Raw genomic sequence first — 260,832 nt, 5'->3', positions numbered from 1 at the left:
ACTGGCGGAGTAGGGTTGATGGGCCCAATAGCCTAATTCTGCTCCTATCACTTGTGACCTTTTGAACCAAAACTTTTGATAGTGGGGAGGGCTTTTCCCAAGATACGTCAGGCTGAGTACACCACTCTTTGCAGCCTCTTGCGTTGCTGTGTGCTGGAATTGCCATAACAGGCCATGACACAACTAGTCAGGATACTTTCTAAACTGTAGAAGCAAGGAACTGCGGATGCTGCTCGACTCAATGGTTATGTTCCTCCCTTTATATCTGGCCTCCTTCCTTAACCTGCCACCACAAACCTATCTTCCAATGTCTAAAAATGTTCTACTCACTCTACAAAACCTCACCACTTCATCGCCAACAGCAAGACTTCCAGGCACCTCATCTGTACACTCTGGAATGCTGTGCTGTAATGCTCTTTTTGTTTTATTTAAACCACAAGATGTGACAGCTACCCAAAAATTGCATTAGCAGCAGAAGTTTGTTTTCTTTTTCCTTATATGAGGGCACATTCACGTCAGAGTTTGATTTCTTTAACAGGTTTTCTGTTGGTGCATCTCACCTCAAACCTGGGCCTAGGACTTGGTCGCGCAGTTGAAAATGTTTCACATCCATTAAGTAGATTAATGTTCAAAGCAATGAAGGAGCAAAAGTAAATCCGGCCTCCAAGAGGAATCAATGGCCCTTAGATTTTAACAGATGTGAAGGTATCCTGCCTAAAAAGAAATGGACATAAACTAATAGCCAGCACAAAGCTTTCTGCACAGTTAAAACAGTGCAGGTTTTTGAATCATTTACATCGTCTTTCTCGCTACTTTCAAATTGTTTCACTGTCACCTATTTATATGATTGCGCCTTTGGCTTTTGCATCCTAATTCTCTTTATTTTCCGCATTAGGTCCACTTTCTTCCCTGAAGTTTATCTGGGAGTTTTTACCATGTATAAATGATAGTATAAATGTTCAAGTCATCGCCGTTCAGTGTTCAGTGCAGGTCAAACTAGTGTGCCTCTCATGAAGGAATGTGACACTCAAATCAAAAAGAAAGTGGGTGGCACAGTGGCGTAGCTGGTGGAGCTGCCTCACAGCGCCAGAGACCCACGCGGTCTCCGGGAGAACATACAAACTCTGTGCAGACGGGCGCTGTCTGTATGGCGCTGTCTGTATAGAGTTTCAAGTACGTTCTCCCCGTGACCGCGTAGGTTTTCTCCGGGTACTCCGGTTTCCTCCCACACTTGTTTCCTCCCACACTATCCAATGACGTGCAAGGTTTGTTGGGTAGTTGATTCCTGCATATTGTCCCTAGTGTATAGGATAGAACTAGTGTACGAGTGATCGCTGGTCAGCATAGACTCAGTGGGCCGAAGGGCTAGTGTACACGCCCTATCTCTAAACTAAACTAAACGAAACCTGGGTTCGATCCTGACCTCTGATGCTGTCTTGTGTGGAGTTTGCATGCTCCCCTTGTGACCTTGTGGGTTTCCTCCGGGTGCTCCGGTTTCTCCCTACATCCCAAAGTCGGCGGGTTTGTCACTGAATTGGCCTCATGTAAATTGCCCCTAATGTTGGGGTGGATTGGAAAGTGAAATAATGTGGAATTAGTGTGAACGGGAGGTCGATGGTCGCCGTGGACTCATTGGGCCAAAGAGTCCGTTTCCATAGAAACATAGAAAATAGGTGCAGGAGTAGGCCATTCGGCCCTTCGAGCCTGCACCGCCATTCGATATGATCATGGCTGATCATCCAACTCAGTATCCCATCCCTGCCTTCTCTCCATACCCCCTGATCCCTTTAGCCACAAGGGCCACATCGAACTCCCTTTTAAATATAGCCAATGAACTGGCCTCAACTACCTTCTGTGGCAGAGAGTTCCACAGATTCACCACTCTCTGTGTAAAATATGATTTTCTCATCTCGGTCCTAAAAGACTTCCCTCTTATCCTTAAACTGTGACCACTAGTTCTGGACTTCCCCAACATCGGGAATAATCTTCCTGCATCTAGCCTGTCCAACCCCTTAAGAACTTTCCATGTCCCATCTATCTCTAAACTAAACTAAATTAATGATTGGAGTCATCCATAGAAGAGCAAGCCCAGCTTTCCTGCAGTGTTCCATAAGTGATCATGCATTCTAGAGTTTCAAGTCAGAAAGAGATGCAATGTAAAACAGCACGTTATCCCATTCTCAATATGTGCATTCCTTTCACTGACGGCAGGTTCCAAGGAACAAGAAATAAACATTTCTGAAAGAACCATTACTTTTGTTGCTCAAGAATGTAAAACTCAGCAGAAATATCTCATTAAATAGAAAAGCCAACTGTCAGCAGGATGAGCTTTAAAGATTTTCCTTGGCAAACACCATCTTATGATTCTTCTGTCTTCTTTGGCATTCATTTTACTTCCTGCATTGAATATGCCTTTAATAAATATGATGCAGACTATGCTGGATTTCTGCAAAAAAACTGAGAGGTTGGAGGGACTCAGTGGGTCTGGCAGCATCTGCGGGGAGAATGGTCAGACCACGCCTTGGGTCGGGCCCCTTCTTTGACTGATTAGGGGGAGAAAGTGTCTGCAGAAGGGGAATACTGGTCCGCACATACACATACACCCTTCATCCCAAACCTCCATGCCTCCATCAACCAGCTACCTTCCCCTTCCCCACCCATCTGCACATCACCCACTCAATCCTCTCAATAGGTTTTCTACCCTCTACCCCCACTGTTCCCAGATGCCCAACAAGCCCACTCCATTTGGTTCCACTCTTCCATTCTTGTCCAATTCTATAATGTGCAGCCACTTATCACCTCTGTAGCTGTCTCCACCCTCCCTCCTCTCCCCCGCCTAACTCCGTCAGCCCTTCCTCACCTGCATGCTCCTATCGCTAAAGCACACCAATGCCTCTACTTCTTTAGAAGGCTTGGGCAAATCAGCATGTCTCCAACAACCCTCACCGTCTTCTACAGATGTGTCGAAGAAAACATCTTATCGGATGCATCACAGCCTGGTATGGCAACAGCTCCATCTGAGACCACAAGAAATTGCAGAAGATTGTGGACATAGCCCAGACCATCACACAAACCAACCTCCCTTCCATTGACTCCATCTTCCCTTCACGCTGCCTCATCAAGGCCACCAACATATTCATGGCCCATCCCACCCTGGTCACTCTGTCTTCACCCCTCTCACATCAGGCAGGCGACACAGAAGCTTGAAAACACATACCCATCCCCCTCCCGTCTTTATACTGGCAGTATCTTCCAAGCAAAGAGTCTGGACCTGAAACCTTGAATGTCCATTCCCTCCATGGATGCTGCTTGAGTTTCTCCAAACTTTTGCTTTTGGCTCAAGATTCCAGCATCTGCAGTTTCCTGTGCGCACATATTCTGGCTTTCTTTTGTTTCCCTTCCAATTGGTTTCATCATCCATCACAATCAAGTTTTAAACTTCCCATCCCTGACATTCTACCAGATCCTGTACTTCTAATAATCCAAGGTGACCTCTATTCCAATATGGTGGCTTTTGAATGGTATCTTTGCACTTTGACCTTTCCCACACAACTTCTCCATTTTCTCTTTGTCTGCTTTTCCCAGCCAACATCATACTCCCACCACTATTCATCTTAATGCTGCCTGGGCCTCCCACTGTATGAAGATCTCTGATGCATTTATAATATCCATGCATCCTGAACTCAAACTAAGAGCTTCTCCAGACCGAAGTGCACTTACATTAAAATGATTGATTCCCCTCTGCTGGATAAAGTTTAGTTTTACTTCAGCTTCCAAAAGAATAATCGTACTTTGTGAGTGTTTATGATATTAGTATATAGTTTTGTTCAGTTTTGTTTAGAGATACAGCGCGGACACATGGCATTCGGCCCACCGCGTCCGTGACGACCAGCGATCCCCATACACTGCCACCGTCTTACACACTAGGGACAATTTACAATATTCACCAAAGCCAAATTAACCTAAAAACCTGTACGTCTTTAGAGCGTGGGAGGAAACTGGAGATCCTGGGGAAAACCCACACGGTCACGGGGAGAAAGTACGAACTCCGTACAGACAGCACCCATAGTCAGGATCGGACTGGGGTCTCTGGTGCTGTAAGGTGGTAACTCTACAGCTGTGCCAGCGTGCCACCACATATAGTTGAATGTTATAGAAGAAATGTATCCACTTATATTGATAATAGTTAATACCACTTCTGCTGAAGTTGTATGCAGTTGGAAAGGGAGCTTCAGGTAAATTATTCATCCATCTGTTCTTAGCTGATACTGGAATGACACTGAAATAGGCTTTGTCAGAAGGAAAATGATGCTCTGATTTACATGACCTTTGTTACAGATGTTCAACCTTAAAGATTTCCATGTGCGAAGCAGGGATTTCGACAAAAGGTGCCTGAAAGATGAAGTGTTTTCTCACAAAGAATGATTATTGTATGGTTAAACTCACATACACATTGTATTAAAGAAATCCCAAGGAAGGGCTCGATGCCAAATGCATAAAAATTACACATATGAATCACTGGGAAAAAAGATAGTCTGAAAACACATTTCATCGAGTGTTGGGCTCTTTACGTAAATGTCCCGTGGCAATTCAGAGTAAATGACGCAAGAAATGGCAGCAGAATTTAGAAAATTAACCCAATGTACAATCAGGAAGAGGTCAGAGGTTTTTAAGATGGAGTGCAAAGTAATTCAATTTGTTTGGATGGAGTTATGCACAGAATACTCCACATGTGGCCTAACCAAAGTCCTCTGGAGCTGCATCATGGCTTCCTGACTCAAATTCTCAATGCTCCAATCAATGAAGGCAAGCATACCATACACCTTCTTTACCACTGGTTATTGATTCTCCAACTATGGGTTAAAAAAAAAAAAACACTGAGCATTTACTCTATTTATTCCTCTCATGAGTTTAGGCCACCTGTTCTGTACCACAGGTACACCTTCTTTACCACTCTGTCTCCCAGCAAAACCCATCGGCAAACTGGATGTGGAGAGGAATTTTCCATTAGTGGGAAAGGCTATAACTAGAAGTCGTAGTCTCAGAATGAATGGACGTTCTTTTAGGAAGAAGATGAGGAGACATTTCTTTAGTCAGAGGGTCGTAAATCTGCGGAATTCTTTGCCACAGAAGGCAGTAGAGGCCAAGTCAGTGGATATTTTTCAGGCAGAATTAGATAGATTTTTGATTAGTGCAGGTGTCAGAGGTACGTAATGGGGCGAAGGCAGGAGAATGGGGTTAGGAGTGAGAGATAGAACATCCATGATTGAATGGCGGAGTAGACCTTATAACCCTTGGCAGCATTGATGTTCATGGGAATCTTGGAGCCCAGCTTCATGGCTCCCTGAAAGTGGCAACACAAGTGAAGATTTACAGGGATGTTGCCAGGACTTGAGGACAGGCATAGGGAGACATGAATGAAAAATATGTCCCGGGTTCCTATTAAATGGCAGGCTAGGATCATTGCTTGGAGCGCAGGTGGGTGATCTTATAAAGATAATGAGAGGAAGATAATGAGAGGAATATACATGGTACATGGATAGGATAGATTTAGACAGGTACATGGATAGGATAGGTTTAGAGGGATATGGGCCAACCACAGGCAGATGGGACTAATGTCGATGGGACATGATGGTTGGTGTAGGCAAGTTGGGCTGATGGACCTGTTTCCATATTGTATCACTCTGTGACTATTTCTAGTGTAATCAAAATACTCGATAGAATATAAAACAGCACAGCACAGGAACAGGCTCTTCAACGGTCCTTGCCTAACATGATGCTAAAATAAAGGGTGGTGGGTGTATGGAACAAGCTGCCAGAGGAAGTCATTGAGACAGGTACTATCACAAACAATAAAAGACGTTTGGGTAGGTACCTGGATAGGAAAGGTTTAGAAGGAAAGGTTTATATGGGCCAAGCTCAGGCAGGTGGGACTAGTGTAGATGGAGCATGTTGATCGGCGTGGGCTAGTTGGGCTGAAGTGCCTGTTTTCATACTGTATGACTCTAAGTGTCCAATTTTAAAACAATGATACCAATTTTAACTAAGGAGATGGAATTTGCATGGTATCCCTAACAACAGAAACATGACATCCTACCCTTTCCTACCTGCAATTTTCATGCATATCAAATTCCAATGTTTAGCTGGTTTCCAACAAGAATCACTCATGCGCCCAGTTCCTGATGGAGAAAGTGCGACGGAAATAATCATAACTGCCCCAGTTGCTTTGCTCCATAAACTCACATTGGCACCTTAACCTGACTAACACGCCTTCTCGTTTTCACTTCCATCAAATCCATGATTACCGCTGCCTTCTACAAAGTTAAGGAACTTAAGCCTGTGTTGTTTCTTAACGCACGCACTAACTGGTTCCTCAACGCTCTCTCTTAAAACCCGCCGCAATTATACCTGCTACGTCTGACAATATAATTCCCATTTGCCTCCTCCAGCATCTGGTTACAAGAACCAAACTTGTAACTGTGAAATGTTTCGGGCGTTGCTGGGGTGAACAGCACCTTCAGTTTCTCAGCAATCTCACCAAATGGAATGTTTATTGCCCTCTGCAGTGCCACAAATTTGCCAGTGTCCTGTGTCAGATCTCACCTCTACTAATAACATGTTTCACACCCCCCCCCCCCTATCCCACCACCCTTTGCTCTTATCACCCATGGCCACGACCATTATCAATAATTATCAATATTATCAATAATTCATTATCAGTCTGAAGAAGAGCCCCCTGACTAGAGCCCCTGGTGGGGAGGAAAAGGGTGACTGGGCCTGTACTAAACTAAACTAAACTAAATCCTCATGATTTTATGGGTCTCTATTACAATATAGAAGGGGGGGGGGGGGGGGGGGGGGGGGGGGGGGGGGGGGGGGGGGGGGGGGGGGGGGGGGGGGGGGGGGGGGGGAGGAGGGGGGAGGGGGGGGTGAGCTTGGGGAGGAGAAAAAAGTGACTTGGAAAAAAGACGGGGGAAGAGCCATGGGCGAAAGGGGGGTATCACAGGGGCGGGGGGAGGAGCCAGCAAGGGGGACCAGAGGGGCTGGAATTGGCGGTGCGATGGGGACTCACAGCTGGCGCTGGCCGTTCTCCTCTGCCGGGATCAGAGTCTCCGCTTTCCGTTTGCCGACATCGGCGACATCCCCAACTGGGCTGGGCTGGGTCTCCGACTCTGGGCTGGGCTGGGTCTCCCACGCTGGGTTTCCAATGCTGGGCTGCTTGGGGTTGGGCTGCTTGGGGTCCCTCCAAAAATTGTGTCCGGTTGGAAACCTCCGCCGGCCGTTCTCAGCTTCTGTAAAGACGCGATGGCGCAGGAAGGGGTGAACCATCCCGGTGAGTGACAGGGGAAGAGACTAATCCGCGCGGCGCTGAACGGCATGAGAAGAGATCGATCTGCGCACGTGCGGTTTTTAAGATTTTTTTTAAACCTCGCTAACTTTTACGACATTCAACCGATCGGAACGAAACTTGATGCAATCGCAGCATAGGAGAACGGTGAGTGAACTGGCGAAAAATCGTAGCGCTATCACAAACTGGTTTTGCGCAAATAGAAAGACCGCACAAAACCGGAAGATAACAAGATCAGAGTTTCAGTTATGTATAGACAGATTATAAATAGTACTGAAATGTTCTCTCCTTCATCCTTCAGGATAGTCAGAAGTTTACTTTTGGTTAAATATCATTTACATTAACAAATGGGTTATAATAACAGGCTTCAATTTTCCATAGTTTATAGTAAAATTCAATCCTGGAGTCAGACATTCACTGCTTGCAAAGCCCAATTTGCCGGATTCAGGTCAATTTAAGATCAGCTTCTCTGAGTACAGAATGATCAAGTTCCAAATAACTGCACAATTCTCAAAAAACAATAGAAATTTGACAAAGGCCTGTCAAATTCTCTTCTTTACAATGGATTTCGATTTCAGAAAAGAAAAGCATTTACAGAAGTATCACGTGCTGTGACCTTTCAGTATGCCTTATCTTAAAGGAGGTCATGCAGACATCTTGCTGTAAGCACTGACCTCTCATCACAGGACTGCATTCATCAGCCGTGCACTTCCAACATCTTGCTTACATTTGTCACCAACAAATGAAACAGGGTGGATAGACACTAAATGCTGGGGTAACTGAGCGGGACAAGCAGGAAGAGAAGGAATGGGTGACGTTTCAGCTCGAGACCCTTTTTCAACTGGATGCTTAGTTAGAACAAAGACTTTCTATAACAATGCTTAAAATCGACGGGACTAAAATCATACTGGCTGTACTACAAGCAACAGATTCAAAAAGCATGTAACGTAAGCATTAGACTTGCAATTAACACAGAGAGAAACACAGAGTCTCTTGCCCAGAGTAGGGGAATCGCGACCCAGTGGACATAGCTTTAAGGTGAGGGGGGGGAAAAAGATTTAATAGGAATCTGAGAGGTAACTTGTTCACACAAAGGGTGGTGTGTGTATGGAACATGCAGCCAGAGGAGGTAGTTGATGCAGCTAATATCACAACATTTAAGAAACATTTAGACAGGTACATGGATAGGGCAGGTTTAGAGGGATATGGGCCAAACGCAGGCAGGTGGCACAAGTGTTGATGGGACATGTTTGTCGATGTGGGCAAGTTGGGCCTGTTTCCATGCTGTGAAACTCTATGAGTCTATCCCTGGTGTAAAGCAGACACACTACACACCAGTTTTGCAGGTGGATATCAGGTACCTGCTATGTGTCAGTACTGCCCCTACTTTGTCACCGAGGCCGTCCAGGTGGAGTGTACCACGTTAGGAGTTACCCAGCTCAATGTTGTACAGGACTTCCAAACAAAGGTTTGGTGCTTTTTCTGCCATGTCTGTACCAGCACACAGCAGGTATTTGATGTCCACCTGCAAGACTGGTCTGCATGGTGCCTGCTTTACACCTGATCTCCTGGGGCAAAATATTCTAATCTCCACTCACTCATCCAGGACCCACAACATAGTCATTGCCAATTTGAAGCTTACGTTACATGCTTTTTGGACCTGTTGCTTGAAGTACAGCTGCTACGTTTTTACACCTTTCCAATTTAAGCATTGGCATTAAAAAGTCTTTATTCTGACTAAGCACCCTGTTTCATTTGTTGGAGTATGTGAGGGCAACTTGGTGGTGCCACAGTAGATTTGCTGCTTTATGGCGACAGAGACTCCGGGTGCTTGTCCGAATGGAATTTGTACGTTCTCCCCGTGACCTACATGGGTTTTCTCCGGGATCTCTGGTTTCCTCCCACACTCCAAAGACGTATAGGTTTGTGGGTTAATTGGCTCGGTATAAATGTAAGTTGTTCTTAGTGTGTGCAGGATAGCGTCAGTGTGCGGGGATCGCTGGTCGGCGCGGACTCGGTGGGTCGAAAAGGGCCGGTTTCTGCGCTATATCTCTGAATTAAACATAGGCAAGATGTTGGAAGCATCCTGTGCCATTAATTCCACAAATTATGCAACCACACACCTACTTCCCAATCTGCTTGTGTTTCAACAGGAGTGTTCCTCTCATCGATCCGTAGAAATGCAATACCTGTTCCCCCAACCCGGAGACCTCAGGCAGGTGGGAATAGCGCTGAGGCATGTTGGTCAGTATGGGCAAGTTGAGCCGAAGGGGCTGTTTCCACACTGTATGACTCCATGACTCTAATTGAGGACACTTTTTCCCCAGACTACCCTTCCAATAAATCTATCATTTCTCTTTTATCTTAATTAAGCATGTCTTTAATTACTCTTACCAATTTCTACAGATTCACTATAGAAAGATTCCTATCAGGATGCAACAGAACTTGGTTTTGGCAACAGCCCAAGACCACAAGAAATCACAAAGAACATAGCAGTTACAACAGTACACCACAGGAACAGGCCCTTTGGCTCGCAAAGTCCAGACTGAACACGATGCCAAGTTAAACTAATCTTCACTGCCTGCCTGTGATCCATATCGTTCCATACCCAGCATATCCACGTGCCTATCCAAAAGAATCTTCAATGCCACTATTGTATCTGCCTCCACCATCTTCCCTGGAACAAAAATCGTGGATGCAGCCCAGTCCATCACACGTGCCAGCCTCCTCGACCAGCTAATCCATCCACACTTTATGCTGCCTCAGGAAAGCAGGCAACATAATCATGGACTTTTGTTCTCTTTCCTCCCTTCTCTCATCGAGCAGGAGATACAAAGGTTTGGAAGCAGGTACCACAGATTTGGGAACAGTTTCTTCCCCGCTGTATCAGACTATTGAATGGCCTCTCATAGGCTAAGGGTGTATACCTAATGTCCCAACCTACCTCGATGCTGCCCTTACAATTTTTTTAATCTGCACTTTCTCTGTGGCTGTAACACTATATTCACAAGGTAGACACAAAATGCTGGAGTAACTCAGCGGGTGAGGCAGCATCTCTAGAGAGAAGGAATGGGCGATGTTTCGGGTCGAGACCCTTCTTCAGACTCCTGGTTCAGAAGCCTGGTTATTTTCCTCATTGCACTACTGTTTTACATGTGTGTGACTCATGTATGTTACAACATGATTGAATAGCATGCAAACAAAGTTTTTCCGCTGCAGCTTAATGTACATGATAACATTAACGAATAACAATTGGGAACAATGAGGAAGAGACAGAGAAAGTCAGTGAAACCAGTGTCATTCAGATGCAGGAAAACACTAGAGATTGCTTTGAGCAAATTCAGGAGGAGAAAAGAAGAGGCAATCACAGGGGGAAGAAAAAGAGCGAGATCTAGTTTTTGCAAGAAAATTAGAAACTTCTTAGGGTGAAGGTGAAGAGGCCTATTGAGAGAGCTAAACAAAGAATGAAGAAAGAGAGATGACTGAGCAGGGTACTTAGAAGAGAAAGAGGTGCCTTGTTGAAAAGGTGAACAAAGGGAACCTGTTGAGAATTAGAAGAAAGAGAAGCACATCATGACCCATTGATCGTGAAGCAAAATGGTGCTGTTGTGGGGGGTAGGCTTTCTGTCTCTACAGGGAGTGGACAAGATGATTGTTCTCTGGGCTTATTGGGCCTGTGTTATAAATTGGTGCATCGCCTGACCTCACATTAGTAATGGGTAATATATTAGTGAGAATGTCATTAGTCATATTAAATGTTCGGACAGTATTGTTTAGTTTAGCTTAGAGATGCAGCGCAGAAACTGGCCCCTTGGCCCACTGAGTGCCAACCTGTCATCCCCGCACACTAACACTATCCTACACACCAGGGACAATTTACAATTTTTTACCAAAGTAAATTGACGTACAAGCCTGTATGTCTTTGGAGTGTGGGAGGAAACCGGAGCACACGGAGAAACCACGCGTGATCATGGGGAGAACGTACAAACTCCGTACAGACAGCTCCCACAGTCGAGATCGAACCCAGGTCTCTGGCGTTGTAAGGCAGCAACTCTACCGCTGCGCCACTGTGAATATTGTGGTGTCATTTCCGAAGTTAGCCACAGTTTGGAAATCCCTCTGCTTTGCAATGCCAAGCATGCCATGAAAAACATTTCCCTCATTATCTAAGATTTGGGATTGAACAGGACCTGGGACGAGTATTTCCTTATTCTGCCAACTGCAAGGGCTGGAAGGTAAATGAGTTGAGGCAGACCCACGCATGCTTCTAGTAGGTATGGACTCATAGGAAAACAATTGTATAGAATTTATTTTCAAATTGGCAACTCTGATAAGAATGGAAAATGGAAATGTATTCTAGTTGGGGAATCAATGACAAGAAATAAGCCATGAAATATGCAACACAAGAATGGCAAGAGAGCTTGGAAATTTATACACAGAGGTACAGAATGTATTTCCACCGGGAGTGATTGAGGCAGAGGGATATTTAATATAAAAACAGGTGGCAGCAAGTGAATTGGAAGCATTACATGGACATCGGTATTTTAAGTTGTGCAGCCAGTTGACTATCAGTTGGATACTTTCAACAAACCCATCAGAATATAATTTGTTCCAGGCATACACTGGCCCTATCCCCCAACTCCTTCTTCGCTAAATCGACGAATACCTAAATCGGGGCTACCACCTGCACCTGTGCAGAACTCATGGACTGTATTAACTTCACAACACTGGGTGGCAAGTTAGCGTAGCGGTAGAATTGCTGCCTTACAGCACCAGAGACCCGGGTTCGACATTGACTATGGGCGTTGTCTGTATAGAGTTTGGATATTCTCCCCGTAACCTGCATGGGTTTTTTCTGCGTGCTCCGGATCCCGCCCATACTCCAAAGACATACAAGTTTGTAGGCTACTTTGCTTGATAAAATTGTAAATATATAAAATAATATGGTCAGGACCAGCATCAGTCTGTGTTAGTTAAAATGAGTAGCTAACAAAGCCCTAAATTAGATTAGAGCTGCAAATTTTGCAAAGGGTTTTCATTTCCCCTAAATAGTTTATTAAGTAGCAATAAATATAAAAATCCTGTCTGTATCCTCCTGAAACAATGGCGCCCACAATGCAAGGTGCAGAGACACGAGAAGATTTCTTGGGGCACATCCTGGGAGCAGTCAAAGCGGGTTATCATGATTAATCTTATAATTAATCTTATATTTGCGTTTAAAATAAATGCATCCAAGATTATATCTGTGCTTCTGAATGAAATAGGATACAATGTTTATTTTGGATGAAGCCCACAGAACTATCACTGGAATTTCAGGAGTCTGCGAACTGTAATCAAAGTTCAATGTGTATAGATTTTTTCATTGCAAAAGCATGTGCGGCTCCCTTAGACTGGAAGGGTTCTAAAGTCATTCTCAACAGCAGTAAAACGTTATTCAGCTACTTGTCTTAAAAGGAATCCATTCAAAGGGCTGCCACCAGTTTGAAGGTCTGGATAAAAAGTGTTTTGTCCTTTAATTTGTTGTAAGGTCAATGACCTCAACGCCAGCTCAGTAGGGACCCAGGAGACAAGATGCTGTCCTGGTGATCAAGCCTAGTGGTTTGCACAATCAGTAACACAGTTTGAAGCTAATCCTTTCACCATGATGTGGCAAACGGCAGCAAATCTGCATCCTTAACAGTCCTATTGACATCGGCACTTGTTACAAACACTGAGGAATGGACAACAAAACATTTGTCCCCAAAGAAGGACACTGTAATCATTTCCCCCCCAAAATAATGCCTACTTCATCTAAAACAATAGCTGCTTTGGTGGTGCTGATATCCACCTTTGCAGATAACTGGTGCATTTTAGACTAAGGTTGCAATATAAGAACCACACTGAACAAAGGTGTATGAGAATGAGGAATAAGATCTAACGGGTCTTTTTAAAAGCATTTAGTTCAGGGTGAAAATAAAATCAGGATGATTAACTCAAGTATAATGCTTACTAGCTTCGGACGTTACTAACCAAGTGTAATCAAATTAATAATTTTCAATTGCAAAACTATTCATCAAAATTATTAATTATAAACACCAAAAGGATTTTATGGGACCTGAGGAGTAACCTTTTCATTCAGAGGGTGGTGGGTATATGGAACGAGCTGCCACAGGAGGTAATTGAGGCAGGTACTATCACAACGTTTTAGATAGTACCTGCTTATCGGCACTATCGGCAGGTACATGGATCAGACAGGTTTCGAGGGCCACACGCAGGCAGGTGGGACGAGTGTAGGTGGGACATGTTGGTCGGTGTGAGCAAGTTGGGCTGAAGGGCTTGTTTCCACACGGTATGATCCCATCACTCAATGACTCTATGACACAAACAAATAATGAATTCAATTACTTAGCATAAAGCCTGTGTGCAATATCTACATTCAGATCATACATTCAACATTTGATACCATCTAAAAACACGTATTAGTTCTTTCTTTTTCCTACTGAAGCATAACATAACTAATTTTACATTATCATCTTCCATCAAACACTAAATGTAAAGCATGTCACTATATTATTTCCCTTTAATATTTTTTTGTTTTATTCAATTTCTTTGTCATCCACCATATTTGTTTCTTATCATTTTACTTTCCATTCTCTCTGATTAACTGACACACATTTTTTTATACTGTGCATTGACTTTGTTCAGTAATTTGCCTCATTGACTGTTTCCCTCTTCAATCCTTCTCCCCCTGTATTGTTCTCATACAGGTTCTTTACTTCATATCGCAATGAGTCTGGGGCGGCACGATACAGTTGCTGCGTGACAGTGCCAGACACCCGGGTTCGATCCCGACTACGGGCGCTGTCTGTACATTCTCCCCGTGACTCAGCGTGGGTCTTCTCAGAGATCTTCGGTTTCCCCCCACACTCCAAAGACGTACAGGTTTGTAGGTTAATTGGCTTGGTAAATGTACAAAATTGTCCCTAGTGGGTGTAGGATAGTGTTAATGTGAAGGGATTGCTGGTCGGTGCAGACCCGGTGGGCAAAAGGGCCTACATCCGTGCTGTATCTCTAAACTGAACGAAACTAAACTAAACCGACAAACCCACACATCTTTGGGACATGGGAGAAAACTAGAGCATCCGGAGAAAGCCCAAGCGATCACAGAGAGATCAAGCAAACTCCACACAGACAGCACCCAAGGTTAGGATCGCACCTAGATCCCTGGCGCTGTGAGGCAGCAGCTCTACTAGCTGCACCGCTATGCCACCCTAAATACAATATTGGGCCACACTAACTCCATTATGCAGAAAGAGTTCTTATCACTCCGTGCAAATAAAAAAAATTATGATATTTTCACAGTTACAATGATCAATGTACTCATGTAATCGTGTATTGTCATGGTAACTGAAGGTTTTGCAAAGAAGAGTTCATTCCCTGTGTTAATTTCTTCATTATGTGCTGTGAAGACATGTCGCACAGTGTAAAAGCACAATTTAAAGGGTTAAAAACTGAGTATCTTAACAAGTCATATGACAATCAACTGGATTAACAAATTCCACAGCATCAAGGGGTCAGGTCCTGGTCCCTTTATTCCACACCGCAGGCAGTATCTTAGGGCAGAGCAGAGGCTAATCAGCTCAGCAGGATGGAAGCCAGTGCTGTGACAAGATTCAGGCTGGAAGAATTCCTCCACCGTGATGCATCCATTAGCACTGCCGCTTGGCACACAAATAAAAATTGAATGCTCAGTGTTTAAGAAGAAGAATATTTCAATGAATTTCTCACCTCATGCACCAGACTCCTGTCCATTCAATTTGGGCCGCAAATCATTTTGTTTGCTCGGTTAATCATAAAGCTACCATGTTTCAGAAACTTCTACCAGAAGGCTGCCTGGATTAGGGGCATTAGCTACAAGGCCAAACTTGAGTTATTTTCATGAGAACAGCAGAGTTAGAGTGGAGACCCGATAGAAGTGTACAGAATTATGAGAGGCTTAGGTTGAGGTAGGGAGTTTTCCCAGGGTGGAAATGTCACAGACGAGGCTTTACTATGAGAGAGGTATAGTTTAAAGTAGATATGCGGGGCAAGTTATTACACAGGTGGGTCCAGTGGATGCCTGGATCACACTAGCCAGGGGTGGTGGTTGAGGCAGATACAATAGTGGCATTTAAGAGGCCTTTAGGTAAGCACATGGATATGCAGTGAATTTAGCAATATGGATCATATGCAGACAGTTGAGATTAGATTATTTTAGCATCATGTTTGGCACAGACATTGTGAGTTGAAGAGCCTGTCCCTGTGCTGTGCTACATTCTATCTAGTATTTTGATTACACTAGAAATAGAGTCATAGATCATGGAAACAGGTCCATCAGCCCAACTTGGCCACACCGAACAAGATGTCACATCTACACTAGTCCCACCTCCCTGCATTTGGCCCATATCCCTCTAAACCTCTCCTGTCCATGTACCTTTATAAATGTTTCTGAACATTATGATCGTACCTGCCTCAACATCCTCCTCCGGTAGCGAGTTCCATACATCCATCACTCTTTGTGTAAATAAGTTATCCTTCAGGTTCCTATTAAATCTTCCCCCCCTCCCCCTTCACTTTAAACCTATGTATTCTGGTTTTTGTTTCCCCTACTCAGATTATGTGCGTTCACCTGATCTATTCCTCTCATGATTTTGAACACTTCGATAATTCTCTTATATCCTTTGATTAAAACATTGTAAATTGTTCCTAGTGTGTAGGATATTGCTAGTGTACAGGGTGATCACTAGTCAGGGCAGACTCAGTGGGTCAAAGGACCTGTTTCCGTACTGTATCCCTAAAGTATAGGAATTTTGAGACAAAACCAACTGCTCGTCAAACTCAATATGTGGCACTTCAACCAAAACAGGCAGATCAGTAAGTTTATACATTCACTTTTAGGATTTGGGCTTAGGTAGCAAGGTCAGCATTTATTATAGCGTACTGGTTTGCCTTGAAAAGGAGGGGTTAATTATCTTCTTGAACCAATGTAGTCCTTCTGGTGAGGTACACCCACAATATTTTTGGATAGGGAAGGGAGTTCCAAGACATAGACCTAGAAATGGCTTCCTTTGTCCAATTTGGGATGATGTGCCACATGGATGGGATCCTCTACATTCTTTATGCTGACCGCTCCTCACTGCTTCATGATGGTGGAGTTGGCAGGATTGGTCACTACTGCTGAAGTAGCCAAGCCAAATAGTTGCGGAGCATTTTGTCCATGGCACACACTGCAGCCACAGTGTGGCAGTGGTGGGGGAACAAAGAATGTTTGGTGTGGATGAAGTTCCAATTCAGTGCTTTATTTTGACCTCAATGGCGTTAGGCTTCTCCAGTGTTTGAGTTGAACAAAATATTCCATCACACTTCTGACTTGAGCATTGTGGAGGTGAGTCTTCTGCCACAGGATATCCAGCCTCGGAGCTGCTCGTATAGCCACAGCATTTAGGTGGCTGGTCTGGTTATTTTTATGCTGGGCTCCTAAGCAATGATAATGCCATTGAATGTCCAAGGTGAGCGATTCAACTCTTGTTTGGAGATGGCCTGGCAATTGTTTGGAGGGAATTGATACTTGCCATTTGTCAGCAAATGCCTTAAAGATGTGAAGCTATATTCTACACTCTGGTATTTTTCTCTTCACTGTCTATTGCACTTATGTTTGGCTCAATTGTATTCATGTTTAGTATTATCTGATTCGATTGATTAGCAAGCAGACAAAAGCTTTTACCTGTACCTTGGTACATGTGACAATAATAAACCATACCATACCAATGTTATTTAGTCTAGCTGCATACAGGCATGGACTCTTTCAGGGGAACAGTGAACCAAACATTGTGCTATCTACCTTCTGACCGAACGATGGAAGTGAGATTATTGATGAGGCATCTTATCATGGTCAGTCTGAGGACACACTTTGAGAAAGTCCTTCGGAACCTCGATCACAAAAGGCAAGTCTAATTTCGTAGAGCTGAACAACCACCCAATTAGTCCATCTGACAGAAGGTACAGAAGCTTGAAACTGCACACTACCAGACTCTGGAATAGCTTATTTCCCTGTTATCTGCGTCCTTCCACAAGCTAGATTATTGTCCGATTCACCTCCTCATTGCAGACATTGGACCTAGTCTATGGAACTGTTATGCTGCATTGCTGTGAAACATATTAGAAACACAGAAAATAGGTGCAAGAGTAGGCCATTTGGCCCTTCGAGCCAGCACCGCCATTCAATGTGATCATGGCTGATATATTCCTAGTGTGTAGACTTGACCATCAGGTCTTCTCTGCCGTTCAATCATGGCTGATATATTTTGTACTTTTCTGTATCTTCCCTTTTCCTCTACCTATTGTACTTGAGTTTGATGATTATATTTATGTATAGTATTATCTAATCTGAATGGATAGCATGCTAAACAAAGCTTTTCACTGTACCTCAGTACACACGGCAATAAAAAACCCAAACCTAAAAGTACTCTACACTCAATCATCAGCAAAGTGGTAGAAGATGTCATCGGCCCTACTATCAAATAATAATTCCTCACAAACAAGTTCCTGCCAAAGCCCCGACTGGGTCAGACCACAGAACTAATTAAGCCTTAGCCCAAACAGAGCTAAATCCCTGGGAATGGAATGACTGACCTCCAAAACCACAACAGTCATCTTGTGTGGAAGGCTCCACTCCAACCACTGGAATGTTACCCTTGATGTTCAACTTTGCATGGGCAGTCTATCTCCGAACTTAGTTCTAAAATTTAGCTCTGTTTGATCTAAGGCTGTGGTTAGCTCCAGAGTCTGACCAAGTCCGGACACTGCTGGACAGCTTATTTGTGAGGAGCTATTATCTGATAGTAGGCTCAATGACACATTCTATCACTTTGATGATTGAGTGTAGACTGAAAGGGTGTTTTCTTAGCTCGATTAAATTTGACCTGCCATTTGCAATTACGATACACTTGGCCAACCTTTCACATTGAGGCCATGCATCTGACCTGCGAATATACAGTGAGGCCTGGGGAAGCGCGATGGCTTCCAATGCACGCCTAATGCTGTGCTGGTGATTCACACAGGAACACATGCATGACTTACATTGTCCACAGGACACTCTTACAGAAGCGACCTCGACAGAATTTGTAAGTCCTGTTTTAGCTTTACTTACAGAAAACCTGTCCTTTTAGTTTAGTTTAGAGATACAGCGTGGAAACAGACCCTTCGGCCCATTGAGTCCACACCGATCAGCGCTCCTCGTACACCGGCACGATCCAACACACTAGGGATAATTTCCAGTCTTTACCGGAGTCAATTAACCTACAAACCTGCATGTCTTTGGAGTGAGGGAGGAAACTGGAACATGCGGGGAAAACCCACACGGTCACAAGGAGAACGTACAAACTTTATACAGACACCATCTGAAGTCAGGATCGAACCCAGGTCTCTGGCGCTGTAAGGCAACAGCTTTACCGCTATGCCACCAAGTTATCCTGTGTAGATACCATTCTGCTGCAGGGCACCTGACTCAGGTAACATTCCTTTGAGTGATGTACTTATCAATTCCCAAACATCGACCCCACCACCCTTACCACCCTTGGTAGCAGTTCCCATCACACCCAAAGCCTCCCAGAATGACCACTCATTTACTGACTCAACCTAACCCCACCCATCAATCTCCCCCTACAATCTGCTGACCCCAATCCCTGTGCCCCCTTCTCACTATGAATCCCTTTACCCATTGTCCACTCCAACCATGAAGGTCCCTAATCTTGGAGATACTGATTGCCAGTGGATGACAACAACACTGATCACCTAACCAATCATTCAGCCAACGTCATCACAGATACCAACTCTTTGACTTCTACTCACTGTTTAGCCCCAACCTTTCCTTGTCATACCCGACACTCTCTCTCTCTCTCTCTCTTGAATCTCTCTCCCATGGTGACCTTCTGGGCCCTGGCTCAGCCCAGCACTGATTTCACTTGACTTTCTTTGCATACTCCACACAATCCACATCAAGGAAGGTTCCCGAATTGCGCAAAGCCTCTTCTGTAATGAACAGCACCTCGGGTCTTATCTCCTGCCGAATTTCTCACCAGCAGGCCTGCAACCAAATGGTTTATCATCTTGTTGCAAACTTCCTGTTTTACGCGGCCGAAACAAGATGCCTTTCAAATGCTAGGCAAATGTCAGAAGAAAATTGGCAAGAGGGAAGAAAACGAATTTGCTGGTAAATGGAAAATAATATGAAAAATTGTCAATATCTAAGGAATAGAGCTTTGGAATATTTCTGAATACCAATCAATTAAGGCTTGGAACTACAACAATAAATACAGTTGAGTGAGCCCCTGTTGATCTCACAACTTATTTTCTTTCCATTCTAAATGTTTTTCCAACTTAACTTTTCACAATGAACTCGTAATGGTTTTAAATGCAGGCTTTTCGTATAAAGTTACTGAACTAATATTAAGTGAAAGCTGTAATTTTTTCCCCCTTAGAGTTATGTATATTGGCTCCTATTACAAAATACTCCCCAGGTCTCTACCTGGTAATATATCTTCCTAAGAAGCAAAGCAGTAGAATCAACATCAACTTATTTTCCACCTAATTGTAACTAAACAGGAAGTGTAATCTCTATGCAAAAGAATGTGAGAAGTCTATTGAAATGATTGAATCAACCTGGTATCCCCTTAAAGACAACATAAACATTACAGTCTCTCATAGCAACAGACAAAAATAATCTCCTCGTACAAAATCTGAGCGCAATTTGGAAAGAAATAGAGAGAAGGGAGCCATAAAAGTAGCTTTTGTTGAAGACTATTACAAGGTACAGGCAGCTTTGGCACATGTGTCTGCTGGGCTAAATTATCTGCTAACACAAATAATCACATTGCAGGGACCACACTGCCCTGGCGCCAGAGAAATGAGGGGGAGGACACTGCAATAGCAGGTGGCAATCCAACACTGGCCCACGCAGGATATGGAAATATTCTACAGAAAACATCAATGATCCCCTCTTTTTAAAAAGAAAAATAACATAGCTGCCAGTGACTGCGTTACATTTCAAGGGGCTGCTGCTGAATGTTAGAATTGAATGTTTAATGCTGACAATGCCCGTTTAAATTTTTTTTTTTTTTTTTAAATCTTCGAATAGACCTTGCTCGCTGTTGATCAAACAACCTGAAAAGCATCTAAGAAACATCTGGCAAACAACCTGAAACAACATAATAAATTTCACTTAATCTGGAGCCCAGAACTTTTTTTTTCGCTTCTCCTCTCAAACAGCCATCATTGTTAGTTAAGGTCTTCATTAAGCCTTTTTAAGGGCCGTAAAACATAAAGAGGATTACATGGATTACTGTGCCTTTCTATCTGTCAAAGCTTTAGTTTAGCGATGATCTGTACCTGTTGCCATAAAACTATCATTATTGGATAAAGTAGTTCAGTAATGGAGAATGCGTTATTGCAGCAACTTGCTCATCAGCATACACCAATTTATAATTATAATAGACTTTAATATTTTATACCAAACCTAATGAAGTTAAAATAAAAAATTAAATAGCAAACCTTGAGTCATCAAGGAAAAGACTGACCTACTAGTATGCTGGTTGCAAGGTTTCAGTTTTACAAGGTTAGAGTGGTAATACATTTCAGCCAGAATTACTCAGGAGAGAACATTCATTTTATTTTAGAGTATACTGGATTGTAAAAAAAATGTCTAATCACGCATTAGGCATCTGCCCGAGAGAAAACAAGCTGAGGATATACGTACCAAGCTTGTATAAGTTTATGATGAAATGTGCTTTATTCTTTTTTTTTTAAGTGCCAATCTATACATAGGAATTGCAGACTTGTGTAATATTTACTTGTCAACATCTAAAGAAGGAACATACTTATCCATAACACAGCACCCAGTGATGAGACAGAACGAACCTTGTTCAGAGGGATTATGGAGTGTACATGCTGCACTAATTCACAATGCAAATAAGGTTAACTTGGGCGGCACAGTGGTGCAGCTGGTAGAACTGCTGCCTCACAGTGGCTGAGTCCCAGATTTAATCCTGACTTCAGGTGCTGTCAGTGTGGGCTTTGCACATTCTCCCTGGGACCGCGTCAGTTTCCTCCGGGTGCTCCAGTTTCCTCCTACATTGCAAAGAATGTGGGTTTGAAGGTTAATCGGCCTCAGTGCCCATCGTGTGGAGGGATTGGTTGTGAAAGTAGAGTAACATAGAACTAGCTTGAAAAGGTAGAGCTGCTGCCTAACAGCACCGGAGATCCGGGTTCGATCCTGACTAGGGGTGCCGTCTGCGTCGAGTTTGTACATTCTCCTTGTGGGTTTTCTCCCCGTGCTCCAGTTTCAGCCCACATTCCTAACACGTGCAGGTATGGAGGTTAATTGTCTTCTGTAAATTGCCCTTAGATGGTAGGATGTGGGATAACATAGAACTAGTGATCGATGGTTGGCATGGACTAGGTGGGCCGAAGGGTCTGTTTCCATGCTGTATCTCTAAACTCATGATAAATTCTGTCCTTGCCGGTCACACACCCTCCACAGCTCAAAAAATGAATTAAGAGCAAAATATACTAGTAGATTGTTACAAAAGTGAATGGGACAGGAAGTACACTCAAACACATTGTTTTAACAATATGTCAAAGCAACTCAGTTGGTGGATGGAAGCAGAGAATTAAGAATCAGAAGAAATACTTGCGTTCAAATTTTACGCTTCTGATTAGTCACAAATTCTGCTAGTTGAAATGTAATTTTAAACATCAGCACTCCGTTGTATTTTCCTAGTGCTGTAGAACGCCAAATAATTTGTCTACTTACAGCAGAGGAGGGCGGCATTTGGCCCATTGAGTCTATGTTGTCACCCAGGTGAACAATCAGCATTTGTCCATTTTTTCATGTACCTCCTATGTGGGTACATTCATGTTGAGGAGAAGTGAGTCTTTTGTTTAATGAATGAGTGATTGATACTTCATTATCACATGTGACAAGTCAAAGCAAAATTCTTTGTTTTGCATACTATACACAAAGTATGCAAAGAGTTGCCACGTATCGGTGCCGACAAATTTACAAAGTGTTCAATGTAGTCCCAATGGTCCCTCTTTGTTCTGGGTGCCCCCACCCCCACCCCCGCGCCCCCCGTGCCATTATAACATCCACTTTTCCATTAAAAAGCAGAGTACCATACGCTGAAGTTTTCTTTCCACATATAACATGCAAATCTAGACAAAATTAATTACCAATTATAATTCTAGTACAAAATTGTTTTAAAGACAAAATCATCACAGCGGCATTGATATCAACTCATAAATCATATGCATAACTTTGTTCCTCTAGATGTTACGAGACATGCATTGTTTTGCTAGTGACCCTGAGTAAACTTCCAATGCAGTTCATCTCTTAGCAATTCCGTTCTTGTAAATGGATAATCCCATTATGTTGCAAAAGTGCCCAAAATTCAATTTCTAAAAGTGGTGTTAATAGTGGTCTATATTACAACATTGCAGTAAATTGATCATTATTGCAGCCTTCTTTTATTCTTATCATCTGTAATGTGGGGCTTGGCCCATGAGCAACACAAATTATAACAGAAACTAAGGGAATGTTTCTGAAATATAAAGCAATTTGTGTTCAGATATCACTGTGAAGGCAGCAGCTCCCTCTGCTGTCTGCAACCAACATTACCTAAAAGAACACAAATTGCTGGCAATGAACTCAGTATGTCAGGCAGCATCTCCTGATAACATGGATAGGTGACATTTTGGGTCGAGATCCTTCTGAAGGGTCCTGACCCGAAACATCACCTACCAATGCTCTGCAGGAATGCTGACTGATCTGCTGAGTTACTCCAGCACTTTGTCTTTTTGTGTATTAACCAACATCTGCAGTTAGAATAGAATAGAATAGTTTCTTTATTGTCATTGTAACATGAACCATGTACAACAAAATTTAAAAATGTCAGCCAGTCAGTGCACCATTCAAACATTTCTAAAAGCTAACGATACATACAAGGTAAAATATTAAAAAAGATAAACAACTTAAATATGAAAATAGCACGCGTAAACACCCAACCCTACATCCTTTTGTCGATTTCACAGTGTACCACAGTCTTTTAGTATGTATCGCCCCTGCGTTCCTTGGCGGCTACATTTAGTGCCTTTATAGCAGTGGGGTAAAAACTGTTTTTAAGTCTGTTTGTCCTTGTCCTTGTAGATCTGTACCGTCTGCCTGACGGCAACAGTTCAAACAGGGAGTGCCCGGGGTGGGAAATGTCCTTTATAATACTCTTGGATTTTTTGATGCAGCGGGAACTGTGTAAGTCCTCCAAGGTAAGGCGAGGGCAGCCGACAATCCTCTGGGCGTTGTCAATGGCCCTCTGGAGCGCTTTCCTCTGAGCCGCTGTGCAGCTGGTGTACCATACGCATACACAGTATGTTAGGATCCTCTCAATGGAGCACCGATAAAAGGACAGCAGCAGTCTCTGATTGATGTTATTCTTCCTGAGCACCCTCAGGAAGTGCAGTCTCTGCTGGACCTTTTTCAGCAGCGCAGTGGTGTTCACGCTCCACGTCAGGTCCTCCTCAATATGGGTTCCCAGGAAGCGGAAATCCGCCACCCTCTCAACACAGTCCCCTCTGATAATTAATGGTACCATGTCCGTTTTATTCTTCCTGAAGTCTATTATTATTTCCTTTGTCTTTAAGTTGTTGAGGAACTTTATTCAAAGTCAAAGTCAAATTTATTCGTCACATGCACAAACTAAGGTCCAGTGAAATGAATTTGCCAGCAGTGATACAGTTGAAAAAAAGAACACACAATACACAATAGAATTTAACATACACATCCACCAAGCATTCTTCACTGTGGTGGAAGGCAACAAAGTTCAGTCAGTCCTCCTCCTTTGTTCATCCGTGGGCGGGGCCATAAACCCGCCGTAGACGCCGCTACGAACGGCCGGATGTACAGGCCCTCTTGTCGGGATGATCGAAACTCCGACTTCGGGACGATCGAACACACTCCGTGGCTTGGAGTGCCCGAATCGGCCACTTTCTTACCGGAGACACTTTAGGATGTTATAGGCCGCAGTCCGGCGGTCGGAGCTCTTCTCCGGCGATCCCCAGCAAGGGATCCCAGACTCCGGATGGCAAGTCCACGCCACGCCCACGGCTAGAAGCTCCGCAGACCACAGCCCCATGATGCCAAAGTCACCAGGCCAGCGATTGGAGCACTCCCTTCTGACGACCCCCGGCAAGGGTTCGCTCCCACTCCGCGATGGAAAAGTCCACGCTGCGCCCGCTGCTGAAGCTCTGGGCTTGACTCCAGGAAAGGCCGCTCCAATTCAAGCTGTTAGGCTGCAAGAGGGGAGGCGGAGAGGCGACATGGAAAAAGTCGCCTCTCCATTGAGGAATTGACTGAAAGTCCCACTTTTCTCCCCCACCGCATGTTTTAGGTAATATTTCAACATTACCTGAAACGTGTTAGCGTCCACACATGAAACATCACTGCCACATGTCTTGGCATAATTGAATAACATTTTTCAATGTTAAAAACTCATTTTTGCCTATTTGCTTCATTGTGGCTAATAAGAATTTCTATGAGTGAGTGTTCAAGATTCAAAAGAGAGCTAAACTATAAAACACTTTTGTGTTTTACTAAACTATTAGTTGTAGTTCATCTATAAACATATGAATTATTTGGACTCTGGTGTTACTTTATGGACACTTTTGAAAAAAAGTAATATCTACTCAGAATTTATTGAATCATAGCTATCAAGTCTAAACAGAACCATGAATCAGACTTAATTAAAATGCTCAATACAGAAGCTATGGTTACAGTATAAACATATTTATCTTTAACAGTAACAACCTTTTGAGTTGATGTGCTTCCTACTTTTAGTACACAGTAAATTTTACATTGTGACATACTGTTTAATTTATATCTTATTCTGTTAAAGAGAAGGCAATGGCAAGACTAAGAGCAACTTTCATTTAACAATAGGAAATTAAAATGAAGCATTATATTGAATTAGCCTCAGATGGTCGCTGAATCCTACAAAGCAAAAATGGATGAGGACTCACTGTGTTAAGTGTAACTTTACCCAATTTCAATCCAGATAGCAGTATTGATACTACAATTGGCTACATGTCAGTGTGCTCTTTAAAAATAACTAATGACTTTATGCTAGAATAATAATTGGTAATTAATTTTTGGCTATGACCTATGTTTTTGGCTCTGACCTATGTTTTTCATGTCTTGGGTCAGGTCTTCTTGTATATCAGAGCTACATGTGGTAAGATTATATATATAAATGTCCGCAAAAGCTTAAGTGTTAAGATATATTTGTTACATTAACTTTTCATTTCTTAGTTACAGTACATTCACAGAAAGTATTCAGACCCCTTCACTTTTTCCACATTTTGTTACGTTACAACCTTATTCTAAAATGGATTAAATTAATTTATTTATATCATCAATCTGCACACAGTAATAAAAAAGTGAAACAGGTGTTTAAATTTTTTTGCAAAGTAATTAAAAAGAAATAACTGAAATATCACATTTACATAAGTATTCAGACCCTTTGCTGTGACACTCAAAGTTGAGCTAAGGTTCATCCTATTTCCATTGATTATCCTTGAAATGTTTCTACAACTTGATTGGAGTCCACCAGTGGTAAATTAAATTGATTGGGCATGATTTGGAAAGCATGAAGTTGGTAAGGTCCCACAGTTGACAGTGCATATAGAGCAAAACCCAAGCCATGAAGACGAAGGAATTGTCCGTAGACCTCCGAGGCAGGATTGTGTCGGGACACAGATCTGGGGAAGGGTATTAAACAATTTCTGCAACACCTGTTTTCAGTTCTTCATTCTGGGGTATTGTGTGCAGATTGATGATTTAAAAAAATGAATTTAATCCATTTTAAAATAAGGCTGTAACGTAACAAAATGTGGGAAAAGTGGTCTGAATACTTTCTGAATGCACTGTATCTATATATATGAGGCTTATTGCAAGGAATTTAGTTGATATTTGATTGTTAAAACACAATTAATTCTGAAAAATACCTTAAATAATTTCATGCCAGCTGAATCCATATCATCAATATTGCAGTTATTTATGTCAATTGGATTCAAGTTATTGACCTACTTTGGATTTGTTACTATTGTGATCTGAAAGCCTAATGGGCGAGTGAATAGTTATTTTGTAATAAACAGTGTGTTCAGTTTTCCTATCTTAACAGGTCTTTTGTGTTCTATCTTTGTGTTTATAACATAATTATATGATAGGTCAAAATGGTGAAATATGCCTTGTATATTTAATTACAATTTACTATATTATCACAACATTGTACCGTTTTAAAACTTGATAACAAGTGCCTATTCAAGGATCAGCATTTGCATCTTGTTAAAAGATCCACAGTATATTGCTTATTTGCATCCCCATTTTCAATGTATAAAGCTTTTCCTTCCCAAATTAACTGCAACTTTGTACTTTGGCAAATACTTTAAAAAAAATTATCAACCACTATTTAAAATTCTATTTTTGGTTATTGTTGAAAATAACAAGATACACTTTTGCATAATCTAAAGGCAGAAGTATCCCAGTTTTTGGACCCACGATTCATTTCCAGACACCAAACCATTTCAATTGCATCATAATAAACATAATTCTCCTTGCAGCTTTTGTCGTCAAATCGATTTTTGGATTGTTTGTTTCTGGCTTTGAAGAAAATTATGTTATTTTGTCCTACTTGCTTATATTTAGCATTCAATAATTTGATGTTGCCATCATAAAATCTGTGAGGTTCTGCCAAATTCCTCCACTGATATTCCTAAAAATATGATTGCCACCTGATTGTTAAATTTGTGTAGCTTAACCTGGGTATTAGAGCCACTGGTGTTTCAGACAAATAATTATTCAATTTAGCCATTGGTTTATGCTATAAACTATAGTGCAGCTGAAGGCACTAGAATAATTAAGTAGCTTCCCAAATACTTATGAAGATCATTGTTAGTGGATCCACGTTCCATCTCTGGCCTCAACTCCAATACCCTTGTACTCCAATAATCCATCAAACTCAGAACTGGTGCTTTGAAGATCAATCATTCTGTCTTTCAATCATGCAGCTTTCAACCCCAATCTCCACGTCTTGTAATGAAGCAGCTGCTAACCCTTCTCGTACTTTTAATCTAATTCCAGCGTTCATTAATGTATAATACAGCGTTACAAAGTTCTGCTTTGACTGCATTACCCTGTCAAATAAAACTGTAATTTTGAAAATCCATGTTGACTATTCTCTGTATCTTTGTTTTCCAGACAATTCTGAGCTCCCATTCTCCCAAACCTCAATGCACTCAAACCTCCAATCTACTTGATGCTGTTAATCCCCACAGCTCGCAATCATTGATGTTCCTGATACACCTCATTACCAATCTCTGATGGCACCAACAAAGATGTTCTTGATTACTGGATTCTCCTAATCAATAGTGTTAATTCATCAACTTTTAGTCCTGGCCTCGAGACCCCTTCTCTTTTCTATTCCTAATCTGTTATTATGACTTTTTCTATTCACATTCCTAGATGCAGATGTTGCTGACATTTATTGCCCTTAAGAATATGGTGGTGTGTCAACTCCTTAAACCCCCGCCACACTTCTAGTGATAGCACTCTCTACATGGTAAGCGGAAAACAGGCTATCCTGACTTCAATATGGAACCAATGGAGGACAGTTCTTTGCTACACAGGGTGTTCAACAACCATTCTGTTTTGTGATATCACCCAAGCTTTTCATGTGATAAAAGTGGTACATGATCACAGCCCAGCGCTTTAGCTTGTGTTTGGGCCACTAGAAAGGTTTGAACCTTATAACGTTTGTAAAAGTTTGGACAAGTACTATTGTGAGGCACAATTTCACTTCTTGTTAAACACATATAGTGTCTCAACTACCTCTTCCAATCTTCTTTCAAAATGCATGGATTTTTAAAATTTATTTTAAATGTGCTAATGTTGTTTCTAATCTTCACTTCTGATGTCTGCTCACTTGTTCCATCGTCCTTGCAACTATCAAAACAACATTTTAAGTAATTTTATACTTTGGTGCCACTGACTGTAACTCCATTCCATCTCGAGCCTTCTTGGACTCATAGATTTTATTTGCTTTCGCAACTGGAGAACGTTACCATTTTGTTTTCTTTACCTTCATAGTATAGTTTTAGAATTCTGCTTCTTCTACCTACTTGTTTTCTTGGCACATTCAGGTTCTTGAATTAACCTGAACAACCCTGAATCCTACCTCAGCAACAGAACACAATAAACCACTTCTTGCATCATCTAATTGTTGTCTGGGACTAGTGTCTTACTATGCAGAATATTTTTCCTTTCACGGTCTTTTATAATCTTTGTACAATTTAAGTATAGCACATACATTGCGTGTTGTCTGAGTCTATGCATGTGATCCTGCTACAAGGAATATTTTCCTCACTTCACGGTACTTGTGCACATGACAATAAACTCAAATTGATTTGACATTCTATTCTCTTTATCCTTTGCACTGCCACGCTTTTTGCTCTTGCCCGTATACTTATGCCCTCAATGTTTTCCTTAAGTTTATTTTTTCATCCACGATGTCTCGTTAATATTTAGAGTTATTGTATTTTAAATTGAAAATATTTCTCCCAGATTCTGTTGAATACTGCTTCAAATCTGCATCATGATATTTTACTGAGGAAGCTTGCCACTATGGTTTATATTATTTACCCAAGTTTTATTTTCGGCTGCTTAAACTCTACGCTCTGCATATTACTACTCTGATCTTTATTGTTTTTTCCACAATGATTATCTATCATTGTCACTTTTACCTGAATATCCTTCTTTTCACCTAATCCATTCTCCAATCGAGTAGCAAATTGTCCCTTGATGACCTGTGGGAGAGAAAAACTGTACACTGTAGAAATGTCATTTAATTGAACTGCGTTTACAATCTTTTGCCAATTAATTTGGGGTTATTTTAAATTGCTAACATCTGTTTTACAAATTTTCCTAATATGTCTGCATTTCCCAACCCCCATCACTAGAGGAACTATGGATTGCTACTGTTTTAATTCATTATTTATGTTTTTGCCTTTCCTCAGATTCTCCTGCTATTGTTCCTAGAGTTGTGCACTGCCACAACATTATACTTAATTAGTAGAACTATTCCACTTTGCCTTCCCCTGTATGTTTTCTAAATATTTTATGAAGTGCAATTGGATTGCATTATTCTTTGAGATTCTATGCGGCCCAATTTAAATGTTACATTGGGTTGACTGTGTTGGAGATCATTTCCAGACCTGCACTGTTCTCTCCATGAAGATAGAGGTCACATTGACATTCACTTTCCTCACCATCGGGTCGTTTTTATGATCACTTTGACTTAAAAATATTCTGCACTGCTTTGTCAAAAATTACCAGGTCACTGTAGACACAGAAGGGGTTAAAATCTATCATGGGTAGATGGGACTGCACAGTTGAGGTTACAATGAGATTATCAGTGATCTTATTGAACGGTGGAATTGAATCATGGAAACATGGTCTACTCCTGCTCCTAATTATTTTTTAATGTTGGATGTTTGTGAAGAGTTTTATTTACTTTAATTTCAGGCACTCTGATTTGCCTGCATTACTGGTTTCACAAGGGGTCTGCATAATAACAAATAACTTTTTATGAATTGAACAGGTTTCCATCCCTCAAACTGCAAGTTGTTATGGAGCATGGGGAATTCTCATGCTCCATGAGAGTAAACAACACATAGTTGCTCATACATATCAGGGGATTCTCCAATACAAAGGAAAGCAGCATAGGTCCTAGGATCACAGTGGAAAATGTCAGACCTCCTGAAAATGGGAGATTATTGTCTGCATCAGTTCGGATTATTGTCGGCATTTCACAGTACATCCCAGGCAGATATGGAGACTTCATCACCATCGACTGCCTGCTGAATGATTTCCCAATTGAAGACGGCAGCTGTTGCTGGTGATAGCAATGCAAGGAAACGCAGAGCCAGAGCTTCCACACTCTGCCTCGGAGTGTGGCGGGCAGCAGGGGGAAGAGGAAGACCAGCAGGGTATGTTGGTGCACTGCATTCAGCATCATCTGTCAGCTAAGTAGTGGAGTCAAGCAATTGGGCAGATGGGATGAAAATACTTCATATTCAGACAACTTTCATAAGCAGCCTGGAAAATTATGCAAACTAACTGAATCTCCCACCACAATCCTTAATATCAACTGCTTATACTAATAATCAGCCCATGCAATGTTCCCAGCTTTCCTGCTCAGCTGTTTCAACCCCATCTTTCATATGCCTTGGCAATAGCCCAAAGATTATTCTGCTAGGTTTATTCTGACATGAATCACTGGTCCAAGCTTTCCCTTCTGAGGCTACACCTTTGAATTTACCCACCAGCCTAGTCCAGTAATGTGTAGGCAGCATATTCTTCCTGATTGCCATTCATGACCACATTGGACCATCAATGACCATTATAATAGAACCACCCATTACAATTTGATTTTTCCTCCTGTTCATTTTCTGTGTCATAGTCCCTTGATCCATTGCTGTTGTCATGCTCAAGTTTCCCACCTTGTTCACTCCAGGTGCATATAGCTTGGATTAGGCAAAACAAAATGCTAAGTGGGAAGGGGAAAACAAATATCAATATCTAAATCAAACTTCAAAATAAATATTCTGCTAAAGATAATGCTTTATTTAACCCTATCCCACCATCTCAATCTTTGGTATTTCTTAAGTTTATTCTGTAATGAATCACTGTAACTGGACATCCCTTCTTTTATGCTGGCTGGTAAAGTCGTTTGTCCAATAATAAATTGATTGATTTACATTTTCAAATTTTGAAAAGATGCCAATTCAAATAAGAGTTAGTACTTCATATTCTTATTATTAACGTATTAACTTTTCCACCCAGGATTTTTAAGTTTGGAGAAAGCAAAAATAGCAATGTTGTTATTTTTGGGAGGCAATAGATATCTTTAGTAAGTAGCCAGTTAATAATCATGCAACGGTGTTTACAAACTAATGCTTTCTTTTTTCCTCGTGAGACATCCAACTCAGCATAATTCAAGGGGGATAAAATGTATTAATTCTGCCTGGGGCAATAATTCTTTTAACGTGATATCTTATTATCAATAATGTTTCTTTATTGTTTACCACAGCAGACATCCTTAAGATTTGCAATTTGTTGTGGTGAGCTCAAAGCCAATATGAACTCAGTTCAAAATAACCACATATATTTTACATAAAGTACAGAATGAGCAATCACATCAGAATGATGCCAGAAGTACCGAGTTTTCAACATTCATTGCGTTACATTTGTAGACGTATTTTGATTGCATTCAGGAGTAATATGAAAGATTATCAAAGACACAAGTAGCATCTGAAAGGACCAAAAATATGGTTATAAATCAGTCCTACAACAAATGTGTTGTCATAGACAAGCACCTGGAAAACAAATCAGTGAGATGATTTAGTTGTGTAGCAGTATGAAAATAAATGCACATCTTTGGAAGACCAAGTCACTCTGACACTTTGTACGGGGGAGTCTCTGAAGAGAAACAATATTTCTTTCAGAATCATAAAAAGATTTGTATTATGTAGTTCTTTTCACATTCCATTCAAACTATCTCAAAACTGCCTCCAACGAGGTATTTTTCGAAGCTGTCAATTTGTAAGTTGAGAAATGCACAACTGATATCTGCGCAATGACATGACAATAGCTATATGATTTAGAAAGATCGTTTAAGAGATACATTTTAGCCAATTCACTGGGGATAACAACCCCATGCCACAATTCCTTTACATCCAAAGATGTCTTGGATTGAGGTCTCATGTGAAAGCCAGCAAATGTATTCATGCAACATTCTCCTGGGACTGCAGCAAATACCTAGATTTTTATCCTAGAAGTATCAAGGCTGCAACTTGAACCTAGAATATTCCAATTCAGAATCAGAGCAGCATCATGCAAAATGAGACTACGATTCTAAAACTATTCATCACATTTACAGACTTTAACAAAAACCTATTAATCAATATTTAATGTTCCCATCTCTGGTTAAATTTTACCATCAACATTTTCTTTCGCCTTCCATCTTCCCTGTGTATTCCCCCATCATGTTTTGCTCTCTCCCTTAAGACATTGAAGGCTCAATGAGTCTGCTGGCTCAAACAAAACTATTCCCCAACTATATTTTCCCTGAGTACTTGGCAAATACAAAAACAAATGGCATTTTAAGGGCAACAGCCCAATATTCTCCTCAATTTTTCTCTGCATCAAAATATTTCAGCACAGCAATTATCTACGCTCCGTGATTTGGTTGGGGATCGAGCTTCATTTCAATAAATGTTTCATTGTATATGTGATCCTTCAAATAATGTTGTTGCTGGAATATTTCATGCAAAGTATAATATTTTTGACTCCTGCATTCTAACATCACTTTCCTTGAATTCCAATCTTTCTTACTTTTATGACCCATGAGTTGGAATTATGCCAATGGCAACATGCATTAAAATCGACCCATTTCTTGTATTGTTTCCTCTTCCCCTTTGGGAAACTGAAGTTTATGCTTCCAAACAAGCTTTCCAGTATTTATATTATATCATAGTGGGCTAAAATTAAGCAGCGCTACCTAATCTTTTGCTCGAATGAGTGTAAAAAATGCCACCATCTTTTCCTAGTTTAGGTAGAATGAAGGCATAGAACTCGCCTGGATATTAGCGAGGGGAATTTTAATTCATCTTGTACTCAAACAGAGTCATTAAAGAACAATGAAGAGCCTGGCGTAGAGGGATCACCATGAGGGAGGAGGAAGAACAATGTGGACCAAGCGTGGGCGTACCGCCGTGAGGGCGGGAAAACAAAGGGGGACCTGGCGCGGATACATGTAACTTTTTCAGCATAACTTGGGTATGCAAGCAAAGAATTCCACTGTGACTTATCACATGTGACAAAGTACTCATTCACTCAGCCAATCTTCCTAAACGCACTCACTTTGGAATACCCAGGTTTACACAAAACACAATGATTAAAACCCTCTCCCTGTCAATTATTCTGAAGACCAATCAAGACTGCTCAGCAACTAGAAAGCTGGCCTATTATTTATGAGAAGGGAGATTCTTATAAACATGCAACAAGCAATTAAATTGTATAATTTTAGTACTCGTGCTGAATTGGGGCCTGACTAGAACTATTCATCTCAAGTATTCAAACCAACTGGACAGAAAATGCACAAAATGAAATAATATTGCATTAAAATTCAATGTGCAACACTAGAAGCACGCCTAGGTATCCCCAGTCATCCATAGCAGTTCCACATTGGTATTAAGAGTCAGCTTGTCCAAAGCAATCAGACCTTCAAGGTGCAATTACAATGTGGTTTAATTCTTGCCTCCACAACTACAAAACTGCTATTTGAGAGCCTTAGAAACTTCTATAATGAAAGAGTTTCAACCAAATATAAATGGAGATGGTACTGCAACACATATTGGAATGCACAAAAGACACCATAAATACTATATTATGGTGAATCATTTAAAAAATAACTAAGAACTAAACTAAAATGTCAATCATACCTTCAAATCAAATGTATTTCCGGTAATCAGTTTCATTGTTGATAGTGATATGGTGAATGCGAGTTAATCAGAGGTATCACATGCACTCAGTAGGGTTTTACAGCTTGGAGTGTGATACATTCTAAACACTGCCTGCAAGGCATTCAATTATATAGATATCAGTACACAAAGAAACAATTCCATAATGAAAATTCCAAGTTGGAATTAACTCAGCGTTCTAATGGGCACATCCCACTTCGGCGATTTTTCAGGCGAATGCCGGTGACTGTCAAGTTACTGGCAGTCACCTGAAAAACCGGCAACTGGAACGGCGACTGTCAAGAGTGGAACACACACAAACACATCGCTTCCTTCACCAGCCCGTTATGCAGGCGGGGGACAGGGCAAGCGGGGGGAGCGCTGTCTGAGTGAAATTCACACAGTGCAAAGCCAATGTGATAGACACACACCATGATGAACAGGAAGGTTGGCGCTGTAATTAAGCTAAAATGTACACTGTATGGTAAGTCCTTTAAAAGGGGAGGGGGGGGGAAGAGAGGTGGAAGGAGTGGAAACAACTTTTAAGAAGCCGGAGATACACAGGTGTGAACCGGTCGGTTCTCCTTGGTTCTGAAAACTGCTGCTTACGTTTTATTTCCCCAATGAGCCAATGAAATTCACCGGCTACAACCTACGAGAACCTAAGACCTCCTGGCAACCCACTAGGACCTCCTGACGACCCACCTACAGCATGAAAATTCTCACTACTCTCCACGGCGGCTTCATTCTAGTTGACGCTAATTTTTCAACATGTTGAAAAATTTGCGGCGACCATAATGAGGCCGCAACTATTTCCTAGAATGCGGGAACTCCTCACGACCATGAAGGCGACTCCCCGGCAACCACACGCGAACATGTGGCGACTGCATAGTCTCCTGCAGTCGCCTAAAAAGTCACCTAAGTTGGAAAGGCCCATTAGTTATCCATCACAAGTGTTCACAAAGGAAAGGGAATAACTACCATTAGCATTTCTTGTCAATGCACTCTACTTGCAATGTGCAAGACATTTGAGTTTATAGATGTTAATGTAAGCAAACGAGCATTTCAATCTTAATTACAGAAAAATTGAATCAATTTGAAAAATATTACTCAAAACCTCATGTAATAAATTTTAACTTCTGCTGCCACTATTCAACAGGTTGAATGTTGCATTGCAATTAGCGAGGTTCTTATTTCACCTTTAATGTGTCTCTATAAAACCATATGCTCTTGATTCTACTGCAAGTTGATATTTTAAACAATGCACATTGTGTCTACTGAACACATGGTTAACTGAGTTAATATTAGGCATTATGCAAATTGCTATGTTAACCTTTGGTTAAGCATATGCATTAATGAAACAAGAAATCAGATTTGTGCAAAGAAAAAAACATTAAATTATATAAAGGCTAGGGAGAGTTTAGTTTAATGCTGCCTTCGTCTAACATAAAAAATGTAATAAGAAAAAATGAAATCTTCACATCCTTGAACCTGTAGTAATCTTGATGCATTGCCACAAGAGGAATGTTTGGGTGGGTTAGCAATAAGGCCCTGGGAACCCACATTGACTTTTCAGGTCTACTCTGATTTATTTCCTGACCTTCATATGTATCATCCTATTTATGGCAAATCGTTGGGAATATTCATTTTTCTGGCTACTACTTGTTCTGTTAAGTAGTTTAAAAAAAAATCTTATCTTCAATGCATTCAAAGGTTGTTTTAATTTCCAACTCATGTATTTCATGTTTAAGTTATTAATGGGAAAGCACGAGGAAGAGATTTATTTCCTGACCTTCTTGCAAAATTCCAAATTTCCAACAAGTACATTCGAAGTAATAATACGCCAGTGTGATTGCATGCAAACAGCGTAGGAAGGCGGTGGTGAAGGGAATCATAGATCAGGGCAGATTGTTAAAATGGAACATGGGTGTGGGAAACAAAGTCAATCTAGGAACTAATTACTGTGTGTAGTTTCAAGGGGAATAAAATATTAATTTATTAAAAATATTAATTTAGTGAACTAACAAACAGAATGACCCTACTGTGGTCATGGGTTTGGTCCTGCACCCCAATAATATTTTTTGTTTGGGTAGTCAATGGAAAAGCGCAAAACAATTTTTCTTCCATGCTGATGAGGTTTGAGACACAAATCAGCCAAAAACTAATTGCTTGGCAAAATATACACAAAGGAACAAATTGTCCAAGATCAAAACCAGTCTTATATATTTCAAAAGAGGAATAGGTTTTCACAAAGCAAGAATGAAGTTTATGCTGAACATTGTATACTCTGTGCTATATAATAGAACATCTCGTTTACCAGTCCTGGCATAAAATACACCTAGGCACATCAGATAACAATTAAAAAAAAAAACCACCCACTGAAATTTAATCTGCATTTTGCATTACTAGGTATGTTTCTTGGAAAGGACTCCAAAAAGATGCTAGTCGCCGTAGCCCACACAGTGGTACAAAACATTTAATTGGTTAATCAGCCCAGGGACAATATATGCAAACATCATTTGCCATTTTTAACACAACCAATATTCTGTGATGTAGTATAAGAACAAATGTAATAATGAAAATTGCAGCTCCATTTTTCATTTACATATACTTCACAGATCAGGTTTCACTTTGAGGGGAACCCTCAAAGTGAAATTAATAGTATTTCACCTGGAATTATTCAATACATTTACTTCCAATCTTATCAAAATGAACATGTTTTAAATGATCAGCTACAGCTGAGAAATACATTCCAAATTACTGGTTCACATTTTAATAATAATGTTTTGTTTGAACAAGAATTGCATTGAATATCGAGACAAGCAAGTCTGTTTTTCACCTGTCACTTTTTATTGCTCATTCTTTTGCCCTATGCAAATAAAGCACTTGCTGTTCCAAAGCTTAAGCCTGCTTTGAAGGATCACACAAAATGCTGGAATAACTCAGCGACATTGCAATTTACTTTTGCAGACTTTTGGGACAAGCTCAGTAGCTGGGTACACTTTAAAGATCCTCTTTCTCCTCCAGATTTATCTATTTACTTAGGTACTGGGCAGAAAATGTATTAACCATAGTAAATACAATGATCTTTAGGAAAACAGTTACAAAACATGCATGCTGACCTTTTCCCAACTCAATAGCAGCCAACTTCATGATTTTATAAGGCTTGACAAAGTAAATGCTGAGAAGCTGATTTACCCAATTAAAAAAAAATAAGATTGGGGATAATATTCCCAGAATAAGAGCTTGCCTAAATAATATTCAGGTGAGGATAACATATTCCTCATTCAGAGGGTTGTGTATTTTGGGGATTTTCTACCCTAAACGGTAATAGGAGTGCACACGAATGAGTTTTAATTACCAAAGGCAATTGACAAGGATAGGATGGGGCAGTAGAACAAATGCATTATTTATCAAATGATAAAGCAATGTCAATGGGTTTCATAGTCAACACCAGCTCCCCAATTTTTATCTCTGAATTAAAAGGAGGAAGGTGTTATCAACATCATTGCCTTGTTTTCCCCTGAAGAAATATCATTCTAGGTGGAGTGCTGAAAGCCTTAGAATCTGGGATAGTATTCCTAAATGGCAAATGTCTACAGACATTGATGACAGGTAATTTGTCAATTTTGCAGATAAAGAATGAGAATAACCTTGCAATTCAAATTTAGACGGGTGGGATTTGCACCAAGAAAAGTTGGGTTTGGAGATAGGGGTAGTAGCAGATGTGGAAATTATGATGGACCAATAATCTTTCATTCAAATATCTCGTGAATAATTGGTGGCCAATTGTAGTACACCCTTAACTGGACAACTGCAACATTTTCTATCCATACTCTTGATTATCAATTAATACATAAGCAAAGCAGTCTTGTGTGTGGATTCAAGCTCGGAGAACCAGATTGTGCTTTCATATAAACCAAGCCACATTGTGTAATGGACAGTGAGTTTCATCTTATAGTTGAAGCCCCAGATTCAAAACAATTGCTTCAACTTATTAAACTGCTTTTCGTAAGAATTACAGAAACCAATTCAAATTCTGCAACTATTGCAGACAAACTTTCAAAAGATACAAATAACCCAAACATATATTATATTTTAAATGCCTTATTTCTATTACAATAGCCTTAAGTGCAGTACATGACACTATTCAGTTCACTAAAGCATGAAAAATCTTAATGACGAACTTAAGATGTTTTTTGTCTTTCATTTTACAAGCCCATGTAAATTTGATTCAATCTAAGCTATTGCATTTACATTTAGCTTAAATATAATCCATGTATCCCTTAACGCACAATTTTAATATTTCATAATTAGGTTGACACAATAAAAGGCTATCAATAGGATACCATTAAGTTATGTTAAATTCTTTAATTTCTGAGACTGTTATATCCATACATCTAATATCTTAAACATTTTTCAACAAAATATGCCTTTAATGGAAACAATGGCTGTTTAAGAGTTGTGGTGATATTCACTGCTTTAAAATGTGGCTTTGTACAAATATGAATGTCAAAAAATTTCCGGACGCACCAAATAGTTATACACGTAGCTTGCATCCACAATACAGCAAACTAAGGTTAGTGGTCCAAAATACATCAGCCGTGTTCAGCATTTACTAGAGACAGCACAAAGGAAAAGTTGGCTCGAAAAGAAAAATAAATCCCATTGGCAGATGGAGACCAGAAAACAATACTGTACTGATCATTCCAACCTTTGTGTTTGGACTCTAATAAATAGCCCTGAGCTTTAATACTATTGCAAAGGGACAATAATTTAAAGGGCAAACCTGCAGCAAGTGTCTGTGTGATGTGCATATTCACAGCTTTAGCTAAATGTGCCACACTGGTCTCAACAGTACTAATTTCAATAGATAATTCCTGACATCAAAGATTCTACTATGTGGACAGTGGTTACGCGCAAGATTATTTGTGTTATCATACAACTTTTGTCCAAAAACAATTAGTATTGGCTTACATTTACAGTATTAAGATTAATTGCTTTTTAATGGGAATTATTCTTTTTCCAGTACTTTGAGATCTACAAGATGCGCCTAGAAAAAAAATACTACGGTACAGTGGAAATGAAGTAAGCTTCAATGAGGGAGGAATTATTCCAGATTAATTGTTGAAACTTTGTCCTTCTGGGGGCTGAGCGAGTTTCCCGTTTTCTTTACACATCATTTGACGCCGCAGCTCAGTCAGGACAGCTTTGATACTATATGAATTCTGCCATTTAGCTAGAACTGATATGCTTTTCGGATCCACCTGGAAGAGATGCAAATAAACATTACAAAACTGAAGAATATATACACTCACTCTGTAAAATTGAAGATGTCCATAGTTCCTTCCCTTAATACATAATGCAGGAGCATATTGCTACATTGAGCAGTTTCTACTTACTAAATTCATATTCTATAAATTATATCCTGCTTACATATTATCAGCATCATGCAACTTAAATTTCCAATTGTTATTCAAAATATGTTGCAAGATGTAGTAATGCCTTTAAAATATCCATAAAAATGCAAACGCATTCACTCAAGTGATTAATGATGTCACGCTGTTAGTGAATGGTCTAGTCAATGTTAGTTAATGGTCCATTAAAAACTGCCTGAAACATAACAATGACCAAACAAAGCAATTTAAGTGTAGTACAGGTTGCACACCGATTTTCCGGCAACTGATGGATCCCCCCCCACCCTATAATCCGAACAAAGTTACAAGAGCTCAGTTGAAATTCCTAGATGGCATTATAAACTGAATGTGAATGGAATGACCTGCCGAACCATCCCCAGCTCCCACCGTCTCCCCTGGCTGTTGAGAACCTTGGCTTCATAAGTGATAGGAGTGATAAGTGATTAGGCTATTCGGCCCATCAAGTTACCCCGCCATTCAATCATGGCTGATCCATCTCTCCCTCCTAATCCCATTCTCCTGCCGTCTCCCCATAACCCCTGACACCCATACTAATCATTTCTGACCTCACTCCTGAGTCACAAGGTGCACCAATGAGCCCCTCTCACCTGCTGCTGTTTTTTGCTGTCGGCGGTGGCTTTATCCGCCCCACTCGACCAACGCCGCCTACTTCTCTCGACAGGAGAGTGGGGTCGGTAGCCGGGACTCTAAACAGCTGGGGAGATGGTGGGAGCCAGGGTTGAGTTGGCAGGTCATCCCATTCATATTCAGTTTCCTTTTAATTTTTTATTTAATTTTTTTTTTTTAAGTTTCTGGTACTCCATGGTGTTTTAGAGACACTGGAGGGGTGTCATTAGTGGGTAAGGGGTGTATTATCAGTTAATTATCAAAAGCCCTATGTTGGCCCGGAAAAATGATAATCCAGAAAGACCCTGGAACAGAGGGGTTGGAAAATCAGTTTTGTCAATGTGTATAATTATATTAAAATATCCCACATGCACCCTGAAGACTGGAGCAGGGCATCTTCCTCAAAAGGCTTTTCTATAATTCAAAATAGCTCCATCTTGTGGAATAAACTAAACTAACTTGATTCATGCTTCATTAGACAAACTTCAGATATATTCAATGGTAGAAGTGGAACTCAAAATCTTTCTTATGTTACTGCAAGGCGGCTATATGTAAAACCATTTCATTCATGGGAAAGATTAAATTGGGTATGTAAATGACGGGCCATTATTAAAATGTAACCATGTGGATGATTTGTTAAATATTGTTTATTCCTTGCTTGACTCAGTTTTCCAAATCCTCGCTTTATGGCCAGATTATAATAGTGCTCAATTGTGAAATTTCAGCTATGCCATTCAAGAAAGCAACAAATCCTTTGTGGGTCAAATGTCAAAGGATACTCTTCCAAGTGGAAAAATAATTTGCCATTAATCAGAAGTAAATCAGATCTCTTGAGATGTAGGGTTCAACAATCCACTAAAGCAGAAGCAATGTATTTAAAATGGTTTCCTTTTGTTTAATACTCAAAATATTTCATGATATATCGTCAAAACTTCAAATCATTGCTGGTCGAAAAGTAACCACTATTTTTCCGCCACTAGGATATGTCATTAGTCATAAATATTCTAATTGTAAAAAGACTCACAATTCCATTGGAATTATTTACTCCATTCATATTTATTTTCGATACAAATCTAACATGTGGAGCTATCTCTGGATATCTAGGTCCACAGTCTATTTTAAGGCTGTATATTCGGTGTTCATAAATGGTCTGCAAAAAGAAAACAGGTTTATGACTTCACATAATTCTGTAATAAATCAAATAAAAATAATTGTATTGCTAACAAACAAACAAACAAACTGCTTGAGCAACTAAGTACAGCGCCCTCCATAATGTTTGGGACAAAGATCCATCATTTATTTATTTGCCTCTGTACTCCACAATTTGAGATTTTTAATTGAAAAAAAAACACATGTGGTTAAAGTGCACATTGTCAGATATTAATAAAGGCCATTTTTATACATTTTGGTTTCACCATGTAGAAATTACAGCAGTGTTATACATAGTCCCCCCATTTCAGGGCACCATAATGTCCGGGACACATCAATGTCATGTAAATGAAAGTAGTCTTGTTTAGTATTTTGTTGCATATCCTTTGCATGCAATGACTGCTTGAAGTCTGTGATTCATGGACATCACCAGTTGCTGGGTGTCTTCTATGGTGATGCTCTGCCAGGCCTGTATTGCAGCCATCTTTAGCTTATGCTTGTTTTGGGGGCTAGTCCCCTTCAGTTTTCTCTTCAGCATATATAAGGCATGCTCAATTGAGTTCACATTTTTAGCTTTGAAAAACTCCTTTGTTTCTTTAGCAGTATGTTTGGGATCATTGTCTTGCTGTAGAATGAACTGCCGGCCAATGAGTTTTGAGGCATTTGTTTGAACTTGAGCAGATAGGATGTGTCACAACACTTCAGAATTCATTATGCTTCTACCATCAGCAGTTGTATCACCAATGAAGATAAGTGAGCCAGTACCTTCAGCAGCCATACATGCCCAGGCCATAACATCCTCACCACCATGTTTCAGATGAGATGGTATGCTTTGGATCTTGGGCAGTTCTTCTCTCCTCAATACTTTGCCCTGGCCATCAATCTGATGTAAGTTCATCTTCGTCTCATCTGTCCACAAGACCTTTTTCCAGTACTCTTTTAAGAACTTCTTGGCAATCTGTAAACTGGCCATCCTATTTTTGCAGCTAACCAGTGGTTTGCATTTTGCAGTGTAGCCTCTGTATTTCTGTTCATGAGGTCTTCTGCGGACACTGGGCATAGACAAATCCACACCCGACTCCTGAAGCGTGCTTCTGATGTCGGACAGGTGTTTGGGGATTTTTCTTTATTATTGAGAGAATTCTGTCATCAGCTGTGGAAGTCTTCCTTGGCCTGCCAGTCACTTTGCGATTAGTAAGCTCACCACTGCTCTCTTTCTTCTTAATGATGTTCCAACAGTGGATTTTGGTAAGCCTAAGGTTTGGCTTACCAAAACAGTTTTATTCTCTAAGAGTTTTATTCTTGTTTCTCAGTCTCATAATGGCTTATTTGACTTTCATTGGCACAACTTTGGTCCTCATGTTGATAAACAGTGATATAAGTTTCCAAAGATGATGGAAAGACTGGAGGAAAGACTTGGTGCTGAGAGCTCTTTTATACCTGCATCAAGGAGGCATTTAAACACACCTGTGAAGTCATGTGTCCCAAACATTATGGTGCCCTGAAATGGAGGAGATTATGTGTAGGCACAGCTGTAATTTCTACATGGTGAAACCAAAATGTATAAAAATACCTTTTAATAAAATCTGACAATATGCACTTTAACCACGTGATTTTTTTCTATTACAAGTCTCAAATTGTGGAGTACTGAGGCAAATAAATAAATGATGGGTCCATGTCCCAAACATTATGGAGGGCACTGTACATCAGTCAACATCTGTAATTCGGGTCAGGTACACAGCATCAGGATCTGCAAGTTCTTATCTCTATATTAGTAGATTTCTACACGATTACTCAAAGATTTAACCATATATTTTATTGGTCAAAATGGAAGTACCCATCAAGAAGGTTGAAATAGCTGAAAAAAATTACGGATATGTAGATTCAGGAATTTATTAACTTTCCAGTGCAGCTGACTTTGGTAGTTTTCATTTAATAAATCAAAGTGTTAAGTAGCACCTACATCCCTTGAAACTTTAATGCCAGGCAATGTAACAAAGAGAAAATTAATATATGAATTTGGATTTTAATCAATCAATGGCAGATCTTAATCAATTCCAAATATAGTTTCAAATTCAGTGGAAATCATGCCTGAGCAATCAAAAAGCAAAACAAAAAGCAGAACAATTTTTTGCTACTAGCTCAGCTTCAGCCCCGACCTCTCGTGCTGTGTAGACCTGCATCAAATGGCATGCAATGTTCCATAGGTGTTTGGTTTCCTGCAATTCCCAGAGGACTTCAGGTTAGTTGTCTACCATAAATCATGATGGATTTGATGGGTGTGAAAAGATAAGATAGATTACAGGGAAATAAGTAGGTATATAACATGGCAAATATTAGTGGAAAAGCAATAAGGGGAGAAAAGATGAAATATGAAGGTTCTTGGTTTCTTGGTCCTCCAAAATATTTCAAATGGAATTTAAACTGGAGGTGGTGAAGTATTGTATTGTATTGTATTCAAATTTATTGTCATTGTCTCAATTTGAGACAACAAAATTAATTTTCCTTACAGGCAGTATCATTAAAAAAATCACAAATAAATAATAAAAATAAATAATAAATAAATAATAAAACATATTAAAAATAAAATTGAAATTGAATTAAAATTTTAAAAAAAGCAGCAAGGGAGGGTAAGCTAGCCCATAGTATAAAAGGCCTTTGATAAGGTGCCACACATGAGGCTACTAAACAAGATAGTTCAAGGCATTAGAGGCAAGATATTAGCATGGATAGAAGATTTGCTCTGACTGGCAGAAGGCAAAGAGTGGGAATAAAGGGGACTGGTGACTAACGGTGTGCCGCAGAGGTCGTTGTTGGGTCCGCTATTTTTCATGTTATATACTAATGATCTGGATAATAAAATTGATAGATTTGTGGGCACATTTGTGGATGATGCGTAGATAGTTGGAGGGGCAGGTAGTGTTGAGGAAGTAGCAAGTTTGTGTAGGAGGATGTGGACAGGTTGGGAAAGCGGGCAAATGGAATATTGTGTAGCAAAGTGTACGGTCATGCACATTGGTAGAAGGGATAAAGGCGTAGACTACTTTCTAAATGGGGAGAGGATTCAGAAATCCGAGATGCAAAGGGACTTGGGAATGGTGGTGCAGGATTGCCAATAGATTAAATTACATGTTCCACTGGGTGGCGCCACGATGGCAGCTTCGCCAACAATCTGTCTGTCTTTTCGTTTGTTATTTTTAGTGCGTTTTAAAAGTATGTGTTAATGTTCTCTGGTTTGTTTTATGTGGGGGGTGGGCGGGGTCAGTGGAAACCTATTTTCAATCTCTTATCTTGCCGGAGATGCGATTGTATTCCGTTTCGTATTTCCGGTCGCTCTGAAGCCTAACATCATGGAGCTGGCGGCCTTGCTCGGGTCTGACTTTGAGCCCCACCGCGGGGCCGTGGACTTGCCATCGGAGCCGATCCCTTGCCTGTGGTCGACGCTTGTGGATTTCACCTTCGAGGAGCTCGCAGACTCGGGTAGAGACCAATGTCGGCAGCTCCAAACGACGCAGAAGGTTTCAACCAGCCCCAAACCGGGGTCCGATCACCCGGCGCAGGGAAGGCGAGATTCGCCCCCGATAAAGGAGTTTGATCGCCCCGATGCGGAGTGCCCGACCGCCGGTTACAGGAGCCAAAATCGTCCCATCAACGGAAAGCTTGAGCCCCCCCGACCGTGTGAGAACAAAGAAGGGAAGAGATTGAACTTATTTTTCGCCTTCCATCACAGTGGAGGAGTCACTGTGGTGGATGTTTATGTTTAAAATGTATTTTGTGTGTTCTGTTGCTTTTTATTGCATGGCTGCATGGCAAATGAAATTCCTCGTATGTTGCACAACATACTTGGCTAATAAAGTATGATTATGATGTTGAATTGGCAGTGAGGAAGGCAGAATGCAATGCTAGTATTTATTTTGAGGGGACTGGAATATAAAAGCAAAGATGTAACGCTGAGGCTTTATAAGGCATTAATCAGGCCACATTTGGAATACTGCGAGCAGTTTTGGGCCCCATATCTGTGGAAGGATGTGATGGCACTGGAAAGAGTCCAGAGGTGGTTTACGAGAATGATCTCGGGGATGATTGGGTTAACCTAGGAGGAGCGTTTGATGGCTCTGGACATGTACTTGCTGAAGTTTAGATGAATGAGGGGAGAATCTCATTGAAGCCTTCCAGATCATGAAAGACCTAGATAGAGCAGATGTGGAAAGGATGTTTCTAGTATTAGGAGAGTCTAGAACCAGAGGGCACAGCCTCAGAATAAATAGAGTGTAACTTTAGAATGGATGGAGGAATTTATTTTGCCAGAGGGCGATGAATTTGTGCATTTCATTGCCACATACTGTTGTGGAGGCCAAGACATTGGGTGTTTTTTATGCGGAATTGCCAGATTCTTCATTAGAATGGATGTCAGGGGTTATAGAGAGAAGGCAGGAGAATAGGGTTGACAGGGAAAGGTAGATTGACAATGATGGAATGGCGGAATAGACTTGATAGGCTGAATGGCCTAATTCTACTCCTATGTCTTATGATATGGGATTAATTAAGTGCCAACATGGACAGGTTGAACAGCCTCCTCCTATGTTGCAAGCATAAAAATATGATGTTTTTTTAAAGCATATATTACTGAAACCCATGTCAAACCCAGATCAGTCTGAGCAAGGGTCTCGACCTGAAACATCACCCATTCCTTCTCTCTAGAGATGCTGCCTGGCCAGCTGAGTTACTCCAGCATTGTGTGTCTACCCATGACACTTAACATCACTGTTCACAAAATAATGAAATCGATTGCTTGAAGTAATTACATATAGCATGATGTTATAAAAGATGAAACATACAAAAACATAAGCAAAGAGAAGCTAAAAAATTGTTTGAATTTATCTCTGGGTATTTAGACTATAGTGAAGCTGTGTTTTCAAACTATATGTATCATTAGTCTAGTTTGTCTTTCTTTTCTTTTCATGGCTATTACTAAATGTGGAAGGAACTATAGGGACTGTGGTAACGAATCGACAGAAGGATGGAGGGTGGGTTTGCGTGCTTTGTCTGTGATTTTTATCTTTTGCTTATCTTTATTATTTTACCGTGGATGTTTCGTTAGATTTAGAAATGTTTGAATGCCTACTGGCTGACATTTTAAATTTACAGATCACAGCCAGTAGATTTATTCTATTCTATTCTACAACCGTTTACAAGAAAATTTAAGCACACCAAATTTATTAGAAAATAATTTGAACAAATGTGAATTGAACTAGTCAGTCAGTCTAAACTAATCTAGAACTGAGAGGGACTTCTACTACAATTTCCTTTACAGGACCTGGCTTAGAAATGTTTGTCTTTCCTGTTCTCAGATTCTGCATTTTCATAACATGGTGGCGCAGCAGTCGAGTTGCTGCCTTAGAGCATTAATCCAGGTTTAATCCTGACTACGGGTGCTGTCTGCACGGAGTTTGCACGTTCTCCCTGTGACCGTGCGGGTTTTCTCCAGGTGCTCCGATTTCCTCCCACATTCCAAAGACGTGTGGGTTTGTAGGTTAATTGGCTTATGTAACTTGCCCCTAATCTGTTGGATAGAACTAGTGTACAGGAATCGCTGAAGGGCCTGTATCCGCGCAGTATCTCCAAACTAAACAATACACAACAAAATATTAGATCCGAAATTATATGAATCATGGGTAACCAAAGGACATCAGATAATTATCATGCCACCAGACAAAAAATTTAAAAATCACACTTACTCTGGTAGGTCCAACGATCATCCCTGTCCACCTTGTGAGTGTCATATCTTCATCATCTTCAAGTCCCCAACTTACTGTCCCATCACTTGCTCCCTTCTGACCTTCTTCTAGTTCTTCCAAAAGGCGAAAATTACGCGGAACTGTTACAGCTGCAACAATACAATTTACAGTTACGGCTGCATACAATGCAATTTAAATCACAACAGTTTCTGTAGCCCTCGTGATTTAGCACATGAATTGTGTGAATTGCCATTATCGGTCATATTACATTATTTCAATATATAAACAGGAAGCATTTCAAGATTTTCCCAAACATCCATCCATCCAAAATGTAAAACAAGGTTTGAGTAAACCTATGAATATTGTTTTAAGTTTTAGGTTTCTTGCTGGTCTGATGCCCCCCTCATCCAACAATTTTTAAGGTGGAGAATGACATATTCTTGATTAGTAAGGATGTCAGGGGTTATGGGGAAAAGGCAGGAAAATGGGGTCGAGAGGGAAAGATAGGTCAGCCACTATTGAATGGGTCTTGACGGGCTGAATGGCCTAATTCTACCATAACTTATGAACTAGTTTTCAACATGGAAATTATTATTCTTGGCACGTGAACAAACTGAATGATCTAAAGAAAACGGTTTGTTCTGCACAGGTGCTTCCGAATTCCACTTTAAAATATTGTCATGGGATTTGCTTGCTCAGTATAACAGCAATGCAACATTCTCCAAATTATCTTGTTACAGTGAAAAGACAAACAGGTCTCACAGGATATACCAGTCAGCCTCTAATTATACATGCCATTAAAAAGACCAACAGATGAAAAAGAAAAGAAAGACATACCCATAGTACAAATACTACAATATCTATCTATGTTATTATTATTATTATTATTATTATTATTTTATTATTACTAAAACTCTCATCTTGTTTGTGATTCTGTCTGCGTGCGTGCGTGCCCATGTGCTCCCGGAACTACGCGAAAAAGGTACACGATAACGCTACAATTTTTGGACCACCTTATTCACAATTGTCCTGTGGTGTGTTTTATCAAAGTTTTGTTCAGATTGATGTTATATTTTACAAGTTATTCACATTTTAAACTTCAAAAATTAAACTTCTCACTGTTAAAAATCCAATTCCAACCTGCTGTCCCTGCCCGTTACAATGTTACAAAGACAGGACACCGAGTCCTGTCATTTGAAACATTGCTACGGACAGGGGCAGGACAAGGGAATTTTATTTTTTTAGTTGAAGAAGAGGGAGGATGAAAAGGAGGAGGAGTGTTGAGGCATGATGGGGAAATGATTCGCGCCTGCGCAGTTGGGGGCTATGGGTGAGTGGTGGAATATTGCGTTGGGGGTAAGGGTCGCATTGGGGGAACGGGTGAGTGGTGAAATATTGCGTTGGGGAATGGGTTGCGTTGGAGGACCGGGCCACCTGCGTGACAGGGACCCCCCACTTGGAAGGTAGACAAAAGTACTGGAAAAACTCAGCGGGCGAGGCAGCATCTATGGAGCAAAGGAAATAGGTAACATTTCAGGTCCCACTTAGTCTAGTTTTTACTTAAACCTTAAATTTCCACAAATCTTTCTAGCCAAAACAGGATAGTGCAAATTCACACAGATGTACTACTTAATGTACTACTGGTTTGTAAAAATACTAACATTTAGAGTTTACTTCCTGTGTTTATCTTTTTGGCCTGGACTTTCAGGAAACCTTTTGGCAAAATTATTTTTTTATCATAGCAATTCAGAGCAATAGTAATAATTCTGAATTATTAGCTACTAGTACTTCCTTCCAGATTAAAAGTGTGATTGAATCACAAAATAAAAGCCAAGTTTCTCTAAGACTGCCATCCATCTTGATGAACAAATTAATGCATTTTATTCGCTGTTAACCAGTGTTTCAGCCCCCAAAAACATAATCAAATGGGACAGGTCCTTAACGAATTGTAATTAATACTTTGGTGGTGCAAAAACTGATTAATGAAAAAAAATAGATACAATAGGTTTGGATGAGTTGGTTGACTAGCACATCAATGCAATTATACAGATATACTGTACATCTGTAATATACAGATGATATAGGAATTCGTTCCAGTGAAGATTTGAGAACCAAATGTTCAATTTGACACAAAACATATAAACGATACAACCTGACATTATTATTGTTCACACCAGATACAGAAGTCTGGCATCACAGGAGAAATTGTGGTAAGGGGATAGAAGAGATGTTGAAGCGTGATGTAGGAATGTCCCATGTGTCAACAATATATTTTTGGAAATTGTTCCTACATCATCATGTGGTAGGAAGTAAGTAATGAGAGAATCAAGATCTTTGAGAGATTCTAAAGTTAACATGCGGCTGAAGTAAGAGAACCCATTGCAAGAAACATTTTCCCCACAGGTAAACACAAAATACTGGAGTAATTCAGCAGGACAGACATCTGAAGAAGGGTCTGTACCAGAAACTTCCAAGGACTTTACTGTCCCATGAACAAGCATGGCAAAATTGGCAACCTGGTCTCTGCGTACACATCCACTTCCAGAGTCTCCCTGACATCCTTTGATAAGCAGCTCATTTCACTGTTGGAAATGTTTTGGATATTCAGGCATTCGAGACGGATGTCAATAATTAAAAAAATGTACAATGGGGGAGGGGGGAGAAAACAGATAAAACTTACCATTTTAATAAAATTTGATGACCCCATTCAATGGAAAGGGACTACACTGGAGATATTAGCCAAGCCACGGGGCCTGTAGAAAAAATGTATACTGCTCCTATAGCTTAGCAAGTTACAGAATGCTCCTGGGACCTAATGGAAAGTTGCCAGACACCTACATCTGACGTCTAGTGTGCTACATGCTTCACTCGGCATTGTCCAAATGCAAACGTCCATAATGCATCATCATGTGTTTCGCAGAGAGCAGTGTAACAAGCCTGACCAAATCACTATTCATGAAGATTTCATCTGTGATTTGGTCAGGGTTGTTACATTGCTGCTGCCAGATTTAAGAAGAGAGCTATAGACAAAGTGTTTTTAGTTATTTGAAGGAAGCCATTAAATGGAGCACCAATGTGCATGGTTCTAGGAGCTCAGCGGGTGATTGTCAATTTTAAATGTTAAGTAATGCCTGGAGAGGCATCCCCCTTTAAGGATGAGGAATAGGTTGTCATCTGCAGTGTACTAGAACTGGTCAAAGAGAAAGTCTTAAAGAAAAGGTTATTTATACATGTCTTTTATTGGTTTTCAACAATTAATATTTATTACCCTAATAAAAAAAGGTGGAAGGGAAATACTTAATTTTTTATATAAAAATATATTTAATATTGTATGAAGTAGGGTGTGGACCCGAAACATCACCTATTCCTTTTCTCCAGAGATGCTGTCTGACCCGCTGAGTTACTCCAGCTTATTTTGTGTATCTTTAGTTTAAACCAGCAGTTCCTTCCTGCACTTAAATTTTTGTAATTGCTTTCAACTTTAAAAAAATTCCCAAGCTTTGATTCTACTGGCATAAATTGTTTGCTAAATGAATTTTCTGTTCTTGCTGCAGTTAAATACAGTAGCTTTATCCATCTTCTAAAGTTCAGAACTTGCCTGCCACGAATGTTGACGAAAATTGAAGTCAGGGAGTGTCACAACGGGGACCAACGCAATGGGTTGTGAATTGCAGAAGGAAATTTATATTTAATCAATAGCAAATGTTAGCCAAGTAGTTGCGCAAATTAGAGTCAATAAAATCCATAGAGAAAGTTGGGCGTTTAAATAGACACTCATCACTGCACGCCATGTGTGGTCAACTACGTAGTTTACTTTATCAGTCACAAGCTGCCATTTAGAAAACAAATACTGAAAACGTGAAAACACCAGGTCAGGTAACACATGTGGAAAGAGAAACAGCGATTGTTTCAGGTCAAAGACCATTTGTCTGAAGTGTCCAGTTTTCCAGTATCTAATTTTACGATTGTCATTTATGATTTTAATAATAACCATTTCATTACTATCAGTGGCAGATGTCCAGTTAGAGGTATTCATCCATGAAGTTCTGGAAAAGTGCATGGATTTGGCAAGCAATAGTACATTCAAAGAGTCATTACCCATGCTTTAAACTGTATTATGTTTTCTGAATGGGTAATGGCTACCAATTTGAAGGCCAAAACACCTTATCTACGACTTTAAACTTTCATCTCCTCTACCACCAGAGAAGCATGGTGCTGTGATATTCACCACCAAAGATAAGAACAGCAGGTGCCAAGGCTTGCAGATTATGTTGCAAGTGACACACAATCCAAATACCGGACGGAACTCTGTTTCCAACAGCATTGTGGCTTTAATTGCATCCAAATGTCTGCAGTAGTTCAAGGTGGCTCACCACCACTTTTGATGGCAAACAGTGACAGACAATAAATAATGGCTTTGCCAACAATGCTCACAACACAAAACAAAATTCAAATGATTCCCATGTTTACATTTCAATAAATTCCAATTAATGGAGTTTACAGTTAACTTTCTGAATGGAGACTTCCAACCCAAATTTATAAAAGTTAATGGTGTACAAATATGTGGTTGGACTATTCTTGATATGCAACACTATTTAAAAAATGCCTTCCAAATTTAAGTGAACCAAAGAAAAACTGGATTTGCAGAACAATGTTGGTATAATTGACCAGCCCGTCAGAACCCTCATTGTCCAGCCACAAAACTGGCAACAAGAGCAAGTCACCCTACACTAAGCAACTGCCCTCTTGAAATCTAAAGCTCTTCCACTATCTTACCATCAGAAATTTGATGATACTCTCCACTTAGTTAATGAGCACGGTGCTGACAATACTAAATCAGCTTGCCACCATTCAGGCCTCAGCAGCCAGCTTGTTTAGAATCCCATGTGTTATATCAAGCATTTCCTCCCTACACCGCCAATGCTTACAGTATACAGCTTTTCTAAAATGTACTCCAGTTACCAGCCTAGATTCTTCGGACTATAACCTGGCCATCCAACCTACGTCCCAACGTGTTGAGTTTGGGGCAGATATGTAACATACGCCGTCGAATTTGGACGTCGCACTGCGTCGGGCGGTGATGTAACATCACTTACTTTCAGCGACTGCTCTATAAGGACATCCAGGTCTCATTGTATTTCCAATTTTCCTAACCCGACAACATTCAGATAATAATCTGCCTTCCCATTCTTGCCACCAAAGTGGATAATCTCGCATTTATCCACAATATACTGCGTCTGCCATGCATCCGCCCACTCACCCAACCTGTCCCAAGTCACCCTGCATCCTCATAGCATCCTCTTCACAGTTAACACTGCCACCCAGTTTTGTGTCATCTGTAAATTTGCTATTGTTACTTTTAATTACTTCATCTAAATCATTAATGTATATTGTCAATAATTGCGGTCCAAGCACCAAGCCTTGCAGTACCCCACTAGTCACTGCCTGCCATTCTGAAAGGGACCCATTAATCCCTACTCATTGTTTCCTGTCTCCAAACCAATTTTCTATCCATGTCAATACCCTACCCCCAAAACCATGTGCTCTAATTCTGCCCACTAATCTCTTGTGTGGGACCTTATCAAAGGGTTTCTGCAAGTCCAGGTACACGAATCCACTGGCTCTCCCTTGTTCATTTCACTTGTTACATCCACAAAAAATTCCATAAGATTTGTCAAGCATGATTTTCCCTTTGTGAATCCTTGCTGACCTGGACCGATCAATCCTGTTACTGCTATCCAAATGTGCCATTATTACACTAATCAATGCCAGCATCTTCCCCACCACTGTTGTCAAGCTAACTGGTCTATAATGCCCTGCTTTCTCTCTCCCTCCTTTCCTGAAAAGTGGGATAACATTAGCTACTCTCCAATCCACAGGAACTGATCTAGAATCTATAGAACATTGGACAATAATCACCAATGTGTCCACGATTTCTAGAGCCACCTCCTTTAGTACCCTGGGATGCAGACCATTAGGCCTGGGGATTTTTCAGCCTTCAGTCCAATCAGTCTACCCAACACCATTTCCTGACTAATATGATTTTCCTTCAGTTCCACCATCACCCTAGGTCTTCTATCACCACGTATATCTTTTTACTTTTCTTAGAGATCATATTAAATTTTAAATGCACCAGTTTTATCCAGACCACAACAATAAATACAGCACATAGTAATATGTACAAATATTTCTCATTAATGGTCAAGCACACTTCTCGTAGTTAAAATTGACTGAGACTGAGTACAGGTATGAGAAATGTGGCAGCAGTTGAGAAGAAACACTGCAATAACAAGGTATCAAAGAAAAATAGGGGAATTAAGAAATTACAAAGCAATTGTGATTAACCCAAGGATGCCATGGGAGTTCAAAGAAAAATATGGATAAATGTTAAAGCAATACAGGAATAGAAAAGTGAAAACTGAAAATAAAAGTATTAGGCTGAAAAGTCATTACAGTTCTGTAAAGAATTAATTGAAGTTCATAAGCGTTTACATTTCACACTAGTTCCACTAATCAAAATTGCTGGGGTACCATGACAAAAATCCAGTACGGGTAGCAGAGGGAAAAATCAATAAATAACATTTAACTGCAAGCACAGTGGATTGCAGCTAGGAGGCTTGATGGAGAGTACTGACAGTTAATCGGGGCATCTGACCAGGCCAATCAGTAAATAAAGATAATCAAGCAACCATTTAGGAAAGGCTACACTCTTAGTTGACAGATGTGCAAACTTTTTGGTTTATCACACAAGAACAGCAAACGGATTGCTGCCAACCCCCTCAAAAGCTGACTAATGGGGAAAAGTAAACATCCAATACCAGCGAGAAGAATAAGTTTACCAGTTTTATTTTTTGGCAAATCATAAATGTTGTCATATTTTTAAACAGAATATATAAAGGAATCACAAGTGTAATGGTTTTGTACAATAATTGTAATGAATGGTTAGTTTATTCTGTTCTCGTCTACTCTATTCACACTCTGAATTGTTACCAGTGTTTAAACCACATGGGAAGGAAAGTCCCTAATTAATTTAATGATTTTTTTTAAAAGTTGGGTTGTACAAATGATACACAGTGAATGAAAACTCCAAGTGTCATATCTTTTCTAAGCAGTTGCACAGATGGGAATCTCAATGGAACCAGAGTAAAGGGCGCCTGTTTTTATTCCAATATTTTTGTATTCCTCTTTGAGGATGAATTCCAAGGCCACCAAAGTAAAACTTAGATTTTCTTTGTTGCTTAATTTGGGAAACCAATTACTGGAGCAGCAAGAGGCATGTATAGAAGGAAAATATGCAACTTAGGCTTAATTTTAATTATAGTAGCCCTCGCTGTTGCTCAGCTTTGGGGTATAGGTTAACGCAAGAAACTTTCAGAAGGGACCTAGGAGTGCAGGTGCATGGTTCCTTGAAGGCAGAGCCGCAGATAGAGTGGTCAAAAAGGTTTTGCGCATTGGCCTTCATCAGTCATAGTGTTGAGTACAGAAGTTGGGAGGTCATGTTGCAGTTGTATAAGATGTTGGCGAGACCGAAATTAGAGTATTGTGCTCAGTTATGGGCACCATGTTATAGGAAAGATGTTGTCCAGCTGAAAAAAGCCAAGAGTGCCCAGCCATCATTCTTTCAGGTAAAAATTCAAACTTTGAACTGCTTTGGAGATCACAAAAGTGAATCAACCTGCAACCAACTTTGTGTGGGCAATATAACCAACCATTCCAATTCAATCCCAGACTGAATGTAGATTGTCATGATCACAGTGGGGCACTTCTTGTTCAGAGCTAAGCATGCTTCGTTGAATGAAAACAAAACACAGCCAGGACGAAATGAACAGATGTAGCGATGTTACAATACCTACCTTCAGTGGCGCTGCAGTTCTGCCACTGGCCGTGTGCACGACTTTGGCTCCTTTTGGGGGGGGGCGGGATTAAAATCCAGTTTTGTACTGCCTGTTGGAGGTGGATTTCCTTGGGCTGCGAGCTGATGAAGAAAAATCGATCGGACTTCCATTCGCGGTTTATTTTTTATAAATTCGCTGGACAATTTATTAATTGAATTAAAATAAAATGCGACTTCTAACGCCCTCAAAGCCTATAACGTGACGGATCGCAAGAACGGGACAAAGCAAATGGTAAGTCTTTTATTTTACATATAATCTTGCTTCTTGGGATGGCTTTAATGTAATTTTACGCTGCAAAAATGTTATTTGGGCTCCATACGAACCAGCAGAGTCTTTCCTGCCAATATGGGATATGATAAGAGTGATTTTAAATGGAGATTTTAACATTCATTTAAACAGCACAGACCTCAAGGTGATAAGAGTTTGAGCTTACTTGACACGCTCAACTTTACTCAACATGTAAATGAGGCAACTCACATTGAAATACACTGGATGTGGTGAATATCCCGAGGGTAAAAAATTGATAACATCCTGGTGTCTGATTTTATTATTTGCGACCATTACTGTGTGTTTTTTGATGCGTCTTTAAAGTTGTTTAGATGCCCTTTGTAGTCTACATGTAAAAGGCTCTTTTTAGATCCAGCAGCAGAACTCAAATTTTATGAGCTTGTAAAGTACATGCGCTCCTCTCACCCAGGGATATTCTGCTGAAGAAATGATAAAAGTTTTTAACAGTAACCTAGCTACGACACTTGATAAAGTTGCACCTCTCAAGATTAAAAGGAAAGTAAAGGGTTAAAACATCTCCCTGGTTAAATAACTGTTCATACGTTTAAAAAATCATGTAGAGTAGCCAAAAGAAAGTGGAAAAAAACGGGCCAATTAACCTATCAAACCGCATTTCTTTGGGATGGGGGAGGAAACTGAACACCCAGAGGAAACCCACACGGTCACAGGGAGAACATGCAAACTCCACACAGACAGCATCCAAGACGCTGAAGAAGGGTCTCGACCCGAAATGTCACCCATTCCTTTTCTCCTGAGATGCTGCCTGTCCTGCTGAGTTACTCCAGCATTTTGTGTCTATCTTCAGTGTACACATCGTACACATTTGGGCTAATCAATTCCACCAAACTCATTTAATCCCGTGCAACTAACGCAATCCTTTTATTCGATAGGTTAAGCCACCTGTCAAACAATACAAACCAAGGCAACAGTGTGACTACGAGAAGGATGATCATGTGAAGATCATATGAAATAGCGGTATACAGACAGAATACAAGATGGAACAGCGTGAGAACATCCACTTTGGTTTACAAAGGCAAAGACTGTGTTTTAAATGTTAAGAGATTGAAAGGTATTAGTGTTCAGTGGAACAACCCAGGCATCCTTATAAATGAATCACTGATGGTTAACATGCAGATACAGCAAATAGCTAGGAAGGCATGTCATATGTTGATTTTCACTGCAAGGGAATTGGAATACAAGAGATATTTTGCTCCAATTACAGTGAGTCTGCATCTGGAATACTTTGTACAGATCTGATGCGCCTTCCAAAATATTGATGCATTGCTGAAATAGTGCATCAAAAGCTCTCCATATTGATTCCACATTTGAGAGATTAAGCTGACTGGGACTGTTTTTGACCTTAGAAAGAGGGGTACTCATTGAAACATACAAATGTTAAAGGGGTTTGCAGGGTAGATGTGGAGTTAATTACCTTGACTAGCATGTGTAAAATCAAGAAACATAGTCTCATAATGAGTTGGTCCTTCAAGATGATGATGAGAAATATCTTCAGAGGGTCGTGAATATTTTGAATTCCTTACCAGAGGGTTGGAAAGGCTAATTTGCTTAACATTTTCCAGGCATAGACACTACAAGCACACGAGAGCATTGAAACCTTAAGCAAAAGATATGGTACTGACTGTTCCAATTAAGTTTGGGTTACTTTGGATTCAAAAATAGAACTCTTTTGCTCATTTTGCCAACCAACAGCAAAAACGTTAACTGGCCATTCATCCAATTTTTTTGTTGCAGGCAGTTTGGCTATTCAGCTTGTCAAATAACTTTAAAATACCTCACCATACCCAAGTTATTTCTTTCAGTCACATTAATGAGATAAACTTAATCTATAAAATTGGCATTTATGACTCTGTGTGGGACACCATGTACAGTATGTATACAGTTCCATAGTAGGCTACCCTCGGTCATGACTGACCATGGATGATGTCATATGGAGGACACGCCGTTGCCCATGCAGCACGTCCCCTCTCTCCACGTCGCTGATCGAACCAAAGGAACAGCAGGGCCATTACAGTTTGGCGCCAGTGCCGTCGCCACAACGACGAACTGCCTTAGGGGCTCCGACCGGATTTTCTTGAGGTTTATTCCTGGAGCCTTTTCCATGACTGGATATGGCCACAAGGCAGTGGAGGTTTTAAATCAGAGTTTTCCCTCTCCTGGATGGACTGCCTTTCCAGGCTGCCGAGCCCCATCTGCCCGAGACTCGTGGGGGCGGGAGCATCCACCTTCCTGTGCAGCTGCCCACTGCCCAGACACTGTCCATGGCAAATGGCTAAAACTATCTCAACTGTGCTAAATTTAAATATGCCAGATTAACTCTATTAATCTGTACTACAGTTTAGTTCAAATCCTCGACAAACTCAATATTAAAAAGGTAACAATCCCATCTTCAAAGAAACAGAGTTATGAATGCACAAGTGTAACCTTACAGTGGAAGTTTGCTTTCAATCTCTGTGCAAAATTAACAAACACAAATGATGGAAGCTTTATATAGCTGAGTTTTCTTTGATTGTGTTATAGTATCAATGTGATTGCAACTCATGTATTTCTGATTAGTGAAACCATTCAGGAATACGTACTCAGTGTGAAAGATGTATAAATTAAGATAAAACTTAAGGAGTAAATAAAAAAATTGGGTCTTTTGTTCACATGGCTAAGTTCTGAGTAATGTTGAACAAGTGGTTCAGTGTACTTAGTTAAGATATCTTTCCCAATCAAGTTGTAAAACAATTCCTCGAGTCAATTCATTAGCAAAGTGGAATTAAAGCTCAGTTTTCCTCCTACATTTGATCCTCAACATGCAGCTAGATAAGCTCATGTTACTACAACCACAGTACTATTGAGTACCGTCAAAGGTTAGCAAGTTTGGAGAGAGTAAGGCACATTCAGTAGTTCCTTACCTGGCATTCAACCATCAATCCATATTTAAGTATTCAAGTAACAAGATCGAGGTCCAGGGTGGTGCATTTACAAATGGAGCAGCAATGCTTGACAGAGTAGACAGGTGGATATTTTGGGAGGTGGATGCACTCTTCCCATTTACAACGGGGTTCTGAGGAATCTCAACACATTAATTCAGTTCTCAATTCCATTCAGAATGCTTCTAAGTTTTGAGCAGCTGTGGACCAGGGATTCTACAAGCTGGTGATATTATCAACCCTTTTCCAAGGAAGTTTGTTTTCGGGAGGACGGGAAGAATTATTTCCCGTCCTTCCTGCAATCTCCTGCCTTGGAGAAAATCGCAAATGAAATGTCTGAAGAAGGGTTTTGGCCCGAAACGTTGCCGATCTCCTTCGCTCCATAGATGCTGCTGCACCCGCTGAGTTTCTCCAGAATTTTTGTGTACCTGTCTGTTTCAGGAGTCTGGTTCTACAACAGGAAACTTTTTTTGGAGGACCAGGTGAAGCAATGCAGTAAGATTGAGAAGAGTCTGAGGGATGATACAGATTTGCGCTTCACTATTTTGACCTCAGATTGATTCTTTTATAAGTCTACTGGTCAAGATTAGGCATTGGAGTCAATAATGAAGCAGATAAGACAGAGGTGAATTTCGTTGGACACATAATCTGACCGCTGAAGCAGTCAGAAACCCTTAAGAGATTTATTTTTAAACCATGTATTATGATTAACACAGCTCTTTTCCTACTAAGATCTCATGGAGAAGATTGTGCCAATGTGCACAACAATTAATCGAATCCACATTGCAATTCAGGGAGAAGTTCCTCGTTCAGTGGGAAGTGGTGGTTTAGGTGGCCGTGAATACTTGCTGTGTGTACAAATAGGAAGATCTTTCTAAAGTTACCCCAGATGCATTTTTATTTTCTTTAAAGATGGTCATAATTCCAGCACAAGGTATTTTGGTACATTCTCATCCTCAGACATCAGAATGAAAAGGAGATTATCATTTGTAACTAAATCCCTTCCGTGGAGACAAGAGACTGAAGATATTGGAAACTTGAGGTAAATCCAATGTGTTGGAGGAACTCAGCTGTTCAGGCAGCATCTGTGGAAGGAATGGACAGATGACGTTCGGAACAGAACTCTTCTTTAGACAAGAATCGCGACGTGAAACATCATCTTCCCATTCCCTCCACAAATGCTGTCTGACCTGCTGAGTTCCTCCAGCACTTCTGATTTGCTCTATAGCCCTTCAATGCCATACTTCAGCAAAAATAATATTCTCTCCTGAAGCCTTGTCATTTACTTAACATTTCATTGTGTTAACTTATTACTCATGTGATGACAAGACCCGACGTGTTACTTTACGATGCAAAGGGCTATCATGCCAACGATTGAGTAGCAATTGAGGAAGTGTTCCTAAAAGCAAATGTTCACCTTCTATGTCTTTAAGTCTCCTGCTACCCCCATCATTTTTGGCTCAGTGGGACAGGCTTTAGGGTGCTTGGACCCTCAATGGCCTTTAACTGTGCTTAGTTATTAAATTAAATACCCTGTATGCATTGTACTCATCATCGGTTCTGCAGACCATAGATTTAATGTGGACCTCAGCCTGCAGATGCCCATTGATCCATTTTGTTTGAATTAAAGAAGCACTATGTTGTTTCACTGGATCACTTAATCGTTCCCTGATGCTTTTGAATTGTGACACCAAGCGTCTCTAGACAACTGTTACTTGAGGTGGGCTATTGTCAGCCAAGAAAACACTTTGCCGCTCCTGTTGATGAACAGCTGTCGGATTGTCCATTAGGTGTTGACCAGTCATTGAGAATACCTCCCCCCCCCCCCGGAGACGGAGACGGACCTGAGCTTCAGCAGCAGCGCAGTACTGATTTATCATCGTGGAGCGGACGATGCCTTACTCCGGAGTGTTGGGCCTGCTGCTTAAGATCGTGGAGCTGTGGTTGCGGAGCTTCTAGCCGCGGGCGGCAATGACTTCAACATCACGGAGTCCTGGGATCCCTTTGCCCAAGGCCGCCAGTGTTGAATCTCCGCCCAGCTCGGCCCGTGGACTTCGGGAGCCACGGTCTCCAGTAAGAAGTGGCTGATTCGGAACTCCAAGCCGCTGGAAATGTTCTTCCGTTCCGACGTCGGAGTTCCGATCATCCCGACGAGAGGGCCTGAAACATTGGGCCGCCGTAACGGCGACTGTGGAGGGCTCAGGAAGCCCCAACCACGGGTGAACAACAAAGAGGAGGATGACTGAACTTTGTTGCCTTCCCTCACAGTTGGAAACGTTGATTCCGTTGTGTGGGGATCTTTATGTTAAATTCTATCGTGTGATGTGTTCTTTTTTATTCGTATGGCTGTATGGTAACCAAAATTTCACTGTACCAATTGGTGCATGTGACAATAAATGTAAACTTGAAACTACAAATGGTTTACTCTGGTCAAAAAAGTTGATTATCACATTGGTTAACATTTTGGCCAGACATACTTATGCAATGGTCAGCCAGAAATGCCACAAGACATTTTAAGATTGTAACATGTGATCATCATTCATTGCTGAGAATATTCCAAAGCCTAATTCATTATGCCATCCCGCTAATTTATATTTCTTGGAGACAACAGCTTCTAGTGTAACAGCAAAATGACGACCAAAACGAGCCCGCCCCGCCCTACATGCCTCCCAGGGGACTGCGGTGAACCAGGACGGCAAGGCCCGTCTGGGCCAAAGGGAGCCTCGGCGGCAGTGGGGCTTTGCGGTCGATGAACGCGAGGGAGGGGGGGGGGGGAAGGGGAAGACAATGGGGTCCCGGCCATGAAAAGCAAGGGGTACCACCTTGAAAAGCAATGGGGACCAAGCGTGGGGGGACCACTGTGAGGGTGACCTCACTCCAGCTTATAATACCCTGCCCCGGGAATAAGTCTGCGTTTGTTTTTTTTTCATTTGTTCCAGAGCACACATTTGTGCACACAGCAGCCAGCCAACAGTCACTTGTCTTTTTCATTTTGTTTTCACTTTTAATTTCAAGTTTTTGCGTACCTTGTGCGTTGTGACTGTCGGTAGACCAATTTCCCTCTGGGGATGAATAAAGTTTATTCGTATCGTATCATAAAACACCAACTGACTCTGCAGGAAGGAAGTGCATTTATCCAGGGCCTTTTCATAGCCTCAGGTCACCTAAAGCATTTCATTCTGAATGAAGTTATGCTGCAAAATGTAACGGTCAATTTTTATTGTGTAGGAAAGAAATGCAGAAGCTGGTTTAAATCAAAACTGGACACAAAATGCTGGAGTAACTCAGCGGGACAGACAACATCTCTGAAGAGAAGGATTGGGTGACGTTTCAGGTCAAGACCCTTCGTCAGACCATGTCCCACTATTATTGCAACTTCTATTACCATGTCCCACTAAAATCAAAAAGCCAAATAACTAATGTCCCTTTGCCATGTGTTGCAGGACAAACATGTTGTTGAGAGGAGCAAGTAAGGAAGCAAGCATAAATAATGCCTCTAATAGTAAGTCCTCAATACTCCAACAAAGCATCAACCTGTATTGTGCACTCCTGTCCCCATGACCCCGTGGTCTTACTCAGCAATGGTGCACTACTACCGAGCCAAACCTGATGCTTTGAATAGCATTCATCATTTCAAATGCAAGGATTGAAACACTGCACAGCACTGGTCCACCCGAGGTAACAGCTGGTTTCGTTCCTGTGGACTGCAGGTAACCTGGATAATCCACAGAAATCAGCAAATCCAACCACTCCCAAATGCTTGCTCATACCCTCCATAATGTTTGGGACAAAGACCCATCATTTATTTATTTGCATCTGTACTACACAATTTGAGATTTGTAATAGAAAAAATAACATGTGGTTAAAGTGCACATTGTCAGATTTTATTAAAGGGTATCTTTATACATTTTGGTTTCACCATGTAGAAATTGCAGCTGTGTTTATACATAGCCTCCCCATTTCAGGGCATCATAATGTTTGGGACACATGGCTTCACAGGTGTTTGTAATTGCTCTGGTGTGTTTAAATGCCTCCTTAATGCAGATATAAGACAGCTCTCAATCTTTCCTCCAGTTTTTCCATCATCTTTGGAAAATCATATTGCTGTTTAACAACATGAGGACCAAAGTTGTGCCAATGAAAATCAAAGAAGCCATTATGAGACTGATAAACACGAACAAAACTGTTAGAGACTGTTTGGAACATCATTAAGATGGCCCTAGTGAGACCACACCTGGAGTATTGTGGGCAGTTTTGGTCCCCTAATTTGAGGAAGTACATTCTTGTTATTGAGGGAGTGCAGCGTAGGTTTACAAGGTTAATTCCCAGGATGGCGGGACTGTCATATGCTGAGAGAATGGAGCGGCTGGACTGGTACACTCTGGAGTTTAGTAGGATGAGAGGAGATCTTATTGAAACATATAAGTTAAAAGATTGGACCCGCTAAGGGTTTCCTGATGTTGAGGGAGTCCAGGACCAGGGGCTACAGTTTAAGAATAAGGGGTAAGCCATTTAGAACGGAGACGAGGAAACACTTTTTCTCACAGAGAGTTGTGAGTCTGGGGAATTCTCTGTCTCAGAGGGCCGTGGAGGCCGGTTCTCTGGATACTTTCAAGAGAGAGCTAGTTAGGGTCTTAAAGATAGCAGAGTCATGGGATATCGGGAGATGGCAGGAACGGGGTACTGATTGGGGATAATCAGCCATGATCATATTGAATGGCGGTGCTGGCTCGAAGGGCCGAATGGCCTACTCCTGCACCGATTGTCTATTGAAAGAGAGTACTGGTAAGCTTACTAAACGCAAAGGAACTGGCAGGCCAAGAAAGACGTCTCTATAATAATTTTCTCTATAATAAAGAAAAATCCTCAAACAACTGTCCGACAGATCAGAAACACTCTTCAGGTGTGGATTTGTCAATGATCACTGGCAGCAGAAGACTTCATGAACAGAAATACAGAGGCTACACAGCAAGATGCAAACCACTGGTTATGGGATGGCCAGGTTACAGTTTGCCACAAAGTACTTAGAACAATCACAGTTGTGGAAAAAGGTCTTGTGGACAGATGAAACGAACATTAACTTATATCAGAGTGATGGCAAGAGCAAAGTATGGAGGAGAGAAGGAACTGCTCAAGATCCAAAGCATTCCACCTCATCTGTGAAACACGGTGATGAGGGTGTTATGGCCTGGGCATGTATGGCTGCTGAAGGAACTGGCTCACTTATCCTCATTGATGATACTACTGCTGATGGCAGTAGCATATTGAATTCTGAAGTGTATAGACACAGCCTATCTGCTCAAACAAATGCCTCAAAACTCATTGGCTGGCAGTTCATTCTACAGCAAGGCAATGATCCCAAACATACTGCTAAAGCAACAAAGGAGTTTTTCAAAGCTAAAAAATTCTTGAGTGACCAAGTCAATCACCTGATCTGACCCCAATTGAGCATGCCTTTTATATGCCAAAGAGAAAACTGATGGGGACAAGTCCCTAAAACAATCATAAGCTAAAGATGGTTGCAATACAGGCCTGGCAGAGTATCACCACAGATGACACCCAGCAACTGGTGATGTCCATGAATTGCAGACTTCAAGCAGTCATTGCATGCAAAGGATATGCAACAAAATATTAAACATGACTACTTTAATTTACATTACATTGCTGTGTCCCAAACATTATGGAGTAAGGGGGATTATGAAATGGGAGGGACTATGTATAAACACTGCTGTAATTTCTACATGGTGAAACCAAAATGTATAAAATTGGCCTTTATTAAAATCAGACAATGTGCACTATAACCACATGTGATTTTTTTCTATTACAAATCTCAAATTGTGGAATACAACAACAAATAAATAAATGACGGGTCTTTGGCCCAAACATTATGGAGAGCATGGTATGCACAAGTTGTACACAAGTCAGGCGATCGTAACCTGGTGAGGACCTCTGCTCGAACACAATCTACCCACTTATACTGCAAACAAAGGCTGATTGAATATGGAGCATTTTATGTTGGGTTATTTAACAACTTATCAAGTTAGTCATTTTCAATTCCTAGTAATATAGGAACCAAAGACAACCAGCCTCAAAAACCTACTCTGTCAACTGTTCTGGAAGATAATTCCAATGACCCACCTTTGTTTTACAAGACAAACCCCTAACAAAAAAAATCTGAAATCTTTTGCTTTTTGGAAATCTCCCACTATTGTTTACCTCCAAATATCCCCAAGTTAGATGTACCATCACAAACAAAACAGTGAGCACATTTACAATGTTTCCATCATACCTTCTATGTAATATTGTATCTGAAATTAAAGCTAGTCTAACATTGAGACGAGGTTTATAAAAAGATAAATAATCCAGTTCTTGTTCTAGATTACTCACCATTTGCACTTCATCAGTCCTAGAATTTTATAAATAACAGTACTGACCAGCATAATTTATATTTTAAGAAATTTAAATAATTTAAAAACAAGCTAGTGAAACAAAAAATGAGGATGCTCACAAACGAATCTTTAGATAGCCAGCAAGCAGCAAAGGAAAAGTCGGTAAATTATACAAATCGATAGCATGTTAACAAAAACATATAGGTATAAAGCATTACTAATAAAATTACAAAATGTTCCACACAGAGAGCATGGGCGAGAGCAGAAATAGCTGAGGCTGAAGCCGAAAGATGGAGTTTTAACAGACTCAGCATTTATCGGCAAAACAAATACTGAATTATTTAATGAAACAGTAAAAAATAAAAATGGCACAATTTGCAAACTGGTTACCCACTTCACAACTTCAGCATGATGCAATAAAAATGTAACATGCATGAACATACAGCACCATTAACATCCCCATTAACCAAAATGGCACAATACTCCATAGTGGAAACAATCAATTTACCCTCATATTGAGCAGCAGACGTTGTTTATTTGCAGTACTTTGTTCTTACAAATTACCAGCATGCGCATAACTATTCTTTCCATCCCAGGAATACATCATTAGAGGGGAAAAAAATCAATTCCAGAAGGTGAAATAGAAAAGAGTATAAAACTAAATCTCCAGTGTGAAAAGACTAATATAAAACAAAAATTTGTTTACCTGGTTTTGAAAGGAAGCTACTGAGGGAGGAAAATGACCAAAACGCAGATGCTGTAGAATTAGAAAGCAGAAGAAATGGCCGTGGAAGCTGCATATCACGGTAATTAAGAACACCATCCTCCGTAGTTTTGCACATGTAAATTTATTAATCTTTCCTTTGACAAGGTGGGCTGGAAAGTAGGACCTGAGTCTAGTCTGGAAGGTAGGATCACATAGGATCCAGGCGTGCTTGAATTGGCTTTAAGCTAGGAAACAAAGGGTGAAGGTAGAGGATTGCTTTTCTGACAGGAGGTCTGTATTCAAGGTGTGCCACAGGGATCTATATCTGGTCTACTATTGCTCCTTTTAAAAAAAACAATTTGGATGCGAATGTAGTAAGTTTAGGGGTGATACGAAAACTGGTGGCATAGTGAACAGTGAAGGTTATCTACAGTTACAACAGGATCTTTAACCACAGGCCCAAAGGATCAAAGAATGGCAGATGGAGTTCTCAAGTAAATTATTCTAACCCTAATGCAAAGTCAATGGTAGGAAGCTATGGAGTATCAGAGATCAGAGATCCAGGGGTGCAGATACATAGTTCCATGAAAATGGCAACACACATAGACTGGGACTGGTGGCATTTGGCACGCCTTCACTGGATATGGCATCGAGTATAGGAGTTGGTCATCATACTAACAGCTGGACAACATATACGTGGATAAGGCCACATGTGGAGTACTGTTTACTGAATTTACAGTTTTTGTCATCCTGTAATAGAAAGGATGTCATGAAATTGAGAGGGTGCAAAAAAACGTTATGATGTTACTGGGTCTAGTGGTTTTGCGTTACAAGGATAAGCTGCTTGGTTGGGTCTTTTTTTTTTAAAAACCTGGATTGAAGGAGACCACGGGTGACTAGAGGCATCTAAAATCACGAGGGCAGACGAAAGGTGAATAGTCAGAATTGTTTCTCAGTTTAAGGGAGATAAAAAGTAGAGGGCACAGGTTTAAGGTATGAGGGTAAAGATTTAAGAGGGGCAACTTTTTCCAGAAGGTGTTGCTGACATGGAACGTGCTGCCAGAGGAAGTAGTAGAGGCAGGTAGAATTACAGGTATGTGGATAGGAAACGGATATGGGCCAGTCATAAGCAAGTGAGACTAGCTCGATTAGGCAATTTGATCAGCACGGAGAAGTTGGGCAGAAAATACATTTCCGTGCTGAATGACTATTATCAAATTTAAGTTGTCAACACAACCTTGAGGGCCTTTCTAAAGTATACTCTAAAACTTGAAACTTGATAAAATATTCCACTTACAACCTAAGCAATTGTTTCTACAAGTTGAGCAGTAGTTCTATTTCAGTACTCTGTCCGTCCAGTGTTTTCAGCCCTGGTTTTAGCTTCCCTGCCCATTTTATTTTGTTTCTTCCATCTTAAAATCTGTGCCTAAATCAACACTCTCACTTAATGCTCTGTTATTTCACACCCCTTTCAATTACATTCAATTTTAACTATTATTATGACGTAGTGATTTAAGAATCTTTGGAGAAACATGGAAATGCAGATGCCGGTTTACAAAAATAGACACAGTGCTGGAATAACTCACCAGATCAGGTCGCATCTCTGGAGAATACAGACATGCACTGTTTCAGGTTGGGACCTTTCTTCAGACTGAACTGGTCTGAAGAAGGGTGCTGAAATGAAAAATCATCCGTCCATGTTCTCCAGAGTTGCTGTCTGACCTGCTGAGTTACTCCAGCACTGTGTCTTAATTTAGAGTATGTGTTGGATAACACATTCTTTATGTTTATCCAATGCAAATATCTGTAGACATATCTTATGCACACTACTGACTCCAGGACAACAATATTATAGTTTTATTCATAGCCATTTTATATTCCCTAGCTAAATTATTCCTTCATTTTATTCACAAGCATCCCAAGCAATGAGCACTATTAATCAGCAGAAACAAATATTTCCACCCATATATAGTGATTAATTTTGTGTTCATAGCCCTGGAACTTTACCCTACCAATAAAAGGCAGAAAAACTGGTAATTTTTAACGGCAAGTTATTTTAACTAGCTTTCTTACAGAAATGTTAAATTGGCAACTTCATAGTCATCATGTATAAATGGCATCTCCAAATATGTTCAAAAATTGAGGGCAAAGTTTTGACTGTTTAAATTTCCTCAGTGCTCTATTCTGCTCTGTTATTAGCTCCATAACAAACTACACTGAACTGTGCTATTAATTCTGCATCTTCTTTCCCTAGTTCCAAATTAACCAAATAAATATTCTTCTTAGTCTTGAATACAACAATAGATGCATTGAAAGAGTAAGATGTAGGACCCCAAAGGCCTTAAATGTTAGAGGGAAAATTTGATTGATGCTTGAAAATCACAACTAGCAGTTAAACAACTACATTAAACATTGGCATCTATGATGTGAATGATGCAAAATTCAGACGAAATAGTGATAAAAAAAGGCTCCAACAACTATGATTAATATTGCAGAATGCGACACTGGTATCCCTAAGTGCAAGTATATATATATATTTTTTAATCGTTGCGACTAAGAGGGAAACTGCTATTGGACGTCCAAATTACATTGGAAATATTTAAGCAGATGTTTTAAACTAATAAAAGAGATCCCGGGGGGGAGGGGAGCCTAGGGCGGTGAAGGCAGCAGAGCGCTGGCCTGTGTGCGCTATGTACTTGTAGGCAAGAGCGTGAACCCAAGAAAACTGCAAAAGGAGCGCAGCCTCACCCAAAAGGAAAGTGAAGCGCAGTCGGGAGTTCGGCTCTGCGGAGATGACCTGGGCTACCGCCCGGCGGTAAATTACCCCGTGGAAGCAATTAATTGCCTCTGATTAGAGGCGCTTCCGCCCTCCACACCCCTCTACGCCGCTGATGGAGGCGGCAGGCCGCTCGGGCGGGGATGGGTTTCAACGGAAAGGAAATCCCCCTCCTCCCCCGAGCGGTGTGTTAGTGAGTGGCTGAGCTGAGGACGCGGCTCCCCGGGCCCACAGGCAGCGGTGAGAGGGGGGAGGGCGAGGGGGAGACCGCATTCCCACCATCTTCACCACCACCACCAGCAGGAGCGGAGACAGTACAACAAACAAAAACCGCGTAGAGAGGGGAGATAATCCGAGAACAAAAGCCAAAGCGCCCCGGCACAATCTATCCCCCCCATCCCAACTTCCCACTCACTCTTGCTCCCGGTGGTCGCCATCTTGTGTCGCTACCGGTCGCTGCTGAGTGACCTCCGCCGGGCGTGACGTCACTAAACGCGGGAACTGGCGGCGGGGGCGCGTGCGGGCACGAGCACGAGCGCGGACAGGGATCGGGGGCGAGAGCGGGAGCGGGAGCGCGCGCCGCCCCTGCAGCAGTGGGACAGGCGGCTGCTCCCGACTGAAGAAGGGTCTCGACCCGAAACGTCACCCATTCCAGCTCTCCACACACAGATGCTGCCCTGACCCGCTGGGTTACCGCATCCGGCATTTTTGTGTCTGTCTTCGGCATCAACCAGCATTTGCAGTTCCTTCCCACACTGCAGATGTCTCAGTTCAGTCTTGGGGGCGAGAGGAGCTCTAGTAAGTAAGTAAGTAAGTTTTATTTATATAGCACGTTTTAAGTCAACTAGCATTGACACCAAAGTGCTTTACATAAAATAGATAATGTTTCCATACAAACCATAGAAAAAGGTTAAAAAAAATAAAGAAAATGGACAAAAAACATTATAGAGTTCAACACAAACATCCCCCCCCACAGCAGAATCAAAACATTCCACAGTGGGGAAAGGCACCAGAAAGTTAAGTACTCAAGCTTCCATTGATGGTACTTCAATGTCACATGTGAGGAGGTAGAGCGAGTTTCATTTTTGCATACAATTCAGTACAGGTGCACATCTTCAGAACCAGTGGCGCAGCAGTCGAGTTGCTGCCTGAGACCCGGGTTCGATGCTGACTACGGGTGCAGTCTGCACGGAGTTTATACTTTCTCGTTGAGGAAGGAACTTCAGATGCTGGAAAATCGAAGGTAGACAAAATTGCTGGAGAAACTCAGCGGGTGAGGCAGCATCTATGGAGCAAAGTAAATAGGCAATGTTTTGGGCCGAAACCCTTCCCTGTGATTGCGCATGTTTGCTCCAGGAGCTCCAGTTTGCTGCCACATTTCAAAGACATACAGGTTTGTAGATTAATTGGATGCAGTATAATTGTCCTCAGTGTGTAGGATAGTATAAATGTGCAGGAATCGCTGGTTGGCGTTGACTCGGTGGGCCGAAGGACATGTTGCCGCATTGTTTCTATAAATTAAACTCCAAGTATTACTAACGTCTGAAAAAGGGATTCGACCTGAAATGTCACCTATCTAGTAGTGTCACCTATCCTATTGGTGTCTGCACCGAAGGCCGCAATAGGATCAACAAACTCGTCAGGAAGGTTGGCTCCGTCCTGGGGGTGGAGGCCGATTCATGGGAGGTGGTCTTTGAGGGAAGGATGCTCCTCAAACTGTGGAGCATCCTGGACAATACAGCTCACCCCATCCATGACACACTGGTCAACCTGAGGAGTACCTCTGACTCTTGACGGCACTTCTTCCCACCCTGCTTCCTGCAAAGACCATCCCATACGGCCAATTCCTCAGTCTACGCCGCAACTGCGCCCAAGATGAGGTGTTCCATACTAGAACATCCGAGATGTCCTCATTCTTTAGGGAACTGGGGTTCCCCTCTCCCATTATAAATGAGGCCCTCACTCGTGTCCCCTCAGTACCCCGCAGCTCCACCCTGGCTCCCCCTCCTCCTAGTCGTAACAGAGACCGTCTCCCTAGTCTTTACCTTCCACCCCAACAGCCGTTGCATTCAACACATAATTCTCCTAAATCTCTGCCACCTCCAATGGGACTCCACCACTAGCCACATTTTCCCATCTCCGCCTTCTGCAGAGACCGTTCCCTCTGCAACTCCCTGGTTAACTCATCCCTTCCCACCCAAACCACCCCCTCCCCGGGTACCTTCTGCTGCAAAACTATACCTACACAGACGATGCAACACTATACCTACTCCCTCGACTATCCAGGGACCCCTACAGTCATCTCATGTTGGACAGAGGTTCACTTGCACCTCCTCCAAACTCATCTACCGTATCTGTTGTTCGAGATATAGACTCTTACTCATCGGCGAGACCAAACGCAGACTGGGCGATCATTTCGCGGAACACCTTCGCTCAGCCCGAGTGAACCAATCTGATCTCCCAGTTCCTGGACACTTTAATTCTCCTTCTCAATCCTACACAGACCTTTCTGTCCTCTGTCTCCTCCATTGTCAGATTGAGGCTAAATGTAAATTGGAGGAACAGCATCTCATATTTCACTTGGGCAGCTTACAGCCCAGTGGTATAAATATTGATTTCTCTCACTTCAGTTAGCCCCAGCATTCCCTCTCGATCCCTCCCCCACCCGAGTCGCACTAACTTCTCATTTTCACCCTACAAACAGCTTACAATGGTCTGTTCCCTTTATCATCATTACTTTTTTGCAAATATTTCATTCATTGTTCTTTATCTCTCCATATCACTGCCCATATCTTTCATTTCCCTTATCCCTAACCAGTCTGAAGAAGGGTCTCAAACAAGAGAAGGGATATCACCCCAGAAGACCACATGAGTTGCAAAGGAGTTTTACTTCAGACAGCATGGTAACCGGCCCTTTGGCACACCAAGTCCATGCCAACCATCGATCATATTAGTTCATTGTTATCCCAGTTTCTCATCCACTCTCTACACACGGGGAACAATTTACAGAAATCTGCACACTTTTGGTGTGTGGGGAAAACTGGAGCACCCAGAGAAAACTCATGCAGTTACAGGAAGAACATGCAAACTCCACATCAACCTTAATCGAGTTAACAATCTTTTTCGCAATGTCAGCAAGACAATCGAGATAGTGATCGACTTCAGGCAGCGAAGTAGTACACATAGCCCAGTTTGCATTGACAGCACTGAAGTAGAGATGGTTGAAAACGTCAAATTCCTAGGAGTCAATATCACCAACATCTCTTGGACCACCCATATTGAAGCAGCGACCAAGAAAGCACATCATGCCTCTACTTCCTTGGAAGCCTTAGGAAGTTCAGCATGTTCCCCACAACTCTCACCAATTTCTATAGATGCAACATAGAAAGCATTTAATCAGGATGCATCACAGCTTGGTTGGGGGAACAGCTCCATCCAAGGCCGCAAGAATTTGCAGCGAATTGTGGACGCCGCCCAGACCATCGCACAAACTAACCTCCCTTCCATTGACTCAATTTATACCGCATGCTGCCTCGGCAAGGCCAGCAGCATAATCAAGGATGAGTCGCACCCTGGCCACTCCCACTTCTTCATTCACCCATCAGACAAAAGGTATGTGTGAATCATCCTACCACAACCAGAGTGCAGTGCTTTCTACATCATTGGTGACCTTCGGCCTATCCTTGATCGGACTTTGCTGGCTTTGCCTTGCACTAAACGTTATCATGTATCTGTATATTGTAAATGCCTCGATTGTAATCACGTATTGTCTTTCTGCTGACTGAATAGCACGCAACCATATTTTTTCACTGTACCTCAGTACACGTGACAATAAACTGAACTCGAACACCACCCGAGCTCAGGATCAAACCATAGTCTCTAGCGCTGTGAACATGGTTTCCAGAGGGCTAGTATGGACATTGTGGGCCAAATGGATTCTTGGGGTGGCAGCTCAGTCACTCAAGCCTGATGTGCTGGCAGCTCACTCACGGCTGGTGAGCTGGCAGTTGACACACGGTTATTCCTTGAAATTCCATTTCAAGCAGGGTGCAAGGCCACCAAATTCAAATGCAGTTTCCTACCACTTCAAGCAGGGTGCAAGGCCACCAAATTCAGGTGCAGTTTCCTACCACTTCAAGCAGGGTGCAAGGCCACCAAATTCAAATGTAGTTTCATACCATTTCATGCAGGGTGCAAGGCCAACACATTCAATTGCAGTTTCATACCATTTCAAGCAGGGTGAAACCACCATAAACCCACACAAAACACCACACTCACAGTTCAGTAGACATTCAGTGTGTTCAATTGATTCACAGTTCAAACCAACCACATTTTCATTTTCAAACCACATTAAGGGCATTCAAGGTCAGTAAAACCACACTCAGTTTAGTAGACACGTGTTCAGTGTTATTCACAGCTCAGACTGAGAGACGTGACCTTCTCGCTTCCCCATCTTGCAGAGACTGACTGAGGCACTCAAAACTTCCGGGTTTTATAGTCCCTCCAGAAGGGGAGTGGCTTTCTGGAGAGAGAATCTCAACACATTTTAAACACTAATAACTCTTTTATTTTTCATCGACGGAAAAATATCCTCATCCTGCACAGCCGAGGGGGGCTCCGAGTAAGATGGCCAAAAATCACAGCCGTAAGTGGCAGTGTTTATAAAAAAAAATCAAAATACAGAACAGGAAGTGGTCAAGATCAGACTTTTAGTAACATAAGATTGACATTTGCAGTTGTCCCTTTGTGAAGTTTCAAATTTCATTCACATTTTCCATACAACTTCCAAGCACTGGTTTTGCTACTCAATTAACTTCATGGCCACTCAGCAGGCAGCTCCAGCACTCGAGTCATCACCTTCGCACATAGTCACTTTTACTTGCACCACCCTTTCTCCTTTCTACTCACTTGCTTTGCAACTTTTCCCAGATATGATTAAGTAATTTCTCTGTCAAGTTGATTTTTTTTCCCCCTCCACAAATTCTACCTATCCTTTGTAGTACCGGCACTTGCTTTTGTTTCAGATTTCCAGCATATGCAGTATTTTGCTTTTGTTGAACTAAAAATATTTATGATGTTCTTACGAGAATGCATATTAACAATTTTACACACGAGGATAAACTCATCCCATAACCAAAAATTACTGGACACATTGCCATTTGATTTCAGGATTTATTTTTTCATTTAAAGTGTAGGCAAATTATAAAATTACAATACTTGTTTTCTGTAACTTAGTTCAAATGCTCATGACATTTAGGATATATAGGATACATTTGAAGTTAATAACAAACAAAATGCATTGAGGATTAGATTTACACCGCACTATATGGTTTGAACAATAGCTTTTTTTGAGGGGTGTCTTGGTGGAATACAAAAATATGAGAAAGACCCAGTCCTTCAGTCTGCTCTGCCCTTCTGTCATTTTCCTGCACCCAAACCCACAATCATTTGCTCCAACATGCAGCAATTTGTCAGTGTCAGTTTCCAATGCAAGCAATGACCGAGTCTCATCAGACTACCAACCTTTTAGTGAAGAACTTTCTGATTTTCATCCCAACGGCTGCTTCTTTAATGACTATTACATCTAACTCCATAGCTCTGCACAGTCTGCTGGGAATATTTTCAGTTTTGACAGTCACTTCTCAATCAACTCAAACCTCCCATTACATTGAGATAATGGGAGGTTACATTAACGGGACATAATTACATTACGTCCCATGAAATAAATAAAGGTTTGGGACAGGTCCAGTGAAGTATTCGAACTTCACCATTTGTTCAAAGTTAAATTAAACATGATCAGGAAAATAGAAGTCTGTGATGAAGCTCAAAACCAGACAAGAAAAAGGCTTTTTCCTTCCATTGACCACAGCTTTCACAAATCATAGCTTATAGTTCTATTCTTGCAATAATAAGTTTTCTTTGGAATAACTATTCATCTGTAGGAAGATTATTAAACTGTTTTTGAAAAAAAGTCAGACATCCAATTGTACCGATTTGTATAAGAGCACGTCACTTCCCTTCGCTCCAAATTAGAAATAATTGATAACATGGAAAAATAATAATTCAGGCAAATTGTTAAACACATTTAGCGAGTCACTTTCAATTTCATGCTTTGTAATAAGTGTAAATAAGAAATCCAAGCATTACACAAATTTTATGTTAATTTATACACTGATCTTACAAATCATACAGGAGTTACATGTACATAGTTTTGTTGTATAAATGCACTACTGGTAGCGAATGAGCACCCCAGGGAAGTAGATTAAAAGACAAAAGCATGATTATTAACCAGATTTAGAATGGGTTAGGAATTATTTGAATAATGATGCAATATAAATTTAGTTTAGAACATTTTGCTCAAGCTGAGAGATTGACGAGTTGGCAAAAACTCTTTTGACGTCATCAAATACTGATCCTGAATACATAAAAATAAAATTGCTTTGCAAAAATGAAAGCAGTTATATTTAATCTTACAAAAGTAGAGATAAACCAGTGCACAATGGAGCTGGCCCTGATCTATTTTATATCTAAGCAAAGACAATGCAAAAAAAAAAAAGGTACATGCGAGAAAACGGGCCATGGCAAGAAAAAAAAAGAATAGAAAATGGGTGTAATTCAGAGTGGCAGCCGAAATTGTGACTCCGCCACCTCCAAAAAAAGTCTGGAAATACTTTTGGAGGGCTCTTCAGGATGGAGTGGGAAAGAAGGCTCAGTTTGTTGCTAAAACAAGTAAATATAATTGGACTGCACATAATTACTAAACCTAGGAGTAGAGATTCTTTAATCCATATAATGGCAACATTTTAATGATGCAGACTCCAGGTTACTAGAGTGTCGAGCTTCTGACTTTATTTAAATTGGCTGTACTCGTATTAAGAATATCCAACTAAAGAAACAACTTGAACTGCTTGCCCAGTAAAATTTAAATAATATTTAATACAAGATGTTAGATTCACAAAAATGAGGTATTATGAATCATTAGATTTGTTATTTGGCAAGTACTTCAAGTCATTCCAACAACTGGTCCTTGAAAATAAAACTTAAATTCAAATCCGTGATATCGCAACTATAGTGCATTTCCAGGTACATTAGGGGTCTGGGAAACTATGTGTGGAATCTTCTGATTTACATTTTTGTGCCAAGAATAGAGTACTCTAAGAAAATACCAATTTGGAGACACAAGAAACATTAATATTACGCCATTTTTCAAAGGGTTAAAATTCTTGCATTTGAAACAACCATAATTATTATAGTTCTGTTCAATTGTTCATTACTACACCCAAACACTTGCGAGTACAACTTTATTTTTATAATATGCAGTTCTGAACTTTATTTAAACATACATTCAAAATAGTTAAATATCTCTGGCAAACAAAATGTAAGGCTTTGTCAGTATTATAGTATACAAAACAAGCAAGCACCAAATGGACACTGCAGATTTGAGCATTTCCATCCTTAATATTTACCCCTTAAGGTTCCTTTCTTCACACAACCTTATGATTATACCACAGAACATTTCTAATGACTTCATTACTTTTAAATTAAGGTGTACCGCACAGTCTGTATTCATTTGAATGTTAATTTGACCCACAGAATGTTCACTATTCAAATACATTAAAGTTCCTTCAAATTTCTTGTTTCACAAGAGTCCGTTTTGAGTGCTGGGTGTTTCCAGAGTGCAACATTAGAGCGCAGATATGGATTTGGCTGGTGCAATTAGTTGGCAAAAAGGTTAAGAGAGTTAAAATATTGGCGCAAGTTACTTTGTTTTTTGAGTCCACTTCAAATCATCCGTTCTCGGTTTATTCCCAGTTAATCGCTGGATAATGTCCTCTAGAGTTTTCCAGAATCCTATTTTCTCCAGGGGGTTGTTCAGCCAACCTTGAAAAGATACAAAACATTAGGTTTCCAAAAGTTTAAAAATGCCAGTCAGGGGGTCGCAGAGCGTTTTTGAAAGTGATGGGGCCGAGCGATCACTCATCACCAGGTACCCAGTGAGGGAGCGGAGCGACCGAGACGATGGCACAATTATTATTTTTTGTTGTTGCTCGACCTCCAAAAACTGGGGGATAATACAGGCCATCCCTCAACTAAAAAAGTAGGGGGATATATCCCCTATTTCTCCCCCCTTCCTCTCTCTCTAGGGACCAACTCTCTCGGGTCAGACTCTCCCTCCCTTCCTTCCACTCGACGGCTAATCACAGCACTTTGTTCGCTGCCCCATATGTCGACTGAACAGCGCTGTGATTGGCCATTGAGCCGGAGGGGCAGTCTGTTTCCGCCACGGTTGGTCATGGTTTTGCCGCGCTCACTGTGCGCTTGTTCTGAGATTCTGGACGTTGGAAGTCCTCAGAAGAAGAGAAAAATATGCATGCGGGCTGGATAATTTTGGGTTATGAAGCATGTCTTGCCAAAAAGAAGTGATGGGGATGCAGCCCCCCCCCCCCCCCAGTTCTGCAGCCCATGATTTAATGAAGTTAGAAATGCAATTAGAATAAAATTTCAAATTACATTTTGCACTACAGCAACCTGGATATATACAAATACATCTCACCACTTGCTTCTCCCAAGAACCCAACCATCACAGAAGCCATCTTCAGCCTCTTTGTACAAAACCATAAACTTACTGAAAACACTACTTTGCAAAGACAAAGGAATCACACTGCTGGAAACGCTCGACAACAAGGGAGCATTAGATTCAGTATTAAGGTGCCGTGAAAAAACTGCTTTTGATGGGTAACAAGGATGATGCTTATTAAACCCTGCAACAATTCAAGATGGTTGTTTAGCTATTTTCTCAAAAGGCCAGCAGCGTCTGCAAATGAAAACGCTGTCATATTGAGGACCAATACCAAAGAACTACACAAGTGCGCGTTTCACAATAACCCACATTTTTCTTGGCAGGCTTAAAGATTAGTCAAGGTCCTTGTCCCCACATTTCAACACCATACCAGGCATTTTGTTGAGAATGGAATTACTGCAGTATAAATCAATTTGACCACATTTCTTCTATGGCAGTGAATTGCTGGTGATAGGAGAGCACCAAGCTACGGGTTTTCCTACTTATTTAAAACACTAACATACAGCTGGAAGGCGTGGTTGAGCCAGTTGTCCTTGTATTTCTGTGGGCAGAGATTTAACATTTACAACTGATAGACCCGTCACTTCTACTGTATATTAGATGGGAGCCGATGATCGCGTCCTCTCCAATTTCTTCCTTTTCCCCCAATTCCAAGTCAGATTGTAAGACTACAGTACTAATAGAAATGTGACCACAAATACATTGTTCTAAATATATTAGCAATAACATTTAAACAACTCTCCAATTCCAGGTGCTCACCTGTGGTAATACAGAAGTATGTTTCATGTGGAGATACATGATGAATACGATGATGTTTTCGTGGTAGAATGATGTGCCAGTCCTGCAAAAGGCAGACCCACAAAGGAAGTCCATAATACGTATGAGACCACTTGTGAATTTGGTTCGTCAGTGTCACAAACAATCCAAGAGAAAATATGTAGCACTGCCAAGAATAAATACCATAGATGGCCTCTGTAAAAAATATAAATATAGTTCAATTAAAATCTCAGCAAAAAAACAATGGTGAAAGTCAAAGTATTTTGCATGCACCACCCACACTCCATATCACAACACTAATATTCTTCCTTCCCCTTTAAACAGGCTTATTATACCTTTCACCTATATTATGCCTTGCACAACTGGTTTGTAGTTAACTACAAATCCTATTAGATGGACAATCAATCAGCTCATTTTTGACATTTGTAACCACTTTCAAAACTTCGGCCTGAGTTATGTGCTCAAGGAGTGGATATTTTTTTTCAGATTTATTTGTTCAGAAATAAAAGTACAAACTTTGGTTCAAAAAATAGATACAAAGGATTGGAGTAACTCAGTGGGTCAGGCAGCATCCCTGGAGAAAATTGATAGGTGACATTTTCGGTCGGGACCTCTCCTCCCCCACCCCCCCCCCCCCCTCCCTTCTAGGATCAAAAGATATGCATCTTGATTTAAAAATTCAGCTTTACAATTGAAAAAAACCCAAAAAACATGCCAGGTAAAATTCAGTTTGCATTTGGGATAGCTGAAATGTAGTAGAACTGCAAGCCACACCACCAGCTGAATTCAACTTTGGGAGTATTTATTAGGGTAGTTATTCTTCACCAGCTAGACATCCAGTTAATATTTATCCATGGCACCGTTAAACACTGTAGCAAATAAGAAAGAAGTGTTTTTCCAACTCAATGCAGTGTTTTTCCAGTTCCACTACTGCTACTACTACTAGCACCACTGTATTCACAATGTACAGTGCCCTCCATAATGTTTGGGACAAATACCCATCATTTATTTATTTGCCTCTGTACTCCACAATTTTAGATTTGTAATAGGGAAAAAAAAAAATCACATGTGGTTAAAGTGCACATTTGTCAGATTTTAATAAAGGTTATTTTAATGCATTTTGGTTTCACCATGTAGAAATTATAGCCGTGTTTATACATATTCCCCTCATTTCAGGGCTGGCTTCACGGGTGTTTGTAATTGCTCGGGTGTGTTTAATTGCCTCATTAATGCAGGTATAAGAGAGCTCACAGCTCAGTCTTTCCATCGCCTTTGGAAACATTTATTGCTGTTTATCAACACGAGGACCAAAGCCAAACCTTAGGCTTACCAAAATCAACTGTTTGGAACATCATTAAGAAAAAAGAGCACAGGTGAGCTTACTAAACATAAAGGGACTGGCAAGCCAAGGAAGACCTCCACAGCTGATGACAGAATAATCCCCAAACACCTGTCTGACAGATTAGAAAGACTCTTCAGGAGTCAGATGTGGATTTGTCAATGACATCTGTCTGCAGATGACTTCATGAACAGAAATACACTGCTACACTGCAAGATGCAAACCACTGGTTAGCCGCACAAATAGCATGGCCAGGTTACAGTTTGTCAAGAAGTACTTAAAAGAGCAACCAGTTCTGGAGAAAGGTCTTGTGGACAGATGAAACTAAGATTAACTTATATCAGAGTGATGGCAAGAGCAAAGTATGGAGGAGAAAAGGAACTGCCCAAGATCCAAAGCATTCCACCTCATCTGTGAAACACGGTGATGAGGGTGTTATGGCCTAGGCATGTATGGCTGCTGAAGGAACTGGCTCACTTATCCTCATTGATGATACTACTGCTGATGGCAGTAGCATATTGAATTCTGAAGTGTATAGACACAGCCTATCTGCTCAAACAAATGCCTCAAAACTCATTGGCTGGCAGTTCATTCTACAGCAAGACAATGATCCCAAACATACTGCCAAGGCAACAAAGATGTTTTTCCAAAGCTAAATCATGGTAAATTCTTCAGTGGTCAAGTCAATCACCTGATATGAACCCAATTGAGCATGCCTCTGTTTAAGAGGGAACTGCAGATGCTGGAGAATCGAAGGTTACACAAAAAAGCTGGAGAAACTCAGCGGGTGCAGCAGCATCTATGGAGCGAAGGAAATAGGCAACGTTTCGGGCCAAAACCCTTCTTCAGACTGATCGGGGGCGGGGGTGGGTGGGGACAAGAAAGGGAAAAGGAGGAGTAGCCAGAAGGCTGGGGGATGGGAGGAGACAGCAGGGGGGCTGAGGAAGGGGAGGAGACAGCAAGGACTAACAAAATTGGGAGAATTCGATGTTCATGCCCCCGGGGTGCAGACTACCCAAACGGAATATGAGGTGCTGTTCCTCCAATTTCCGGTGCTGCTCGCTGTGGCCATGGAGGAGACCCAGGACAGAGAGGTCGGAGGCGGAGTGGGAGGGGGAGTTGAAGTGCTGAGCCACCGGGAGGTCAGCTTGGTTATTGCGGACCGAGCGGAGGTGTTCGGCGAAACGATCGCCCAACCTCCGCTTGGTCTCACCGATATAGATCTGCTGACATCTAGAGCAGCGGACGCAATAGATGAGGTTGGAAGAGATGCAGGTAAACCTCTGTCGCACCTGGAACGATTGCTTGGGTCCTTGAACGGAGTCGAGGGGGGAGGTAAAGGGACAAGTGTTGCATCTCTTGCGGTTGCAAGGGAAAGTGCCCGGGGAGGGGGTGGACCGAGAGGGAAGGGAAGAATTGACAAGGGAGTTATGGAGGGAGCGGTCTTTGCGGAAGGCAGATATGGGGGGAGATGGGAAGATGTGGCGAGTAGTGGGGTCACGTTGGAGGTGGCGAAACTGACGGAGGATTACTTTTTGTATGTGACGGCTGGTGGGGTGAAAGGTTAGGACTAGGGGGACTCGGCCCTTGTTGCGAGTGCGGGGATGGGGAGAGAGAGCAGTGTTGCGGGGTATGGAAGAGACCTCATTTATGGTGGAGGAGGGGAACCCCCGTTCCCTGAATAGCGAGGACATTTCAGATGTCCTGGTGTGGAACGCCTCATCCGTGGAGCAGATGCGGCGTAGACGGAGGAATTGGGAGTAGGGGATGGAGTCCTTACAGGAAGCAGGGTGGGAAGAAGTGTAGTCCAGATAGCCATGGGAGTCAGTGGGTTTATAGTGTATGTCGGTTAGAAGTCTATCACCTGCAATGGAGATAGTGAGGTCAAGGAATGGTAGGGAAGTGTCGGAAATCGTCCAGGTGTATTTGAGTGCCGGATGGAAGTTAGTGGTGAAGTGGATGAAGTCAGTCAGTTGTGTGCGGGTGCAGGAGGTGGCACCAAAGCAGTCGTCGATGTAGCGGAGGTAGAGGTCGGGGATGGGGCCCTGGTATGTATTGAACAAGGATTGCTCGACGTAACCTACAAATAGGCAGGCATAGCTGGGGTCCATGCGTGTGCCCATAGCTACGCCTTGTATTTGGAGGAAGTGGGAGGAGTCGAACGTGAAGTTATTGAGGGTAAGGACCAGCTCCGCTAGGCGGAGGAGAGTGTCAGTGGCTGGGTATGGGTTGCTTCTCTGGTCGAGGAAGAACCGGAGGGCTGTGAGACCATCGTGGTGGGGGATGGAGGTGTATAGTGATTGGACGTCCATGGTGAAGATGAGGGGGCGAGGGCCTAGAGGATTGAATGCGCGGAGACGACGGAGAGTGTCTGAGGTGTCTTGGACATAGGTAGGGAGGGATTTAACCAAGGGTGATAGGATGGAGTCAAGGTATTTGGAAATGAGTTCGGTGGGGCACGAACAGGCGGAGACAATGGGTCTTCCGGGACAATCAGGTTTGTGGATTTTAGGGAGAAGGTAAAATCGGGCTGTGCGGGGCTGGGGAACGATGAGGTTGGAGGCTCGGTCGGGTAGGGCATTGGAGTGGATGAAGTTGGTGATGGTGCTGGAGATGGTGGCCTGGTGCTCGTCAGTGGGGTCATGGTCCAGGGGTAAGTAGGAGGAGGTGTCCGATAGTTGGCGCGTGGCCTCAGCTTTGTAGAGATCGGCGTGCCAGACTACCACGGCACCTCCCTTGTCAGCGGGTTTGATAACCAAATCTGGGTTGTTGCGGAGTGAGTCGATGGCAGAACGTTCATGTGGTGAGAGATTGGAGTGAGACAGGGGAGTGGAGAAGTTGAGGCGGTTGATGTCGCGACGGCAGTTATTGATAAAAAGTTCTAAAGCCGGAAATTGGCCACGAGGGGGGTTCCACGAGGAGGGGGTGCGTTGGAGACGGGAAAAGGGGTCATCAGTGGGGGGCGAGGGCTCCTTCCCATGGAAGAAAGCTGTGAGGCGGAGGCGACGGTAGAAGCGCTCCAAGTCGTGGTGGGCGCGGAATTCATTGAGGTGGGGACGGAGGGGGACAAAGGTAAGACCTCTGTTGAGGACGGACTGTTCGGTGTTGGAGAGGGGGAGGTCGGGGGGGATGGTGAACACTCGACAGGGATGGGGGTTGGGGCCGGAAGAAGGCAGGTGGGGACGAGGCGATGTGTGGTGGGTGGTGGGTGGTCAGGGGGTGGGGGGGTGAGAGGGCTGTGGTGTGGGTGGGGAAGAGCAGGGGCCACACAGTTAGAGGGGGTGGGGGGAGGAGACTTACAGTTAGAGGGGGTGGGGGGAGGAGACTCAGTCGAACTGCCACTGAGGTAGACCAGGCTGGGTCGACTGGCACTAGGACCCAGTGGAGTCAAACCCAGGAGAGTGGGAGTAAGCAGCGTGAGGGCTTCAGGCCCAGTGGAGAGTCCAGGCTCCAGGTAAGGCGACGGCTGTGGGTTGTTGGAGGGAGGTGGAGTGGCGCGGGTCAGCGGACCCGATGGTAATAGTCCAGTGGCGCGGGTCAGCGGACCCGATGTTCGGCGTCGATGGGCGGTTGAGTCGGGGTCCGCGGGCGATGTGTGGGAGGTCCCGGTGGGCGGATGGTCGGCGCGGCGGCAAGGCTCGGCCAGCCCGGGAACGCGACGAGATGAGCGGGGTGCGGTGCAGCGGCCATGCTGGGAAAGCCCCGGTCCAGTCAGTGAGGCGGCGGCGTAGGGTAGGCCCGGTGCAGCGATGAGGCTAGGTTGTCCCAGAGAGCGGCGAGGGTCGGAGGAATCGGCGGGGAGAAGAAAGTCCGAGTTACCATAGTGGCGAGGCTGGGCGTCATCGGTGGGCAGGTGAGGGTCGGCGGCGGCATCAACGTGGAGGTCGGTGAAGGCGGCGTCCTGGTGAGTGTTGAAGGCGCTCCTCGTGGCCAAGATGGCGTCGCGGGACTCGGACAGGCGATGCAGGGCAGAGTCGGGGCCCGGAGTCTGCGGGTGTTGCGGGGCGTCGGGAGCGGCCTGGAGGCGGGATAATTTGAGGTCCTTGGTGGAGTTCAGATGGGCCAGGAATTGTTGATTGAAGAGGTGGATCTTCCGGCGGATAAAATATAATTGGGGTCCGTTGCAGGTCTGGGTTAGTGAGGCCTGAAGTTCAGGGAGTGTTGATGCGAGTTCCTGAGTTCCAAGAGCATGCCTCTTATATGTTGAAGAGAAAACTGAAGGGGACTAGCCCCCAAAACAAGCATAAGCTAAAGATGGCTGCAATACAGGCCTGGCAGAGCATCACCAGAGGAGACACCCAACAACTGGTGATGTCCATGAATTGCAGATTTCAAGCATTCATTGCATGTAAAGGATATGCAACAAAATACTAAACATGACTACTTTCATTTACATGACATTGTTATGTCCCAAACATTATAGTGCCCTGAAATGGGGGGACTATGTATGTATAAACACAGCTGTAATTTCTACATGATGAAACCAAAATATATAAAAATAGCCTTTATTAAAAAATCTGACAATGTGCACTTTAATCACATGCAATTTTTTCCATTACAAATCTCAAATTGTGGAGTACAGAGGCAAATAAATAAATAATGGGTCTTTGTCCCAAACATTAGGGGAGGCACTGTATTTAATACACACCGTAACTGGCATCATGCCACATATTTATTTTCAGTCTTGATCTCTATGCAGCGCACTTCCTTAATTGTTTTATTTCAAATTGTCCAGTTTAACCAGGAATTCACAACTCTGCCTTTTTTCCCCCTCAAACATGGTCCCTTAAATCAACTAAAGCTTTAACAAGACGCACTACCTCAAAATTACCCTTGGGTACAAATTTCTTCACTGCCCTGTTCCACCACCCACAACCCAGTCTCGCACAGACCCATAAACTGGTTTTGATACCCACCATTCCACTATGTGGCATTATTTCAGCCATGCCCTTTTTATATTACATTGTAATAAACATTGTACATTAACCAAAATAAATGTACATAGTCAAAGTAAAAATTATTTTCGTCTTAATGATATTAAAAGAAAAGTAACACAACAGATGCCCAAAACATTTTTTTAATTAAAACATTAATTTAAGAAAAAGTGATAAACAAATTTATGCCAAAACCATAGCATGTCCCAAAACTGGTTTAAACTATCAAAATGTTGCACTAATGACAATGCACCTAGTAAATTTTTCACCTCTTACCATGAACCTACGTCGTCTGGTGCTTGATTCCACTACTTGGAGTAAAAGACTGTGCATTTACCCTATACATCCCCCTCATGATCTTATATACACTAAAGAGGACCCCACATTTTTCTACACTCCAAGCAATTTAGGCCTAACTGAGCCCAATTCAGCACCTCAAGTTCTGGCAACATTAATGCACTCTTTCCAGCTTAACAACATCCTTCCTATACCAGGGTCACAAAACTTAAATACAATGTCAAATGCAGCCTCACCAGTGTCTAGTACAATTGTAACATAACATCTATACTCAACATCCTGACCGATGAACAGTCAATGTACCAAAAGTCTTCATCCACCCTATCTACCTTGACCTATCTACAGTCAAGGGACTATTACCTGCACTCCTGGATCTGTCTGCTCGGCAATACTCTTCAGGGCCCTGTCAGTCACAGTATAGAGTCCTGCCCTCGTTTGACTTTCCAAAATGAAACACCTTGCACCTATCTGCATTAAACTCCATTAACGATTCCTCAACCAATTGCCCAACTGATCAAGTTCCTGCTCTAATGATGGATAACCATCTTTACTATCTATGATACTGCCACCTTAATGTCACCTGCAAACTTACTAATAATGTCTTCCTCATTCTCATCCAAATCATTGATTAAAAACCACAAAACAATAGACAGCATCGATCCCTGAACCACATCATTTGTTACAAATCTCAAGTCAGTAAAACAACTTTCCTTTCATGAAGCTAATTCTCGACCCAGCTAGCTCTCCCTGGATCCCATGTAATCTAACCTTCCAGAGCAGCCTACCAAGCAGAACCTTATCAAAGGCTGCACCGACCATCAATCACGTTCACACTGGTTCCATCACATGTTCAAATTGGTTCCATTATCCCACTTATTAATCTACTCCCCAACTCATTAGGGGCAATTTACAAGGGCCAATGAACCTACAAAATGCACACATCTGTGAGATGAGGGAGGAAACAAGAGCATCCAGAGGATACACACGTGGTCACAGGGAGAACATGCAAACTCCACACAGACAGTCAGGATAGCACACAGATCTCTGGCACTACAGACCTAAGTGCTAAACAGATTAGATCTAGTTGATAGCCATTGAAATGTATTCTCTTAGCTGGGCATGAAACTATAAAAAAGTTGGCACTGGCTTTTGCTCTCTTACTCCCTTTCAAATTTGATGATAAAATCTGTACATTCCCCATGTCTTTCTTAAAATATCACTTCAAATGCATCACCTTCATTGGCAATTAACTACAATAGTCAATTGTTTCATTGAACACCCTGGAGACTTGCCCAAAAATGAAATTAAAAATAAAGTATTAGTGGTATGAATAAATGCTTACTTTACACGTATGGTCTTAGATCTCAAAACACTCAAAAGACAAGCACTTCCTTTTGCCTCATATAGGACAATGCGTGCAGGCCATTCTGCTCCTTGACCTTGTTTCAATATTTCATAGGATCACAACTCGTCCACAATCAAACGCCATTGATCCAACTTTCTTACCACCCAAATCAATACCTCGGCATCAAATATTCAGTGTAAAATGAATTAGGCTCAATCACATTGCAGTTGTAGGAAAGTCAGAACATTAGATGAACATACCTGGGGAGAGAGTAAAAAACCTGTATGCCATGTAAGCCAGGGGAACCACAGTCAGCATGCAGTTATCGCCATTTGTTTCTACAAAATCATGTCTTGTTATAGCAGTGGGGTCAATGTGATGTTCTCTGAAAGGTCTAATGAAAGCCTAGAACAGAGAAACATCGTTACACACAAAGCAACAATTAGATTTGTTTAAAAAAAAAGAAAATAAAATTAAAATGCGTGCAATACAGGTAGCTCTATATTTTAAACGGGAATAATACTATGGTTATCAAAATTTGCATTTACTGGAGTAAGCAATGCAGCAATTTCAGAGACAATAGATGCACAATACTTCTGGAAACCGCTCTACAAGAAACACTGCATTGCCACAAATTGTTCCCTGCAGAGATCCAGCATTAGAAAGCAATATTACAGTGCAGCACAGTGACACAGTGGTAGAGTTGCTGCATAGCAGCACCAAAAACCCAGATTTGATCCTGACTCCGAGTGCTGTCTGTACAAAGTTTGTACGTTCTCCCCGTGACCTGTATGAGTTTTCTTTGGGATCTCCAAAGATGTACAGGTTTGTAGGTTAATTGGCTTGGTATAATCGTAAATTGGCCCTTGTGTGTGTGTGTGTGTGTAGGATAGTGTAAGTGTGCAGGGATCGCTGGTCGGCACGGACACGGTGGGCCGAAGGACCCATTTTCATGCTGTATCTCTAAACTAAACTACATTAAAAGTACTTACCATTAAATATCCCAGAAAATATCAGATTGCTATCTGGATGCCAGGGCGAGTCTGCAAAGACAGGATGATGGACAGATGGGACTCGATGCAGACAGCAGAGCTTGAAGGATCATATGTCCACAGAGAGTGCATTACAAAAGGTTGGTGGGAGCAAGTTGAAATAGTCTAATCTAATGCACCAAAGGCACAGAAAAATTGGTTGAAGTAAAAAATGCTAAATTCAGGAATGTTACAAAAGTGGAAGCAAATATTTATGGATATGGTATGGAAGAGGTCAAATACTCAACTCTGGGTCAAGTGTGACAGCATGGTTACTGTAGTCTGGCACATTTTCAGACAGTCCCTACAGAGAGGCATGGAGTGCAGATCAGGGCAGCCAAGTTTGTGATAGGGATTAAACCGTATAGGTTAAATCTTCCCATCAAAGACTGGGATGTTGAATAGAATCAGTATATTCGGACTGTGGAGGGTTCCAAAAAGTAGCAATGCTTGACGTCATCAATATACATGCTAAAATCGGCATTTAGATTTAGGAAAAATCACATTGGAGCAGCAAATGGATGAGAAGCATATAGAAACCTAGTAATAATTGATGGGAAATGAGATTGTAGTGTGGGGGCAGTGAAAGAACCCATGCAGGCACAAAATCCTCTGATCCTTGTCTACTGGTTTATTCTGCTCAATTGTTTTATATAGGACAACTTCCATTATCCATTTTGGCTTATTTTTTTCCCCCAATCATGAAGGAAATGAAACTTTGGTTGCAATACCTCAGGAAGTGTACTTATTGTATATCCGAGTCATCTCAAAACTGCTAGGAATGATTTTTGCCGAGCAGTCCTCAATTCTAAATCGACCGAACCAGATCTTTCATCAATTCATGGTAAAGGTTGTAGCGCTAAATATATTGTTGCTTAAAAACCATTAAACAGCATGTTTGGGTGGCTGCAAACAAGCATTTCCTTCACTGCTGATAAGAAAAAAAAAAATTGCATTTTCTATGGAAATTAAACACTAGGCCATCAGATTATACACAACAACCAAATTTATCGTCTTGTTTTCACACCTTACTCTTCCTTATCTATGTACCTCCCACACCCATGACATCAGTATGAAGAAGGGTCTCGACCCAAAACTTCACCCATTCCTTCTCTCCAGAGATGCTGCCTGTCCCACTGAGTTACTGCCGCTGTTTGTATCGATCTTCGGTTTAAGCCAGCATCTGCATTTCCTCCCTACGCTAACCAACTTTATATGATCCTTTCTGGCTTTTTCATTCAGAGAAACGCTTAGTTTAAGAAAGCAAGCTATTGTACAACTCAATATCCATACTTCTCTCACCGAATGTGAAAAAACAAACCTTTTGCGTTTAATTTTCAATATTTCTTATACCCATTGTGCTCATATGACATCATGCTCCAGATCATCTGCAGAAGGCATGTTCTGGATGTTTGAATAATTTGGCACTAATCAATTTTGCTCAAAATCAAATTGACCAGTAATGTGATTGAACAGCCAGCAGAATATGCCCTTTCAAAAGCCACCAATGTACATTAAGATTCTAGATGCCAACATAACATAAAATTATATACTGATTCTCGTTGATAAACAAGTCAGCTCGTTGTCTACTAATGAAATTGAGGACCTAGTATGATCATTTCCAGTGAATTACAAAGATGATTTGAAGAGTGAAAGCGGTGGGGCAGTCACTCAACTGGCTATTTTTTTTGCATAGGCAGAAACCAGAGCTTCACAGAATGGATCAAGTATAGACTGCAAGCTATTTCCAGCAATTACTAGAAACTGGTAGCTGTTCTTGCTGCAGACAGTAAACTGGCTCAAGTCAGTAAGCAAAAACAGCAACCAGCGAATAAGGACCACACCACTGCAGGGCAACATTTTTGATAGGGACAGTAAAGCGTGCAAACAATGTACCGACTGTCATGTTACCAAATTGTTGGAAGTTGACATTTGCACCATTACTGTTTAGATAAAGAATGTAATGTTCTTAAAATAATAAAAGATCACTATGCATTACATGTAAAGCCAAATAGCTATGAAGCTCGTAAACAGAGCGACATGGCAGACATCTTTAAGGGGAGCCCCAAAAAGCTGAACGCTTTGCTGTTAATTCACATAGATTGGTGTGTTTGAGAAAGATGCACAACAGCTCAGATTTAGAGTCAGTGTCATTAAGCCCAGTGACAAGCGAGATCAAGATGCAGACGAGACCGTTTTGAAAATATTCCGAGTGGAAAAACAACATGGATGATACCCCGTCTGGATGCAAGACAAATATTAAGGGTTTAGGTTGCAGAGGAGTTAGGAAAGAAGGATGTTCAGGAGAGAATGTTGCTCTAGCCATGAACACGGCATCTGAAACTGAGCTGACTGAGCAGGGCAAAAATAACATAGTAGAAATATTCAGGTGGTCAGGCATTATTTATGGAGGAAGTATTTCACAGAAACGCCTTTCTCATATTAAATGAATAGCTGAGTAATAAGTCAGGAATTTTTAAAATGTTGAAAAACAAATAAGATTTCAGCTACCTTGATGTTTCAGTGAGGTGATTTGAGCTTATTTATCACAATTTCTATTTGTCATTGCTTCCACAAAAAATGATTCAGCCACAAGGTGCATTTGATTTAGATCCTATTGATATCTTTAGTAATTTCTGTATGTCTATTTATCCACTCTGCCCTAGCTAGCAATAAGTTAAGTTTAGATTAGTTTAGTTTAGAGGTACAGCTCGGAAACATGCCCTTCGGCCCACCGAGACCGCACCAACCGCACACTAATACTATCCTACACACACTAGGGACAATTGTATATTTATAGCAAGTCATTTAACCTACAAACCTGTACATCCTTGGAGTGTGGGAGGAAACCGAAGCACCCGGAGAAAACCCACGCAGGTCACAGGGAGAACGTACAAACTCTGTACAGACAGCACCCGTAGTTAGGATCGAACCCGGGTCTCTGGCGCTGTAAGGCAGCAACTGTACCTCTGTGCCACCGTGCTGCCCGCGTGATGACAATGGAAAAAAATGTAATCAACCAAACTATTTTCATACATCAGTTGATGTATGCCATTATCAATAGTCGAGCAAAGGTAGCTCCTGAATGTGTATAGTCGATAGATGTACATGTGGCTCAGAGGAAAGATTACAAGTACAGCACAACATAATAAGCCATCACTCTCACTAAACTCCCCATACCAACTAAACAAAAAGATTACTTTAATATTGCGTACCTTCCACATTAAAAACATTAATATTATATTTGTTGTTGGATTGCAAATATATGCACAGATGTTACAAGTCTGGTCTATATTCCCACTCCACCCATTACATTTTGAGCAATTTGAAGCATGCAAATCCATAAGGTGCAGACAGAAAGAAACTGATGTAGATAGACACAAAATGCTAGAATAACTCAGCAGGACAGACAGCATCTCTGGATAGGAGGAATGGGTGACGTTTCAGGTAGAGACCCTTCTTCAATCTGAGATGCTGTCTGTCCCGCTGTGTTACTCCAGCATTTTGTATCTATCTTCGGTGTAAACCAGCATCTGCAATTTCCTCTTACACAAGAAACTGATGTACAAACAAATCAATCCTACAAGACGCATGTACTAGGATTTTCATGACGAAGATAAGGAAGTAAGGTGAGCAATGAAGTCCTACCACGTACCTTGCCAAGTATAGGAAGATCAACAGATCCCCAGGTGTCTGCTCCCCAGTGGACCAAACCTGAAGCAAAGTCAGCAGTAACCATCCCTGCAACTAGTTACAAAATTGCAATTAGAACAAAGCTCTCTTTAATGACCTGATTATTTAAACACACACGACACATTTACATAATTCAGAAAGTAATAAACCTTAATGCCCCTTAAGTAATATTCCCATAACCGACCATTAACTTTAAGATACTTAAAACATCTTTTATATAACACATAATATAAAAATATATCACAAAGTCCTCAACACCTTAATGTGGCAATTTTTAAGGATTATTAACGAGGTTATAGGTGAGAGATTGAGGGACAGAATCATTTCGGAATATTTCTTAACCTAATTTTCAACATGGCAGATCTCAATTGCCATCCTATTAGATTTGAAAGTACCCATGTCATTCTATTAAGAGTGAAATATGCATTTATGCGCAAAGCTCTCCCGTAGTTAATGCAGGTGTTAGATTCCTAAAGAACTTTTCATAGAATCAGTCAGTCATAGAGCGTGGGAACAGGCCCTTCGGCCCAACTTGCACACACTGACCAACATGTCCCACCTACACTAGTTCCACCTGTCTGCATTTGGCCCATACCCCTCTAAACCTGTCCTGCCTAAAATGTTTCTTAAACATTGCAATAGTACCTGCCTCAATTACCTCATCTGGCAGCTCATTCTATACACCCACCACTCTGTGTAGGAATGTTACAACATTTTGAGATTTAAAAAATCAAGCCTGTAATTTATCCCGTCAGGTAAAGCATTTAATTTGATACGTAATTCACTTTCATATCTTCAGTATTAAAGCTGTAATCGAGGACAGTCAGTTGACATAAAAGCCCATAACTTTCTTAAAAAAAAACTGATGGAAATTCAGTTATTATAGATTGAAGCAATCTGAAACAAATATGATACATCTTACTTGGATGACCTGAAATGAAAGCATATAATTAGTTAGTTACCTAATTTTAGATAATACCAAAATTGACGGTTGTGACATAAATAGTAATAAACACCTAGACTGCCTTGAAAAATCAAAAATGTGATACTCAAGATCAGAACTTTAATGTTATTGTAACGTTAAAACAAACAGTAAATGCCCAACAAAAAATTCATATTCATCAGTCATCAAATCAAATAAATTCATCTAAATTCAATTACTAGATCTAAACATCTATCCCATTCTTGAAAGGCTAAAATATTTTTTTTAAATAGCCACATTTTTTTAAATAGACAATAACACAAAATATAGATCTTAGATGTTCTTATGACATGATTGTGCAAATTTGGTTATCTTGTGAGTGGATTGTGATAGGTCGGGATGTGGTCACTGCCATAAGCCCCGCGATATTGGCAAGCAAGACACGACTGCTTTTTGCAGAAATTTTCAGATGACACAGCTGTTGTCAGGAAGACTCATCAAAGGGGTGCAATCGAGAGCAGGAGTTGCATAGAGACACAATTAGCAATTTGAGCGCCCTGGAGTGACACAAAAAGTAGTAAACTGCCATTCATCAACACCTCTAAAACTTCCTTCGAGTTGGGGATTTATCGGAGGGGTTGCCTCAAAAGGACTCAGTATCATCAAAGACCCACACATCAGGGGCACTGAGGTGGAGGCTGGTCGCCAGGTACAGGTACCTTGGTGTGCAGCTTGACAGTGAGCTGGTTCTGGAAGAGTCATATGGACAGCGGTGTACAGGAACCTGACAAAGTACAAAACTGTATTTTTTAAGGAGGCTAAAGTCATTTAATATCTGTCAACCCCTACTGTGCAGTGTCTACTATTCAGTGGTGGCCAGTGCTCTGTTTTTTGCTGTGGCCTGTTGGGGAGAAGGCGCCCGAATAGCGGACAAAAACAGACTGGATAAGCTGATCAGGAAGGCCGGCTCAGTGGTTGGGGCAGAGCAACTAACGGTCAAGCAGGTGGCAGAGGCCAGAACTCTGAAAAAACTAGGCTCAATAATGACCAACCCCACTCACCCACTCCACGCCCTGAAGGTGATCAAGTGCAGCATCTTCAGTCAGAGACTGATTGCACCAATGTGCAAAACGGAGAGACATAGGAAGTCTTGTATACCAGCTGCTATAAGGTTTTATAATGCACAAAAATTTTAACTTATTATGTATTGAAGATATCTGTTGAAATGTGTGGTGTTATGTCTGTCTTGAAGCTGTTGTGGCACTGTAATTTCCTGTAAAGGATTATTAAAGGTTATTCTATTCTATTCTATTCTATTCTAACACAAAATATAGATCTTAGATGTTCTTATGACATGATTGTGCAAATTTGGTTATCTTGTGAGTGGATTGTGATAGGTCGGGATGTGGTCACTGCCATAAGCCCCGCGATATTGGCAAGCAGGACACGACCGCTATCAGGGCCTAAATAACATTTTGAATGATTACGGAGAGTCGGATTGTCAAGGAAGACTCTCTCTAACTTCTACAGGTGCACAGTCGAGAGCATACTGACCGGTTGCATCGTGGCTTGGTTCGGCAATTTGAGCGCCCTGGAGAGGAAAAGACTACAAAAAGTAGTAAACACTGCCCAGTCCATCATCGGCTCTAACCTTCCTTCCATCGAGGGGATTTATTGCAGTCGTTGCCTCAAAAAGGCTGGCAGTATCATCAAAGACCCAAACCATCCCGGCCACACACTCATCTCCCTGCTACCTTCAGGTAGAAGGTACAGGAGCCTGAAGACTGCAACAACCAGGTTCAGGAATAGCTACTTCCCCACAACCATCAGGCTATTAAACCTGGCTCAGACAAAACTCTGATTATTAATAACCAATTTCTGTTATTTGCACTTTTACCAGTTTATTTATTCATGTGTGTATATATTTATATCATGGTATATGGACACATTTATCTGTTTTGTAGTAAATGCCTACTATTGCAAAGCAAAGCAAGAATTTCATTGTCCTATCCAGGGACACATGACAATAAACTCACTTGGACTTGGAATCATCAGATTAAAATGAAACCACACCAAAAAGCAAGGTAAGATGTTAAATAAACTATAAAACTTTTGTTTTGTCCTGATGTGAAAGTCCTTGATGTTGATTTTGATCCGAGATGTTGAATGCATTAGAAGTCGCGTTCAATCCAGCGATGCAATTGTCCAGCAACTCCCCATATACCCCCCCCCCCCCCCCCCCCTTTTTTTTCATATAAATGGGAACGGAAGCGCAGAACGAATTTTCTTTATCAAGTCCGTGCAAATACCTCTCCGACAACCAATACAAACCTGAATTTTAATCCCCCCACCGGAATCACACAGTGGCAGATCTGAAGCGCCGCTGATGGTAGGTTTTGTACCAACGCTACTCTGTGTGCAAGGCTTTATCGCAGGTTCCTATTAAATCTTCTCCCCCTCACCTTAAACCTGTCCTCTGATTATTGATTCCTGTACTCTGGGCAAAAGACTGTGCATTTTACTCTGTCTACCTGATCTATTCCCCTCATGACCTTTTTTAAACTTCTTTAAATTACACTTAACCCCCTGTGCTCCTGCTTTCATTATTTAAAAAAAAGCAAAGCAAGAGGTGGAGCCAACTAGGAGACACCAGGATGTGGATATCATGTAAAGTTAGAATAATAATAATAGTAATAACTTTATTTATAGAACACTTTAAAAACAACCACTGTTGCAACAAAGTGCTGTACATGACTAATCATGGACAAAAAATTATTACACAACAATAAAAACATTAAAAGAGAGAGTAAAAACAATAAAATTAAAAACATTAAAAGCACTAAAACAGGAGCAAAGTCTCAAGCAGGGTCAAAAGCCAAGGAATATAAATGTGTTTTAATACTGGTTTTGAGAATCTCGTCTCAGTTAAGACAAAGTATATGAAAAGCAAACCACACTGGTTTTGACAAGCTGAAGCCATGACAAGTTCAAGCTCTTCATTAAATAGCCATTGCCACCAGATGCAGGTTATATCTCCTGAAATAGGTTTGCTAATTAAATCGCACAAGGTCACTAGTGGTGGTATTCTAGCTTGTAAATCTTATTTTTCTCCAAATAGCACTCAACAGCAATGTTTTTTTTCCTGCAGGCTTGGATAAAAGAGCACCTTGGACAATAGCTGATGATATTCATAGCCGATTACATTTGCTGTCAATAGACTGCAGACACAATTAATCTAATTCCTAGCACGCCAATCGCATTTTACACAATTGCTACTTACTCAGACAGCCAATAACAGAAAGTAACTACAAGAATCATAGACAATCATGTGCAATAAAAATAATTGCAAAGAATGATTGCTTGGTCTGGAAGGAGGGCAATGTAATGGAGGCACAGTCATCTGTGTGATGGACAATAGACAATAGACAAAAGGTGCAGGAGTAAGCAATTCGGCCCTTCTAGCCAGCACCGCCATTCAATGTCATCATGGCTGATCATCCCCAATCAGTACCCCGTTCCTGCCTTCTCCCCATATACCCTGACTCCGCTATTTTTAAGAGCCCTATCTAGCTCTCTTGAAAGCATCCAGAGAACCTGCCTCCACCGCCCTCCGAGGCAGAGAATTCCACAGACATTTAACCAAAGATCTCAGAGAAAACCCACGGGGTGAACGCACAGACATCACCCATAGTTGGGATCGAACCTGCGTCTCCGACGCTTCAAGTGCTGCAAAGCAGCAACTCTACCGCTGCGCCACCATGCCGCCGTTCATGATGATGAATAATTCAGTTAAGGGTCTCATCGGGTGGATTTTTATGAATCATAATTCAATTTATAAATATTTATAAACTAAATTTATGTCTATTACTTACCAATTCCAATAAGAATCAGGTGAAGGTGATCCCAACTGAAGTTTATGAGCAGATGATACAAGTTCCAATTTATGAGACTGATGTTTAAAATAACACACAACCATTCCTGAAATCGTTTCACTGTTGGAAAGAAAAAAGTCATCAACTAAGTTTGCAAACATGTAAATATCATCTATTTACCAGAAATCCTTCTTTGCTATGACCCAACTCTTAACTCTTAATCTTAACACACTTCCAGTTTAAAATTTATATTCTACTAGAGCCTCCTCTGATCCCAGTTTGTAAACTTGAAACATACTGCCTCAGAAGGAAACTGGATTATATGGAAACATGTTTAATGTCAACAGACAGAACTTGAATACATTTTTATTAAATACAAATGTAAATTAAAACCAGTTGCCCCAGAAATAACACTTCATTTGGTCTATGCTGTACATCTTGGGGAAAGGAGGAAATGAGTGTGCATCCAGATGGGACACGGGGGGGGGGAGAGAAAGAGGGAAATAGTTTGCAACAACATTATGAGCCCGAGATGTTGACAGATCATTACATCAAGATACTGTATATTCACAGCATGAAGGCTCTCAGATAATCTGTACAAACATTGGATATTGCTAGCCACAAATGTAAATATGAAAACATTGAACATCATTGCACACATGTTCAACTCCAATTCCTGTCATATTTAATAAAAAATACTGTTACCAGACAACTCAAAAATAATTTTTAAAACTTGAAATATCAAAAAAACTACAGGCACCAAAATGGTGTTTATTAAGGCTTGACCTAGTTGAGATGCATTTATCATTAGAGATTTGTTAGTGTAAAACTTTTTTGTCTTTGTCCCAAACATTATGGAGGGCACTGTAGTATTATGTTTCCATAAACAAATGAGATTGTTCCATCTTTTGTGCACAATATGCGCAATTGGAAATATAGTTGTAACGCAAGAAATGACTGCTTGAAAACAAAAATGGTACAATTCATATCAGTGTGTTTTATTGTTACACCGAGTCATCACTGATTAAAAACAACCCAAAATCAAGCACAGGTTCCACGTCACTGACGGAGATGACCACATACAAGGAAACGCTAGGTATTTAAATAGCATCTCAATTTCAATAAATGTAAGATGATGCATTTGGATTGGGTAAAGATGCCATGATAGACAAATGTGTAATTGAAATAAAGGATCTCATTGAGATTCCCATTTTGGGAAAAAGATGTTGTACTTTTTTTATATTACTGGGGTATTCCATTTGCCTAAATACACGAGGCAAATCAACCAGCTTCAGTGATTTTGGTTGCCTTGTATCTGTCCCATTCTCCAGCATCTATATCAAAGCAAGCAACTCCATTGGATCAGACAAAGCAAAGCCAAAAGAGCTATTAGAATAGCTTTAGAAAATGTTGAAGTATTTTAACAAGATTAAAGCAGGACAAGCAGCAAGCTAGAGACGTAGAAAGAATAGATCTTCAGAGTTTATGGCTAAATGGCTGAAGTAACAATCTGACAAGTTTTTATTGTTTCTGAACATTAAAGTGTTTATAATTTACAGGAGAGCACTGTTAAGTGTTTACAGTTTAAAATAAAACTTTCAGATGGGCATAAAATGGTTTCAGATACCAATGAAATGCAGATACGATTTCAACCAGTGATCTGGCCAATAAATTCCTAAATCATTACCAAGTATTACCAAGCAGATATTCAGGTAATTTTTATTACTGTGCAAGTTGTCTTCATCATTCCTGTTTTAAATACGTTTTGAACTCAGTGTATGGAACAGGAATTCAGTTCATTTAAGAAAGGCAAATAAATTTGTCAGCAAGAATACAAGTTTGCAGATTACACAAAGATTGCTAGGGTCACGGACTGTAGGGAAGGCCAAGTAGACAGCGGGATATAGATCAGCTGCAAAAATGGTCAAAGTAATGGCAGGTGGAGTTTAACCTGAGCATGTGTTAGGTATTGCACTTTGGGAGATCAAATACAAGGAGAAAATACATAATTAATGGTAATTAACAGCATTGATGATCTTGGGGTCTAAATCCATAAGTCTCTGAAAGTAGCAACATCAGATGAGTGGTAAAGATGGCATATGACATGCTTGCTTTCATAGATTAGGGTATGGAGGACAAAGTCAGAAAGTCATGATGCAGCTTTATAAGACTTTGCTTAGGCTGCACCTGAGTGTTGCGTGCAGTTCTGGTTGCCCCATTACAGGAAGGCTTGATAAATGGTGCAAAGATTTACCAGAATGATGCCTGGATTAGGTGGTATTAGTCACAGGAAGCTGTTGGACAGACTCCGATTGTATTCTCCAGAATGCCAAAGGTTGTGTGGAGACCCAATAGAAGTATATCAAATTATGAGAGGCATAGATAGGAGAGTCAGAATCCTTTTCCTCAGGGTGGAAAAATCAGATTGTAGAGGTCATAGATTTAATGTGAGACAGGCAAAGTTTAAAAGAAATGTGCAAGGGTTTTTCTTATTAACAGGGGCTGATGATTGCATCGTTAAGGGTGGTGGCTGAGGCTGATAAGATAATAGTATTTAAGAAGCTTTTGGATAGGCATTACGGGTATGCAGGGAATGGAGGGAAATAGATTATGTGCAGGCAGAAAAGAGTTGGTCTTGGCCTAATATTCAGCACAGACATTGTGTGAAGGGCATGTTCCTATTCTGTACTGTTCTATGTAATTAGATTTGGCTGCAGTTAGATAATGCGACTGACTGTAGTATAATAGAGGGCTGACCATTGCTCATTTCCTTCCCTCCCCCACACAAGAATCAGGCAGATTAACTTAGTCATAATAGATAAAATCTTACCTCATTTTGTTACCTTTATAAATGTAATGATCAATACATCATGGTCTCCTTTATGGGAGGCCTCAATAAGTCACCCAAGTGATGTACAGGTATCTACAGAGCACTGATTATTTATAGCATTCTTCGCCCTCCAGTCAGAACACAAAAAAGTACTCCCATCTACTTAAAAAGAGACTTTAACTTGATAGTGTTGCGCTAGAAGCCTTGTATGAATCCTTGCTGGTGCTCACCAAACAATGGAAGACCCCAAAGATGTAGTGTGGAGAGACTGCCTGCGAGTGCTAGGGTGTGGCTGCAATGCACAGAGCTATGGTGCTCAGGTCTGTGCCATTGTTAGGGACTACTTGCAACATGTGTTGACAGACTGCCCCTCTGCCATGGTCTTTTTCATCCCCTGTTAAAATATGATAAATTCTGCTGTCTCACCCTTCTGCCTGCATGGCACTCACTACCCAATCCAGAGATTTCTTGACGGTGCCAACTTCAGCAATGGAGACTATCGGATTCAATCGATCCATCCACACAGTAGCTTCTGACAGCACCCCAGCAACAGCCCACACTCACCGCACCAACCAAGTGCAGCTTCAAGTCTCACATCTCAGCTCTGAGCGGCCACACCACTTGCTCAACACCAGCCCTTACAGACAGCCTCTCCACACCAAGTCTTGAGTGATTAATTACTGGGTTTATGCCAGATCCCTTGCACAGCAGTGACCGTGTTGTCCACTACTTACGCAGCAGTTGCCTCTACAACAGGAAGACTAAATTAAATAACCCTCTGCTCTATTCATAAGCAGCCCCAAACAGTCAGTCATTTGATAATCTAATCCTACAATATCTCAGCAACATTTTTGTTCCAGTGCAAACTTGAGCAAGAGATCTCCATTTTCTGGCAAGGCATTTCACAGCCTTCCAGATCAACGCTGTGTTCAATTTGTATCTTATCCAGGATCATTATTTACTTTGTTACTTCTCACGTTACTATTCCTTGGGGACTTACACCATCAACTGTTTGTTATTTAATTCCCCTGGCAATAACTAACTTTTAATCAGTTATTAAAGCCCTCTCTCTCCATTATTGCAACTTAACCTTTTCATTATGCCTAGCATAACGTTTACGTTTCCATTGGAACAGCTTCTACCACTAATATCCCCTCCCCATCACAAGACGGCCTCTCCAAACCCATCCGCAAGAGTGTTTGCTTTTCGCGTAACCACCCCATATTCCCTATTCCCCACCCATTTCCAGGAGTACTTATTCCCTATCCAGTGAGAGGAGTCCCTCAACCCCAATATCGCTTTAATCTCTTTTTGAGGGGTATTGAGCAGCACCAACTAAAATGCTGCTGAGAGATTATGGGATGAAGGATTAGATTAACAAATGACTGACAGCCTGGAACTGATTCATAAATAGGGCAGTGAGTTCCTTAATATTGTACACTTAATTTTATCTTCCTGTTGTAGAGGAAGCTGCATGACAAGCTGTGTATGTAGTGTGCAAGATAGTTATTGACATTCTGTGGTGCACAGGATCTGGCGCGAACCCAGCAATTAATCTGTTGAGGGCCGTATATGAGGAGATGCATACACACACCACCACCCAGTGTGCAATAATTCCCTTCCTTGACCAGGCTGTCTACAAGCTTGGTCCCAGGAGGTGCCCCCTATTCGTTGCTGCCCGCCATGGATGGAATCTCCTCATACTTTAAGCCCCCATTCATCTGGTCCCAGCCAATTCCTGCTCGCTGCCATCACAGGCCTGGAGGCCCGAGCCGATGCAAGGTTCTGAAGTTCTGCCATTCAATCACGGCTGATCTATCTTTTCCTCTCAACCCCATTCTTCTGCCTTCTCCCCATAACCTCTGACACCCTTAGTAATCAAGAATCTATCAACCCCTGCTTAAAAATATCAATTGACTTGATCTCCACAGCCTTCTGTAGCAATTATCATCTTCCAAAAGGAAGGTCCTTTTATTCTGAGGCAAAGGTTTCTGGTACTAGACTCTCCCACTAGTTACACCAAAGACATGTATTTCGTTTCTCAGCATTTTTGTTACACGAATCCTGCACCAATAATTCAAAATAGACACAAAAAGATGGAGTAACTCAGCGGGTCAGACAGCGTCTCTGGAGACGTTTCTTTTTTCCAGAGATGTTGTCTGACCCTCTATGTTACTCCAGCTTTTTGCGTCTATCGTCGGTTTAAACCAGCACCTCCAGTTCCTTCCTACACCAATAATTCAGCAGTGGGTAAAGTTACCAATGTAACAGATTCACCTTAAAGATTCACTGTAAAGATGGCAAGGCCGGTCACGATGTCCAAGGCCACCCTGCCCTACCCAAAGAAGGGTCTCGACCTGAAACGTCACCTATTCCTTCTCGCCAGAGATACTGTCCAATCTCTCCCGCTGAGTTACTCCAGCACTTTGTGTCCATCACCGCCCGGGGCCTGGGCTGGAATGGACTGGAATGGACTGGGCTCCCTCCCTTCACCACCTCCAGTTTAAATTCCAGTTGGAATATTTTGTAGGACCAAGTAACCAAGAACCAAGATCTTTGGACTGGACTGGACTGGAATGGGCTGGAATGGACTGGAACGGGCTGGGCTGGAATGCACTGGAACGGGCTGGGCTGGAACAGACTGGGCTGGACTGGACTGGGCTGGACTAGGCTGGAATGGACTAGGCTGGAATGGACTAGGCTGGGCTGGAATGGACTAGGCTGGGCTGGAATGGACTAGGCTGGGCTGGAATGGACTAGGCTGGGCTGGAATAGATATAGATGGATGGGCTGGGCTGGATTGGATTGGGCACTATACATGTACAGGGCTGAAACTGAAAGCTGCTCGGAATGGAATAGGCTGGGCTGGAATGGCTGGGCTGGACTGGAATGGACTGGGCTGGGCTGGAATGGACTGGGCTGGGCTGGAATGGACTGGGCTGGGCTGGAATGGACTGGGCTGGGCTGGAATGGACTGGGCTGGACTGGAATGGACTGGGCTGGACTGGACTGGGCTGGGCTGGGACTGGGCTGGGCTGGAATGGACTGGGGAATGGACTGGGCTGGAATGGGACTGGGCTGGGCTGGGCTGGAATGGGGCTGGGCTGGAATGGGCTGGGCTGGGCTGGAATGGGCTGGGCTGGAATGGGCTGGGCTTGGGCTGGACTGGGTTGGGCTGGGCTGGAATGGAATGGGCTGGAATGGGCTGGGCTGGGCTATGGAGCCGTTGTTGCCGCCGCCGCTCACTCACTCACTCACCAGGAGAGTACAGCTGCGCCAGCTCCTTGGCCCCGGGATGCTGAGGGCCCCAGCGGGCAAGGCCCGTCTCTTCCACGTCCCTCTGCTGCTGCCGGCAGTCTGGCAGGGAGAGGGAGGCGCAGGCCGGCTCCCCGGTAGCCATGGACGACCCGGCGACGCGATAGAGGTGCTGCTGGTGCTGCCGCTCCTCCTGACTCGCCATCTTGATCCTGTCCCCTCCCACCCCCCACGCGCGCGCGCAGGCACGCACGCACACACAAACCCCGTGCGCGTGCGCGGAGGCCAATCGCCGGTCCGGCCAATCAGCGTCTCTTCCTCCTCCCCCCCCCTCCCCCCCACACACATATCGGGCCGCTGTCCAATGGGAGGAGACGGGGGGGATTTCTCCACCAATCAGAACAGCCGATCTCCAGGTCTTTGTGGCCAATCAGAGGCGGCTGCGACTCGTCGTCAGGTGCAAAGAGCTGAGCTCAAAGATCTTTGGTCAGGTGAGCCACAAAAATGCTGGAGAAACTCAGCGGGTGCAGCAGCATCTATGGAGCGAAGGAGATAGGCAACGTTTCGGGCCGAAACCCTTCTTCAGACTGAAGGGGGGTGGCGAGGAGAAGAAAGGAAAAAGGAGGAGGAGGAGCCCGAGGGCTGAGGGATGGGTGGAGACCGCAAGGGCTAACAAAATTGGGAGAATTCAATGTTCATGCCCGCAGGATGCAGACTCCCCAAGCGGAATATGAGGTGCTGTTCCTCCAATACCGCTTGGGGAGTCTGCATCCTGCGGGCATGAACATTGAATTCTCCCAATTTTGTTAGCCCTTGCTGTCTCCTCTCCTTCCTCAGCCCTCGGGCTCCTCCTCCTCCTTTTTCCTTTCTTCTCCTCGCCACCCCCCCCCCCCCCCCCCCCCATCAGTCTGAAGAAGGGTTTCGGCCCGAAACATCGCCTATTTCCTTCGCTCCATAGATGCTGCTGCACCCGTTGAGTTTCTCCAGCATTTTTGTGTACCTTCGATTTTCCAGCATCCTCTCCCCTCCTCAGAGTTCCTTCTTAACACAAAAATGCTGGTGTGGCTCAGCGGGACAGGAAGTATCTCTGGAGAGAAGGAATAGGTGACGTTTCGGGTCAAGACCCTTCTTCAGACTGAAAGTCACGGGGAAGGGGAAATGAGAGATATAGACGATGATGTAGAGAGAGAGATATAGAACAATTATGTAGCTTCTTCCCTACAGCCATCAGGCTATCAAACACTACAACCTCAAATAGGCTCTGAGCTACAATAGACTTATGATTATTGTGCTACTATTTGGTTTTTGAGCATGTGTGTGTGTATATTTATATATATACGTGTGTGTGTGTGTGTGTGTGTGTAGATGTATATATATTTGTGTGTACTTGTAAGTGTGTATATGTACACACTGAACTTTTTTTCTCTTGTTTATCATATTGTTTACAGTGTACTATGTTTACATATCCTGTTGTGCTGCAACAAGTAAGAATGTCAATGTCCTATCTGAGACATATGACAATAAAACACGCTTGACTCTCTTGACTTGACGAATGAAAAATATGCAAAACAAAAAGTGACAATGATAAATGAAACAGGCCATTGGCACAGGTGTCAAGGGTTATGGGGAGAAGGCAGGAATATGGGGAGGCAGAGATCAGCCATGATTGAATGACAGAGTAGACTTGATGGGCCGAATGGCCTAATTCTACTTCTATAACTTATGAACATTGTTACCCCTCCTCCATTGTTATATGTTTGCTAGGTGAGAACAAAAAGCTGGTGTGACTAGGGTGGGTGAGAGATATAGAGGGATGGAGTGCAGGGGTTACTTGAACTTAGAGAAATCAATATTCATATTCATACTCCTAGGTTGTAAGTTGCCCAAGCGAAATATGAGATGCTGTTCCTCCATTTTGCAGTTTAGCCTCACTCTGACAATGGAGGAGGCCTCTGACAGAAAGGTCAGTGTGGGAATGGGATGGGGAATTAAAGTGTTTAGCAACCGGGAGATCAGGTAGGTCCAGGCGTACTGAGCGAAGGTGCTCAGCGAAATGATTGCCCAGTCTACGTTTGATCTCGCCGATGTATAAGAATCCACATCTTGTACAATGGATACAGTAGATGAGGTTGGAGGAGTGCAAGTGAACTGCTGCCTTACCTGAAAGGGCTGGCTGGGTCCCAGGACAAAGTCGAGGCAGGAGGTATAGAGACAGGCGTTGCATCTCCTGCGGTTGCAGGAGAAGATTCCTGGGGAGGGGGTAGTTTGGGTGGGAAGGGATGAGTTAACCAGGGAGTTGCTGAGGAAATGGTCTCTGCGGAAGGCGTAAAGGGGATTATGTTTTGCATAGGACAGCTGATGGGCTGAAAGGCAAGGTCTAGGGGGACTCTGTCCCTGTCGCGACTAAGGGGAGGGGGAACAAGGACAGAGCTGAGGGTGCCGAGGAGACATGTGTGAGGGCCTCATCTAAGGTTAGCTAGTTAGCAGGTTAGCAAGTCAGGTTACCTAGTTAGTAGGTTAACTGGTCAGGTTACCTAGTTAGTGGGTTAACTGGTCGGGTTACCTAGTTAGTATGTTAGCAGTTTATCCAGTCAGGTTACCTAGTTAGTAGGTTAGCTGGTCAGCTTACGTAGTTAGTATGTTAGCAGGTTAGCTAGTTAGGAGGTTAGCTAGTCAGGTTAGCTGTGGTGCCTTGGGCGCTTTGGCCAGAGTTTGGTACCGTCTGTTTGGATGATAAAGAAAATAAGGTAAGTGATCCAGAGTAATTCTATCTGTCTTTATGGCATTTGTCATCATCGTCTATCTTGGTGATAGATGCCACCTTTATCATCCAAAGGTGGCATCTATCATCAAGGATCCCCACCATCCGGGCCGTCTTCTCACTGCTACCACCATTGTAGGTACACAATGCCAGGTTCAGGAACAGCTACTTTCCTGCAACAAAGGTGCAGCGGTAGAGCTGCTGCCTCACAGCCGCCAGAGACCCGGGTTTGATCCTGACCATGGTTGATGCCCGTGTGGAGTTTGTACATTCTCTCTTTGACTGTGTGTGTTTTCTCCCAGTGCTCTGGTTCCCTCGCACATTCCAAAGACATGCAGGTTTATTGGTTAATTGACATCTGTAAATTATCCCTCGTGTGTTGGATGTGAATGTGGGAATGAGGTGATCAACGATGCGGATGGACTCAGTGGGCCGAAGGGTCTGTAACAATAAACCTAAATCTAAACAATGGAACTGTATTGGCTAATTCTTGCACTACCTTGGACTTGGTTTTATCCTAATTGTGTTTTGCACTAATCTCTTGATTTTATTTTTTCGCACACTTCCATTTAGAAATTTCATGTGAGGTTCATGTTAAAATTTATGGTATGGTTTAGTTTGTTTTGTTTATGTTCGTGGTACAGCGTGGTATTAGGCCCATAGTGTCATGCTGACCATCTATTGCCTGTTCACCCTGTTCTATCTTTTCCCACTTTTGCATCCAATCCCTGCACATTTGGGGCAATTTACAGAGGCCAGTTAATCTATAAACGTGCATGTCTTTGGGATGTGGGAGGAAACTGGAGCACCAGGAGGAAGCTCACCCAGGTCACAGGGAGAATGTTCAAATTCCATGCAGGCAGAACCTGAGGTCAGGATCAAACCTAGGTCTCTGGCGCTAAGAGGCAGCAGCTATACCAGCTGTACCACTTGTGTTATATTTATACGTACTGTTTGTTATTTTCCCACTCTCGAAATTGACTTGACTATGAGTCGACTGTAATTATTATAGACTTTCGGAAGAACAGTGCAGCCCTCAAACCCCTATTCATCAATGGGGACTGTGTGGAAAGGGTCTCAGATTCAGATTCCTGGGCACACAAATTACAGAGGATCTCTCCTGGACTACAAACACCACCACAGCAGTCAAGAAGGCCCAGCAGCGACTCTGCTTTCTGAGGATCCTCAGGAAAAACAACCTGGAGGAGAAGCTGCTGGTGTCCTTCTACCGCTGCTCCATCGAGAATGTGCTGGCGTACTGTATAACCACATGGTATGCCAGCTGCTCTGCAGTGGACAGGAGAGCCCTTCAAAGGGTCATCAACACCGCACAAAAAATCACTGGCTGCCCACTGCCCTCCCTGAAGGACATCTTCAGCTCTCGCTGCCTTGGCAGGACAGCCAACATCCTGAAGGACCCTTCCCACCCTGGACACAACCTGTTCCACCTGCTGCCCTCTGGCAGACGGTACAGGTCTTTCAAAACTCGCACAAACAGACTCAGAGACAGCTTCTACCCCATAGCCATACGTGAACTTAACAATGCAAAATAAGAAATAACACTCACATTCAACTGAATGGCTCTACCTCAGCTGCTATTGTTATTTATCTGTAATTTTTTAATTTTTTTATATGTATGTATTTTTACCTTTTCTTATATATTTAAAATTGCTCTTGTGAATCGCACCGTGGGATTGACTTTTAAATTTCGTTGTACCATGTGCAATGACAATAAAAAGATGCATTCATTCATTCATTCATTATAGGAACCATGTAGATTATTACAGTATTACAATATTACAGGAACCTGCTCTGCGGTGAAAATACTGGATTCATATTAAAAAAATTCCTGAGGCTAACAAAATGGTTGAGGTCAAATTGAATTCAATTACATACATCTTTTGTTATGATTAATGAAGTCTCAGCTTGTTTAAACCGGTCAGGTAACTGTGCAAATCTGAATGTGAAAACCACCACCCTTTAATTCTTTCATTGTTCTTTTGCCATACATTTTATATTATACCATCATATTTTTTGTTATTTAAATTTTTATGTGATTGCTCTCCTTACTTTCAATCTTAAAACAATCTTTGACTTTCTCATGTAATAGAAGGGTGCCAATATAAAATGTTAACTAGGAACTGCAGATGCTGGAGAATCGAAGGTTACACAAAAAAGCTGGAGAAACTCAGCGGGATGCAGCAGCATCTATGGAGCGAAGGAAATAGGCAACGTTTCGGGCCGAAACCCTTCTTCAGACTGATCGGGGGCGGGGTGGGCGGGGACAAGAAAGGGAAAAGGAGGAGGAGCCCGAAAGCTGGGGGATGGGAGGAGACAGCAGGGGGACTGAGGAAGGGGAGGAGACAGCAAGGACTAACAAAATTGGGAGAATTCGATGTTCATGCCCCCGGGATGCAGACTCCCCAAACGGAATATGAGGTGCTGTTCCTCCAATTCCGGTGCTGCTCGCTGTGGCCATGGAGGAGACCCAGGACAGAGAGGTCGGAGACGGAGTGGGAGGGGGAGTTGAAGTGCTGAGCCACCGGGAGGTCAGCTTGGTTATTGCGGACCGAGCGGAGGTGTTCGGCGAAACGATCGCCCAACCTCCGCTTGGTCTCACCGATATAGATCTGCTGACATCTAGAGCAGCGGACGCAATAGATGAGGTTGGAAGAGATGGAAGAGAAATGTTAACTGTTTGTCTTTTCATAGATGATGACTTTAGAGATTTGCTTTAGAGGTACAGGCCCATCGGCCCACCAAGTTTGCGCTGACCAACGATCACCCCACACACTAACACTACCCTAAACACTAGATATAGATATGCCATTTATTGTCACTATACATGTACAATGAAATTAAAAGCTGCTCGTACTCAGTGCATACATATAATTCAGTACAAAAAACAAGAAGCAGAAAAACAAAAACAGAAGGGAGAAGGGGGGGGGGAGATAGGTGCACAATTCTGCGGCGCTATATACATATATACAGATGGAAGTCCGGGTGTTGGGCTGTGAAGTCAGTGCATGTGTGAATTTGAATTAAGAGTAGTTATAATTTTCGGAAAGCAACTATTCCTGAGTCTATTTGTCCTGGATTTGATGCACCTATAGCGCCTTCCTAGGGACAATTTACAATTTTATCAAAGCAAATTAATCTACAAACCTGTACATCTTTCAAATATGGGAGGAAATCGGAGCAGCCTTTAATGGCCCCTTTGTTCACCTTTACCATCCATTCTGCCTTCTCTCCACAGAGGATGAAGGTCAGGAGAATGGTGAATTCTTAATGCTTTGAAGAACACTCAATATTTAATAAGGTTGCAAAGCAACTTAAAAGATTTGACGACAGCATTTCATTCTTTAATACACCTAGCTATCAACATGCAACTCTGCATTCTTTAAAACTAGGATTTCCTGAATTGCAACTAATTATGTTAATACCATGCAATTTGCATATCTATGTCCACTTCAGGTACAGATGGGAGATCAACTACACTAAAGTGCAAAACAAGACAATAGATCAGTGACCATTTGGATACTAAAATCAGGAAAAATGCTCCTACAATGGAAATTCTTTTGAGATGACCTGTAAGAGAGCCATGCAGCATGGAAACATGCCATTCAGCCCACTCCTTTCATGCCAACCTGGGTCCAGCATATATCGATGCAATCACACAGAAGACCCACCATGCCGCTACTTTCTTCGAATTTTAGAGAGATACAGCAGGTCTCTGAAAACATCAAAAAGATTTTACAGAGGTGCTGTAAGAAGTACTCTGACTGGTTGAATTGTGGTCTGATATGGCAATTCCAATGCACAGGAATGCAAGAGGCTGCAGACAGTTGGCGGCACAGTGGTACAATGGTAGAATTGGTGCCTGACAATGCCAGATACCCGGCTTCGATTCTGACTACGGGTGCTGCCTATACGGAGTTTGTAAGTTCTCCCTGTGACCATGTGGGTTTTCTACATATGCTCCGGTTTCCGCCCACACTCCAAGGACGTACAGCTTTGCAGGTTAATTGGCTCAGGTAAGTTGTAAAATTGCCCCTAGTGTGTGTTCGTTAACATACAGAGTTATTGCAGGTCGGCACGGACTCGGTGGTCTGAAGTGTCTGTTTCCGCACTGTATCTCTAAAGTTTGAAGTAAAGCAGTGAACCCAGCCCGGTACTTCACGGGCATAGCTGTCCTGTCCATTGACAGCATCTACATGAATTATGCCTCAAGAAGATGGCATCAATCATCAAGGATGCCCACCGTCCAGGCCAGGCCCTCTTCTCATTACTACCATTAGGCTGGAGGTACAGAGGCCTAACATTCCACACCACCAAGTTCAGGAACAGTTACTTCCCTAAAACTACCAGGTTCTTGAACCAAACTACACAACCCTAAACCTTCAACAACAACAGAACACTATGACCCACCTCTTGCACTGATATGCACTTGTTTTATCTATTTATATTTGTGCAGTAACTTCCTGTTTGATGGCACAGTCTTCTTTAGTAGAATGTTACGTGTAATTTACATAGAATTTGTTTTTGTGTGTTTGTCTATTTGCCAGTGATGCCGCTGCAGGCAAGATTTGTAATTATATCCGTACCTCAATGTACTCGTGCATATAGCAAAAGGCTTGAACATTAAATTTAATAGACTTTGTTTCATTGAAAAGACAACTGCTGGAGGGAGAGTCAGTGACACGTACTTTTTTAAAAATTATAATGTGAAAAGAGATTATAAGAAATGCCTCCATGTAGAGTTGTGGAAGCTGAAAATGTTGTTTCTTATCAGAGACAATTGGTAGTTTGAAAGTCAACATGGATAATCTTTTTGAAGTAGTGGATAATTTAGGACTGTAGATTGAGAGCAGGGCAATGGAATGTTTTGGATTTGTCCAAGAAAGTGTGGTTCTGTGATGCAAAAGTTTAGAATATTGTCGAGTAATGTCTCTGGTAGCAACAGAGAAAGTCATTGTGAATGTATTTATATTATAGAATTAACCATTGTACTGAGTTGGCCTTGGGCATTTTGAGCAAAGAGAGTAGTTGGTAGCATGGTGGCGCAGCAGTAGAGTTGCTGCCTTACAGTACCACTACTACTTCCTGACTGCGGGTGTTGTCTCTACGGAGTTTGTACGTTCTCCCTGTGACCACATGGGTTTTCTCCAGGTGCTCTGATTTCCTCCCACAGTCAAAGACATGCAGGATTGTAGTTAATTGGCTTCTGTAAATTGTCCCCAGGGGGTGTAGGATGGAACTGGCGTATGGCTGATCATTGGTCATCGCGGACTCAGTGGGTGGAAGAGCTTGTTTCCACGCTGTATCTTTAAACTAAACTAAAGTATACTAAGCTAAACTAAACCAAACTAAACTAGTGGCATTCTTCCGGTGCCTTGTGAAGCCTGCCATTGATGGTTCAGGTCTCAGAGCGTAAAGAAATGTAGGGACCTCTGCTGATTAGAAGTTCTCCACCTGAGGTTTTGATATTTAAATACCCTTTGCTCATTGACTAAAGGTTTTCTTGAATCTCACCATGAGTAGTAATTGTTGGAGATAGTGTGCCGCAGTGGGGCCAGGTTGGTAGAGGACCGTGGTCTTGCAAATTCTGAATGTAATGCCCATCTTCTCATTTGATTGAATGATGACACTTGGCATCCAAGCGTGCATATATTTAATTAATTAATTAATTAATTAATTATTTTGAGCAGAATAAAAGAATAAAAAGCAAGTGTGAAACAGCATACAAAAAACAAAACAAGAATATTTATAAAGTGTCATAAACAATATCTATAAATAAATGAAATCGTATGTGTCCGAAAAGGAGCAGGAAGAAGCCAAAGCTTATTAATTCCCACCCCTTATTCAACTGCTTGTAATTATCTTATACAAATTTAGCAGCTATATGTACACCATATGTACACCAGCCACTATATGTACACCAAATTATTTACATTTATACACTAATCAAATATTTACAAAGCCATACAAAAAAGAAAAAAAGAAAAAGAAAAGAAAAAACCCTCATATACTATACAGTATCTTAGTCATATATACAACCCATCACTCTATAATCACCCTTCCCAATACAATCAGTATAACAAATTGTATATGGAAATGTTGTCTGGATACTGTGGCTTGACTAATGACTTGCAGTCCAAAAAGGGTCCTGACCCGAAACGTCTTCCAGAGATACTGCTTGACCAGCTGCGTTGCTCCAGCACTTTGTAATGCTTGTTTGTAATGTAACATTGGTTCTGGAGAGAGGCACAAAAAGCTGGAGTAACTCAGTGGGTCATACAGCATCTCTGGAGAAAAGGAATAGGTGGCGTTTCAGTTCAAAACCCTTCTTCAGAGTGTAGCTTCTCATTAATTCTGAGTATTTAGCTCATGAATTGCCTGTCTCCTTTCTTTAGAATGACCATATTCATGGCATCTCAGAGGTCCCCTGATATATCTTCCTGTTCCCAGATGTGGACACTGAGATTTTAGATTTGTGACTGAAGCTCTTTAATGTCACGTTTTAGGATTTCAGTTGGGACATGGTCCAGTCTACAGAGTCTAGGAGTTGGAATGTACATTTCTGTAGAGTTCTGCTTGGCCTGCTGGAGGAAGATTAGCACTAAACTACAAAGCGTGAAAACTGATTTACAAACATGTTAGCAAGTCTGGAAGGTTTGACTTACAAGGAGAGGTTGGATAGGCTGGTGAATAGCCACAGTCATTGCCCTAGTGTAGAGGAGTCAAAAGCTGGGGGGGGGGGGGGGGGGGGTATAGGTTTAAGGTGAGTGGGGAGAAAGGGACCCGCGGGGCTAATTTTATACACTGTGGGTGGAGTGTATTTGGAATGAGCTGCTATTTCCTATCCATGTACCTGTCTAAGTGTCTTTTAATTGTTCTTATCGTGTCTGCCTCAACTACCTCAACCAATGTTCCATATTCACATCACCCTGGGTAAAATGTGCATTCACCTCTCAGTTCCCCCCAAGATTGTATACACCTCCATAAGATCACCCCTCAGCTTCCTGCTCTCCAAGAAATAATGTCCTAACCTGTCCAATCTCTCCCTATAAGTCTGGACCTTGAATTCTGGCAACATCGTAAATCTTCTTTGCATTCTAACCAACTTCATGATGTCCTGATATTCAAATATTGATATTCAGATTCCGATACTCTTTCCAACTTCATGGTATTCAGGGTGACCAAAGCTGAACACAATAATCCAAGTATACAAGAAAATTAGAGGAAGGTAAATATTTATAATTATCTTCAATTATACCCTAACTGTAAGACAACTTGATATGAGCTTATAATGGATTACATAGCACTTATTCTTTTGAGTGCTAAATGCTTGTGTTTTGACTTTAAGCTAGATGAGGTTGAGCTGGAGGTTATTTCCTGGTGAAGTTGTGCTGGGCGCTATCATCCACTATTTATATGAGCACATCTGAGCTTGCCTGGTGTCAGGTGTGCACTACAAGTAACATTATGATTTGTGTAATGCAGGTCTCCACTTGCACCACCTTAAATTGGAGCAGAAAGCTCTACATGATGATGCTCATGGAACAGTCTGTGGGCAATCGTAAGCACATTTCATTTGTTAATGACACATTACTGTTATACTCGCACAGACACCATCAGATTTGCAGCTACAAGCTTCCTTAACACCAGCAGGACTGTTTACAACAGTCTCCAGGTAACATGAGGTCTTATTGTTCCTAGAGATTCCCGCAAACGTGAATAATCCTTTCAGCTGGAGAGTGTCCAAGGGGCCATAAGAGGTAAATCACTAACTCACAGATATCTATCCAATGGGGTTATTTGTCCCAACAGGCCTATGTCAGCTAGAAGTAAATCCATTGAAATTATTCCCATTTCCCAGATCCCCATCGAAAATGTTCCATGTTACATTTCTTCTAATTCCTCATCCAGGCAATTTTTAAATGTATGGATTTCTGCCTCCACCCACCCTCCCTTTCTAGAACTCCTCCGCTCACTGTATGAAAAATATCTTCTCAACTTCCCTGTAATTCTTCTGCCACAGAACCTTAATCTCTTGCTGTAATATATTGACCTCTCCACCAAGCAAAATTGCATGCTAGTAAACAGCCTGCTGATGGCCCTCAATGACTGCTGAAGAACTTTGGACTGACCTGGGATCTGCTTCATTCTGTCATCATCACATTTCTAGATGAGGCCTAAAAAATGCCTGAGGCCTTTACTTTAGATTTGGGGAGAGCATGCCTTGATGCAGTGCTACTAAGGGACTGTGGTACACTGTGAATTCGACAGAAGGATGGAGGGTTGGGTGTTTATGCGTGCTATTTTCATGATATTTATTTTAGTTGTTTATCTTTTAATATTTTATCTTGTATGTATCGTTAGCTTTTAGAAATGTTTGAATGGTGCACTGACTGGCTGACATTTTTTAATTTCGTTGTACATGGTTCATGTTACAATGACAATAAAGAAACTATTCTATTCTACTATTCTACCATTTTTCTTTTGAATAAAGAACGTTCGCCCCCTCTAAAAATTTAGCTTTGTATGTTTGTTCCTGTGCCAGTTTTAAATGCTGCAGCATAACTCGACACCATCCCATTCCTAGGGACAGTAAATCTAGTCACAGCTTTGCTGTCACCATCCTTACCTCCTCCCTGTCCCCATCTGATATAAAATGGAACCCAAGAAAAACACAAATTGCCAGTTTAACTCAGTGGATCAGGCACCATCTCCGGAGAGCACGGATAGATGATGTTTCGGGTTGGGATCCTTCTTCAGACTTAAACGTGTGTTCTATCTGAAACATCACCTATGTTGTCCAGAGATGGTGCCTGATCTGCTGAGTTCCTCCAGCATTTTGTGTCTTTTGTTGGTATAAACCAGCATCTGCATTCCTTGTGACTTGGAACCCTTTCTGGGAAAACAGAGCATATTCACAATGTGGTCAGCTTGCCTCACTGTTAACGACATTGGGAGGAGAGTCTTAAGTTTTAAACATGAACCAGTTACGAAGTATTGATTCTTTACCTCCCCACTTTTTGATATTTCCTCCTCTGCTTTCCTGCAGTAATGATTATCAGGATGTGCATTTTGGGTGTTGGAAATTTAAGATCATTTACCCATGTACCAGGCAAGTTTCACCCAGATCTTTACCATGCTGATTGCTCTTAATCAAGTGAGTACCTATACTTTTCTGGACAAAACTACACATGAATTAGAGTCATCGAGTGATACTGTGTGGAAAAAGGCCCTTGGGCCCAAATTGCCCACACCGGCCAACATGTCACAGCTACACTAGTCCCATCTGCCTGTGCTTGGTTCATATCCCTCCAAGCCGGTCCTATGCATGTCTAACGTTGGGATAGTCGCAGCCTCAACTACCTCCTCTGGCAGCTTGTTCCATACACCCACCATCCTTTGTGTGAAAATGTTACCCTTCAGATTCCTATGAAATCTTTTCCCCTTCACCTTGAACCTATGTCCTCTGGTTCTCGATTCCCCTACTCTGGGCAAGAGACTCTGTGCATCTACCCGATCTATTCCTCTCATGATTTTATACACCTCTATAAGATCACCCCTCATCTTCCTGCGCTATAAGGTATAGAGATCCAGCCTTCTCAATCTCTCCCTATAACTCACACCCTCTAGTCCTGGCAACATCCTCGTTAATCTTTTCTGAACCCTTTCAAGCTTGACAATATATTTCCTATAACATGGTGCCCAGAACTGAACACAATATTCTAATTGCGGTCTTACGAACGTCTTATATAACTGCAACATGGCGTCCCGACTTCTATACAATGCTCTGACTGATGAAGGCCAATGTGCTAAAAGCTTTATCTGCTTGCAACTCGACCTTCAAAAAACCATGCACCTGCACTCCTAGACTCCCAGAGAAGCCTACCATACGGAAACTTGTCGAATGACTTAAGGGCCTGTCCCACTTAGGTGATTCTTTCGGTGACTGCCGGCGACAGTCAGTCGTAGCAGGTCGCTGAAAAACCAGCAACTGGACCCCCCCTCCCCCTACGACAATGTCTATGACAACAGACCACCAGGTTGACGTCAAGCTACGGCAAGCGACCGACAACCGGCGACCCATTAGGACGTCCAACCATGACCACGCCCACGACAATCTACGACCACACAGGCGACAACCTACGATAACCAAAGTCAACCTATGTTCACCCGCGACAAGCTACGACCCTGTCAGCGACAACTGAAGACAATTCAGTCGCCGGTACCTGTCGCCTGTTGACGTAGGTTAAGGTAGGTAGTCGCCAATGGAAATCACCGAAGCCATCACCCGGCGACAACCTGCGTCATCCTGGCGACAACCTACGACAGGAGAAGACAAGCTACGTCAAGCCCACAATCGCTGAAACGTTTTAAACGTTTCAAAATCCAGCGGCGCCAAGAAAAAGGTTACGACTCTTTAAGCGACTTGAGGAGACAACTCATGACCATAGAGGTGTCACCCCGCAACCATGTGGCGACAGCCTAGTTGCCTATAGTGGCCAAAAAAATCGCATAAGTGAGACATGTCCTTTACTGAAATCCATGTACACATCATCTACAGCTCTGCCCTCATCGGCCTTTTTTGCCATGTCTTCAAACAAATCAACCAGACTTGTGAGAAACGACCTCCTTTGTACAAAACCATGCAGACTATCCCTAATCAGCCCTTGCCCATCCAAATGCCTGTATATCCTATCCCTCGGAATGCTCTCTAGTAACTTTCCAACTACAGATGTTAAGCTCACCGGCCTGGATTTCCTAGCATTTTCCCTACAGTCCTTCTTAAAAGGAGGCACAACATTTGCCACCCTCCTGTCTTCCAGCACCTCTCCTGTTTTTAAGGATCTCATAAATTTCAACCAGAGCTCCTGCAATTACATGGTTCATATAAAGCTTTTGAGAAGTTTAGCAGGAACAATGAAACATCGTTTCAAACGAATCTGATAATTGGTAAATTAAGTTAACTTCAGTGTTTGTTTTCAAAATGATTGCATTTTGACATTAAATGGACACATGAAGAAAGAAAGATTGGGAAGCAGACACATGCATGTAACAACCAACACTGAATGAAAAGATGTAATTAATTGAATCTTTAAGACCTGCATATAAAGAGAACATAAGGAAGAGGAGTAGGTGATATTGGATTTCGACTGCTTGACTACTCAACAAGATCATAGGGTCTTGACCCAAAACATCACCCATTCCTTCTCTCCAGAGTTACTCCAGCCTTTTGTGTTTATCTAAGATCATAGTTAATCTGCAATCAAAGTGCTATTTTCCTGCATTATCTACATCCTGACATAACACCCTGAAATCTATTGTTTTCTGTTGAGAATGAACTTAATGACTTCCATAGCTCTCCGTGACAAACAATTTCAAAGGTTTGCCATCCTTTGAATGAACATCATTTGAATGAACGCTATCATTCCTCTCACCCCAAATCCTAAGCGCACCTATCCTTATTCTGGAATTGTGCCATCCTTCTCAGTCAGATGAAACATTTTCACTGCAATTAGCCTTTGAAATCCTTTAAGAATTTTATAAGTTTCGATGTGACCTCCTCTCATGCTTCTAAATGCTAAAAAAAATACCATTGTAAATATGTTAGAAATAATAACCAAGAGGACCAGAATAGAGGCGATGTTTACTTGCTGCCATCTGCTCCGAAGATTCCACAGTGAATTAAGATTGATCCCATGATAATTAAGACCATTAATCTCTATGTTTTTGTGATAACTCTCTGTCAGATATTCTCAGGAGAGAATGCCTCAGTGGCAGCCATAAATCCGGGTGCCTGGGTGTTGCATCAGTCTATCACTTGCTTACAGACCATGTATTTATGGGGCCACATTCATTTTGTGACAGAGATTGTTTACCAGTAACTCCTTCTGTGAGGAGATCAGATGGAGGCACAAGGAAGGGTTCAAAGAAATGACCATTGGAGGTCAGGGTTGGTTGGAAATTATTCAACAAGTTATTGGGTTGTGATTACGAAATATTTTGTGACACTAGAGAACCAAGAACACAGGTGGTAAGAGTGACGGAAATATTGGTTGGATAGTGGTGAACCAGTCCCGAAGATATCCATTTAAAAGAGAAACAACCTCTTATGAAAGCTTGCTTCAAAGTGGAAAGATCGATTATTTTGCCAAAAAACAGTGACAGTGCACATTCCAACAAAACACGTCTGTATGTACTTTTGCTGCCAAAGCACTATACAATGACATCTCACATTTGGATTTTTAATAGAAAAATGTAACATGTTGTATAAAAACATGGCCCTACACAGGAACATTTCTAGACCGTCGAACATTAAATTAAGTCTCCCACACCATTCTGTTTCATATTGAAAAAGAATTATCCTAATGGAACTCACAATACATCCTGTTTTTCATTACTTTCTCCCACATTGCTTATGATAGAGCTGTTGAGCCCTTGCTAAGTTACATTCCACTGGCAGTGTGTTTTTATAAACCAGATGTCAATGAGGTGAGGCTGGGCTAAGCTGAATTATTTGTTTATCTTGAACCAAGTCCTGATTGTATCCGAGAAAACATTAAGCAGGAAAAACAGTCTCAGAATGAAAGGATGTTCATTTACAATGGAGATGAGAAGGAATTTCTTTAGGTCAAGGGTGGTGAAGATGTGGAATTCATTGCCACAGACAGCTGTGGAGGCCAAGTCAATAGATATTTTTTTTAAGGCAGAGATTGACAGCTTTTTGATAGTAAGGGCATCAGGGGTTATGGGGCACAGGTGGGAGAACGGGGTTGAGAGGGAAAGATAGGTCAACCATGATTGAATGGCAGAGCAGACTTGATGGGCCTAATGGCCTTATTCTGGTCCAAGAAGTTAAGAACTAGGAAAACAAGGACCATTCTAGGTCTATGTGAATAAGAACAGAGTGGACAGGTAGTGGGATATGCACCTGGGAATTGGATACTTGTTCACATAGTTCTCCATTTTAACTGTATGTTTTTATCTACACAGCATTTTAAACATAATATTTGCCCCAGGCAAATATATGATGGCAATTTTCAATACGTCAAATTAAGCAGGTCGTACAAGAAGGAGGCACAAAACTGTCTAATGGAGGGAATTTAAAATATGTTCCATTGTTACATTGACTCACATTATTGGCATTTGTTAATCCAGAAATTGTTCAGAACTATATATACATATGGGAGCATTTGTTTGAGATTCTGATGGGGGTTTTTTTAAGAATACAACCCATTAAACCTTAAAATAACCATTTGAGTTCCTTATTTAATATGGGTAGATCGTAGGGAGATTTTCCAGCTAAATGCTACCATTTTACCTGGGGTCAAATTTTATGAGGTTTTTCTCACACTTTCAGCCGGCGCACAGTTCACAACTGATTGGGCCAGGCAAGTGTAGTAAAACGTCCCAAAAACATCAGTAAACTAATTTTGGCAACAAAGCAGCATGGTGGCACAGAGCCTTATAGTGCCAGAGACCAGGGTTCGATCCTGACTATGGGTGCTGTCTGTACGGGTGCTGTCTGTATGTTCCCTACATGACCTGCGAGTGTTTTCCAAGAGATCTTCGGTTTCCTCCCACACTCCAAAACCATACAGGTTTGCAGGTTAATTGGCTTGGTATGAATGTAGAAATTGTCCCTAGCGTGTATCGAGTGTGTAGGATTGCTGGTTGGTGTGGACTTGGTTGGCCGAAGGGCCTGTTTTTGCGCTGTATCTCTAAACTAAACTAAACTAAAAAAGCACAAAAAAGGGTATTAGGTTGGCTGACCAATATCTTTGACAAATTTGATTAGTAATTACGTGCAACCAGGCGACTTTGGTCATTTTTAACCATATTTTGGTGGTGGAAATACATGCCTTTTTCGTGCCTTTTTTGTAATTTTATTATGCCTTTTTGCCTGCCTATTTCAGGGTTTATCAGTGCCTAAACATCCTGGCTCTAGTCATGAGGCACCTTAAGCTCACATTGCCTGCGTGTAAGGCATCGCCCGCTGCACGATGGTGCTTCAGCGCTGCGCCACCGCCGAAGCTGAAGTTCTGGCCGGTCCCAGCAGGAAACGCCGCTCCAGTCCAGTTGGTAGAGGGCGAAGATGCGGCTCGGAGGAAAGATGCATCTCCGACCAGGTAGAGACTGAGAAATACAGTTACCCCCCCCCCACACACACATAAAAAGACTAGAAGACCTCCAAGACAAAAACTTTTAACACACTAAAAATAAAAAAAGGGTGAAAGGATGAACAGCTGTAGGCAGGGCAGCCATACTCGACAGCACCCCCACACTACCAGAAGGAACTGTAGATGCTGGTTTACACCAAAGATAGACACAAAAAGCTGGAGTAACTCAGTTGGATAGGAAGCATCTCTGGAGAGAAGGAATGGGTGACGTTTTGCGTCGAGATCCTTCTTCAGACCAAAAATGTATTGAACACTGACTGAACACCTCTTCTGGGGTCAGCATTCCAATAATACGGGACACCGCGAGAAATTTCTTCTGATGTCAGTTCTGAATGAAAAAATTCTTTAACCCAAGACTTTTGATCCTTTATTTGGTATTTCCCTTCATCTATCTTTCCGAGCCCCTTTAGAATTTTATAAGCTTCAATAAGGTTACCTCTCCTTGTTCTTTAATCCTTCTTCAACATATTTTGCATTGAGTCTTTTCAATAGCCATATTATTTTCCATATTGTATTTTGTAACCCTCTTCTTTGTCCATTCTTTTCTTTTTCGAGCTTTCAAAGTGTGTTTTATTTTTAAACTTTAATTCGCTTACTACCATTTGTATTCCTAATGATTCATTCTCTGCTTTCAAGCTGGACTCTTACTCGCAAACAGCTGCTCACTGTCTTTAAAGCAATTAACACGAGTTCCCATTTTGCTTCAGTATCTACATGCAGCAGTCTATTCCAAGGGCCTAATTTTCAATTATATCAATATACAGCATTCTCTGGTAGAATTGAAGCATCTTGTGTGAAATCAGGTGATTTGATCCATCCAGGCTGCACTGTTTCCAGTTTTAATTAATTTACGTCCCTTCCTTGTTTATTCTCAAAGACTTTAGAATTATAACTTACAAACATTTCAGAGCCACTTCACCATTCTTCATGAAGACTAGCACTGAATCCAAAATCATCTGAACCCAAACAAATTGTAATGATTTTACGATATCAGGATTCAGATAATCAAAACTGCAACATTGTAACAATTGTGCATTGTAACAATTGGTCGTGCTGTGCTCTCAAAATAATATTTCTGGTGCTCCTTGGTTACATATATTATTATTGTCACACTTAGACACACTTGACCTGTTCTGTATTCTGTACCCTTTGGTGGACTAATGATTGTGAAATTTCTACGATTGCGTCCAAAACAGCAGAAGACATATCTGAAAAGGTTGGAGTCTGATTTTGCTGTTATCATTGCTGCCCAAAACAAAAGAACATAAGATGAGTTCAGGAAATCTTAAATAAAAAGAAAAAAGAAAATGTTGAAAGTAGTCGGCAGGTTCGACATCATCTGTGCAGAGAATAGCAAGATTAACATTTTCTGTTTAACCATCTTTCATCCAAATAAACCAAGACCAGGCACAGCCTAAATGGTCTATCACTCTATCAGTCTTTGAGTTTATGCATAAAACAACATGGACTAGAAATTCTTTAGGGGATAAAATTGTGGGTGTGTAGCAGACGTTGATGTTTTCTTAAGGCGTGCTGATGCAAACTTCTATTATGTACAAGGCAAAGAGTGTTTCAGGCAATAAAACAAACACTTGCACACTTAACCTGTTTATAGGACTCTCCAATGGCAAACATTCACATTAAAGAAACTAAATGGGTCATAGACTTGGCCGGGGAGAATCGCTGGTCATGATGACAGATCTCCCAGGGCCAGACTATCCCATTGCACCAGGTGTGCTGACGTCTGCGATGTCCCCAAATGCGAGATACTGCCAAATTTGCAGTAGCGGCAGACTGCATTTGCGTAAATAAAATAAAATAAAATAATAATGTTTAAAAATCTGACAAATAAATTAAATAAATAACAAACAAACAAACAAATAAATAAATAAAAGTATTAAAAAAAAATTAATCTACTTTCTTTATCTATACCCTTCCTTAAAGCTTAAAAAATGAAGGGGTACAATAAAGGTAATAAGATATATCTGGCTTGTACTATTGTAATTTACTGTACTTCTAATAAATAAAAATATTTTTAAAAAAATATTTAAAAAAATTGGTCGGCACAGTGATGCAGCGGTAGAGTTGCTGCCTTACAGCGTCGGACACCGGGTTCGATCCCAACTATGGGTGCTGTCTGTACTGAGTTTGTACGTTCTCGCCGTGACCTGCGTGGGTTTCCTCCGAGATCTTTCTCCCACACTCCAAAGACGCACAGGTTTGTAGGTCAATAGGTTTGGTATAAGTGTAAATTCTCCCCAGTGTGTTGTGGATAGCGTTAATGTGCGTGGATCGCTGGTCGGTGCGGACTCGGTGGGCCGAAGGGCCTGTTTCCGTGCTGTATCTCTAAACTGAATTAAACTTGACTACTGGTGAAGAGAAAGGGATGACAACTGAGGAATCCGCAGTGTGCTGAGGAATAGTGTTACGTCAAAGTTGGCTAGTGGTGTTCTAATAAAAATGAAACGCTGCAGCATTGGCAAAATGACATTATTATTTTGTTCAATTTCTACATAATTAATAAAGTGACATTGTTTTATCCCTTTCTTAGGTCTGTGAAAAGGTCTGTTGTGTTTCCAGCAAACACCCTGTTTTCATTTCACAGTTGAAACATGTATATAGATGTTTAAATTTCATGCAATATAGTCATAGAGTGACACAGCATGGAAACAGGCCCTTTCGCCCAACTTGTTCATACCGGCCAACAAGAGCGGAACTCGCTATCAAAACATGGAGGGGACGGGGGACACAATGTTTTGGCGGCCCCGCACGCATGCGCACACTCACACACACGCGCGAGGCTTCGGAGGCTCAATCCAGCGCTAAAAGCGGAGATTTTAAAATAGGGATCACAAAAACTTGAAGGGGGGGGGGAATGTCCCCTCTGGCCCCCTCCCCGGGTTTTCCGCCCCTGCCGGCCAACATGTTCCAGCTACACTACCTCTCTGCCCGTGTTTGGTCCAAATCCCTCCAAACCTGTCCTATCCTTGTACCTGTCTAACTGTTTCTTAAACGTTGGGATAATCCCAGCCTTAACTGCTTCTTTGGCAGCTGGTTCCACACACCCACCACCCTTTGTGTAGAAAAAGTTACCCCTCAGATTCCTATTAAATCTTTTCCCCGTCACCTTAATATGGTTTGTCATTTCATTGCATGTTCATAAATATCCCTGGAGAATTACACGTGATTTTGTTATAGTCTACTATGTTTCTTTGGGCCTAATTGACTTAACAAACATGTACGAATTTTGAAGCCATTCCCTATAGGGCTTAGAATCAGGACATGGATAAACTGTTGGTGAAATTGTCAGTGTTCACTTGACTGGAATTTCTGGCATGTGCATATTGGTAGTTAATCACAGAAGCATAATTTGCTTGTGTGATTTGGAAGTTTTCCTACATGCAAACAACACAGAGTCATATGAAGTTCAACTATTGTCTCTACAAAAACATTAAATCTATTACATGTTTTCAAGTCAAAAGAGAGTCAAGAATGTATAATTGTCGTATGTACTGACCAAGGAACCATGAAATTCTTACTTGCAGCAGCATAACTGGCCTGTAAACATAACATGCAGTTAGCATGTAATGAACAAAAATCAATAAATTGATACTGAATCATCTTACCAACAACTAGAGAGCAATCCTGAATTACTATCTACTTCATTGGAGACCCTCGAGCTATCTTTGATCGGACTTTACTGGCTTTATCTTGCATTAAACGTTATTTCCATTTGTCCATTCATTCTGTATCTGCACACTGTGGATGGCTCATTGTAATCATGTATTGTCTTTCTGCTTGTTGGTTAGCACACTGTAAAAACTTTCCCTCTACCTCGGTGCACGTCACAATAAACTAAACTCAAATCTTTGAAGGTGATTGAGTTTTTAAACAAGTTACAATTAACGCTGATCATTTTTGAATGACCCTTAACTTAAATCTATGAACTTCAAAGTTTTTAAATGTTTTACCTTCTATTATAATTCCATAATTTTGCTGCCTGCCTTATTCTACAGCGAATGTTAATCCATTCTTTTGTCTTCCTGATTATCTGGTTGTGCAAAATTATTTACCTAATAGATGCCTTAAACTGGGTGATAAATTCACTGTTTCTGGATATCACACATCCCTTAAAGATGGCCCCAGATTGAAACGTTAACCATTTTAAAATGAGAAACTATGGATAGGACAAGTTTGGAGGGATATGGACCAAACACAAGCATGTGGGACTAACGTAGCTGGGACATGTTGGCTGGTGTGGGCAAGTTGGACCAAAGGGCTTATTTCCACGCTATATCACTCTATGACCACTAAATATTTGTGGATACGTTCTCTTCAGGCCAAAAGTATGTTAATCATAAAATATGGCCACCAACCTTAATACGACAAGTAAAACGGTCAAATTACACCTAATTTAGAAATGGCCAAATAGACACGCACCTAATAAAGAGAATAAAAATACTAATGATACTTTTATTAAAATCAGGTTAATATTTATTGAGAAATACAAATTTAAAGATCATCAGGAAGCAACTTTTTGTCTTTCTCTCTTTTCTAATCCCCTACTCTCTTTAAATGAAAGGTTGTTATCTTGGCCTAACTTTCTTGAGTAACGATATATTCATATTGCAGACTGGTACGTGATATTTATTACTGTGTGCATTTGAATTCTGATTTCTGTCTAATGAAAACTGAATAGCTGAATGAGCAGAACTGTAACATAGCACTGGGACTAGTGTTGCATGTCTGGTAAATAGACATCAATGCCAGAGAGATCATTTCCTTGTTGTAATTCAGTACAATCCGGTCCAAAATAGCATTTAGCATGGTCCTATTGATTGAACAGCCATGCCTTTGTCTTCTGCAAGCAACTATTAGATGCACAGTTGATTCTGATTTTTTTATAAAGAAGTTTATAGTCTCGAGTATTAAAATAAATAAACATGAAAGTTATGAAAGAACAAAGGGACAAATTAGATTTTTGTTTACGCAGAACATGATATACAAATAAAAACAGAATACCTTTTAAAAGGACAAGGGATCAAAGTTCTACAAGAAACCATCTGGAAGGATATGAAGAAAAGTCGGTGGAATGGGACAAAGGATTGTGTGAATAGTATCTGATAATTGTTGACCTCTAGCCATAGTATGAAAAAAAAATAGAGGCAGGGGGAGGCCACGGCCCCTCGTAATTCAACAATATCATGACTGTTCTTTTATCTCAACGTTACCTCCCTTTACAAAACCCATTCCTTCTCTTCTCTTAAGATCCAAAAAACAATTAGAGTGGAATGGAACATTTTACTTTATTGTTCCATGTGACTAGGCACAGTGAGATTCTTTGCTTCCATACCCAATGTATACAAATAGCAGTCACCTACAGCACTAACAAAGTTACAAAGTACGGCGGCTCCTCATTTCTTTCTCCCCCCACAGCGGTTCCCACACGCCGGGTCCCCATTGTCCTTTGTTCTCCCACCCTCCCCAATTGTCCATTGTTCTTCCCCTCTCCCCCTCACGGAGGTCCCCCTGTTCTGGTTCATTTTCACTAAACAGACAAAAACGCAAATATAATCAGTATACAAGCAGTAAAATCTTTATTTCACTAGGCGGGTGTGGTAAGACTCTTACAGTATGAAGATACACACTATACAGAGTTTCCCCACACAAAGGGGCATTGATTTAAGTACATATATTTATACTCCAATAATCAGCGATTCAGTAATACCTTATCTACAGGGCATAGTACAGCCTCTTGCTTCTTAAGATTGACAGCTTCTCAAGATTGACAGGTTCTTCTGAGAGAAGAAGGGTTAGCCATATATGGTTATAAGAGAAGGCTATTTTTCTGCAGAACGAGCATTTTGGCTCTTTTACTGAATAACCATATAACAATTACAGCACGGAAACAGGCCATCTCGGCCCTACAAGTCCGTGCCGAACAACTTTTTTCCCTTAGTCCCACCTGCATGCACTCATACCATAACCCTCCATTCCCTTCTCATCCATATGCCTATCCAATTTATTTTTAAATGATACCAACGAACCTGCCTCCACCACTTCCACTGGAAGCTCATTCCACACCGCCACCACTCTCTGAGTAAAGAGGTTCCCCCTCATGTTACCCCTAAACTTCTGTCCCTTAATTCTGAAGTCATGTCCTCTTGTTTGAATCTTCCCTATTCTCAAAGGGAAAAGCTGATCCACATCAACTTTGTCTATCCCTCGCATCATTTTAAAGACCTCTATCAAGTCCCCCCTTAACCTTCTGCGCTCCAGAGAATAAAGACCTAACTTATTCAACCTTTCTCTGTAACTTAGTTGCTGAAACCCAGGCAACATTCTAGTAAATCTCCTCTGTACTCTCTCTCCATTTTGTTGACATCCTTCCTATAATTGGGCGACCAAAATTGTACACCATACTCCAGATTTGGTCTCACCAATGCCTTGTACAATTTTAACATTACATCCCTGCTTCTATACTCAATGCTCTGATTTATAAAGGCTAGCATACCAAAAGCTTTCTTTACCATCCTATCTATATGAGATTCCACCTTCAAGGAACTATGCACGGTTATTCCCAGATCCCTCTGTTCTACTGTATTCTTCAATTCCCTACCATTTACCATGTACGTCCTATTTTGATTTGTCCTGCCAAGGTGTAGCACCTCACATTTATCAGCATTAAACTCCATATGCCATCTTTCAGCCCATTCTTCCATGAATGACACACATTATAATCTTACCGAGCAAGGGTAAGTGCCGAGAGTGTCTGAATATCCTTTTAATGTTTATATTATAGAGGAGACATTCATGAATCTGTGCTTGTTATCTCACTTATGTTATTGGAAAAAGGTACACCAACATCTTTCTAGCGTACTGAGAGCAAATGGTTAAAGCTTTTTGCTGGCTTTGCAATTTAATGGGATAAGGTGACAGCTTGTCTTATTTTCCATTTTTGAATGAATCCATTTTTGTAAAGTTTAAATCTTTTAAACTTCCACCCCCAGGTCAGGTTCTCCATTGTTCTTCCCTCTCCCTCACGGTGGTCCCCCTCACACCTCTATTGAATCAAAATATCCATGTCAAAACAATTTAAGTAAATGACAAAAAATAACAATGCTTGAAATTGTTGACCAAGCCCAATATATTTTTAAAATAATCTAATATCAGTACCCAGCGGAAAGGTTCACTGTGACATTTTGAAGACGTTAAATAATCCTAAAAGCTGCCGAACCCAAGTAAACAGGTCAATCAGTAATGTATACAATAGTTTTATGTCTACCTTTACACCAAGTGAATAGTAAATTCGATGAGGTTTCTGCCTTCCTCTGACTCCAATGGTATTGACCCCAAGTATTTTGTAAGCAGAAGTGTAATAAATTAATGAAGGCAAGTTTTTGTATCAATGGGGCCCTTACTGATTTTTGAACAGAGGCCTGAACTGTAAAGACTTTGTAATCCACCCACTTACAAGAAGCAGGTCAGCAGCTTGTCTGAAGCCAGTAAAAGGTTTTTTGACAAATCCCGAAGTTTCCCTCAATGGTATAAAGCGCACTATTGTTTAATAGCTGAACAAGGGAAATTGTAGACTTCAGTCATATCAGACTGCATTTGGTTCAGGCCTGAAGCCTGCCCAGAATGACAAATGGAGTAACAGCTCTGCTAGCTTCCCACATTCTTGGCTCAAATTGCCCTTCATAACTTTACGTGTGGAGTTTGTCCAATCAGAATTATTATTGTGGCTTTAACATGATCAAAATGATTAGTATGTACGATATTTACTGAAAAATTATCAAATGCTGTTCTATGTCCAAAAGAGAAAGATGAGTTTATATTGATGCTCATCTGTCAGCAAGCTATCATGAAAAGTGTGATATCGCTGAGTAATTACCATGGCTCTGGTTAATGCATAGGTTAGGTGATTAAGAGGGAATTTCTTCTTTAAGAAAAATCTAATGGGATTTGATGTGAAGTTGTGAGAAAATATTGTTGTGCTAACCTCAATGAATTTGTTTATTTCTTACATTAATATTCATTTCTCTTCATGGCAAATTGTACTCTTTGTAAAGAGGAACTGACATACAGTATGTTGGTAGTGATGGGATAGTGATTAGAAACATAGAAAACAGGTGCAGGAGCAGGCCATTTGGCCCTTCGAGCCAGCAATCCAGAATCAGTGCCCCGTACCTGCTTTCTCCCCATATCCCTTTGTTTAAGCTAGCTCACATTGTTGCAGATTCTGAGGTGGCGTGTGTTTAAACATTACTCAAAGAGTAAATCACATCAATGATTACATTGGGATGTATTCCAACAACATCCAGGAATCTTATAACTGACAAGTTATACTTCAGTGTTCGGAGCTGGACATGAAGATAAAACTATTCAGTTAGTAACATTTCATAAAGCGCTGGAGTAACTCAGCGGGTCAGGCAGCATCACCAAAGGATGCGAATAGGCACGTTTTTGGTCAGGACTCGTCTTCAGGCTGAAGATTGGTTCTGATCTGAAACATTGCCTATCCATGTCCTCCAGAGATGCTCCCTGACCCACTGAATTACTCCATTACTTTGTTCTATGCAGGATTCAGCATCTGCAGTCTCTTGTGTCTCCTAGTGATGCCTATTATATTACTAGAACTGCAAGAAATATTACCATACTGGGCTGAAGAGATATACTTGCAGATATAGTATTGTAAAACAGTCTTACGTTTGAACTACTTTACAAAATTGCAATCTTGATGGAAGTGGCAGTGCAAAATATCAAGGACATTTGTCTCTCATCAAGTGTAACAAAGTGGTAGAGGTACAAAGGTAGCAACAAAAGTTTAGTTTAGTTTTAAGTTTAGAGTTATTCAGCATGGAAACAAGCCCTTTGGCCCAGAGTCCACGCCAACCAGCTATCATCCATATCCTATACACTATCCTATACTACAGTTCTATCCTATACACTAGGGAAACTTACAGAAACCAAGTAATCTACAAACCTGCACATCTTTGGAATGTGGGAGAAAACCGGGGCACCTGGAGAAAACACACACGGTAACAGGGAGAATGTACAAACTTCATACAAACAGCACCCATAGTCAGGATCAAACCCGGATCTCTGGTGCTGTATGGTAACAACTCTACTGCTGTGTCACTGTGCCGCCCTTAAATGCTCCATTCTTTGTAAATGTATGTAAATCCAAATCAAGAATACTCCAACAAAGTCACCACACAGGAGTACTGGTGGGATAAATTCCTTCTGCAATTCGTGGCAGATCTGTTTGTTTAAGGAGGCAAAGCAATGGTGTGTAAATCCAAATCAAGAATAACTAACCAGAGTGTGTTAGCAAAGTAACTTCTTCACAGGGGAGGAAACTCTAACAGAAAACTCTAGTGATAACGGATGAAAACACTGGTCAATTCAGATGGAGTAGTACAAACAAGGAACTGTAGATGCTGGTTTAGGCAAAATTGCTGGAGTAACTCAGGGGGTCAGGCCACATCCCTGGAGAATGTGGATAGGTGGTGTTTCAGGTCAGGACCCTTCTTCTTGAATCTGAAGCAGGGTCCTGACCTGAAACGTCACCTATCCATGTTCTCCAGAAATGCTGCCTCACCAGCTGAGTTACTCCAGCACTTTGTGTCCGTTTTCCTGATTATAGTTTTAAATGCAACATATTCTGACACATCCATAGTAAAAGTTGATGTTTTGGTGTAAAGTTTCCTCCTTGTCAGACAGTGAAGTGAAAAATAAAGTCACAGAGGCACATTTCTGTAACAACTTCAGTTGTCCAAAGAGGAAATGAACATCGTGCTTGGTGATAGCATCATCACATGCAGCAACAAAGCTGGCAATCTGATTTAATCTGGCGTGACTAGCTTCCAAAGGGTGAGATTTCAATCAGAAATGCGTGCTGCTGCGTTAAAACATACATAATACACTTTTAATGCATATTGTCCACATAAAATTCGCAAACATAAACGGTTTCCCTTTATGGACATCAATGTTCTATGGTTGCTATAGTGGTTAGAATTTATTAGCATTCCCAGACTTAAGTTTAGTATACAGATACAGCACAGAAACAGGCCCTTTGGCCTTTTGAGTCTATGCTGACCAGTGATCCCCGCACCCTAACACTATTTTTTTTTGTATTCAAATTTATTGGGCGTTGGGAGCTCCGCAAACCGCAGCTCCAGGATGTCGGTGCAGCAGGTCCAGCACTCCGGGCTCCAGATGGCGACCCCCGGTAAGGCATCACCAGCCCCGCGATGTTTCAGCGCTGTCCCGCCGCTGCTGGAGCTCTGGTCGATCCCGGCAGGAAAGGCCGCGCCAATCCAGGTAGGTAGGCCGCTGTGGGGGGAGGGGGGGGGCGAGGACGCGACTCGAATAATAGTCGCGTCCTCACCAGGAAGCGGCTGAAGGACGGTATCCCCCGCACCGTGCCCTCTTCCCCCACATAAAAACACCAAAAAAACACAAAAAAACACACTTTTACATAACTAAATAAACAAAAACACAAAAAGATACCGGGCTGTAGGTGGAGGCTGCTGACACCAGCGCCACCGGAAGTACAATACAATTCTACACACACTCGGGATATTTTTTGTCCACAATTTGACCAAGCCAATTAACCTACAAACCTGTACGTCTTTGGAGTGTGGGAGGCAATCGGAGCTCTTTGAGAAAACCCAGGCGGGTTATGGGGAGAATGTACAAACTACATACAGACAGCACCTGTATATAGGTTCATACCCATATCTCTGGCACTGTCGGGCAGGTACTCTACTGCTACGCCACTGTGTCGCCCATATTGTTCACAGAAACAGAATAGAAATCATGGCAAACATTACCTCTGCTCCCAATTTGGATTGACATTGGCAGAAACACAACTATTAAAGATTCCTTTTCGTATGAAGTTGTTGCAGGAAAAGCTCAGTACACGGGAGGCAAAAATGGTCCACTGCATCTGTTGTTGCCAACTCACTCACACATAAGGGACAACATGTCAAAATAAGGGACACATTTCCGACGGCAATTCGTTGACCAACTCGGCCGTGACTGGGTGAATGATGAGTTGGCCCGGGTGCTGCCGGCGGGCCAGCAGAGGAGTTTTGGCCCATGCGATGTCACGCGCAAAGCCCGGCACCCCATCCGACTCATGAACCTATGATCGGCCATGAGAAGGAGGGGTGGTGGTGTCGGCGGTAAGCGAAAGTCCGAAGGTTGGACAGCTGGCCGGGCTGCCGACCGACGGGGCCACGGGCGAGGGGTGCTGCTGCTGCACTCCATGGGCTGCACTACGTCGGGACGGGTAAGGCGGGGCCAGACGCGGCGCTCCGACCCGACATTCCACTCGACCCGAGTAGTAGCTGTCAAATACGGGACAAGGGCGGTCCCGTATGGGACCAATCAATTTACCCAATATACAGGATGTCCCGGCATATACGGGAGAGTTGGCAACCCTAGCTGCATCAGAACATCAAATTACAGCATGTGTCAGTGAATTTGCATGGTGATTTGTGAGGAGAGGGAGGGATGTGCTAGTTGCAGCTATTGCTGTTGCATTCAAAGCAATGCATATCTAGGCATTAGCAACCACTCTTAGAATTGCATCTAACAGCAGTTGACATCAACACCGACAGCAACTATTTTTGCATTGAAATTAAAACATGGATTCACACTAGTTCTGAACCAAGTGCTATGCACAGCAGAAGAAGAAACACATTGTACAGCCTGCAAATGTAAACATAAAGAAATGTACTGTTTGTAATGCGGCACCAACACAGACAGGGAAATTCTCTAACAAGTATTCATAAAGAAGGAATTTGAACAACATTACAACATATGCAGACTGTACTGAATGTATTTTTTTCAGCTTCTATGCTACTGATGATCATTATATGAAACAACAAGATTTTAAGATGATGGGCAAGGAAAGACGATTATATTTGCTTCAAAAATTCTTTACATGAACAAACAAAACTACACACAATTTGAGGAGAAGTAGTTGCCTGCAGTGTCACAAAATTTTAACTTGAGGACCCTCTGTTTCCATTATGGATCACAAGGCAGATCTTGGGTCTCGACCTGAAATGGCACCCATTCCTTCTCTCCAGAGATGCTGTCTGTCCTGCTGAGTTACTCCAGCAGTTTGTGTCTACCATAGATTTCAACCAGCATCTGCAGTTTTTTCCTGCACATGCTGCCTTTCTGATGGAGAGTGGCAGTGGGCTGATTACAGCAAGGCAATGACAAATGCCAAAGAAATGCATTTCAATTTTAATGCAATCAGAACAGTGAGTATGTGTGAGACTTTGCAAAGGGAACCCAGTGAAACTGCCCATGTTTGTAGATGGAAATGCTATTTTATATGCATTGAAAATAAGGTCAGAAGTGACCAGACTGCTCCTTCTCCATGGATTGTCACCTTGTCGTGGTGGAGAAGCTTGTGTGGTCCTGAGATCCTGAGAGCGATGCTGTCTGAGAGCTATGCTCCTGGTAGGGCCACCCATGGTGGTAAGGTCGAGGGGGAGGACTTTGACAATCAAGAACTCAACGGTGGAACAGGCGGAGGATGATGGCTGACCTTAGTACAACGTCACAACGGCTGGGAAGGCGGATGAAGGCTACAGCAGAAAAGGGTCTCTGGTCGTCTTGGACTCCATGCCACTGGATCCTGACCCAGATCTGTCAAGGACCGTGTGGTGACTGTCTATGCACCAGTCTCCCCACGTTAAACAAAGTCGCGCACTGGCGTCCTCCAATCCTGGAGACACCCATTGTCAGCCATGACCTCAGGGGCCTAAGACCAGACTGGGTGTCACACCAGATCCAGTCACATCTGGATGATCACAGTAAGAGACTTAACCAAAGATATTGAAGTATGTATGAGGAAATATGCATTCCGACAGTCTGAAGAAAGGTCTCAATAGGAAACTTTGCCTGTCTATTCCCTCCAAGGTTGCTGCCTGACCCACTGAGTTCATCCAATGTTTTGTGTTTTATCAAGGTTGCAACATCTGCAGATCCTTGTGTATCCGCGGATGTAGAATCAGTGCTTGTTGACGAGCTATGAAACAACAATGATATGAGCCGGGATGCTGCATGTTCTCCAGTTCAAGAACCAAACGCCCCATGAGATATCAGTTCATAGCTGAGGAAATTGTAACAATTGAGGAACTCCGTCGACTGATTGAAGCTGAATTTATTTTGAACATTCCACTTACTTTCATAAAGGAAAACATTGTAGCATATTTATATGTGTCATATGATCAGTTTATGGGGAAATCATGCGTATATTTGATATAAGCAGCACTTGTTCTTCCCTTGTTGCTAGAAGGAGCACACCTTTAGTTTGAAGCTCCAGATATCTCAATATTTTAATTATGTTTAGAAGTTTTGAACATGGGAAGTTTGCAGAACGGGAAGTAAAAATGATGTAAAAACAACAGAAATTGGGAAACTATTCAGTGTAGTTTGATGCTGACAACGTTTTACTTTGATTTATTTTAAATATTCTACAATGATAATCTGTTTTAAAGTAATAATGATATTTATTGAGTAAATCGTTAGACATTACACGTTGTTGCCATTAGATGGCGCCATTTACTAACACCAGGTGTAGGAGCTCCTCTGGGCTGAGGATGGATCTTCCATTCACCAGTTAAAGATGCCTGGGATTCATTGATCTGCCCTTAACGTATTGTGACACTGTACACTTCCAGTATTAACCAGCATTGGCTGTAGCATTTGGAGTTAGTCTAGGAGGGAGTCATGCAGGCTTGGAACAGCTGTTTAGACCAGAATAGGATGAACACGTGGACGTTAGTAAGAAACAGGTATCTCCCATTAAGATAATTCATGTACGGGTACAATCCTCATGGACTTTCCCAGGGGAAACAGATCTGAATGTAGCTCTACTGTAATAGCCTGGAGACACGACTGACCTGACCTCGGATGCTGTCTCTGTGGAGTTTGCACATTCTCCTTGTGACTTTAGACTTTGGAGATACGGCACGGAAACAGTCCCTTCGGCCCACCATGCCGACCCACTAACACTATCCTATACACTAGGGACAATTTGCAATTTACAGAAGCCAATTAACCTGCAAACCTGTACGTCTTTGGGGTGTGGGAAGAAACGGGGGCACTCGAAGAAAACCCACAAGGTTGCAGGAGAATGTACCAACTCCGTAGGGACAGCACCCATTGTTAGGATTGTATCAGGGTCTCTGGCGCAATAAGGCAGCAACTCTACTGTTGCGCCACTGTGACACCCAATGACCATAATCATGCTTGTTTCCTCTGGAGACTCCAGTTTTCCCCCACATCCCAAAGACATGCAGATTTGTAGGTTAATTGGCCTCTGCAAATTGCCCCCTGGTGTGTAGGGAGTAGATGAGAAATTGGGATAACATAGAACTAGTGTGCATGGTAATCGATGGTCAGCATGCACTCGATGGGCCAAAGGGCTTGTATCTCTAGAAGTATCTCTCCTCGCTATATCTCTAAAAGTAACACTAAAACTGATGTGATGTTATCACCACCTAATTGAGTTGTTTGGTTTCGAGATACAGCATGGAAAAGGCCCGTGACCCACCAAGCCTATGCGAACCCACTCGATCTAAGTCACCCCACTTTCGCATCCACTCACTACATGCTGAGGGCAATTTACAGAGACCAATTCACCTACAGCCCAGCAGATCCTTGGGATGTTGGTGGAAACCTGTGCAGTCACAGGGAGAACGTACAAACTCCACACAAACATCACCCAAGGTCAGGATTGAACCCAAGTTTCTGGTGTTGTGAAGCAGCCACTCTACCAGCTTCGTCACTGGGCCACCCCTAAAAAGGCAGAAGGAGGTCAGATCAAAGAACCAGAGGTGGGAAGGGGTGATGGGTGCCTTTTTGTTGGAAGGGCAAACCAGAAGAAGCATCCATACCATCGAGTAAGTTTTGTTGCCAAGAAAGTGTCCTGTCAGCAACTTCTGCTATAAGATAAAAGTCCCAAGACCTTCCCGGTCAGTCTAACATGGAAGCATAATACTGTGTCATTAGTGTCAATGACCCAACCATGGATGAGACCATGGAGGAATTCCACTCCAACCATCACCTTTGGGTCCAGAGGGTGATAAACAGGTCCTCTTCGATAATTTTAATGCCAACTTTGTAAACTATACAGATATCTGGAGAGGTGAAATTGACAAGCACAGCTAACTTGAATGGAACCATTCTCCTCACAAAATGCTTAGAGCACAATTGACCAATATCATGCTTAGTCTGAGAAAGAAGAGTGAAATCTGATAACAACACTCACAATGCAGGCTTGCGAGCAAGGCTATCTGGTTATGTCATTATTCAAGCAAGAGATTACACAGATGTCCACATCCGTGATCCATGAGCTAATTCATCAGTGCAAGATGTCCATGGATTGGAAACTCCACTGTGACTCAAAATATGGGGCGGCAGAGTGGTGCAGTGGTAGAGTTGCTGCTTACAGCGCCAGAAACCCAGGTTCGATCCTGACTATGGGTGCTGTCGGATCGGAGTTTGTACGTTCTCCCTCTGACCATGAGGCGTTGGTTTTCTCCGGTAAACTCTACACAGACAGCACCTGAGGTCAGAATTGAACCGGGGTCTCTGGCTCTGTGAGTGAGGCCTGTTGATCATCTTGTTGACCAACGTCACCATTTAATCACAATCAGTTATGCCCGTGTCCCTCTTAGGAAACCTGAACGGAAACCTCTAGAGACTTTGCGCCCCACCCAAGGTTTCCGTGCGGTTCCCGGAGGTTGCAGGTGGTTGCCAGAGGTTGCAGGTAGTGGAAGCAGGTAGGGAGACTGACAAAGTCTCCAGAGGTTTCCGTTCAGGTTTCCTATGTGGGACAGGGGCATAAGTCTCCAGCTGAACCCGATGTGAAGTGAGTAAAATTCCACTGGTAGAGTGATTTATAAGTCACGGGGGAAGAATCTTGTCTGCTGGTGTATAAATAATACACGTGTATAAATATTGGCTGCAGGTTACATTCACCTCTGCACTTTTGGATCCATTGACATCATTAGGACACAATGTACAGAGACTTGTATAAATTGGCTTGCAGATTGGCTTTTGGCTTCTGGCCTGACCTTCTATGAACTGTACAGTGTATTCAAATAATACACAAATTCTTGACAAAAAGGTACATTGTAATAAAGACAGAACCTCAGTTGACACGATAGTCACTGACCCACCACAGAACATGGGATAGCAGCGACAATAGCCAAGAAATGTATTAAAACAATTGGTGTCATTTCTGATGCTGTTTGACCCACTGAGTTTCTCCAATTTGTTTTTTTTTGTTCAAGATACCAACATCTGCAGTCCCTTGCGTCTCCTGGTATCACTTCTTCTTTTGTTCCTCAAGGAGGCAGTCACAATAACTCAGCCCTCTACACTATTTCCTGTTTTTTTTTACCCTCTAATACACCCTTAATGTTAAGTACACCTAAAAGCTTAAACTTTCAGTGAAGTAGTAAATTATATGTTCAATTTAAAATTTGGAGAGACAGCATAGAAATAGGCCCTTCGGCCCACCGAGTTCATGCCACCCATCAATCATTAATTCATACTAGTTCTATGTTAACGCACTTTCTTAACCACTCCCTACATATTAAGGACAATTTTATTTAGGCCAATTAACCTTCAAATCCACATGCCTTTGGGTCATGGATCGTGTACAATTTTGGTCGCCAAATTATAGGAAAGATGTCAACAAAATAGAGAGAGTACAGAGGAGATTTACTAGAATGTTGCCTGGGTTTCAGCAGCTAAGTTACGGAGAAAGGTTGAACAAGATAGGTCTTTATTCTTTGGAGCGCAGAAGGTTAAGGGGGCACTTGATAGAGGTCTTTAAAATTATGAGAGGGATAGACAGAGTTGACGTGGATAAGCTTTTTCCATTGCGAGTAGGTAAGATTCAAACAAGAAGACATGATTTGAGAATTAAGGGACAAAAGTTTACGTGTAACATGAGGGGGAACATCTTTACTCAGAGAGTGGTAGCTGTGTGGAATGAGCTTCCAGTTGAAGTGGTGGAGGCAGGTTCGATTTTATCATTTAAAAATAAATTGGATAGGTCGGAAAAGGAATGAGGTTATGGTCTGAGTGCAGGTAGATGGGATTAGGTGAGAGTAAGTGTTCGGCACGGACTAGAAGGGCCGAGATGGCCTGCTTCTGTGCTGTAATTGTTATATGGCTATATGGTTATAAAGGGGAGCAACTGGAGAAAACCCACACGGTCACAGAGAGAACGTGCAGACTCCACATAGACAACCCACAAAGCCAAGATCGGATCTGGGTCTCTGGTTGCTGTGAGCAGTAGCTCTACCACCTGCACCACTGTGCCATCCTAGAGTGGTTACAGTCCATTCAATTTCTGAATATATTCATGTTTCAGCTGCTTAAAGATTGCATAATCAATTCCTATGTAGCACAAGCACCCTAGAATGACCAGCAAGTTTTTAAATACAAACACAAATTGTGCACACACACACATGCACGTGTGTGTGTGTGTGTGTGTGTGTGTGTGTGTGTGTGTGTGTGTGTGTGTGTGTGTGTGTGTGTGTGTGTGTGTGTGTGTGTGTGTGTGTGTGTGTGTGTGTGTGTGTGTGTATATGTGTGTGTGTGTGTGTATATATATATATATATATAGTACATATATACATGTATATTTTCATCAGGATAATGTGAATTTCCTCATTTCCAACCACCTTCTGATCTTGCATTGCGTAAACTTTTTATGGCTTCCAGCAGGCAATTGAAATCAATGCAGAAGGAATTGCCTCTCCACAGAATAGCACGTAGTAAATTGTATTGGATTATTTTGTGTTGATTTTTAATGTTCCAACATTTTTTTATAATTTTATATTTTAATTATTAATTATAATTAAATATAATTAATAATTCAAGAGGCAATCATGGAATTTGAGTGTTTTTGAATGGCAATAATGTTCATGGACATTTAATTTAGATGCCGGTTTTAGCAGATGAGTGGCCTGAGGTGGGACTCGTTGGCTGTCAGAGTGTTGATGGCAACTGCTTCCCTGAACCCCTTCTCTACTCTTCTCTTCTCCCAGCAGCTGGGAGCTATCCCCAGCAGAGGAAACAACATGCCCGAAGACAGGTGATCTCAGGCAGTTTGCTGCCAATGGTGGCAGATCCTCCCAGGAGATTTGGATATAGATCTTTTTTGGAGTGTCAGAAATAAACAGCAGGACTTCACTGTCACTTTACAATTTTCAGCTTTAAAATATTTTCAGAGTTTTCAAATTCTCATCTTAGTTTAGTTTACAGATACAGCACGGAAACCGGCCCTTCGGCCCACCGGGTCCGTGTCGCCCAGTGATCGCCGCACACTGACACTATCCTTCACACCCAATATTACCAAAGCCAATTAATTTACAAACCTGGAGTGTAGGAGAAAATCGGAACACCCGGAGAAAACCTACGCAGGTCACAGAGAGAACAAACAAACCCCGTACAGACAGCACCCGTGGTCAGAATCGAACCTGGGTTTTTGCCGCTGTTAGGCAGCAACTCCACTGCACTGCCGTGCTGCCGTGAAGATCTTAAGAGGTAAACGATCTTGATACTCTCTACAAATTGTATTATTATATAAGGGCTCCTGAATTTATTTATTTATTTTATTGTTTATTTCGAACAGAATAAAAGAATAAAAAGCAAGTGTGAAATTCTAATTAGATTTCCTATTAATTTTTCATACATAGCCCACCTGCCTAATCAAGCAGTAATGTTTAATGTCTGACCTTTGAACTAATCTGGGACCAGGCTCTTAACTGGAAGGATAGATATGGAGGGTGCGAGGGTTTTAAGCTTGCAAATGGATCAAGGTAAAAATGAAGCCACATTGCCTTGAGGGGTGCACTTGGATTTCACTTCTCAATTATTTGCATAATCTGTGAAGATAGCACAAAAATCCATAAAACCATATAACCATATAACAATTACAGCACGGAAACAGGCCAACTCGCCCCTTCTAGTCTGTGCCAAACACTTACTCTCACCTAGTCCCATCCTTGATGGTAATGCCAAACATCGGGGCAGTTTGCAAGCTACTTCAATTTTGTATCATTTAGCTCTCTACTGTTAATGGACAGTAAACAAGGGTGGTATAATTTAGTGGGCTGCAAACACCAACTGTACTGTCAGATGTGCTATCAATGGAGAAGCAATATGGGACTGTGACAAAGATAATGTGATGACATAATCAAAAGTCCTTGCATAAACTGAGCAGATTAAAATGTTTAGTACTGACAATGATTTCATGTCAAGCATTCTAGATGATTTCAGTACCCTAGAGGTCTGCCTGATAATAGACAATAGACAATGGGTGCAGGAGTAGGCCATTTGCACCTTCGAGCCAACACCGCCATTCAATGTGATCATGGCTGATCATCCACAATCAGTACCCCATTTTTGCCTTCTCCCCATATCCCCCAACTCCGCTATCTTTAAGAGCCCTATCTAGCTCTCTCTTGAGAACCGGCCTCCACCGCCCTCTGAGGCAGAGAATTCCACAAACTCACAACTCTCTGTGTGAAAAAGTGTTTCCTCGTCTCCGTTCTAAATGGCTTACCACTTATTCTTAAACTGTGGCCCCTGGTTCTGGACTCCCCCAACATCGGGAACATGTTTCCTGCCTCTAGCTTGTCCATACCCTTAATAACCTTATATGTTTCATGATGTTACAGGAGGCTGCATTTCCTTTCTGAGAACGTTCTGCTCCTATGCCTGGGGTATTACGAATAGAGAGACATGAAAATCACTCAACTCCCAATTTGCAAAAGGCATCTCTTGTCATCCACAAGCCACAAATCTACATACTGACTGAATTCTCACCACCTGATTAAAGCTGCTCCATTAACATTTCAAGTCAAGTCAAGTCAATTTTATTTCTATGGCACATTTAAAAACAACTCTCGTTGACCAAAGTGCTTTACATTAGTGCAGGTACTAACATGCTACAAACAGTAGTACATAGCTTAACAATACAGCGCTCACGCTCACTCAGAGGACCTCAAGAAATGCTTGAGAGTAGAAATAAGTTTTAAGTCTAGATTTAAAAGAGTTGGTGGAGGGGGCAGTTCTGATGGGAAGGGGGATGCTGTTCCATAGTCTAGGTGCTGCAACTGCAAGAACGCGATCTTTTGAGCTTATGCCTCGAGCTTATGCCTACATCGTGGGACGGTCAGCAACCCCAAGTCGGCCGATCTGAGGGACCTGGAGGTGGTGTGGTGGGTAAGCAGATTTTTAATGTAGGTGGAGCAAGCCCGTTAGGGGCTTTGTATACATAACAAAGGAGTTTGAAATTGATTTGGAACCGCACTGGGAGCCAGTGGAGAGAGGTCGGAATCGGGGTGATGAGGCCCCTTTTTTGGGTGCCCGTCAGGAGTCTCGCTGCGGCGTTTTGGACCAATTGCAGGCGGGACAAGGATGATTGGCTGATGCCAGTGTAAAGGGAGTTGGAGTAATCAAGGCGCGAGGAGATAAATGAGTGGACGATCTTTTCGAGGTCGTCAAATTGGAGGAATGATTTTATTTTAGCTATCGTCTGAAGCTGGAAGCTTGACATCATACGATATGATATAACTTTATTTATCCCAGGAGGGAAATTGATCTGCCAACAGTCATAAAATAAACACACAATGCATGAAACATTAAATTAAAGTGGCGATGGAAAGATATTGGGAATGTGCAAAGATTGGGGTGGAGGAGTCAGTCTCAGTCTACCCCACAACACAAGGGGGAGGAGTTGTACAGTTCGCTAGCCACAGCGAAGAAGAATCTCCTGTACCATTCTGTCCTGCATCTTGTTGGAACCAGTCTGTTCCTGAAGGTACTCCACAGGTTGACCAGTGTCATGCAAGACTAAATAGTCACGAGATCAGCAATCTATTCATGATTTTGAACCTTCCCTCCCTCCAGCACCAATGCACACATGCCTTCGATGAATGGACTTCTTTAATAACACCTGCACTGCTGTTGACATCTATTCCCAAAAGCACGTAGGCAACAGTCACAAAGGAATGGAAACACTTGCTTACAGGAGACAGACCATCCAGGCGTGTAAATATCTCTCTGCTCCTTCAATGTTGTTTATCTATACCTGGATAAATACAGTACATCCTGTAAGCATAAAGGGAGTAACTTTGGCTACTGTGGCTGGTCAAGAAAATTGTACAATTTTGCTTTCTTTGGGCCAATGAGGGGTCTGTCAGCAACATCTACATCTCGTGAGTGAATGAAAAAGAAAATAAATTCATAAGTTATGGGAGCAGAATTAGACCATTCGGCCCATCAAGTCTACTCTGCCATTCAATCAGGACTGATCTATCTTTCCCCCTCAACTCAATTCTCCTACCGACTGCCCATAACTCCTGACATATATCTCCTTCCACAGTAATTCCCATTCTGCCTTTCTTCCTTTGTTTATAACCTCACATTTTGTGTGTAGTCTTTAGGGTGTTTAGAGATACACCATGGGAACAGGCCCTTTGGCCCATCAACACATCGACCTTTGATGCCCATTCACACAACTTCCATGTTATCCCACTTCCTCATCCACTCCCTACACACTTGGGCCGATTTACAGAGGCCAATTAACCTACAAACCCGCACGTCTTTTGGATGTGGGAGGAAACTGGAGCACTTGGAGGAAAGCCACACAGTCAGAGGGAGAACATGCAAACCCCACACAGACAGCGCCCAAAGTCAGGATTGAACATGGGTCTCTGACTCTGTGAGGCAGCAGCTTTACCAGCTGTGCCATTGTACAGCCTGTATTAGTGCATAGAATTTATAAATTTTTTAAAATAAAGTAAAATCCAAAAAAAACAATAATAACAAATTATACTTCAGATCCAATAAATAATTTTTAAAAAAAGGTCCTTGAGTTGTGTTCCAAAGGTTCAATATGTGAGACTGTTAGTAGAGATTGGAGCTTATAAAATAGAAGACAAGTTGATTGACCTGGTGAGGAAATTAGTTGAGGAAGAGATGATAGAGTGCTCTAATTGGCAGAATGTATGTGGCATCCTGCAAGTATCAGTATTATTGTTGCAACTCTTTACAAGTGGAGTGAGTTTCCCTAATAGCCATTAGTTAAAGCTTACCATTAATATCAATAGGGCACAATGGCGTAGCAATAGAGTTATTGCCTTTCAGCACTGGAGACCCAAGTTCGATCCTGACTACAGGTGCTGTCTGTACCGAGTTTTTTTTTTGTTCTTCCTGTGACCACGTGGATTTTCTCTGGGTGCTGCGGTTTCCTCCCACACTCCAAAGGCGTATAGATTTGTAGGTTAATTGGTTTTGGTAAAAATTATAAATTGTCCCTTGTGTGTAGGATAGTGCTAGTGTATGGGGATCACTGGTCGGCGCGGAGCCGGTGGGCCGAAGGGCCTGTTTCCGCTGTGTATCTCTAAACTAAATTAAGCTAAACTAAACTAAACTAAATTAAACTAAACTAGACTAGTATTTATTTTTGATTCAATGCTTCAATCTACACTGCTTACAATGTTGCCTTTCATTATATGACTGATGAACCTCAACATGTGAACATGTCTAGTGTATAAATAGTTGCTGGCGGTTGAAATAGATATTACAAATTAGATTTGTATTCCTGAAAGTTAAGAGCGTCAGTAGTTGACTTGTTCAGCCGTACTTAGAACTATAGCGGAACAGAAGGGAGTACTCAGAGTGTAGAGGAACTGAAGAGAATACAGATAGGTCTAGAGGAATCGAGGAATCTTGCAGTGCCTGTGCACAGATCCGCAAAGCCAGCAAGACACGGTGGATGTGGTGTTAAGTAGGCATATTGATGTCCTGAAATTAAAACAGAAAAGGTTGGAAATATGTCAGGTTTAGTTTCTTTATTGTTAGTGAGGTTATGTGTACAGAGGTACCATGAAGTGTTTTATTTTTGCATGCTATCCAGTCAAATTAGATAACACTATATACATGAATAGAATCAAGACAAACAAAAGTACAATAGGTAGAGTGAAGAGAAAGATTCAGAAGCAGAAACCAGCTCTCGGCATTGCAGAGTAAAGGTCCTGTCCCACTTTCACCACCCAATTTACCACCTTTTTTACTTGTGGACATTTTTCATCAGGCTTGAAAAACGCCGCGACCTACTTGATGCCACGAGTACCTACGACTAGCATCACGACCTGCTACGACCTACCTACGACCATGCTGTGAGTATGAGTCAAGGGCAAACTCGGCAGAGGTCGTGAATTAGGTCGTGAAAGTGGGACGGGCCCTTAACAATTCCAGAGAAAAAAGTCTAAAGTCTGCCTGTGGTAGGTTTGTAGAATTGGGACTGTTCCCTAGCTTATGTAAGGGCCGTTCAGAAACCTGGTAAGTCAGGCTGCATCTGTAGAAAGATTAACAGGGTTAATATCATCAGAATTGGGAAGGCAGGAAAACAGTTTAATTTTAAGTTTGTGAAAAATAAGGGAAGGACAGAGATGAACAGGCAATCACCAATAAAAGCGTAAGTCAATGATCCTGTTGCAAAGGGAGGTACAGAGACCCAGGTCTTGGAATTTAGTCATGAGTTTGGAGGGGGTGATAATGGTGAATGCTGAGCTATAGTCGATGATGAACAGCCTGATGTATGTGTTCCTGTTATCCAGATGGTCTTTATCTTTATGAATGTTCGTGCAAGTAATAACTCATGATAAATGAATTGTTAATTTATTTACAGATACAGATTAGTTTGTTGCCATTCACTCCAGAGCACAAGGAACTTCCTTATTGGCATGAGGTTCAAAAGTAACCAGTATACATCCAATACCGACAAAAATAACAATAAATACAAATGATGAGTGCAAAACAGTGGAATGGTGCAGTGATAAAGACTTCTGTCAATTGTAGATATTGGGTCTAAACTTATGGCATGTGGCTGTCACTTCTGTTGGGTCTACCTGCATTCTTCCTGGTAGTTTCACAACCCAGTGATGGTATGGGTTTAAACCAGCAGTGCTAACTCTGCTGCCAGTTGGCATTTGGTACACTGTGGATTTTGTTGTCACCAGTAGAGTGGCTTCAAATTCCACTCACTTCCCATCTATCAATCCGGGAAATCTGCCCATTGAACCACTGCCAGGTTAAACGGCGCAAGCACAGCAGCCCCATTCAGTGGAAAGTTAGATTGTTGGGAGAATTGTTAGTAGATCTTTACATTTGATATAATTCAGTTTGTTAGAATGCATTTAATTGTTCTACGCATTTCCATAGTGTTAAAGATATTTGAAGTGTCTTGCTTTCAATGTTTTTAATACATCACAGTCATTTGCAGACAAACATATTCGGGTTAAGCAAAGCTCTGACAGCTGTTGATCTTCAAGGCTGCTGTTGCCAGCTGTCAAAGCCATTCTGTGAGTGCAGTTGGCCACGTAATCATAGGCCCCACACACCACGCCATTTCACAGTGGAGGTCTGCATCCAGGGACATATTTGAAAGGAAATTGCAGATAGGATAAAATGTGTGAAAATTGATTAGTTGCAGGATGCAGCATGGAAACAGGCCCTTCGGCCCACCAGGTCCACGCTGAGCATTGATCTCCCGTTCACACTATCCCAATTTCGCATCCACTCCATACAGTGGCACTTTTCAGAGGCCAATTAACCTACAATCCCGCATGTCTTTGAATTGTGGGAGGAAACCGGAGCACTCGAAGGAGACCTATGCGGCCACAAGCTCCACACACCACCCGAGGTCAAGAACGTAATTGACGTCAACTGGCGCCCTCCCTGGGTGCCAACTGGGTCTCTGGTGCTGTGAGGCAGCAGCTCTACCAGCTGTGCCACCCTTAGACAGGTACATGGATAGGAAAGTTTTTGAGGGATAGGGGACAACATGGGTAAATGGGACTATTTAAAATGTTAGGTAGTCCACATTGTTGAGAAAAATGGAAAGTTAGAGTTTTTGTAGATGATAAGAAACCAACAGAAATGTGCGTGAAGGACATATTGTTCATGAACCATTGGAAGTTAATACACAGATGTAAAAGTGTTGGAGAAGACATTTTGTAATTTGTTTACAAATGTTTTGAGTGTAGGAATAGAGGCATATTGCTTCAGTTATAAAAGACTCTGGTGAGACCACACCTTGACAATTATGTACATGACTAGTCACATAAACCTAAGCAAAGGTACACCTATAGGGGGGAGGGGGGGGGGGGGGGCAGCTAGGATGTTCCAGCTAGATTTTATCAAATGATAAGTTGGGATGTATGAGGAGACCATATAACCATATAACAATTACAGCATGGAAACAGGCCATCTCGGCCCTACAAGTCCGTGCCGAACAACTTTTTTCCCTTAGTCCCACCTGCCTGCACTCATACCATAACCCTCCATTCCCTTCTCATCCCTATGCCTATCCAATTTATTTTTAAATGATACCAATGAACCTGCCGACACCACTTCCACTGGAAGCTCATTCCACACCGCTACCACTCTCTGAGTAAAGAAGTTCCCCCTCATGTTACCCCCAAACTTCTGTCCCTTAATTCTACATATAATCATAGTGATTATCATAGACATATAATCATAGAATGATGTAGCACCAAATCAGGCCCTTTGGTCCACACGACCAGCAATCCCCGTACACTAGCACCATCCTACACATTAGGGGCAATTTACAATTTTTACCGAAGCCAATTAAACTAAAAATCTGCCCATCATTGGAGTGTGGGAGGAAACTGGAGTACTCAGGGAAAACCCATACGGTCACACGGAGGACATACAAACTCTGTACAGACAGCATCTGTAGTCAGGATCGAACCTGGGTCTCTGGTGCTGTATGGCAGCAACTCTACCGCTGTACCATTCAGGACAAAGTGTCGATGAAATGGTAAATTCACCATGAGCATTCCTTGCTCAAAGTATATCTTTGGTATTTTTATCTGAAGCAGGACCTGGATGCTGTGTTACTTAGTGTATTCAAGACAGCGATAATTTTGCTTTTGGATATTAAGTAAATATATGGGCATGGGGTTTATGCAGGAAAGGGGCACCAAGGTACCTCCGTCTAAATGTTATATAATGATGAACCAGCCAAAAGAGGGCAAACGGTCTATTCCATCTCTAGTTTTCATACCAATATTTAGATGGATGACAGATTTAGAGGTATATGGGCCAAACCCAGGCAGGTGGGTCTAGCTAGTATAGGCATGTTGGTTGGTGTGGGCAAACTGGTGTACAGCTCCAAAAACACAATCTTGTAATAGCTAACAGTTATTTTTGACAAAATTACATCAGTATTACATCAGTTTCCTTCCAGATAGTGACTCGTACAAAGATAATTCTGCAGTATTTCGGAAAGCAAATTCGACTCGTTCACCCTTGGCAGTGTTTTTTGCTGCTTCAAATCACATTGGGAATTTAGCAATCTGCTAATATTTGACCATGATAATGGGAACGAATCATTCTTTGTTACAAGTGCTTACTTTTGTCCTGAGACAATTTCATCTGGTATTCACAAAATCAAGATTTTCTTCTTCTGCCTGACTAAACCCTGCTTTGCTGCCGTTCCATTTTAGAGTGTGGTGGGATTTATAACACAAACAGGAGGAAGTGTTCTCCTGAGATCATACCTAACATAACATAACACACACTTAACATAACTTTCTGGGTCAAAATGGCCAAAAACTACTGGTTTGTGTTTAAAATGGCCATCGTTTTTGTTTAAATTAAAACAGTTGCAATGCTTCAGATTTATTGCTTTGGGATGTCTTTCTAGGGTTATGTAAATTGTTTTCGTTCTCGGTGCCCCCTGGGTTTTATAATGTCTCCAGATCAGCACTAGGTGTCAGTGTAGTCGAGCGAGTGTGTTCTTACCGCCGTTTAGAGTAACATGCGTTCAACGCGTGACCCAGTAAATCATGTTGAGCCAGAGATATGTGAGGCACGCTGGTTTTAGTTGTAGATATCTCACATGCTAATCCGAATGGATAAAGTAGAATTGTGATCAAAGTTTTATGAGGGTGAAATATATACAGTTTATCTATTACAATAATTTGAGAAAGATTAGACAAGACAAAATCTTTCTTCCCTCTAAAATCTCAAGACGTAGCTGTGGCCACAAGTGCAGACATGTTACATAGAATTCTACACGTAAATGCAAATATATACACACCCACGTAGATGTGCGAATCTTGCGAGAAGTTCTCATCTTTATCTCTAAACTAAACTAAACTAAACTAAATGTTAACGTTTATTTGTTAAACAATTGTACATTCTGTGACTACGAGAAATGCATATTCATTTATAAAATGCATGTTTATGAACTTTTCCAATCTTTCAAATGTCAGAGGACGTAAATGTCTATTTTATGCGGTCAAGATGACAGTGAAAATAAACATCGTCGTAAAACAAAAAAAGTATTTGAATTCGCTTACTTCCTCTTAATCAGCTCCTAAATAAATACAATCACTTAGTTGTTTTCCAGTTACTGCTTGTTGTCAGTGTTTACTCGTTACATGACAAGTAAATGCTAAACATTTATTAGATGGGGCCTCTGAAAAAAAATGAAAGTAAACATGGTTATTTTTTTAAAGGGATCCTCATTAACAATTTATAATTTGTATCACCATTATAACAATAGTCCTAGCATTAAAGACAGACACAAAATGCTGGAGTAGCTCAGTGGAACAGACTGGAGAGAAGGAATGGGTGCCGTTTGTTGAAGGGTCACCCATTCCTTCTCTCCAGAGATGCAGAGATCTCCTGTCCCGCTGAATTACTCCAGCATTTTGTGTCTATCTTGCTGTAGTTCAGTTAGCCATCGATGGATGAGGCGTCACGCGGGAGCAGCAACTGCTTCGTTGTCATCTCCCCCAAGCTAACAATGATCTATTCTACATTTTCCTAGATCTTCCTCCCCTTTGAAGTCTCGTTTTCATTCATCACTCTTCCATATTATCTGTATCTCCCTCTCCCCTGACTCTTAGTCTTAAGAAGGGTCTCGACCGAAACATCACCCATCCCTTCTCTCCAGAGATGCTACCTGTCCTCGCTGAGTTACTCCAGCATTTTGTGTCTATCTTCAGTAACGCTGGTTCCTTCCATCTTCATGCATTAACTCTTTAAGACAAACACCCTTCGTCTTCCCCGTCCATCAGGGTTTCTCTGCCCGCTTGGCATTTGACCCCAGTCGGACCCTAGCATCACTTCCAGGCCCGTCCTCTGCTTCCCTTCACAGCCAGTTAATATTATACACGAAACGTGTATTAAGGATCTGCAGATGCTGGTTTACATCGAAGATAAGACACAAGATAACTCAGCCTGACAGGCAACATGTCTGGAGAGAAGGAATGGGTGACGAGACCCTTCCCGGGACGTCCCGAGTTACTCCAGCATTTCATGTTTACCTTCAAAATGATACACGAGCCCTGTAATTATCTTAAATTAATTCTTCAAATAACTTAAATTATCGACCTTCTTCCTCAAAAAAAGTGTATATTGCCCCCTCCGTGTTTGCTATTCCATTTTTGACTCTTTTTCTATCTTGCCATCTTTTCTCACTCGCCCCACTGCTAACATGACACCCAGAATAAACCAAACCTTCCTATGTTTGAATATTTGTAATATTAAGCCTGTGACTTCGATCCACGCTACAAACTCCAATCCCTGAGCCGACAGTCAAAATGCGTCTGGAGAAAGGTTCCGACCCCAAACGCTATCTGTCCATTTCCCTCCACAGATGCTGCCTGACCTGCTGATTCCCTCCCTCCAGAACTTTGATTTTTGCCTGAAACCAGTCATTGCGTTCTCTCCCCCCCCCCCCTCTCTTCCCCCCCCCCCCCCCCCCCCCCGGCCCCCCCCCCCCCCCCCCCCAACGGCTGCTGTATCAACTGGATCAACCTGTCTGCAACCCTCATACCCCGTGTGCTCGAGCGGTACATCTGAAGCTACACATAAAATGCTGGAGTAACTCTGGGGGGCAGGCAGCATCTCTGGAGAGAAGGAATGGGTGACGTTTCGGGTCGAGACTCTTCTTCAGCCTGAGAGCTAAGAGGGCATCATCTCCACCGACCTCCCCCCCCTCCCCCTCCTCGTGGACTCGGCCGGACGGCCTTCTACCCACTTTAGACCTTTTTATTTCTAACTGCCGGAGTGACATCAACCGTCTCAATTTTCCCACTCACCTTACCTACTCTGACCTCTCCCCCTCTGAACGTACACTGCAGCAGCCCCGACATTATCATCTCCCTCTCCCCTGACTCTCAGCCTGAAGAAGGAAGGGTCTGGACCCGAAACGTCACCCATCCCTTCTCTCTAGAGATACTGCCTGTCTCTCTGAGTTACTACAGCATTTTGTGTCTACCCTTCGGTGTAAACCAGCATCTGCCGTTCCTTCCTACACTCTCTCTCTCCAATAGTGTGGTATTGGTTTATTATTGTCACGTGTACCAGACACAGTGAAACAGTTTAGTTGCCTGTCACCCAGTCAAATCATACTATCCGCGAGTACAATCATGCCAAGCACATGAAGTACAACGGGCAGTGCAAAGGGAAAAATACAAGAATGCAGAATATTGTGTTACATGTTCGTAGCGTTGCAGTTACAGAGAATCAGATTAACTGAACTATATACTACTTCCTTCTATCGCGCCACATATCTGGTCTCTCCCACCTGTTTCAGTTCATTTGCCGGGCCACCGGATCCACACGTTCAAAACCCCTTTAATTCCAGGGCTCTGCATACCCTCACATTTCATAGGAGTTCACCAATCTCGAGTTAGGCACAAAATGCTGGAGTAATTCAGCGGGACAGCGAGTCTCAAAAAGGGTCTCGACCCGAAACGTCACCCAGTCCTTCTCTCCAGAGATGCTGCCTGGCCCGCTGAGTTACTCCAGCGTTTTGGGTCTATCTTCAGTGTAAACCAGCACCTGCAGTTCCTTCCTACACGAGTTAGTTCAGTTCCACCAATCTGAGCTCGCCCGAACCTCCGCTGCATGTAGCCCAAGATCACACCGTCCATTTCGTCCAACACACTTCTTACTAAATTCAACCAATTTCAAAAATCTCACCCTTGAGTGCGTCTTAGAAACCTTGCTCTTCCCCATATCATTGACCTCTTCCCGCCCAACAATCTCACCCGAGCGACCCTGTGGTGGTTTTTGCAGACATCCTCACCGCCCCACCCCCCACCTTCAGTCAGCGTGGTGTTACTTAAAAACATTGGAAATCCCTTCCCAGACTTCTGTCTCTTCATCTTAAAACCCATTCTGTGTCTGAAGAAGGGTCACGACCAGAAACTTCACCTATTCCTTTCCTCCAGAGATGCTGCCTGACCCACGATCCTCTATGTCCAATTTATTGGTCGCCTTATCTGGCGAGGTGTCAGTTTTTCTTTTCTTTGGGACATGTTACTACGTTAAATCTTGTCCTTGCACGGACAAAGAGCGATTGAACCTTGAACGAATTCCGCCAGCAGGGTCATAGACACAGGCGCCTAATTTACACCACTTGGAAATGGTTCTACTCGTTGTAAAACGACTTGGATTCCAAAGTCCAGTCCAACTGTCTAACCTACGGTAGTTTAAACACATTTTATTTCTGATTCCAATCTACTCTTCTCCCCCACCTCAGTGGGATTAAACAAAATGCTCGGCCGATATCAGGAATAGTGATGCATTTTAAACCGCGGCGTCACGTCTCCTTGAGTCTGGCAGATGAGTGAGTGCGAAAAAAAAGGCTGGAGGTGAAGGGAGGGCGCCAGTTGACGTCAATGGCAGAAGCTCCACAATATAAATACCAGAAGTGGCGAGCTCTGTCAGATTAAAACCTCACAAGGGATAGGTTGCAGCCGGCGGCACTGCACAGCAAAGGCACAGAGAGACTCGCATTTAGCCAGTGCTACTGGAAGGTGTCACCTGTTCTTCAAGCACTAAATATTATTATTTTAAGCGAAGGGTTGATAACCCCTTCTCTCAGCTTCCGCAACCACGGCATTCATGCAAAGTCTGTCTGGCTGGGAATCGCGTTGCGACTCGCCATGTTTCCAAACGGGTCAGACTTACACTAATTTGATGGAAGTGGCCAACTTCTACGAGTCGGACTGTTCCCTGAACAAGTTGCAGCGCGACCGTTCAATGACAGATCTGGGCATCGGTGACAACGAGAGCGCCATCGACTTCAGCCCTTACATCGACCCGGCCACGGCACCGGCAGCAGGGGGCAACTTTGAGCTCAACGGCGACCTCTTGACGGATATTATGTTGTCAGAAAGCTACAAGAAGAAATCGCTGCCCGACTACAACGCGTATCTGTCGCTGATGCGCAGCTCGGCGGCAGCAGGCCGGCACCAGGGCAGCATTCTCAGCTGCACCCCGCAGTTCCTGGAGACGCGGCTGGAGCCCGTGTTCGAGCAAGCGTTGGAGTCGAAAGGCGGCGTGAAGCAGGAGTCGAGGGAGGAAGACGGGGCCATGTCAGGCACGGCCGCCTCCTCGTCCTACGCCCGCCCGATGCTGCAGTACCAAAGCGTGGCCAGCGGCAGCAACAGTAACCTGTCCACCTCGTCCCTCTCCTCCACTCCGCCCGCTACTCCCAACTCGGCCGAGTCTGGCCGCGGCGCCGGCTCGGCGCTTCCCGGAGGCGGCAAGGGCAAGAGCAAGAAGTCGGTGGACAAGCACAGCGACGAGTACCGGCTGAGGAGGGAGAGGAACAACATCGCGGTGAGGAAGAGCAGGGACAAGGCCAAGATGAGGAACGTGGAGACACAGCACAAGGTGCTGGAGCTGAGCGCCGAGAACGAGCGGCTGCAAAACAGAGTGGAGCAGCTGAGCCGTGAACTGACCACTCTGAGGAACTTGTTCAAACAGCTCCCCGAACACACACTGCTCAGTGCATCGGGCAACTGCTGACCGACCGCCAGCCCATTATTTATAAACGCCTTTTACTAAAGGAAATCAAGTGGATATTATGACTTTTTGCAAAGAAGACAATCGGCGGACTCTTTGTATATAAAGGATTTTATTAGTGTTTACAGCTCATTTTCCGTAACCCGAGGTAGTGGCTCGTTTTAAATGACCTCAACTCTGCGCTTGGAACTGGAGAGGGAGGGACAAATGACTTTTATTGAAAGAAGCAGTGGGCTTAAATATATATATATATATATATTTTGTGTGTGTGTGTGTGTGAGTGTGTGTGTATGTAAAATGATGCCAGGCTTATCTGTGACTTTGCTCGGTCGAAACACATGATGCAACTTGCCAAGTATGAGATGCATTCGTAATGGTCAGATGTCGGAGGTTTCTTATTACAGATGTATGTGGGGATTTCTTCCCCAACACTAGGAAATAGACCTATTTCTTTATCAACTCGCATTTGTATGCACAGATTGGGCTTTTTGCTCCCTCTGATACGCGTGAAAGCATTATTGTTGATCTATGAGATTTGCTTTTTGTATTTTGGAAAGAAGTATTATTTTGATAAGGACATGCCTGAACTGCCGTTTTGTAACCTTGCTCAGCGGTGGCGCCGCCCGTTCTAATCAGAGGCCACCTCGGTGCTGCTGTTGACTGACTTCATCTCCTTTGGATTTTATACTCCTCTCCCCCTTTTTATTAAAAAAAAGAGCTCTATATTTCAGACGTATTTGTCAAGGAGAGGAAATGCCTTCAACAGATTTTTTTTTTTTACAAACCAAGTCCAACGTTGAAATGTTTTCATATCGAATTGCGTCACTCCAGCAGTGACTCAGCATGTAAGTGTTTCAGAGAACATTTTATTCTGTTCAGCACTTGAATTGGGTACAATGTTGGGGGAGGGGAGGGTGGTGGAATAAATGGTACAGAGTTATTTACACTTTAGAATTACGTGGTGATTGTAGACTAAAACTGCAGTATCTTCTTTCCAAACCAGTTTGGTAAATTCCAAACCAGTTAATGCCGGTACCCCGGGTGGATGGAGACCAGGGATATGTGCACACTTTTACAAGCTCTCACAAGCTGCAAAAGATAAACGAGGGAGTAAAAGTCCGATTAAGGGACCAGCTTGTACGGTTTAAAGTTTATTGTAAACTTTCAAAATAACCTGGAAATGGGATACTACAGCATTAATCAACCTTGATTGTGGGTCAGAGAAATAACAGATTATTTTTTAAAGATAAACAATATTGTATTTATTTTTCTTTTTGAAAATTGAATAAAAATTGAATTAAAATCAATTTTAGTGCATACTAAATATTTGCCTCACTGCCTTTATTCTTGTACACTACTAGTTTGATATGGTTTCTGAACGATTTAAAACGTGTCAAGGCGAATTTTCTAATGATTCCCAAGAGTTTAAAGGCATTCTCCCAGGGTGATGTTTGCGCCAACACTAATGAGGATACACAGCAGATTAGAAAAAAACATAGAAAATAGGTGCAGGATGAGGCCATTCGAGCTAGCACCAGATTAGTGCAAGTCAAATTGTCACCTGGTGCATTTTCAGTCTGAGAAAATAGTTTAGTTATTGTTGAAGAGTTTAAGAAGGAACTGTGCAGATGCTGGAAAAATCGAAGGTAGACAAAAATGCTGGAGAAACTCAGCGGGTGAGGCAGCATCTATGGAGCGAAGGAAAAGGTGATGTTTCGTGTCGAGACCCTTCTTGTTGATGTACTTTTGGATAGTAGGTTGGAAAGTTAAGAGTGAAGAGTTGGATTCAGTGTAGAGCTTATGGGGAGAAGGCGAGAGAATGGGGTTAAGAGGGAGAGGTAGATCAGCCATGATTGAATGGCGGAGTAGACGATGGGCTGAATGGCCTCATTCTACTCCTATTCCTTATGACCTTATGATCTGGCCCTACCGTTGCAACACTGTAAGATACCCCACTCACTCTCCGTTGTGGTCTTTAATGAATGGCCTCTCTTTGGGCATTATGTTTCACCAGTACCGTTACCCACTGTAATAATATTTTTCAATATATTTACACAATTCTGTGTTAGAGTTATAGAGTCATATAGCATGGAAACAGGCCCTTCAGCCCTTCGACAAGTTTCATTGTCCTCCTGATTAAATATTACTGACTGTATGTCTCGTTGTCACCTTTCCCTCACCTAACAATGCACCATTCTACATTTCCTTGTTCACCATCCCCTTTGATCTGTGTTTCACACATTACCCTTCAATATCTCTATGTCTCCTTCCCCCTGACTCGCAGTATGAAGAGGACCCAAAACGTCACCTATTCCTTCTCTCCAGAGATGCTGCCTGTCCCGCTGAGTTACTCCAACATTTTGTGTCTACTTTCAGCCTAACCTGCCCACACTGACCAGCATGTCCCATCTACACTAGTTCCACCTGCCTGCATTTGGCCCATATCCCTCTAAACCTATTCTATTCATGCACCCGTCTAAATGTTTCTTAAACATTGTGGTTGTACCTACTTAACATTGTGATAGTTCTGGCACAATATGTCAGAAACTAGTTTCAAGTGCCAGCCAGATTGATAAATGTCATGACAGCAGCTCAATAGGTAGCCTTTCATTTCACGTCACCACAACAACAGTTGGATTTCCACTCTCGAGACATGTGCGCAGAAATCTACATTGACATTCCATTGCAGCACTTGATGAGTTGTAATTGGAAGTGATGTCTTTTGGCTGCCGTTCGGGTGGATGTAAAAGGAAATCAGCGCATAAGTTTGAGGAGTAGGGAGTTATCCCTGATATCCTGGAAACTGGTCACCAAAACCATTACTTTATGTGGCCAAATGGCACTAGCTTAGATGGGGCATCTTGGTCATCATGGATGAGTCTATTGGTGTAGAAACGCTACATCCCAGAGTGCCATAATAGTAAGCAAGTGTTTCAAAAGAGCAGTGGAATGTTAGTGCCTAAACCCAAATGGAAATGCGAAACATAGGTACACAAGTCCAAAGCTCAAAGCGCTGCGGTTCAGTATTGCTGAAGCAGGGTAATTAGTTTCTTGCTTTACAGGATATTATCTTCCAGCTCTGTAATATAAGATCATTCTAATCAATCCATCCACTCGCATCACACTGCCAATGTTACCATAACTCTTTACTCTTCTGTATAATATACTGTGTCAATAGGGCTAGCATGTTAGACTCTTACATAACTTCCCCTTGACAATTAAAAAAAATGTCTGTTGCTTTTAAAAAATCCAAAAGAATATTAAACCATACACAGCCTCAACTAACACATGTAAGAATGACTGAACCACCTATCTGAAGAAGGGTCCCGGCCCGAAACGTCACCTATCCATGTTCTCCAATGATGCTGCCTGACCTGCTGAGTTACTCCAACACTTTGTGTCCTTTTGTGTATTAACCAGCATCTTCAGTTCCTTATTTTTACTAACCAGCGGTCATGTTTGTTTAATGTTAGAGAAATGTCAGACAGTAGAGAAAACAAAAGATTGTTAGTTATATTGTAAGATACTTTCAGATTCTCTTACTACTTTTGGATTAACAGTCTCTCAGGTCCCACTATAATAGATTATCTTTCACATGTTTTATATCTTGGCAAGTCATATTGAATTTAGTTATGTTATTTTTGTTCAATTAATATTAGAAACTGATATCCCAACTTTCCTCTCTCAGGGAGTCTGAAGTAGTGACTCGACCCAAAATGTCACCTCTCCATGTTCTCCAGTGATGCTGCCTCACCCACTGAGTTACTCCAGCACTGTGTTCCAACCTTGGGTTGATAGTGGAGAGATTAAGCAGCCTCAAATTCCTGGGCGTTATCATCTCTGATGACCTGACCTGGGCTAAGCACATAGATATAATCATGAAGCAGGCGTGTTAGCACCTCTACGTGGAAGTTTAAAGAGATTTAGCAAAATACCCGAATACTCTGGTATTAACAAACTTCTGTAGGTGTGTAGTAGAAAGTTTCCTGAAGGGCCTGTCCCACTTAGGCTATTTTTTAGGCGACAACAGGCGACTAGTCTGTCACCACATGGTCACCGGGGTGTCGTCTGTATGGTCATGAGTAGTCTCCTCAGTCGCCCAAAGAGTCTTTCTGGTCGCTGCTGGATTTTCAACATGTTCAAAAATTTTCAGTGACTGTGAGCTTGACGCCAATGAGCGTAGCGTGACTTCTCCTGACGTAAGTGTTGTCGCCAGGTGATGTAGGTTGTATCCGGTGCTGACCGGTGAATTCTATTGGCCACTACCTACGTCAACCTACGCCAACCGGCGACGGGTACTGGCGACTGAATTGTCTTCAGTTGTCGCCGACAGGGTCGTAGTTTGTTGCTGGTGGACGTACGTTGACTTTAGTTGCCGTAGGTTGTCGATTGTGTGGTCGTAGGTTGTTGCAGGTGAGGTCGTAGGTGTCCGTCCTAATGGGTCGCCGGTTGTCGGTAGCTTGTTGCAGCTTGACGTCGACCTGGTGGTATGTTGTCGTAGTCATTGTCGTAGGGGGGTCCAGTCGGCATTTTTTCAGCAACCTGCTATGACTATGACAGCGGGCAGTCGCCTAAAAAATCGCCTAAGTGGGACAGGCCCTTGACTGGTTACATCATGGAAGCAAAGAACCGGTGATGCTGGTTAATACACAAAAGGAAACAATGTGTTGGTGTAACTCAGGTTAGGCTGCTTCTCTGGACAACATGGATAGACAATAGATGCAAGAGTAGGCCAATCGGCCCTACGAGCCACACTGTGATCATGGCTGATCATCCACAATCAGTACCCCGTTCCTGCCTTCTCACCATATCCCCTGTCTCCGCTATCTTTAAGAGCTCTATCTAACTCTCTTGAAAGCATCCAGAGAATTGGACTCCACTGCCTTCTGAGGCAGAGAATTCCACAGATTCACAACCATCTCTGTAAAAAAAATTTTCCTCATCTCCGTTCTAAATGGCTTCCTCCTAATTCTTAAACTGTGGCCCTTGGTTCTGGACTTTCCCAACATGTTTCCCGCCTCTAGCGTGTCCAAACCCTTAATAATCTTATATTATAACAATAAGATTCCCTCTCATCCTTCTAAATTCCAGAGTACACAAATCCATTCTATCAATTGGCTTTTAACCCAATTAATATACCAAATTTTATTTTTGGCATGCTCTCATCCGAAGGTACATCTGAGTTGGAAAGGCAATAAGCATGTTGAATGAAAACTGATCTGAAACAAGGTCAGACCTTGCTGATTTGTTCTACCTCACATCTAATCCCGCAAGCAGAAAACAATTAAAAGAATAAACAAGGAGTTCAAACAGGGCACAGTGAGAATTTCATCAACGGACACAGAAATATTCAGATGAGTAGAAGGCTAATGGGCACGTCCAACTTTGCGATTTTTTTTTGTTGGCGACTGCGGTCATCAGTGACTGACACCCGCATTCACTGAAAAACCGTCAAGTTGTACAACAATCTAAGATTTAAAGCTGAAACACACATTCCTGGAGACCCCAAAGACTGAATAATGTAGACAGTGAGGCAATATTTTTTCTTTTTTCTTTTTAAAGTAGAGATTGGCAAGTTCGTGATTAGCAAGGGGACTTCAAAGGTTACGGGGAGAAGGCAGGAGAATGGGGTTATGGGGTTGAAAGGGAAAGATAGACCAGTCATGATAAAATGGCAGAGTAGATTGGATGGACTGGTTGTCCTAATTCTGCTCCTGTCTTATGATCTTATGAAAAGCAAGAAATCTGAAACTAGTTGATGAAAAGTTTCCGCAACAAAAAACAAGTTGCAGGAGGAAAGTTTGAGGGATAGATTTCTTTGCAGAGAGGATCATAGCTGAAGCAGTTCAAAAAGGAATTGGATAGAATTTCTCCTCACAGCCAATATCGCTGCATGTAAGGGTTTATTGGAAGTTGGGCTAATCCTTCCATGATGATTATGATCTCCTGCATCACATTTTGACATAATTTGACATTGGAAATGCACTTTCGAGATTTACTTTTCTTTACCAGAATTAGCCAAAAGGTGTTTTATTATTATTTTGTTTCTCCCAGCTGGTTATGTGACTACAATAGGCATCAAGATGCACTTATGCCTACACCAGGGTAGTGTCTTGGGATGGTGTTGGACATTGCAATGCAGAAATCTGTCTAAAAAAGACAAGGATTCATTCAAATAAAATGTTATATAAACTTTGCTTCGATAGTCAGCTTTACCCAGTTTACCTCCCGCTCCAAATGTAAGCATTATTACCTAAATTACTTGAGGATTTTATTGTTAAAGTACATTTTCCGCTGATTTTCCTTCCTGCATTTGCAAGGGATGTGTCTCATGTGGATTTACAAAGCTGCTTTTCAGTTGCCCTGAAGGCTAGATTATTTTGCCAATTAGCAGTCTACACACAAGGATTTGATTTACGTCTCGTTGGGAGTGAAACTATTAAGTGAAAATAGATCCAGTTATCAGGATCGGAACAAAATCTGCTTTATTTATGGTTAGATTACCATGTGGTCTTACATGGAACCCAACTAACATGCTTTCTTTGTAAAAGCACATGTAAAACATTTGACTAGAAAGGCTGAATCTCTTGACCATGGAACATTTAATTTTTATTAACAATGTATTCATTTGCTTGCTTCTTCCCAGAGTTTTGCTGTTAAATTTGTTTCCTATGCTACAGATGACATGGTAGCTTCAAGTTTCATTCTGCACTGTGGTCGTTTGCGCAGAAGCAATAATATATGAATCTCTGAATTGAATATACTCAAAAACGAAGCCTCTGCAATCTTCTTAGATGGAGTATTCCAAAGATTTACCTACCTCAGTGTGAAGAAATGTCTTCTCATATTTGTTTTGAATGGCCAACTCCTGGCATTAAGGTTGTGATTCCTAGTTGTAGATAAGACATCAACTCCACATCTCTCTTTCAAGCCCATTACAAGTTTTATATATTTTTTCAATGTGATTACCTCTCATTCTTCTAAGCTCAAGAAAATACCAATATACGTCCTTGTGCAAATGGGCTGATTTTGCTTTTTTTTTCCCCATATGAAGAGTTTTTATATTCACTGTTTATTCTTATATTTTTGTGAAACCCTATAAATCTCCCTGAGAAAAGTGCTTCTGGTTATTTTTCATTCTCTGGGTATTCATTTCCAATGATTTCTCTGAATTTGCCATCCGTTAGATGAACGATGCAACATTGAATAATCCCAGCGTGGTGAAGTAAAAATTAATGTGCGTTTTTTTGATGGCACAGTGATGCAATGGTAGAGTTGCTGTTTTACAGCGCCTGAGACCCAGGTTCGATCCTGACTATGGGTGCTGTCTGTGATGGATCTGGGATATTCCGGCAAGACCATGCACGGTGCCACACATCGAGGATGGTGTCCCCAATATTTCCAGCAGAAGAGGATACGTGTATTGGTATCTTGGTAACTCACCTAAATCCGATTGAGAATGTGCGGTCAATTATCAATGAGAGACTGAAAGGAAAGGACTGTACAATGAGACAGAAGCTCATCAGGGACATCATTCAGCTGTGGTATTGCGATGAAAAAAATCCTCAGATGCTGTCAGAATTTGGTTGATTCCAAACATGGTGGACATATATACTAAAGACTGGTGCAATAATAATGAATTGTGAGACGTTTATTGACCTGTTATATCTGAGTGTCCCTGTATCATATATCTATACACTGTAAACGGCTCGATTGTAATCATGTATTGTTTTTCCGCCCGCTGGATAGCACACAACAAAAGCTTTTAACTGTACCCTCGGTACACGTGGCAATAAAGCTAAACTGGAGAACTGGGAACAGTAATTATAATATATAATATATAAAAATTGAAACTGATTAATTTAACCTGAAATGTGTGTCTTAAATCTGAATAAAACTAACTACAAAGGGATAAGTTTGCTCTGGTAAATCAGGCAATTAGGTTAGACTATATGGCAGTGAACATTAAGGCAGTGAATGGCAGCACATTGGTGTAGTGGTAGAGCTACAGCCTTACAGTGCCGGAGACCCGGGTTCGATCCTGACTAAGGGTCTGTAAGGAAATTGTACTTTCTCCCTGTGACCTGCGTGGGTTTTCTCCGCGATCTTCGGTTTCTTCCCACACTCCAAAGACGTACAGGTTTGCTGGCTTGGTGTAAATGTTAAATTGTCTCTGGTGTGTTTAGGGTGGTGTAAATGTGCGGGGATTGTTGGTCGGTGAGGACACGATGGCCCAAAGGGCCTGCTTTCACGTTGTATCACTAAACTAAACCAAAATAAACTAAAATAAGGGCTAATATTTAAAACATTAATAAGTTATTTACAAGTAATATATATCTCTTTAAAACAAAATAAAACAGCAAGAAAAGTGTACTCACCATGTTATCAAAATAACTTAAAGACAGTACTAGATCAAAAAGAAAAGTTTAGAACAATAAGGGTTAACATTTAGAATATTAATACAAGTGATATTCAATAATCCATTTAAATCAAAATAAAAGGACCTGCAATGCCACAAATCTGCTAGTTGATTTTTGCATCCAACCACCAGAATAATACGGACAAACTAGTTGATATGGTATATTCATATTTTTAGAAAACCTTTCATAAAGTTCACAAAAGCGAATTAAAATCAAAATGAGAGCAACACTATTGCGGGTAATACGCTGGCATAGATCAAGGATTGATTTTACAGACAGAGAACAGAACGAGAATAAACAGTTTAATCTTAACTTGGGAGTCTGTACCTAATGGGTTTTATAGGGATCGGTGCTGGAACTCCAGCTGTTTATAATTTATATGAGTGATTTGGATGAGGGGATTTAATTTAATATACATGTTTGCTCATGATAAGAAGTTAAGCGGACTGCAGGCTGTGAGGAGGATGTAATAAAAGTCTTCAAGGTGATGAAGGAAAGTTAAATGAATCTGGAATGATCTTTTAGTTTAGTTTAGAGAAACAGCAAGAACAGGCCCTTCGGCCCACCGAGTCCGCGCCAACCAGCGATCCCCGCACACTTACACTCTCTTACACACACAAGGGACAATTTTACAATTATACCAAGCCAATTAGCCTACTAACCTGTACATCTTTGGAGTGTGGGAAGAAACCGGAGAAAACCCACGCAGGTCACAGGGAGAACGTACAAACTCCGCAAAGACAGCGGCGGGAGTCAGGATTGAACCTGGGTCTCTGGCGCTGTAAGGCAGCAACACTACCGCTGCGGCCATTCACTTTTCTTAGGAAAATAATATATTGGGGGAGATTTAAAGTCATTGTTGCTAGGAGGAACATTGGTGATTCACTGAAAGTTAGTGGAAAGGTAAATAAAAGAATAAAGTCACTTTGTTCCAATGGTAGAACTGCCATGATGCAACATCTAGAATATTGTGTGCAGGTCTGGGCTTCCTACCGATGTAAGGATATACTAGAGAAATGTGGTGAAGATTCAACAGTACTCATGGGATTAAGCCTTATTCTTAATGTCGGAACATAGAACTGCAGATGCTGGTTTACAAAGGACACAAAGTGCTGGAGTAACTCAGTGATTCAGGCAGCATCCCTGGAGAACTTGGATAGGGTCCCAACTTGGAACAACACCTATCCATGTTCTGCAGGGACGTTGCCTGATCCGCTGAGGTACTCCAGCACATTGTGCCCTTCCTGGTCCCATTCTTACTTAAGTATAATAAATGAAAGGTGTTCTTGTTGATATATCTGAATTTTTTTCTGGGGGATTTTGTGGTGGAGACAGGGATGATGCTTCCCCTGGCTGTGGTATCCACAACCTGGGCTTGCAGCATCAGAATAAAAGATCAGCCATTCAGGAAAAAGTTAAGAAGGTAGGCACCCAAATGCTGGAGTAACTCAGCGTGACAGGCAGCATCTCTGGATAGAAGGAACGGATGACGTTTCGGGTTGAGACACGAATTGAAGAAGTGTCTCGACTCGAAACATCACCCATTCCTTCTATCCAGAGATGCGCCTGTCATGCTGAGTTACTCCAGCATTTTGTGTCTATCTTCGGTTAAAACCAGCATCTGCAGTTCCTTCGTACAAGAGTTAAGAAGAAATATCTTCCCTCGGAGAGTGGTGAATTCTTGGAATTCTTTTTCTAAGTAGACTGTTTGCAATATGATTTTAGCATGGCAACATTCCTCTTGTTTCAAACAAGTTCTCATGTCTGCTATTGTAACCTTTAGTATCCAATTGCTGGTTTACATTTGTACATATGCACGTTACTAAAATTCTCATTGTTCTGATGGGCTTGTTAGCATAATTTAGACAGTCTTTCTAATTTCATGTATACCATGAAATATAGTGCTGGAGTAACTCGACGGGTCAGGCAGCATCTCTGGAGAAAAAGGTACGTGATGTTTCGGGTCGGGACCCTTCTTCACACAGAATGTAGGGGGTGGCATGAAGAGCTGGAGGCGAGGAAAGACCAGGGCCGAACACACATGTCCTCAGGCAGGATGGTGCTTGGCCCTGATCGCCCTGGATAAAAACTTCTCTCCTTTCAAATATCACATCCCAACAGGGGCAGCACAGTGAAAGTAGGGTGGCACGATGGCGCAGTGGTAGAGTTGCTGCCTTACAGCACCAGAGACCCGGGTTCGATCCTGACTATGGGCGCTGCCTGTATGGAGGTTGTACTTTCTCCCCGTGACCGCGTGGGTTTTCTCTGGGTGCTCCGGTTTCCTCCCACGCTCCAAATACGTACAGGTATGTAGGCTAATTGGCTTGGTGAAATTGTATATTGTCCCTAGGGTAGTGTTAGTTAGGGATTGCTGGTCGGAATGGACTTGGTGAGCTGAAGGGCCTGTTTACATGCTGTATCTCTAAACTAAGCTAAACATCCATCTACTTGGAGAGAGACGAGATTGTGAACCAAGTTTTTTTTGTACATGACTAAATGAAATCTGTAACTGCACCTTTAATAGCTGTTTTAATGTCAGTGTTTGACACGTGTTCCAGTTTCAGCCTCATTAATCCAATCTGAACTGGGTTAGGCCAGGTCAATCAGCATGAGCCAAAATGCTAAATATTAATGCTCATGTATGTAGGAATTGTTAGAGATAAAAGTTGAACATTTACAAAGTTAACAAAACTGATCAAATTAACTCATCTCGAGACTAAATCAGAAGAAAAAGCTACTATATTCTTTCATAATCTTTAGAATTTCCTTTATGGAACGAGAACCATAAGGTCTTTTTAACCTGAAATCCATGCGGGAATTGTACAGACTGTTAAAACTTGGACTGTTCCATCTTCATTATTCTTAAATGTGCGATACAATGGAACAGGAGAGTAATTTTTCAAATAAAATGAGAACATCATTTTTCGGAGACAGAATCTCATTCTTTGAAAACTCATAGGGGTAAGTCCAGATAGTTCCTCACAACTGAAGGAAATACATGTGCATATTATGTTGCAGTTTCCCACTAACTCGGATATAATTAACGAAGCAAGGGAATTTTATTACACCCAGAAACTAGATGTGGTAATCTAATAATTGTGGCCAGCAGTCTGTGATGAATAATGTTCTTTATATTCTGGTAATCGTGGAGCAGGGTTTATTCTATTCATTGCTGGTGCCACTGATAGAAGACTATAATTGTTTCCAGTAAGGTAACAAGGAAATTACAGTATTTTTAAAGATGTATTTAAACGTAATAACTTTGTGACGAAAATACTGACTGCTGACTCAGCGATTTGATATCAGAAAATAACCTCATTTGGTAATAACCCAAAAAAATGATGATTCAATATACAAGGACAAAATGTAACTTGATTTTTTATTTCGTTTTTAGTTTTCGAGATACAGCGCGGAAACAGGCCTTTCGGCCCACCGGGTCCACACCGACCAGCGAACCCCGCACATTAACACTATCCTACACCCACTAGGGACATTTTTTTAGATTTACCAAGCCAATTAACCTACAAACTGTACATCTTTGGAGTGTGGGAGGGAACCGAAGATCTCAGAGAAAACCCACGCAGGTCACGGGGAGAACGTACAAACTTCGTACAGACAGCACCTATAGCCGGGATCAAACCCGGGTCTCTGGCGCTGCATTCGCTGTAAGGCAGCAACTCTACTGCTACGCCACCGTGACTGTCCTATGCATTGAACAAGGGAAGAGGGTAGTGATCTCAAATCAGGCAATGTGAATGATATCTGGTGGCGAACAAACAAACACTAATTGCAGGTACTATCATAATGCTTAAGAAATGTTTAGGCAGGTACATGGATAGGATAGGTTTAGAGGGATATGGGCCAAACGCAGGCAGGTGGGACTAGTGTAGATGGGACATGTTGGTTCACGTGGGAACATTGGGCCGAAGGGCCTGCTTCCACGCTGTATGACTTAATGACTCTATAATATCTTCACCAAGTCATGGAAGGACTTCAGAAAGCCCAATGGATTTTTATTTTTCATTAAAATACTTGGGTTGTTTTTTAAAGCTCACCTCCTGCAAAATCAACAAGTTTTCACTAACATCTTAGAGATTTAAATCTAGATTTCAATATCATACATCCAGGTTTGTGTTAGCTGTGTGACTGAATGAGCTGGAAATATTGATTGGAAAACTCAGTAAACAGTTTCAAGCAAACAGAACACATAACGTTTAATGGAACTGCTGGCTTTAGTGGTGATCAGTGCCCTGTGCTCAGACTCCACCACGTGTCATTCACGATACAAAGTACTATTGACATACGTTGTGGGTAGATGGGGTGTCATAAAGGCCTCGGCACTTTGCCTTCATCAGTCCGAGTATTGAGTATAGAGGTTGGGGGGGATCATGTTGCAGTTATAACATGTTGGTTAGACCACATTTAGAGTTTTGTGTTCAGTTTTGGGCACCATGTTATAGGAAAGGTGTTGGCAAGCTAGGAAGGGCGCAGAGAAGATTTACAGGGATGTTGCCAGGACTCAAGGACTTGAACTGTAGGGAGAGATAGAGCAGCCTAGGGCTCTATTCCATGGAGCACGGGAGGATGAGGGGTAATCTTATAGAAGTGTACAAAATTGTGAGAGGTATACTGTAGAGTGGGGGAAATGCACAGGGTAGGGAAATGGAGAATTAGAGGACATAGGTTTAAGGTGAGGGGGGAAAGATTAATAGGAACCTGAAGGGTAACTTTTTTACACAAAGGGTGATCGGTATATGACTTGACTTGACTTGACTTGATATGGAATAAGCTGCCAGAGGTTGAGTAGGCTGGGTCTCTATTCCGCAGGAGGATGGAGCGCAGGAGATTGGGTAGATGCACTCTTGCCCAAAGTAGGTTTGGAGAGATATGGACCAAGCGCAGGCAAGTGGGACTAGTGTAGCAGGGATATTGTTGGCTGCTGTGGGTGTTGGGTTGAAGGGCCTGTTTCCACACTGTGTCACTCTATGACTCTATGATTCTAGGAGGTAGTTGAGGCAGGTACTATTGCAACGTTTAAGAAACATTTACGCAGGTATAAGATTACGATAGGTTTGGAGGGATATGGGTCAAATGGCAGGCATGGATGGGACATGTTGGTCGGTGTGAACAAGTTGGGCTGAAGGGCCTGTTTCCACGCTGTATGACATCGCTGTCACACTGTGGGCCTCGACTAGATTAGCAGCGGTAGGATGTTAGCCTTGTTGAGTGTGAGCTGAAATGGTAATCCCTATCTGAGCCGCAGATGGGAAGTCTCCCAGTGAGTGATACTCGTCTAGGTGCAATGTCACGACATCCAAGCATGAATTGCATGAATGGGAGAAGAAAGACCTTTTGTTTTAGTGTTAGTTTTAGAGTTTTTAGAGATACAGTGTGGAAACAGGCCCTTTGGCCCACCGTCCACACCATCCATCGATTACCGGTACACAGGTTCTATTCTTACACACTAGGGACAATTTACAGAAGCCATGTAACCTACAAACACATGTCTTTGGAATGTGAGAGGAAACCGGAGCACTTGGAGAAAACCCACGTCACTTCAAGATGGTACATACCTCTTGCAGACAAGAAGTGAGTCATTTTGCTGCAGGATATTTAGCCTCAAATTATGCTGAAGGAGTATGTATATGTGGCTTCTCCAGTGGGATGTCTGGTCAATGATGACCCAGAGCATGGTGCTGTTGGCAACCTACCACTGAATGTCAAGGATAGGTGATTCTTTCATCATTCCATTCCATCTTCAGTTCAGATGTAAAGCTATTAACTTGAAATGCTACCTTAGTCTCTCTTTCCATTGAAGCTGCCTGACCTGCTAAGATCTTCCAGCATTTTTAATTCTATACAAAAGACTTGAGAGATGCAGCGTGGAAACAGGCCCTTCAGCCCACCGAGTCCACGCGATCAGTGATCACCCCATACACTAACACAACCCTACACACAAGGGACAAATTACAATATTAACAAAGGCAGTTAACTTACAAACCTGCATGTCTTTGGAGTGTAGGAGGAAACCAGAGCACTCGGAGATAACCCATGCAGTCACAGGGAGAACATGCATAGTCTGTACAGACAGCATCTGTAGTCAGGATCGAACCCACGTCTCTGATGCTGTAAGGCAGCAACTTTACTACTACTCCAGTATGAAACATGAAAAAAAGCTCTAAAATGGACGGCATCGATTTTTTGAGGACTAGAGTTTTCCTGTTGAAATGTTGAACATAATTTGGGCTATTTCTGGTTAAAATATTGGTATTTTATACAGACCTGCCAGCTGCCAAAGTGTTCAGATGTTGTAGCAGAGGCCAAGCAGACTGTTGACTTTAAAATAATCTGGTGGAGGTGAAGCATGTTCCTCTTGTACATAACTGCCCCCCTCCCACCCACCTTTCAATCTGTCTGAAGAAGGGTCCCGACCTGAAACATCACATCCATGCGCTCCAAAGATGCTGCCTGACCCGCTGACTTACCCCAGCACTTTGTGTCTTTTTTGTTGTTGATCAGCATCTGCAGTTCTTTGTTTCTACTTCTTTATTATGTATCTATCAAGGTGGACTTAACGGGGTCTCCCTGACGAACATTGACTGGATGTAAGTTTTGAATTACGAAGCACTATCTCCTTGGCCGTCCCACATTAGATGGAGTGAGGACGTTGTGTTCATCAGGGAAAGAAAAAAACAGGATAAATGCTTTCTCTTGGGTAGACAGTATTGCCCTGTTGCCAACAACATATAATTTACTAAATGAGCAGGTCTTTACAACAATGCATGGGTGATAATGACTTCATTGTTTGAAGACATTTCTTACGTGTTATGTCATTCCATTTCTGCTGTATCATGTATGTTTATATTCTGCTTTAGGTGGGATTTTCATTCTGCGAAGTATTTTACCTTTGTGTATGATTACATCGCGATAAACTGACTGAAAAATGCAGCGGTAAAACAGGTCTCTCAGCCCACTGAATCCCCATCGACCATCATTCACCCATTCACACTAGTTCTATGTCACATCCACACCCTACACGCTAGCGACAACTTACTGGGGCCAATTAATCTACACATCTTGGGGTGTGGGAGGAAACCAGAGTACTGGACAGAAACTCAAGTCCAAGGGCAAGTTCACATTTATTGTCAGATGCACCAATTGGTACAATGAGATTTGAGTTACCATACAGCCATACAAACAAAAAGAACACAATACACGATAGTGTTTAACATAAACATTCATCGCAGCGAAATCAACGTTTCGTGCTGTGATGGAAGGAAATGAAGTCCATTCATCTTCCTCTTTGCTCACCCGTAGTCGGGGCCTTTGAAACCCCCCGCAGTCGCCGTTACGGCTGGCCTGATGTACAGGCCCACTCACCGCCATGGTTGGAACTCTGGCGTCGGAACAGAGGAACACATTCTGCGGCTTGGAGATTCCGAATCGGCCGCTTCTTGCCGGAGACCACGGCTTCCGAAGTCCACAGGCCAGGGAAAAGTGCAAATTCCACACAGAAAATGTCTGAGGTCAAGATTGAACCCGGGGCACTGCAGCTGCGAGGTAGTTTAGTTTATTGTCACGCATACCGAGGCACAGTGGAAAGCTTTTTGTCGCATGCTATCCAGTCAGCGGAAAGACAATGCATGATTAAAATCGAGACATTTAAAATGTATAGATACATGATATGGGAATAACGTTTAGTGCAAGGTAAAGGATAGTCTGAGGGTCAGCAGCTCAAGCAGCTGTGCCACCTGTACCACCAGTCATATTATATACCTTTTGAGCTGATCTTAAAATACGTAGACAACAAGAAAACCCATCTGAAAGAGATAAGATGTTAATTAAAACATTTAAACTTGGGGGCTTGTGCCTTGTTTTGGTCTCACAGCTATTTAGACTTTAGACTTTAGAGATAAAGTGTGGAAACAGGCCCTTCGGCCCACTGGGTCAGCACAGACCAGTGATCATCCGTACACTGGCACTATCCAACTAAATTACAATTTTACTGAAGACAATTAACCTACAAACCTGTTTAAGAAGGAACTGCAGATGCTGGAAAATCGAAGGTGGACAAAAATGCTGGAGAAACTCAGCGGGTGAGGCAGCATCTATGGAGCGAAGGAAATAGGCAACGTTTCGGGTCGAAACGTTGCCTATTTTCTTCACTCCATAGATGCTGCCCCACCCGCTGAGTTTCTCCAGCATTTCTGTCTACCTAACCTACAAACCTGTATGTCTTTGGAGTGTGGGAGGAAATTGGTGCACCTGGAGCAAGCTCATGCAGTCACGGGGAGAATGTACAAACTCCATAAATTATAATTATAATTTTATTTATAGAGCACTTTAAAAACAAACATAGCTGCAACAAAGTGCTGTACATCACTAATCATTGACAAAAAAGTTAATACACACCAAAAATAACAATCAAAAGAAATAGTAGGAAAAGACATGTAAAATAAAGAAACATCAAAAACACCACAAACAGAAGCAAAGCCTCAGGCATGGTCAAAAGCCAGGGAGTACAAATGCGTTTTAACACTGGATTTGAAGATGGACAGTGAGGGGGCCTGTCTGATGTGCAGCGGCAGGGTGTTCCAGAGTGCCGGAGCAGCAACAGAGAAGGCTCTATCCCCTCTGAGCCTCCGACTAGACCTCGGTACCTCCAGGAGCAGCTGACCAGCTGACCTGAGGGACCGGGCAGGAGTGTATGGGTGGAGCAGCTCAGAGAGGTAAGGCGGGGCGAGCCCATTCAGAGATTTAAAAACAAATAACAGTAACTTAAAATGAACCCGAAAGTGCACCGGGAGCCAGTGTAGGGAGGCCAGAATTGGCGATATGTGCTCTTTCGAGTCCCTGTTAAAAGGCGAGCAGCAGCATTCTGAACCAACTGGAGACGAGCCAGTGAAGAACGAGCAACACCAAAATAGAGCGCGTTACAGTAATCCAGCCTAGATGTAATAAAGGCATGGATTACTGTCTCAAAATGCTGCCGCTCGAGAATGGGCTTCACCTTCGCCAGCTTCCTTAGGTGAAAGAAGCTGGACTTAACCACCGCGCATATTTGGCGATCTAATTTAAAGTCACTGTCCATCTTAAAACCCAGGTTCACAACTGTTGGCTTCACGTACCTTAGTCAGGATCGAACCCATGTTTCTGGCGTTGTAAGGCAACAACTCTACCGCCGTGCCACTGTGCCGCCCCACAGCCGAGTGTAGGATTAACAGCAGAGAGGTATGATAAATGTGGTGGGGCTGATAGGCAGGCCTTAAATACTTTCCGCATAAGTTTAAAACCTAATAAATGTTGCCTTGTTTCTTCCCACTGACCACTGACTCCTTCAAGCCCAATGTCCCCCAGCCCCCCCCCCACTGCAGAATGTATCCATTTAATATCCCACGTCCGGCTCAGCCCTGGAGATGAATTGCTCCATTTTGCAACACAGCTCCACAAGGCCTGCGGAGAGCCTGTCACTGCTTGTGCTGGCAGCTCGCCCTCATTATTTTACCAGGCCCAATGTCGAAAATGTGTGTGTGTGTTGATCGTAGGGCTCATTGTTTGCTTGCCATCAGATGTCAAACAGAAATTAGGCCTTATGTCCCTCCAAGAGTTGACCAAGAGAAGTCCAGTCAAGGAATGCGTTGGTGTTGGTTCGAAGCTGACACCTCTACCTGACTAGGGCCTCGAGCTAGGACACACATTGCAGGCTGATCTCACTACTGAGGGCGATGGTACTGGAGAGCTGGACAAAGATGAGATATCAACTATTTGATCTCTAGGTCGGATTAAAATGTATCGATGTGCAAATTCAAAGAAGAAATGGAGGGATATCCCTGTTGTCCTAGCCTATATTCTCTTTCAGTTAACGCATTATCTGGTTTTCATTATATTTTATTCCTTTATGAAGGCTTATTTTAATTTTACTTTATAGATACAACAGTGAAAGGCCTGGATAGAGTGGATGTGAAGATTCTAGGACCAGTAGCAATAGCTTCAGAATAAAAGGACTCACCTTTAGAAAAGAGATGAGGAGGAATTTGTTTAGTCAGAGGGTGGTGAATCGGTGGAGTTCATTGCCACAGAAGGCTGTGGAAGCCAAGTCAATGGATATTTTTAAATTGGAGATTAATAGATTCCTCATTAGTGCAAGTATCAGGGATAGGAGAGAAGGCAGGAGAATGGGGTTGAGGGGGAAAGATAGTATCCGCTTTGATTGAATGGCGGAGTAGACTTGATGGGCTGAATGGCCTAATTCTTCTCTTACAACTTATGAATTTATGAACATGGAAACAGGGCCTTCGACCTATGAAGTCCACGCCGACCATCAATCTCCCATTCACACTTTCCGAATCCTCACACATGAAGAGCAATTTACATTGGTCAATTAATCTACAAATCCGCACGTTTTTTTGGATGTGGGAGAAAGCCAGTGCACCCGGAGGAAACCCACACAGTCACAGGGAGAACATGCAAACTCCACAAAAGCAGCACCCGTGGTCCCTGGCGCTTTGACCCAACAGCTCTACACTGCGCTACTGTGCCACCCTGTATACAAGTTAGTTCTGCCATTCTTGGCGAATAAAGATAGCTACAATTCATGGTTTGTAAAATACCTTGGGAATAAAATGAGATTTTGCAAAGCCTGTTGTAAATGCAAGTCTCTCTTTTACGTCAATGTTACACCAATCTCTTTTGTGACCTCATCGGAGCTTGTAAAAGATCACATTGTACCATTTCAGAGATGATATTTAAATTTTCTCCTGTGTACCGACCATTATTTATTTTTCAAATGCCATCAAACCTCAAGGGACGGCACTGTTTCGCAGTGGTAGAGCTGCTGCCTTATAGAGCCAGAGACCCGGGTTCGATCCTAACTACGGGTGCTGTCTTTACAGAGTTTGTATGTTCTTCCCGTGACTGCATGGATTTTCCCCGGGTGCTCCGGTTTCCTCCCGCACCGTGGTTAATTGGCTTGATATAAAAGGCAGTTCAAAAAAGTGTAAATCGTCCCTAATGTATAGGGTAGTGCTGGTCAGCGCGGACTCGATGGGCCGAAGGCCTTGTTTACACGTTGTATCTCTAAACTAAACTAATCATTACTAAAAGCCATTAATTTGGTCAGCCTGAGATTGTTGTCCATTGGACCTTCCTGTGTGCAAGCTAAATTATGAGATTTGGTCTAACAGTGATGATAATTCAATATGTTCAAAGTGCTTTAGCTCATCCTGAAGTCACGTGAGGCAACGTATAAACCCAGTCTTATTTTTCCCTTCTTTCAAACCGGTCGGTTTGCAGTGTAAATATGGTAATTATGTCAATTGGTATATTCTTCATTTGTAGTTCCACGTGTAAACAGAATTTTAATAGCAGGTAACTAAACAAAAATTATGCAAAGCGCTCCAGAGTTTATATTTACTGTAGTCTAAAGAGACTGATTAAATTAATTATCAGTCTACTTATTCTCTGGTAAGCAATTTACTTTAATTAGATTGTTATGTAAGCCAATTTAAGAAGAACGTATTTGATTAATGGAAATGTTGGGAAGAAAGTAACTGTTTGTAATATATGTGTTTAAGAGGGAACTGCAGATGCTGGAAAATCGAAGGTAGACAAAAATGCTGGAGAAACTCAGCGGGTGCAGTAGTATCTATGGAGCGAAGGAAATAGGCAACGTTTCGGCCCGAAACGTTGCCTATTTCCTTCGCTCCATAGATGCTGTTGCACCCACTGAGTTTCTCCAGCATTTTTGTCTACCATTGTTTGTAATATTTGCTCTCTTTTAGTACCTCCTTTGAGTTTAGTTTATTGCCACATGTACCGAGGTACAGTATGTTGCGTGCCAACCAGTCAGCGGAAAGTCAATACATGATTACAATCGAGCCATCCACAGCGTACAGATACACGATAAAGGGAATAACGTGAATAACAATATATTTTGTGCAAGATACAGTCCAGGAAAATCTGATCAAAGATAATCTGAGAGTTAGATGGTCGCTCAGGACTGCTCTCTAACTGTTGGTAGGATGGTTCAGTTGCCTGATAACAGCTGGGAAGAAACTGTCCCTGAATCTGGAGGTGTGCGTTTGCACACTTCTGTACATTCTGCCTGTTGAGAGCAGTGAGAAGAGGGAGTTGCTGGGGGCGTGACACGTCCTTGCTAATGTTGCTGGCTGTGCTCTTTGTTTTGTGAGGATGCGTGTATTATTAAAAAGGAGTGGCCACAATTGTCATGTTGGTATAGGGAAGGTACATTTTTTTTAGTTTTTAGCGACGCAGGAAGGAAGGAAGAAAGCTGAAAGAGAGGAGGGGGGGGGGGGGGGGCAGCACAAAGCCTGGCAAGTAGTAGGTTAGGGGGGGGGGGGGGATTGATAATTATAGAGCCATTTATTGCAGAATAATTTGCAGAGTTTTTCGCTACAGAACTCACTTTTAGCCTCAAGGGAAATGAGCCACAAACAATTAAGTGGTCCTTTGGGGCATAACATCCTTTTCTGCTGTTATTTGCAGTTAGTCACCTTCTACAGGGGGTTTCTAGTATTGAGCTATAGTCAATGGCGGACTGGGTCTAAAAATATTGGTTGCCAGGAGACAAAGGGGGGCCACTTCATCAGGGGCCCACTTGCCACTTGCCATCGGGCAAGCTGACACCCTGGCCAGTCCGCCACTGGCTATAGTGATACAATTGAGTGGACTGAGTCTTTCACAATGTAACAATTTCCAACACCACGCTCTTTTAGGGCACTATAGGGTGACAAGATGTAAGAAATGTACCACCAATAACACTAATGTGTAGGAAAGAACTGCAATTGCTGGTTTAAATCGAAGGTAGACACAAAATGCTGAAGTAACTCAGTGGGACAGGCAGCGTCTCTGGAGAGAAGGAATGGTGACGGTTCGGGTCGAGTCCTCTTTCAGCTAAAGAAAGGTCTCAACCTGAGACGTCACCCATTCCATCTCTCCAGAGATGCTGCCTGTCCCGCCTAAGTGACTCCAGCATTTTGTGTCTACCAATAACACTAATATGAATTTAAACTGGAAGTATTCCTCAGGGGTGTTGTCTCCTATTTGTCTCTTCCCCTCCATTTGTTGCATGTGGTAAATTCAATGGTGTCCAATGCATGAAAAGTCTGACGAGAGGGCTCTCGTCCCGAAACGCCTCCCATTCCTTCTCTCCAGAGATGCTGCCTATCCCTCTGAGATACTCCAGCATTTTGTGTCTATCTCGAAAGAAAAGGATAGTTTGAATTGACGCAAACCCAAAACAGAACTGTTTTTTTGCAGTACAGAAGCCAAAGATTTTAAAGATTCATTTTTAATCCCCATTAAAAATGTACAGTTTGTGGTTTGTGAAAATGAGACAAAGTATGCCATCCAGTAAACACTGCAGCTTCAAAGCCATGGTTTGATTATCCACACCACATATTTGTGGACCATTATTGCATTTTGTAGAGAAAGAATTGTTATTCTTTGTGGCTCTGGTAACTAGTTTTAGTTTTGGTTTAGTTTTTATTTTTAGTTTAGGGATACAGCAAGGAACCAGGCCCCTTGGCGCACTGAGTCCACACTGACCAACTCAACTCTCCCTCAACCCACTGGCTCCACCTCTTCTTTTCTTCTTCCCCCCGCCACCCTCACATCAGTCTGAAGAAGGGTCTCGACCCGAAACGTTGCCTATTTCCTTCGCTCCATAGATGCTGCCTCACCCGCTGAGTTTCTCCAACATTTTTATCTACCTTCGATTTTCCAGCATCTGCAGATCCTTCTTAAACAGGTTTATAGGTTGTCTAAGAGGGAACTGCAGATGCTGGAGAATCGAAGGTTACACAAAAAAGCTGGAGAAACTCAGCGGGTGCAGCAGCATCTATGGAGCGAAAGAAATAGGCAACGTTTCGGTGTCGAGACCCTTCTTCAGAAATAGGTTAATTGGCTTGGCTAAATTGTAGAAGACACAAAATGCTGGAGTAACTCAGCGGAACAGGCAGCATCTCTGGAGAGAAGGAACGGGTGATGTTTCGGGTCGAGACCCTTCTTCAGAAATTGTAAATTATTCACAAGTGTGTGTAGGATAGTGTTAATGTGCGGTGTGGACTCGGAGGGCCGAAGAGCCTGTTTAACTAAACTAAACTAAATTAAATCAAACAAAATCACAAAGTCTTGATAATGTTGCAAAAGCAATTGTATTGTGTATTGTGTAATATGTACTGTACACAGCAAGATCACATTTGGGGTACATAAGTCTGGTTCAGTGATACGGCATGGAAACGGGCCCTTTGACCCACTGAGTCCACACTAACCAGCGGTCACCCGTATATAAAATTTGTAAGGAAAAATATGGATCGTATCCTGGACAAAATATATCAAAAACAAAAACATATCTGTTCTTTATCACATTGTTATTTGTTGTTTCCTCTGTGTAGATACATGACTGTATTTCCTATATTTAAAAGCCATCTGCACTACAAAAAATAGCGGTTCACTTTTTATAAAGTGCTTACATAAACTATCAAAGAGGTGAGTGAGTGCCTCACGATATAAAGTGCTTATGGATATTTTGAAAGGGACATTAAAATTATTTTATTTATTATCTCTACATTTGAACCATTGTGGTGGCATTGTGGGGCTGCGGTAGAGTTGCTGCCTTACAGCGCCAGAGACCCGGGTTCGATCCTGACTACTGGTGTTGTCTGTACGGAGTTTGTACGTTCTCCCCGTGACCTGCGTGGGTTTTTCTCCGAGATCTTCAGTTTTAATGTGCGGGGATCGCTGGTCAGTGTGGACTCGGTGGGCCGAAGAGCCTGTTTCCGCGATGTAGGTGTAAGCTAAACTAGACCAGGTGGAAAGGAAATCAAGAGTCTCAAGATGATTGTTGAGACAAATGCAGTATGTTGCATTCATTTTGAAATTTGAACAATTTATTTTGTCAACGCTGAGACAAAACTTGATTTAGCATCTTCGAGCAAGAATTATATAATTGTGGTTTGGTTCATAAAAATGTCCAAATGCACAGTTAAGTTGCCAATCCTACTCTTATAGAGTGTCCCACACATTGCCAGCATGACAATCAGTTGTCACTATAGCTTAATAAATGCATTTCATTATAAAATGCAAAATCACAAGGCTATTTGCTCACAAAGCCACGTAGGATGGTTGACACAAAATGCTGGATTAACTCAACGGGACAGGCAGCATCTCTGGAGACAAGGAATGGGTGACGTTTCGGGTCGAGACTCTTCTCTCCAGAGATTACCTATTCCTTCTCTCCAGAGATGCTGCCTGTCCTGCTGAGTTTCCAGCATTTTGTGTCTATCTTTGGTGTAAACCAGCATATAAAATTCCCTCCTTCGCATAGATGGTTTCTGGATACCTAGATGATCTGGTAACTGATTTATATACTTTTACTTCATATAACATTCATCCCTGTTCGAGCACAAAAAAATACAAATAGTTTGAAGAAGGGTCCTGACCCAAAATGTCATTTGCCCTTTTCTCTCCACAGATGCTGCCTGACCCATTGTGTTACTCCCTCACCAGTCTCATATATCATCTCTCTTTCTAATTGCTTGCAGGAAAGGACAGCTTTTAAACAGATCCAAACAGATCTAGACCGCAAGAAATGCACCCATCCATAACTACTGACACCTCATAAGGAAGGAACACTGGGAATTCTGGGCCCTGAAGCAACGGGCGAGTCTCTTAAACAAAATGATAATGCAGAGAATATAACACTAAATTAAACAGGATGACTCATTTCTGAATGATAAACAGTTCTGACTTAATGATGCCAATTCACAAGATAGTAATAAACTTGCAGGTTGTGAATAAATTAGGGTCTTTAGCATGGAACAAAATGCTAGAGTAACTCAGCGGGTCAGGCAGCATCTCTGGAGAATTGGAATGGGTGACGTTTCGGGTCGAGACCCTTCTTCAGACTGAGTCAGGTAAGAAGAAAATTAGAGGTATGAAAAGCTACAGAACAAATCCCAGCCGGCACCGATGACTCAGGAAAGGTGAGGCCCACAATGCTCTATTGTTGGCTGGTGAAGAGGTGATAATGAAAGGATATGAACAGTGAAACTAGCAAGGTGGGTGGGGGAGGGACAGGGGAAGGGAACGCAAGGGTTACTTGAACAGAGACATTTAGAAACATAGAAACATAGAAATTAGGTGCAGGAGTAGGCCATTCAGCCCTTCGAGCCTGCACCGCCATTCAACATGATCATGGCTGATCATCCAACTCAGTATCCCGTACCTGCCTTCTCTCCATACCCCCTGATCCCTTTAGCCACAATGGCCACATCTAACTCCCTCTTAAATACAGCCAATGAACTGGCCTCAATACAATACAATACAATTTATTTTGTTGTCATTTGAACCCAGAGGTCCAAACAAAATTTGGTTTCTGCATTCATACAAACAAGAAGAAGAACCAAGACACAACACAATTTACACGAACATCCATCACAGTGAATCTCCTCCGCACTGTGATGGAAGGCAAAGTCTTATCTCTCCCCTGCGCTCCTCGTTCTCCTCCCGATGTCAGAGTCAAAGCCCCGGCGGGCGATGGTAAATAAGTCCCGCAGCGTTTAATGAACTGGCCTCAACTACCCTCTGTGGCAGAGAATTCCAGAGATTCACCACTCTCTGTGTGAAAAATGTTTTTCTCATCTCTGTCCTAAAAGACTTCCCCCTTATCCTTAAACTGTGACGCCTTGTTCTGGACTTCCCCAACATCGGGAACAATCTTCCTGCATCTAGCCTGTCCAACCCCTTAAGAATTTTGTAAGTTTCTATAAGATCCCTCCTCAGTCTTCTAAATTATAGCGAGTACAAGCCGAGTCTATCCAGTCTTTCCTCATATGAAAGTCCTGACATCCCAGGAATCTTTCTGGTGAACCTTCTCTGTACTCCCTCTATGGCAAGCAAGAGCGGAACTCACTATCAAAACATGGAGGGGACGGGGGACACAATTTTTTGGTGGCCGCGCGCGAGGCTTCGGAGGCTCAATCCAGCGCTAAATGCAGCTCAACTGCGCCTGTCTCACCGGGTTAACTACAGCTCTGTCTGGACTGACGGGATACCAGCGCTGCTTCTCTGCACTGGCCATATTTCCCGCAAGCCCAGGCAGGTTAACTTGGTGGGGATGTCCCCCACTTCTCAAAACATGGGGGGGACGTGTCCCCTCTGGCCCCCCCCGGGTTTTCCACCCCTGATGGCAAGAATGTCTTTTCTCAGATCAGGAGACCAAAACTGTACGCAATACTCCAGGTGTGGTCTCACCAAGACCCTATACAACTGCAGTAGAACCTCGCTGCTCCTATACTCAAATCCTTTTGCTATGAATGCTAACATACCATTCGCTTTCTTAACTGCCTGCTGCACCTGCATGCCTACTTTCAATGACTGGTGTACCATGACACCCAGGTCTTGTTGCATCTCCCCTTTTCCTAATCGGCCACCATTCAGATAATAGTCTACTTTCCTGTTTTTGCCACCAAAGTGGATAACCTCACATTTATCCACATTATACGGCATCTGCCATGTATTTGCCCACTCACCCAGCCTATCCAAGTCACCTTGCAGCCTCCTAGCATCCTCCTCACAGCTAACACTGCCCCCCAGCTTTGTGTCATCCGCAAACTTGGAGATGTTGCATTCAATTCCCTCGTCCAAATCATTAATATATATTGTAAATAGCTGGGGTCCCAGCACTGAGCCTTGCGGTACCCCACTAGTCACTGCCTGCCATTGTGAAAAGGATCCGTTTACTCCTACTCTTTGCTTCCTGCCTGCCAGCCAGTTCTCTATCCACATCAATACTGAACCCCCAATACCGTGTGCTTTAAGTTTGCATACTAATCTCTTATGTGGCACCTTGTCGAAAGCCTTCTGAAAGTCCAGATATAACACATCCACTGATTCTCCCTCATCCACTCTACTAGTTGTATTTAAAGTTATACCCCTGGATTGTAAGCTGTCCAAACGAAATATGAGATGCTGTTCCTCCAATTTGCGTGTAGCTTTCAGCACAAGGTCTAAGTTCATCAAAAATAACTTCCAATGGAGCAGATTCTTTAGGATAGGATTTACTCACATCGTGAAAAGCATGGACTTATGAGGAGTAATTAACATGCCTTTATGCAGAGGAGGTTATGTCTTACAAACTTGACCCAGTTATTTGAGGAGGTGATGAAGACGATTGAAGAGGGTAAGGCAGTGGATGTAGTCAACATGAACTTCAGTAACCAGGTGGAAATGTCAAGATCTAGGATCCATAACTTTAAGATGAGAGGGTGATCAATGGTCGGCATGGACTCGGTGGGCCCAATAGACAATAGACAATAAACAATAGGTGCAGGAGTAGGCCATACGACCCTTCGAGCCAGCCATTCAATTTATATCCAGGCTACTGTTTGGGGACCTGTAGATAAGTCCCATTAGGGTCTTTTTACCTTTACAATTCCTTAGTTCTATCCATACTGACTCCACATCCGCTGTTTCAATGTCGTCCCTTGCAAGGGACTGAATTTAATTCCTCACCAACAGAGCTACCCCACCCCCTCTACCCACCTGTTTGTCTTTTCGATAGGAGGTTTACCTGTGAATATTCAGTTCCTAGCCCTGGCCCTCTTGCAGCCATGTCTCTTTAATTCCCACAACATCATACTTACCAATTTCTAACTGAGCCTCAAGCTCGTCCACTTTATTTCTAATATGGCCTGTTTCCATGCTGTATCCCTAAAAACAAAAACAACTTCTATACTGAAAATCATGGACCTCCAATATCAAAGTTGCAAGAGAACATGTACCAGTTAGGCCATTGTGTTGGATGGGAGGAGCTTCCACGCTATACTAAGACCGCTACAGAACTTATTCTGGTTATGACAAGATATGACGACCTTGAATATTAAAATTTCAGTGAATATATTTAAGGCAGAGATAGATAAATTCTTGATTAGTGCAGGTGTCAGAGGTTATGGGGAGAAGGCAGAAGAATGGGGGTAGGAGGGAGAGATAGCTCTGCTCTGATTGAATGACGGAGTAGACTTGATGGGCTGAAAGGCCTAATTCTACTATTCCTAATGACCTTATGAATAGTCAGAACCATCACCGAAAATATAATAATTAATCCCAGAAGGGTAGTGCTGTGGCTCCAGTGGGAGTAGAAGACTTAAAGACAAAATTATTTGGCTCCGCTGTGTTTCAGCGGGACCAGCAGAGCAGCAAGGGCCGGTTGGATGTTGATTGAAACAGTTGTTTGCCTGCCCTGGATAAGAAAATAACATCCCCATCTGAACTTACTCCAGCAAATCATCGCCCCAGGATTTTCATCTCTTTGCTTCTTTTGGCCTTTGACTCACTGCCAAATGAGCAGTTTGCTTATTCAAATGCTCCTGTTCTCTCCGAATGCCGCAAAAGATGTAACTTTTAGGAGTGTGCTTTGTAAATCAAGGAAAGCATTCGATCTTATTATTTTTGCCTCAAGTGTTGAGTGCAAACATTAGCTGCTTTTTATGTAAATTCAAACCTGGAGGTTTCATCGCTTCTCCCATTCCTCCATTGTAACTTCAAAGAGGCAGGAACCCTTAGCACGTGTATCAAAAGAGGCTTAAGGTGACAGGGGGTAGGAGGAACCTGAGGGGCAACTCTTTCACACAAAGTCTGGTGGGTATATGAAATGGAATGGAAGCAGTTGAGGCAGGTAGAATACCAACATTGGACAGGTACGTGGATAGGAGAGGTTTAGAGGCCTATGGGCCAAATGCAGGTAAATGTGGCTAGTTTCGATGGGGCATCTTGGTCAGCTTGGGCTGGGCTGAAGTTCCTGCTTCTTTGCTGTATGACTCTCTGACGCATTTGCTTAACTCCCACTAAATTCACTCCCACGTATGTTTGGCTTTGCCCACTTAATGCGTAATGGGATCATGGAAAATACGAAGGGCGCAGGTTAAGTTTGGAATGCATGTGTGCGACTGCATGAAGTGTGCTTAATACATTCCGTGAACTGCAGGTGTAAATATCCACACGGGAATACGATGTTGTGATGATTAAGAAAGCTGCAAAAAAAAGGAAAGGGCAAGGTGCTTTACATTCCTGGCTACAGATGTTTCAGGGAGGGAGAAATAAAGGTGAAAGGATAGTGTTCTTGAAGGGAAATATTACAGGGAAGTTTGCAGGACAGAAGCAGTAACTGTCCATTCATGCCTGCCATTCATCTTCCATTTTCCTTCCAGATTATGCTACACAACACTGCCTTTTCAGCATTAACTATTTCACTCTGTCAGAAAATTTCCATTGGTTCCACTAAAAAAGGGACAACTAATGACTTGCGACAAGGGCGGTGCAAAAGTAAGAAGGTGCAAAGTAAGAAGGAAGAAAGTCGCCTTGTAAATCTGAGGAGATGGAGACACAAGGAACTGCAGATGTTGGAATCCTGGGCAAAAGAAAAAGTGGCGGAGGAACTCGGTGGCGTAGGTAGCATCTGGGGAGGGCAACGTTTTTGGGTCGGGTCTCTCTTCACACTGACGAAATTGTGGGGTGAGGCGGAGGTGGGTGTGAGAAGGTGGATGAGGGAGGAAAATGCTATCATTTTCAATTGACACTGCCCTGACACTGAGCATGGCCTCAGCTGTAGCGTTCCCGATAATGGTCAGGATGTCTCCTCTGGGAGGAGCTGAAACATTCCATCTCCTTCCCACACGGTTGGACCGCTCCCACTAGTTACGTGCTTCCTTCATCTGCAATAGAGAGGGAAGAACTGCAGGGTACAGCTGTCGTGGTGGGTTGTCTGGCTTTGACTGGAAAATGTGGGACGTCAAGATGAAATTTGCAAAATTGCTATTTATTGAACAATCTCAATACTTTCAGTTTGGTTTATTGTCACGTGTACCATGAAAAGGTTTTTGTTGTGTGCTATCCAGTCTGCAGAAAGACACTACACGATTTAGACGATAGATGCTTAAGACAATACATGATTAATAACGACATTAATTGGATTAATTAGATTACTTGACATTAATGTTGATTAAAGGGCTTTGAGTGATTTGAAACTACCAAATCATTTGATATGTTACAGCAGTTGAAGATATTTTCACCAACTTTGAGCACTTTTTTTGACCATGTAAGCTTCATGTGGCATTGTATCCTGGTCCTTGGGCTGAACCTCTGACAGTTTTGTCTGTAATTATGTGCTTACACTGCCTTCTCAGCCTGTTTCTGGTCAACGTGTTGTCTCCTTTACCTGCAGTGAGTAAACCTCTTCTCCATGTCTTCTTATGCAGGGCCTGGAAACCTTGGAGCATATTCCCACCCACCATCCCCACACAGATCACAATACCATTGCCGGCCAACTTTAAACAACGTATATTACCGGGAAATGTTGATATTGGGCAATGTTACCGACAAATGATGAACAATAAGTGCCGAGACATTACATTGTAACGATGAGTCACACAAAATTGGATCATACTAAATGGAAATAGCTTAACACACCTTATGAACCCCCCCACTGTCCTCTTAATGGCGACAGTCTAATTTAGATCCGCATGTCAAATGGCTTCAGTGCTCTCAGTTCAATCTCCTTCATACTGCATCTCTGTGTTTTGAGTAGACAGCTATATTATCCATACATCATTCATTCATTCATCATCGGTTAAAACATTAGCGACGCAGTGGCGCTGGTTTCCAACGGGAACGGTGACGGACGCACCACACATCTCTGTCCTCCACTTCCTGCGGACTTCCGCCGCTGGCAGTATAGGGTTTTGCTGTGTGTGCTTTATCATCGTTCCTTACAACGCCATGTACGACAGTGATCGCAACTTCTACTGAAGTGTGGATGGTTGTTGGCTCGCTCGAAGCTCATCCGCCCTTTGACAGGTATTGTTTTTGGTCCTGCTGGGGGTCCACAGCCCCCTCCTCATCTGGCAAACCAGGTGGGGGTGTTGGTTTAGTCGCCGACTATCCGACCATGGAGCAGATAGCACAGGGTTACATGGTACCCGTGGCAGGGGGAACGATTGAATTATATATGGTAGTGAATTCTACACCTCACAATTCATTACATTTTGATAAGTTTCCAATTAAGGAACCCAAGGGATAGCTCTAAGTAAAGAAAATTGTCCACAAACTGCAGATAAAGTCAAAGGTTTGATCAAAGACATATTGAGAGGGAATGAGAGAGAGAGAGAGAGGGGGGGAGAGGGAGAGAGGCAGTGGCACAAAGGCAGAGAGAGAGCGTGAGGCAGAGAGGGAGAGTGAGAAAGAGAGAGAACGGCAAAAAGACAGAGAGAGAGAGAGAGAGAGAGAGAGAGTGTGTGTTTTAGGAGAGAATTGAAGAATTCAAGAGATTGAAGAGCCGAGGCAGCAAACAGCAGTGGAAGAATTAAAATGAGAAGAGTGCAAGAGACCAGAATTGGAGGATGAAAAACTTCTAGAAAACTGGTAAGACAGATAGAAAGAGGAACCAGAAATAGGACAAATGGGCGTTGCGATGTGGTGTTTGTGAGGCAAGTGCATGGAGGAACTTGAAAACCTTTCCAACGGTTTTCAAATCGAGGCATTGCCACACGAGAGCCCCTGAAGCACAGTAAACTTAGACACACAACGTGGAAGTGGTTTGATGTGTTCGGGTTCAGGTAGCAGAGCAGGACCATAAAGGGCAGATAGAGTCATAGAGTCATGCAGCGTGGAAAGAGGCCTTTCGGCACAACTTGCCCACACTGACCAACATGTCCCAACTACACCTGCCTGCTTTTGGCCCATATCCCTCCAAACCTGTCCTATCCATGTACCTGTCTAATTGTTCCTTAAACATTGGGATAGTCCCTACCTCCCCTGGCAGCTCATTCTATACACCCACCACCCTTTGTGTGAAAAAGTTACCTATTAAATCTTTCCCCCTTCGCCTTAAACCTACAGTATGTCCTCTGGACCTTGATTCCCCCTACTCTAGGCAAGACTCTATGCGTCTACACTGATCTGTTCCGATGATAAGTTGTTATTAAAGGCACCTCTTCATTTGGACACAACTCAACGATAATGACTCAATGAAAAACACCCCTGAGAGATGATGAGAGCAATTGGATAATTTGCAATTTGTGTGGAGACTGTGGGCACTGCGGTTCACAGCTCCAGTCACACTAAAGTTGATCATACTTGTTCGTTCAGCAGGAGGATGCTTAGAATTCCTTCATTCTTATTCATTATCATTATCATAATCTTAATCATAATCATATTTTATTAGCCAAGTACATTTTGCAACAGACGAGGAATTTCATTTGCAATACAGTCATTCCAATAAAAAGAAAAAGAACACACAAAATCCATTTTAACATAAACATCCACCACAGTGACTCCTCCACATTCCTTACTGTGATGGAAGGCGGAAAAAAAAGTTCAATCTCTTCCCTTCTTTGTCCTCCAGCGGTCGGGGGCCTCGAACCTTCCGTTGACGGGACGAACTTAATCCCGTAGCCAGCCGCGGGCCTTCCACGTCGGGGGCGATCATGCTCCGGCATTGGTGGGGGGGATCTCAGGTCCCACGCGCCGGGCGAACTACCCCGGGTCGGGGCTAGTCGAACGTCATGCGGCTTTTGGAGCTTCCCGACGACGGTCTCAACCCGAGATTGCAAACTCCCGATGCTGAAGAGCATAGATCCCAGGCAAGGAATGGCAAGTTCACGTCCCCACGGTGGGGGCTCAAGATCAGTCGACAGTAAGACCTCCAGCTCCACGATGTTAGGCTGCAGAGCGACCGGAGATACGATCCGGAAAATAATCGCATTATTTTGATTTGTGTTGGTGCTGACATGCTTTCCTGTAGTTAGTTGTGAGAAGGGTGGGGGGGGGGGGGGGGGGGGGGGGGGGGGGGGGGGGGGGGGGGGGGGGGGGGGGGGGGTGGGGGGGGGGGGGGGGTGGGGAGACTTCTGTGAAACTACATAGTAAGTTGTCATACATTTCCTACATACTTTGCAAATATATTCAAAATGACTACAGGGTATTTCTGCCCCGAAGTGGTATAACAGGTTCAGAATGATCGGCTAGGCAGGGTCCTTGTTGCAGCCTTCTTGGTCTGTTTATGTTCTATCTGATTGTTATTTATGGTGTTGAGGACCTGTGTTTCTGTGGTAGACTCATAAATCCCCTGACAAACATTGTCACCATTCTTCCCATCCATGCCCATTGCCGGGGTTGAGGGTTGGAGAGGGGGCATCATTTAGGCTTTGAGAAGCATCAGTTTATGGTAGTTTCAAGGGACACTTTGAGTGCTTTAGTAGTGAATGCATATCTTTCTGCTAACCGATGGTCAGTCGGGAGCACACTTTGAGTCTGAAGGTTTATATACTGGTCCCACGACAGAAACTCAGACACACAACTTTAGACTAGCACTCCAATGGACTACCAAGAGAGATGCTGCCTTTCAGAAAGCAGGTAAAACCCGCCCATTTGACTCTCTCAGTGGATGCATAAGATATCGCAGCACTATTTCAATGAAAACTGAGCAGTTATATCTGGTGATCTGTAAAATGTTTATTGCTATGTCAACAGCATTAGAAAGCAGGTTCTTCGGCCAATATCAATTTGCTGATAACATTGACATGCAGTTTGTGTTTTGTTTGCCTTGCAAGATCGCCTACACTTCAGATGTGTTGTTCGAGTTGGCTTTGGAATGTGCTGAGGTAGTGAAAGAGTCTTTTGTAATTATACTTATTTCACACAAAATGTAGACTTCTTAATAGACCAGAGGATCTGTCAGTCAGCTAACCAGGAAACCTTTCTGGAAACACACCCTGCAATGGCAGTGCAAAATTAAAGCATTATCTGCCTTTTATTTCAAACTTGTAGTGTTCTGTATTGGTATTAATATAACTTATTACAAAATTGTGTCCTGAAGAAGAGCAACAAGTTCTTTCATTGCCCACAAACTCTGGTGTTCTTTCATTTTCTCGATGGCTCGGTGACTCCACGACATTGAAGTTATTTTCTTCTTTGGTTCAATACAGATCTAGCCAGTATAATTTGTTTCCTTTTAATAACCATTTTTGCAACAACACTACACAAGGCTTAGGCTCCATGCACATGGGTAAGTGGAAGGGTGTGACGTTTGTCAACATTTATCAACAATTTTTGTTAGAACATAGAACAGAGAACGGTACAGGACACGAAGAGGCCCTTCGGCCCACAATGTCTTTGCCTGACATGATGCCAAGGCAAATTCTTATCTACCTGCACAAAATCCTTATCCCTCCATACCCTGCATGTCCATGTGCCCGTCCGAAAGTCTCTTAAATGCCACTCTCTTAAGTGCCTTCACCGCCACCAGAAGTGGCAGAATCAAATATTTATGGGTCTCAGTGAAGCAGAGCACTATTAAATCGTATCATCATAAGGCGCGTGTGGCCTTTGAGGTTCTGGTAGTAGTCTGTGGGCCAGAGGGGCCTACCGTGCACTACTTCTATGATGTACTACTATGATCCTACTTCTTGCGTGCCATTTTGTTCATTGGTATCTCTTCTGTCCGAAAAATTACGTTCTCACGAAAAAAACTCATTTGGACCATGATTTTTTTAACCCTTATTGCAATATATGTCAAAATTGTGTTTTTTCACACTGCCTTCTTTCTTGGGGTCTGTGAATTTGGTAGTTGCAATTGAGTCTGTTTCTTAGTAAAGATACATTTTAAAAAATCCATTATATTAGGACCATATCATCTTCAACTCTATGAAATTCACCAAGTTGAGCCAGTGGTTTCACGAATTTGTTACACTGTTGCATCAGCTTGATTGGCTTGACTTTGCCGATTCCTTTGAAGGCACTTGTTGAGTCACAGCCTAAGAACGCATGCGGTCCAAGTAATGCTGAGCAGTATTCTGAGGCGGACTGCTTTGCAAAATGGGTGACATCTATTAGCCTTTGCCTGTTGCCTCTCCCTGTGTCAAAGAACACTGTGGTGTCTTGAATGTTGTTTGCATAGTGAAGTAATATGAAAAATATATCGCTGTCTGGGCTTTTGACTTGTACGTGGTCATATCCTTGCTCTTTGCCATAGTTGTAGTATAGGTTGACTCACGAGTCTGTTTCTCCTTGGTTTGACTTCAGGGATTGAATCGCAGACTGCAGTGTCTCTTTCCCATTCTGAGAAATAAGAAGTGTGGCCTCTCCTTCCTTAATGAAGATCACCTTCCTTCCATGTAGCCTCTTGGCCACGTCATGCTCACTACACACATCAAGGAGAAGTTCAATGAGCTGTTTCTTGTTCTCATCATTGGTCAAGAACTGCTTCCAATCTCTTGGCTTTTTGGTCTTTCCTTCTTTGATTATTCTCTTCTCCTCACACCCATACTGTGTCCGTTGACTTGACTTCACTGAATCTGGTTTGGACATGAAGGCTACATCATGTCCTAGATGACAAACGTGATTATTCTTCAAAAACATTTTGGTGGGTTAAAGTGCTTTTGGATGTTCTGAAAAGGACATGGAAGTTTTTATAAATGCAAGTAAGAACTGGAGCAAATAATCCAGCTTTGAGGAATCTCAGGGTGGCTTTACAGGGACTTTTCTGAGTGAGACTTAGGGCATCTTAACGTAATCAGCTCTCCATGGACCATGAGGAGAACTGTGGCGAAAACAAAATGTCACGTTAGGATGAAGTGACCAAGAATCCAAATTTCCTGGATCCTGCTTGTGAAAAAAATCTATATTTGTCAGGGATAATATGTAAATGTAGACTGCAAAGCTACATTTAACTAAAGATGCAGAATGCTGTAAACTTTCGCTTATCTAGTATGTGTGTTTCTGGAATATGCGTGTAATCAGCAAATATTTGTAAGAATATTAAACACTTCGTAATTTTGCGTCAAAATGCAAAGTAAGTGTGAGAAAACATTTTTGAGTTAACTTTTTGTTTATACCTAAGGGCAGTGTAGTTGTAGATGAGTGCATTCATTCATTTGATTTATTGTTGGTATATTTTACATTGATGCTGTTTAGCCTTAAAATTAAAAAAAAATGCTGTGTGAAACATTGTTATTCAAAAGTGTAAATGGATGATATATAGTTTGGCGACTTTCTTTAAAGGTTAAATAATTGAATAGTAATGCATGAAGTACAGTCATGTTTTGGGGGCAATTCTCATGCAACCAGCTCCCTTTATTCATTATGAATCTATGGATGGTTACAAGCGATAATCCGTTTTAGATAACCACAGTATTATCTTGGATCACTTCATAGTATTGCAATCCACAATGGATCAGACGGTCGTGGAGGCCAAGTCAATGGATATTTGTCAATGAAAGCAGAAAAGCCCTAAATACTCAGCCATCAGACCTTTTCATTAGACTTGAAAAAGTTAAAAATCAAACGTGTTTAAGTTGTGGCAAGAGGGAGGGGTGAAGTAAACAAGGAAACGTCTGCCACAGGGTGGAGACTGAGAGAGGCTGAATGACACAGGGATGGTTACAAGCGATAATGTGTTTTAGATAAACTGTCAGGAGGAGATTGGAAATACACTTCATAGTATTGCAATCCAGAATAGAAAGGAAAAATCAACGTTCATCCCTACATGAGGCCAAGAAAATGGATATTTACAAGGAAGTAGCAAGACAAGCAAAGACCACAAATACTCATCATCAGACTTTTCATTAGACTTTCAAAAAAAAAAAAAAATCAAACGTGTTTAAGTTGTGGCAAGAGGGAGGGGTGAAGTAAACAGAGGAAACGTCTGCCACAGGGTGGAGACTGAGAGAGGCTGAATGACACAGGGTGGTGGGGCTGGCTGGGAGAGAGAGGGTGTCTAGGGGGTTGTTAGCGTAAACTGTCTGGAGGAGATGAAAATACAAGGAGACGAGTAGGAACACAGAATAGAAAGGAAAAATAAACAACGTTCATCCCTACATGAATGGCCGAAAGTGAGTTTGCTTGGAGGCTCCAGTAGCAAGACAAGCAAAGACCACAACAGATTCATCTCAAGTGTCCATTCGATAAAGATGGTGCCACCGATTAAGCTGCAACTGAAATACACCAAACAACTGTTGTAAATGCATCAGCTAATGGAGGCACTAAGTCTCCCACACACATCCCACTAAGATCCATCATGGACTGTTCACTCTGCTGCCCTCGGGCAAAAGATATCGTAGTATAAGGAGCAGAATGGCCAGGTTTTGCAACAGCTTCTTCCCCCGAGCCACCAGACTCTTGAATCCCATGTAATGTGCTGCGACTATTATCTATTTTATCTTTTTATCCATTTTATCTTTTATCCATTTTATCCTTTTGTTATTTTATGTTGCACGGGGAGCCAGATGCAACAAAATTTCATTCAGGCTTGCATTTATTGGTGTATTTCTGAATGACTAAAGTTTTGATTGATTGATTGATTGATTGATTGATTGATTGAGTCATAAATCACGTATCAAAGGAGTACAAAGAGCACAAATAATGGAGAGACATTTATCTTTGTGGCGGGACCTAAATGCTTGCAAGAGTATTCATTGCTGCCTCAACTGCCTCCCACACATTAGATTCCAATGAGTCCACGAGATGGAGGTGAAATCAGTCAGTGACTTGTATTTTTTATTGCTAAAGGCTGAAGACAAATTTGATTCCAAATATTAAAAAAATAATAATAATAATTATGCCTTCAGACAGTATTGGCAAGGTTTGAAATTGTTGCCATCAGCTTTCATGAAAGCTATGATATGAGCAGAAAAGGGTTTGTGGTCAGTGAAGGTGGGCACACTGTGGCACAACTATAGAGTTGCTGTCTTACAGCACCACAGACCAATGTTCGATTGTGACTATGCATCCTGTCTGTACTGAGTTTGTACGTTCTCCCCGTGACCACGTGGGTTTTCTCCGGGTGCCTCGGTTTCCTCCCACATTCAAAAGACATACAGGGTTGTGGTTTAATTGGCTTTGGTAAAGATCGGAAATTGTCCCTTGTGTGTAGTGTGTGCTAGTGTACGGGGATCGCTGGTCGGCACGGACTCGGTGGGCCGAAGGGCCTGTTTCCGTGCTGTATCTCTAAACTAATCTAAAGTAATTGCAACAAATGTGAAAAACTCAAGATTATCCATGTCGTGACCAGGTATAGTCATGAAGAGAAATATGACAAGAGTGTATCGGGTAGATGTTAGCGGTTGCCTCTGCATCCCATCCTAATCCTCTTTGTAGCCCACAAGCCTGTATCCTTTGGTGGTGTTCAAGGTAGACTATACTGCACTTGGCTCAGGCTGATCCAGGGGTGTGAGCCGAATGGCAACATGCCTCTAGGGTGCTGGCATTACAAATCTATGAACCCAGGCAAATATATATTACTATACAGTGGGATTATTTTACAAGTAGCAAACCTGTATGGTTGATCTTCCATACACAACTTCTTGGCAGGTGATGGGGGCCGAAGGGGAGGGGTTTGTGTTTAGTTTTAGTTTAGTTTAGAGATACAGCGTGGAAACAGGCCCTTCGGCCCACCGGGTCCATGCCAACCAGCAATCCCCACATATTAACACTAACCTACACCCCAGGGACAATATTTACATTTACCAAGCCAATTTGCCTATACGCCTTTGGAGTGTGGAAGAAACTGAAGATTTCAGAGAAAACCCAACGGTTACGGTGAGAACGTACAAACTCCGTACAGACAGCACCCGTAGTCGGGATCGAACCCTGGCCTCCGGCGCTGCCAGCGCTGCAAGGCAGCAACTCTACCGCTGTGCCATTGTGTTGCCTCTGCGGGTTGAATAAGGGTGAGGTGTGTGATTCTGCTGACCTAATATTAGGATCTTTCGAATTGTCTGTTGCCGCATGCTTGGTTAACTCTGCAAAATCAGCAGAAAGCCTGGATCGTCCTCCATTACGCCTGATTTCTTCACCTCGCAAATTATGAGATAATTGTTTATTATCAGCTCAGGCAATTTATTACAGACTGCGACAGTCTAATTGCTGGTGTCCTCGGCTTTGTGATGTGAGTGGGAGTCTCAGTGAATATAACTTGTTGATCTTTGAATTCTCATTCAGTTCCCTGTGACATGACACATTATCTGATTAAGTTCAGCAATCTCTCTCTTTTTCTCAGCAGAATTGGAATATAATTCTGTTCAGTCAGTCCCATGATGCAGTTTGAATTGACTAGACAGAGGTGCAGGCACACCCTTTGACAATGGGTAGATATAATCTAGTTACACTTCCCTTGGTCACCCTTCTTGGCTATGACGTGAATAAGCTTGTCGTTCTCCTATCTGTCACAGATACTTCACCGTTTACAAGTGCCATGTTGATTTTTATTTTCCTTTCCCTTTACAAATTTATAAAGGCAGAGGACTTTGACACTTGGACACCTGCTAAGTCAAACTGTTGTGGTTCCAGCCACTAACAGAAAATACCAACTACAAATCGGTATCATTGGAACCTTTAATTTAAGTTGTGAGGATTTACTATTTATTAATGTCAATATAAGTTCATAAGTTATAGGAGTGGAATTAGGACATTCGGCACGTCAAGACTACTCCGCCATTCAATCATGGCTGATCTATATTCCGAATGAATTTTCACAACGTAATGTAGAAAATACATTCCTGCATCCAGAAAGATTGGACTCTTCTGAAAAAATTAGGAGGAATCGCAACTAGATGATTCACATCCATTTATCCCAATATGAAGTGCACCAAATATTTGTGCCTTATTATCATTTATTGCCCAATCATTGATAATAGCACTGACGAATACTTTGGCATTCATCGACAGGGGTCAACTGTGTGAATAGTTAGCACCAACTGAAGGAAGACACAAAATGCTGGAGTAACTCAGCAGATCAGGCAGCATCTCTGGAGAAAAGAAATAGGCGACGTTTTGGGTTGGGACTCTTCTTTAGACTCCAGTTTTCTCCAGAGATGCTGCCTAACCTGCTGAGAATTTTGTGTATATCTTTGGTGTAAACCAGCATCTGCATTTCCTTCCTACACCAACTGAAGCAAGCTGGTCAGGATTGAAACTGTGTTTGTGCGTTGTAAACAAGATGTGCCTTATGCCTGAGTGAGCAGTAGTGGAACTATCCCATAGGTTTTAGTTCAGTGTGGAGGATGACTATGAGAGGAAACAGCCATCTTGATTTTCAGATGCCTCTCTGGAAACATTGATTTACAAGGTGGATGGGAGAGAGGTTTTCTTTCCAAACATGATCAATATATGCGGCACAATGGCGCAGCCAGTAAAGTCCAAGATTCTCTCAATTTTAAGTATTGAGGAAAGATTAAATCATAGAATTGTATATTACAGCATGGAAACAGGTCCATCAGCCCACCTGGTCCACACTGACCAACATGTTCCATCTAAACTAGTCCACCTGCCTACATTTCACCTATCCCATCTATGTACCCATCCAAATGTTTCTTAATTGTTGCAATAGTACCTGCCGCAACTACCCCCTCTGGCAGCTAAAGCTGCTAAATCAGCCGATGTCTTTTCTTGAAGTCAAAGCCAAAGCAGTTTTTTTTTAACAAAACTTAAACACAGTCTAAAAATTATGAGCATTTAATTAGCGGGGAAGACAGGAAGATTTTTTTATTACACAGGATGAAGTTATCAAAAAATTGAATTTAATCATTGAGAGAGATAAGGGATTGTGTGATACATGGTGAGTAATATTGAGAAAATAGGGACGGGCTATTTTGATGAATGAAGTGAGGCTTTCTAATTGCATTCTTGCTGGGAGCAAGGGAAGTTGAACTCTCAAACTGTTAACAGTTCCTGAATCCATGAAAGACTATCTTGATGACGACTGGTTTCTAACGAGTCTGAGCACGATCCTCAGATATGGTGGGCTGCCAGGACATGGGAGATACAAGGAAATTATTTGCTTTTGGACAAAGGAACATGACAGTATAATCTTTGCATCTTACTGCTATGACCCTCTTGAAACCAGCTCAATGATACAAGAAATCTAATGATTTGGCAAAAGCATGGAATGTTTTAGTCACCCAGAATGTAATGAGCAACCATATATTTCAATTCCAAAAACTTACCTCCAATGTATTCAAGAATTTCCACAAATATCTCTGAGTATACTTCGGAATGACTAGATACTTTGAAAGATCTGTCTCCTATAGATGTTCTTTCTCTCAGGGTCATCCCACCCATTAAACCCTCAAGCATCATAAATGTTTCCTGCACTTATCATGATCTATATGTAACCTATATATCAGAATATAATTTCTATGATCTTGAGGCTGAATTAAGAATTAAAGAAAAACGCAATGATGCCACAATGAGACCAAATAAAGGATATTGATGTTAGCGAAAGGGAAATGTAGATTAAAACTGTATGGCTAAGAATGGATATTTTAATTTTAAATTTGATAAGAATGATAGATAGCTGGATAAATTATCTGCGGACAGGACATTGCACACAATAACATAATGCAAGAGGAAAAACTGAAGATGTGTATGATTTTTCATCGTGAGGACAAATCACAGTAAAAGAACAGTCTCCTTAAGTGATTGTGAATGTTGATCGATTGAAGCTTGTTTTTGAACATGCTGTTCACAGCTAATGCCTCTGTGTATTTAGATTGCCCAATGCACTTACTTAACTCGCGTGACTGAGCCCTCTCAGACTGATCCTGCCACTTGATGTGATCCTTTGGAATTCGTATCTCGTGCTTGAAGATGACTCAACATCACAGTGGACTTTGTCATCCCACAGCTTGGCCTCTGTCATATGCAGCTATAGGCATCACAAACCACCATGACAGAGCCTAGACTTTGTCCCTAATTTAGCACTGAATTTCCTCCTCATTTAAGCTCAGCAATGGTAGTTGCTCCTTCCTTATATGTTGATTTTATTTACTCATTGCTGGATTGGTATTAGTTTCAATCAGAACAGGCATTTGTGGGCAGTGGAGGTGTGATCACCACATAAAGTTAATTTATTAAATGTTACGCATTTCCACTGCTTCAGTGACCTTTGAATCCCACTAACCAGAACTGGCAGGGAGAGCAAGAAGCTAACAGATTAGATACTAAACAAATATTAATCCTGTGTAGGAAGGAACTGCAGATGCTGGTTTACATCGAAGGTGGGGTTTACACAATGGTGGGGTAACTTAGCTGGGTCAGGCAGCACCTTTGGAGAAAAGGAATAGGTGATATTTCTGGTCGAAACTCTTCTTCAGTCTGAGAGTCAGGGAGGAGGGAAACTAGAGGTTTGAAAAGGTTCAGAACAAATCAGAACCGATTTCAGAACAATGGTCCAAGTGTTAATAGTCCATTACAGCCACTGCGACTCTATGAATGTCCTTAGGAACTCTACAAAGGTCCTGGATGCGTTAAACTGGCAGCCGACTGATGACAATCCAGAAACTCTCAACCCAGCGGCATAGTTAGAGTACTTTCACCAGAAGAACAGCAGGAGATCAAGGGGTCGCTAACACCTCTCTCTCATGGGCTTTTATGGGTGGGCAATAAACACTGGCCATTCCAGATATTGCTGAATTTTTTAAAGACTAAAAGTTTGCAATTGTACCACCCCGCCAGTGTACCACTGTGTACCCGCCAGTGTACCACTGTGTACCACCCCGCCAGTGTACCACTGTGTACCACCCCGCCAGTGTACCACTGTGTACCACCCCAGTGTACCACTGTGTACCACCCCAGTGTACCACTGTGTACCACCCCGCCAGTGTACCACTGTGTACCACCCTGCCAGTGTACCACTGTGTACCACCCCGCCAGTGTACCACTGTGTACCACCCCAGTGTACCACTGTGTACCACCCCGCCAGTGTACCACTGTGTACCACCCCGCCAGTGTACCACTGTGTACCACCCCAGTGCCAGTGTACCACTGTGTACCACCCCAGTGTACCACTGTGTACCACCCCGCCAGTGTATCACTGTGTACCACCCCGCCAGTGTACCACTGTGTACCACCCCGCCAGTGTACCACTGTGTACCACCCCCAGTGTACCACTGTGTACCACCCCAGTGTACCACTGTGTACCACAGTGTGGATATTTCACTCGAGGTGTAGATGTTGAGAGACTGGCGCAGTGATAGAGTTGCTGCCTTACAGCGCCAGAGACCTGGGTTCGACCCTGACTGCTGGTGCTATCTGTACGGAGATTGTACATTCTCCCTGTGAACATGCGGGTTTTCACCGGGTGCTCCGGTTTCTTCCCACCCTCAAAAGATGTGGAGGTTTGCAGGTTAATTGGCTTTGGTAAATTGGCCCTGTGTGTATGATAGTGTTAGTGTACGGGGTGATTGCTGGTCGGCGCGCACTAGGTTGGCCCTAGGGCCTACTTTGGCGCTTTATCTCTAAAGTCTAAAGCAGAGGCAATGACCTGCATGTTGCAGCTGCCTTTTATATTTTAGTCCAGCCATGACGATCATCTCCATTCCTCCTAATTTCACAGAAACAAACGATTAAAAACTTATCCTTACTCTTTTTCCTTGTCTTTGGTGCTTCCTTACAGGAATACGAGTTATAAGGCTGCAGGAGGAATGTACAAATTCCACATGTACAACTCCTGAAGTCGGGATCGAACCTGGATTGTTGGAGCTTTGAAGACACAACACCAGCAGTTCCAACACTGTTTATTTTTGACTAAGCAGAACAATGTTAACATTCTCCAAAATGTGTGCTTGAAACCAAATGTTCAAGTGGCAAAATCTACTTCAGAAAAAAATCTTACAGTGAAAATATGTGACTACCAAAATAATTTTCAGTTGACAATGGTGTTTGAATAGTTGTCATGCCTGATTTATCCAAAATATATATTATCAACAAAAAAAAAGACACAAAGTGCTGGAGTAACTCAGCGGGTCAGTTAGCTTCTTCAGAACAGAAACATCACCTGTTACCCAGGGATGCTGCTTGACCTGCTGAGTTACTCCAGCACTTTGTGTCGTTTTTTTGTAAACTAGTAACTGCAGTTCCTTGTTTCCGCCGTACATTATCAACATTTGGCTCTGCAGTTTGAGAATTTTCATTGACACATTTCAAGAAAAAAGCACAAGATTCAGGGCGGCACAGTGGCGCAGCGGTAGAGTTACTGCCTTACAGCACCAAGAGACCTGGGTTAGATCCTGAATACGGGTGCTGTCTGTATGGAGTTTGCAGGTGATCTCCCTGTGAACGCATGGGTTTTTTTTTGTCAGAGTGCGGTTAATCTGTGGAATTCTTTGTCACAGAAGGCTGTGGAGGACAAGTCAGTGGATATTTCTAAGGCAGAGATAGATAGATTCTTCATTAGTACAGGGGTCAGATGTTATGGGGAGAAGGCAGGAGAATGGGGTTAGGAGGAAGAGATAGATCAGCCATGATTGAATGGTGTAAACTTGATGGGCCGAATGGCCTAATTCTACTTCTATCACTTATGATCATATGATCTTTTGACCTAAACTAAACAGCTAAACTAAACTAAACTATATTATGCTAAACTATACTAAACTAAACTATCAGGTGATCCATGAGTTCTCCAATTTCCTTCAGGTACCTGCTGAAGTAGTTGGTTGCGCTGTAAGTCCCAGCGGCTGACATCAAATGACCAAATGCTACTGTTGTAATTCCCCTCTCATGTCAGATCTCCCTCGGACACCCCACCCCTAACCATTTATGACAGCCAAACTCTCTCACCTGATCTGAAGAAGGATCCCAATTCGAAACGCCACCTATCCTTTCCTCCTACAAATGCTACTTGACCAGCTGAAATGCTCCAACACTTTGTGTTTGGCTCGAGATTCCAGCACCTGCACTTCCTTGTGTCTCAGAAGGAACTGCAGATGCTGGAAAATCGAAGGTACACAAAAATGCTGGAGGAACTCAGCGGGTGCAGCAGCATCTATGGAGCGAAGGAAATAGGCAACGTTTCGGGCCGAAACGTTGCCTATTTCCTTCGCTCCATAGATGCTGCTGCACCCGCTGAGTTTCTCCAGCATTTTTGTGTACCTTCCTTGTGTCCCCCTCTCTTGATTGTGATCCAAACATCCAACCCCAGAAGCTGATTGTGAGCGTCCTCTTTTATTGACCTCATGGCCACTTCTGACCAACCTCTTCTGGTCAACTCTTTGATTCTCTTCTCCCATGACTTGTCACATTTAACTCAGTCAAACAATTCATCTACTTCCCATTATGGTAAAGTGAGCAGCAGAAAGGCTGGTCAGTGCCTTCAACCTATAAGACCTTTACTAATGCATACTGACTCACTGCAATAAGAGTTGGAAGCAATGTCTTAATTTCCATTTAGTTTGGAGATAGCATGACCCACCAAGTTCCCTCCGACCATTGATCGCCCAATTACACTAGTTCTAGTTCCACCCCGCTCCTTGCACACTCGGGACAATTTACAGCGGCCAATTCACCTACAAACCCGCACATTTGTGATCTGTGGGAGAAAACCGGAGTAACCTGAAGAAACCAATGCGGTCATAGGTAGAACGTGTAAACTCCACATGGAAAGCACGCGAGGTCTGTATCAAGTCCGGGTCTCCGGCGCTGTGATGCAGCAGCTCTACCAGCTGCGCCACTGTGGTGCCTTTGCAGTCTTTGAAAAATCTTGCACGGACCCACCACATGATCCATTTCACTTGTTTTTCCTGAATTTCTAGTTCAGCATTTCCTTTTGTGTTGCAAATAAACTGGCAAACTGAAGTTGTTTTACTGACGTTGTGCTGGGAGTTTCAGCCGGAGGGATTCTTCCAGCTCTATATCATTCATCAACGGTGATTTTCTGCCAGAATGTATGACAGAAGACATACATTGTTTAACAAAGTGTCAATGTAAGAAATTGTTAAAAATGAAGAAGACATTGAGGAGTACATTGTGTATGACACTAACTAATCACAAACTCAATTTACCCTCAGCCATCTTCACGTAGAAGATACTGGAAAAGAAAATCACTTTCACTTATGAACGTATGAAATATTGGATGTCGGGGGTTACGGGGCGAAGGCAGGAGAATGATTGAATGGCGGACTAGACTTGATGGGCCGAATTGCCTAATTCTGCTCCTATAACTTATGACAATAAAGTAGCATACAAAATACCGATGAAATATTTATTTTGGCTTTGTGCGGTGGATTGCAGATTGATTACATTGTCAGGTGAGATCATTAGAATAATTAATTCCGTTTTCTTACCCCTTATTGACATATTGCCAATTAGATCCAGGTATAAGTAATATACCTGTCATGAATCACTCACATTGGCTTCATTTGTTGCTCCAAATTTCAAAATGAATTTTATAAGTTTGTCATCCTGTGCTGAGACCAGGGTTTGGGGAGAGGAAAGTATGAAACATCCTATAAAGAGCATGAAGAGAGTGCCTGTGGTCAAGAGTTGGAATAGAACAAAACTTTGAATGGTTTGTAAATTGCATTTGGTGATGACATCTTAACCCAAGGACAGTAACACATATCGCCCGGCTGCATAGCATGGCCACAAATAGGTACCATTTATGAATTTCTATTCCTGGTGAACAGGATGAGTTTAGTTTATTGTCACATATACTGAGGTACAGAGAAAAAGCTTTTGTTGCATGCTAACCAGACATCGGAAAGACAATACGTGATTAGAATTGAGCCATCCACAGTGTACAGATACATGATAAGATGCATAACGTGAATAACGTTTAGTGCAAAATATTTCAGTCCAAGGGTCTCCAATGTAGATAGTAGTTCGGGACTGCTCTCTAGTTGTGGTAGGATGATTCAGTTGCCTGATAACAGCTGGGAAGAAACTGTCCCTGAATCTTTTCACACTTCTATACCTTTTGCCCGATGGGAGAGGGGAGAAGAGGGAGTGGCCAGGTTGCAACTCATCCTTGATTATGCTGGTAGCCTTGCCGAAGCAGCGTGAGTATAAATTGAGTCAACGGAAGGGGGGTTGGTTTGCGTAATTGTCGGCATGGATTCAGTTGGCCAAAGTGCCTGTTTCCACATTGTATCTCTAAAGTAAACTTGGTATAATTTATTATACTGAAATGTAACATTGAATAAGATGTTAATAGGAATAACATTCAAATCAATGGGTAAATCTGCTAATACATACCACCAAAGTCCTAAATATAATCAGTTTGAAAATGTGCTTTTGCTCTTCCTAATGAAGGATTTTATTTGTAATTCCCAAACAATTTTTCTTCTGCCCATTTTGAATGGTACATGTCAAATAACCAGAAGCATACTATTGTGAGAAACGTGTATGAAAATAAACTTTGATGATGCAAAATATAGCATCTAGAAAAAAATCACTGCACCAGCAAAAACACTAAGCATTTTAAGGATGGAAAATAAATTTCATTTTAATAATAGAAGATGATGCTTCCTTTTTTACTTCCAACTTCTTAAAACAATCACACAGCTGGAAATCTTGTAAACCAGTGTTAAATTTAATTTTGATGATTGTAAACATGTAGCCATCTAAAAATGTAGCCATATTTTTCATTCATAGATGTTGAAAATTGTTCAGGTTATGATGCATTCCAATTTCAAAAGCAAAATATGATCATATTTTCTTAAAATTATTGTGCAATGTGTTTTCAAAATGTTTAGTTTAGAGAAACAGCGTGGAAACAGGCTCTTCTGCCCAGCGAGTCCGCACAGACCAGCAATCCCCTCACATTAACACTACCCTATGAATACACACTAGGGACAATTTATGCATTCACACCAAGCCAATTAACCTACAAACCTGTACGTTTTTGGAGTCTGGGAGGAAACCGAAGATCTTGGAGAAAACCCACGGGGAGAACATACAAACTCCGTACAGACAGCACCCATAGTTAGGATCGACACAGGTCCCTGGCGCAGCGAAGGCAGTAGCTCTACCAATACACCACCATGCCGCCCTTCTCTGAAGTGTGATGTGACTAAGGATCCATGAATCAGTAAAGTTTAGTAGAATTCAGGCTGATGAATGAAAGAGAATCACAGGCAGACAGGAAAGCACCATTGAGACACAAGGAACTGCTGATGCTGGAAGTTTGAAGGAAAAGCAAAGTGCTGGAGGGACTCAGTGGGTCAGGCAGCATCTGTGGATGGTATGGGTATATGATGTTTCAGGTCAGGACCCTTCTTCAAACTCTGGAATACGGGGGGCGGGGAGAAAGCTATAATAGGGAGGTGGAAGTGGGACAAAGTCTGGTAAGTGATAGGTGGATACACATGGGTGATTGGGAGATGAGCGGTGATAGTCACAATGACTAGACATCAAATGGGGATGAAAGGGTGTCAGTTAAGGAAAGTAGGGGAGTTAAATGTAACTCTAGAGGGATTGGTTTGGGTGGACGGAGACAGAGGGAGGGGAAATAGGGAATAAAATGAAATGTAAAATGCTGGGAGGGGAGATGAATGTACGGGGGGGAAAGAAACAAGGTGGCTAGAGTGGTGGGAGATGGTGGGAGAAATGGGTGCAGGGACGGTGGGCAGGGGAAAAGGAGGGAGCAATGTGCAGGATATTTATTACTTATAATTGAAGAATTCAATGTTCGTCCTACTGGGTTGTAAGGTGCCCAGGCAGAATATAAAGTGCTGACTCTCCAGTTTGCTTGTGACTTCACTCTGGCAATGGAGGAGGCCAAAGACAGTATTGGGAAGGGGAGTTTAAATGATTCACAACCGGGAGGTTCGGCAGGCCTTCACAGACAAAGTGCAAGTGGTTAGAAAAACGGTCGCCTATTCGACACTTTGTCCTGCCATTGTGGGCCCCTCCCACTCAGATCCTTCCTGTACCGTCAGAGTCTTAAGGGCCTGTCCCACTTGAGCGTCATTGGTGCGTCACGCAGATGGCGTGCGAAGGTTTTGTACATCACAAAATCCTGGGGCGCCGCGCGCGACCGCGCGTCACTGCCTACGTCACCACGCACCATGCACGGGTAATGTGCATCATGCACGTGTCGTGCGTCGTGACGCGTAAATGATGACGGGTAAACGACGCACAAATGACGCCCAAGTAGGGCAGGCCTTTTATTACCAACAGTGCGGCTACTACGGAGAGGAGACAGTTGCCCACCTCTTCGCAGAGAGTGGATTTGCGAAGGGTGGCTGGAGAATGAAGCAAGGGTCCTGGTCATGGTTCAACACAAGCAGCTCCGTAACTGAGGACTCTCAGGGCACATTTGGAGACAGACACCAAGTGGTGCTGGAGGATCATCAACTTGGTGAAAGGCACTCTTTGATCTGCCTGAAAGTTATTGGTCTCCCAACAGAATGAGATGTCCATGAGGGAATGTTGCCGATCTAGTCCAGTCCAGACTGCAGGAGTACGTGCTGAAGGACGGACTGGAGCTTGGCGCAGCCAAAGCCAAGGCTCCTTGTGGGGGGGGAACCACAGTCTAGGGTCCTTCACCTGCTGGACATTACAAGGTAAAGTCCGGTGGAGACCCACCTTCAAACAGGGGAAGGGATATCACCTCTGGGGGCTGCATGAGTGGCAAGGGTCTGTTGTGTAAAGATAGGTACGAACACTACTGCGTATGAATGTGTAGACACTGTTCGAGAGAAGGCCTGGATAGAGTGGATGATGAGAGGATGTTGCCACTAGTGGCAGAGTCTAGGACCAGAGGCCAAAGCCTCAGAATAAAAAGTTGTACCTTTAGGAAAAGAGGTGAGGAGGAATTTCTTTATTCAGAGGGTGGTAAATCTGTGGAATTCACAGTAGGCTGTGGGTGCCGTCAATGGATATTTTTAAGACCAATTCTTGATTAGTATGGGTGTCAGGGGTTATGGGGAGAAGGCAGGAGTTGAGAGGGAAAGATAGATCAGCCATGATTGAATGGTGGAATAGACTTGATGGGCCGAATGCCCTAATTCTGTTCTTATCATTTATGAACATGAATGTCTGAAGGATTTCGCATATGTTTTGCTTGGTATAAAGTTTATGTTTAAAAAAAATGTTTAAAATTGCCAGTCGTGCCAAATTAACGCACTGCTACTGACTATCAATTACTATCCCTATGTTTTCTCAGTACTGGCACCAAACCAGCTTACAATCATCTCTAGAGACAGGGCAGGCTCGGCACCAGCACAAGATCATGTTGTTTTTTGTTGTTTTATTCTTACACCTTATTCTTCAGATGTAATCACAATATCTTTTCTGGTCATTTGGAAACCAAATGTGGTGTCACATTTCTCAGATGCTCTTCTGTATTTAAATGTCAAAGGCTTTTAATACACTTTGTTCTTGTTTTCCCTTTGCCACTGGCAGTGAATCTTGTCTGCAATGTTCCACTATTCCACTAGAGAGCTACTGTAATTTATTCCTTACAACTCCATTCAACAGACACATTCAGCAATCTGGTAATTTTTTACAAATGGCCCGAAAAATACATTGCTAATTATCCGTCCACGCCTTAACCTGAAGGGTGCATAAAATTCTTGTTGAAGTGAGTCATTGTTGATCGCTCTGTAACATGAACCCATCCTTGTCTCGCTGCCAAGTGGATAACACGTTGCCATGGTGCTTTTGACATCAGCAATGTACCTGTACTGGGGAATGCACATGGACAGGAACAAACATCAGTCAGATATGCTCTGACGAGCACGTACACTCCGTGGATGAGCTCGAGCCACACCTGTTAAATACTTGACTTTTACCAACATGTGCAAAGATGCCTTTTGAAGCTTCATTGACGAGTCCAACCCTTCTCTATCGCTTGTTAATATTCAATGGGACATTGAGTTTTCTTCTCTCTCATTCACGGATCTCATGGATCCCCTGCCTCTAAACAATCTCGTAAAAATCGATTTAATTATTCCAACAGTAAAATTCAGGGAACACCATTCACGCATGAAGCAACAGTCAAATCACTTGTGGTGAGTTCCGCCGCTGTGTGATGTTTTTACACATTCCAAAGATTACAAATCAATTAGCTTTCCCCTGACTCTCAGTCTGAAGCAGGGTCTCGAGCCAAAACGTCAGCTATTCCTTTCCTCCAGAGATGTGTCTGACTCGCTGAGTTACTCCAGCCTTTTGTGTCTATCTTAGTACTAGTAACATATTTTTTCTGGTTATTTTAATGTTAAAAATTCATAGAATTCATAGTACAGTACCAGAACGAGCCCTTCGGCCCACTTTGTCTGTGCCGAACATGATGCCAAGACTAACCCTTATCTCCCAGCACACAATGCATACCCACCATTCCCCGCATACACATCTATCTATCCAAATCTCTCTTAAATGCTGTTATCGTATCTATTTCAACCATCACCCCCGGCTGCATGTCCCAAGCACTCATCACCCTCTGTGTAAAAATATCTACCTCACACATCTACTTTAAACTTTTCCCCTCTAACTAGTATTTAATGTTTCCGTCCTGGGAAAAAGGTTCAGGCTGCCTATCCTCTCTATGCCCCTCATAATGTTATACAGCTCCATCAGGTCTCCCTGCAACCTTCCAAAGAATGCAATCCAAGTCTGTCCAAGCACTCCCTGCAGTTAATACCCCCTAATCCAGGCACGCCTGAAGTTGGATCTCGACCCATTCAGTCTGAAGAAGGGTCTCGTCCCGAAACGTCACCCATTCCTTTTCTCCAGAGGTGCCGCCTGTCCCGCTGAGTTACTCCTGCATTTTGTGTCTATCTTCAACTCTGTTAAACCTCCTCTGTACCTTTCCAAAGCGCCCACGTCCTCCCTGTAATGGGGAGACCAGAACTGCATGCAATATTCCAAATGCAGCCTAACCAAAGTCCAATAAAGCTGAATCATGATAGACAATAGACAATAGGTGCACGAGTAGGCCATTCGGCCCTACGAGCCAGCACCGCCATTCACTGTGATCATGGCTGATCATCCACATTCATTGAATTGAATTGAATAAGTTTATTGGCCAAGTATTCACATACAAGGAATTTGACTTGGTGCTCTGCCAACAAGTGACAACATGATATACAGTGATAGTTAAGAATGATACATTAAACATTAAACATTAATAATAAAACATTGTTGGTTAAACATGTGAATTAAATAAAATACCAGAGCAAAAGAAGGCTACAGATTTTTGGTTATTGAGTAGAGCTACTACTCGTGGAAAAAAGCTATTTTTATGTCTGGCTGTGGCAGCTTTGACAGTCCGGAGTCGCCTTCCAGAGGGAAGTGATTCAAAGAGTTTGTGGCCAGGGTGAGGGGGGTCAGAGACCGCTTCCTGGCCCTGGCAGTGTACAGTTCGTCAAAGGAGGGAAGGTTGCAGCCAATAACCTTCTCATCTGATCTGGAGGCTGCAGCCTCCAGGTGTCGTGCTTGGTGGCTGAGCCAATCCAGACCGTGATGGAGAAGGTGAGGACAGACTCTACGATGGCCGTGTAGAATTGGACCATCATTGCCTGTGGCAGATTGTGCTTCCTCAGCTGCCGCAGAAAGTATATCCTCTGTTGTACCTTTTTGATTGTGGAGTCGATGGTAGCCCCCCAATTAAGGTCCTTGGAAATGATGGTTCCCAGGAACTAAAAAGACTCCACAGATGTGTCTGTGGCGTTGTTGATGGTGAGTGGGGTGAGGGGAGGGGGAGCTCTCCTAAAGTCTACAATCAATTCCACTGTCTTAAGAGCATTGAGCTCCAGGTTGTTGCGATGGCACCAGGCCGCCAGCTGTGACACTTCCTGTCTGTAGGCAGATTCCTCCCCATCCTGGATCAGTCCATCAGGGTTGTGTCATCTGCAAACTAGAGAAGCTTGACAGAGGAGTCTGTGGAGGTGCAGTCATTGGTGTAGAGAGAGTAGAGGAGAGGGGAGGGTACGCAGCCTTGCGGTACTCCTATGCTGAGGGTTTGTGGGTCTGAGATGTGCTTTCCCAGCCTCACATGCTGCTTCCTGTCTGTCAGGAAACTGGTGATCCACTGACAGAGTTTTCTGTTCCTGCCTTCTCACCATATCCCCTGACTCCGCTATATTTAAGAGCTCTATCTAACTCCCTATTGAAAGCATCCAGAGAATTGGCCTCCGCTGCCTTCAGAGGCAGAGAATTCCACAGATTCACAATTCTCTGGGTGAAAACATTTTTCCTCATCTCCGTTCTATATGGTCTACCCCTTATTCTTAAACTGTGGCCCCTGGTTCTGGACTCCACCAACAATGGGAACATGTTTCCTGCCTCTAGCGTGTCCAATCCCTTAATAATCTTATATGTTTCAATAAGATAGCCTCTCATCCTTCTAAATTCCAGAGTATACAAGCCCAACCGCTCCATTCTATCAACATATGACAGCCCCACCATCCCAGGAATTAACCTCGTGAACCAACACTGCACTCCCTCAATAGCAAGATTGTCCTTCCTCAAATTTGGAGACCAAAACTGTACACAATACTCCAGGTGTGGTCTCACTAGGACCCTGTACAACTGCAGAAGGGCTTTTTGCTCCTATACTCAACTCCTCCTGTTATGAAGGCCAACATGCCATTAGCTGAAGGCCAACATGATTTCCTGTTTCTTATACTCAATATCCCAACCTATGAAAGCAAGCATACCCTATGCCTTATTCACCACTCTGTCGACTTGTGCTGTACATCTCTCTGTACATCAATGATGTTAAGGGTCATTCCATTAGTTGTACATTTTCCCCTTCAATTTGACCTCCAAAGTGCAAACTTGCCTGGATTAAACTCTATCTCTATACTTTGACAGCCTTCCTCACAGTCCATGACCCCAGTAATCTTGCTGTCATCTCTAGAAAAGAAACAAGAAACTGGGGTGAGAGATTGCAACCTTCACGTGGTCTGCCCTGTTTCGACGAATGCAATCAACCTGGTATGCACAACCAAATAAGATCAAATAGAACAAGTTGTCCTATAACTTTAGGCTGTGCACGCCACACGCAAGAAGAAGAAGAAACAAGAAATTGCAGATGCTGGTTTACAAAATAAGACACAGAGTGCTGGAGTAACTCAGTGAGTCAAGCAGCATCTCGGGAGAACATAGATAGGTAATGTTTGTGTTGTGGCCCTTCTTTAGACGGTTCTGAAAAATGTTCCTGACCCAAAAGGTCACCTATCCATGTTCTCTTGGGTTGCTGCCTGACCCGTTGAGCTACTCCAGTACTCTGTGTCATCAAGAGCTTTTTTGAAATGCACTGTAAAGCCCCTGTTTTTACCAACAATTTGGCTATTCCATTTATGTTTATTTCCAGAGACATAAAGTTGTTTACATTTTCAAATCATGATCAAGACAGTTTTAGAAAAGATGGTAATGTGCATAGTTCAACCCAAGGCTACATGTCAAAGTCAAACTCATGTTCATCTGATCAAACAATTTGCTCTTCATGTCTGCATTGATGGATCTATGAAAATACAGTTTAGAAACGTATGAAAGAGATAAAATTACCTCTTTTTGTTTTACAGGAATAATCTATGTAAGAAAACTATAAATCCGATTGATAGTCATAGTTAGAGAGTTATAGTCATACAGCGTGGAATCAGGATCTTCAGCACAACTTGCCCACACCGGCCACCATATCCCATCTATACTAGCCCCATCTGCCTGTGCTTGTCCCATATCCCTCTAAACTTGTCCTATCCATGAACCTGTCTAAATGTTTCTTAAGCGTTGCAATAGCGTATAAGATATGATATAAGGATTTATTTTCGAGCTTCATTGCTGAAACAGCAGGACTGAAGAAATGCAAGCTCTTCACTTTCATTCAGTTGGAAAGATTTATCTGTGAGTATGAGGCAGACACCTGCCTTGGTTTTGGGTGTCTGGTGGGTGGGGTGCATTGGGAGGTGTGGTGATGGAATGTGCAGTAAACAACTTTATGGCACCAGCTCCTAAACAACATGCACCTAAACAAAAGCTAAACGTTTCATGCAGAGGCCCATTGCCAGTTATGACACAGAATGAGACCATTTTTGAACAATTCAAAAATTATTCCCAATCTCCCCAAGGCAATGCACCTTAAGAGAAAATAGATAAATTACGTTTCAGGTGGGGACCCTTCTTCAGTCCCAAACCATTACGTCAAAACATCACCTATCCATTTTCTCCAGAAATGCTGCCTGACCCGCTCAGTTACACCAGCGTTTGGTGCCCATCTCTGGTATAAAGCAACATCGGCAATGCTTCCTTCTATTGATTCAATTTTCTTCTCAGAAATTTAACAGTCTCTTCCCTCAAGTGCTGCTTGTGACAAATCATTCCAATAATTCTCCACATCACCCATTTTCTTTTTAATTTTCTCCTCCTTTACTAACAATCATGGTGGCGCAGTGTTCAAGCTGGTGCCCTCCAGCGTTAGAGACCCACATTCGAACCTGACTACCGGTTCTGGCTGAATGGAGTTTGTACGTTCTCCCTCTGATTGCGTGGGTTTTCTCCGGGTGCTCCGGTTTCCTCCCACACTCCAAAGGCTTACAGGTTTGTAGGTTAATTTGCTTCTGTAAAAATTGTAAATTGTTCCCAGTGTGTAGGATAGTGCTAAGGTACGGGGTGATCGCCAGTCGGCGTGGACTCGGTGGGCTTAAGGTTCAAGGTTCAAGGTTTGTTTATTGTCACAAGGTACAGTGAAAAGGCCTGTTCCACGCTGTTTATCAAATGTAAAGTAATAACTTCTTGATCCTCATTGCCAATTTTTTCCTTTCAAATGTTCCATATTTTTAATCATCAAAATGAATGGTTTCAATGATTGAAAACCAATCAATTTCCTGTTGGCCTTCTCTTCAAAATTAGTAGTTCATTGGAATAAATCCCGTCTTGCAGTCCTCTACTGTTTTCTACCATTGATTCATCAATCCTGTAATAGTAGTGAGTGAACACAAGACTAACCTTTGCCTTGTACAAGCTTATCGCTACCTCTTTGTTCTTGAACTCTTTGTACCTATTTATAAATCTTAAAATGCCATGAGATATTTGTATACATTGTCAAGGAGTATTTGATCCCTAAGGCCTCTATTCTTTCAGCAGCTTCTGCATTCCTTGCATGCCAAAAACTATAATTTTTTACATCTCGTCATTAAGTTAGATATGCTGTCATTTATTACACTCTTAAATATTTCACCAACTGTCATCATTTTCCAACCACTTAAAATTGTGTCAGCAGTATATTCTCAATATTGTATCACTATTCTCAAATCCGAGTCAGGAAATGAAAGTACACCTAAGTGCTCCCCCTCCAGGACTCTGGGGTGTGTTTAGGAGCAGAGGGATCTAGGAGTGTGGGTACATAGTTCCTTGAACATGGCATCACATGTAGAGAGAGTGGTCGAGAAGGCTTTTGATACAGTGGCTTTCATCAGTCAGGGCATTGAGTGTACAAGTTAGGGATGTTTTGTTAGAGTTGTACAAGACTTTGGCGAGGCTGCATTTGGAGTATTGTGGTCAGTTTTGGTCAGCCTGCTATAGGAACAACGTTGTTAAACTGCAAAGAGTGCAGAGAAGATTTACAAGGGTGCTGCCAGGACTTGAGGGCCTGAGCTATAGGAAGAGGCTGGGCAGGCTAGGACTTTAGTCCTTGGAGGGCAGGAGGCTGAGGGGTAATCTTATAGAGGTCAATATGATAATGAGGGGAATAGATTGTGTGAATGCACAAAGTCTTTTACCCAGAGTGGGGGAATCAAGAACCAGAAGACTTTAGTTTAAAGTGAGGGTGGAAAATGGAATAGGAACCTGGGGGACAACTTTTTCACAAGAGAGTAGTGGGTATATGGAATGAGCTGCCAAAGGTGGCCGTAGAAGTAGCTACTATGATACCTTTTAAAATATATATGGACAGATACATGGATAGGAAAGGTTTAGAGGGATATGGGCTAAATGCAGGCATGTGAGAATAGTACAAATGGGGTGTCTTGGTTGACAATAGACAGTATTGTCACGATAGGTGCAGGAGGAGGCCATTCGGCACTTCGAGCCAGCACTGCCATTCAATGTGATCATGGCTGATCATCCCCAATCAGTACCCCGTTCCTGCCTTCTCCCCATATCCCCTGACTCCGCTATAATTCAGAGTCCTATCTACCTCTCTCTTGAAAGTATCCAGAGAACTGGCCTCCACCGCCCTCTGAGGCAGAGAATTCCACAGACTCACAACTCTGTGAGAAAAAGTGTTTCCTCGTCTCCGTTCTAAATAGCTTACCCCTTATTCTTAAACTGTGGCCCCTGGTTCTCCCCCTGCCCTTATCATGTCCAAACCCTTATTAATCTTATATGTTTCCACAAGATACCCTCTCATCCTTCTAACTCCATATTATACAAGCCCAGCCGCTTCATTCTCTCAGCATATGACAGTCCCACCATCCCAGGAATTAACCTTGTAAACCTACGCTGCGTTCCCTCAATAGCAAGAAAGTCCTTCCTCAAATTAGGGGACCAAAACTGCACACAATACTCCAGGTGTGGTCTCACTTGGGGCCTATACAATTGCCGAAGGACCTCTTTGCTCCTATACTCAACTCCTCTTGTTATAAAGGTTGACATGGGCAAGTTGGACCATGGGGACTCTATGGCTCTAAGACTGATCATCAACAGTTCACTATTTACAAACAGAGAGTATGGTGGAAGGCGCATTAATTTCAATTTCGTAGGAGAGGAATGGAACCTCTTTGCGGGACCTCTTAACGAGTACCAAGGCAACCACATTTTGATGGCCCACCATCCCGCATTTAAATATTCAAATGATTGTGCTTTTTTCAGATGTGAAATGAACTTCAGGAATGTTTATGAAGGAACTCAACCCGAAACGTCACCCATTCCTTCTCTCCAGAGATGCTACCTGAGTTACTCCAGCTTTTTGTGTCTATCTTCAGGAATGTTCATCTGTATTAAACCCACCATTGCTTGAACTATCTCATGCCAGCCAAGCCACACTCCTTTAAGAAATGCCTTCTAGTGGATGGCCGCTGTAGTTTTCAAGGCCACACCGTATGTTCAATAAATATGTACAAGATTCTTTTTAGTTTAGTTTATTTTGTTGTCAAGTGCACCGAGGTACTGTGAAAAGCTTTTTGTTGAAATTTGGCTTTAAACTTTAGACTTTAGAGATACAGCATGGAAACAGGCCATTCAGCCCACCAAGTCCATGCTGACCAGCGATCATTCTGTACACTAGCACTCTCCTACACACGAGGAACAGTTTATAACTTGCAGAAGCCAATGTCTTTGGAGTGTGGGAGGAAACCGATGCACCCAGGCAAGATTTTTTTTAGTTTAGTTTAGTTTATTGTCAAGTGTAGCAAGGTACAGTGAAAAGCTTTTTTGTTGCGATTTGGTTATAGTGTGTTTCACAAAAATCGATGTCATTGTATTTGCCCTATATCCATGAACATGCGCATATAGTTCATAGACTTTAATTTGCCAAAGCCTATTTAATGCACAAAAAAAATAACATTCACATGTTATACAGAATTGAATGCCACAGCACAGCGCAGATCTATTATCAGGCAAGGGCTAGGCATGCTAATAAGATGTTTGCACAGACTTGCATAGTTTCACATGGAACAATTTGTCAGGCTGCACCCAGCCTTAGACTGAAGGCATGAAGCAAAGTACACCAGGTTTAGAATTGCTGGTGCTAAATGTACTGGGGTTTTTTAATCTCTGTTTACATTTTGGCACAGTTTACAAAAACAATGCCAAAAGAGCAAATCTGCTTTAAAGTGAACTTGTAATATAAAGAACACATACGGAATATCAGCAAAACAAAGTCTACTACAACCGGAAAAAATGTATATTTATTTACATGGCAAAATACTTAAACTGTCCACATGTGAAGACCCTGAACCACTGGTGTATACTGAATGTCCATGATAATGTTGGCACATCTGCTGACTCTCCTGCCCAACATGTGCCATGGATCGAACATATAAAAAGGTAGATAGAGAATGGAATGTCCCGTGATATGCAACGCGGACAAACAGATTGTTTTGTGGCTTTATAAATGTGGATAAAGATATGAGTTTCAGAAAGAGGCTGAAAGATGGAGCCAGACAGGGCCTATTGTCCCATTGGTGCCATCATTGTGGCTACTCCCTATTCATGGGCATCCTCAGAATAGAGGTAAGGAGATGGCACTTGAAGAGAACAAACGGCTCCTTTAGAGACTTTAGATTTAGATTAATATCAAGACTGAAATTTGTAGGGCAAAACCAGTATCAGGTTGCAGGTTGCATTCAAAAAAGACCCAAAGATAACGTTTGCTGCTTTTTGTGGTGATGAGCATGGGGAGATTGTTCCTCCAAGGTGTGAAAATAGAAACCTAGCTAGCTTTACTAATAAAACAGACACAAAGTGTTGGAGCAGCTCAGCAGGCCAAGCAGCATCTCTGGAGAACATGGACAGGAGACCTTTCGGGTCAGGACCCTTGCTCAGACCAAAGAAGGGACCTGACCTGAAATGTCACCTATCCATATTCTCCAGAAATGCTACCTGACCTGCTGAGTTACTCCAGCACTTTGTGGCTTTTTTGTTGTTGTAAATCTGCAGTTCCTTGCTTCACCATTACTGCCTCTCTCTTTCTACCCAGAGAGTAAATCCATGTCAGCTTAATCTTCAACTTCAGTTTCTCTCTCTCTGAACAGCCCTTACCAAGGACAGAGTTTCTTCTGAGCTATATGCCTGCCTGCCTGCCTGCCTGGTCAAGAACCTCAATGCTGTCTAGCTGTCAAACTTAGCCTGTTGTCAGGACAATTAATTGGATGGTTTGATGGCCCAATTCATCATCCACGTCCAGTGGCTGATCCAATGGGGAATCCACCTCCAATTTGTTTTACATTGACTCGGCAAACTTTCTAATTGAAAGGTGATGGTGTTTATGAGACAGAAGATGAAAGGTGAATTAACAAGAAAGCTAGTAGGACAGACCTGAGCCTGCATGAAGTCCCTAAAGCAATATTTTTAACATTTTACTTTCCAAGGGATTTTGATTAATGAAGCAAAATGGAGGCAAGATAAAAACTTGCCAATCTAGATTCCGAATGAAGGAAAATAGAACACATTTTATAGGTTTCCCCACGGTTGCAATCACCAGACTTATGAACGCCCTGTACATGGGAACGGGCTTTTGGGAGATGGATGGTGAATGAGCTGCTTTCCACGTGCCTTCTCCCCCCAACTCCTACACTCCCAATCCATAACAATTGGAGGAGCAGAGCTGGGAGCGCCGAGCCGACTCACTCACATTCGGTGAGGCCAGCCGATAGTCATTCTTCATCGCCTCCTTGCTCTCTTGACACAGCCGTTTCTGTGATCCTCTCCGCTGCATGGCTTTTGTTCACTTCTGACTCATAAACAGTTCAGTTGGCAAACTGCTCTCGTGAACAGAACCCTACATAACCTGGAGACTTCTTCTTTATCAAAACGAACTAACTTGAGCAGTCGTTCTATTAATAGGATAAGATACTCAGCATTGTGAGGGAGATGGCTGCTGAGGAATTAGGATGTATCTGGCAGGGTAGAAAAGAGGAACTGATGGAAGCAGCATATCTGAATATTCCAAGGCAACTGACACCGTACAAAGGGTGGTTATATAAAATAGATCTAATTGTGTTCAAGATTACACGGTAGTATAGGTCAATGATTTATAAACCATTGAAAACCAAATTAAAGACTGGCATTTAGGAATAAGATGACAAGAAATTTACATACAAAGAGAATTGAAAATGCTTTGGAATTCTCCAACTCTGGAGCCTTGGATGGTCAGTCATTGAAATATTGATGGATAGTTTTTTGGGATTCAATGGGAAACCAGATGTGTTGTGTGGAGAAGTGGAGAAGCAATAGAACCACCAATGGTCTAATGTAATTACAAAGAGGGCTTGAGGGGCTGGATAATTTACTTCACTCTGAAGAAGGGTCTTGACCCGAATCTTCACCTATTTCTCTTTTCCAGAGATGCTGCCTGACCCACCGCTGAGTTACTTCAGCATTTTGTATAAACCAGCTTCTGCAGTTGCTTCCTACACATCCTGTTTTTAATTAATTTGTTCTTACATTCTAAAGCACTGCTGGATATATGCCACATATATAACATCAATTAGCAAACGGTATGTAAAAAGTCTAGGGGCAAATTCCGCAGAAATTGCATGAGTGCAGCATGAATTGAGGAAAATAAAGTAGATGCAGTAATTAGTCATATAAGCCCCTTATATCAACTAAGAGCACAGGTGCCATGTTCTCTCCAAATAAGGAAGTTTACGAGAATGATTCCATGAATTATTTGGGTTAACATATGATGAGCATTTGAAGTCAATGGACATGTACTCGCTGGAGTTTAGAAGGATGAGGGGGTACCTCATTGAAACTCACCAAATAATGAAAGGCCTGGATAGAGTAAATGTGGAGAGAATGTTTCCACTAGTGGGAGGAGTAGAGGTCATAGCCTCAGAATAAAAACCCTTAGAAAGGAGGTGAGGAGGAATTCTTTTAGTCAGAGGGTGGTGAATTTGTGGAATTCATTTCCACAAAGTCAATGGATATTTTTAAGGTGGAGATTGACAGATTCTTGATGGGAAAGGGAATCAGGGGTTATGGGCAGAAAGCAGGAGAATGGGGTTGAGAGGAAAAGATAGATCAGCCATGGTTGAATGACCATGTGGGTTTTCTGCATGTGCCCTGGTTTCCTGCCACACTCCAAAGACGTACAGGTCTGTAGGTGAATTGGCCCTATGCTGTAGGATAGAACTTGTAAATGGAGGACTGTTGGGCGGCATGGACTCGGTGTACTGAAAGGCCTGTTTCTACGGTGTATATCTACAACTAAAAATAACTAAATAAAGGTAAGCTTGTATCTGTGTTTTTAAGCTGTCTTATATGAAGATTACAATATAGGCATCCAGCAATTTCTATATACTTTACAATACATTTGATAGAAATGTGTAACTGTAAGGAGCTTTGTGCATGTATTTAGGACATGGTATATGTGGGCATGGCAATGGTTAATTACTAGACCGCCAGGTAAGAAATTCGGACCAACAATCCATATATTCAAGTTCAATCTTTTTTTCATGGTTCCTTATGCCGCAAAGGGAGACCATTCAGCCCATTGAGTTTGTGGCAGCCCTCAGAGCATTCCTATCACCTTCACGTTCCTATTTATTGCCCAGTTATTGATTCTCACTCATATCCACAGCTACTCCCTCCAAATTTCCTGCCGCCTACACAGTGGTTAGATTACTGACGAGCATATTCTTGGCATGAGGAAACAGACCGGAGCCATTGGGTGACAGGGAGAGCATGCAAAAGCCACACAGACAATAGAATGGATCACGGGTCACTGGTGCACTGAGACACTGGCACTACCTGCTGCGTCATTCTCCTGTGCAGGGCTGTCATGGGATTTAAACTCAGAGGCTAAACTGGAATTAGGAAGAACAAGACGAAGTAGTTTTAGCATTGACGTACATGGAACTTAAGAAAACAATTGCTTCACAGTTGCGTTAGGACAGGAAATCTGCCATCCATGCTTGGACTAGGCTAGAAATGCCCGCAGACACACCCAAGTGATTGACTCTGCAAGAGTGGCATGTAAATAATGTGGTCCACATATGCATAAATGCCGATTATGAACATAGACTCCTGGCATGCTTTGGACAACTTTGGATGCCACTAAAGGATACAAAGTGCTGGAGTAACTCAACAGGTCAGGCAACATCACTGGAGAACATGGAGAAGAGTCTCAATCCGAAACATCATCTATCCATGTTCTCCAGAGATGCTGCCTGACCTGTTGAGTTACTCCAGCACTTTGTGTCCTTTTGTGTGTTAACCAGCATCTGCAGTTGTTTGTTTCTACATCGGATGCCATTATGCCACTATGCATGACTGAGCACATTAGAGGAAATAGGCACAAGTGCTGGAGTAACTCGGTAGGACAGGCAGCGTCTCTGGAGAAATGGAATATGTGACGTTTTGGATCAGAACCCTTCTTCTGACCTGAAACATCACTTATTCCTTTTCTCCAGACATGCTGCCTGACCTGCTGAGTTACTCCAGCAGTTTGTGTAAGAAAATGATTGTTATGGAGCCACTCCGTGCAATACTAACTGAACCAGTTCTTGGGTCACTCCATGCCTCTACACCTGAGCTGAATGTTCTATTAACATTCTGCAATAATCTTCATTACTTCTTCTCTTTTATTAATCTTGTCCCATTCAATTTCTGAATATCTTCCATTGCATTATATTCCAGCATCATTTTCTTCATTGGATAACATTACAGTAAAGTGCTCATTTAATACCTCAACCATTCCATGAGTAGACTTCCTTTTTCTGTCTCTGATGGCCCCACGTCTCACAATCCCTTTTCCTGTTCACATGTCTGTAGAATATTTTTGGATTCTCTTTTATGTTGGTCAGTCTTTTCTCATGCTCTATCTTTGCCTTTCTTATTTCTCTTATTTCCTTTTTTACTTCCCTTCTGAACTTTCATAATCACCCTTGTTTGCATTTGTGCTAATAACCTGACATTGGTCATTTGTTTTCTTTTCCTGGTCTATTTTACTCTTTCTTTTTGGTCAATCAGAAGTTCCCAACCTTGCTATCTTATGCAGTGGTCTACATCCTTTTCCATAATTATTCTCAACCTTATAATATTGTGATTAGTTTTTTTCTAGCTGTTTCCCCACTGACATTTGCTTCACTTAGCGACTTATTCCCCAGAATGAGGTCCAGTAATGCCAATCCCTCATTGCCTGTCATGCATTGTGGTCCCTCTCTATAGAATTTGGATATTTGGATAATTGGAATCACCAATATCATTATTCTATGACTTTTGCATTTGCTCTTCAATATCCTTCCCACTTGGGCATCTTAGAGAGAGGTCTCATTAGGACGATTAGGTTTCTAAATAGATCGTCTGATTTAGATTTTTTTTCAGACACCCTCTCTCTCTAGCAGTGCAATGTTCATCTGAATCAATTCCATTCCTGTTCTGCTTCTAAACAGCTTGTATTGTAATTCCACAAGATTAATTGCACATATATTTTACCAATCTTTTCAAGACACATATGGTATTTACAAACACAGTAAGATTATCCTCAATCTCCTTGTTTGCTTTTTCAGATTGCTTCTGCCGAAAACCTTGTTTTGTTTCCATTTATCTCCACAGCTTTTGCACCTTATTTCTACTTTCTTTCAGGTTTAGGTTTACAGTGAAAAGATTTGTTCTGCATGTTATCCAATCAAATCAGATCAAACCAGTGTGAAGAAGGGTCTTGACATGAAACACCACCTATTCTCCAGAGAAGCTGCCTGACCTGCTGAGTTTCTCCAACACTTTGTGTCTCTGTGTCCTTTCCGATTAAACTGTGCAACCAATCAACTAAAACAGGTAGAACAAAGTGGAAGATACAGAGTGCAGAATATAGTTCTCAGCATCGCAGCACAACATTTCCACAGACAAAGTCTAACATCCTCAATGGGATAGAGGTAAACCAGACAGTCCCATGGCTTATGGAAGTACTGTTGAGAAGCCTGATAACAGAGGGAGTAAAATGGTTCCTGAGTCAGGCGGTTGGCATTTTCAAGCTTCCAATGTTGTCTTTCTGTTCTCAATACCCTGCCTAATTACTTTAAACTTCCCACATGCACTACTCAACCTACCCAGAAGGTTCCCCACTTCTACTGGGGTACAATCGATCCAACCAATTGACAAAATGTTATTAATGTCAAAAGTAAAATTTATCAAAAGTTTTATAAGTTCTATTATTTCTCATTGTATTCATAAATTTGCATTGTAAATTGTAAATTGCAATTAAAACAGATTGGCTCCAATTGTTTTTGTTTATCTACTTATTTTGTTATTTGCATATATTCCTGTCAAGGTTATTTTCATTGTGATTTTGTCCATGATCTTGATTTCACTGTCAGTAATTATTATATTCTACAACTTGCTTCTCCATCAGTTAACATCATAGGAAACTCAACATCCAAATGTCTTTTTACTTAAAAGTGAAATTATTGGAATTCCAAGGAAAATTCACCTCCACATTCCTGCTAGAAACCAACATTCTTCTAGTAGTTAAAAGTAACATCGCAAAGCAATCAATTGGGATATTGTAAGGTCATAAGGTCATAAGTAATAGGAGCAGAATTAGACAATTTGGCCCATCAAATCTACTCTGCCATTCAATCATGGCTGATCTATCTCTCCCTCCTAACCCCATTCTCCTGCCTTCTCCCCATAACTCCTAACACCCATACCAATCAAGAATCTATCTATCTCAACTTTAAAAATATCAATTGACTTTGCCTCCACAGGCTTCTGTGGAAAAGAATTCCACAGATTCATTGCACCACAAGCCAAGCACAATGTCTAGAAAGTAGTGCAGATGTAACAACTGAGACAGTAAATAATTTTATTTCTCCAAAACCCGAACACAATGGGTTGTAATGTGTCTCTTCTAAGCAATTTAATATAATTAGACAGTTATGACAACAAGTAACTTCATTATTAAGTAGGCAAGAATAAACATGTAGACTGAGATAATTGGCATGTGGGAGTGCATCATGAGACAAAACCATAATTGCATTAATCGCAACAGGTAAACTATCCAAAATCCATCCATGTTCTTTAATTTATTCCTGCCAAACATGCTTAGATGTACAGGGGGCTAAATTAGAAGATACTGTAAATGGGTGGAGAGTTTTAAAAGTATTTTAACTCTTTCAGCTCTCAAGATTAAATTAGCTCCACTGGTAATAATAAATCAATTTACATGATTTCACTCAGCTCCTGTCTTATTTCATTTCCCCATTTATAGGCTGTGAAACGTGTTTAGTTTAGAATGTTGAGCATATCTAAAGCATGAGATGAATTACCTAGTTCAAGATCAAATAATTATAGGTGAAATAATTTAAATTACCTGTACAGCTCAACGAAATACAATGTGTTTTCAATAAATTTATACTGAATTCAAGGAGATAATGCCTGGTTCTACTGTTTAAGAACATTCCAGGGAAAAACTATTCCATGGGAAATAAATAAATATTTGTGCACTCAACAATAATTTGCGCCCGACTTCACTGCAGAAGGCATAATGAATTAACAGAAACAGGGAAAAGCCAAGAGCCTCATTGCAGTGAGAAAAATATTATGATTGAACATAAATAGAAGAACACGTTCACCAGAAGGAAAAGGAGAAGTTCCAGTAACAAGCAGCATTCATCTTCCTTTGGTTGCTGCGGAGGTATTGCCAAGAGGTAGGCAACATCACAAGTGGAATGTTTAACCATTAATCCAAGAGCACATAGTGATAAGAATGAGTTCCACTATTTCATTAAAAATGTTTATTCCGCTATCTCTTTGCCATGTGTAAGCTTTGGCTCCACCTTAATTTGAATTTTCCTTTCCAAATTTTAGAATCGTAGAATAATACAACACACAAACAAGCCCTTTCAATTCCTCTCATCCATGCCAACTGTGATGCCTATCTATGATAGTGTGCATTAGGCTTGTATCCTTCTGCACCTTCCCTAAGTACTTGAACAGGTGTCTTGCAAATTTTGCACGTTTAAGATGGTGATAAAAATAGCTAGTGTCACTTGGATGGCTGCAGAGGCACAGAAACTGGGTGATTCATTGCCAAGGCTCTGCATTTTATACTGTGTCATATTCAAAGAGGTGCAACTTGATGTAGCTTTCCTTGTCTGGTGAGCCAGAACTGGCTGCCTGCAGTTTAATACTTGAGGGGAAATGGGCACTCATCCCAGGAGCCGGAGCCAGATAAAATGATTCTCCTTACCACACAACAATACTCTGGGCTCCCATACTTAGAGTTTACTATTTGCAGAATTATCCTCAAGAGCACTTATTTAATGCAGTGGGCAAGGCAGCACAACGTTTGACGATTGTGCAGACACTTGGTAATTATTTTTGAGCTATTTGGCCCAACACCTAGGATGTTCCAAGGAGAAATGCAACTGCTTCATGCTGATGTTCCCTGGCAGAAGTTCAAATCCACCTCAAAACTATTTCAAATACCTAATACGAAACTGGTCTCATTCAGTGAAAGTGTGGAAACATGATTTTCATTGGATTGGATTGGAAACCTTTATTGTCATTCAGACCTTTCGGTCTGAACGAAATTTCATTGCCTGCAATCATACATATAATAATAAATAACAAAACACACAATAAACACAAATTAACATCCACACGCATGGGCCCTAGCTATGCCTGCCTATTTGTAGGTTACGTCGAACAATCCTTGTTCCATACATACCAGGGCCCCATCCCCAACCTCTACCTCCGCTACATCGACGACTGCTTTGGTGCCACCTCCTGCACCCGCACACAACTGACTGACTTCATCCACTTCACCACTAATTTCCACCCGGCACTGAAATACACCTGGACCATCTCCGACACTTCCCTACCATTCCTTGACCTCACTATCTCCATTGCAGGTGATAGACTTCTAACCGACATACACTATAAACCCACTGACTCCCATGGCTATCTGGACTACACTTCTTCCCACCCTGCTTCCTGTAAGGACTCCATCCCCTACTCCCAATTCCTCCGTCTACGCCGTATCTGCTCCACGGATGAGGCGTTCCACACCAGGACATCTGAAATGTCCTCACTATTCAGGGAACGGGGGTTCCCCTCCTCCACCATAAATGAGGCTCGCACCAGGGTCTCTTCCATACCCCGCAACACTGCTCTCTCTCCCCATCCCCGCACTCGCAACAAGGGCCGAGTCCCCCTAGTCCTCACCTTTCACCCCACCAGCCGTCACATACAAAAAATAATCCTCCGTCAGTTTCGCCACCTCCAACGTGACCCCACTACTGGCCACATCTTCCCATCTCCCCCCATATCTGCCTTCCGCAAAGACCGCTCCCTCCATAACTCCCTTGTCAATTCTTCCCTTCCCTCTCGGTCCACCCCCTCCCCGGGCACTTTCCCTTGCGGCCGCAGCAGATGCAACACTTGTCCCTTTACCTCCCCCCTCAACTCCTTTCAGGGACCCAAGCAATCGTTCCAGGTGCGACAGAGGTTTACCTGCATCTCTTCCAACCTCATCTATTGCGTCCGCTGCTCTAGATGTCAGCAGATCTATATCGGTGAGACCAAGCGGAGGTTGGGCGATCGTTTCGCCGAACACCTCCGCTCGGTCCGCAATAACCTAGCTGACCTCCCGGTGGCTCAGCACTTCAACTCCCCCTCCCACTCCGTCTCCGACCTCTCTGTCCTGGGTCTCCTCCATGGCCACAGCGAGCAGCACCGGAAATTGGAGGAACAGCACCTCATATTCCGTTTGGGGAGTCTGCACCCCGGGGGCATGAACATCGACTTCTCCCAATTCTGTTAGTCCTTGCTGTCTCCTCCCCTTCCTCAGCTCCCCTGCTGTCTCCTCCCACCCTCCAGCCTTCCGGCTACTCCTCCTTTTCCCTTTCTTGTCCCCACCCACCCCCACCCCTGATCAGTCTGAAGAAGGGTTTCGGCCCGAAACGTTGCCTATTTCCTTCGCTCCATAGATGCTGCTGCACCCGCTGAGTTTCTCCAGCTTTTCTGTGTAACCTTCGATTCTCCAGCATCTGCAGTTCCCTCTTTAACATCCACCACAGTGAGTTCACCAGGCACCTCCTCACTGTGATGGAGGCAAAAGTCTTAGTCTCTGTCTCTTCCCTCCTTGTTCTCCCTCTGCGTTGAGATGATCCGGGCTTCCGATGTTGTGACCCCGCCGGATGATGGTGAGTAAGTCCCGCGGCTCAACCAAGCTCCGCGAACGGGCTGGTTCAAACTCCGCGGCCCGGGGAGGTCGAAGCTGCCGAAGATGCCGCCCTCCAGTCCAGCAGACGCAGCTGTAGTTGCGGGAGCTCCGGAAAACAGGTCACCAACCTGTGACCTGCGAGCTCCCGACGATGTCGTCCACTGGGTCCGCAGCCGAGCCCCGAATTCAGGTCGCTGCCGCCGGAATGCTGGAACGCCTCCACAGCCCCGAATTCACCCAACCTTGCATTGTTAAGTCCTGGCTGGCTCTGCCTCCGGAGCCTCGAGGTTGGTCGCAGTTGGAGGCCGCCAGCTCCGCCATTAGGCCTCAGCGCAGACGGAGGCAGAGAAGGGGGATACGACAAGAAAAAGTCGCATTTCCCCAAAGGAAGAGACAAAAAACATGTTTCACCGCCCCCCCCCCCCCCCCCCCCCCCCATACATACACCCAAATAAACTAAAATAAAATGTAACTAAAACAAGACAAAAAAAAACAACAAAAAAAGTAAAAACAGACAGAATGCAGGCGAGCCGCAGCTGTCAACAGCGCTGCCATTTGGGTCTTTGTTAGTTAGTTTGATCCACTTACTGCATTTTTCTTACATTATCATGTTATGATGGTTGGTAAATTCAATTTACTAAGACTGAAACGTAAATACCAAGATATATTTTATTGGAAAACTCACTGGTTTCATCCAATAGCATTCAATAAGTAAATCAAGGATTATTGTCAACTTTTTTCTCACTGTTTTTTATTGTTATAGTTTTTTATAGTTATAGTCTTTTATTGTTATAGTCCTTATAGTTTTTCATAGTTAGAGTTACAGAATCATACAGTCAGACAATGTGGAAATAGGCCCATCTGGCCAACTTGCCCACGCCAACCAACATGCCCCATCTACACTAGTCCCACCTGTCCATGCTTGGCCCATAACCCTCTAAACCTATCCTATCAATGCATCTGCAATGTCATGATAGTACCTGCCGCAACTACCTTCCCCGGCAGCTCATTCCATATACCCACTTGTGTAAATAAGTTATTCCTCTGTCTCCCCTCACCTTAAACCTATGTCCTCTGGCTCTTGATTCCACTACTCTGGGCAAAAGGCTCTGTACCTCTCATTTACCTCTCATGATTTTGTAAACAATCTATTCCTCTCATCACTTTGTACACTGTAGTTGCTTAAAAAACATATTTTCTGTCCGTCCCTTGGAACCGAGAAGGAGTTGTACTTGATGGGATGAATAGGGGGGTAGTTTGGGAGACTGGCGATCTCTTTCTGCCATTTACAATGGGCTTTTATGACAAATGAGCTCAAGGTCCTCAAAGTCATCCCAAATGCCCTTTAAGGAGACTTCAAGGAGCAATGAAGTAATCACTTTGAAATAAAAACATAAAAGTGTTTATTTTTATTGATTGTTTCAGATAAAATCCTCAGCAAACTTGAACTCATAAAAAATCTTCTGTTCAAATAGTAAATCTTGCCAATAATATTCACAGAGTCCTTGGTTGCTGGTCTAGCAGTCTTGCAGTTAGAATATTCTTGTTCTTATTTTCTAATCCCTCCATGCATCTTACTTGCCTAAGTCTGGAAAATCTCAAGTACAATAGCCAGAATTCTGGACTTTCCAAGTCTGGCCTCTGGTTAAAACTGATCTTTGCTTTGTCATTATCCAACCTGACTCCAGCCCCTCAGGGCCTAAGCACTGAAGGCCTCTCTCGAAACCCAATACCCCTCAATTTTATTTTCTAAGGCACTTAATAAAAACTTTACTCTTTGGCCAATCTATTGGTCACCTTCGCTAATAACATTTTACTTTTATTCATTCACGAGATGTTTGCCCAGAATGTGTTGGCTTTCCAAATTATCACACAACATACACACCAAATTTTGTTGGTTGTAAAACAAGGAACTGCAAAGGCTTTTGCACAAAAAGACACAAAGTACTGAAGTAACTCAGCGGAGTTATAAAATCATTTTGTAGTGTTGCAACTTTGAAGGTAATTTCTTCTGCTGAAATCCATATTGCATCAAAGATCACTGGCTTTGCTTATTTCCAAAAAAACCCCAATTTTTAATACTGTGACACAAATAAGGAGAGTGCAGTAAGAAGTGGCATTCCATAGAACCCAAACTCAATTAAGTTAAAGAAAAAAATAAGTAGCTGCAAAACTCACAGGCGTAGGGGTGGAGTTGCTGCTATACAGCGCCAAAGACCCGTGCTCGATCCTGACTACAGGTGCTGTCTGTACGGAGCTTGTATGTTCTCCCTGTGACCACGTGGGTTTCCTCCAGGTGCTCCCGTTTCCTCACACATTCCAAAGACATGCAGGTTTGTAGGTTAATTGGCTTCGGTAAAACATTTCCCTAGTGCGTGTAAGATAGCGTTATGCCCCTGTCCCACTTAGGAAACCTGAACGGGAACCTCTGGAGACTTTGAGCCCCACCCAAGGTTTCCGTGCGGTTCCCGGAGGTTGCAGGTGGTTGCCGGAGGTTGCAGGTAGTGGAAGCAGGTAGGGAGATTGACAAAAACCTCCGGGAACCACACGGAAACCTTGGGTGGGCGCAAAGTCTCCAGAGGTTTCCGTTCAGGTTTCCTAAGTGGGACAGGGGCATTAGTGTGAGGGGTGATCGCTTGTTGGCGCAGACTTGATGGGCCGAAGGGCCTGGTTCCGTGCTCTATAAAGTCTAAATATTCCCCCTTTGCGTATTGTATCTCTGAAAATAAAATATTCATGGTACTAACTTCAAAAGTTCTTTGTCATTTCCAAAATTATTATCAGTTTTCTTTTTAAATTGAGATCCCTGACTTGCAGCTCAGTTTGGAGTTCACATGCAGGCACTGACTGGTAATGAAAACCTCTTTGTCTCACTTCTTTAAATTTTAAGTTTTGGGTGAAACTCCACTCCTCAGGCAAAAGTAAACCATCGTGCAAAGATGAACCATCAGTACTGATGAGAATATCTGCAATCGGGATTCTTCAATTTTCCTATCGAGGCCAAGATTCTATTTGTACAACATGTGGCCGAACAGAAGTGTTGAAGACTGAGACTTCTCTTTATTCCTTCAATGTAAATACCTGAAAACTCACAATCATGTTGTCTCATATCATGTTCAATCTAAATATAAAAACATAATCCAAGTGAACCAATGCTTCCCCAGTCAAATTTTAATAACACACATCCAATAAACTGGGAGATGTAGTTTGCACTCAGAGATTACTAATCATTTATTACCAATAGAGCTCCACCACTGATTAATTGATTGATTAAAAGATACTATTTAGAAACAGGCCCTTCAGCCCACGCTGACCATTGATCTCCCATTCACATTAAATCTATGTATTCCTACGTACATCCACTCCGTACACATTAGGTGTGATTTACACACGCAAATCAACCTACAACTCACACATCTTTGGGATATGTGAGGAAACTCGAGCACCCGGAGGAAACCCACCTGATCACAGGGAGAACATGCAAGCTCCACACAGACAGCACCTGAGGTTAGGATTGAACCTGGGTCACTGGCGATGTGAAATGGTAGTTTTACCAGCTTGCTCTGTTGTGCCGCCAGTACAGTTGTTTTTCCATTGACTTTGTCTTTCGCTCCTGTTATAACATTGGCTGAACATCAATTCAAGATCTCAGAAACGTTGTGCAAATTGTGTCTTTTGGTTGTGTCGCTGTTGGAGTTATCATAGACCGTGGTGGAGGCTACTGTGGAAATCCCATTATGATTTAGTAAATGCTGCAACTTCCATATTCTGAGGGACAAATATCAATATGTAGTCCGTATGCCATGGAATGTAACTTGTCTGCATTAGGAAGGTAGATTGGAATTTGAACTTGCTACAACTTTGAACCTTGCTGTGACCCTAAACCCGTTTCTCAGCCTTCCTTGTTCCAATAATGAAGTAGGTCAGCTTTATGGCAACATTCCCACTTGCAGCAGATGGCCTGGCCCTAAGGAAGACTTACTTGATGATGTGGCGATTGTAACACAGATAAAATTATATCTGTCAGCACTGCAGTGCGCTTCCTGGATGTGCCGAGCTGTTTGCCAGGCCACTCCTCTCCACTGTAGCCTACAACAGGCAGAGAGGGAAAGGCAGGCAAGATAGCTGAACTTTGGTGGAAAACCCAGACGTGTATCTCAAGTTTCTCCACTATGTCAGAAAGATGAAGAAAAAAAAATTAGTCGGAGAAAGTGTATTACATGTAAAAATAATGATGCTCTTTATTTCACTTAGAAAATAAGTTACTGAAGAAAAAAACATATTGCAGTCAGTCTATACTATACATAAAATAATCTGCTTGGCTGCCAGAACGTTTCTCAGAGGTCTTCCCGCTGTTCATTGTAAATTAATGGAGGATTAATTAAATGTATGTATCTGTTCTGATTTGTTTTACCAAAGTTCAGGGACTTACAGTACATAGAACATAGAACAGTGCAACACAGGAACAGGCCCTTCAGCCCACAATGTCTGTGCCAAACTTGATACGAAAACCAACTCCTGTCTGCCGGCATATAATCCAGATCCCTCCATTCCCTGCATATGCCGACTAAAATGTCTCTTAGATGCCAATCTCATATCTGACTCCACCATCACTCCTGGCAGCATGTTCCAGACATTCACCACCCTCTGTGTAAATAAACTTGTTGCACACATCTCCTTTAAATTTGCTCCTCTCACCTTAAAGGGCCTGTCCCACTTGGGCGATCTAATCCGCAGGTTCTGGCGAGTTTGCCCTCGACTCATACTCGCAGCATGGTCGACACGAGGTCGTAGGAGGTCTTCGGAACTCTCCTTCATGCTCGAGAGTGGTCTCCACGTACTCGAGGCCTCAGCTAGGTTGCGCCATTTTTTTTCAATATGTTAAAAAACTGCCCGCGAGTAAAAAAAGGTTGCCATGGAAAAAATCAATACTTTTTTTACTCATAGGTTTAGTCGTAGTAGGTCGGCATGTTAGTCGTAGGTAATCGAGGGTAGTCGAAGGTAGTCGTTGATAGTCTTCATCATAGTCAAAGGGAGGTCGAAGGAGATCGAATGAGGTCGTCTTCACTCTCCACTATTCAGTGTCCAATTTTCCAGAAGTTAGTTGTAGCTAATCATAGCTAGTCGAAGCTGGTCGTCAACATAGTTGAAGGAGGTCTAAGGAGGTCTTCTACCTAGTCAAAGGAGGTCTTCAACATGTCATTTTTTCAAACGCTTCTAAACTCGCCAATTAGGTTGCCCAAGTGGGACAGCCCCTTAAAGCTGCACCCTCTAGTATTTGTTTTTCCATCCTGGGAAAAACATTCTGACTGTCCACCATATTTATGCCTCTCATAACTTTCTATTCTTCTATCAGGTATCCCTGTCATTTCTGGCATTCCAGAGAAAACTATCCAAGTTTGTCCAATCATTCCATGCACCGTAATCGAGACATCATCCTGGATATATCAAAATAAAACCTCTCTGGGAATATTTGGAAGATCTGGAGTGTATATTTAAGCAAATGGAGAGCTAAATGGCCAGGCAGTGGGACACAATGTTGTGAGTATTGTTTTAATTCAGATCAATATATGCAGTGTACCCTGGGGTAATGCAGTCATGTAGCTGGTAGATCTACTGCCTCATAATACCTGCGACCTGGGTTCAATCCTAATCTGCGTGAGTTTGCATGTGGCTGTGCAGACTTTCTCCGGGTTCTCAAGTTTCTTCCCACATCCCGAAGATAGGTGGGGTTGGCGGTAGATTAATTGGCCAGTGGTGTTTAGGAGAGTGGTAGACACTGGCACAAATTGGCATGAATGTGGGGAGAATAAAATGGGCTTAGTGCAGGCTAAGTGTTAGTGGATAATTGATTAGCTTTAGTTTAGTTGAGAGATACAGCGCAGAAACAGGCCCTTTGGCCCATCGAGCCTGCACCGACAACGATAGTATAATGTGGATAAATGTGAGGTTATCCACTTTGCTGGCAAGAACAAGAAGGCTGATTATAGAAACATAGAAACATAGAAATTAGGTGCAGGAGTAGGCCATTCGACCCTTCGAGCCTGCACCGCCATTTAATATGATCATGGCTGATCATCCAACTCAGTATCCCGTACCTGCCTTCTCTCCATACCCTCTGATCCTCTTGGCCACAAGGGCCACATCTAACTCCCTCTTAAATATAGCCAATGAACTGGCCTCAACTACCCTCTGTGGCAGAGAGTTCCAGAGATTCACCACTCTCTGTGTGAAAAAAGTTCTCCTCATCTCGGTTCTAAAGGATTTCCCCCTTATCCTTAAGCTGTGACCCCTTGTCCTGGACTTCCCCAACATCGGGAACAATCTTCCTGCATCTAGCCTGTCCAACCCCTTAAGAATTTTGTAAGTTTCTATAAGATCCCCTCTCAATCTCCTAAATTCTAGAGAGTATAAACCAAGTCTATCCAGTCTTTCTTCATAAGACAGTCCTGACATCCCAGGAATCAGTCTGGTGAACCTTCTCTGCACTCCCTCTATGGCAATAATGTCCTTCCTCAGATTTGGAGACAAAAAAACTGCACGCAATACTCCAGGTGTGGTCTCACCAAGACCCTATACAACTGCAGTAGAACCGCCCTGCTCCTATACTCAAATCCTCTGGCTATGAAAGCCAACATACCATTCGCTTTCTTTACTGCCTGCTGCACCTGCATGCCTACCTTCAATGACTGGTGTACCATGACACCCAGGTCTCGCTGCATCTCCCCCTTTCCCAATCGGCCACCATTTAGATAATAATCTGCTTTCCCGTTTTTGCCACCAAAATGGATTATTATCTGAATGGTGTCAGATTAGGAAAAGGGGAGGTGCAATGAAACCTGGGTGCCCTTGTACATCAGTCACTGAACGTAAGCAGGCAGTGAAGAAAGCAAATGGCATGTTGGCCTTCATAGCGAGAGGATTTGAGTATAGGAGCAAGGAGGTCCTACTGCAGTTGTACAGGGCCCTGGTGAGACCGCACCTGTGGAGTTTTGGTCTCCTGGTGTGAGGAAGGACATTCTTGTCATTGAGGGAGTGAAGCGTAGGTTCACCTGGTAAATTGGACAGGCTAGATGCAAGAAAAATGTTCCCGATGTTGGGGGTGTCTAGAACCAGAGGCACTGTTTAAGAATAAGGGATATAACACCCAGAGAGTTGTGAATCTGTGGAAATCTCTGCCACAGAAGGCAGCGGAGGCTAATTCACTGGATGTATTCAAGAGAGAGTTGGATATAGCTCTTAGGGCTAACGGAATCAAGGGGTATGGGGAGAAAGCAGGAACAGGGTACTGATTCTGGATGATCAATCATGATCAAAAGGCTGAATTGCCTGCACCTACACCTATTTTCTATGTTTCTATGTTCAGTACTATATGACCCCATGACACTGTGTGATTTGATGGAATAATGGTGAATCGTATGAGTGGTTGGTATTAGGGCAATGTTTGTTGGTGAAGATAATAATGTGCCCGATATTATATGGGTGGAGGGGGAGGGGAGGGGGGGGGGGGGGGGGGGCAGGAGATTTATAGGAACTCTGATTGAGAGAGCAGGATATGGTGCAATATATTTGTAACCTTTAAGGAAGGATATAATATTGTAATATACATATATATATATCAACATTCTGAGAGGGTGTGTGGTGCAATGTATCTGTATATTATGAGTTAAGACAATGAACTCAGATAATCATTTCTAACCATAACAGAATTATCATTAAAATACTCACATCAAATATGTTCAAGTTTTACTGAGTATAATTGTTGATTTGATGTCAGTTATTGCTAAATGTTGTGAAGATTTGCACCATTGCTATTCTCATCAGAAGGCATTCACGACCAAAATCATTTCACACAGGAACCTTCTGGAAGAAAAGAAAGAAGAAAGTGGCAAAACATTGTGCAATCTGCAACCACTTCCTGTTTGGTGCTTAGCATGCTTCAACCTGCAAAATCCAAGTTTTTATGATGTTTGGAGCTGCTCCTCACAAGCAGAAATGTTTCTGTTCCAGCTGACATTGTAAATGGAATATATAATTGCATCTAGTGCCAATGATATTCGCACTTAGAACACCAGAGCTCAGTTCTTGACAGAAGCTTTAAGAGAGAGTTACTAGCAGACTCAATCCAACTTTCAACATAATGCTTCTGGCACCAAGAAGGGCAGAAAGAGGTTAAACAATCCCAGTCTTTTATATTTGATTTAGTGGTGCAGCGGTACTGCCTTACAGCGCCAGAGACCCGGATTCGATCCTGACTACGGGTGCTGTCTCTATGGAGTTTGTACGTTCTCCCTGTGACCACGTGGATTTTCCCCAGATGCTCCAACTTCCTCCCACACTTCAAACATGTACAGGTTTGTAGGTTAATTGGCTTCGGTAATCATTTTAATTGTCCCCAGTGTGTACGATAGTGCCAGTGCGCGGATATCGCTGGTCAGAGTGGACTTGATGGGCCAAAGGGCCTGTTTCGGCTGTGTATCTCTAAACTCTAAACCCTTTAGTTTAGAGATACAGCATGGATCTTCGGGCCATCAAGTCAATGTCGACCAATGTTCTCATCAACACTGTGGGAAATTTGCCTAGTGTGAAAAAGGTCAATTCACCAATTTATGGGGCCAATGAACTTACAAATCTTTGGGATGTGGGAGGAAACCCATGTGGCCATATGGAGAACGACATGGCATGATACAATAGAACTTTATTTATCCCAGGAGGGAAATTGGTCTGGCAACAGTCATAAAATACAAGATACATGAGACTTGTAATTAAAGTGACAAGTGGAAAGGATTGGGGATGTGCAAAGATTGGGGGGGGGGACATAGTCAGTCTACCCCACAACACTAGGGGGAGGAGTTTGATAGCCACGGGGAAGAAGGATCTCCTGTGTACTACATCTTGATGGAACGAGTCTGCAAACTCCACACATACAGCTGTGTCTCTGGTGCTGCTCAATCAGCTATGCCACTTTAAATAAAATATTATTTACAATAATAATAATTAATTAAAAACTCCTCGCTGCATATTTATTTCATTGTTGCCCTACTTGATTGTAGAAAATGTAATCGATGCCCATACGTTCCTTTGACCCATTCTACATACCAATACTAATATCTTGTTAATCTTTTGCCAGTTATAAAACAAAAGTCTAGCTCATAAGGTAAAAACAACATTAATGCCATTTAAAGAGTAAATTGGACAGCAACTGTAACGTGCTTTTAAATGAAGAAATCAGGATATTGCTGATTGTGTTGTCCTGTTCCTTTTAAACTTACGCCTTAACAGTTCCTCATCTCGTGCCTCAGAATTGCCACACACAGAAAGATGAGGTGTTGTGATCGTAGATTTATGGAACTTGGATGCGCTAAAAAGAAGCTCTCAGGATATAGTGAGGAACCAAAGATTGCAACACTTTTTTTGACTCTCTTCAGAATGTATACACAATAATTTGATCAAACTGTTTAAAGAAGGGTCTCAACCCCGAAACGTTGCCTATTTCCTTTGTTCCATAGATGCTGCTGCACCCGCTAAGTTTATCCAGCACTTTTGTCTACCTCCGAAACATCACCTATTCCTTTTCTCCAGAGATGCTGTCTGACCCGCTGAGTTACGCCAGCTTTTTGTATCTATCACATTCTTTTTCTATTCTATTTTAATTAAAGAACCATATAATGATGTTATCTGAAACCAACATTTTTTTTTAAACTTAAGAATCCGTGTGCAGTTCTTATGTCTTAAATGCACTTTCTTTTAGCTTTACTAACATTGAAGCACTGTTAAAATAAGTCAGATCATAAAGTTATACATAGACCTGCAAAAGATAGTTGATTGAACACCACATAATAAATGCAGATAATAATTGAAAAAGATTGTTCCCCAGATTGAAGGAAGGTACACAGTATTCGGAGCATGGATCTTTATAATGAATTGAGGATTGTTTCACGGGGCATAATTTCAAAATTTGGGTATGCAACGAGGAAGATGGAAGTCAGAGACAGATTGATAAAATGAACAGCCACAGGAAGATTAAATTTAACACGTGTGAAGTGGTGTATGGACGACTCCTACATTACATCCGCGGATCCTAGATGTAATACAGCATGGAAACAAGTTATACCAAATACCCTCATTCCAAATATCCTTATACCAAACCTGGAGGTTTTTGTCAGTCTCCCTACCTGCAACCTGCAACCTTCAGCAACCACCTGCAACCTCCGGGAACCGCATGGAAACCTTGGGTGGGGCGCAAAGTCTCCAGAGGTTTCCGTTCAGTTTTCCTAAGTGGGACAGGGGCATAACAATCTATGTCCTTTGGTTGTGGACTCTTGTACCCTGGAAAACAGTCTGTGACCATTCATCATATCTATCCCCCTCATGATTTTATATATCTCTATAAGGTCACCCATCAACCTCCTATGATCCAAGGTACAGAGGCCCAGCATCTCCAGTCTTTCATAACTCAAGCCCTCCAGTGCCAGTAATATCTGTGCAAATCCTTTCTGCACTCGTTTCAGCTGAATGACCTCCTTCCTATAGCAGGGCGACAAGAACTGCACACAAAACCCCAAGTAGCATCTCAGCAATGACTTGCGCAGTTGTAACATGACATAGAAACATCAAAACATAGAAACTAGGTACAGGAGTAGGCCATTCGGCCATTCGAGCCAGCACCGACATTCAATATGATCATGGCTGATCATCCAAAATCGGTATCCGTTCCAGCTTTTTCCCCATATCCCTTGATTCCGTTAGCACTAAGAGCTAAATCTAACTCCCAACATCCCAACTAATGTGGTGGATGCCCTGACCAAGGAAGGCAAGAACACTAAATGCCTTCTTTCCCCATCCTGTCTTCCTGTGTCACCACTTTCAGGGAAGTATGTACCTGTAGCCACTTGTCTCTTACTCTGTTTGGGTAATGAAGATTTACCCTGACTGAATTTACAAAGAACTACCAACATATCTGCGACATGGAAGATAAATTTGTTGCCAAGGAATTTATGTCAACTTTTATTGTATTTTCAGTTCACATTTCTTGATGCATGGTATGGGTTAGCATTATGGAAATTCATGACATGGCACGGGCGGCCCAGTGGTGCAGCGGTAGAGTCGCTGCCTTACAGCACCAGAGACCCAGGTTCGATCCCGACTACGGGTGATGTCTGTACAGTGTTTTTTACTTTCTCCCTGTGACCTGCGTGGGGTTTCTCTGGGTGCTCAGGTTTTGTCCCACATTCCAAAGATGTGCAGATTTGTAGGTTATTTGACTTCTGTAAATTGTTCCCAGTGTGTAGCTACGATGGAACTAGTGTTTGGGTGATCACTGGTCAGCGTGCACTTGGAGGACAAAGGGGCCTGTTTCCACGCTATATCTCTAAACTAAACTAACCTAAACTAAGATGTTTTGCTAGTAATGCATCCCTTCTGCCCCGTAACATGTGGTGTGCTTGTATCAAGAAATAAGAATGGGGAAAGGGTTTACAAGTTAAATGGTACAATTTTAAAGGTGTCCAGGCAGATTGCACGGGTCCAGGCTTCAGAATACGCGTTGGGCCGAAGGGCCTGTTTCCGTGCCGTAGAAAATAGAAATCAATCTGAATAATTCACTTTACAAACTTCGGTTTCTGCCTAAATACAAAAAACATGGACATAATTTATAATTATTAATCAGATGAGACTTTCAGCTGCGACTAGATGTGGGTGCTTTACAGAAAGAGATGGGATAATTATAATGGGGAAGGGGAGGAACAGTGATGCAATGGTAGAGTTGTTGCCTTACAGCGCTAGGAAACCAGGTTAGATGCTGACTACGGGTGCTGTCTGCACGCAGTTCGTACTGGGTGTGTTTTCTCCGGGTGTTTGCGCGTTTTATTTCTAAAGTCTAAAGGAACAAGGAAAAGGCCGAGAAACTAAACAATTGCATTGTGTTTGCGTTTAAAGAAACCGCAAAAGATCTGTAAGAAACATCAATGCAGCAAGGTTCCAGCAAGAATGTGGAACTGAAGGCATACAGGCATAAATATAGTTCAGGAGATGTTAATGAGACTGAGAGCCAAAATATTTCAAGGAGTTGTTATTCAAACCTACCCCAGAGTTTTGAAGGAGGTGGCTGTAGCGTTAGTGAATACTCTAGTTGTCATCTTCCATGGCACTTGGCTCTAGAGCCGATCCTATATGATCAGTCTGAAGAATGGTCTCAACCCGAAGCATCGCCCATTCCTTCTCTCCAGAGATGCTGCCTCAGCCATTGAGTTACTCCAGCATTTTGTGTCTAGGCTCGAGACCGGATCCTATATATTGGAGGGCAGCAAATGCAACCCTATTATTTAAGAAAGTAAAGAGAAACCAGGAATCCAATGCTCTGCTGGTTTAACAACAGTAGAGACCGATCTTGGTGCCCCATGTACACCTGCCCCACCTATCTGCATTTAGCCCATATCCCTCTAAACCTTTGCTAAACATGTGCGTTCAAATATCTTTTAAATAGCATCTTCCTCAACTACATCCTCTGGCAGCTCATTCCTTATACCCACCATCCTCCGTGTGAAAAAGTTGGCCTTCGGGTTCTTGTTACATTTTTCTCCCCTCACCTTAAACCTATGGCCTCTGGTTTGTGGTTCCCCTACTATGAGTAAAAGACTGGGCATTCACCCTATTTATTCCACTCTTGGTCTTATACACCTCTATAAGTCAGCCTCCTGCTCTCCAAGGAATAAAGTCCTAGCTTGCTCAGCCTCTCCCTCCAGCTCAGGCCCTCAAGTCCTGGCAGTATCCTCGTAAAACACCTCCGCACTCTTTCCAGCTTAACAACATTCTTCCTATAGCAGCAGGGTGACCAAAACTAAACGCGATACTCAAAATACAACCTCACCAACATCTTGTACAACTGTCACATAACATCCCAACTTCTACACTCAGCCTATTGTATTGCACATTATCTGTGTATTTATGTGTGTGTATATATATATTCTATGTTATATGGTCACACTGATCTGATCTTATCTGTATTTATGCCTAAAATATTCTGTCGTGCTGCTGCAAGCAAGAATTTCATTGTCCTATCTGGGACACAAAACAATAAACTCTCTTGACTTGACTATTCAATACCCCAACTAACCAAATGCACCAAAAGCCTTCTTGACCCCCCTCCCCCCATCTACCCTGTGATGCCACATTTAAAGAGAGGGTATCTGCTAAATCCCTCTGCTCGTCAACACTTCACAGCCATTTACTGTAAAAGTCTTGCCTTCCCCAGTGAAAGGGAAATTCCTGGAATCTATAATGAAGGATATAACAATATGACACCTAGATAAGAATAATAGGAAAAGCAGAGTTAGCATGGATTTATGAAAGAGAAATCATATTAGTTTAATCTATTGGAGTTTGGGATGTCACTGGTAGAAAAGATAAGAGTGGATGTGGTGAATATAGATTTTCAGTCGGCTTTTGATACAGACCCACAAAGGAAGCCTTGCAAAGATCAGTGATTGTTTCTCAGCTATTCATGACTTTCACCAACAATTTGCCTGAGTGATCAAACTTCACATTCTGAAATTTCCTAATGGTACAAAATTACTTGGGAATGTGAATGGAGAAGATCCTCATGAAACTCCTCCACATTCTTTCCAGCTTGACACCATCCTTCCTAAAGCAGGGTGACCAAAACTGAACACGATATCCCAACTTCTATCCTGGATGCCCCGACTAACCGAAAGCCTCTTGATCCTCCTGTCTACCCTATGATGCCAGTGTATCTGCACTCCTAAATCCATCTGATCTACAACACTTCACAGCCATTTACTGTAAAGTCTGTAAAGAGGATTCGTGAGGTATAAGAGAAGGTTAGTTGGTCTGTAAGATGAATATCAACATTAAAAGAATGCAAAGCCAGAAAGCAGAGTCAATTTTAAGTGATGATAGATTGAAAAATATTGATGTTAACAATTGTTGAACACTTGTAGAAAACATATAGATGGAAGTAAGACGTTAGGAAGCCAAATGGTCTGTTGCCCTTTATCATGAAAGGTTTCGAGCAAAGTCTTAAAGTTGTCTGACAGTAATTATGTAGGGCACTGGTGAGGTCTCGCCTAGAATATTAGGTAGAATTCTGATCTTCATAACTAAAAATGGATGTACAACTATTTTGTGGGTTGGCAGGTTTGTCTAATGATGAGAGATTGAGTGGAGGTGGACTATATTCTCTGGAGTTTAGAAGGATGTGTGATCTCATTGTAAGTTTTAAATTGCAGAGAGGATCTTTCCCCTTACTAAAATAACTAGAACCTAGCAGCACGGCCTCAGAATAAGGGGTAAGCATTTAGGACTAAATTATAAAACACTTTTTTTTTGCCTAGAGGGTAGTAAGTCTTGAGAATTATCTTTATCAGAGGGCTGTGAAGGTTCAGTTAGCATTCTTTAATAACAGAGGTCAATAGATTCATGAATGTTATGGGAAACGAGGGATATTTACATTTAGCTGAGGTTGGGGAAGGGACAAAACCTGGCGAGCGATAGGTGGATACAGGTGAGGGAGATTTTGATTAACAGTTGGTTAACAGACAAAGGTAAAAAGAAATACACAAGTGAGAAAAGATGAGAAAAGAGACAAGAAGACAAACAGGAATCAGATAAGGAGAGAAGAGGTGAAATGTTCTGTAAAGCCAGAGGGTGGAAAATAGGAGAGATTGGCCTGGGGGGAGGATGGGGAAGACAGGAAAGTGGGAGAAATAGGTGCACACCAGGATGGCGGGGGAGGGGGGTACAGGTAAGAGAGGGGGTAAAAAGAGGGGGAGGATATTACCAAAACTTGGCAAATTCAATGTTCATACTGTTGGGTTGTATGCTACCCATGCGGATTATGAGTTTGCGTGTGACTTCACTCTGGCAGATAGTGAAATGTTCTTTTTACCAGAATAAACTGGTATAGTTGTTCCACACAGTGACAGCTTTAGCACCACATGTAGTGCTGCGGTGAATTAACCCAGCCCATCAACTGCAGTGGGAGATGAATCAGTAACCAGTTGACATAGAGGAAAGATTTAAAGGGAATCTGAGGGGAACTTTTTCATGCAGAGGGTGGTGGCCGTATGGAATGAGCTGCCAGAAGAGGTAGTTGTGGGAGAAAGTATAACAACGTTTAAAAAACATTTAGACAGGTACATAGACAGCAAAGGTTTAAAGGGATTTTGGCCAGATGCAAGCAGGTAGGATTCGTGTAGATGGGGCACCTTGGTCGGCATGGACAAGTTGGGCCGAATGGCCTGTTTCCATGCTACAAAACTCTTAGACTGTGACATAGATTTACGATTATTGCCAATAGAATCAGAGGGAAAATGAGGTAATACGTGGCGCTTTTTGTAGTGAAATGTTTTGATTTGGGCAACACTTCACGAAAGGTTTTCAGAGCCAGATTCAATTGCTAAAGAATTTGCTAAATATTCAAAAGGGAGAAATTTGAATGGCAATGTGAGGAGTGATGCAGGATCAATCAAGCAGTAATCTTAAAGATCTATCATAGGTACAGTACATTGGACCAAATGCCCTACATCGGTGAATCCATCCATAATGGCATCATTTGACATTGTTCATATTTTCCAAAGTTAAAGGAGCAGAATTAGGCCATTCGGCCCATTAAGTCTACTCCACCATTCAATCATGGCTGATCAATTATTCCCTCTCAACCCCATTCTCCTGCTTCTCCCCATAAACTCTGACACCTTTACTAATCAACGTGATATCATCCTGTGACTAAACCAAGGATTAAACTTCTATAAATAAGATATAGCACTGATGTAGGATCGGACCCTATCATCTAATCCAATGGATTTGATGTCTCTGATGGATTTGATGTCCATTCCTTGGCTAATACGTTGGACTATGGTATTGTCTGACTAACACTTAAAGGGCCTATAAAAGAAAGATGTTAGGAATATAACTGCAAAGCTGCGATGACATTTTCATCACTCATTAAGTCTGTTTTATTTAATGAAGGCCATGAGCCGCTGCGTGATCAAGCTCCATCCACTTTCACTTGTAATATATTATCTCATCCATGCATGAGAGTTGGCCATGTCTCACTGCACCCTGAAAAACCGGCTCATTTACTAAATGGAGCCTGCAGCAATTGTATTACTATTGAACAGGAAGTTTGCAAAGGTGCGACTTTAACACAATTACATGATTTTCTGGTTATACTTTCCAACATGCGTTATGACGTGCCTGTGATTGTGTATCAAATCCGCCCACTCCGCAACGTCACCCAGACCCCAGCCTATTCTCCACATATGACCCTCGTGGTTCCTTGTAAAAAGGCCACCAGATGACTGTAAGTTTCTTGACTGTAGATTCCATCCACTCTCCCAACCTGTCTGTCTTTCTGCAGACTCCCTGCTTCCTCTACACTACGTACCCCTTCACCTATCTTTGTATAATCCGTAAAGCCATCAATTCCACCACCCCAAATCTTTAATAGACAACATGAAAAGCAGAGGGCCCAACATTGATCCATATGGTACGCAACACACTGGCAGCCAACTAGAAAAGCTCACTTTATTGCCACTCTTTGCCTTCTGCCATCCAGCCAACATTCTGTCCATGCTAGCATCTCCCTTCTAATACCATGGGCTCTCATCTTGTTTAGCAGCCTCTAGTACGGCCCTTATCAAAAGCCCTCTGAAAATCCAAATGAACAATATCCACTGACTCGCCTTTATCTATCCTGCTATTTATTCCCAGAAAATTCCAACATGAAACCAAAAAACGTGGGGACAATTAAACTGGTTAGACATCATCTAGGAAAAGAGAAAAAACAGTTAATGTTTTATGTTGATCACTTTTCAGATTTGGGACAAGTTAGAAGATAGGCAGTTTTAAGGTACAAAGGAAGTGGAACAAGAGTAGGAAATAAAACAGAAGGCCCACAGCAGGCGAAAGGCCAGAAAAATTCAATAGCAACAGAATAAATGACTTACAAGTTAAATGAAGAAGCAAAATAAAATCAGTAAGAAGCAAATATAAATTGAGATGCAGCATTGTTAGAAGGTCATAGAGTCATAGAGCCCACAGCATGGAAACAGGCCCTTCGGCACACTTTGTGCATGCCAACCAAGTTGATACACTGAGCTAGTCCCAATTGCCTGCAGTTGGTCCATAGCCCTTTAAACCCTTCCTACAAGGGTGGCACGGTGGCACAGCGGTAGAGTCCCTGCCTCACAGTGCCCGAGTCCCAGGTTCGATCCTGACTATATGTGCTGTTTGTACGGAGTTTGTAAGTTCTCCCCGTGACCACATGGGTTTTCTCCGGGTGCTCTGCTTTCCTCCCACTCTCCGAAGATGTACAGATTTGTAGGTAGATTGCCTTCTGCAATTTGTAAATTGTCCCTATTGTGTAGGATAGTGCTAGTATACAGGGTAATCACTGGTCGGCGAGCACTCAGTGGGCTGAAGGCCCTGTTTCCACGCTGTATCGCTAAAGTAAAGACCAAATTAAAATATCCGTTGAAATGTCTCTTAAAAGTCGTAATTTTATCCGTTTCTGCAGCTTGGTTATTTGATGTACTTGCTGAAAATATTTAGTTCAATTTAGTTTATTGTCGCGTGTGCTTAGGTACAGTGAAAAGCTTTGAAATCTGCAATAAATACAGCGAATTATGAAAATGGGAATTATTGAACTCAGCTTTGAAGCTGGGCATGCAGGCACGTCACCACTCCTAAAAGAATAAGCCTTGGAGACAGGAGCCATGAAAGAATCAGGGTGTGACAAAATAAAAGCTTCAGTATCATGAGTCAGGTTTTCCAAGTTTAGTAAAATAGATTTTTTTTCCGCAATTAAATATAAATTGAGGTGAAGACTCATTATATTCCACTGTTTCTCATCCACTCCCCTTCTTCCCAGTGCTACTGAAAGGCTTCCAGAATGTTCTCCAACTAATATTATAAATTGGCCTATTTGATGTTCTAACATTATTATTTGCAATAGGGTCAGAAGGAGTTCTCCATATTTTCACTCTGGATACAATAGTTGGACACACAATAATACATCAGTAAAAAAAACAACCCTCTCTTGAGGGCTGTCATCCAGATTCCATAGACCTGTGCTACTTGGAGTCAGGCCAAACATCTAGTGGACAACCTTCAAAGTTTTTAATATATCATAAGTTCCAGAGGCAGAATTAGGCGATTTGCCCCATCAAGTCTAGCCCACAATTCAATCATGGCTGATCTATCTTTCCCTCTCAACCCCATTCTCCTGCCTTCTCCCCATAACCCCTGACTCATTCTAACCTGTCAATCTCTGCCTTAAAAATATCCATTGACTTGACTTCAGCCGTCAGGTTAGAGGAGAGGGGAGATTTTTTTAATCCAGAGTGTGATGGAGATCTGAAACACAATACCTGACACACTGGTTTTGGCAGAAACACTCAACAAGTAGGAACATTTCTTGGAAGCAGAGGCTGAGGTTGGATTAAGTTTGTGATTAAGTTATTATTATAACTTGGTTAAAGGCAAACTTCACATTACAGCCACTTGGGTAATGCTAATGTGATGGTACAGAATTCATAAATCACTACTCATAAATCCTATCTTTCGGGTGGCACGGTGGTGCAATGGCAGAGTTGCTGCCTTACAGCTCTTACAGCGCCAGAAACCTGGGCTCGACCCCAAATCTGGGTGCTGTCTGTACGGAGTTTCTATGTTCTCCCCCGTGACCGCGTGGGCTTTCACCGAGATCTTCAGTTTCCTCCCAAATTCCAAAGACGTGCAGGTTTGAGTGTTAATTGGCTTATTATAAAATGTAAAATTGTCTCTAGCATGTGTAGGATTGTGTTAATGCGTGGGGATCGCTGGTCGGTGCCGACTCGATGGGCCGAAGGGCCTGTTTCTGTGCTGTATCTCTAAACTAAACTAAACTAAACGAAAAATTGGAGATATGCAATAAAACTCACTCTCACGGAGTTTACATGAGAAAGATAAATACATGTACACAATATTTTTCAACTCTTGATGGATACACAGATGACGTGGCTCATGGTACGGTGATTCCTTTGCTCTCTTGACACTCAGCATAATGTTATCTTCTGACCGGCCAACATTACAGCCTTCTGAACCCAACACTGAGTTCACCAAACTTGATTTCCATGATTACAAGCAAAACAATTCTCAACGAGTTCAATATTTTGAGAACAGCTGTTCCAGTTTGTTTCCAGGACTGGATGGTGCTTAGTAAATAATATAACTAGTGGCCATCAATGGAATGTGAGCTTCTGAAGAAATCATAAATGAAACTCAGACAAAATATTGTAATTGCAGGGAATAATTGGGTCAATAGCACAGATTTATGGAGAAACTAAATAGACATGGCAGGTGGAATGGATTTAATAGTGTGCTGAGAGAAGTACATGAGGAATAATGGAATGGAATTGGCTGAATGGAGTAAACTTTGGGAGTCAAGTTACAGTTGCATAAGATGTTGGTGAAGCCGCACTTGGTTTTGGGCACCATGTTATAGGAAAGATGTTGTTAAGCTGGAGATTGTGCAGAGAAGATTTACGAGGATGTTGCCAGGACTCGAGGGCCTGAGCTATCGAGACAGGTTGAGCCAGCTAGGACACTGTTTCTTGGATGCAGGAGGATGAGGGGTGATCTTACAGAGGGGTACAAAATCATGAGAGGAATAGATCGGATAGACTCTTGCCCAGAATAGGGGAATCGAACCATAGATTTAAGGCGCAGGGGGGAAAGATTTAATAGGAACCTGAAGGGTAACATTTTCACGTAAAGGGTGATAGATGTATGGAACGAGCTGCCAGAGGAGGTAGTTGATGCAGGTACTATTGCAATGTTTAAGAAACATTAGACAGGTACATGGATAGGACAGGTTTAGAGGGATATGGGCCAAATGCAGGCAGGTGGGACTAGTAGATGGAACATGTTGCCTGGTGTGAGCAAGTTGGGCCGAAGGCCCTGTTTCCACACTGTAAGACTCTATGACTCGAAGACTCTATAAGTCTAGTGAATGTCTCCAGGTCCGGACAGGATATTCCCTAGGACATTGAGGGAAGTTAGTGTAGAAATAGCAGGGGCTATGGCAGAAATATTTCAAATGTCATTAGAAACGGGAATAGTGCCGGAGGATTGGCGTACTGCGCATGTTGTTCCATTGTTTAAAAAGGGGTCTAAGAGTAAACCTAGCAATTATAGACCTGTTAGTTTGACGTCAGTGGTGGGCAAATTAATGGAAAGAATACTTAGAGATAATATATATAAGCATCTGGATAAACAGGGTCTGATTAGGAACAGTCAACATGGATTTGTGCCTGGAAGGTCATGTTTAACTAATCTTCTTGAATTTTTTGAAGATGTTACTCGGGAAATTGATGAGGGTAAAGCAGTGGATGTTGTGTATATGGACTTCAGTAAGGCCTTTGACAAGGTTCCTCATGGAAGGTTGGTTAAGAAGGTTCAATGGTTGGGTATTAATGGTGGAGTAGCAAGATGGATTCAACAGTGGCTGAATGGGAGATGCCAGAGAGTAATGGTGGATGGTTGTTTGTCAGGTTGGAGGCCAGTGATGAGTGGGGTGCCACAGGGATCTGTGTTGGGTCCACTGTTGTTTGTCATGTACATCAATGATCTGGATGATGGTGTGGTAAATTGGATTAGTAAGTATGCAGATGATACTAAGATAGGTGGGGTTGCGGGTAATGAAGTAGAGTTTCAAAGTCTACAGAGAGATTTATGCCAGTTGGAAGAGTGGGCTGAAAGATGGCAGATGGAGTTTAATGCTGATAAGTGTGAGGTGCTACATCTTGGCAGGACAAATCAAAATAGGACGTACATGGTAAATGGTAGGGAATTGAAGAATGTAGGTGAACAGAGGGATCTGGGAATAACTGTGCACAGTTCCCTGAAAGTGGAATCTCATGTAGATAGGGTGGTAAAGAAAGCTTTTGGTGTGCTGGCCTTTATAAATCAGAGCATTGAGTATAGAAGTTGGGATGTAATGTTAAAATTGTACAAGGCATTGGTGAGGCCAATTCTGGAGTATGGTGTACAATTTTGGTCGCCTAATTATAGGAAGGATGTCAACAAAATAGAGAGAGTACAGAGGAGATTTACTAGAATGTTGCCTGGGTTTCAGCAACTAAGTTACAGAGAAAGGTTGAACAAGTTAGGGCTTTATTCTTTGGAGCGCAGAAGGTTAAGGGGGGACTTGATAGAGGTTTTTAAAATGATGAGAGGGATAGACAGAGTTGACGTGGAAAAGCTTTTCCCACTGAGAGTAGGGAAGATTCAAACAAGGGGACATGACATGAGAATTAAGGGACTGAAGTTTAGGGGTAACATGAGGGGTAACTTCTTTACTCAGAGAGTGGTAGCTGTGTGGAATGAGCTTCCAGTGAAGGTGGTGGAGGCAGGTTCGTTTTTATCATTTAAAAATAAATTGGATAGTTATATGGATGGGAAGGGAATGGAGGGTTATGGTCTGAGCGCAGGTATATGGGACTAGGGGAGATTATGTGTTCGGCACGGACTAGAAGGGTCGAGATGGCCTGTTTCCGTGCTGTAATTGTTATATGGTTATATGGTTAATGTTCTGTGCATTAAAGATTAGGTATGGTGAAGAAATCTGTCAATGTGTACTTTAGATTTCAGAAGAAGTATACAGTTTTATATTGATCCTACACTAAATGGGATCAAATACCATACTTTAATTCTGACATTTAAAACACCATTCTCTCTCTTTTTAACCCCCATCAAAGTTTATCCTATAAAGTTTCAATATATTAATGAATATTAATTCTTTTGAAAATATTTTAGTCAGACTTCCAATAACTTTGAAAAAATATCCTTTCATTTCAGACGAAAAGAATGACAATGGTCACATTTGTTGCTAATTACAGGAAACAAAAAAAAACTGGAACACACAAATATTGTTGTAATTAAAGATTCTTAGAAAATAGAGATCAGGCTCCCATTATTTAGATTTTTTTTAGATTTCTGTGTAATTTGACTTCATTTCCTTCCAGTCAATGTATAGATCAAATTACACATTTTTCTTCCATGATTCTTTTTGCTTTTTGTTTAGTTAAGTTTAGTTTAGTTTAGTTTAGAGGTATAGTGCTGAAACAGGCCTTTCAACCCACTGAGTCCACACCGACCAGCGATCCCCACACACTAATGCTAGTTCTGCACACACTAGGGACAATTTACAATTTTACCAAAGCCAATTAACTTCCAAACTTCCAAACATGTATGTCTTTGGAGTGTGGGAGGAAACCAGAGCACCCAGAGAAAACATACGCTGCTCCCGGGGAGAACGTACAAACTCTGTACAGACAGCACCTGTAGTCAGGATTGAACCCAGGACTCTGGCCCTGTAAAGCAACAACTCTACAGCTACGCCACTGTGCTGCCCAGTGTGCCATTAATGGGCTCAAACTTGACATGACTTAATTCAGAGCCACTTCTTGGTTATCAGTATTTTATAAAGGTATGAGGGGAGTGAGGGTTCTGGCAATTTTATTGAAGTTATTGGCCGATATTTCCTTGATTTCCATGCTTGCAAGCAAAATAAACCAGTGCATCTTAGAATCTGTCTACAAATTTGTTTTAATTTTGGTTTTACAATCGCAGGAAATTTACTTTGAGTTTGAGTTGAAGTGTTTCATTCCTTACATCGTCTGCTCCCTAATCACTGTTCCATCACCCACTCTACCCACCCCCATCTCCAGTACGCTCCCCTTGGCCATAATGAATGGAATTTCCCCTTGAGCTGACTGCCAATGTGTGTGTGTGTGTGTGTGTGTGTGTAAGCAATGAACTCTTATCTCAAAACCTGGGTCAGAACCTAGTGTTGGAAAAACACAAATATCTTCCTGCGCCAAACTTTAAATAAAAAGACTGCTGCCTGTTGCTGTCTTGAAAGTATATTTATTTTGTTTATTCATTTTATTTGCATCAGGAGTCGTTTGATGTTCCTTCAATCCATTCTCCTTGAAGTGGTGGGGGCAGTGAAACAAGCTCAAATCTCTGGGGCTTTACAATGCTGGCTCCAGTCAGCTGTCTTGCTGGTTGGCTTGCATTTATTGTAAACCAGAACATAAATTCAGTCGCAATCCATCTTTCAGTTTTGTTCTCTCTCTCTCTCTCTCTCTCACACACACACACAAATGCCTCCCAGAGACATGACCGAATTCTTGTAAAGAAATGTGATACCTCACCCTGCCCTATTTTACGCTATTAAATATTTTCTTTCTTGTTGAATCTCTTCCTGCTCAGCCTCTTCAGGTTAGTAATCACTGATCTTATCTGGGTTGGTGGTTACTGAAGTTGGAGGTATATATAATATCTTACTTTATCAGCGTAAGAACATAAGACTAGAGGAGAAGGAGCAGGCTACCTGGGCCCTCAAGCCTGTCCTGCCATTCAAAACACTTTGGTCAATCTATCTCAAGTCTCAACTCCCCCAATTTCCTGATCTTTCAAAACTTTAATTACCTCCTCATTAAATGTCTCCAGAGATCTCACCATCACCACCCTATGCAAGAAGAAATTCAGTGCACACCCCCCTTTAAGTGGGCAGTTCCTTGTCTTGTAACCATCTTATAAATACTGGACATTTCACAGACTTGCCCTTCTGTTGCACACTTTGCAACTCTTTTGAATCCAAAGTGGTATCAACTCAAACTTCAGATTTGGGCATCAACAGACAAAATTTATCACCGAGCTAATTGGCCTGAAATTTCCTTACAAACATTAGCATGCACTCAGTTTGTATGGCGTTTGTACCTTCTCCCTGTGACTGTGTGGGTTTTCACTGGGTGGTCATGTTCATAAGTGATAGGAGCAGAACGGCCATTAGGCCCATCAAGACTACTCTGCCATTCATTCATGGCTGATCTATCTCCCTCCAAATCCCATTCTCCTGCTTTCTCCCCATAACCCCTGACACCCGTACTAATCAAGAATCTACCCATCTCTGCCTTCAAATTTTCGATTGACTTGGCCTCCACCACCATCAGTGGCAAAGAATTCCACAGATTCATCACCCTCTGACTAGAGAAATTTCTCCACATCCCGGTCTTAAAGGAATATTCTTTAATTCTGAGTCTATGACCTCTAGTCCAAGACTCACCCACAAGTGGAAACATCCTCTCCACATCCACTCTATCCAAGCCTTTCAATAATCAATGTTTCAATGAGGTTTCCCCTCATCCTTCTAAACTCCAGCGAGTACAGGCCCAGTGCCGTCAAATGCTGTTTCTTAGTCATCGGTTTCCTCTCACACTCCCAAGACGTACAGGTTTGTAGGTTAATTAGCTTCAGTAAAATTGTAAATTGTCTCCAGTGTGCAGGGTAGTGCTAATGTACAGGGTGATCGCTGGCCAGCGTGCACTCGATAGGCCGATGAGGCCTGTTTCCGTAGTGTATTGCTAAAGTTTAAAGTCTAATCTTACAGATGTTTCATGTTCCCTGTGTCAGTGCGGAAAAGCATGTCCAGCTAAAGGGACTATGCCAAATAAAAATTCAATAAAGTAATCACCCCAAATGAACGACCTTCGCAGTGAATGGCAGGGCTCTAGGGATTGCTGTAGAGTACAGGGATCTAGAATTGAAGAATCGTATTTCCGTGAAAGTGGCATCATTGGATAATAGGGTGATCAAGAAGGCAGCTTTTTCTCCCATCTGGTGGCGGGTGAATGAAACAAGCTGCCAGCAGTTAAGGCAGATATTCTAACAACATTTAAACAATATTTGGACAGGTACATGCTTGGGAAAGATTTAGGAGGATATGGAGCCATGCAGTCAGATGGGTCAACTGTAGATGGGGCGTCTTGGTCGGCATGGGCAAGTTGGGCCGAAGGATCTGTTTCCATGCTGTATGAATCTATGACTCAAACTAGTACCAAAAATAAAAAAATCCTCGGTGCTTAATGCAACCAAAGTCAGACCATAGTTCATAGTTGAGGTAGGGTTGCGTATTGTAAGGAGGGGAAAATATCAGTCACGATTATCATCAGACAATGAGTAATTGAGTGGAGGGTAGACATTGTCTTCATCAGCAAATGAAAGAAAGAGGGAAGGAATTGTTGGAATCAGTTTGTTCAAGAGACATAAAATGAGGAAGTGATAGATATTTGAGAAATAAACATGAAACAGTGCCAGAGTAAAGGGCTTCAAAATGTTGCTATGCTTTATTATATGTTATTGTTCATTGATTTTAGCATGGCAGGACTCCACACCTCGCAAAAAGCAGGTGCCAGATTGAAGTACATCTATGCTGCCTTCAGAGATCAAGAAATAATGAACAATCTGCTTGAGGGACTCAACGGGTCGGGCAGCATCTATGGAGGGAAATGGACAATCGATGTTTTGGATCAAGACCCTTCATCTGGACTGGAAGAGTAGAGAGGAGCTAGCCAGTATAAAGAGGACAGGAGGAGGGCTGGGGCAAGGGTTGGAAAGGAATGGGCGTTTGCAGATGTGAAGGAATGGTAAATATAGCGATAGAGGCAGGAGGTGATAGGTGAAACTTACAAAATTTTTAAGGGGTTCCCGATGTTGGGGAAGTCCAGAACAAGGGGTCACAGTTTAAGGATAAGGGGGAAATCTTTTAGGATCGAGATGAGGAAAACATTTTTCACACAGAGAGTGGTGAATCTCTGGAATTCACTGCCACAGAAGGTAGTTGAGGACAGTTCATTGGCTATATTTAAGAGGGAGTTAGATGTGGCCCTTGTGGCTAAAGGGATCAGGAGGTATGGAGAGAAGGCAGGTACAGGATACTGAGTTGGATGATCAGCCATGATCATATTGAATGGCGGTGCAGGTTCGTAGGGCCGAATGGCCTACTCCTGCACCTATTTTCTATGTTTCTATGTGAAGCCAACAAACAGCTGCAAATGATGGAATCGAATATGAAAGAAAGTGAAGCATGGTAGCAAATAAGACAGGAAAAGATGGTGGGCTGTGGTTGTTGAAAGGAAGGATTGGTTAGATCAAACCATATGGGCTGTGGTTGTTGAAAGTTAAATCTCGAAAACAAAATGTAGAAAGTTTAGATCTAGAAAGTAAAATGTTCTTGAGAGGGAGTAGGTCACCTCAAATTTGAGAATTTAATGTTCATAGCATTGAGGTGTAGTCAACCCGGGAAGTAAAAAAGGTGCTGTTCTTCACGTTTCTGCTTGGCCTCATCCTGACAATGAAGGAGGAAAAAGCAGATGCCATGTCTGGGCTTGGCTTACTGAAACATAGGAGGCCACGTGTGGCGGCAGGTAGTGCAGCTGCTCACTTGAAAACTAAGAAGATTATTTTAAGGGTTTGGACGGAAGGCACGAAACATGTTCCCGATGTTGGGGGAGTCCAGAACCAGGGGGCACAGTTTAAGAATAAGGGGTAAGCCATTTAGAACGGAGATGAGGCAACACTTTTTCACACAGAGAGTTGTGCGTCTGTGGAATTCTCTGCCTCAGAGGGCGGTGGAGGCCGGTTCTCTGGATAGTTTCAAGAGAGACCTAGATATAGGGGTCTTAAAGATAGCGGAGTCAGAGTATGTGGGGAGAAGGCGGGAATGGGGTACTGATTGGGGATGATCAGCCATGGTCACATTGAATGGCGGTGCTGGCTCGAAGGACCCAATGGCCTACTCCTGCACCTATTGCCTATTGCCTATTGTCTATTGATTCTGACCTCCTATGGAGTTTATAATACCTAACTAATTTACAACATGCTTTTTTGGGTATGTGGGAGAAAGTTCAAGCGCCGTGGGGAAATCAATGTTACTCTGGTCTGAAGCAGGGTCTTGACCCTAACCGTCACCTATTCCTTTTCTCCAGAGATGCTGCCTGACCTGCTGAGTCACTCCAACATTTTGTGTCTATCTTCGGTGTAAACCAGCATCTGCAGTTCCTTCCTACTCCTATGAACTTGCAGGTTTTTTTTCCCGTGACAGTATTGGTTTCCCCAAGGTGCTTGAAATTGCTCCCACATACACAAAAATATCAGTTGTAAATTTTAATTATCATAAACTACCAGCTGTGCAGGTGTGTGGCAGGAGAATCAGAGAGGTGCTAATGGCATGTGTGTAGTGGAATACAAGGAAATAAATGGAGGAATGGGATTAATGGGTGGGATTTGTGACGTGGCATAGGCCCGATGGGCTGAATGTGCTTCTCCTACACCATAAGGAAATATCAGTTAATTTGCTTCAATTTCAATGGTATTTACTTGAATGAATGCCGGAGATAAGATAAGTCAGCTTCGGATAGAATGCAAACCTCTGCCACACCTTTGCATAATGTCATACACCACAGCGTTTTGTGTTGGATTTGCCTGAGGACTAGTTGCTGTTGAATGTTGAAGCCTTGCCGGGGGGGGGGGGGGGGGGGGGGGGGGGGGGGGGTAGGGGGTAGAGAGCCAGTCAGATCTGCACACTGCACCTGGAGCACTTTAGCTGTGTGGGAATAGGTTTAAACATAGAAACATAGAAAAATAGGTGCAGGAGTAGGCCATTCGGCCCTTCGAGCCTGCACCGCCATTCAATATGATCATGGCTGATCATCCAACTCAGTATCCCGTCCCTGTCTTCTCTCCATACCCCCTGATCCCTTTAGCCACAAGGGCCACATCTAACTCCCTCTTAAATATAGCCAATGAACTGGCCTCAACTACATTCTGTGGGAGAGAATTCCAGAGATTCACCACTCTCTGTGTGAAAAATGTTTTTCTCATCTCGGTCCTAATGAATTTTCCCTTTATCCTTAAACTGTGACCCCTTGTCCTGGACTTCCCCAACATCGGGACCAATCTTCCTGCATCTAGCCAGTCCAACACCTTAAGAATTTTGTAAGTTTCTATAAGATCCCCCCTCAATCTTCTAAATTCTAGCGAGTACAAGCCGAGTCTATCCCGTCTATCTTCATATGAAAGTCCTGACATCCCAGGAATCAGTCTGGTGAACCTTCTCTGTACTCCCTCTATGGCAAGAATGTCTTTCCTCAGATTTGGAGATCAAAATTGTGCACAATACTCCAGGTGTGGTCTCACCAATACCCTGTACAACTGCAGTAGAAGCTCCCTGCTCCTATACTAAAATCCTTTTGCTATGAATGCTAACATACCATTCGCTTTCTTCATGCCAGCTGCACCTGCATGCCTACTTTCAATGACTGGTGTACCATGACACCCAGGTCTCATTGCATCTCCCCTTTTCCTAATCGGCCACCATTTAAATAATAGTCTACTTTCCTGTTTTTGCCACCAAAGTGGATAACCTCACATTTATCCACATTATACTGCATCTGCCATGCATTTGCCCGAAAAATTTTCTGCGAGTAAAAGTTGGTCAGCATGGTTTGTTTGAACTCGTACTGCAGTGAAGTGGGGTCACTAGGCAGTCGAGGTAGCCGTAGGCAATCTCCTTTGCTGACTGGGCATTTTAATTGGCTCATTGGAGTTTTCAGAACTAAGGAAAACCGACTGGTAATGTTAAATGCCCGCTAAACTTTATTAACAGTTGTCTGGCTTCTTAAAAGTGTTCCCACTCCTTCTCCCCCCCCCTTCTCCCCCCTTCTCCTCTCCCCTTCTCTCCCCCCCCCCCCCACCCCCCACCCCCACCCCCGTTCTCCCACTCCGTCTCTCCCCCCCCCCCCCACCCCCGTGCTCTCTAAAGGACTTACCGTACACTGTGCAGCCATCTTTTACCTTTCTGTTCATCTGTGGGTGTGAATTTCAGACAGCGCTTCCATGCATTCCCTGGCCCCCGCCTTTGCGATGTATTTGTGTGTGTGTGTGTGTGTGTGTGTACAACTTGAGACGACTTGAAGCTAAAAAGCAACCAAGAGGGTGGCACTGTGGCACAGCGGTAGAGTTACTGACTTACAGCGCCAGAGACCCGGGTTCAATCCGGGCCACGGGTACTCTGTACGGACTTTATCCCTGTGACCGCATGGGTTTTCTCCGGTTTCCTCCCACACTCCAGAGACGTGCATGTTTGTCATAAGGTCATTAGGAGTAGGAGTAGAATTAGGTCATTCGGCCCATCAAGTCTCCTCCGACATTCAATCATGGCTGATCTATCTATCTCTCCTAACCCCATTCTCCCGCCTTTGTCAGTTAATTGGCCTCTGTAAATTGTCCCTAGTGAGTAGGTTGAACTGGAGTACGGTCAGTGGCGGACTGGCCAGGGTGTCAGCTTGCCCGATGGCAAGTGGGCCCCTGATGAAGTGGGCCCCCTATATCAAGTGGGCCCCTGATGAAGTGGGCCCCCTTTGTCTCCTGGCAACCAATATTTTTAGACGCAGTCCGCCACTGAGTACGGGTGATCGTGGGTCGGTGCGGACTCGATGAGCTGCAGGGCCTGTTCCCCCCTGTATCTCTAAACTAAACTAACCAAAACTACACTAAACTAAACTAGGGCTGAATTGAACTGCCAGAAACACAACAGGATAAACAATTTGAGAGGCAAATCTATTGGCTATGTTTTGTGCCAATACACTCAATTTCTCATGGAAAATTCCAGCCATTAATCATCACTCCCTCACAGAATAAGCACAACTAAGGTCAGGCAAAAGTACATTGATGCTTACACAGCATTTATTTTCTTTTTTTCTCTCGGTTTACTTATGTTCTAATGCAGAATGCTATACCATCTGCAGAACCAACTCATAATATAGATTAAAGATGAAAACAAGACTGGATCTGTGATAACACAACAGAATTTGAAATAAAAGTTATTTGAGTGGTAACAAAAACTTAAACACAGGACAGAAATATTTTACCTCACAAATTTTATTTTTAGAATTGTATAGTCATCCTACATAGATATACGCTGTTTGCCCCCAAATCATCCATGCCAATCAAAATGACACACCTGCTGTAGATTTGTCCCACTGCCTGGACCTGGCCAATATTTCTCTAAGCCTTTTCTTCTGGGAATCCAAACTTGGCAAAGGTAGAAAATGTAAAATGGACTGCCCCACCCCCCCAGAGAAATAAGCAGTCAGGAAGCAAAGGGGAAGGTCAGAAAGTGTAGGGTTAAACTTACCCAACAAGTGTATTGAGGGTGATACTAAAAGAGTCATCCCATCAAGAGCGATAACAACGCTGTATAAATGGGCAATAAGGGTAGATCAATACCAACGCTTAAAATGTGGATTGCAAGTATGTTGGACACCGCTCATCTTGAGGAAATGCGATTCCTCCTAATGGATAAATCAGACCAATTCATAACGAGTTGGTCTCCATTCGTCGTTTTTTTGGAATCATATGGTGCAACACAATTGTAAAAAAGAACTGTTTCAGGACTGGGCGAGGGTTGGTCAAGATTATAAATAATGATCTCCTTTTCTTTTTTATTTTATTTTCTTTTCACTATTTTCTCTCTCAACTTTCTTCATTTACTCGTTTTCTTTCTTCACACACTATGTATTTCACATCTTTCTATCCTTTACTATCTAACTTCTTTTTCTTATTCTCATCTTTTTTCAATGTAACAAAAAAAAAGAAGTTGTACATAAAATGTATTATGAAAATATATATTAGGCACTTTGGTGCCATATGACTGTACTTACTTCTAATAAAATAAAATATAAAAAAAAGAAAAACAAAAAAAAGGGCAATAACGTTTTGTAGAGAATAACAATCTCAGATAATATTGATGGTCATTTTTAATGAAACTCCATCAGGTGATGAAGGTGACATAACACAATGGGGGTGAATTTAGTACTGTTCTTTCATTTATGAATACTGAAGCGATTATCCCTGTAAAAACTGACCTGTGTAACTTGCTGAAATTTTTTTTTTTAAAAGACAAGAAACAAAAGAAAATGGGAAATAATATTGCCCAGCTGTTGGAGTTATGAATCGGGGCCCAAAGTTACAAATCTCCCAAAGGGTGGCGGATGACAAACTGTCATCAGACCATGTTGTGAGGAGTATTTATAAAATGCTTAAACCAGCATTGTTTGCTTTTGTATCTTAAATGTGCTATAGATTTTGTTTTGCATGAAAAAGATTTATCAAAAATATGGAAATGTTGCCAAGTATGTTTCAAACTGGCCAGTAATGGGTGAAGGAAATAGTGACACACAAAGTGCAAGAGGCTTCTTTAAAACATGCAGCTTGCAGTTCACTTTTACCCGGACAACTAATCCAAAAATAAGCAAACATCTAAGTCGACACTTTGCAATGCTTTCTGCATTCTCCTCTTGATACTAGAAGGTAATAATTATAGAAAGTCCTTCACATGTAGAGCATCGATTCACTCCAAGACTTCCTCGAGTGGACTGTGGATTATTTGGTAAGAATAATCTAAATGTTCAGTTTCAATTTCCCTGCACCATGCTGAAGGTATAAATTGAAGATTAATTTTTGTGTCGGGCACGTGTCATTGCTCAATTCTCAGTTTTACATCTACCTCACACCAGCCATTCCAGTCCTTACCACACCAGACTCCAGCCCCAACTGCACATCTAACCTTGACGGTCCTAACCATGCCAGTCCTAACTATACCAGTTCAATCTATGGTGATCCCATAGCACAGCTCCAGTTACACTACTAACCAGCCAGTCCCTGAACAGGAATGGATCAGAAAAGTACAGGTTAAGATGTATTCATTGACCTCAAAAGAAATGCTCTGATAAGATGGAGAAATGTTAGAAATGCACACCGAGGTAAGTTCGAATTATCACGATTCGAGACTGCGTGTGGTCTTGATTTAGTTACTCAACCCATGAGCTGAAGGAACCTATCCCCTAGTAAGTCAGAAATAGTCGGGTGTCATTGAATGAGTATCTTTATGGGTAAATATTGAGGGCGGAGACGGGGGGATTATGGGGGGGGGGCATTATTCTCACTGTTGTAGTAAACTTTGGAATGAATTTCAACATCATATGTTATTTATCAGGTAGCCCAGTCAGCAGTCTTGATGTGAGCAAAGCGTTCTTTTACATAGAGGAGAAAGTTTAAAAACTAATACATAGACCTAGTTGGCCTGCGACTGATCCTTAACAGATGCAGTGTCTCAATTTCAATTTATGTTGTTATAGGCGGAAATGTGAAGAATGTATCATTTAGTGAATACCTGACTCTGGAAAAATGTAAGGTGTGTTAATGGGAATAGTGTTTCAACTGCTCTGTTCAATTTTGCACCTAATGCAATTTCATCTGGAAATGTCCATGTCACCTGCTCAAATTTCAAGCCAGGTATGCGTTGATCTCACTGCTGAGACTCATGAGCCCCGTTTGATAATGGGTATTGCTGTCAGTGATGTTGCTTCCTCCATCAAGCGTGGTAAAGGTTATCCTGTAATCTAGCCTCTTTCTTTAATCCAGTTCATTTGCATTTTCTTGAGCTGCATTTTATCAAGCATAGTGTTAAACCAGGTTTCAATATTGGGACAACTGGCTGGTAACATACTCTGGATGGAAATTAAAAAGTGGCTCGCAAACAAACACTGGTGGCACGGTAGCGCAGCGGTAGAGTTGTTGCCTTACGGCACTTCCAACACTTCCAGCACCGGAGTCACAGTTCGATTCCAACCTCGGGTGATGTCGGTACGGAGTTTTATGTTCTCCCCGTGACCACGTGGGTTTTCTCCGAGATCTTTGGTTTCCTCACACACTCCAAAGACGTATAGGTATGTAGGTTAACTGGCTTGGTGTATGTGCAAATTGTCCCTAGTATGTGTAGGATAGTGTTAATGTGTGCAGGGATCGCTGGTTGGCTCGGACTCGGTGGGCCAAAGGGCCTGTTTCCGCGCTGTATCTCTAAACTAAACTAAACACTCCATTCTGAGCTTAGCAAAGGGAAAACATTACGTGGAGGATGCAGAGATGTGCTGGAAATCCCCCCCCCGACTCATAGAAACATAGAAAATAGGTGCAGGAGTAGGCCATTCGGCCCTTCGAGCCTGCACCGCCATTCAATATGATCACGGCTGATCATCCAACTCAGTATCCTGTACCTGCCTGGGGTTATTTGGCCCAAGACCGTTTAAGATGGTATAAGAGCATCTGAGGTAGCGTTTAGAACGTCAGGGACTTGCACCGGGAACACAAGAGCAGTGAAAAAAGTGGACAACTTCACAATCTACCCATTCATCTTCCCCATTGGCTACAACCGACTCAACTGTGGAAGAGTGCAGCTCCCTGGTTGGTCTCATTGGTCACCTCAGAGCCCACAAAACCAGGGTGGAAGTAAGTTATCCTCGGTTCCGAGGAACAACCGCAAAAGAAGAAGAAGCAGCAGTTTTTCCACGGTTTTTCTACGGACCTCCATGTATTCTGTCGTGGAGGCATTCAAATAGTTGGTGTCTTTCAAGATGTTCCTTCTCCATTTTGAGCAGTTGGGGTCCTGGGGTTCCCATGAGTTGGGGAGGATATCATACATCTTCACGGAGGTTTGGAGAACATCCTCAAAACCTCCTGCTGTGATGGACCTGAGGATGGTGCGCGTACGTCAGTACACATGAGAAATAAAGTACCATACCATTCCAGTACAAGTATCTTTTAAATGCTATTAAAACGACCTCCTCTGGCAGCTTATTGTTGTTTTATTGTATTGTATTATATGTATGACTGCTGCAATTTCGTTCAGACTTCGGTCTGAATGACAATAAAAGGCTATCTATCTATCTATCTATCTATCTATCTATCTATCTATCTATCTATCTATCTATCTATCTATCTATCTATCTATCTATCTATCTATCTATCTATCTATCTATCTATCTATCTATCTATCTATCTATCTATCTATCTATCCCCACCACTCTCTGAGTGAAAATGGTGCCCATCAGGTCCCTATTAAATCTTAGGTACACAAAAAGAAATGCTGGAGAAACTCAGCGGGTGCAACAGCATCTATGGAGCGAAGGAAATAGGCAACGTTTCAGGCCGAAACCCTTCCGGGTTTCGGCCCGAAACGTTGCCTATTTCCTTCGCTCCATAGATGCTGCTGCACCCGCTGAGTTTCTCCGGCAATTTTTTTTGTGTACCTTCAATTTTCCAGCATCTGCAGTTCCTTCTTAAACACTCCTATTAAATCTTGCCCATTTCACTTTAAACCCATCTCCTCTGCCTCTTCATTCCCCTACTCTGGGTAAAAGGCTCTCTGCATTCAACCGATCTATTCCCCTCATGTTTTTATTCCTTGTAAAAAATCTATTAAATGTTCCAACTTCAAATTCTCTTATTGCAATTTAACTACAATCTGAATATTTTGCGACTCAAAGGTTCATAACTGTGATTCAGAATTTCATATTGTCAAAATGCTCTCAAGATCTTGCACAGAAAATAGGTCTCACTTAAAGTCCCATTCTGTATAAATATCTGTTATTTCTGTGCTCGTCAGTTGCAACCAATATTTTGCGCCACCATTTCAATATATTTTTCAGAAATAAAATACATTTTTGATTTATATGCATATAATGTTCCTCTCCATATTTTTACTGACAAACATGTATCATGCTTCACCTGGCTCACTCCTCAATCTTACACCAACTCACAGCTACATTAATCATTTTTTACCTTGTGTGGCAGATAGGGTCACCTACCTCAAGTTCATAACATATGTGTATAATTAGGCCATTCGGCCCATCAAGTCTACTCTGCCATTCCATCATGGCTGATCTATATTTTCCTCTCAACTCTATTCGGGGTGATTACTATGGGTGTCAGGGGTTATGGGGAGAAGGCAGGAGAATGGGGTTAGGAGGGAGAGATAGATCAGCCATGATTGAATGGCGGAGTAGACTTGATGGGCCGAATAGCCTAATTCTTCTCCTATCACGTGATATTATGATCTTATGATTCTCCTGTCCTTTTCCCATAACCCCTGACACCCTTATTAATCAAAAAACTGCCAATCTGCGCCTTAAAAATACCCAATGACTTTGCATTCACAGCTGTCTGATAACATTCACCACCCTCTGACTAAAGAAATTCCTCCTCATCTCCTTTCTAAAAGTACGTCTTTTAATTCTGGGGCTACGGCCTTTGGTGCTAGACTCTCCCATGAGTGGAAACATTCTCTCCACATCCACTCTATCCAGGCCTTTCACTATTCGGTAAGTTTCAATGAGGTCCCCCCTCATTCTAGCACTTGCCAGGTTTTGTCCCACCCCCGCCTCTTATCCAGTGTACTTCCCCTACTGCAACCAGTCCCGACCCAAAACGTTGCCTATCCATTCCCTTCACAGATGCTGCCTGGCACACCGAGTTATTCAATTACTTTGTGTTTTGTTCAGAATTCCAGCATCTGCAGTTCATTGTGTCTCCAAGTTCAAAGGCTTGTTGCTATGACTGTCACACGAAGCAGAGTTGCCCTCAAAAGGTATCTAGGCCTCCAGCAAAGGATGCCTAAAGTCCTGACGAAAACACCCTTAGGATCCTTGGACTTTTTACCTGTTAGGTCATAAGGTCACAAGTAATTGAAGCCGAATTACAAGTCTACTCTGCCATTCAATCATGGCTGATCTATCTTACCCCATTCTCCTGCCATCTCCACATAACCCCTGTAACCACGTATTTTAAAATACTGGATCCTTGTTAAAAAACAGTTGAAGAGGATGTAAATTAAAAATGATCAAAAATAAAACGTCTTTTCTATAAATTCGATATGTTATGGTGCGATCTGATAGAACTTTATTTATCCCAGGAGGGAAATTGTTCTGCAAACAGTCATAAAACACAAATTACATGAAACATGAAATTAAAGTGACGAGTTAAAAGGATTGGGGATGTGCAAAGATTGGGGGCGGGGGAGGGGGGAGTCAGTCTCAGTCCACCCTACAACAATAACTATTAATGAATATTAATTAATTAAAATCATTCATATTCAGTATCGCAAAGGAAAAGCGAACAAACCATCCAAATGCTTTTTTCAATTCAGGTCAGTGACCCGACACAAATGAGCGTGTCTTACTTCAGGCACTATCTATGGAATAAAGTTGAGGGGTCAGATGTGCTCAGCGTGACTGTGCTCTGCCTTGCTGTAGTGCTGACTCAAACAAAGTCAGAGATGCTGGTGTCTGACCTCCAGCCCAATCTTGCCTGCCGTGCTACAGTGCTCAGAGATGTGCTGACTCGTGCATTGCTGTGTAGCCAGCAGCTATGTCAGGTTTTTAACATTGTCGCCGGGCGTGCAGCTCAATGAAATCTGGATCTTACTTGTTCGGTTTCTCATTCTGAACACTGCCCCACAGCAGGACCTGTGTCGTTAACATCTCACGCTGAATAACAATCGGAGAAAAGCTTCAAAAGTTTTAATCATTTTAATAAGAGCAAGATGCCAGTAATATGAACTGAAACCTCTTTGTGTTGCTCTATTATGAATTACTGTAATTAAACAACAAGATACTGGGTAATTCTATCCAAGGCTTTTACAGAATGTTCATTAGAAGACATTAATAAAACGCAATGGTGTTGGTGTAAACTAGTCCTTAATTATAGATTCAAATGAATGTACAGGTAGTAGATAGTAAAACAAGGTCTGAAGAGGGACCTCAACCCGAGACTTTGCCTATTCCTTTTCTCCAGTGAAGCTGCCTGACCCGCTGAGTTACTCCAGCATTTTGTGTCTACTATCTACAGTAACAAAAATGCTGGCCTTTTTCTTTAACCAGCTCATTAACCCGTCAAAAGGAATCATTTTAGGGTAGAACAGTAGCTGTGCAGAAACAGTCTTCAATTCAACATGAAACTAAGCCTTCTTATTGTGATTCTGGTGGACAAGCTGTCAGGAAGGAAGTACTAAAAATCTTAAAAACCTTTGCGCTGTCTGCTGCCAGCATAAACATCAGCTCGGACTTTTCAGGGGATTTCCCCTCTTCTGAGTCTGTCTATTCATACTTATGAGATTAACACATGACTTTGATTCTTAAGTATACTTACTGTTAATGCTGTCGGGGAGTGTTGAATTGCATCATTCTATCGTAAGAGTTGAGTGACTTTCCAACTAGCTATCATGGTTTGCACTGTGTCACCTAAGACAGAAGTTTTATTTTCCACAGTTTTGTTTCTTAACACTATTTCCATTGTTTTGGAACATTTGGCTGGGAATTTGTTTGAGGCTGGTCTCGCTCCTCCACCATAAATTGCCTCACAGCTGTGTAAGGAACTGTAATGGATCCGGGAATCGCATCTAAATTCAAAATCCTGGAAGAAGCATGATCCAGAATGAACCATATGCTCCATGCAGTCCAGTCATCTGTACTTGCTCTGTACACTAACACACTATGGATCCCAGGCTGATTTTCGAGTGCATGCATGGATGCCAGTACAGTGATTTCTAGCAGCACGTGTGGCCCAGAGGAGATTTAGTTTAGAGATACAGCATGGAAACAGGCCCTTCGGCCCACCGAGTCCACACTGACCATCGATCCCCACACACTAGCAGTATCCTACCCACACTAGGGGTAATTTACATTTATACCAAGCCAATTAACCTACAAACCTGTACGTCTTTGGAGTGTGGGAGGAAACTGGAGATCTCGGAGAAAACCCACGCGGGTCACGGGGAGAATTTACAAACTTCGTACAGACAACAGCAGGATCAAACCCAGGTCCTTGGCACTGTAAGGCAACAACTCTACCACCGTGCCACTGTATCGCCCTAATGGTGATGCAGACCATTTATACAGAAGCAAGTCTACATTGAGCATGGGACACCTCTCAAGCCATGCGACCCAGGACTGATGGTATTGTTTAGTTTATTGTATTGTGTACCGAGGTACAGCAAAAAGCTTTTATTGCATGTTACAACCAAGCCATTCATAGTCTAGAAACACAATCAAGGGAATAACGTGAATAGATTAAAAAACAGCATTGTTAAAGAAAGAAATGCTGCTGTTGGAGTAGAGATTTAAAAGAGTGGAGCAATTGTAATGAGTAATTGCAGATCCACCTCTGTGACTGGCACACAAAGAGTCGCCTGTCTTGGGCGCCATCTTGGATCACAGATCCACTGTGGGCTGAAGGGCCTGTTCCTGTGCTGTACTGTTCTGACTGGCAACTATTAGGTTACTGCATGTTGTTTAAGAAGGAACTGCAGATGCTGGAAAATCAAAGGTACACAAAAACCTCATCTATTGCATCCGCTGCTCTAGATGTCAGCAGATCTATATCGGTGAGACCAAGCGGAGGTTGGGCGATCGTTTCGCCGTACACCTCCGCTCGGTCCGCAATAACCAACCTGACCTCCCGGTGGCTCAGAGCTTCAACTCCTCCTCCCACTCCGTATCCGACCTCTCTGTCCTGGGTCTCCTCCATGGCCAGAGCGAGCAACACCGGAAATTGGAGGAACAGCACCTCATATTCCGCTTGGGGAGTCTGCATCCTGCGGGCATGAACATTGAATTCTCCCAATTTTGTTAGTCCTTGCTGTCTCCTCCCCTTCCTCAGCCCCCCTGCTGTCTCCTCCCATCCCCCAGCCTTCAGGCTCCTCCCCCTTTTCCCTTTCTTCTTCCCCCCCCCCCCCCCCCCCCAGCCCCCATCAGTCTGAAGAAGGGTTTCGGCCCGAAACATTGCCTATTTCCTTCGCTCCATAGATGCTGCTGCACCCGCTGAGTTTCTTCAGCTTTTTTGTGTACCTTAGGTTACTGCATTACTGGTCAGCAACAACTGGTTACCACATTACTCCTGATTGGTGCCTAATGCCAAGCCTTGAATTCTTGACCATCCTCACCTGGCCCCCAACTCCATTCCCCAGTAACACCACTTCTTATGGACCAGAACTTAACAGTTTCCTCAGTGCATCATGTAATGATAGTCAAGAGACAAGAGTGTTTTATTGTCATATGTCCCAGATAGGACAATGAAATTCTTGTTCGCACAGAGCACATAGAGGAAGGCCAATTAACAGCTAATTGGTGCAAGACTCTTTGGGACTTAAGTAAGAGACTTCACTCTTTGCGACATCTTGCCACTGGATGTCGACAGCAGACACCTTCTCTGCAGACCCGTCTGAAGAAGGGTCTCGACCTGTAACGTCGCCTATTCCTTTGTTCCATAGATGCTACCTCACCTGCTGAGTTTCTCCAGCATTTATGTCTACCTTCGATTTTTCCAGCATCTGCAGTTCTTTCTTAAACACCTTCTCCTTACTACACCTTTCCCGTCCTCATATCCGCATATTTTCATGATGTGGAAGGAAACCAGAGCACCCAGAGGAATCTCACGCAGTCACAGGGCGTACAGACAGCACCCGTAGTCAGGATCGAACCCAGGTGTCTGGCACTGTAGGGCAGCAATCCTTCCACACTCCAAAGATGTACAGATTTGTAGGTTAATTAGCTTCAGTAAAATTGTAAATAGTCCCTAGTGTGTAGGACCGTGTTCGTGTCCCGGGTGACCGCTGGTCGGCGTGGACTCTGTGGGCTAAAGGGCATGTTTCCACTCTATATCTAATGTCTAAAGTCTAAAGAGACAACAACTGCATACAGGACTTATGGGGTGATCTCATCAAAGCCCTACATAAACGCAACATAATTACAGGCGCAGCGTGATACTGAGCATGAATTCTTTTAAGCTTTAAAACTCATTACACACCAGCTAACCCACAAACTGGAGAGAGGTGAGGTAGGTCTTGGTTTTTCAGTCAGGGGAATCACTGGGGCCAATGTTCTGCTGGACGGGATTAGCACACAGACACATACACACACACACACACACACTACACACAACACACACACACATACACACACACACACACACACACACACACACACACACACACACACACACACACACACACACACACACACACACACACACACACACACACACACACACACACACACACACACACACACACACACACACAAACACACACACACACACACACACACACACACACACACACATGCACACATCATGTTTAATCCTTTTTCTCCCTCGTTCCCCCATCTCATTAAAATGAAGCTGCCATCATGCAAAGATCCAGACACATATTTTAATCCTTGGCAGAATCCACATTTCCCCACCTTTTTGCAACTTGAATTGACATTTTGATTGGCGAACTGATTGACCATTTGATCATCTGTTATTTGTGCTGTTTGCTTTTTCTCATCCTGCAAATACTAATAAAAAAAGGTTTGCTTGTAGTTTTTCCATTTTTCTTAACCGTCTAGAACCAGACTTTACTCTGGAAATGTGTAGTATAAATCCAGAAGCCTGGGATCACGGCCCAGCCCTAGATGCCTGAAGATTATGCCAACACCAATTATTCGTGGACGTTCACATTCTTGCACATTATTACAAGTTTAATCCCAGCTATTATTGCATTAACATTCATTAGTACCTACATCTAGCGTGCCTCATGCTACTTCACATTGTAAGTAACATATACTATGAAGGCCATACGAGATGGCACAATGGCGCAGTGATAGAGTGGCTGCCCTACTGCGCCAGAGACCCAGGTTCGATCCTGACTATGGGTGCTGTCTGTATGGAGTTTGTACATTCTCCCCATGCCCGCGTAGGTTTTCCCCGGAAGCACATTCTCCCTGTGACCACTTGGGTTTTCTCTAGATGCTAGAGTTTCCTCCCTCATTCCAAGACGTGCAGGTTGGTGGATTAATTGGCTTCTGTAAATTGTCCCTAGTGTGGAGGATAGAACTAGTGTATGGGCGATTGCTGGCTGGTCAGCACAGACTCAGTGGGCCAAAGGGCACGCTTACCGTTGTTTCTCTAAACTAAACTAAATTAAACTGAACTCACATAATCAGGCAAATTGAATGTTGCCAAGAATAATGCCTGCGTTCACAACTTTAATTACCGATTTCACCAAAACATCAGCAAATGTGTGCTTTTTACCACTGGACTTTCACTTTGCTAGAAGTATTAAAATTTTATTTCCTAATCTAGTGCTATTCCCATATCTGAATTTTAAGAATAAGATTAAGATTAGGTTAAGATACCCAAGGATACTTTCAATGGTACATATTGTCACATGTACTGAGATAGAGTGACATTCTTTTTTTGCATACAGTTCAACAAAATTATTACTATCCATGTTAAAATCAATACATGTGCATATGAATAGTACACAGAGACAGCATACACGAATCGCCAGGTATGACATCATGTTGTTATAAATGCAGAGTTCTTAACCTGGCCATAGGCCTGTTGTCAAGGTGGCATTGCTGGGTGAGACTGACCAAGCACAGCCGTTGATGTCTTCCTCCGCTGCTCCACCACTCCGTGCCACCATCGGTCACATCTGGTCCGCAGGCTTGGCCTCTTGGAGCAGTGCCCGATCTAACCAAGCCCCAGGCTGCTGCAGGGCCTCCAGCAGCCCACTCCACTGTTGTGATGCACTGCACTGCCCCCCCACAGCTTACCGGCCCTTTGTTCCTTTTTGTCCACCGCCACTGTCGCCATCTTGAATTTCTTCACCCTCCGCTCCACCCTTTGGGCAGGACTCGGTGGCTTGCTTGGGGATGGCTTTCCCAGCTCCTCGGTCGGTGAGCCAGGCCTTGTCCCGGGAGATAGGCACAGCACTACAGTCTGCCATGCGACACTACCAAACCAAGACGTCACCTATCCATGTTCTCCAGAGACGCTGCCTGACCCACTGCGTTACTCCAGCACTTTGTGCATTTTTTTCAGAAATGTAAACAGCATTAAATAAACTTGGTCGATGTCCAGACTTTTACACCAGCAGATTTCGTTAGCTGTGTCATGCTGAGATGGTACAAATGGCTTTATTGCCTTAGTCTTGAGAGAGGTAAAATAAAATCACCAGGTTACTGCTATGTAATATTACATGATATGTGGGCAGTACACCCGGAGAAAAACAAACCCGGTCACAGGGAGAACGTAGAATCTCTGTGCAGACAACACCCGTTGTCATGCTGCCCACACACTACTATGCCGCCCATTAATGCTGCTGCCTCACAGCGCCAGATACCCTGACCATGCGTACTACCTGTGCCAAGTTTGCACGTTATCCCTTTGACCGAGTGGCTTTCCAGCTGGTGCTCCGGTTCCCTCCCACATCCCAAAGATGTGGGGATCTGTAGGTTAATTAGCCTCTGTAAATTGCCCCTTTGTGTATGGGGAGTGGGAAGGTGGGATAGCATAGAACGAGGGTGAATCAGTAATTGATGGTCGACGTTGACTCGATGAGCTGAAGGGCCTATTTCCATGCTGTATCTCTAAACTAAATAAGGCAGGTGAAAATCTATTACAATTTATTTTTTAACTTTTTCAGTGGTATAAAATTAGGGATTTGGCGTGGGTTATGCAACAATATTTAATTTAGTTTATCCTTGTATTAATTTGAATGGAACATTGGACAGGGTTTTTACAATGTAAATCTTTTATAATATTTCAATGGAGTTGGACTAAAAGGTACTTCACAGTCAAAAAGTCATTGACTGGGCTTACTTCGGTGGAATGGTTACTAGAAGTTACTAAACCTTGAATCATAACCCAGGTTAAATCATAACTTCAGGATAAATAAAAGTCATGGGTTGAGGGAAAGAGAAGAAAGAAGAAAAAAAAAGTTTGAAAAAAAAAAATTAAAATGTGAGATGAAAAAGCTACTATTTGGTTGTGTCCTTGACCACATTCTTTTGTCCTTGTAAATACTGATTTCAACTCTGGGTCCAAGGTCTATATCAATAGCAAAGCAGTCTATAAAACCCACATCTGGGTTCCACCCTCACACCTTGTGGGCAGCACAGTGGTGCAGCGATGGAGTTGCTGCCATACAGCACCAGAGAACCAGGTTCGATCCTGAACACGGGTGGAGTTCGTAACCTTTATGGGTTTTCTCCGGGTGCTCCGGTTTCCTCACACGCTCCAAAGACATAGAGGTTTGTAGGTTAATTGGCTTGGTGAAATTGTAAAATTGTCCCTGGTGTGTGTAGGATAGTGTTAGTGTGCAGGGATCACTGGTCGGCGCAGACTCGGTGGGCCAAAGAGCCTGTTTCTGTGCTGTATCTTTAAACTAAACTAAATCTGCTGAGTATACTCAATCTGGAAAAATCTCAGTCTAACTATATTTGTCATTGTCACTCCCTAACCATGAGTAACATGGAACAGATATGTATTGCTATTAACACCAATATCTGCAATAGCCCCTGATTAAACCTACAACCACCAGAATGAGAAATGGAATTGTTCTTA

General features: G+C 42.4%; 3 protein-coding genes across 4 annotated transcripts; 1 reads left to right on the top strand and 2 right to left on the bottom strand.

The window, feature by feature from the left end:
* Positions 1–36,817: 36,817 nt before the first annotated feature.
* Positions 36,818–230,105, bottom strand: LOC129707447 (ubiquitin-conjugating enzyme E2 variant 1-like). Of its 2 annotated transcripts, XM_055652482.1 has the most exons (6): positions 230,096–230,105; positions 68,325–68,374; positions 65,134–65,184; positions 46,920–47,068; positions 41,057–41,182; positions 36,818–39,255 (listed from the first exon to the last, which is right to left on the bottom strand). In XM_055652482.1, the coding sequence occupies exons 2-6, from the start codon at positions 68,344–68,346 to the stop codon at positions 39,109–39,111; spliced, it is 495 nt and encodes a 164-aa protein (XP_055508457.1). In that variant the 5' UTR covers positions 68,347–68,374; positions 230,096–230,105; the 3' UTR covers positions 36,818–39,108. The 2 variants fall into 2 exon arrangements, with proteins under 2 accessions (XP_055508457.1, XP_055508459.1); XM_055652484.1 differs by lacking the exon at positions 65,134–65,184.
* Positions 73,068–101,028, bottom strand: LOC129707446 (plasmanylethanolamine desaturase-like). The gene is made up of 6 exons (XM_055652481.1): positions 100,789–101,028; positions 94,701–94,820; positions 89,869–89,960; positions 85,443–85,587; positions 77,250–77,462; positions 73,068–75,790 (listed from the first exon to the last, which is right to left on the bottom strand). The coding sequence occupies exons 1-6, from the start codon at positions 100,988–100,990 to the stop codon at positions 75,669–75,671; spliced, it is 894 nt and encodes a 297-aa protein (XP_055508456.1). The 5' UTR covers positions 100,991–101,028; the 3' UTR covers positions 73,068–75,668.
* LOC129707445 (CCAAT/enhancer-binding protein beta-like) lies at positions 148,554–150,988 on the top strand. The gene has a single exon (XM_055652480.1). It carries the CDS (start codon positions 148,759–148,761, stop codon positions 149,665–149,667), a length of 909 nt encoding a protein of 302 aa, XP_055508455.1. The 5' UTR covers positions 148,554–148,758; the 3' UTR covers positions 149,668–150,988.
* Positions 230,106–260,832: the final 30,727 nt, after the last annotated feature.

The sequence above is a fragment of the Leucoraja erinacea genome, chromosome 21, assembly GCF_028641065.1.
Source record: "Leucoraja erinacea ecotype New England chromosome 21, Leri_hhj_1, whole genome shotgun sequence".
Lineage (NCBI taxonomy): Eukaryota > Metazoa > Chordata > Chondrichthyes > Rajiformes > Rajidae > Leucoraja > Leucoraja erinaceus.
This window is presented reverse-complemented; position numbering and strand designations above follow the sequence as displayed.

Coding starts and splice junctions, on each gene's coding strand:
- LOC129707447 (XM_055652482.1), bottom strand. CDS start 68,346: ATGGCGACCACCGGGAGCAAGA. Junction 65,185..68,324: donor GGCGACCACCGGGAGCAAGA/GTGAGTGGGAAG, acceptor CTAATTCTACAG/CATCTGCGTTTTGGTCATTT. Junction 39,256..41,056: donor TAAATAATTCCAATGGAATT/GTGAGTCTTTTT, acceptor CATCTCTTCCAG/GTGGATCCGAAAAGCATATC.
- LOC129707445 (XM_055652480.1), top strand. CDS start 148,759: ATGCAAAGTCTGTCTGGCTGGGAATCGCGTTGCGACTCGCCATGTTTC.
- LOC129707446 (XM_055652481.1), bottom strand. CDS start 100,990: ATGGCGAGTCAGGAGGAGCGGCAGCACCAGCAGCACCTCTATCGCGTC. Junction 94,821..100,788: donor GGCGCAGCTGTACTCTCCTG/GTGAGTGAGTGA, acceptor TCTTTCCAACAG/TGAAACGATTTCAGGAATGG. Junction 89,961..94,700: donor CCTGATTCTTATTGGAATTG/GTAAGTAATAGA, acceptor TTTTGTAACTAG/TTGCAGGGATGGTTACTGCT.